The sequence below is a fragment of the Heptranchias perlo genome, chromosome 25 (genome assembly GCF_035084215.1).
Source record: "Heptranchias perlo isolate sHepPer1 chromosome 25, sHepPer1.hap1, whole genome shotgun sequence".
In the NCBI taxonomy this organism is placed as follows: domain Eukaryota; kingdom Metazoa; phylum Chordata; class Chondrichthyes; order Hexanchiformes; family Hexanchidae; genus Heptranchias; species Heptranchias perlo.
The window spans coordinates 2465004-2753361 of NC_090349.1; the positions used below are offsets into that span (position 1 = coordinate 2465004).

The window sequence follows — 288358 nt, forward strand, 5'->3', positions numbered from 1 at the left end:
GGGAGGATGTTTCCCCTGGCTGGGGGGTCCAGAACGAGGGGTCACAGTCTCAGGATACGGGGTAGGACGTTTAGGACTGAGATGAGGAGAAATTTCTTCACTCAGAGGGTGGTGAACCTGTGGAATTCTCTACCACAGAAGGCTGTGGAGACCAAGTCACTGAAAATATTTAAGAAGGAGATAGATTTCTAGTCACAGAAGGCATCAAAGAGTATCGGGACAGAGCGGGAATATGGTATTGAGATAGAGCCATGATCATATTGAATGGCACAGCAGGCTCGAAGGGCTGAATGGCCTACTCCTGCTCCTATTTTCTATGTTTCAACATTATACCAATTCTGACATAGTGTTAGAGCAGCAAGTTTCAAATTGCCTTTGGTTTGCTGTGACTCTCACACAGAATTAGGTTCTCTTGGTGTTGGGGGGAGAACACCAATATACAAAAATGTCTGGAGATAGCCATATTTCCAGAAGTGGGGTTATCTGGCCTAGCTAGTTCTCTTCAGCGACAAGGGGCAGTGGCAGCATGGATTCAAAATTAGCTAAGTGACAGGAAACAGAGAGTAGTGAACAGTTGGATGTGAAAGATCCCGCAGCACTATTCGAAGAGGAGCAGGGTCTCCTGGTATCCTGGCAAACATTTATCCCTCACCCAACATCACTAAAATAGATTATCTGATCATTATCTCATTGCTGTTTGTAGGACCTTGCTGTGCGTAAATTGGCTGCCGTACTTTCTACATTGCAACAGTGACTACACTTCAAAAAGTATTTAAATGGCTGTAACGCGCTGTGTGATGTCCTGAGGTCGTGAAAGGCGCTATATAAATGCAAGTCCTTTCTTTTTCCAGTGTTTACATTTCTAAATCTAGCTTCTGTTTCCCAGCGGAAGATTTGTAGATTTGGATGTTGGACTGTAGGCTTCTGAAGCAAGTGTTCCACCCAGAATTAACTTCCCACTCCCAAAAAAAAAGTCTGTTGGTGTTCATCACTTTGAAAACAAACACATGTGAAAGCTGAGCAGAGAGGGAGGAAAATGCGAAAGTCACACAGTGGGTGCAGCAAGTGACAGCGTCTGTCTCATCTGACCATCCTACGTACTGAGCAGGGTGTCAAGATGTGAGGTTCTTAGCAGAGAATCTGAAACACTCCTGAAAGTCAACTCACATGCAGTACGAGGGCCAACCTCACTCATCACTCTGTGCTTTACATCGAGTCTACAGCCAGAAACAGGCCATTCAGCCCAACTGGTCTGTGCCAGCATTTATGCTCCACACGAGCCTCCTCCCTCCCAATTCATCTAACCCTACCAGGATATCCTTCTATTCCTTTCTCCCTCATGTACTTATCTGGCTTCCCCTTAAATGCATCTATGCTGGTTGCCTCAACTACTCCATGTGGTAGCGAGTTCCACATTCTCACCACTCTCTGGGTGAAGAACTTTCACCTGAATTCCATATTGGATTTATTAGTGGACTATTTTATATTTATGACCTCCAGTTTTGGACTTCCCTACATGTGGAAACATTTTCTCTACGTCTATCCTATATACACATGGGGCCCGATGTTAGCAGGCCTGCGGGTTCTCGGCGGGTGGTCCATCGGGCGCGTGGATAACGCGGCCGGTGAATCGAGTGCGCCCCCCGCGTGATCACAGGATAATTGAAGTCATTAAGCCGTGGTTACGGGTTCTCCGCTCCCCAGCTGCGCGCCGGCGGCCTGCGCATGCGCAGTGACGTCTGAGTGATGGTGGAGCTCTATTTAAAGGGGCAGTCCACCAAAGCCCCTCCAGCTGCAAACAAGAAGTAGCACACCATGGAGCACCCCAGGGGTAAGGCTGCCCCACGATTCTCTGACCACTCACTCCAGCTGCTGCTGGACGGGGTAAGGAGGAGGAGGGAGACGTTGTTCCCCAGCGATGGAAGGAAGTGCCCTGGCTCCGCCACCAGGAAGGCATGGGCGGAGGTGGCCGCGGAGGTTAGCAGCAGGGGCAACACCACCAGAACATGGATCCAGTGTCGCAAGAGATTCAATGACCTCACCAGGTCCGGGAAAGTGAGTACACTAACGCATTCTCCCACACTCCGTCTTCCACATCACCTCAAAGACCTCACAACCCCTTCTGCACTGCCACCACAGCGCTCCCACACCAATCCTCACAGCCACTCAACTATCATCCTCACCGTGCCTGCACGTACCCACCGTCCCTGTCCCCATTCGAACACTACCACACACCCCAATCCCCATGCAATGGGATGGGCATGTGGCACACGCATTCTCCCATCCATCTGCCCCACGCTCAACCCACCCACACCAATGCTTGAAGCGTCTCACAATGCAATCATCACTCAATCACGCATCTGTGTTTTGCTTTGACAGGAGAAGAGATGCAAGAACGCCCGGGAAAGGGCACGCACCGGAGGGGGCCCGCCACACCAGGTGGTTCTAACGGACGCAGAGCTGGACGCCTTGGAGATCAGCCACACGCTGCATTGCCTGTGCGTGGCGGATGGCGAGGCTGGGGCTGCAGAAACGTCCGGTAACGGAAAGCTGACACTCAGCACTCATGATCGCGAATGATCTTAGCATCAACTGGCATCTGCCGCACCGCAACGTTTGTCCACATGCCTGATATTGCCCTTTGTTCTCTTGCAGGGCCGTCTGCAAGCGCCGTGTCTGTGGAGGGAGATTCCTCAGAGGACATGCCGGTCTCTGAGGGTGCATCGTCACATATGAGCCAAGCATCAACCAGCGCAGATACACACACCTCGGTGGGTCCCCCTCCTCAATTAGTTGGGATTGCACATGGTGAGTCACCGCGCACTTGTGAGCATGAGCAGACCTTGGTGGCAGGAGCAGCCGCGGAGGGTCTGCGTCGGTGGGAGCACTCATCTCCAGGCTCTGCTCAGCCGGACCCAGATGCTGAACCCAGGGGGCCACCAGTCAAAAGGAGAGTCGTCGAGGGGCACCAGCACATTGCCGAGGTACTGGGAGAGGTGCCACGCGCATTGTCCACAATCGCGCAGGTGATGGAGGAGTCCAACTCCTGCATGCGGGCAATGGTGGCGCAGGTACAGGAGGGTATCGACGACATAGTGTCGCGGGTAGGTGCGGGAACGTCTGCGGTGGAGGACAGGCTAGCCTCCCTCGAGCGTCACGCACAGCTCAACATCGAGTCCATGCAGGCCCTGACAACGGCTGTTCGGATTCAGATGGAGCAACATTCTGCCGCCATAAACATGCTGTCAGATACACTAGAGGTGGCCTTGCAAGGTCTCACACAGGTCATCCAAACTGCCGTCCAGCAGGGTGGAAGGGGCGATGTGGGCCGAGGCCATGAGAGGGAAGATGGTGAATGGGGACATGGAAGTGTGGACGCTACTCAAAGTGCCCCCACGTCTCACCCGTTGCCCCCCTCTCAACCAGTACCCGCAATGGTGCCTCCTCTCCAGGTGGCCGAGTCTGCCTCTGCACAGGTGCAGGAGGAGCAGTCTGTGGAGGGGCCCTCACGGGCACCGAAACCCAGGGGGCGTCGGCCCAAAGCATCCACCCGGTCAGGGCACGAACAAGGGCAACCTGCCACTACCTCTGCTGGAGCCACAGGGGTAGCACCACGTAGGGGTTCCCGCAAACATAAGGCCAAGGCACAGCAGACAACTATAATCCGTCCCACTCTGAGTGGCGTGTATTGGTGCGCTCCCCCAGAACGATCAAGGCACCTGAAGCGCATCTTGAGCAGCCCTACAGCCTGCTCAATTGCAGACCTGGTAGCAATGTGGCTGTCATTATATCGACGCTGCGGCTCGGTGATGGGGTTCCTCAGAGGTGTCATAAGCCACGTGTGCAGGGGATACCCCTTGTCGCCGAGGAGCCAGCCGTTGCCAGTGTTGGGTGCGTGGAAGAGGGGCGGGACGGTGGACTCCCTGAGGACGAAGGCATCGTGGCAGCTGCCAGGGTATCTGGCGCACACGTGTAGGAATCTCTGGCGGTGGTCACAGATGAGCTGGGCGTTCATGGAGTGATACCCCTTCCTGTTGATGAACAGTCCTGGCTCACGTGGAGGTGCCTGTACTGCTATGTGGGTGCAATCGATTACACCCTGCACCCGTGGGAAGCCAGCCACAGCATGGAATCCAACCGCCCTCTCCATCTGGCTGCGCTCGTCCACAGCGAAGTTGATGTAGTGCGAGGCCCTGTGGAACAACCCATCGGTAACCTGCCTTATGCACTTGTGTGCAGACGACTGACAGACCCCGGTGATGTCCCCGGTGGCACCCTGGAAGGATCCGGAGGCGAAGAAGTTGAGGGCAGTGGTGACTTTGACGGCGACGGGTAACGAGATGCTGCTTGGTCCATCCGGGAGCAGCTCGTCATTAAGGAGGCTGCAGATGTCGGCGACGACCTGGCGAGTGACTCTGAGCCTCCGTATGCACTGCTCCTCAGAGAGGTCCAGGAAGCTGAGCCTTGCTCTGTAGACCCTGTGCGGAGGGTAGTGCGGTTGCCCTCCCTCCTGCTGTGCAGGTGGATGTGCCACAGCACCGTGTTGGGGGGCTCCACGTGTCTTGAGGAGAACAGCGTGGCCTGCGAGGCTGCTGGGGCTGGTGATGCTGTTCGTCCTCCGAGGATGTCGAGGCGGCCCCCATCTGGCAGGTGTAGGTCTGAGGGGTTGTGCACGGTCGGTAGGTGTTTCCTCGCACTGAGGCTGCGGTTCCACGTCGGTGAATCTTCTGGCTTGGAGGGGGGTGGTGGAGGGCAGGCGTTGCCCTATGTGACGGAGTGGCCTCCTGCGTTGGTGAAGGGTCTCCCCCCCCATGTGGAGTGCACCTTGGCAGCTGCCACAGGCTGCTGGCTGCAACACGTCCGTTTGGAGTGAGAGTGTTTCCCCCAGTATGTGAAACAGTCTCAGTTCAAGGTAAAATCCCACCCCTCCTAATAAGACAGCTGAATCAGGTCAGTTAATGACCTGAAATAGCTAGATAAATACTCTCAATTGGCATCCCGCTGGCTTTAATTGCCTGCGGGATTCCCACCAGCGGGGGCTGCGCACGCCGGCGCGTCAGCACGGAACCCGGAAGTGGGCGGGATCGAGGCGGGATCCGGTCCCGCTCCGGGATTTTGGGATTTTCGGGCCCCCCCGCCAGGAACGCACCCGATAGTGGGTGCTAAAATCGAGCCCATCATGTCTATCCTATCAATTATTATGTTCTTAATTGTGCAGAGATTGGCGACCTGGTGATTGTAAAATGCCTTTCCACTCAGTAATGCAGAAAACAGTCTGAACAGGTGATTCCAGCTATCAGGAATTTAAATTATGAGGAAAGTTAAAGGAGGCTGGGATTGCTTTCTTTGGAAAAGAGGCATCAAACTGATGTAATTAAAGATTAGGAAATGAATAAAATTGATCCAGGTACATTGTTCACTGTGAGGAAGGACACACAAGTTGGAAAGTTAAGGCTAAAAGGAGGCCAGGTACAACTCACCCATAGTTATATAAAATTTACAGGCCATTCATCCCAACTGGTCCATGCCGGTGTGAATGCTCCACATGAGCCGCCTCCCTCCCTCTTTCTATTTAACTCCATCAGCATCTCCTTCATTTTAAAACAGGCCCGAAAACTGGTAAAGTAGAAACTGACCCAGGGATTGGAGAGAGCGCCACCTGGCGGCGGGAGGGGAGAGCGCCACCTGGCGGCGGGAGGGGAGAGCGCCACCTGGCGGCGGGAGGAGCGAGCGCCACCTGGCGGCGGGAGGAGCGAGCGCCACCTGGCGGCGGGAGGAGCGAGCGCCACCTGGCGGCGGGAGGAGCGAGCGCCACCTGGCGGCGGGAGGGGAGAGCGCCACCTGGCGGCGGGAGGGGAGAGCGCCATCTGGCGGCGGGAGGAGCGAGCGCCACCTGGCGGCGGGAGGAGCGAGCGCCACCTGGCGGCGGGAGGGGAGAGCGCCACCTGGCGGCGGGAGGAGCGAGCGCCACCTGGCGGCGGGAGGAGCGAGCGCCACCTGGCGGCGGGAGGAGCGAGCGCCACCTGTCCCTGCCCGTCAGGCTGTGCGTTGCTCGGTGAGTCAGTCCGGCCGCACCATGGATGTGAACGTGAACGACAGCGACTGGCGGAGCCTCGCCTTCCGGCAGAAAGTGGTGGCGCAGATGTGAGTAAGGGAGCGGGAGCGGCGCAAATCCGCAAGCGGACTCCCGGGCCTCGGAAACACGGCGGGACCGGGGAGCGATCGTGGGCCCGAACACGGGTGGCGGGGAGGCCTCGGGCTTTCCTGAGACTCACTGCCGGGTCACAGCCTCCTGCGTGGGCGGGGGTGTGAAGACGGAGCGGCGGGTGGCTTAGCCCGTCCCCTCTCTCCGCGCGTTCCCCCCGATCCCCGTTCTCTTCTCCCCCCCCCCCCCCCCCGATCCCCGTTCTCTTCTCCCCCCCCCCGATCCCCGATCCCTTCTCCCCCCCCCCCCCCGATCCCCGATCCCCGTTCTCTTCTCCCGTCCCCCCCCCGATCCCCGTTCTCTTCTCCCGTCCCCCCCCCGATCCCCGTTCTCTTCTCCCCCCCCCCCCCCAATCCCCGTTCTCTTCTCCCCCCCCCCCCCCAATCCCCGTTCTCTTCTCCCCCCCCCCCCCAATCCCCGTTCTCTTCTCCCCCCCCCCCCAATCCCCGTTCTCTTCTCCCCCCCCCCCCCCAATCCCCGTTCTCTTCTCCCCCCCCCCAATCCCCGTTCTCTTCTCCCCCCCCCCCCCAATCCCCGTTCTCTTCTCCCCCCCCCCCCCCAATCCCCGTTCTCTTCTCCCCCCCCCCCCCCCAATCCCCGTTCTCTTCTCCCCCCCCCCCCCAATCCCCGTTCTCTTCTCCCCCCTCCCCCCCAATCCCCGTTCTCTTCTCCCCCCTCCCCCCCAATCCCCGTTCTCTTCTCCCCCCCCCCCCCAATCCCCGTTCTCTTCTCCCCCCCCCCCCCAATCCCCGTTCTCTTCTCCCCCCCCCCCAATCCCCGTTCTCTTCTCCCCCCCCCCCCAATCCCCGTTCTCTTCTCCCCCCCCCCCCCCAATCCCCGTTCTCTTCTCCCCCCCCCCCCCAATCCCCGTTCTCTCCCCCCCCCCCCCCCCAATCCCCGTTCTCCTCTCCCCCCCCCCAATCCCCGTTCTCCTCTCCCCCCCCCCCCCCCCCCCCCAATCCCCGTTCTCTTCCCCCCCCCCCCCCCCCCCCCGTAGTGCAACTAACTCACCGCTGAGCAATGAATTGACCCTTTCACATTCTGGTCTCTGGCTCATGGGAAGGGTGAAGAGAAGAATTTATCCCCAAGGAGAGGCCCAGACTGGTGAAGATCAGCAAAAGTGAAGAAATGCTTCACCAATAATCACTTTTTTCTGTGCATTTGTGCCCAGTTTTCTTCACCCCCACCCCACACCTCTGACTCTATGGGATACAGTTCCACAGGGGCTGGAGCGCCCCCCCCCCGATACCGAGGCTGATTTTTCTCTCTACAGCATGGTGCTGAGGCCAATTACAGCCATTCAACTAAAGTTGTGGTGACTCTCGACATCTAGGCAAATGTGGGAGTGATTTTGTGCATAGCAAGATCCCCACAGTCAGCGATGAGATGACTGGCCCGTGGTGTTGGTTGAGGGAGGAGTGTTGGCCGGGATACAGGGAGAACTCCCAGCTCCTCTTCCAGTAGTGCCTTGGGACCTTTTACATCCACCTGAACAGGCAGACGGAGTCTTGCTCTGTCTGATCTGAAAGACGGAGCCTCTGAAGCTCTGCCTAGTCAGAGGGTGGTGAATTTTTGGAATTCTGTACCCCAGAGTCGTTGTGTATATTAAAGACTGAGATCGATGGATATTTGGACGGTATGGGGATCGGGCGGGAAAGTGGAGTTGATTTACAAGTTCAGCTACAATCTTATTGAATGGTAGAGCAGGCTCGAGGGGCCATATCGCCTACTCCTGCTCCTATTCCTAATTCTTTTGTCCTTAGGTATAGCAATCGATGCAGAAAGTTGGATCTGTATTTATACACAGACCGGGGCGGGGGCTCGCGCACAGACCGGGGCGGGGGGCTGGGCCTTTATAATAGAGCTGGGCCGGTGACAGATTTCTGTATGTTAAAAACTGCCTCCCGATTTCACTCCTGGACAACCTGGCTCTAATCTGAAGATTCTGCCTGTAGTTCTGGATTCCCCTACCTGAGCTGTTGGTTTCTATGTATCTACCCTATCAAATTCGTTTAGTATTTTAAACACCTCAACGAGATCACCCCTTAGCCGCTCTGCGTAGGTAGTATTTAGTGTCATTGTCTAGTAAAATGTAGGGCCCTCAAACCCAACCTTTGTGGAAGACTTTAATCTTATATAGACTGGGCAAACCACGCTGGCAAAAGTAGTTTGGATGACGAGTTCAAGGAATGCGTTTGAGACAGTTTCCTAGAACAACACGTTGTGGAACCAAGCAGGATACAGGCTATTTTAGATCTTGTCTTGTGTAATGAGACACTGTTAATTTGTAATCTCATAGTATGGGACTCTCTGGGGAAGAGTGATTATAATATGATAGAATTTCACATTGAGTTTGAGAGTGACGTACTTAAGTCCGAATCTAGAGTCTTAAACTTAAACAAAGCCAATTACACGGGTATGAGGGGGTGAGTTGGCTAAGGTTGATTGGGGCATTAGATTAAAAGATATGACGGTAGATAAGCAATGGCGAACATTGAAAGGAATATTTCATAATTCTCAATGAATATACATTCCATTGAGGAATGAAAACGCCATGGGAAAAGTGATCCATCCGTGGCTAACTAACGAAGTTAAGGATAGTATTAGATTAAAAGAAGAGGTTTATAATGTTTCCAAGAAGAGTAGTAATCCTGAGGATTGGGAGAGTTTTAGAAACCAGCAAAGGATGACCAAGAAACTGATACAGGGAGAAAATAGAATATAAGAATAAACTGGCAAGAAATATAAAAACAGATTGTAAGAGCTTCTACAAGTATTTAAAAAGGAAGAGAGTAGCGAAAGAAAATGTGATTCCTTTAGAGGCAGAGACAGGAGAAATTATAATGGGGAAAAGGAAATGGCAGAAATGTTAAACAAATATTTTGTATCTGTCTTCACAGTAGAAGACCAAAAAACATACCAGAAGTAGTAGGAAATCAAGGGTCTAATGAGAGAGATGAACTTAAAGTAATTAATATTAGTAAAGAAAAAGTACTGGAGAAATTAATGGAATTAAAAGCCAACAAATCCCCTGGACCTGATGGCCTATGTCCTAGTGTTCTAAAAGAGGTGGCTGCAGAGATAGTGGATGCACTGGTTATGATCTTCCAAAATTCTTTACATTCTAGAACGGTCCCTGTGGATTGGAAGGTAGCAAATGTAATCCCGCTATTCAAGAAAGGAGGGAGAGAGAGAAAACAGGGAACTACAGGCCAGTTAGCCTGACATAAGTTGTTGGGAAAATGCTGGAATCTATTATTAAGGACGTGGTAACGGCATTTAGGAAATCATAATATGATAAGCCAGTGTCAACTTGGTTTTATGAAAGGGAAATCATGTTTGACAAATTTATTAGTGACGATGTAACTAGCAGAGTAGTGTGGTCTAATCAAGGTCTAATTTTATCATATTTTTTCTGCTTTTCAATTCTGTCCCTCTAGGAATGAACCCCAGTGCTTGATTTGCCTTTTTATGGCCTTATTAACCTGCATCACTACTTTTAATGATTTGTGTATCTGCACCCCTAGATCTCTTTGCTCCTCTATCCCATTTAGACTCTTATTATCCAAGCAATATGTGGCCGCCTTATTCTTCCTACCAAAATGCACCACCTCACACTTATTTATATTGAAATTCATTTGTCATTCTGCAAGTTTATTAATGTATTCTTGCACTGGTCAAAAAAGTAACAGCCCATGGGATCCAAGGGAAAGTGGCAAGTTGGATCCAAAATTGACTCAGTGGCAGGAAGCAAAGGGTAATGATCGACGGGTGTTTTTGTGACTGGAAGGCTGTTTCCAGTGGGGCCCTACAGGGCTCAGTACTAGGTTCCCTGCTTTTTGTGGCATGTATTAATGATTTGGACTTGAATATGGGGGGCTTGATCAAGAAGTTTTCAGATGATACAAAAATTGGCCGTGCGGTTGATAGTGAGGAGCAAATCTGCAGACTACAGGAAAATATCAATGGACTGGTCAGGTGGACAGAAAAGTGGCAAATGGAATTCAATCCAGAGAAGTGTGAGGTAATGCATTTGGGGAGGGCAAACAAGGCAAGGGAATACACAATAAATGGGAGGATACTAAGAGGTGTAGAGGAAGTGAGGGACCTTGGAGTGCATGTCCACAGATCCCTGAAGGTAGCAGGACAGGTAGATAAGGTGGTTAAAAAGGTTTATGGGATACTTTCCTTTATTAGTTGAGGCATAGAATATAAGAGCAGGGATGTTATGGTGGAACTGTATAAAACACTGGTTAGGCCACAGCTTGAGTACTGTGTACAGTTCTGGTCACCACATTACAGGAAAGATGTGATTGCACTAGAGAGGGTACAGAGGAGATTTACGAGGATGTTGCCAGGACTGGAGAATTTTAGCTATGAGGAAAGATTGGATAGGCTGGGGTTGTTCTCTTTGGAACAAAGGAGACTGAGGGGAGATTTAATTGAGGTGAATAAAATTATGAGGGGCCTAGATAGAGTGGATAGGGAGGACCTATTTCCCTCAGCAGAGGGGTCAGTGACCAGGGGGCATAGATTTAAAGTAATTGGTAGAAGGATTAGAGGGGAGCTGAGGAGAAATTTTTTCACCCAGAGGGTGGTGGGGGTCTGGAACCCACTGCCTGAAAGGGTGGTAGAGGCAGAAACTCTCAACTCATTTAAAAAGTACTTGGATGTGCACTTGAAGTGCTGTGACCTACAGGGCTACGGACCAAGTGCTGGAAAGGGGGATTAAGCTAGATAGCTCTTTTTCGGCTGGCACGGACACGATGGGCCGAATGGCCGCCTCCTGTGCCATAACTTTCAATGATTCTATGATTTTGTCGCATTCTTCCTTTGTATTAACTACACCCCGCAATTTGATGTTGTCTGCAAATTTTAAAATTGTGCATTTGATTCCCAAATCCAAATAGTTAATGTAAATTGTGAACAGTGGTCCCAGCACTGATCCCTGTGGGACACCACTTCCCAACTTTTGCCAGTCTGAGTGCCTACCCTTAACCCCTACTCTCTGTTTTCTGTTTTGTAGCCAGCTTATTATCCATTCTGCTACCTGTCCCGACTTCACATGCTCTGACCCTAGTCATGAGTCTACGATGTGGTACCTTATCGAAGGCCTTTTGAAAATCCAAATATATTACATCTATTGCAGTACCCTTGTCTACCCTTTCTGTTACTTCTTCAAAGAATTCAATAAAGTTGCTCAAGCATGACTTTCCCTTCTGAAATCCGTGCTGACTATTCTTTATTATATTATCATTTTTTAGATGTTTTTCTGTTACATCTTTGAGTAAAGATTCCATTATCTTTCCGAACGCCGACATTAAGCTAACTGGTCTATAGTTCCCTGGGCTTGTTCTATCTCCCTTTTTAAATATAGGAATAACATTAGCTGTCCATCAGTCCTCTGGCACTATTCCCTTTTCTATATAGTGCCTTGAGATAATTCAATGCCATGATACTATATAAATGCAACAGATTTTTTAACGACGAAAAGACATTCATACCCGAACTGAGATGAGCAAACTCTGCAGGGACGGAATCGAACCTGGACTGCACAGCTCCTGCCCGTACACTCTCATCATTAAAGAAATAGCTGCCGGAGAGTGGACCTCTGCACGTATGCTGCACAGGCACTCGGTCCTGCAGCAATGCGCAATGGACAGTATAACTCCCGGTCTGCTGATTGCACATTGCCCTCCAAGGATAGCAGTCTGAGGCTGTTGTGGTACAGTTGGAGCATTGTTTAGCTTTAAACCGTTACTTTAGTGAATTAATTAACCGAAGAACTGTTCAGATAAACTGGAAGTTGAGAACCGATGAGGGGCCTGGAATTTTATTTGCAAAAGTTTAGTTTTTGTGATCGGCAGAAATAGGATTTTGGGAGTTTTTTCCCCTGATATTTTTGCAAACTACAGTTTTGAGAATTTTGATCATTGGATGATTCTCGGATCATATATTTTGAACTCTATCCAGAATAGCCTATGGGAGTCCGGGTAGCAGCTGACGACCCGAACCCTTTCCTGGATATAGTGCAACTGGCTTTGGGAAGAAAGCTCTGGGATTTCCCCACAGTGACCCTAACACCAGCCCACCCACTCCTCTCCCTCCCGCCCCCGTTCAGTGTGATGCTGGAAGCTCTGCTGCCTCTGACCGCTTTTTTTTTAAACCCATGTTGCAGAGATGAGGCCATGCGTTCTGCCGGGACTCCGATCACCAAATCCAGCAAAGATATGGAGAACCATGTTTTCATGAAAGCAAAGACCAGGGTAAGCGAGTCGGCCCCAGAACATCCTGGGCTCTGTTGGGACGTTTCTCCAAATTAAAGGTGCTATGTAAATGCAAGTTGTTGTTTTAAGTTATCCAGTGGACTCATTTGTATAATGTGTTTATCCGTGACTAATTCCATCATCCGCTGCACCACTTGGTGGGTTGGTTAATATTCCAAAGATGCAGCGACCACTGGTCTGATTTCTCTCTCATCGCTCAGCACTGCAACTATAAAAATATTATAAACATGGGAGTTCAGTAACTGAAGCAGTCCATTGACCAGCACTGGTAATGCTCTTGCTGATATTGTGCCTGTCAGGATTCAGGCGCTGCAAGTACAACTGAGCTCAGTAATAAGATATTAAATTGTACATTTATTGGGGCTCTACCTGTAACCTTTTTTTGTATGCGTTGTGCTCCTCAAGGTGAGGGAATGGAGCACTTTCCATTTCAGGCCTTATTTCTCAGCAACAAACACTCCCAGGGCAGGTAGAGCACAGGTTAGAATACAGAGTAAAGCTCCCTCTACACTGTCCCATCAAACACTCCCAGGGCAGGTACAGCACAGGTTAGATACTGAGTAAAGCTCCCTCTACACTGCCCCATCAAACACTCCCAGGGCAGGTACAGCACAGGTTAGATACTGAGTAAAGCTCCCTCTACACTGCCCCATCAAACACTCCCAGGGCAGGTACAGCACAGGTTAGATACTGAGTAAAGCTCTCTCTACACTGTCCCATCAAACACTCCCAGGGCAGGTACGGCATGGGTTAGATACAGAGTAAAGCTCCCTCTACACTGACCCATCAAACACTCCCAGGGCAGGTATGGCATGGGTTAGATACAGAGTAAAGCTCCCTCTACACTGCCCCATCAAACACTCCCAGGGCAGGTACAGCACAGGTTAGATACTGAGTAAAGCTCCCTCTACACTGCCCCATCAAACACTGCCAGGGCAGGTATGGCATGGGTTAGATACAGAGTAAAGCTCCCTCTACACTGACCCATCAAACACTCCCAGGGCAGGTACGGCATGGGTTAGATACAGAGTAAAGCTCCCTCTACAAGGAAGTTATGCTAAACTTTTATAAAACACTGGTTAGGCCTCAGCTGGATTATTGTGTTCAATTCTAGGCACCACACTTCAGGAAGGATGTCAAGGCCTTAGAGATGATGCAGAAGAGATTTACTAGAATGGTACCAGGGATGAAGGACTTCAGTTATGCAGAGAGACTGGAGAAGCTGGGATTGTTCTCCTTAGAGCAGAGAAGATTAAGGGGAGATTTGATAGAGGTCTTCAAAATCATGAACGGTTTTGAAAGAGTAAATAAGGAGAAACTGTTTCCAGTGGCAGAAGAGTCAGTAACCAGAGGACACAGATTTAAGGTGATTGGCAAAAGAACCAGAGGCGACATGAGGAAACATTATTTTATGTAGCGAAGTGTTATGATCTGGAATGCACGGCCTGAAAGGGTGGTGGAAGTAGATTCAATAATAACTTTCAAAAGGGAGTTGGATAAATACTTGAAAGGAAAAATGGGGAAGAGCAGGGAGTGGGACTAATTGGATAGCTCTACCAAAGAGCCGGAACAGGCACAATGGGCTGTAACATATTGTGATACTGTCCCATCAAACACTCCCACGGCAGGTACAGCACGGGTTAGATACAGAGTAATGTTCCCTCCAAACTGTCCCATCAAACACTGACAGAGCCGGTACAGCACGGATTTGATACCACAACAACACTTTTAATATCGTAAAGCATTCCAAAGTGCTTCACATGGGCATTATTTGACACCGAGCCACATGAGATATTAAGACAGGTTGGTCAAAGAGAGAGGTTTTAAGGAGTGCCTTAAAGGAAGTAGAGGGGCAGAGAGCTTTAGGGAGGGAATGCCAGAGCTTAGGGCCTAGGCAGCTGAAGACACGGCTGCCAATGGTGGAGCAATTAAAATCGGGGATGTGCAAGAGGCCAGAATTGGAGGAGCGCAGAGATCTTGGGTTATAGGGCTGGAAGAGGTTACAGAGATGGGGAGTAAAGCTCGCCCTGCACCGTCCCATCAAACACTTCCAGGGCAGGTACAGCACGGTTTAGATACAGAAGATGCTGAAAGAGACTAGGGAGGAGATTTGTTTTAAACAAATCGTTTTGCTTAGGTAAAGTTCTGCAAATTTGGAAGCATGCAACTTGCATTGATAAGAGGTAGAAAAAGGTCAAAAATTGCAATGCATTCTCTATTTAAAAAGGTAACAAATCTGACTAGGTAATTGCAGCCCCATTGCCTAATGTCAATAACAGGTGAAATGATGGAAACAGATTTAGGGGTATATGTGAGGAGTATCTGTACTTAATAAGAAACAGCCAGGATAGATTTAGCCAAGTTCTCAAACTGGCATTGGTAGAATTTTATTGCATTCTGCAACTAGCAACCTGCTGTTATTTTGAGGATGTTACAAATAAAATAGATAGTGGCATTCCATATGCTATTGCTTGTTTGGACTTTCGGAAAACTTTCAACAATGTTCCAAATGTAAGGACTACATCTTAGGGTTTTAAAAGAGGTGGCTGCAGAGATAGTGGATGCATTGGTTGTGATCTTCCAGAATTCTCTAGATTCTAGAACGTCCCCATAGATTGGAAGGTAGCAAATGTAACCCCGCTATTCAAGAAAGGAGGGAGAGAGAAAACAGGGAACTACAGGCCAGTTAGCCTGACATCAGTGGTAGGGAAAATGCTAGAAACCATTATTAAGGACATGGTAACGGGGCATTTAGAAAATCTTAAATGATTAGGCAGAGTCAACACAGTTTTATGAAAGGGAAATAGTGTATGACACATCTATTAGAATTTTTTGAGGGTTTAACTAGCAGGGTCAATAAGGGGGAACCAGTAGATGTCGTATATTTGGATTTTCAAAAGACATTCGATAAGGTGCCGCACAAAAGGTTGTTACACAAAATTAGGGCTGATGGGATTGGGGGTAATAGATTAGCATGGATAGAGGATTGGTTAAAGGACAGAAAACAGAAAGTAGGAATAAACGGGTCATTTTCGGGTTGGCAGGTTGTAACAAGTAGGATGCCGTAAGGATCAGTGCTTGGGCCTCAGCTATTTACAATCTATATTAATGATTTAGATGAAGGGACCGAGTGTAATGTATCCAAGTTTGCTGACAATACAAAGCTAGGTGGGAAAGTAAGCTGTAAGGAGGACACAGAGTCTGCAAAGGGATATAGACAGGTTAAGTGAGTGGGCAAGAAGGTGGCAGTTGGAGTATAATGTGGGGAAATGTGAAATTATCAACTTTGGTAGGAAGAATAGAAAAGCAGAATATTTTTGAAAAGGTGAGAGACTAAGAAATGTTGGTATTCAGAGGGATTTGGGTGTCCTTGTACGTAAATTACAGGAAGTTAACATGCAGATACAGCAAGCAATTAGGAAGGCAAATGGTATGTTAGCCTTTATTACAAGGGGTATAAGAGTAAGGAGGTCTTGCTACAATTATATAGGGCTCTGGTGAGACCACACCTGGAGTACTGCGTACAGTTTTGGTCTCCTCACCTAAGGAAGGATATACTTGCCTTAATGGGGGTGCAACAAAGGTTCACTAGATTGATTCCTGGGATGAGAGGGTTGTCCTATGAGGGGAGATTGAATAGAATGGGCCTATACACTCTGGAGTTTAGAAGAATGAGAGGTGATCTCATTGAAACTCTTATAATTCTTAGTGGATTTGACAGGGTCGATGCTGAGAGGCTGTTTCCCCAGGGTCTAGAACAAGGGGGCATAGTCTCAGGATAAGGGTTGGCCATTTAGGACTGAGATGAGGAAAAATGTCTTTATTCAGAGCTTTTGGAATTCTCAACCCCAGAGGGCTTGAGTATATTCAAGACTGAGATCAATAGATTTTTGGATGCTAAGGGAATCAAGGGATATGGGGATAGCAGAGTTGAGGTAGATGATCAGCCATGATCTTACTGAATGGCAGAGCAGGCTCGAGGGGCCTATTCCTGCTCCTATTTCTTATGTTCTTACAATATTGAGGTTTTAGAGAGGATACTATACTGATTCACTATGATGCTGCTTGGTGTGAGGAAATACAAATACAATGAAAGACTTGAAAAATTGGGGCTTTTTATGTTAGAACAACACATTACAGGCGATAAGATGGAAGTATTTCAAATTGTGAAAGGATTGGAGCAGGTAAATAGAAGCAGAGTGTTTGCAGTAATTGAGGGACCCACAAGAAGGCTTCATCGATCCAAGATTAACTATGGAAGATTTAGAACAGAGCGCAGGCGAAACTTCTTTATACAGAGTTGTGAGGCTGATGAATTCACTTCCACCGTTAGTGGTTGAGGCAGAAACTGTCAACATTCAAGATTAGATTGAATAAGTGCATGAAGGAAAGGGGATAAAGAGCTTATGGGAACTGGACGGGTGAGTGTGATTAGGACGACTTGCTCACATGGTGGGTAAATGGCCGACACAGACTGGTTGGGCCGAATGGCCTGTTTCCGTGTTGTAACTTCTGTGCATTTCTGACAGTGGGAATAAATCGGTTGTGCAACTGGACATAGAAATGGCAACATAAGTGTAGAATGAATGGAGTAGAATCAGCACAGGGAGACGTAGAAAGGGAGCTGTGAGTGCTCTCACTGCCACTGTTGAGAAATGGTTAAGAAACAAATAGAATGCCGGGATCTATATAATATCAGAACAGTGGAGTATGGGCCAAGTTTCACTCAATCGGTTCTGTATTCCAACAGGAAGAGTATCTCAGTCTGGTGGCAAGGCTCATTCTACACTTTCGAGACATCCGTAAGTACTCCAGATGTTTACTGTTGTCAGGTTTCATTAAAGTAGTGTGATTTTTGTTCAGAGAATGCTCAGACTGCTTTGCTGGTGCATCGTGCTGCACTTGATTCTAATTTTTGTAAAATTAAAGGCGCCGTAGCTGGTGTTGGCCAAGAGATTACATTATATCCTGCAAAGAACAAGCTGCCAGTTAAACTATCACTGCCTGAAATATGTGCACTCCTGCTACCCTGCTAGGGCGAGCATGTTGAGTGTAGCTTGGCTGAAGCTGGGTACTGCCAGCCACCTGCAGCCTGAAGCTGTTCCAAGGGGCACTCGCTCACCTCCACCGGCTGGTAGGACGACACCAGTCGAAGTTTAGGTGTGAGTCTGAGGTGCTGAAAGGATGATGGAAGCAGATTCAAGGGTAACTTTCAACAGGGAATTGGATAAATATTTGAAAAGGAAAAATTTGCAAGGCTGTGGGGAAAGAGCAGGGAAGTGGGATAAACTGGATAACTCTTTCAGAGATCTGGCACTGGCACAATGGGCCGAAAGGCCACCTCCTGTGCTGTAAGATTCCATTTCCCTTCTGCATCGTGGCTGTACCGTGGTTGCAGTGTGTACTATCTACAGCACGCACTGCAGCAGCTCGCCAAGGCTTTGATAGCACCTCTCAAACCCGCAACCTCCACCACCTAGAAGGACAAGGGCAGCAGGTGCATGGGAACACTATCACCTGCACATTCCCCTCCGAGTCACACACCATCCTGACTTGGACATATATCTTTCATGGTCGCTGGGTCAAAATCCTGGAACCCCTGCGTAACAACACTGTGGGCGCACCTTTGCAACATGGGCTGCACTGGTTCAAGGAGAAGGCCCACCACCATCACCTCAAGGGCAACTCGGGATGGGCTAACAGGCCAGTCTTGCCGGCGATGCCCATATCCCAGAATGAACAAAATGTGTGGAGGCTTTTTTTTTGTTAATTTTAGACCAGTGGAAACTATACTTATGCCCAGTTTCTTCTCTCCTCCTCTACTGGGGTTATTGACCCTGCTGCTTGATGTACACACCCATAGGACTGTAACATAACATGAGCTGACAACTTCACATGGGTAGAGCATTGGACATGCTGTAGCTGTGGGCGTGTCACTGGTGTGGGAGCGCCTGTACTCACCATTGTACGCTTGCTGTGCTCCTATTCCACATCCAGCAAGGTTCTTCTGGATTTTGCACAAACTGCTTCTCTCAAACTTTTGTAGTGTATAGAAAGGTGCAGTGAGTACACTTCAATGGCAGGGCTCTTGGGCTTTATTGCCCCAGTCTGGGCATCGCTGGCAGTATTTATTGCTAATCCCTAGTTGCCCTGTACAATGGAATGGCTTGCTTGGCCACTTCAGAGGGCAGTTAAGAGTTAACCACATTGGTGTGGGACTGGAGTCACATATAGGCCCAGACTGGGTAAGGACGACAGGTTTCCCTCCCTAAAGGACATTAAGCGACAATCCAACAGCTGCTTGGTCACTTTTACTGTACCAGCTGTTTTTTCAGATTTTAAAAACCGAATTTAAATTCTCAAACATTCAGGTTCTCTGGATTGTTAGTCCAGTAACGTAAATTGTATGTCTCCCATTACTAATATAATTTCACTGCAACAGGGGTTCTCGGAAGCCCTATTGTTGTTCCTGACATAGCAGACTTGCCTTCGTGGGACGCAACAATGCACGAAGTATGCAGTCAAAATAGGGCTTCTTTAAACTGAGTAGTTTGTTTGTGATTGATAACGGAAGTGTAGAATCTGAATCTTAATCTGTAATACAGGAATGACTTGTCATGTGTCAGCTGTGGCTCAGTTGGTAGCACTCTTGCCTCAGAGTCAAGGTTGTGGGTTCAAGTCCCATTCCAGAGACTTGAGCACAAAATCCAGGCTGACAGTCCAGTGCAGTGCTGAGGGAGTACTGCACTGTCAGAGGTGCCGTCTTTCGGATGAGATGTTAAACCGAGGCCCTGTCTGCCCTCTCGTAGACTTAAAAGATCTCATGGCGTTATTCGAAGAAGAGTTCTCCGCGATGTCCTGGACAGTACAATATTTATCCCTCAACCAACATCAATAAAACAGATTATCTGGTCATTATCACATTGCTGTTTGTGGGATCTTGCTGTGCTCAAATTGGCTGCCGTGTTTCCTACATTACAACAGTGACCACTCTTCAAAAAAAAAGTACTTAATTGGCTGTAAAGCACTTTGGGACGTCCTGAGGTCGTGAAAGGTGCTATGTAAATGCAAGTCTTTTGTGTTTAGATTGCATCATATCATATCTCTCGAGTAATGAGTTACTTTTGAATTGTAGTAACTTCTGTAGGCAAACATGGCAGTCACTGTCAGCGAAGTACCAACGACAGCTATGAGAAAATCAGCTCTCCTTTCTCCAATCAACTGTCTTGAAGAGGATCAGTGAGAGAGCGAGATTGCTGGGGTTTGTGAGAGAGAGAGAGCGAGAGAGAGAGAAATTGCCGGGGTTAGTGAGAGAGAGAGAGAGAGAGAGAGCGAGAGAGAGAGAGATTGCCGGGGTGAGTGAGAGCGCGAGATTGCCGGGGTTAGTGAGAGCGCGCGAGATTGCCGGGGTGAGTGAGAGAGAGCGAGATTGCCGGGGTTAGTGAGAGAGAGAGAGAGATTGCCGGGGTTAGTGAGAGAGCGAGCGAAATTGCTGGGGTTAGTGTGAGAGAGAGAGCGAGAGAGAGAGAAATTGCCGGGGTTAGTGAGAGAGAGAGAGAGAGCGCGCAAGATTGCCGGGGTTAGTGAGAGAGAGCGAGATTGCCGGGGTTAGTGAGAGAGAGCGAGATTGCCGGGGTGAGTGAGAGAGAGCGAGATTGCCGGGGTGAGTGAGAGAGAGCGAGATTGCCGGGGTGAGTGAGAGAGAGCGAGATTGCCGGGGTTAGTGAGAGAGAGAGCGAGATTGCCGGGGTTAGTGAGAGAGAGAGCGAGATTGCCGGGGTTAGTGAGCGCGCGAGATTGCCGGGGTCAGTGAGAGAGAGAGAGCGAGAGAGAGAGAAATTGCCGGGGTTAGTGAGAGAGCGAGTGAAATTGCTGGGGTTAGTTTGAGAGAGAGAGCGAGAGAGAGAGAAATTGCCGGGGTTAGTGAGAGAGAGAGAGAGAGAGAGCGCGCGAGATTGCTGGGGTTAGTGAGAGCGCGCGAGATTGCCGGGGTGAGTGAGAGAGAGCGAGATTGCCGGGGTCAGTGAGAGAGAGAGAGAGAGAGAGAGAGCGAGAGCGAGAGAGAGAGAAATTGCCGGGGTTAGTGAGAGAGAGAGAGAGAGAGAGAGAGCGCGCGAGATTGCCGGGGTTAGTGAGAGCGCGCGAGATTGCCGGGGTGAGTGAGAGCGCGCGAGATTGCCGGGGTTAGTGAGAGCGCGCGAGATTGCCGGGGTGAGTGAGAGAGAGCGAGATTGCCGGGGTGAGTGAGAGAGAGCGAGATTGCCGGGGTGAGTGAGAGAGAGCGAGATTGCCGGGGTGAGTGAGAGAGAGCGAGATTGCCGGGGTTAGTGAGAGAGCACGAGATTGCCGGGGTTAGTGAGAGAGCGCGAGATTGCCGGGGTGAGTGAGAGAGAGCGAGATTGCCGGGGTGAGTGAGAGCGCGCGAGATTGCCGGGGTTAGTGAGAGCGCGCGAGATTGCCGGGGTTAGTGAGAGCGCGCGAGATTGCCGGGGTGAGTGAGAGAGAGCGAGATTGCCGGGGTCAGTGAGAGAGAGCGAGATTGCCGGGGTGAATGAGAGAGAGCGAGATTGCCGGGGTGAGTGAGAGAGAGCGAGATTGCCGGGGTGAGTGAGAGAGAGCGAGATTGCCGGGGTGAGTGAGAGAGAGCGAGATTGCCGGGGTTAGTGAGAGAGCGCGAGATTGCCGGGGTTAGTGAGAGAGCGCGAGATTGCCGGGGTGAGTGAGAGAGAGCGAGATTGCCGGGGTTAGTGAGAGAGCGCGAGATTGCCGGTGTTAGTGAGAGAGAGCGAGATTGCCGGGGTGAGTGAGAGAGAGCGAGATTGCCGGGGTTAGTGAGAGAGCGCGAGATTGCCGGGGTTAGTGAGAGAGCGCGAGATTGCCGGGGTGAGTGAGAGAGAGCGAGATTGCCGGGGTTAGTGAGAGAGCGCGAGATTGCCGGGGTTAGTGAGAGAGCGCGAGATTGCTGGGGTGAGTGAGAGAGAGCGAGATTGCCGGGGTTAGTGAGAGAGAGCGAGATTGCCGGGGTTAGTGAGAGAGCGCGAGATTGCCGGGGTTAGTGAGAGAGCGCGAGATTGCCGGGGTTAGTGAGAGAGCGCGAGATTGCCGGGGTGAGTGAGAGAGAGCGAGATTGCCGGGGTTAGTGAGAGAGAGCGAGATTGCCGGGGTTAGTGAGAGAGAGCAAGACTGCCGGGGTGAGTGAGAGAGAGCGAGATTGCCGGGGTGAGTGACAGAGAGAGCGAGATTGCCGGGGTGAGTGAGAGAGAGCGAGATTGCCGGGGTTAGTGAGAGAGCGAGATTGCCGGGGTCAGTGAGAGAGAGTGAGATTGCCGGGGTTAGTGAGAGAGAGTGAGATTGCCGGGGTTAGTGAGAGAGAGCGAGATTGCCGGGGTTAGTGAGAGAGCGCGAGATTGCCGGGGTGAGTGAGAGAGAGCGAGATTGCCGGGGTGAGTGAGAGAGAGCGAGATTGCCGGTGTTAGTGAGAGAGAGCGAGATTGCCGGGGTTAGTGAGAGAGAGCGAGATTGCCGGGGTTAGTGAGAGAGAGTGAGATTGCCGGGGTTAGTGAGAGAGAGCGAGATTGCCGGGGTGAGTGAGAGAGAGTGAGATTGCCGGGGTTAGTGAGAGAGCGAGATTGCCGGGGTTAGTGAGAGAGAGTGAGATTGCCGGGGTTAGTGAGAGAGAGCGAGATTGCAGGGGTTAGTGAGAGAGCGAGATTGCCGGGGTTAGTGAGAGAGAGTGAGATTGCCGGGGTCAGTGAGGAGCGCGAGATTGCCGGGGTGAGTGAGAGAGAGCGAGATTGCCGGTGTTAGTGAGAGAGCGCGAGATTGCCGGTGTTAGTGAGAGAGCGCGAGATTGCCGGGGTTAGTGAGAGCGAGCGAGATTGCCGGGGTTAGTGAGAGCGAGCGAGATTGCCGGGGTTAGTGAGAGAGCGTGAGATTGCCGGGGTTAGTGAGAGAGAGTGAGATTGCCGGGGTCAGTGAGAGCGAGCGAGATTGCCGGGGTCAGTGAGAGCGAGCGAGATTGCCGGGGTTAGTGAGAGAGAGCGAGATTGCCGGGGTCAGTGAGAGCGAGCGAGATTGCCGGGGTTAGTGAGAGAGAGCGAGATTGCCGGGGTTAGTGAGAGCGCGAGATTGCCGGGGTTAGTGAGAGAGCGCGAGATTGCCGGGGTCAGTGAGAGCGAGCGAGATTGCCGGGGTCAGTGAGAGCGAGCGAGATTGCCGGGGTCAGTGAGAGAGAGCGAGAGCGAGATTGCCGGGGTCAGTGAGGGAGAGAGCGAGCGAGATTGCCGGGGTTAGTGAGAGAGCGTGAGATTGCCGGGGTCAGTGAGAGCGAGCGAGATTGCCGGGGTCAGTGAGAGCGAGCGAGATTGCCGGGGTCAGTGAGAGCGAGCGAGATTGCCGGGGTTAGTGAGAGAGAGCGAGATTGCCGGGGTTAGTGAGAGAGAGCGAGATTGCCGGGGTTAGTGAGAGAGAGCGAGATTGCCGGGGTTAGTGAGAGCGAGCGAGATTGCCGGGGTTAGTGAGAGAGCGTGAGATTGCCGGGGTTAGTGAGAGAGAGCGAGATTGCCGGGGTCAGTGAGAGCGAGCGAGATTGCCGGGGTCAGTGAGAGAGAGCGAGATTGCCGGGGTTAGTGAGAGAGAGCGAGATTGCCGGGGTTAGTGAGAGCGAGCGAGATTGCCGGGGTTAGTGAGAGATCGTGAGATTGCCGGGGTTAGTGAGAGAGAGCGAGATTGCCGGGGTCAGTGAGAGCGAGCGAGATTGCCGGGGTTAGTGAGAGAGAGAGACGTCACGGGGGCGAGAGAGAGAGAGAGCGAGGTGTCGCGGGGGGCGAGAGAGCGAGGTGTCGCGGGGGCGAGAGAGCGAGGTGTCGCGGGGGCGAGAGAGCGAGGTGTCGCGGGGGCGAGAGAGCGAGGTGTCGCGGGGGCGAGAGTGCGAGGTGTCGCGGGGGCGAGAGTGCGAGGTGTCGCGGGGGCGAGAGTGCGAGGTGTCGCGGGGGCGAGAGTGCGAGGTGTCGCGGGGGCGAGAGAGCGAGGTGTCGCGGGGGCGAGAGAGAGGTGTCGCGAGGGCGAGGTGTCGCGGGGGCGAGAGAGCGAGGTGTCGCGGGGGCGAGAGAGCGAGGTGTCGCGGGGGCGAGAGAGCGAGGTGTCGCGGGGGCGAGAGAGCGAGGTGTCGCGGGGGCGAGAGGGCGAGGTGTCGCGGGGGCGAGAGAGCGAGGTGTCGCGGGGGCGAGAGGGCGAGGTGTCGCGGGGGCGAGGGCGAGAGGTGTCGCGGGGGCGAGAGCGAGGTGTCGCGGGGGCGAGAGCGAGAGGTGTCGCGGGGGCGAGAGAGAGGTGTCGCGGGGGCGAGAGAGAGAGGTGTCGCGGGGGCGAGAGGGCGAGGTGTCGCGGGGGCGAGAGAGAGGTGTCGCGGGGGCGAGAGAGAGAGGTGTCGCGGGGGCGAGAGAGCGAGGTGTCGCGGGGGCGAGAGAGAGGTGTCGCGGGGGCGAGAGAGAGAGGTGTCGCGGGGGCGAGAGGGCGAGGTGTCGCGGGGGCGAGAGAGAGGTGTCGCGGGGGCGAGAGAGCGAGGTGTCGCGGGGGCGAGAGCGAGACGTGTCGCGGGGGAGAGAGAGCGAGGTGTCGCGGGGGCGGGGGCGAGAGAGCGAGGTGTCGCGGGGGAGAGAGAGCGAGGTGTCGCGGGGGCGAGAGAGAGCGAGGTGTCGCGGGGGCGAGAGAGCGAGGTGTCGCGGGGGCGAGAGGGCGAGGTGTCGCGGGGGCGAGAGAGAGGTGTCGCGGGGGCGAGAGAGAGAGGTGTCGCGGGGGCGAGAGCGAGTCGTGTCGCGGGGGAGAGAGAGCGAGGTGTCGCGGGGGCGAGAGAGCGAGGTGTCGCGGGGGCGAGAGAGCGAGGTGTCGCGGGGGAGAGAGAGAGCGAGGTGTCGCGGGGGCGAGAGAGCGAGGTGTCGCGGGGGCGAGAGTGCGAGGTGTCGCGGGGGCGAGAGAGCGAAGTGTCGCGGGGGCGAGGGCGAGAGGTGTCGCGGGGGCGAGAGAGCGAGGTGTCGCGGGGGCGAGAGAGCGAGGTGTCGCGGGGGCGAGGGCGAGGTGTCGCGGGGGCGAGAGGGCGAGGTGTCGCGGGGGCGAGAGAGAGAGGTGTCGCGGGGGCGAGAGAGAGCGAGGTGTCGCGGGGGCGAGAGAGCGAGAGGTGTCGCGGGGGCGAGAGAGCGAGAGGTGTCGCGGGGGCGAGAGAGCGAGGTGTCGCGGGGGCGAGAGAGCGAGGTGTCGCGGGGGCGAGAGAGCGAGGTGTCGCGGGGGCGAGGGCGAGAGGTGTCGCGGGGGCGAGAGAGCGAGGTGTCGCGGGGGCGAGAGAGCGAGGTGTCGCGGGGGCGAGAGAGCGAGGTGTCGCGGGAGCGAGAGAGAGAGGTGTCGCGGGGGCGAGAGAGAGGTGTCGCGGGGGCGAGAGAGCGAGGTGTCGCGGGGGCGAGAGAGCGAGGTGTCGCGGGGGCGAGAGAGCGAGGTGTCGCGGGGGCGAGAGAGCGAGGTGTCGCGGGAGCGAGAGAGAGAGGTGTCGCGGGGGCGAGAGAGAGGTGTCGCGGGGGCGAGAGAGAGAGAGGTGTCGCGGGGGCGAGAGAGCGAGAGGTGTCGCGGGGGCGAGAGAGCGAGGTGTCGCGGGGGCGAGAGAGCGAGGTGTCGCGGGGGCGAGAGAGAGAGGTGTCGCGGGGGCGAGAGAGCGAGGTGTCGCGGGGGCGAGAGAGAGAGAGGTGTCGCGGGGGCGAGAGAGAGAGGTGTCGCGGGGGCGAGAGAGAGCGAGGAAAGGTGTTGCGGGAGCGGGGGCGAGAGAGAGGAAAGGTGTTGCGGGAGCGAGAGAGAGGAAAGGTGTTGCGGGAGCGGGGGCGAGGGGGCAAGCGACAGAAGCTGGCTGCTGTTACCTGTAGTACTGAGGTCCCAGCGACTCTTGCCTAAGATGCATGAGCAGTTCGTCTGTTTTTGGTGGCATTGATTGAGGGAGAAGTGTTGAGGACAGCAGGAGAACTCCCTCCTCCTCAAACAGTGGGACGTGATCATTATTTCATCTGTCAGACAGTTTCTTTAGTGTGCCCAGTCTGATCAGCCTGCTGTTTAAAACTGGGTGTGCATCACAATGCTGTTACTGCCCTCAGGAGGTTTGGAACCAGTACACAATAGAAACAAAGTCACCCTCCAATTACTGCCACTACCCCCAGTGACAGACCTGTACCCACCAGTACTTCACCTCGGTGTTGTACAGATTTAAGTGCTGTCTCCAGACACGGCCTGCATTTGGGAGGACAGAATCTGGAATTGTACGGCTTGGGAGCCTTTTACAGTTCAAGTGGACAGAGTATGAAAATTTTACACACTCCCTGCTCCACTGCACTGAAATTCCAGTGAAAACACTGATAAAAGTAGTTCCACTGTATAATCGTCTATGTTTTGTGTTTTTACAGATAAGAAAACTCGAGCTGGTGGTAAGCAGTTTTTTAATTCCAAAATTCAAAGTGAGAAAAAATAAAATTGTGACAGCCAGTGAAACTCGCTCTAAAATCCATGGGTTTACAATGATCGGTTAACATCAGTCCTATTGATGAATTGCTGATTAATAAAGGAAAGCCAGCACGGATTTGTTAAAGGAAAATTGTGTTTAACTAACTTGATTGAGTTTTTTGATGAGTTAACAGAGAGAGGAGGATAGTAATAGACTTCAAGAGGACAAAGACAGGCTGGTGGAATGGGCGGACACATGGCAGATGAAATTTAATGCAGAGAAGTGTGAAGTGAGACATTTTGGCAGGAAGAATGAGGAGAGGCAATATAAACTAAATGGTACAATTCTAAAGGGGGTGCAGGACCAGAGAGACCTGGGGGTATATGTGCACAAATCTTTGAAGGTGGCAGAACAGGATGAGAAAGTGGTTTAAAAAAAGCGTACGGGATCCTGGGCTTTATAATTAGAGGCATAAAGTACAAAAGCAAGGAAGTTATTTTAATTTTTTTATTCATTCACGGGATGTGGGTGTTGCTGGCGAGTCCGACATTTATTGCCCATCCCTAATTGCCCTTGAGAAGGTGGTGGTGAGCCGCCTTCTTGAACCGCTGCAGTCCGTGTGGTGAAGATTCCCACAGTGCTGTTAGGAAGGGAGTTCCAGGATTTTGACCCAGCGACGATGAAGGAACGGCGATATATTTCCAAGTCGGGATGGTGTGTGACTTGAAGGGGAATGTGCAGGTGCCTGTGCTGTAACCTGAAGCCCAATTGGGCTGTTCTCGGCAGGTTTCACTGTGCACTGTGGTACTCTGTGACCCCCATGGCTGTGATACTTAGGATGGGATCTTAATACTTGCCAGTTCAGTCATGCGCCAAGCAAGTAACAGCTAAAGATGCAATAAAGTTTTCCGTGTACCTGTTCAGTCTCGATGAAAACAATTAGCAGCTGGTGAAAAGAGGCTCCCTATTTACACACCTGTTACAATTTGCCATGGTAACTGGTAATGGCAGTGCGTTGCTGAGCTGAGCAGACCAGAAGGTCCCACGTGACATTCCCGGTCTCTGCTGCGTTAGCTGATCTTAACCTGGTCAGCAGTGGGGCTGTTATACTTCACCCCACTGCTCCTGGGTTAGCAAGGGGAAAGTCAGCCTGTTGGAAAGTGCTCGTGGGTGAGGAGAGGATCGGGCTGCGTTGTGGTAGTTCCCAGGGTGAATGACCTGCCAACACTCGCTGCCTCGACCCTCACAGTACCTGTTGTTGTATCTGTACCCGACACGCCATCTCCCACATTTTCCTTGAGCAGTGCTGGTGGTGATCACTGGGGCTCAGTTCATGCCTTTCCCACACTGTTGTTACTACAAACTGCACTCCTAGTCATAGAGTCATAGAGTTATACAGCACGGATAGAGGCCCTTCGGCCCATCGTGTCCGCGCCGGCCATCAGCCCTGTCTACTCTAATCCCATATTCCAGCATTTGGTCCGTAGCCTTGTATGCTATGGCATTTCAAGTGCTCATCCAAATGCTTCTTGAATGTTGTGAGGGTTCCTGCCTCCACAACCCTTTCAGGCAGTGAGTTCCAGACTCCAACCACCCTCTGGGTGAAAAAGTTCTTTCTCAAATCCCCTCTAAACCTCCCGCCTTTTACCTTGAATCTATGTCCCCTTGTTATAGTACCCTCAACGAAGGGAAAAAGCTCCTTAGTATCCATCCTATCTGTGCCCCTCATAATTTTGTACACAAAATTTTGTATTCAGTGCCTCTCAAATAAGCAACATTCCATTAAAGGCCTCATTGACTGTTGTGAGCTGAGTCGCTGCTGTTCCCATGCTGTCAGAGTCCAGGTGATTGCCCACAGTGAGTGAAGATTTGGGAGCTCCGCACTCTCTGGGATAGTCAGGAGAAGGCAGAAGTGAACTATCCATAATAAGCTGATCTGGTAACTCAGTGGGTAGAGCAGGAGGTCCCTAGTTCAGCCCCTGGTTTGTGCTGAGTTACTCATTGTGGCTGGGCCTGCAGCAAGTGACTGCAATTGGTCACAGTGCTGGCGGGGGGCGGGAGGGCGGGGGTGGAAAATCTGTCCGGGTTCCTGATCGCTGTCCACGCACCCCTGCTAGATAATGTGCATATTGGGTGAGGCTAGGCTAACCTGCTGTCGCTTGCTATCTAGGCTCATGCATAAAGAGTAGTGACTTGCTGAGGTACCGGAGAGTTGCCAGCTATAGGCAGGGACTTCAGGAGAAGAGGGGAACAAAAATTAACAATACTTAATACATCAGTTGGTTAAAGCAGAAAACTGTGTCCACTAGGGCCGCCTGTTTGCCCGGTTTTTGCCACCTTTGGGCAATAGTAGAGTCTGGAACTCCGTTTATTCTAAATCACTCATAATCTGCACATGGAAACAGGACTTTCAAAACAATCACCTAGAATTCAGCCAGGTAGGTTCTTTCAGGGCCCTTCCCTGTAGTGTAATCTTTCACCTCCGGCTCCTGTACCTACTCAACGTGGCTACTGAGATAGAATGTCCCACTTAACTGGCCAGCCACTCTCTGATCTCATTGCCTGTACTCACACACACAAAATGCTCAGTTCAAAATCATTGCTGGTGAAAACGGACAGTCAGGGCAGCAACTTACCCTCCCCTGTGTTTGGCTGAGGAATGTGATTCATTCAGTTCTCCTTTACTGGGAACAAGGTGACAAGTGAGTGCAGAGTGGAAGCTGTATAGGAAAAAGTTAGTATATTGAGAGACACTTTATGAACAATTCATGTTGAATCAGTATTATTACAGTAATAGTTGGCAGTATTCTACGGGGCAGTGATAAATTATGGAGTGGAGATCAAACCGCAGATTTTGAGTGAATCAATATCTGACCTTTGCGGTTAGTGTGTCGTATAGATCATAAACTTTACAATGAAGGAGTTCAGTGTTAGCGCTACTGCACATCGGGTTTAGAGATGTCCCTTGAATGATGGACAGAGGATGAGTGTACCAGGGTAGAGGGAAAGGAGCTCTTACTGGGCTGATAATGTGCCTTGTACACCCTCTTACTGCCTTAAAGTTAGTCATTTTAAAAACAAACCTTTCCAGATTAGGATTGAAGAACAGTTGTGCTTGTGTGTCAAATCCCTTTGACACTTACTTCCAGCAGGTGTTGGTGCAGCTCTACTAGATCTCCAGCTCAACTTGTCGCAGTGGTATGGGTAGTCTGAAGACTCTGGATGTGGAAAAACCATGCTGACCTCCTCCTCACTGTTTGTGATGAGCACTCAGGGATTGTCTAATAGGGCCGTTTTACACCGTTAAGAAGTGTTGGACGTCAGCCTGCTTGAAACATGCCATGGTGCTGCTCTTATCGATAGGTCTGCCAACTTATGAACACGATTTCTCACGACTGCTGTATTCCATTTCCTTTAAACAAACTGCCAAAAAATCATCCTTCAGCAGTGCTGATTTTTCTCGGTTTGACGGAAATGGATACAAATTTTGAACGCTCCTGATTCCTGTGAACATTCAATGTGGAAATGGATGCCTCCCAGGAACAAACGGGCCTGTGGATTCCAGAGTACCTAGGCCACGTTTTCAGGCTGCTGACGCCAGAGTGACGGTCAGCACGCAGATCCTTCAGCGCAAATGATGAGCTTTTTCTTCCTCATTTACTGGTCATGAGAGCTCCCCATAGGCCTTTGGAACAAGACGGATCAGGCAGTGGAATCGGGGGTGGGGAGTAGTGGGTAGGGGGAGCTCCTTCTCAATCACTATGGCTGGTGTTGTGTGATTTGTGTAACAGTATGTGACTGGCATTTCATCAGCTCTCCTTCCCACCCTCTGACCCCCAAACAAAAATCACCTGACAGGCCTCACCTCCTTCAATGCAGTCTGCCCACCAGTCTGTACTGAGACCTGTCCAGTTGAGGGTGGAAGGGATGGGAGTGCGTGGAAGGCTGGGTCCGAGCTTGAGAGTTGTTTCCCATCCCGTAATACTGATCTAAATAATTTCTGTGTAAAGAGGTGACAGAATTTATCGAAGTAGATTTCCGTGAAGGTTAAGTCATGCATTAACTCTGTACATGAAATATGTTAGCGCAACTCAGTAGTGTTGTCGTACTGTGAATTGCTTGAGCTAGTGAAATAGGGAATTGATGAGAGTAAATAGGGAGAAACTGTTTCCACTGGCAGGGTGGTCCAGAGGACACAGATTTAAGGTATTTGGCAAAAGAACCAGAGGGAAAATGAGAGAAGCTTTTATGCAGCGAGTGGTTATGATTTGGAATGCATTGCTTTAAAGGATGGTGGAAGCAGATTCAGTAAAACTTTCAAAAGGGAATTGGATAAATACTCGAAATTGAAAAATTTACAGGGCTATGGGGGAAGAACGGAGGAATGGGACTAATTGGATAGCTCTTTCAATGAGCCGGCACAGGCACGATGGGCTGAATAACTGCCTCCTGTGCTGTAAGATTCTATGATTCTGACTGATCTTTATTTGGGTGTCTGCTTTCTTTTTGAGTTTATCAGAAGTTTTACTTTTTCTTTTGTTTCCCTCCCTCCTAGATCCAATGAACGCTTTGCAGAACTTGCAAGGTGGCCCTGCGGGGAACTCGAGTGGGATGATGGCCACTCGCCCCCCCGGAGTTTCTTTGCCCGGAATGGCAGGTCTGGCACAGGTGAATCAATCAATGTCACATCCTGGACAGCCTCAGCCGGGTACGTCTGGAATGGTGCCACACATGTCTGGCTTCCCGACAAGCACGCAGCAGTGTGAGTAGGATATGGAAGTTGCAAAGTCCTGAAGTAGGCCATACCTGTTTTGCGGCAGTCGCTGTCTCGATGTTTTTTGCGTGGTGCTTTCCTCACTAGACTGCACTTCTGGTTCGAGTCCTCTGTTACCTGATGTTCCAGTTTGCCGCCCATGTGCTCAGTAGGTTTATCCAGTTCTCAGGAGGAGAATGTGATTTTCTGTCACATCCCACTGACTTTAGCGGTGAGGGAACAGTGTCTGGTGTCAGACCGGAGCAGTGACTCGACTGTCTACCCTCTCCCTGGAAGAAAGGAAGGCTTGTGGATACAGACCATTTATTCTTGATATATGGCGAGGCCGGTATGGTTGCTAAGCTACCATAGCGGCTTCCTGTTTGAGCCTGTTACGGGTTTTACACTTGCTGAAGTTCATAGCGGATCAGTAAATGTCTGCGGGGGTCAAATTACGCTCCATGGTACTTGTAACAAATGTGTTAGCACATCCGTACAGAGTTCTTCTGCATAGCATTTCAACACATTTATTAATCTACTTAACGCAAAGTATATGTTTTGAATGGGTTATAAGAGCTTCAGAGGAATTTCACAAAAAATGCCACCAAAAGTAATTTAAACCTCTAGGTCTGAAAGTCAAATTCATACTATTCTCAGTCAGAATTCTCCATATTGTGACCATCCCATCTATTAATCTTCAAATATGTGTCATGTAATGTGGTTGTTATCTGTCTGTTAGAAAACAAGGTCACTGAATTGAGTTGATATTGATTGCACTATGCTCCAAAAATGGGAGGAACAAGAAAAGAGGAGCAGAAATTGTGCACATTCTCCTTCAGAACTGGGAGGAGGGCCTAGTCCACTGGTTCTGGAGAAGCCACGTGCCGAACATGCATGTGGAAGTGTCACCATGACATTGCAGATAGAGAGTGCCACACGTTGTCTCCTACTCCTCTGTCACACAAAGCCCGAGAACCAGTTCCTTCCCCACCCCCTGGTTAAAGGTTCTTTGCTCCTCACATCAGACCTCCTCCAGCTAAAGTCTAGGACAAGGCCTCCAGCCTTTCGACAGGTTCAGGCTGGAGTAGTCAGGCGTCAGAGTATCAAACATTCTGCTAATGTATCCGACCTGTTCAGCTTCTGTACTTTGTTAGGTTACTCAGATTAATGTCAGTGCTGGCAAACTTCCAGGAAATATCCTAGATTATCCTTTTTGTTCTGTGCTCCTAAGGTGAGTGGAGAGTACAGATTGGCAAAGAAAGGTCAGTGGCCCATACAGGGCCGGGTGGGTGGGATCATGCTGTGCACATTCTTGTTACCAATTCCAACCAGTGGAAACACTCTTTTGTCATTTACCCTCTTATAGCATAGAATGATACAGCACAGAAGGAGGTCGTACAGCCCATCGTGCCTGTGCGGGCCCTTTGAAAGAGCTACCCTGTTCTTTCCCCCTTAAGTCTTGTAAATTTTTTCTTTTGAAGTATTTACCCAATTCCCTTTTGAATGTTATTATTGAATCTGCTTCCACCATCCTTTCAGGCAGTGCATTCCTGATCATAACAAATCGCTGCATAAAAATATTTTCCCTCGTCGCCTCTGCTTCTTTTGCCAATTATCTTAAATCTGTGTCCTCTGGTCACTGACCCTTCTGCCACTGGAAACAGTTTCTCCTTATTTACTCTATCAAAACCCTTCATGATTTTGAACACCTCTATCAAATCTCTCCTTAACCTCTGCTGTAAGGAGAAAAATCCCCGCTTCTCCAGTCTCTCCACATAACTGAAGTCCCTCATCCCTGGTACCATTTCTGTAAATCTCCTCTGCACCCTCTCTAAGGCCTTGACATCCTTATTAGAGTATGGTGCCCAGAATTGGGGCCTAACCAGTGTTTTATAAAGGTTTAGCATAACTTGTTTGCTTTTCTACTCTATGCCTCTATTAATAAAGCCCAGGATCCCATATGCTTTTTTAACAGCCTTCTCAACTTGTCCTGCCACCTTCAAAGATTTGTGCAAATAAACCCCTAGGTCTCTTTGTTCCTGCACTCCGTTAAAATTGTACCCTTTAGTTTATATTGCCTCTCCTCATTCTTCCTACCAAAATGAATCACTTCACACTTCTCTGCGTTAAATTTCATTTGCCATATGTCTGCCCATTTCACCAGTCTGTCTGTGTCCTCCTGAAGTCTGTTACTATCCTCCTCACTGTTTGATTTCTGTCAGTTAGCCAACTTTGTATCCACACTGTCACTGTCCTTTTAATCCGATGAGCTTCAATTTTGCTAACAAGTTTATTATGTGGTACTTTATCAAACATCCTTTGAAAGTCCATATAAACAACATCAACCGCATTACCCTCTAACCTTCCCTAATTTTGAAAACCTCTAGGACCCTTAATCTTCCCTGTTCCCAATAAGAAAAATCCCAATTTTTTTTTGAGTCTTTATTATTGTAACCTCTAATTCCTGGTAATAGTCTGGTGAATATTCACTGTCCTCTTTTTCTAATATCCTTCCTATAATGGGGTGCCCAGAATTGCACGCAGTGTACACTCCCTTTCATTGTTCTATTTCCCAAAATGTTCTAGTTATTATTTCCCTGCATTTAGCTGTGTCTGTCAACAATCTGTCTATCCCACTAACTGTGTCTTCCTACAGTCTCCACTCTTCTCCATCGTTTGGCATGCACTTTCAAGCAAGCTTCGATAATTTGCATTTTACGCTTGTGTCCTAATCATTTACATAAATGGTAATATAATCTGTTCCACTATCCTGCTCCACCCCACTGCTCGCCCCTCTGTCCTTCCCTCCTCGATAGATATTGGGGGAGGAGGAGGAGGAGAGTGTAGGATGGAAATTGGAGCAGGAAGAGCGACCAAGAGATTGGAGGAGGCAGAGCGCGTGGGATGGCGATTGGAGGAGGCAGAGCGCGTGGGATGGCGATTGGAGGAGGCGGAGCGCGTGGGATGGAGATTGGAGGAGGCAGAGCGCGTGGGATGGCGATTGGAGGAGGCAGAGCGCGTGGGATGGAGATTGGAGGAGGCAGAGCGCGTGGGATGGCGATTGGAGGAGGCAGAGCGCGTGGGATGGCGATTGGAGGAGGCAGAGCGCGTGGGATGGAGATTGGAGGAGGCAGAGCGCGTGGGATGGCGATTGGAGGAGGCAGAGCGCGTGGGATGGAGATTGGAGGAGGCAGAGCGCGTGGGATGGAGATTGGAGGAGGCAGAGCGCGTGGGATGGAGATTGGAGGAGGCAGAGCGCGTCGGGTGGAGATTGGAGGAGGCAGAGCGCGTGGGATGGCGATTGGAGGAGGCAGAGCGCGTGGGATGGAGATTGGAGGAGGCAGAGCGCGTGGGATGGAGATTGGAGGAGGCAGAGCGCGTGGGATGGAGATTGGAGGAGGCAGAGCGCGTCGGGTGGAGATTGGAGGAGGCGGAGCGCGTGGGATGGAGATTGGAGGAGGCGGAGCGCGTGGGATGGCGATTGGAGGAGGCAGAGCGCGTGGGATGGAGATTGGAGGAGGCAGAGCGCGTGGGATGGCGATTGGAGGAGGCAGAGCGCGTCGGGTGGAGATTGGAGGAGGCAGAGCGCGTGGGATGGAGATTGGAGGAGGCAGAGCGCGTGGGATGGCGATTGGAGGAGGCGGAGCGCGTGGGATGGCGATTGGAGGAGGCGGAGCGCGTGGGATGGAGATTGGAGGAGGCGGAGCGCGTTGGGTGGAGATTGGAGGAGGCGGAGCGCGTCGGGTGGAGATTGGAGGAGGCAGAGCGCGTGGGATGGCGATTGGAGGAGGCAGAGCGCGTCGGGTGGAGATTGGAGGAGGCAGAGCGCGTGGGATGGCGATTGGAGGAGGCGGAGCGCGTGGGATGGCGATTGGAGGAGGCGGAGCGCGTGGGATGGCGATTGGAGGAGGCAGAGCGCGTGGGATGGCGATTGGAGGAGGCAGAGCGCGTGGGATGGCGATTGGAGGAGGCGGAGCGCGTCGGGTGGCGATTGGAGGAGGCAGAGCGCGTCGGGTGGCGATTGGAGGAGGCCGAGCGCGTAGGGTGAAGATTGGAGGAGGAGGAGCGTGTAGGGTGAAGATTGGAGGAGGAGGAGCGTGTAGGGTGAAGATTGGAGGAGGAGGAGCGCGTGGGACGGAGATTGGAGGAGGCCGAGCGCGTAGGGTGAAGATTGGAGGAGGAGGAGCGCGTGGGACGGAGATTGGAGGGGGAAGAGTGTAGGATGGTGTCAGAGATTGGAGGATGAATGGAGTAAAATTTGGAGGAGCATTTATGATAGAAATATAGTTAAAATAGTGAGGAATGAGAAGCTCGCAGGCTGGGGCTGAAGGGGAATGCTCTTTAGATGACCTTTTCCTTCTATCCAGATCACTTAAAAAAAAAAAAAAATTGTTCCCCCATGATACCTTTGGTGTTGATCCTTCTTGCAGTGTGCATTCTTTCACAAGTGGGCTTTTGCAGCTGAGTCAGTTGTCATGCCTATGGGCGCAATGCATTGGCTACGGGAGCCGATTAGCCTCAAACCCACCACCTCTGCGTTGTGCAGTGGTTTCCCTTCACGACCCTCTTGGTATATTGCAGTGGAGTTTAGATTAGTGCAGATGAGGGCTCAGAACCAGTGGGTGGTTTTTAAAAATTATTTGTTCATGTGATGTGGGTGGCAAGGCCACATTGATTGCCCATCAGAGTTACCTTGGCTTTGTAGCGACTGTTTTTACAACTGAGTGGCTTGGTAGGCACTTGGGTCAATCACAGTATAGGACTGGAGTCATGTATAGGCCGGGTAAGGGTAGCAGCTTCCCTTCCCTGGGTTTGGGTTTTTATAACTGTTCAGCTTTCATGCTGAGATTCAAGCTTATTTGTGAATTTTTAAAAAAAATCCTTTTGATGTAAACGGAAGTGAACAGTTAACACAAACTCATTCATTCTTGGTGCCTGTAGCATTTACTGCACCTAATACGGCTTCCAGTGCATAGCTCACTGTGGTTAGTGTCTGGTTGTAGTGAGCACAGGACTCTGTACATCATGAAGTCAATGCCTCGGTTTGCTCCAGTAAGGTTATGATGTGAAACCAATAAGTATACGATGTACATGGAACACTCCGAAACTCGGGGAGTGTTGTGCCTTGTGGGATTCCCGCCTCGTGACCGAACTGTACAAACTCGTCACAGTAATGAGCTGTCTGTGACACGCTTTGCCTCTGTGAAGCAGCCGGTCGGGTCCCAGACAAAGCTTGCACTTTCAATGAGAGGGTCGAAGTTAATGGTCTTTTATTAATCCAATCCTCCAGCCCAGTTACAGATGCAGCAAATTGCCCAGCAGCAGCAGCAGCAGCAGCAGCAGTTCCAGGCCCAACAGGCTGTGCAACAACAGCAGCAGCAGCAGCAACAACAACAACAACAACAGCAACAGTTCCAGGCCCAACAGCAGCAGATAATGAAATTACAGATCCAGCAGCAGCAGCAGGTAAAGGGATTGAGCAGCACGCGTGGAACCAAATACCTGCCAGAGATAGGACACTTCAACATAGTTATACTGTAACAATTTTTTTCCCTCCTATCCTGAACTTACTGTTTGTGGTCTACATTAATGACTTGGATATGAATGTAAAAGGTATGATCAGTAAGTTCGCTGATGATACAAAAATTGGTAGGGTGGTAAATAGCGAGGAGGATAGCCTCAGTCTGCAGGACGATATAGATGGGTTGGTCAGATGGGCGGAACAGTGGCAAATGGAATTTAACCCAGAAAAGTGCGAGGTGATGCACTTTGGAGGGACTAACAAGGCAAGGGAATACACAATGAATGGGAGGACCCTAGGCAAGACAGAGGGTCAGAGGGATCTTGGTGTGCAAGTTCACAGATCCCTGAAAGCGGCGGAACAGGTAGATAAGGTGGTAAAGAAGGCATATGGGATACTTGCCTTTATTAGCCGAGGCATAGAATATAAGAGCAAGGAGGTTATGATGGAGCTGTATAAAACACTGGTTAGGCCACAGCTGGAGTACTGTGTGCAGTTCTGGTCGCCACACTACAGGAAGGATGTGATCGCTTTGGAGAGGGTGCAGAGGAGATTCACCAGGATGTTACCAGGGCTGGAGCGCTTCAGCTATGAAGAGAGACTGGGAAGATTGGGTTTGTTTTCCTTGGAGCAGAGGAGGCTGAGGGGGGACATGATTGAGGTGTACAAAATTATGAGGGGCACAGATAGGATGGATACTGAGGAGCTTTTTCCCTTCGTTGAGGGTACTATAACAAGGGGACATAGATTCAAGGTAAAAGGCGGGAGGTTTAGAGGGGATTTGAGAAAGAACTTTTTCACCCAGAGGGTGGTTGGAGTCTGGAACTCACTGCCTGAGAGGGTTGTGGAGGCAGGAACCCTCACAACATTCAAGAAGCATTTGGATGAGCACTTGAAATGCCATAGCATACAAGGCTACGGACCAAATGCTGGAATATGGGATTAGAGTGGACAGGGCTGATGGCCGGCGCGGACACGATGGGCCGAAGGGCCTCTATCCGTGCTGTATAACTCTATGACTCTATGGTACCTAGCCCGAGTGGCCACACTACACGTGTGACTGTCGACAGGCTGTCCGACTACGAGGCATCGCAGTCAAACCTGGTCCGGTTCTCATCCAGTGCCCCCACACACGCACTTTCCAGCAGGCTGGACTGGGTAGTGATCAGAAGCAGATTGTTTTTCCCCCTTCCCTAGCCTTGTAAATTGTGGAGTCTTTACTGACGTCCCAGATCAACTAACTCAGCACAGACCAACGATTGGGGGTATTTTTTTTGTGTGTATTGCTTAGAGCTGCAATAGCACTGCCATTACTCACTAGCCCATCAGGGTAGCTGTCAGACTGCCCGGTTAAGCAGTGGGCCTTGCATCGTACAGTAATCCCCCGCTGATATGCTGGGGTCTCATTCTCCTGTCAGCATCCCTTTCTAGGATCATTACAACTTTTCATATTTGGGATGTAATTGAGAATGGAAAATATGGAAGGCTCCAATTAACAAAAGAATCCCATTAGTTCTTTTAAAACTGAAGTTGTGTTCTCATTACTTGGGACACTCAGAGAGCAGACTTGTAACATAGGGAACATTGTTATACATTGTTTGGCCTGATCTAAGGCCAAATTATTGTTACAAATGGGGAGGGGGATTGATTTTGGGACCAAAACCTCATAAATTGGTTTATGAAATATCTGATTCAGTTGGCAAGGGAAATAATGTTGGATGGCACCTCCGACAGTGCAGCACTCCCTCAATACTGCACTGAAGTATTAGCCTAGCTGATGTATTCAAGGCCTGGAGTGGGGCTTGATCCCACTAGCTTCTGACTCCGAGGCGAGAGTGCTACTGACTGAGCCACAGTTGACATCTTTGTCACTATATAACACTGGCAGAGACAGTACTGGTGGGTACAGGTCTATCACTGTATAACACTGGGGGACAGTACTGGTGGGTACAGGTCTGTCACTGTATAACACTGGGGGACAGTACTGGTGGGTACAGGTCTGTCACTGTATAACACTGGGGGACAGTACTGGTAGGTACAGGTCTGTCACTGTATAACACTGGGGGACAGTACTGGTAGGTACAGGTCTGTCACTGTATAACACTGGGGGACAGTAATGGTGGGTACAGGTCTGTCACTGTATAACACTGGGGGACAGTACTGGTGAGTACAGGTCTGTCACTGTATAACACTGGGGGACAGTACTGGTGGGTACAGGTCTATCATTGTATAACACTGGGGGACAGTACTGGTAGGTACAGGTCTGTCACTGTATATCACTGGAGGACAGTACTGGTGGGTACAGGTCTGTCACTGTATAACACTGGGGGACAGTACTGGTGGGTACAGGTCTGTCACTGTATATCACTGGGGGACAGTACTGGTGGGTACAGGTCTGCCACTGTATAACACTGGGGGACAGTACTGGTGGGTACAGGTCTGTCACTGTATATCACTGGGGGACAGTACTGGTGGGTACAGGTCTGTCACTGTATAACACTGGGGGACAGTACTGGTGGGTATAGGTCTGTCACTATAACACTGGGGGACAGTACTGGTGGGTACAGGTCTGTCACTGTATAACACTGGGGGACAGTACTGGTGGGTACAGGTCTGTCACTGTATAACACTGGGGGACAGTACTGGTGGGTACAGGTCTGTCACTGTATAACACTGGGGGACAGTACTGGTGGGTACAGGTCTGTCACTATAACACTGGGGGACAGTACTGGTAGGTACAGGTCTGCCACTGTATAACACTGGGGGACAGTACTGGTGGGTACAGGTCTGTCACTGTATAACACTGGGGGACAGTACTGGTGGGTACAGGTCTGTCACTATAACACTGGGGGACAGTACTGGTAGGTACAGGTCTGCCACTGTATAACACTGGGGGACAGTACTGGTGGGTACAGGTCTGTCACTGTATATCACTGGGGGACAGTACTGGTGGGTACAGGTCTGCAACTGTATAACACTGGTGGCAGTACTGGTGGGTACAGGTCTGCCACTTTATAACACTGGGGGACAGTACTGGTGGGTACAGGTCTGTCAGTGTATATCACTGGGGGACAGTACTGGTGGGTACAGGTCTGCCACTATAACACTGGTGGCAGTACTGGTGGGTACAGGTCTGCCACTTTATAACACTGGGGGACAGTACTGGTGGGTAAAGTTCTGTCACTGTATATCACTGGGGGACAGTACTGGTGGGTACAGGTCTGCCACTGTATAACACTGGTGGCAGTACTGGTGGGTACAGGTCTGCCACTGTATAACACTGGGGGACAGTACTGGTGGGTACAGGTCTGTCACTGTATATCACTGGGGGACAGTACTGGTGGGTACAGGTCTGCCACTGTATAACACTGGTGGCAGTACTGGTGGGTACAGGTCTGCCACTGTATAACCCTGGGGTACAGTACTGGTGGGTACAGGTCTGTCACTGTATAACACTGGGGGACAGTACTGGTGGGTACAGGTCTGTCACTGTATAACCCTGGGGTACAGTACTGGTGGGTACAGGTCTGTCACTATAACACTGGGGGACAGTACTGGTGGGTACAGGTCTGTCACTATAACCATGGGGTACAGTACTGGTGGGTACAGGTCTGTCACTGTATAACACTGGGGGACAGTACTGGTGGGTACAGGTCTGTCACTGTATAACCCTGGGGTACAGTACTGGTGGGTACAGGTCTGTCACTGTATAACCCTGGGGGACAGTACTGGTGGGTACAGGTCTGTCACTGTATAACCCTGGGGTACAGTACTGGTGGGTACAGGTCTGTCACTATAACACTGGGGGACAGTACTGGTGGGTACAGGTCTGTCACTGTATAACCCTGGGGTACAGTATTGGTGGGTACAGGTCTGTCACTGTATAACCCTGGGGTACAGTACTGTGGGTACAGGTCTGTCAGTGTATAACACTGGGGTACAGTACTGGTGGGTACAGGTCTGTCACTATAACCCTGGGGTACAGTACTGTGGGTACAGGTCTGTCACTGTATAACACTGGGGTACAGTACTGTGGGTACAGGTCTGTCAGTGTATAACACTGGGGGACAGTACTGGTGGGTACAGGTCTGTCAGTGTATAACACTGGGGGACAGTACTGGTGGGTACAGGTCTGTCACCGTATAACCCTGGGGTACAGTACTGTGGGTACAGGTCTGTCACTGTATAACCCTGGGTTACAGTACTGTGGGTACAGGTCTGTCACTGTATAACCCTGGGGTACAGTACTGTGGGTACAGGTCTGTCAGTGTATAACACTGGGGGACAGTACTGGTGGGTACAGGTCTGTCACTGTATAACACTGGGGTACAGTACTGGTGGGTACAGGTCTGTCACTGTATGGCACTGATGGATTAGGCTTATTGTGATGGATTTTTTGAGCTTGTGTAATCGTTTAACAATGCCTTCCTTCTATCTCTTGTCACAGAGATTGATCCAGCAACAGATCCAGCTCCAGCAGCTGCAGTCTCAGCCACAGTCACAGCTGGCGCCTCAGTCTCAGTCCCAGCCCCAATCCATGGTCGCCCAGGTGCCAGGCCAGATATCCGGGCAGGTTTCCATGTCTTCACCCTTAACGCAGCAGCAGCAAATCAACCTGCAGCAGGTACACTGCCTCTCATTACTAACCTGCTGTCATGTTGCGGACTCTAGCTTTGTAATTGGGTAGTGGAGAGGCATCGTGTAAGCTGCGCTCTCTTGCCCCACATGTGGTGTAGGAGAAAGAAAGCGAGTGATTAAAACGGTGCTGACATGCACAATTCAAATGGAACTTTCTCTACGTGTTTAAATTTCCCGAATCAGTTGCGAGTGTTGCTGACTGTGATGTGAGAAGTCATGGAATGATACAGCACAGAAGGAGGTCATTTGGCCCATCGTGCCTGTGCCGGCTGTTTTAAAGTTACCCAATTCGCCCTAATCTCTTGCCCTTTCCCCACGGCCTGCAAATTTTTCCCCTTGAAGTTCAAGTTATTGAAAGTTATTATTGAATCTGCTTCCACCACCCTTTCAGGCAGTGAATTGCAGATCATAGGATGGTTACAGCCCTGCAGGAGGCCATTCGGCCCATCGAGCCCGTGCCTGCTGTTTGTAAGAGCAATCCAGTTAGTCCCATTCCCCCACTCTTTCCCCGTAGCCCTGCAAATTTTTTCCCTTCACGTATTTATCCAGTTCCTTTTTGAAAGTTACTATTGAATCTGCTTCCACCACCCTTTCAGGCAGCGCATTCCAGATCATAACAACTCGCTGCGTAAAAAAGTCTTTCCTCATGTCGCCTTTGGTTCTTTTGCCAATCACCTTAAATCTGTGTCCCCTGGTTCTCGACCCTCCTGCCAATGGGAACAGTTTCTCTTTATTTACTTTATCTAAACCCTTCATGATTTTGAACACTTCTATCAAATCTCCCCTCAACCTTCTCCGCTCTAAGGAGAACAGCTCCAGCTTCTCCAGTCTATCCACGTAACTGAAGTACCTCATCCCTGGAACCTTTCTAGTAAATCTTTTCGTAGAATCATAGAAATTTACAACACAGAAGGAGGCCATTTGGCCCATCGTGTCTGTGCTGGCTGAAAAAGTGTTATCCAGCCTTGTCCCACTTTCCAGCACTTGGTCCGTAGCCCTGTAGGTTACGGCACTTCAAGTGCATATCCAAGTACTTTTTAAATGCGATGAGGGTTTCTGCCTCTACCACCCTTTCAGGCAGTGAGTTCCAGACCCCCACCTCAGCTCCCCTCTAATCCTTCTACCAATTACTTTAAATCTATGCTCCCTGGTTATTGACCTTTGCTAAGGTAAATAGGTCCTCCCTATCCACTCTATCTAGGCCCCTCATAATTTTATATACCTCAGTTATCCACTCTGATCTCCCCTCAGCCTCTTCTGTTCCAAAGAAAACAACCCCAGACTATCCAATCTTTCCCTATAGCTAAAATTCTCCAGTCCTGGCAACATCCTCGTAAATCTCCTTTGTACCCTCTCTAGTGCAATCACATCTTTCCTATAATGTGGTGACCAGAACTATACGCAGTACTCAAGCTGTGGCCTAACTAGTGTTTTATAGTAGCATAAACTAGAGTTCTATCTCCCTGCTCTTATATTTAATGCCTTGGCTAATAAAGGAAGGTATACCGTATGCCTTCTTAACCACCTTATCTATCTGTCCTGCTACCTCCTGAGATCTGTGGACATGCACTCCAAGGTCCCTCTGTTCCTCTACACTTCAGTATCCTACCATTTATTGTGTATTTTCTGCACCCTCTCTAAGGCCATCACATCCTTCCTAAAGTGTGGTACCCAGAATTGGACACACTATTCAAGTTGTGGCCGAACCAGTGTTTTGTAAAGTTCAACATGACTTCCTTGCTTTTATACTCTGACTCTATTTATATAAAAAAACATTCTCATCTCGCTCTGGTTCTTTTGCCAGTTACCTTAAATCTGTGTCCCCTGGTTACTGACCCTGTGTGTTAAATTTCCTCCTGAAGAAAGGCTTTCTGAATGTTGATACAGCACTGAGTGGCTGTCCAATTCTGAACACTGGTTAAATCACTGAAGTACATTAATAGAAAGTGTATATAATTCAGGTACAAATGTAATTGACTGGCACACTTCTTATGCTTCTTTTGTTTCAGGTCCGTACGCAGTTTCCCCAGGGGCAGACAGCCCAGGCCCAGGCACAGGCCCAGATTCCGGCACAGGCCCAGGCTCAAGCTCAAGCTCAAGCTCAGGCTCAGGCCCAGGCTCAAGCTCAGGCCCAGGCCCAGGCTCAAGCACAGGCCCAGGCCCAGGCCCAGGCTCAAGCTCAAGCTCAGGCCCAGGCTCAAGCTCAAGCTCAGGCTCAGGCCCAGGCTCAGGCCCAGGCCCAAGCTCAAGCTCAAGCCCAGGCCCAGGCCCAGGCTCAAGCACAGGCCCAGGCCCAGGCTCAAGCACAAGCACAGGCCCAGGCCCAGGCCCAAGCACAAATGGGAGCAGGAGGGCAGGTAAGGAAAACGGTGTGAGTGGGTGTCGGCCTGCCGTCACTGCATGAGTTGATCAGCATGTTATAGAATTTCTGGTGGATTCCTTGTGTCTCTGCGGGTTCCTTGTCCAGGTTGTTAGTTGCAAACGATTATGATATAATAAATTAACCCTAAACCCAGTTCTTTTCTCCTCCAATAATAAATATCCTTTGCAGCTACATAAGAATTATACTTTTCAATTATAATTGTATTTGGAATGGCAGAGACATAAGGAAGTGTATAACATCACTCGTTTCACAGTCTGGATAAATCAGTTTTGGTACAGATGCATTACTGTTCACTTCGAACCATTAAGTTAGTTTTCTGAATCATTAACTTAGTAATCAGAGTTTGCAAACTCTCGCCAAATCCAGAAATGGCAAGGGAGTGGGATTGGGGGGGCCTGGGGGGGGCGGGCTGGGGAGTGGGGCTGGGGGGGAGGGGGGTGTGTGGAGCTTGGGGGGGTGCGCGTGGGGGCCGGGCGGGGGAGTGGGGGGGGTGGTGGGGCCGGGCAGTGGGGCTGAGGGGGTGGGGTGAGGATATCAGGGAGTGGGGTGAGATCAGGGCCAGAGTTCTGAGGTGTGCTTTGCTGACTTGGAAAATTCATTTGAACCATAGCGATCTCGGTAATAACCAACTCTGACGTTGCTTACACGGGAGTGGGAAAAATCAGACTTTTGCTATTCGGTTTGCAACTTTCGCAGTTAATGGATAGACTGCTGAAAACCCAATTGGTGCCTGCAGCCTGACACAGCCACCCTGGGCTGCATATATAGAATTACATCGAGATTACAACATGGAAACAGGCCGTTAACCCCAACCAGTCCGTGTTGGTGTGTATCCTCCACATGACCTGTAGCCCTAATCCAATGTGCCCGCCCTGTTCCCATATTCCTTTATCCCCCTTTCCTCTAACCACCTATCTAACCTGTTCTTAAATGTTAACATGGTCTCTGCTTCAGTCACTAACTCTGGGAGTGATTCCCAATACCTCTCAACCTTGTGTAAAAAAAAGGTTTCCCCTCTCTGCCATTAAATCTATTAATTCCTCTTATGTCCCTTTGTTCTTGACCCTGGGAAACAGTCCTTTTCTATCTATCCTGGTGCCTTTATAATTTTAATACCTCTATCAAATCATCCTGTAATCTCCTCTGTTATAATGAAAACAGCCCCAATATTTCAAGCTTTCTTATTTGTATTTCCTCATATCAGGCAGAATCCTAGTGAATTTGCACTGTACCCTCTCTGTGGCCTCAGTATTCTCCCTATAGCGTGGAGCCCAGAACTGTGCACAGTACTCCAACTGTGGTATTGCTACAGTTTTATATAATTTATTATTGCATCTAGGGCCGTGTCATCAGAGCTCTAAACTGTGAACTTTATCCACTTGCTGGTTTTAATATTTTGTCAATCCGACGACACGGGCCCCAGACTGGGCGCGGTCTCCGGCGACGCGGGCCCCAGACTGGGCGCGGTCTCCGGCGACGCGGGCCCCAGACTGGGCGCGGTCTCCGGCGACGCGGGCCCCAGACTGGGCGCGGTCTCCGGCGACGCGGGCCCCAGACTGGGCGCGGTCTCCGGCGACGCGGGCCCCAGACTGGGCGCGGTCTCCGGCGACGCGGGCCCCAGACTGGGCGCGGTCTCCGACAGGACAGCATTGGTGACAAGTCAGCCTAGCCTTCAGGTTTTGTCTGCCTGGCAGTCATCTGTCAACATCATGTGACCAGTGCGACCTTCACTAACACAGATTTCAGCAGAATTACTGGCTCTAGAAAATGTTCCGATCCGTATTGTTTCCGCTGTAGACCTGCAACCAGAAGGGGCTGTTGCTCAGGCACAGCAATTGGATGAGAAGTCTTCATTTATAGGGCTGATGTATCTCATGCCTTCAGCTGTCAAGGCTCTAACAGTAAATAATAGGCCCAGGCATGTCCATCTCATAATGCTTCGACCAACGCAGCTTCAGCGACTCCTGAAACTGGGAGGAGCCTCGGTGTCCCTACAGAGCGGCCCAAGGCTGGTGGATATTTTGGCGAGGTACTGGTTGGTCCCACGCATTGTCTCCACTCAGAAGTCAACGTAAATCAAAGAACAATTGAAACCATGCAGTGGGTGCAGAACACCTCTATACTGAGTGGGTGTGATCTCCTCCTCTGCTGCTGCCTAGTGGCTGGCCTGCGACACAGGATTGGAGTCCTGGGCAAAGAGATTGTGGAGTCCTTCCATGGCACTTTGGCTGACATATTTTGGCAGCATAGTCAAGGTATGGGCCAGCAGCACCACAGTGGCCTGGTATGTGTAAATAAACAGAGCACGACATAATACCTAGCCTTCTGCCAGGAAGCACGGCAGATGTGGTGCTGGTGCTGATTAAAGCCAGTATTTAACTGGTAGATATTCTCAGTAGGGGCAGCATTCAGCTATATAGAACATATGACAGGAAAGACCAGCTGGTCCGTCAAGCATGTCCCGGACAGTCGCGGTGCAACTGAGCATCCTGATCCCCATCACCCCTCCCTCACACCTGCCACATCATCTCCTGGAAGAAGCAAAAAACAGATTAGAAAAAAAATCCTAGGCCAATTCAAGGGGAAAAAATCTGGGAAATCCCTCTTCGATTTCCAGAGGTGACCAAAACGAGCTCCAGGAGACCACAGTGACTATGAGTCATATCCACAACTCCCTACCTACCTTTTATATGCTGCAATGCCAGCCATAGCCAGGAACACGTCCAGCTCCCTTATGAACGTTTGCAGAGAATCCTCACTTACTACACAAGCCGGTGACTTGTTCCAAAGGTTGATGACCATCTGCAGGAATCAGCTGTCCAGTCAGTCAAAGTCATCCTCAATGGATGGAGATACTGAGTGGTAGATAATACTCATGGCCACATTCCAGGACAAGAGGCTACTGGACCTCTGCTCCAATTTGAAGATGTAAGGGCAGTAGTTCTGGATGGGCTGCAGATCCCCATGACAGGGTGGATTCCTGCGCACATTTCCTGTGTTTTCCCTCAACATTTCATTTATGAAGTCTGGAAGCAGGGAACAATGGCCATCTCATTGGCTCTACGGTGGTGTAGATAGACCTGGTTCTCGGACCTCTGGCTCTGCGCACCTATGTACCCATCAGGATCGTAAACAGGCACTACCCACCCCCCCCCCCCCCCCCCCCCCCCGACTTGGATGAATGGTCAGCGATCCCCAGTGCTTGGGCGCTGACTTAGAGTGGACTGGTGCCAAGCAATCAATGGTGGCAACATTGCTGGGGTCCGGGGAATGTCTACTCTGCAGGCTGACAATGTCAGATGGAAGTATTTGCCCACTTATGCCTTGACTAAATCCGCTCAGGTGTGATTATTCTTTCACATCTACAAATGTTGCTGGATGAGGGACTCCTTCTGATTATTTGGAGAGTCCATGTTCTTGTTATTTCTGCTTATTGCCTACCTGAAATTTAGTTTGGAGTACTTTGGATTCTTCACATTGTTCAATTCTGATTAATGTCAATGACCCAGGTTGTGGCAACAGCTGTGTGTGAAATTCTGATCTAATCTGGTGACCAACAGCCAAAGATGGAAAGGTCTGGCTCCTGCCAAAGTGCATATACCTCCTGGAGGACCCTGTGGAATAAATTGTAATGTGGTATTACCCATTTTCTGCCACTAAAGGCATTTCTAGTAACTCACAGGAAGCCTCCACTGGCTGAAACTGCAGTACTGTACTGAGTAGGAACTTTGGGCAGTTTCTCCCCCCTCTAATCCAGGAGCTGAGGAGGTAATTGTATGCTGGGCCTGAACTGCTGTTCTCACTGAACAAATTATGGTCTGTTTGGGTCAGCTACTCACTGCCGTAACCAGCTGAGCTGTTTGGGGAGCCTGCATTCTCTTAATGCTCCTCCATTACATTGGGAGCAAATGTTCGACCCTGTGAAGTGCAAGGCCCTCTATCAGTCTTTGGTCCTTGAAATTATGTCAGAATGTGCTTCGTCCTGAGCCCTTACAGGCTTTGGATTATTGGGCTCAACTTCAAAAGCTGGCATGTTGTCAGAAGAGTACAGCACTGTGGCAGGACTTGTATATAATGTGAGTTTAACTGGCTGTTTAAATATCCCACTGGTATCTGGATTCTTTAACCATGTTGCTGATCCAAGAGGTGGGATATGCTAGTGATCTTACGCCCACTCTTCCTCTCATTAAATGTGTTAGTGATCTGTTTTCCCTCTAAGTGTTGCTGCTCTGTGTGTGTGGTGTGGAGAAAGGCTGTAGCCAAGGCTCTGGTGCTTTGTAGCTTCGTGTGTTTCATATAGGAGAAACTTCTTCACCCGGAGAGTGGTTAGAATGTGGAACTCGCTACCAAATGGAGTAGTTGAGGCGAATAACATAGATGCATTTAAGGGGAAGCTAGATAAACACATGAGGGTGAAAGGAATAGAAGGATATGCTGATGGGGTTAGATGAAGTCAGGTCAGAGGAGGCTCATGTGGAGTATAAACACCGGCCTAGACTAGTTGGGCCGAATGGCCTGTATCTGTGCTGTACATTCAATGTAATATAGCTTCGATGCTTCTAGCCCAGTGCTCGATCTCCAGGCCCAGTTCTGGTTCCCTTTGCTTTCATTAATTGATCTCCTCTCCCACCTACTTAGTTCCTGATTACCTTCCCAGTACTTAGGTATACAAAGCTTAGCTGTGGGAAGCTGAGAAATGCTGGAGCAAAAGTTTGTTCCAGCATCCTTATGAAGGCAGATCTACTGTGGCATTGCACACTGGCAAAAGTAAAATTCTGTCTGCCTGTAATGGGCTCTCCGCTTGTCTTCCCGCTCTCTGATTCCTTCTGTCTCCCCCTCTCTGTCATTGTTTTGCACTCTTTCCCTCTGCCTCGATCTCTCTTTCTATATGCCCCTTGAACACTTTCTCTCATTGTTATCTCAGTATCTCTCAGCTTTTTTCCCCCCTTTAAGTTTTTCCCATGTCCTCTGTCTCCTTTCTTCTGTATGTCTCCCACTCTCTCTATATGCCTCTCACTCTTTCTTACTATTATGTAGGTCTCTCGCTCACTCCTCTTAAACCCCCCCCACCCCGGGCCAATGGAGTGTTAGAGCCAGACTTGGAGCTTGGACCCACCTATGGCCATAAAAACGTCTTGGGCCCCTGAGCATGAATCTGGGGGACCTGGGCCTGGCGCTGGGAGCGAAAGGGTCTTGAATCTGGGCAAAGATAGAATCATAGAAAGGTTACAGCACGAAAGGAGGCCATTCGGCCCGTCGAATCCGCGCCGGCTCTATGCAAGAGCAATCCAGCTAGTCCCACTCCCCCGTAGCCCTGCAAATTTTTTCCTTTCAAGTACTTATCCAGTTCCCTTTTGAAGTTATAAGATATTAAGGGGAACAGATAGGGTGGATAGAGAGAAACTATTTCCGATGGTTGGGGATTTTAGGAGTAGGGGGCACAGTCTAAAAATTAGAGCCAGACCTTTCAGGAGTGAGATTAGGAAACATTTCTACACACAAAGGGTGGTGGAAGTTTGGAACTCTCTTCCGCAAACGGTAATTGATACTAGCTCAATTGCTAAATTTAAATCTGAGATAGATAGGTTTTTGGCAACCAAAGGTATTAAGGGATATGGGCCAAAGGCAGGTATATGGAGTTAGATCACAGATCAGCCATGATCTTATCAAATGGCGGAGCAGGCACGAGGGGCTGAATGGCCTACTCCTGTTCCTATGTTCCTAAGGCCGTGATTGAATCTGCCTCTACCACTCCCTCAGGCAGTGCATTCCAGATCCTAACCACTCGCTGTGTAAAAAAGCTTGTCCTCATGTCACCTTAAACCATGTTCTCTGGTTCTTGACCCTTCTGCCAATGGGAACAGTTTCGCTGTATCTACTCTGTCTAAACCCTTCATGATTTTGAATACCTCTATCAAATATCCTCGCAACCTTTCCAATATTGTATGCAATGTAATATTGGAAAATGCACTTTGGCAGGAAAAATCAGAGAGCAAGTTATTATCTTAATGGCGAGAAACTGGAAAGTACTGCAGTACAAAGGGATCTGGGGGTCCTAGTGCAAGAAAATCAAAAAGTTAGTATGCAGGTGCAGCAGGTGATCAAGAAGGCCAACGGAATGTTGGCTTTTATTGCTAGGGGGATAGAATATAAAAACAAGGAGGTATTGCTGCAGTTATATAAGGTATTGGTGAGACCGCACCTGGAATACTGCATACAGTTTTGGTGTCCATACTTAAGAAAAGACATACTTGCTCTCGAGGCAGTACAAAGAAGGTTCACTCGGTTAATCCCGGGGATGAGGGGGCGGACATATGAGGAGAGGTTGAGTAGATTGGGACTCTACTCATTGGAGTTCAGAAGAATGAGAGGCGATCTTATTGAAACATATAAGATTGTGAAGGGGCTTGATCGGGTGGATGCGGTAAGGATGTTCCCAAGGATGGGTGAAACTAGAACTAGGGGGCATAATCTTAGAATAAGGGGCTGCTCTTTCAAAACTGAGCTGAGGAGAAACTTCTTCACTCAGAGGGTAGTAGGTCTGTGGAATTTGCTGCCCCAGGAAGCTGTGGAAGCTACATCATTAAATAAATTTAAAACAGAAATCGACAGTTTCCTAGAAGTAAAGGGAATTAGGGGTTACGGGGAGCGGGCAGGAAATTGGACATGAATTTAGATTTGAGGTTAGGATCAGATCAGCCATGATCTTATTGAATGGCGGAGCAGGCTCGAGGGGCCGATTGGCCTACTCCTGCTCCTATTTCTTATGTTCTTATGTTTCAAGGAAAACAACCCCAGCTTCTCTAGTCTATCCAGGTAACTAAAGTCCCTCAGCCCTGAAATCATTCTAGTAAATCTCTTCTGCACCCCCTCTAAGGCCTTCACATCTTTTCTAAAGTGCGGTGCCCAGAACTGGACACAATACTCCAATCGTGGCCGAACCAGTGTTTTATAAAGGTTCATTATGACTTCCATACTTTTGTACTCTCTGCCTCTATTTATAAAGCCCAGGATCCCGTAAGCTTTTTTAACCGTTTTCTCAACCTGCCCTGCCACCTTCAACGATTTGTGCACATATACCCCCAGACCTCTCTGTTCCTGCACCCCTTTTAGAGTTGTGCCCTCTAGTTTATATTGCCTCTCCTTGTTCTTCCTACCGAAATGCATCACTTTGTATTTTTCTGCATTAATTTTCATTTGCCACATGTCTCTGCCCATGCCACCAGCCTGTCTATATCCTCTTGAAGTCTATCACTATCCTTCTCACTGTTTACTACCCTTCCAAGTTTTGTGTAATCTGCAAATTTTGAAATTGTGCCCTGTACACCCAAGTCCAAGTCATTAACATATATCAAGAAAAGCAGTGGTCCTAATAACGACCCCTGGGGAACACCACTGTACACCTCCCTCCAGTCCGAAAAACAACTGTTCACCACTACTCTCTGTTTCCTGTCACTTAGCCAATTCTGTATCCATGTTGCTACTGCCCCCTTTATTCCATGGGCCGCAATCTTGATGATAAGCCGACCATGCGGCACTTTATCAAACACCTTTTGAAGTCCATATGCACCACATCAAATGCATTGCCCTGATCTCCCCTCTCTGTTACCTCATCAAAAAACTCTATTCGGTTAGTTAAAGATGATTTGCCTTTAACAAATCCGTGCTGGCTTTCCCTAATCAATCCACACTCGTCCAAGTGACTGTTAATTCTGTCCTGGATCAATGTTTCTGTAAGTTTCCCCACCACTGAGGTTAAACGGACTGGCCTATAGTTGCTGGGTTTATCCTTACACCCTTTTTTGCACAAGGGTGTAACATTTGCAATTCTCCAGTCCTCTGGCATCGCCCTCGTATCTACGGATGTTTGGAAGATTATGGCCAGTACCTCCACAATTTCCACCCTTACTTCCCTCAGCAACCTAGGATGCATCCCATCTGGACCAGGTGACTTATCTACTTTAAGTATAGCTAGCCTTTCATGTACCTCTTCTTTATCAATTTTTAGCCCATCCAGTATCTCAACTATATCTTCCTTTACTGAGACTCTGGCAGCATCTTTTTCCTTGGTAAAGACAGATGCAAAGTATTCATTTAGTACCTCTGCCTCCATGAGTAGATCTCCTTTATGGTCTCTAATCGGCCTGACCCCTCCTCTTACTACCCATTTACTGTTTATACGCCTGTAGAAGACTTTTGGATTCCCTTTTATGTTGGCCGCCAGTCTATTCTCATACTCTCTCTTTGCCCCTCTTATTTCCTTGTTCACTTCCCCTCTGAACTTTCTATATTCTGCCTGGTTCTCACTTGTGTTGCCAACCTGACATCTGTCACACGCCCCTTTTTTCCGTTTCATCTTACTCACTATCTCTTTTGTCATCCAGGGAGCTTTAGTTGCCCTACCTTTCTGCCTCGTGTGAATGTGCCTAGACTGTACCCAAACCATCTCCTCTTTAAAGGCCACCCACTGTTACACTAGGCCAGGCCAGGTGGCCTTTCTCTCACTTTCAGCTGGATCAGGGCTGTTGCTGACTGGCACAAATGTCCAGGAGCTGAGAAATTTTGTCTTTCATTTCATGTGTTTCCCACTAACGCCCAAACTGGGCAGTAAGAGGGTTGGGGGGGGCTGCGGCAGCTCACAGTCATTGTGATGGACAGTGAAGGACGCTCCTGGGCCTGACTACCAGAGGCTCATTTCCCCCCTTTCATCATACCCGCTGTCAGTCCATGAATGACCATTCTGGGGGGAAGTGCAGTGAGTGAGGGGCAACGGGTTGGGACCTGCTACTGGATGACTGAAATAATGTGATGGAAAGGAGTGGCACTGAATGCTATCAACAGCCCGGGCCCTGCATAATAAATATGTAGATAGTTTCCTTTGTCAGTAAGATCAGGAACCGAACAACAACCTGATCCCAAGTCCAATCACAGTGTTGGCTCCTGGAAATTGTATTATCGTTGGCGAGTTACCTTATATTTTGCTTTCTGGGGTGTTAACTCAGGTGGGTGAGGAGCTGCCATGGCAACTGTACACAGAATCTTTTTAGTTCTGGTTTTGCATAGTACAATTGGATAATGAAAGAAAGAAACCAATTGTAAATGAGAAAAACAGTGCGACTTAAACGCTTAACCAATGAGGAAGACAAACGAGACCAACTTGATGGTCACAGTAGACGATGTGCTTGACATGCATGAGAGGCTCAAGGGAAGTGACAAAGACACTGTTAGATACACGAGCAGGTAGTGCACAGCAACGCTGATCAGAGGTGTTGGTCATGTCACTAGTGGGGCTCGTCGTATGTGTTATGATGTTGGCGTGTAAACCGGCCAGCGATTGTATTTGCTGCGTAGCTTTACCAGTAAGGTTTCTGTCCAGGTATTGCCCGTAGGTCAGTGCATGTTGTGGTGCTTCATGTTTTAATCGCCTCTCATTGCCCTTCGCTGGCTGCCTCTGTGTTTCTGTGAACTAATGGAGTCACTGGATCTGCTGTCCTTCAGTCTCTGCTCCAGCTGCCTCTTCTGTTTAAGTATTGCTGGATTTAAACTTTATTTTTGAAAGCACACACGTCCTATAAAAAAATCTAAGGGGTGGGTGGGGGAGGGGAAGACAGTTTGGTTTCCATGCTTCCGTGATTGTCTCGACAGTTTCCACCTTCAAAGTGCTACTTGTTGTGACATAAATGCACTTTATGAAGTGTCAAGGACTGAAAACCGATCAGTAAAACAAGCAGACACAATTGAAACTGCAAGATTTGGCAAAAGTCCTTTGGGTATTTTAAACTCGTCGCAGTTTGCTCTGTGATTTTGTTCCCCATTTTTCTGATTTCTGTTCTGTGGTAGAACGGCCGACTGTAAGGCCTACAAAGTCAGGTGGTTTGGCTCCCTATAGGAGCAAAATTTCTCCCAAGACGTGAGTGGCCTGAAGAGGGGTGCAGCACTTTTCAGTTAGTAAACGTCAGGTCGATAACCTGTATGTGACATCATGGTACCCAGTCAGCTCCAGCATCCGCAAGCCAACAAGAAGTAGATGTGATTGATTTAATTTAAATGTAATTTAAAAAGTTGTGACCCTGGCTGAAAAGTTTGTAAAGGAATGTCAGGTGAAAGTAAGATCGAGCTGAGCTGGGATACCCACCAACATTCACAGCCCAGTTCTCACACCCAGAATGGCCCAATGGGGTGGGGTATTGATGGAAGCCAGTGCCATTGGGACTGTACTCCAGTGAACATCAGTATGACTGGGAAAGGGGCGGAGGAAATAGGCAGTACAAAGGTTAGCATCCACTCGCTCAGTGTTGTCTAGTATGTTAGCCACTCGCCACATGTGGCTAATTGGGAATCCAGATGTGACTAATTACATTTCTGATCAGTAAATAACGAGTAACAGACACTGTCATTCACCATGTGATCTCAACACTCATTCCACACATATCCGTGTGAACTTTAACCTGTTTGTGCGTTTGTTGGTAAGATGGTAAGGCGAAAAGCAGAGTGTGAGAGTTTTTTTTTTATATTTGTGAGTGCTTTACTTCCTTGGTTAATGAATGGTGGTAGATGTTTGTTAAGTAAGTATGCACGTGAAGAACATTTACCCGTATTGTGTGGGCGTGTTTATCTTCTACTAAAATTAATGTGTGGCTAAAACAATATCACCGTAACCTGTGGCTAGTCAGCAACTTCTATTGGACAACACTGCCATAGAATAGATGAGATTCCGATAAACTCTGTAATCAGGATTCGGTAATTTAAGGTGAATCCTCTACACCTTCCAGTAAAAAATAGAACTAAGTTGAATTAGATTTTTTGGTTTTAAACAAAAATGAATTAATTCCAGTGAGAAGTAAACCTATTTACTTTTCCACATTAGATTCTGGGTCTGTTCACACTGGCTGTGTTTTTCACCATTAGATTCTGGGTCTGTTCACACTGGCTGTGTTTTTCACCATTAGATTCTGGGTCTGTCCACACTGGCTGTGTTTTTCACCATTAGATCCTGGGTCTGTTCACACTGGCTGTGTTTTTCACCATTAGATTCTGGGTCTGTTCACACTGGCTGTGTTTTTCACCATTAGATTCTGGGTCTGTTCACACTGGCTGTGTTTTTCACCATTAGATTCTGGGTCTGTTCACACTGGCTGTGTTTTTCACCATTAGATTCTGGGTCTGTTCACACTGGCTGTATTCCCTTTCTTCCCCGCCCCACCCCGGTCAGTAAATCCACACAACAGAAATGCTTAAGATAACAGGAACCAGTGGCGGCCTTGAGCTGCCCGGTTCTGGAGGTTGGGGACCCACCACAGGGGGACGTGTGTGCTTCCTTTCATTCCTTGCAGCACTGCATTCTTGTTTTGCGATTACTTGTCTGTTGTCCCTCTGTCCTCAAAGATGATGTCTTCTATGACCCGTGCTGTGCGACCACGGTTCCCACCTGCCTCTGTTGCATCGTCCACGCCTCAAAGCTCCGTTCCTCTGGGAGGACAGCAAATGGCACAGGTATTTAATTGTACTGCAGGCTGCTCCGTAGGTTGACTTGTGGGTAGCGCATTGCTTGCTGTGCTCCAGGTTGGAATTTTATAAAACCAAACAGTTGACTGAATTGCACTGAAATCCAGTTGGTTGTCCTAACTGTTGTAAGTTCAATATGACTCCAGTGTCCCAGAGTCTGTGCTGCTTCTCTCGATAAGATCAGGGTCTGAAGCTAAATTCAGTTCATCTCCATCCAGTTTGCAGTCATTGCTCTCCTGACACCTCAGTGGGTGAGACCATGTAGGTCCCTGTTTGATCTTATGTCTGTGCTGGGTAGACTCATCTCGCCTGGGGTCGCAGTTGGGCCTTTAGAATTGGCCTCAGTGCCCCTGGGGTATGGAGGGGGAAATGTCAGCCAGTGATCCTGTTCTTGATCACTATCCAGTGACCCCTGCTTTGGAGTGTGGGTGGAGAGGTTGAGGGTTTGAAGGGACATTGTGTGAAGTCAGGGTTGGTCTTGGTAAACCTTTCATAGTTTAATAGTCTTCTGTCACTCACCGTCACAGCTCAGACACGAGGAATGGCCACTAGTAAGAGGTTGAAAATAACGAACGTTAAGCGGATTCCTAGTCCAGTGACCACAGATGGGAAAGGGAACAAAATAAGATTTAATTGGGACAAATCTTCATGAAACCCTCCTACACTTTATGAATAAAGTTTGAGAATGGTTAAAGACGGTTTACATGACCTAGATCCCTGTGCTGGTATCTCACTTGTATGGAATATTCCCATATTTCATATACGTGGTACAGTCACCTGACCAGTGCTTTCCCATGAGCCGTTGTCCAAGTTAAACCCAAACTGCCGGCTTCCCCAGATGGTCTTGTGGGCAGAGGCAAAGGCTGGTGTAATACTGAGATCTACAGACCAGAAGATCGCAGGTTCCATTCTTGGTAAGACTGTGCTGACATAGTTGGAGTGGGAATAAGGGCCACTGCAGTTAGCTTTAGTGTGCCTGGGTCACAAGGGGAAATCAGCCAGGGTTCCTACTCCTTTTCACTATACACTGACCCTCCCTCCCCCCGTTGTGCATGTTTGCAGACATCACAATCGTCTGGGACGCCATTCTATGGTCAATCAGCTTCAGGCCCTCCGTGAAAAGTCACTCAAATATCCCAGCAAGAGAAGGTATAATTGGGAGTGGAGGGCAGAAAACTGGATAGTAAAAGGGCATTGGTGTCACCATATGAGGGGATGTTGGGCCAGGCGTACTTCCAGGAACACTGTGTGTCCAGAAAGTGTGCACCACAGCGTGCCCATTTACAACACGAGTTGTAGTATTGCTCCCACTTTACTAACCTGGTCAAAATGTCCTGCGGGGCTGAACTTCAATTTCTTTTGAAATGGTCTGAATTTCACCGAGGTGAAGACAAATAATTTACTAAATTGAAATAAATAAATGGAGGCTTAAACAAACTGGGGTTACAACACAACCAGCTTCCCAGCAGGGTCACTTCACAGTGTGGTATCCCCCTGGTCTTGGCCCATTAGATTTCTCTGTGGGATTGACTTTTGGTTTTTGAAATCCAGCCTATCTTGATGTGAAAATGTAGCCTCTGATTATCTATCACTTATTTTAGAAAAGTGTTTCGGCTATAGAAAATAAATTAATTCAAAACAACAGCACGTAAACAATGGCCTCAATCTGATGACTGGTCATAGTCGTCGCAGTCTGCCTCAGAGAGTCAACCTATAGAACTGTCTTTACAAACTGTTGTTTTTGTTTTGCACATTGTTTTAATCATGTTTGTGCTTTCAGCTTGCGAATGAATTTTATATAGCCTTTTTTTTTTCAGTGTTCTAAGTAAAGTCGCATCACCTTCGCATGGATCGCATGATGTCCCTGTAGATGTGTAGCTCGTCAGTCATCTGAAGCAATTGAATTTTGCACTGTTCACATCCCTGCTGCTTACTTGGGGCTTTGTCGAGCCACTTTATTGGCGCTGCCTGTTTGGTTCAATAGAATTCAGAAGAATTCTTTTGTGCCTGACTGCTGAAATTGAGCTGGTGGTCCCAGAACTGTGCGGCTGGGTTCATTCGTGTTATCTCTTAAAAGGTCACGCACAGCACATACTGTATATTAGCAATCTCTAAACCAGACACTAGTACTGTACTAAATCAGAGCCTTTGTTATGTGATATCTGATATCAGCTTACAATAGAACAGTAGTATTTTTCACGTTATATACGTTATTGGACTGGTAAGCTGTCAGCAGGTCAACCTTTGCTTGTATAGATTTGAATAGGCGTCAGGAGCCCTGTGAATGCAGGCTGACATTGAAATGTCAGCAAAAGAGGCATGCAGTTTTTACGCAATCAGCTTGAAAGGTAGGTGCTTTACAGCATGCGTTCTGCATTTAAGACATCCAGTTGCGAGTGCAGCTTCGAGTAACACTGCCCAGGGCATTTTCTAAATGACTTCTGTTCTACCTCTCATCTCCTCACCATAGTAGAGAATAATTATATGAGCCTCTCATTCTGTAGCTTATCCTGACAGACCGAGGTAAAGTTTGAACAGGATATAGAATGCACTTAGACCGCTCTAGTATGTTAACCTCATGGTGGAATATCTGGGTTTTAGGTTCTCGTTGTGGGATACTTCCAATATGTGCTCTAAAAGAGGGGCCCTCATTCCACCGGGGTAAATCTAGCATCTTTGAGGTGTTCTTAATGTATGGCTCTGACATGGGAAAGCAGATAAGTACAATATAAGTAACAAACTGAATTTGATCTTCCTTGGGCTATGAGGTTGTCTCATGTGAGATAGGAGATTGATGTTGGCAGGCCATGCAACGAGACAGTATCGAGTGAGAATAATCAGATCATTGTTAGCGTGCATGCTGAAGGTACCGTTGTGTTTAGATTTAAGCTGTCTGATGGATTTTCATCCCTGGCCAGGCTCTGGTTGTATGGATGTACAGTAACATCACTTTTTACTTATTGTGAGAGCCCGTATCTGATATCCTGTCGATCCTGATTCCAGCCCAGATTGAAGGGATGGAAGCTCCTGCCACCATTGACTGCCAAAGTCCTACATTAATTGAGTCTGAAGCCAGCTCGCTCTGAGTTAATCGGCTGGGAATCTGGATGAGTAGGGCATCACCAGCAATGAGCCTGGTCCCAATTGCCTTTCCTTGAGGATTTCTTTGATAGAAGACAAAAGTTAGTCAGCAGAGCGAATCACATTTAGAACCAGAGTTACACACAAGAGTGACAAAGGGGAGCAATTTGGAATCTTGGTTTGCTCTATTTAATCAAATGGCAAACAGTTTACCTATTAACTGTGCTCACGACAAGCCATATTACCCAGACCAGTGATTTCTGTGCAGTCACTCTCAGTCCTGCTCCGCCAGTGTTCCAGATAGATGTAGACGGCGGGGGAAATGTTCAAAGCGTTGAAACACTCCCTAAAATTTCTCCAATTTTTAAATATATTGGACCACTCCTTTTGAAAGGACGTGCCTTAGATCACTTGATAGAAACAAGTGGTGTTTCTCTGGAGCTTAATCCATTCTGCAATTCGGCTTGTGCTTCTAAATGTTCACCGGGATATTGCAGTGAATAACAGCACAGTTACTGATAGACTAGTGACATATAACCAACGCTTGGACTTGGTGTATTGGACCTATTGTCCAACAAGACTATTCGTTTCTAGTCATTTACTTTATTTGAATTGTTAGATTAATGGAAATGATAATATTTGAATGTTATTGTGAAATTCCTATTTGTAAAATAGACCTTTTGAAGTAGTTTTTTGGTCTGGCAAACTCTTTCCAAACATTTCTTTATCACGAGAACATAAGAAATAGGAGCAGGAGTAGGCCATATGGCCCCTCGAGCCTGCTCCGCCATTCAATAAGATCATGGCTGATCTTCGACCTCAACTCCACTTTCCCGCCTGATCCCCATATCCTTAGAGTCCAAAAATCTATCAATCTCAGTCTTGAATATACTCAACGGCTGAGCATCCACAGCCCTCTGGGGTAGAGAATTACGAAGATTTACAACCCTCTGAGTGAAGAAATTCCTCCTCATCTCAGTCCTAAATGTCCAAGCCCTTATCCTGAGACTATGCTCCATGGGAGGCTGGAATGCAGTGGGGAGGAAGTTATGTTACAGCTGTACAGAGCTCTGGTTAGACCCCATCTGAAGTACTGCGTTCAGTTCTGGGCACCGCACCTCACCTCAGGAAGGATATATTGGCCTTGGAGGTGGTGCAGTGCAGATTCACCAGAATGATACTTAGAGCTTAGAGGGCTAAATTATGAGGACAGATTGCATAAACATGGCTTGTATTCCTTTCAGTATGAAAGATTGAGAGGTGATCAAAATGTTAAAAGGATTCAATGAGGTAGATACAGAGAAACCATTTCTTCTGGTATGGGAATCTTAGAAGGGAAATCAGGAAGCACTTTTTCACACAAAGGGTGGTAGAAATCTGGAATTCTCTTCCCCCAAAAGGGGAGTCAATTGGAGCCTTCAAGACTAAGAGAGATTTTTATTAGGTCAGGATATCAAGGGATGGGTAAATGGAGTTGAGGTACTGGTCATCCATCAACTAATTGAATGGCAGAACAGGCTTGAGGGGCTAAATGGCCTCCTTCTGTTCCTATATAAGACCCCCCCCCCCATCTTTCTTGGAAAAAAATCCTGCCTTACGCCACTGTTATTCCGTGCAAGTCAGCACCCATGACCCAGTTCCTAATTAGTGCAGCTCACAGCATAAAACTGCCAATAACATGGCATAAATTACCCAATCCTTGCAGCAGAATTATTGGACTTGATCCCCTGACAATTAGGGCTGCCCATTTTGCAGTCAATGAAAGTTGAAGCTAAAGAACAAGAAAGAATGTGCTTTTATGAAGCTCCTCGTTGTGTGTGTCAGGGCGTCATCATAAACTCAGTGAACTGCAGTCATGGAGGTGGTGGTAGCCATTTTGCATACAGCAAAATCCCGCAAGCAGCAGTGAGATGAATGGTCAGCTAACCTGATTTTGGTGATGGTTAGTTGAGGAATGTTGGCCGAGAAGCTTTCCATGTCAGCCCAGATTATGAGCTCAAGTCCTGTAGGTGGGACTCGAAAGTGGCTCTGACTGAGCCATACTGACAATTGGAAGGGAACAAAATGATGAGAAATGAGTGAGACAGATGAAGAGAAATGGTGATGGAGAAATAGAGCAGAAACTAGCATGGAGGAATTAAATACAAGACTGACAGACATCAACATTGATGAGGAAAGGGTTGCTTTTGAAGCTATTAGATTACAAAGAGCACAAAGGTAATTCAGAACTTATTGCAGTGAGCGAAGCTGCTGATTGTGAGCAGGGAGCCAAATTCATCCACTAATAGCGACATAACGGTATCTTACCGAGGTAATGAGGTTATTTGGTGCTACAAATTTAATAGGCCACATTATTTCTTTAAAAGGGTTATTTTTAAATGTCATTTTTTTTCCATTTCTTCTCTGCTCCCCGAGCCTCTTAACCAACATACCTTTCTCATTTATGGTCTCTTTCTTAGGGTTTTATCCCCAAATAAACTTCATCCCACGCACTTTCCCCTACCTGCATTCTCACTTGGTTGAACCGAAGACTAATCCCATTTTAACTCGTTCTTTCCCAAAACCGTGGAACTCCTTACCTCCCTCAGCCTTTCCTTCTGCTTGCAGTCTGCTGCCTTTTAAAGCCCAGACATTGTGTACGGCTACTTGTTTTACCTCTCTTTTTTGCAACTTTTTCCTTGGTGGTGCCCTGCTTTAGCCCATCTTGGTTTCTGTAGCAAACATTTCAACACAGCTTGCGAAATGGCGCACTTCACAGAAAGGGACAGCTCCCGTGCCAGATCCCACCTTCTCTTGTCTATTAACAAACTCGGTTTCCCATACCTGCTAAACTTGACCCCTGAGAAAACCAAAGTGTGGTGTCGATCGAGACTGGAGTTCCAGCTCTGTTTTCCAAGTTGCGAATCTCACTCGCCTGCCACTCCTACCAGAGGGCTCAGCACCTTATCCCTGTCATTTAGGAGCGTTTGCTGGGGATATGTGTGAGAGATTTATTTTATATTTGTTCTTGTGACATTGGCAAGTCCATATTTATTGCCCGTCCCTAGTTGCCCTGAGAAGGTGAAGGTTGGGCCTTCTAGCGATTATACAATTGATTGGCTTGTGTTAGAGGGCATTAAGCCAACCACTTAGTGTGGGTATGGAGTCACATGTAGACCAGACCAGGTTGGGGTGACTGGGCTCCCTTCCCTGAAGGACAGTCTGGCTGGCAGCTTTTGTGGTCATTTTTTCTGGTAAATTATTAAATTCAATTTCACAACTTGCCATGGTGGGATTTGAACTCAAGACCCTGTAGTGCTAGTTCAGTACAAGGCAAACGTTAACCTTCAGGTTTGTTCACAGTAGATTCCTGACAGTGGTCAGCACATTGTAGGCACAGCATATTCATAAAATAGGACGAGAAAAGGACGCCTGACTCATGGAAGCCCATGCTAGTATTTTAGTTCTCCCCAGACGTGTCTGTCTGATTTCCCCCCCCCCCCCTAGATCTGGCAAGCGTACAGAAATAGAAAGACAGGATAGGACCACCTGGACCCTCGAGCCTGTCCCATACGGTAATGGTGTAACGTTTGCACACCCACGACTCCCGTCAACCACCCCCCCCCCACCAAACCAACCAGCCACGCAGTCACCTGGGAATGGCAAAAAAATGTCGGCCAATTTAGGAGAAATAAATCTGGGAAATTCCTCTCTGACCCCCCCCCACCAAAGGCGACCAAAGAAGTTCAAAGAGACCACCATGACTAGGAGGCACGTTCCCCGAAACAACCACTATGTGTAGCGATGTCGGCCGCACTCAGGAACATGTCCCACTCCCTTTTGAATGTCCGCACTCACTACACGAGTCGGCTACTTGTTCCATCAGTCAACGACTCTCAAACAAAATACCTTCTGCCCTACTTATTGCTTAGGTAACTTATACTCGTCCCTGGTCCTCTCTAACCGAGCTACCTCAAATAGCCTGTCCACACTGACTAAATCTAATCCTTTCATTATTTTCAAGACCTCAATCAAACCTCGAAATCTACTACGCTTTTCTAGGGTAAAAAGTTCAAGCCCTCTGTCTGTCGTGGTACCTAAGGGCCTTTAAACCACATATCAATTTGGTGGCCCTCCTTTGATCCTTCTCCAGGGCCATTATATCATCTACCAACTGAGGGGGCCAAAATTGGACACCATATTCTAAATGAGGCCTAACCAAGGCCTTATACAAAGATATTTAATCATCCATGTAATTCATCCTAACGCTCTTTGTTTTTGTGATAGCCTCATGTCACTGGTCATGAACCTTCAGAGATTCATGTACTGTAATTCCTAGGTCTTTCTCTCACTCAAACAGCCCTGCCTGGTGTACACATGCTTCACGTTGGCCCTAACCACATGCATGACACTCCATTTATCTATATTAAATGACACCTGCCATTCCCAGGTGACTGCGTGGCTGGTTGGTTTGGTGGGGGGGGGGGGGGGTTGACGGGAGTCGTGGGTGTGCAAACGTTACACCATTACCGTATGGGACAGGCTCGAGGGTCCAGGTGGTCCTATCCTGTCTTTCTATTTCTGTACGCTTGCCAGATCTAGGGGGGGGGGGGTGGGGGGAAATCAGACAGACACGTCTGGGGAGAACTAAAATACTAGCATGGGCTTCCATGAGTCAGGCGTCCTTTTCTCCAAATATGTCTAGATCTGCGCGTAATCCACTTTTCTCATTAAATCTTTGTATCATTCGCAAACCTGCGGACAGTTTCCCCGACCCCTTTATCCAGATCATTCAGAAAACTGGTGAAGGGTAATGGCCCTAACACTGATCCCTGTTGGACTCCATGCAGAACCACTACAACCATCTGCCTATGAAAGTGCAACTAATTCCTCATTCAATCCAAAATCTGCCCCCAATCCCATATTGAGACACTTCTGGAGCAGCCCCGTTCTGTCTAATGCACTTGGATGAGAATGTCCTCATTTTGACGTGCACAGGTATATTGCATAAATGATTACATTTGTGCTGAATTATATGAAGACAAATCTGCAGTCAACGCAGGGCCATGTTTGCAGTTCTCTAATATATCACGATTTGGACTAGACTTGGCCCAGTTACAGCTGATCTCTAATGTATCACGTTTTGGACTAGGCTTGGCCTGGCAATACATCCTAACACTCTTTGCTTTTGCAAAAGCTTCATGGCACTGGTCATGGACCTTCAGTGACTTGTGCACTGTAACTCCCAGGCACTTCTCCCACTCAGCATCCTTGAGCACAGAACCCTGCACGGTATACACGTAGTTAGAATTGCCCCTACCCAAGTGTACCATGGTGCATTTATCTATATTAACATACATTGCAAGATATGGGCCCATCGCATCAAGATCTGCCGGCAATCTATTTTTATCATCAAAAGACCTTTCGTGTGCATATATCTTTGTATCGTTCTTGCGAACAGTTCCCCTGATGCTTTCATCCAGATCGTTGAGATAGACGAAGAGTAATGGGCCTAACACTGATCCTGCGTGGAACTCCATTAGTGACCAGTTCCCATACAGAATCTCTACCATTTATAACAACCTTCCATCTATGTGAATGCAACCAGTTCTTTATCCACCCCAACATCTGCCCGCAATCGCACAAAATTCAACCTTGATTGGTAGCCTTTTGTGTGGCACTTTCTCAGAGGCTTTTTGAAAGTCTGGGAACACGATGTCAACCATGATTTTAGCATCCACCAACTTGTAACTTCCTCAAAAAATTCAACCATTGGTCGAAGCCATGCTGAGATTCTTTAATGACCCCTTCTCTTTCCAGTGAATCTATAATGATCCCTTTTAGCCACTTACCTCTAATCAAAGACCGTTGAAACAATCCTAGACCCCAGCAAACTCTTAAATTTATGAGCACAGCCTCCATTTCTTTGAGCAGCTTTGGGCGAATGTCATCAGCTCGATCAGTTTAGAGATGACCAATTCTAGCCAGGACTACTTTGATGTTCAATTATGGCACCGGCCCTATGATAACTGAGCATCATCTTCAGCTGTGAAGACTGATGCAAAGTAGCCGTTTAAAATCTTTGCCATATCTGAGCCTCGACCTGAATCTGGCCTGAGGAATCCTTCAGTGGCCCTTTGTAACAGTAACCCTCAATGGCCCTCTGACTCCTAACATAGTTGAAAAAGACCTTTCTGTTACCAGTACACCTATCCACTATCCTCTTCTCCAGTGCCCTTTGGTTGCTCTGATAGCAGCTTTCATTGCCTTCAGCTGAGTTTGATACCTAACCCTGTTCCCTGAGAGTTATTTTCCTTAAACATGTAATTTTTAAAAATTCTGCCCAAGTCTATATTGTCTTTCGACATAACCAGTTACCCAACCTGGTTTTGTTTTACCATCTGCCCTTTTAACCCTCTGCACATACATGACTTCCTTCTGCATAAGGGCGGCTTTGAAAGCATTCCATTTTTCTTCAATGTTGCTGCCCAATGGGAGTGCCCAATCAATCTTGCTCAACAAAATAAGGCAGAAAGGCATGTCCCCCAACCCAGGCCCTGGAGAGTGCCCTCGGTATATAAAATATATTGAATGAAGAACAATGGCAAGTGTTTCACTTTTTGGGGTATAGTTCTCAATTTTTGTAATTCCTCACTCCCCCTGCTCCAACTGTTTGGTCTGTGATTTTCCCATGGGTGTGTTTTTAGTTATCCTTTATACAGGTTTAGTACATCCCATGGTTTTAGGTATCTTCTATACGAACAAAGTATATCCTGTGGTTTTAAGTATCCTTTATATGGGCTTAGTATACCCCATGGTTTTAGGTATCCTGTCTATGGATTTAACGTATCCCATGATTTTAGGTAGCCTTTCTATGGGATTAGTATATCCCATGGTTTTAGGTATCCCTTAAATAAGTTTATTCACTGTTTGATTATCGTAACCCAGGATACTGAGGTGAGTTGTAGAATCCTAACTGCTACGAGCAACTAACTCAGCCCCAACCAAGAACCGAAGATGGGACCTCCTAGTCTGCATAGCTCAGTATCAGACACCCGGTCGGTGCTGTTATGCACTAGGCTAGTGAGGGAGCTAAACCTCAGTATTTCATGTGAGAAAGTCTTCAAACTTTTTTTTTAATATAAACATTACATAGAATATTTCCAGAACACCGCTTTCTATATTGTTCTGGGGGAATACATCATAGTGTGTTGTTAGGTGTACCGTGCAGTCAGTTCTCAGTCGGGTTAAATAAGGAAGTATTACTCTTCGAGGGAAGTTGTCAGTGATATCACACACACACATATATATTGACAGTCACAGCTATAACGACAGCTATTGTACAGCCTCATGTTCCAAACAGATTGCACTTGACGTGACGGTGGTGGTTTTTCTAAATGAGGCTTTCACTATTGTAACTAATTGAACATTTGAGGGATTTCCATTTTTAGAAATCCAGTTCATTCATCTTCTCAACAAAAGGTGCTTTGTTACCTCCATGCACCGTGTTTAGTCCAAATATAAATTACAGGGGTTTCATGCCCCCTCACGGCCTTTGGTCCAGAATTATGTGGAACTCCAAGGTCCATCCACCATTGCTTCTCCCTGTTGCTGGTATTGCTTGCAGTTGTGCTCCTCCCAAAAGCAATACTCCAACTGTGGCCTGAAGCAATGCATTGTGCTGATTGAGTATCCTTTCTTTTATATCTAATGCCCCTCTGTGTAAAACCCAGAATCCCATTTGCCTTTTTTTGGCCTTTTCTACCTGCATTCCCACCTTTGAAAGATCTGTGTATCTATACCCTCTTGATCTCTCTGATCCTCCACTCTATACCATTCAGGACACATTTCCTCTCACTGCTCTTATTCTCAACGTGTACAACTCATTTCTATACACTGAACTGCATCTGCCACCTATCTGCCCATTCCGCATAACCTGACTGTCCTCCCTGCGCACTCTCGCAATCTTCCTCACAGTTTTTCTAGTACTATCAGCTAACTTCAGTATCATTCCTCTTATGCCTATGTCCAAATCCTGTATATAAATGGAAAATACCAGAGGAGTCTCAGTACAGATCCCTGGGTCACACCACTATCCTTCCTGGGTACCCCACAGTCCCCCTTTCAGCTTTCTCTATAGGAGACACCATGTCTGTGCAACAGTGCCATCTCTCTTCAGATTGAATGGTTTAAGTAAGGGTGAGCCAACTGTCTGTTACAGCAGCACAGGCTCACTACAGCTCAAGGTCCACCTGTAAGGAGACTTGCTGTGCCAGACTGTAGTCTCTTTGACCATGGGGCATCGTGTCCAAGCTCGATCCACCCTCCCCTGAAACTTACATGTGCGTGTTCCCAACAAGAGCTGCTGGCTAGCAACCCTGGCTGATTTTTTTTTTATTTAAACCCTCCCTAGCCCAGAGACACTAAGGTCGATTGTAGCGTCCCTTTGGGGCCAGCTAACTCAGCACATACCAGGGATTAAACCCAGGAGCTTCTGGTCTGCACTCTGATTCTACCCCACGGTCTGACCGCAGCTATTCATAGCCGCAAATGTAAACCATTTTCTTGTTGCATCGTAAAATCTCCTGGGATAATTTGTTTGTTCATGGCAGGTTGTTCAGCTGGGAAAAATCTAGTTGTCTAACGACCTGCTAGAGCTGTCCCAGGCTAAGCAATGCAGCTCTAGTTTACTACTGCTTTGAAGTGCTTTGTAGCAACTCTTCTGATTTGGATTTGGCTTTCCTCCATTTTGACTGGAGCAAAGAAACAACTTGCATTTATATAGTGTCTTTCACGTCCTCAGGACATCCCAAAGCGCTTTATAACCAATCAAGTACTTTTGAAGCGTAGTCAAACAAAAACAGCATATCTTATTGCAGGGGGAGGGGAGCTGAGAACGTTTCCAATAATTTACAATCTTTTTTAATCAACTTGATCCAAACAGAATCCCAATTCTGACTTAGTTGGTGGATATCAGGAGTGAATCACTGAATTTGAACCCATTATTACTGGGTTAGCAGGAGACGGTAGTTTTATCCTAGCAACCCACACACACAGCGGTGACTAAGTTTTGTGATGATATAGGCTAGGTCTTTACAGATTGCAGTCCCTAATGGGAAGTAATCCTCCAGGCTGTGCTTGTAGAGTATCGGGAGGCGTGTTCTGTGCTATTGTAGGTATTCATTGCCTGCATTGCTTATGTCTGCCTATCTACAGGTTAACAATGCGATTGCCATGATACCATCTCCAGTCCAGCAAGTACAAGTGATGCTTCCTCCACCCCAGCCACAGCCATCCCCCCAGCCTCCTTCATCCCAGCAGAGCTCTGTGAGGTAAGTGCAGCAAAATGTCTTCTCTCTTTCAACACCAACATCTCTTTCCTGGGGATAGAATTCCCGGGCTGCACTTTAAAGGAGGCTGGGTGGGGGAGGAGGGTGAACGCGACCTGAGATTTAGATCATAAAGTATATTAATTTAAGTGTGGCTTCATTTGCTGTCCAGCAATACCTCTTGACAGTCATTTTTTCAACAAAAGTTTTGTCATTCGTTAACTTTATGGCATCCATGTAAAAACCTTCATGTGGGAGGTTACGGCTCAGTTAAATATGTCTGCGGAGCCGTGCTCTATTTTGTTGAATTCTCTGCCCCCTTCTCTCCCCCCACCCCCCACCAATCCTGGGCTCAAGGTGCGGGGGTTGCACGTGTAGCCACTAGTATGGTTTGTGGTAACACTTTAAAGAAAAATAAATCAGTACTGGATGTTATTTGGGGATCAGTGCCGACTGCAAGATGGTAGAGGAAGTACACGAGCTTGTTCCTGGGTCCTGTCCTTTAAAAAAAATTATAGCACATTTCTGTTTAGTTTTTTTTCTTTGAATGTTTTTTATAATTGCTGGTTTCTAACCTGGAATGTAAGTAAAGCTTTAACTTGTTTAAATGGATATGTCACCCAGTTTAACTTCATTAATACTTGCCTCATTGATCAGAGTACGAGTATCACAGTCTGCAAATGTAACGGTTTAGTGTAAATTATTACTTAATCTATTGAGCTCTTAATATTCTGCATTGTTTTTACTGACCGCTTAATAGTACGTTCCACTGATTTTAGCCCATAGTCTAACGATACGTTCCACTGATTTTGACCCGTAGCCTAACAGTGACCCCAGGTAGTAGATGTAGTGCTGGAAGGAGGAGTTCTTAGGGAGCCCTCAGTTGAATGTACTTCTTGACTGAAATTTTGCACTTAGGCCTCCTTTAACCCTAGTACAACTGGCATTTATACAGCACCTTTAATGTGGAAGAATGGACCAAGGTGCTTCATATAGGTGTAAGAAGGGAATATTAGAAGAGCGTGACCTAAAGCTTGGTCAAAAAGATGGGTTTTAAAGAAGGCCTTAAAGGAGGAGATGGAGGTGGAAAGACGTAGGGGTGTAGGGAGTGGATTCCAGAGCGTGGGACCGAGGGGACTGAAGGCACGGCACCTGGTGGTGAGATGATGGGAGGGATGCACAAAAAGCCAGAGTCAGAGGAATGGAAAGTTCGGGGTGCGGGGGGGGGAAGGTTGTAGGGCTGGTGGAGGTGACAGAGACGGGGAAGGGCAATGCCATGAGGAGACTTAAACACGGGAATGAAAACTTTAAATCTGAGGCGTTGGAAGACAGGGGGCCAATGTTGATCAGCAAGGACTGGAGGATTGGTGAGCAGTGCTTGGTGCAGGATAGGATACGGGCAGCAGAGTTTTGGATGAACTGAAATTTACAGAGGGTGGAAGATGGAAGGGCCACCAGGAGAGCATTGGAATAGTCGAGTCTGGAGATGACAAAAGGCATGAATGAGGGTTTCAACAGCAGATTGCCTGAGGCAGGGGTGGAGACAGGCAATATTATGGAGGCGGAAATAGATGGTGTTTGTGATGGAGAGGATATGGGATCGGAAGATCAGCTTGGGATTGAATAAGACGCCAAGGTTGTGAACAGTCTCGTTCAGCCTGAGACAGTGGCCAGGGAGGGGGTGGAATCTTTGGCATGGGTATGGAGTTTCTGGTGGTGGTTAATGTCAGAGTGGATTTGCCATCTCTTGACAAGTCATTTCGGGGAGAATGGGGAAGATAACATTATCTTGTTACAGTACATGTACTGCAGGGTCGACCTTGGAATGGCGCTCATGTGCTGGACAGTTGTGCACTCTAAACCAAGGGGGGTTAGTGTAGAAGTCAGTGGGGGAGGAGAAAGAGGGTAAGATTAGTTCACCAAGTACATCTACGTAATTATTTTACTCATTCTGAAGGTTAGTGGCAAGTGAGTTGGGTCCTGTACACTAATGAAAGAACAGTGGGAATGCACCAACACTTGGGTGACAGATATACTTGAATCATAGAATCATAGAAGTTACAACATGGAAACAGGCCCTTCGGCCCAACATGTCCATGTCGCCCAGTTTATACCACTAAGCTAGTCCCAATTGCCTGCACTTGGCCCATATCCCTCGATACCCATCTTACCCATGTAACTGTCCAAATGCTTTTTAAAAGACAAAATTGTACCCGCCTCTACTACTGCCTCTGGCAGCTCGTTCCAGACACTCACCACCCTTTGAGTGAAAAAAATTGCCCCTCTGGACCCTTTTGTATCTCTCCCCTCTCACCTTAAATCTGTGCCCCCTCGTTATAGACTCCCCTACCTTTGGGAAAAGATTTTGACTATCTACCTTATCTGTGCCCCTCATTATTTTATAGACTTCTATAAGATCACCCCTTAACCTCCTACTCTCCAGGGAAAAAAGTCCCAGTCTGTCTAACCTCTCCCTGTAAGTCAAACCATCAAGTCCCGGTAGCATCCTAGTAAATCTTTTCTGCACTCTTTCTAGTTTAATAATATCCTTTCTATAATAGGGTGACCAGAACTGTACACAGTACTCCAAGTGTGGCCTCACCAATGCCCTGTACAACTTCAACAAGACATCCCAACTCCTGCATTCAATGTTCTGACCAATGAAACCAAGCATGCTGAATGCCTTCTTCACTACCCTATCCACCTGTGACTCCACTTTCAAGGAGCTATGAATCTGTACTCCCAGATCTCTTTGTTCTATAACTCTCCCCAACGCCCTACCATTAACGGAGTAGGTCCTGTCCCGATTCGATCTACCAAAATGCATCATCTCACATTTATCTAAATTAAACTCCATCTGCCATTCATCGGCCCACTGGCCCAATTTATCAAGATCCCGTTGCAATCCTAGATAACCTTCTTCACTGTCCACAATGCCACCAATCTTGGTGTCATCTGCAAACTTACTAACCATGCCTCCTAAATTCTCATCCAAATCATTAATATAAATAACAAATAACAGCGGACCCAGCACCGATCCCTGAGGCACACCGCTGGACACAGGCATCCAGTTTGAAAAACAACCCTCTACAACCACCCTCTGTCTTCTGTCGTCAAGCCAATTTTGTATCCAATTGGCTACCTCACCTTGGATCCCATGAGATTTAACCTTATGTAACAACCTACCATGCGGTACCTTGTCAAATGCTTTGCTGAAGTCCATGTAGACCACGTCTACTGCACAGCCCTCATCTATCTTCTTGGTTACCCCTTCAAAAAACTCAATCAAATTCGTGAGACATGATTTTCCTCTCACAAAACCATGCTGACTGTTCCTAATCAGTCCCTGCCTCTCCAAATGCCTGTAGATCCTGTCCCTCAGAATACCCTCTAACAACTTACCCACTACAGATGTCAGGCTCACTGGTCTGTAGTTCCCAGGCTTTTCCCTGCCGCCCTTCTTAAACAAAGGCACAACATTTGCTACCCTCCAATCTTCAGGCACCTCACCTGTAGCGGTGGATGATTCAAATATCTCTGCTAGGGGACCCGCAATTTCCTCCCTAACCTCCCATAACGTCCTGGGATACATTTCATCAGGTCCTGGAGATTTATCTACCTTGATGCGCGTTAAGACTTCCAGCACCTCCCTCTCTGTAATATGTACACTCCTCAAGACATCACTATTTATTTCCCCAAGTTCCCTAACATCCATGCCTTTCTCAACCGTAAATACCGATGTGAAATATTCATTCAGGATCTCACCCATCTCTTGTGGTTCCGCACATAGATGACCTTGTTGATCCTTAAGAGGCCCTACTCTCTCCCTAGTTACCCTTTTGCCCTTTATGTATTTGTAGAAGCTCTTTGGATTCACCTTTGCCTGATCTGCCAAAGCAATCTCATATCCCCTTTTTGCCCTCCTGATTTCTCTCTTAACTCTACTCCGGCAATCTCTATACTCTTCAAGGGATCCACTTGATCCCAGCTGCCTATGCATGTCATATGCCTCCTTCTTCTTTTTGACTAGTGCCTCAATCTCCCGAGTCATCCAAGGTTCCCTACTTCTACCAGCCTTGCCCTTCACTTTATAAGGAATGTGCTTACCCTGAACCCTGGTTAACACACTTTTGAAAGCCTCCCACTTACCAGACGTCCCTTTGCCTGCCAACAGACTCTCCCAATCAACTTCTGAAAGTTCCTGTCTAATACCATCAAAATTGGCCTTTCCCCAATTTAGAATTTTAACTTTTGGGCCAGACCTATCCTTCTCCATAGCTATCTTAAAACTAATGGAATTATGATCACTGGTCCCAAAGTGATCCCTCACTAACACTTCTGTCACCTGCCCTTCCTTATTTCCCAAGAGGAGGTCAAGTTTTGCCCCCTCTCTAGTCGGGCCATCCACATACTGAATGAGAAATTCCTCCTGAATACACTCAACAAATTTCTCTCCATCCAAGCCCCTAATGCTATGGCTGTCCCAGTCAATGTTGGGAAAGTTAAAGTCCCCTACTATTACCACCCTATTTTTCTTGCAGCTGTCTGTGATCTCCTTACATATTTGCTCCTCAATTTCCCGTTGACTATTTGGGGGTCTGTAGTACAATCCTATCAAAGTGATCTCTCCCTTCTTATTTTTCAGTTCTACCCATATAGACTCAGTGGGCGAACCCTCGGATATATCCCCTCTCACTACTGCCGTGATGTTCTCCCTAATCAAGAACGCAACTCCGCCTCCTCTCTTACCTCCTGCTCTATCTTTCCTATAGCATCTGTACCCTGGAACATTGAGCTGCCAGTCCTGCCCCTCCCTTAGCCATGTTTCAGTAATAGCTATAACATCCCAGTCCCATGTACCCATCCATGCCCTGAGTTCATCTGCCTTGCCCATCAGACTTCTTGCATTGCAATAAATGCAGTTTAATCTAGACTTCCCTTGGTCTTTGCCCTGCTTTCTCAGACCATCTGTCCGGTCATGTTCTGTACACTCTCCCTTACTGCCTTTTGTTTCTGTCACCACTTTATTTCCCACTGACTTCCTGCATCGGTTCCCATCCCCCTGACACATTAGTTTAAACCCTCCCCAACAGCACCAGGAATATAACTGTTTATGGTGTCTAAACTTTCTATCTACAAATTTACCCAATCCAAATTAAGATCTGCACGATTAGGCTTGAATTCTAATGTGTGTGTAACTGATCTTTTAAGGGAGGCCATGTGTGGATCAGGAATTCTGAGTGATGTGAAAATAACTTTGGAATTGCGTGCTTAGACCAGGTGTGCATTTATCCAGGTCCTTTTGTCCTGTTCTTCATAGAGCAACAGCGAACATATATGGTGTAAATAATACTGTCATTAAAGTAATAATGCACAATCCATTCATGCAGCAGTGAGTGTCAGTGGTGTATTTTCCAAGGGACCGCAGCACTCACTGACCTGCTTTAATCGTCCCACACCAGCTATTATTAGTGTATTAAACTGTAACTGACCTCACTCTTATTAGCTAAGTATTCATACTGATTTGCCAGCATTACTCAGTCACTTATAAGGGTAGAGTGTGAACAGCAGGTTCGGATCCAGCTATACGTTTAACTGGCCAATGGATAGGGAACATCCCAATTAAACACTACTGCAGCATCCATATTAGGCAAACCCTGTCAATACGTCCTAAAGCTAACAATGCAGCAAATATTATTTAGTATTCTAAAGACCAACATTTCCTCCTTGAATCCATAGGAAAATTAGGAACAGGAGTAGGCCATTCAGCCACTTGGGCCTCTCCGCCATTCAGTTAAATCATGGCTGATCTGAACCTCATTTCCATTTACCTGCCTTTGTTCCATATCCCTGATACCCTGACCCAACAACATTTTATCAATCTCAGTCTTAAAAGCTCCAATTGTCCCCCAGCATCCACATCCTTTTGGGGGAAAGAATGTTCCAGATTTCTACCTTTGTGTGAAAAAGTGCCCCCTGATGTCGCACCTGAATGGCCAAGCTCTAATTTTAAGATTGTTCCCTCGTTCTTGATTCCCCCACCAGAGGAAATAGTTACTGTCTATCTAGCCTATCACATCCTTTTAACATTTTAAACGCCTTGATCAGATCACTCCTCAATCTTCTATACTGAAGGGACTATAAGCCAAGTTTATGCAACCTGTCCTCATAATTTAACCCCCTCAGCCCCGCTATCATTCTGAATCCAGTATTGGACTCCTGAAATCCTGGAGATGGAACAGATTAACCTTTTTTAAAAATTCTAGATGTACCAGTAAGTGAAAGTGTAAATATGATGTGTTGTGGGCTGTGGTTGAGGCACATGCTCCAGGTGATGTGGATGGAATTGTCCACATTATGTTTATTGAGCAACCAAGGCGAAGAGCCAGAACTTAGTGATTAGGTGACACCAAAGTGGTGTTTTAATAGTCTGAAGAGAAAGGGAGGCTTTAGTGAGGTAAGGAGTTCCATAGTTTTGGTATCTTGGGAAAGAATGAGATGGAACAAGTTAATGTGATGAATCTTGATTTCAACAAGGTGGCGTTGCAGGAATAAGGAATAGCGTGTAGAATGGCATAGTTGAAGCTTAGGAGCAGAAGAAAGTTCAAAGGTGAATTAATCATGGTATTAATAAAACAAAGAGACAGCAATTGCCATGGACATGGATAGGTTAGAGGTGAGAAAGGGATTGCCTATTAGGAAACGAGCAAGAGTGATGAAACAAGCTCCCCAGATAAAGGGAGCAGTATTCAAGTTTTGGACAGATTGGGGCTTTATAGAGAGTTAAGAGTTGTTGAGGGAAAGCTAAGGCGTTTGGCCCAAAAGAGCTTGTTGGAGGCAGCTTCAGCAGTGGAGATATGGGAGTTCCATTTAAGGTCAGAGGAGATGGTAAGGGCCAGAATGTTGATAGATTAAAAAGAATAAGGGTGAAGCCATCAAAGGTAAGAGGAGCTGGTCGCTGTTTAGAATTGAGAGAGGGTAATGTAGACTTCAAGCGATGGTATAAAACAGACGAGATTGGATCAGCTCCCGTTGTACATCTCTCCCCATTTTCATTTCCATTGATGTCAATGGGAGCTGATCCAATATCGTCCGTTTTACACTATTGTCCAAAGTTACCCCCAGAGAGACATGAAGAAACGGTGTTTGCAATACAGATTCTTGTTGCACGTTGAAGGGTATGGAGGAGAGGAAGGTGTAACGACTTAGGAATTACACTGTGAGGGGAATGAAGAGTGAGCACAGAGGACGGAGTGATCTAAAATTAAAATTAGAGCTAAGCCGTTCAGGGGTGATGTCAGAAAGCACTTCTTCGCTCAAAGGGTAGTGGAAATCTGGAACTCTTTTTCCCCCCCACCCCCCCCAAAAAAAGCTGGGGTCAGTTGAAAATTTCAAAACTGAGATTGTTAGGTTTTTATTAGGTGAGGGTATTAAGGGTTACGGAACCACGGCTGAATGGCTACTCTTGTTCTTTTGTAAGAAAGATGGATGTAGAGTGGATTGGATAGGGAGTGGAGTGGAGAGGTCATTGGTATGAGGACAGAGGGGAAATGGAAATGCACAATACCAGACCCTGTGGGAGGTGTCCAAGACAAGGATGGATTGGCCACCATAGTGCTGTAGAGGAGAGCTCCAGAAGGGAGTAACAAAGGCAGCAAATTCAGCATTGGGACGACCATGGGGCAGGCCTTACTAGTGATCATGGAAATTTACAAGGCAAGGGATAATTTGGGAGCTAACAGCAGCTCCTATAACCTGAGAATACCAATATCAGGGAGAGTGGCTAGGAAAGAGAGAGTGTGTATTTTAGGGGTGATATGAGCATGAACAAAGTTTGAAGGAGAAGGGAAAGTGGGAGTGAGTGAGATGACATAGGACACAGCTAAGTTTGGAAACACACATATTAGGTCTAAGAGCATAGGATCCAACACACCGGGCGGGATTCCAACTTGCCTGCACTTTAACTGATCCAGGAGTGCTTGATGCCACTAAACAAAATCATTTTCAATTTCCCATGTGTAGCATTTGTCACCGAATTGGATTGGATGATGCTCTTAGAAATGTGTCACATAATTTAAGGATAAAAGCTCTACTTGAGATCTGCTTCAATCACAAAGAAACCTGCTTATAATGCACATCTCAAACAAGATGATAATAGTTTGTTACTGTGGAAACCATTTTGCCACATTATATATAATTATGGGAAGATTATTTGTAATTACAGTGATGGGTAATGTACAGATATCAGGTGCTTTGAGTTTCCTTTAGCCACCAGGTTGGGGTTCAAAACTTCCATTCATTAGCCAACTGCTTTCCGGCTGTAGCTGTGTGTTTCTCTCGCTCTCTTTTGCCGCCTCTGATCCATTTTACCCTGTTTTGCCTGACCCCTTATCTCAGTGAGCAGGTTCCTTGTCCGTAACAAAGGTATGTACAGACGCTCTAAAGTTAGTTTCTTCCCGGTACGTTTTTTGAGTAAAAAAATAGTTTTAGCAAGTAACACTTTAAAAAACTTTTTCTAGTCCTGCACCAGTTGTGCCATCTTTACCACGATTAATTCTGTTTGACATTAACCATTCCCGTATTCTTGGACCCCTTTGCCGCCAATCTGCAAGTCTTTGCTTAGCTTCGAATCAGTAATTCGTCTATAGAGAGGAGTCTCAATGCTGCAGCCCCACCTCAATCCCTTCCTTAGAACATTCAACAGCTTCAGTCCCAATCCTGAATGTGTCCTGCTCTCCTCAGATGCCGCTCCAGGCCATATAAGCAGCATAGGGGATGGAAAATGGCAAATGGAATTCAATGTAGACAAATGTGAGGTCATCCACTTTGGATCAAAAAAGGATAGAACAGGGTACTTTCTAAATGGTAAAAAGTTAAAGACAGTGGATGTCCAAAGGGACTTAGGGGTTCAGGTACATAGATCATTGAAGTGTGATGAACAGGTGCAGAAAATAATCAATAAGGCTAATGGAATGCTGGCTTTTATATCTAGAGGACTAGAGTACAAGGGGGCAGAAGTTATGCTGTAGCTATGCAAAACCCTGGTTAGACCGCACCTGGAGTACTGTGAGCAGTTCTGGGCACCGCACCTTCATAAGGACATATTGGCCTTGGAGGGAGTGCAGCGTAGGTTTACTAGAATGATACCCGGACTTCAAGGGTTAAGATACAAGGAGAGATGATACAAATTGGGGTTGTATTCTCTGGAATTTCGAAGGTTAAGGGGTGATCTGATTGAAGTTTATAAGATATTAAGGGGAACAGATAGGGTGGATAGAGAGAAACTATTTCCGCTGGTTGCACAGTCTAAAAATTAGAGCCAGACCTTTCAGGAGCAAGATTAGAAAACATTTCTACACACAAAGGGTGGTAGAAGTTTGGAACTCTCTTCCACAAACGGTAATTGATACCAGCTCAATTGCTAAATTTAAATCTAAGATCGATAGCTTTTTGGCAACCAAAGGTATTAAGGGATATGGGCCAAAGGCAGGTATATGGAGTTAGATCACAGATCAGCCATGATCTTATCAAATGGCGGAGCAGGTACGAGGGGCTGAATGGCCTACTCCTGTTCCTATGTTCCATTGGGAAAGAGTGAGAGAAGACCCATCAGTACTCACCCTATGTATTGTGTGGTGTAACCCCAAGCACTGTCCTCCATGGCTGCTTCCTGCCAGCCCTTCATATACTCTCTCGGCTTCTATTTGCTCCCCAACGGAAGCTATTTTCTTTTCCCTACCACATTCTTTGCCTGTTCTTCTCAGTGACCTTGATCAAGATGCCTATTTTTCTTTCTTTGTCTCTTTGTTTCCTTTCCTTCTTTCCTTCCCACCTTCCCTCGCTCCACCTCTCCCTCAAAGGAAACCTGTGAGAGAACGTGCAAGGCTGAAAAATGTAGAGAGACACACAGATAAAATAAACGTACTGAAAGACAATGCAGAAAAGTGAAAGGGAAAAGCCTGGGACATCCTGCAATTACATTGTCTCATAAATTGAAATTTTATTGCGGCAGTTGCCACTGTCCACAGGCTGTTTTCTCTCCATGGAGCCTGCCTCTAAGCCAGGCTCACTGCGAAGCTACTTATGGTACTAGTGAAGTGAAGATCTGGCTAGGACTCTGACCTGCTCAAAACCTAGAAAATGCATTGTGACTCTTCAACCCAAAGTTCTCTTGCCTCCTGTGGTTCTTCTCGGGTGTACACAGCAGCAGTGAGAGAGGAAGAAGGAATGATTGGAGAATGAACAAACTCCATTTCTCCCGGGTTTTAAAAGCCCACTAATGATCGTCCCCCACACAATGACTAAAATTATGTACTTTTTCATTTATTCTTGGGGCGTGGATGACATTGGCTCCAGTATTTATTGCCCATCCTTGGTTGCCCCAAAGGCATGTAGTGTGGGGCTGGAGTCATGTCTAGGCCTGATCAGGAAGGGTGGCAGGCACCCTTCCCTGAAGGACACGAATGAACCAGTTGGGTTTTTACAGCGGCTTTTATGGCCAGCTCACAAATGACCAGATTTATTGAATTTAATTTCACAAATGGCCATGATGGGATTTGAACTCACAATCTTAGAGTTACTAGTCCAGTACCAGAACCAGTAGGCTGCCGTGCCCTTCTTTGATGGAGGGACCCAGGAAAAGCAAGTTTCAGTGCTTTCAAAGTAAAACCTCATTGATACAGGGGCCGTGCGATAATTGTGTCAGCTGAACGCCTAGTGACACTGAGGTCACCCTCTCAAACTGTTGACCCACCTGGAGATCATAACCCATCAATGGACGGCTTTGCATCATTGGACTCCCTGATCCTGTTCAGCGACGGTGGATAAGTCGATCAAGAGGCTGCAGGGGGCCTGTCCCATAATTGGCTGTTTTTGTATATTTCGCCACTCGTTTCATTCCCGGGGTCCTTCAGAAGATTTGAATAGCTGTTAATCCTGTAACCCCACCCTGCCCTTGAGAGTTGTGGTTCTCCAGCATCCTGGAGTTGAGCAGCGCCTCCCTGACAAACGTCCACTTGAAGGCCTAACTTCTGAGAGAGGGCATTTCCTGGAATAAAAATATAAGGAAAGGACCATTTGGCTCATCTCTCTTGTATCCCACTTTACTTCAGAGGGTGAGTGGGCCTCGGGCTCTGTTTTTGAATCTCTATTTAATCGCAGAGTTGGAGCTGGCAGTCCATTTCCTTATCAGTCCAATTGCATGGGCACTTGCAAGGCCCGAGACCTTCATGTGGATTGAGGTTGAGGCCCTGCGAGCTCCATGTAACGGTTAGGCCCTATTTCAACAGACTCTGGCAAGTGGGCAGTACTGTTCCTTCCTAGCCATTTGGCAGGTAGGAGACCTTCAGGCTCACTCAAGGGATACTCCATGTGGTATTGCTTCTACCTCACAGGCAAACTTGAAGCAGGTTTTGATTGCAATTATCTGCAAAACTGTCGCATGGATCGATCTTCATGTCTTTATGAACCCTTACTGCCTGCGTTGAGAGTGTGTGGGTGTTTCGTGTTCTGGCAGCTGCTGTCTAAGGTTGCTCTCTGCTCCTCTGTTGCTGTCTGAGGTCGCTCACTGGCTCTGCTCCTCTGTGTTGTTGTCTGAGGTCGCTCACTGGCTCTCTGCTCTGTGTTGCTGTCTGAGGTCGCTCACTGGCTCTGCTCCTCTCTGTTGCTGTCTGAGGTCGCTCACTGGCTCTCTGCTCCTCTGTTGCTGTCTGAGGTCGCTCACTGGCTCTGCTCCTCTGTGTTGTTGTCTGAGGTCGCTCACTGGCTCTCTGCTCTGTGTTGCTGTCTGAGGTCGCTCACTGGCTCTGCTCCTCTCTGTTGCTGTCTGAGGTCGCTCACTGGCTCTCTGCTCCTCTGTTGCTGTCTGAGGTCGCTCACTGGCTCTCTGCTCCTCTGTTGCTGTTTAAGGTCCCTCACTGGCTCTGCTCCTCTGTTGCTGTTTAAGGTCCCTCACTGGCTCTGCTCCTCTGTTGCTGTTTAAGGTCCCTCACTGGCTCTGCTCCTCTGTTGCTGTTTAAGGTCCCTCACTGGCTCTGCTCCTCTCCTCTGTTGCTGTCTGAGGTCACTCACTGGCTCTGCTCCTCTCCTCTGTTGCTGTCTGAGGTCGCTCACTGGCTCTCTGCTCCTCTGTGTTGCTGTCTGAGGTCGCTCACTGGCTCTGCTCCTCTCCTCTGTTGCTGCCTGAGGTCGCTCACTGGCTCTGCTCCTCTGATGCTGTTTAAGGTCCCTCACTGGCTCTGCTCCTCTGATGCTGTTTAAGGTTCCTCACTGGCTCTGCTCCTCTCCTCTGTTGCTGTTTAAGGTTCCTCACTGGCTCTGCTCCTCTCCTCTGTTGCTGCCTGAGGTCGCTCACTGGCTCTGCTCCTCTGATGCTGTTTAAGGTCCCTCACTGGCTCTGCTCCTCTGATGCTGTTTAAGGTCCCTCACTGGCTCTCTGCTCCTCTGTTGCTGTTTAAGGTCCCTCACTGGCTCTGCTCCTCTTTTGCTACCTGAGGTCGCTCACTGGCTCTCTGCTCCTCTGTGCTGGTGTCTCAACGCCCTCCTGTGTAGTGGAGTAAGAAGCTACACGAGTTACCTGTCGGCTCACCTTTATTCCAGTTGACATTCTTAACACCCTGAGTTTGTACCCCGCCCTTCCTTTAAGCCTTTGCTTTGGAGAAGACTTAGTGCTTTGTAGCTAGAATGTGTCGGATATTTTGTGGGAACGGTAGCGAGTCACATCATTGACCTCAAAACGACTTAAAGACACCTGACTTAAAGGGAGGTTGTCCTGATTCCACCCTCCTGGGTCCACCCCTTGGCGTGTGGAAGGTCCCTTAGTTTGAAGAATAGAGGTGACCCTAACATGTTTTCTCAGGTATGATGGGAATAACTGTCAAGCAATACAACAGGCAGGATCATTAACTTCTGTCTTTTTATTTTTAACTTCAGACTTCAGTTTAATGTTTCCCACATCAGCCCTCTCCAAGTGCGGCTGCCTATTATTGGGCAGTTTTATACTGTAGGCTTGGATTTAGAGTGCCCCAGCTCATCTCTTCAAACTCATGCCTTTGAGGGGTTTGCAAACATAAAATGATTAATTGTGAGCTTGTTTTCCCCCAGTAACACATTATTGGGTGAATGGTAATAAGGTAACAGAGAAACAGCGTGAGAGGCCACATGGGGGAATGGAGGTTATTTAGGAACAGGAAACCATCCCAGAGCACCGTGACCCACCCCGCCCAACACAGCAGAAATACATGGAGATCTCAGTCCCTCTGGTCGCCTCAGTCCCTCTGGTCGCCTCAGTCCCTCTGGTCGCCTCAGTCCCTCTGGTCGCCTCAGTCCCTCTGGTCGCCTCAGTCCCTCTGGTCGCCTCAGTCACTCTGGTCGCCTCAGTCCCTCTGGTCGCCCTCCCCTTTCCCCCCCACCCCGCTTCGGGTCTCCCTCTTTCCCCCCCCCCTACTTCTGGTCTCCCTCTTTCCCCCCTCCCCCTTCTGGTCTCCCTCTTTCCCTCCCCCCACTTCTGGTCTCCCTCTTTCCCTCTTCCCCCCCCCCCCCCCCTTACTGGTCTCCCTCTCCACCCCCCCCCTATTCTGGTCTCCCTCTTCCCCTCCCCCCCCCCCCATTCTGGTCTCCGTCTTTCCCTCCCCCCCCCTTACTGGTCTCCCTCTCCACCCCCCCTCTCTGTTCTCCCTCTCTCCCCCCCCCTCCTCCTCTGTTCTCCCTCTCTTCCCCCCACCCCTCTGTTCTCCCTCTCTTCTCCCCCCCCTCTGTTCTCCCTCTCTTCTCCCCCCCTCTGTTCTCCCTCTCTTCCCCCCCCCTCTGTTCTCCCTCTCTTCCCCCCCCCCTCTGTTCTCCCTCTCTTCCCCCCCGCCTCTGTTCTCCCTCTCTTCCCCCCCCCCTGTTCTCCCTCTCTTCCCCCCCCCCTGTTCTCCCTCTCTTCCCCCCCCCCTGTTCTCCCTCTCTTTCCCCCCCCCTGTTCTCCCTCTCTTTCCCCCCCCCTGTTCTCCCTCTCTTCCCCCCCCCCCCCCTGTTCTCCCTCTCTTTCCCCCCCCCCCTGTTCTCCCTCTCTTCCCCCCCCCCCCCCACTGTTCTCCCTCTCTTCCCCCCCCCCCCACTGTTCTCCCTCTCTTCCCCCCCCCCCCCCGTTCTCCCTCTCTTCCCCCCCCCCTGTTCTCCCTCTCTTCCCCCCCCCCCTGTTCTCCCTCTCTTCCCCCCCCCCCCTGTTCTCCCTCTCTTCCCCCCCCCCCTGTTCTCCCTCTCTTCCCCCCCCCCCCCTGTTCTCCCTCTCTTTCCCCCCCCCCCCCTGTTCTCCCTCTCTTCCCCCCCCCCTGTTCTCCCTCTCTTCCCCCCCCCCCTGTTCTCCCTCTCTTCCCCCCCCCCTGTTCTCCCTCTCTTCCCCCCCCCCTGTTCTCCCTCTCTTCCCCCCCCCCCCTGTTCTCCCTCTCTTCCCCCCCCCCCCCCTGTTCTCCCTCTCTTCCCCCCCCCCTGTTCTCCCTCTCTTCCCCCCCCCCCCCCCCTGTTCTCCCTCTCTTCCCCCCCCCCCTGTTCTCCCTCTCTTCCCCCCCCCCTGTTCTCCCTCTCTTCCCCCCCCCCTGTTCTCCCTCTCCCCCCGCCCCCCTCTGTTCTCTCTCTTTCATAGAATCATAGAATGATACAGCACAGGAGGAGGCAATTCAGCCCAGCCTTTGCCAGCTCTTTGAAAGAGCTATCCACTCCCCTGCTCTTTCCTCATAGCCCTGCAAATTTTTCCCCTTCAATTATTTGTCCAATTCCCTTTTGATAGTTATTATTGAGTTTGCTTCCACTGCCCTTTCAGGCAGCACATTCCAGATCATAAAAACTCGCTGCGTAAACATTTTTTCCTCATGTCGCCTCTGGTTCTTTTGCCAATTGCCGTAAATCTGTGTCCTCTGGTTACCGACCCTTCTGCCACTAGAAAGAGTTTCTTCTTATTTACTCTATCAAAACCGTTCATGATTTTGAACACCTCTATCAAATCTCCCCTTAGCCTTCACTGCTCTAAGGAGAACAACCCCAGCTTCTCCAGTCTCTCCACATAACTGAAGTCCCTCATCCCTGGTACCATTCTAGTAAATCTCTGCACCCTCTCTACGGCCTTGACATCCTTCCTAAAGTGTGGTGCTCAGAATAGGCCACAGTACTCCAGCTGAAGCCTAACCAGTGTTTTATAAAGGTTTAGCATAACTTCCTTGCTTTTGTACTCTATGCCTCTATTTATAAAGCCAAGGATCCCATATGCTTTTTTTTAAAACAGCCTTCTCACCTTGTCTTGCCACCTTCAAAGATTTGTGCACATACACCCCCAGATCTCTCTCTTCCTGTACTCCCTTTAAAATTGTACCATTTAGTTTATATTGCCTCTCCTCATTTTTCCTACCAAAATGTATCACTTCACACTTCTCTGCATTAAATTTTGTCAGCCACGTGTCTGCCCATTTCACCAGTCTGTCTATGTCCTCCTGAAGTCTGTTACTTCCTCCATATTGTTTACTACATTTCCAAGTTTCGTGTCATCTGCAAACTTTGAAATTATGCCCTGTACACCCAAGTCCAGGTCATTAATATATATCAAAAAGAGCAGTGGTCCCAACACCAACCCTTGGGGAACACCACTGTATACTTCCCTCCAGTCTAAAAAAACAACCATTCACCACTACTCTCTGCTTTCTGTCCTTCAGCCAATTTTGTATCCATACTGCCACTGCCCCTTTAATCCGATGAGCTTCAATTTTGCTAACAAGTTTATTATGTGGCATTTCATCAAAAGCCTTTTGAAAATCCATTAACACATCATCAACCACATTACCCTCATCAGCTCTCTCCATTACTTCATCAAAGAACTCAATCATAGAATCATAGAAGGCACAGAAGGAGGCCCAAGGAGCCCGTACCAGCTCTTTGCAAGAGCAATCCAGCTAGTACCACTCCCCCGCTCTTTCCCCATAGCCCTGCAAATTTTTCTCCTTCAGGTACCTATCTAATTCCTTTTTGAAAGCCGCAATTGACCCTGCCTCCACCACCCTTTCAGGCAGTGCATTCCAGATCATAACCACTCGCTGCGTAAAAAAGTTTTACCTCATGTCGCCTTTGGTTCTTTTGCCAATCACCTTAAACCTGTGTCCTCTGGTTTGCGACCCTCCCGCCAGTAGGTGACAGTATTACTTTATTTACTTTGTCTAGACACTTCATGATTTTGAACACCTCTATCAAATCTCCTCTCAACCTTCTCTGCTCTAAGGAGAACAATCCCAGCTTTTCTAGCCTATCCACGTAACTGAGGTCCCTCATCCCTGGAACCATTCTAGTAAATCCTTTCTGCACCCTCGCTAAGGTTTTTGCTAACAAGTCTATTATGTGGCACTTTATAAAGCCCAAGATCCCGTATTCTTTTTTAACCGCTTTCTCAACCTGTCCTGCCACCCCAGGTCTCTCTGTTCCTGCATCCCCTTTAGAGTTGTACCATTTAGTTTATATTGCCTCTCCTCATTCTTCCTACCAAAATGTATTATTTCACACTTCTCAGCGTTAAATTTCATGTGCCACGTGTCCGCTCATTCCACCAGCCTGTCTATGTCCTCTTGAAGTCGACCACTATCCTCCTCACTGTTTACTACACTTCCAAGTTTTGTGTCATCTGCAAATTTTGAAATTGTGCCCGGTACACCCAAGTCCAAGTCACTGTTATATAGATATACAGTTCGGAGGGAATAGCCCTGGGAGTCCTCAACGTTGACTCCGGACCCCATGAAATCTCATGGCATCAGGTCAAACATGGGCAAGGAAACCTCCTGCTGATTTCCACCTACCGCCCTCCCTCAGCTGATTAATCAGTCTTCCTCCATGTTGAACATCACTTGGAGGAAGCACTAAGGGTAGCAAGGGCACAGAATGTACACTGGGTGGGGGACTTCAATGTCCATCACCAAGAGTGGCTCGGTAGCACCACTACTGACCGAGCTGGCTAAGTCCTGAAGGACATAGCTGCCAGACTGGGCCTGCGGCAGGTGGTGAGCAAACCAACACAGGGAAAAAGCTACTTGACTTCGTCCTCACCAATCTACCTGTCGCAAATGCATCTGTCCATGACAGTATTGGTAAGAGTGACCACCGCACAGTCCTTGTGGAGACGAAGTCCCGTCGTCACACTGAGGACACCATCCAACATGTTGTGTGGCACTGTCATCATGCTAAATGGGATAGATTCAGAACAGATCGAGCAGCTCAAAACTGGGCATCCATGAGGCGCTGTGGGCCATCAGCAGCAGTAGAATTGTATTCCAGCACAATCTGTAACCTCATGGCCCAGCATATTCCTCACTCTACCATTACCAACAAGCCAGGGGATCAACCCTGGTTCAATGCGGAGTGTAGAAGAGCATGCCAGGAGCAGCACCAGGTATACATAAAAATGAGGTGCCAACCTGGTGAAGCTACAACTCAGGACTACATGCATGCTAAACAGCGGAAGCAACATGCTATAGACAGAGCTAAGCAATTCCACAACCAACGGATCAGATCAAAGCTCTGCAGTCCTGCCACATCCAGTCGTGAATGGTGGTGGACAATTAAACAACTAATGGGAGGAGAAGGATCCGTGAACGTCCCCATCCTCAATGATGGCGGAGTCCAGCAAGTGAGTGCAAAAGACAAGGCTGAAGCATTTGCAACCATCTTCAGCCAGAAGTGTAGAGTGGATGATCCATCTCAGCCTCCTTCCGATATCCCCACCATCACAGAAGCCAGTCTTCAGCCAATTAGATTCATTTCATGTGATATCAAGAAACGGCTGAGTGCACTGGATACAGCAAAGGCTATGGGCCCTGACAACATCCCAGCTGTAGTGCGAAGACGTGCTCCAGAACTAGCCGCGCCTCTAGCCAAACTATTCCAGTACAGCTACAACACTGGCATCTACCCGACAATGTGGAAAATTGCCCAAGTATGTCCTGTCCACAAAAAGCAGGACAAATCCAATCCGGCCAATTACTGCCCCATCAGTCTACTCTCAATCATCAGCAAAGTGATGGAAGGTGTCGTTGACAGTGCTATCAAGCAGCACTTACTCACCAATAACCTGCTCGCCGATGCATAGTTTGGGTTCCGCCAGGACCACTTGGCTCCAGACCTCATTACAGCCTTGGTCCAAACATGGACAAAAGAGCTGAATTCCAGAGGTGAGGTGAGAGTGACTGCCCTTGACATCAAGGCAGCATTTGACCGAGTGTGGCACCAAGGAGCCCTCGTAAAATTGAAGTCAATGGGACTCGGGGGAAAGCTCTCCAGTGGCTGGAACTATACCTAGTACAAAGGAAGATGGTAGTGGTTGTTGGAGGCCAATCATCACAGCCCCAGGACATTGCTGCGGGAGTTCCTCAGGGCAGTGTCCTAGGCCCAACCATCTTCAGCTGCTCATCAATGACCTTCCCTCCATCATAAGGTCAGAAATGGGGATGTTCGCTGATGATTGCACAGTGTTCAGTTGCATTCGCAACCCCTCAGATAATGAAGCAGTCCGTGCTCGCATGCAGCAAGACCTGGACAATATCCAGGCTTGGGCCGATAATTGGCAAGTAACATTTGTGCCAGGCAATGACCATCTCCAACAAGAGAGAGTCTAACCACCTCCCCTTGACATTCAACGGCATTACCATCGCCGAATCCCCCACCATCAACATCCTGGGGGTCACCATTGACCAGAAACTTAACTGGACCAGCCACATAAACACAGTGGCTACAGGAGCAGGTCAGAGGCTGGGTATTCTGCAGCGAGTGACTCCCCAAAGCCTTTCCACCATCTACAAGGAACGAGTCAGGAGTGTGATGGAATACTCTCCACTTGCCTGGATGAGTGCAGCTCCAACAACACTCGAAGCTCGACACCATCCAGGACAAAGCAGCCCACTTGATTGGCACCCCATCCACCACCCTAAACATTCACTCCCTTCACCATCGGAGCACCGTGGCGGCAGTGTGTACCATCCACAGGATGCACTGCAGCAACTCGCCAAGGCTTCTTCGACAGCACCTCCCAAACCCGCGACCTCTACCACCTAGATGGACAAGGGCAGCAGGCACATGGGAACAACACCACCTGCACGTTCCCCTCCAAGTCACACACCATCCCGACTTAGAAATATATCACCGTTCCTTCATCGTCGCTGGGTCAAAATCCTGGAACTCCCTTCCTAACAGCACTGTGGGAGAACCTTCACCCCACGGATTGCAGCGGTTCAAGAAGACGGCTCACCACCACCTTCTCCAGGGCAATTAGGGGTGGGCAATAAATGCTGGCCTGCCAGCGTCGCCCACATCCCATGAACGAATAAAATAAAACACCCAAGTCCAAGTCACTAATATATATCAATCAAAGCAGTGGTCCCAGCACCGACCCCTGGGGAACACTGTACACCTCTCTCCAGTCTGAAAACCAGCCATTCACCATTACCGTCTGTTTCCTGTTATTTAGCCAATTTTCTATCCATGCTGCCACTGTCCCATTTATTCCGTGGGCTTCAGTTTTATTGACAAGCCCATTATGTGGCACTTTATCAAACACCTTTTGAAAGTCCTTATACACATCGACCACATTGTCCTCATCAAACCTCTCTGTTACCTCATCAAAAAATTAAATCAAGTTAGCCAAACACTATTTGCCTTTAAGAAATCTGTGCTGGCTTTCCCTTATTAATCCACATTTGTTCAAGTGACTATTAATTTTGTCCCAAATTATTGTTTCCGAAAGCTACCGCACCACTGAGGTTAAACTGACTGGCCTGTAGTTGCTGGGTTTATCTTTACATCCTTTTTTGAAAAAGGGTGTAATATTTGCAATTCTCCAGTCCTCCGGCACCACCGTGTCTAAGGATGATTGGAAGATTTTGTCAGTACTTCCGCAATTTCCACCCTTACTTCCCTCAGCAAGCTAGGATGCATCCCATCCAGACCTCGTGACTTATCTATTTTAAGTAGAGCCAGCCTTTCGAGTACCTCCTCTTTCTCAATTTTTATCCCATACAGTATCTCAACTTCCTCCTCTGTTACTGTGGCTTTGGCCGTATCTTCTTCCTTGGTAAAGACAGATGCAAAGTACTCATTTAGTGCCCTGTCTCCATGCGTATATCTCCTTTTTGGCCCCTAATTGGCCCCACCCCTCCTCTTACTACCCGTTTACTGCTTATAGGCCTATAGAAGACTTTTGGATTCCATTTTATGTTAGCTACCAGTCTATTCTTATACTCTCTCTTTGCTCCTCTTATTTCCTTTTTTTACTTCCCCATATTCAGCCTGGTTCTCACTTGCATTATCAACCTGACATTTGACATATGCCTTCTTTTTCTTTTTTTTCATTCGTTCATGGGATGTGGGCGCGCTGGCAAGGCTAGGATTTATTGCCTATCCCTAATTGCCCTTGAGAAGGTGGTGATGAGCCGCCTTCTTGAACCGCTGCAGTCCGTGTGGTGAAGGTTCTCCCTTCTGCTTCATCTTACTCTCTATCTTTTCGTCATCCAGGGAGGTCTGGCTTTGGTTGCCCTACCTTTCTGTCTCGTGGGATTGCATCTAGACTGTACCTGAACCATCTCCTCTTTAAAAGCTGCCCATTGTTCGATTACAGTTTTGCCTGCCAATCTTTGGTTCCAGTTTACTTGGGCCAGATCCGTTCTGAACCCACTGAAATTGGCTCTCCTCCAATTAAGTATTTTTACTCTAGATTGCTCTGTCCTTTTCCCTAGCTAATCTAAACCTTATATTCCCTAAATGTTTCCCCACTGACATTTGCTCCACTTGACCCACCTCATTTCCCAGAATCAGATCCAGCAATGCCTCCTCCCTCATTGGACCGGAAACATACTGATCAAGAAAGTTCTCCTGAATACACTTCAGAAATTCTTCCCCTTTGCCGTTTACACTATTACTATCGCAGTCTATATTAGGATAGTTGAAATCCGCTATTATCACTACTCTATGGTTCTTGAACCTCGCTGTAATTTCCTTGCAAATTAGCTCCTCTATATCCTTCCCACTAGTTGCTGGCCTATAGATTACACCCAATAGTGTAATGGCACCTCGATTTGCCTTTAACAAACCCGTACTGGCTTTCATTTATTAACCCATATTTTTCCAAGTGCCAATTAATTTTGTCCTGTATTATTGTCTCTAAGAGTTCCCCCACCACCGTTGTTAGGCTGACTGGCCTGTAGTTGCCGGGTTTATCCCCCCTCCCCCTTTTTGAACAGGGGTGTAACATTTGCAATCCTCCAGTCCTCTGGCACCATCCCCATATCGAAAGAGGATTGGAAGGTTGTGGCCAGAGTCTCTGCAATTTCCACCCTTACTTCCCTCCTCCAGACTGGGTGACTTTTCTACTTTGAGCGCTGCCAACCTTTTAAGTACCTCCTCTTTATCTGTTTTTATCCTAAATAATTTCTCTACTACCATCTCCTTTACTGTGACATTGGCAGCATCCTCCAGTGAAGACCGATGTGAAGTATTCATTTAGTACCTGAGCCTGCCCTCTGCCTCCACAAGATGATCTTTTTGGTCCCCAACGGCCCCACCCTACCTTTAACTACCCTTTTACTTTTCATATGTTTATGAAAGACTTTTTAGTTCCCTTTTGTGTTACCCGCTAAGCTATTCTCATACACTCTCTTTACCCCTCATTTCCTTTTTCAGTTCTCCCCTGTACTTTCTGTATTCAGCCTGGTTCCCCACTGAATTATGAACCTGACATTTATCATAACCCTCCTTTTTCTGTTTCATTTTAATCTCTATATCTTATGTCATCCATGGAGCTCTAGCTTTGGATGCACTTCCTTTCCTCTCGTGGGACTTTGTCTCTGTACCCGAACTATCTCTTTGAAAGCCTCCCATTGCTCATTTACTGTTTTACCTGCCAATCTTTGATTCCAATCCGATTTCTCGCTCTTTATCCCTCTCTGTTTTTATTGGTGCATCTCTGTATATGTGTGTGTTATCTTGTCTCTATCACCCTCTTTTTCTCTCCTTTCTCCCATTTTCATTTTTTCATTTTATTTTTTCCAGACTGACAAGTTAACTTTGTTATTTTATTTAGATTCTATCCCCAAATAAACTGGCAAGAAGAGGTAGCTAAAGAGGTACAGGGAATGGAGTTTTTACAATGTGTGCAGGGCTCCTTTCTTACCCAGTGTGTAAAAAGCCCAACAAGAGAGAAATCACTGCTGGATCTGGTAATGGGAAATGAACCGGAACAGATAAGAGAAGCAAGTTTGGGCACATCATGATAAGGTTTAAGATAATTGTCTTACTTATTTCCTTCTCAAAGACCAAAGTAAGAAATTGGAAAGAAGCTGATTTTAAGGTGATGAGAATGGAGCTAGGGAAAATAAACTGGAAACATTTACTGATAAAGAAATAGAACAGCAGTGAGAAACATTTAAAACGGTGATCATTGGAGTCCAGGAGAAATATAAAAAGCAAGAACAAATTAGCCAGTAATGATACACTATGGATGAATAAAGAAATAAGGGCAAAATTGAAACTAAAGAAAAAGGCATACACTAAATACATAGACAATAAAGGAGAGGATGACAAAAGGGAATATGAAGAAGTTAGGAAAGAAGTTTAAAAAAACAATTAGGAAGGCAAAGAGAAACTATGACATTAAATCATCAAGGAATATTAAAAGAAATAGTAAAGTATTCTATAGATGCATAAATAACAAAAGAAAAATCAGAAAAGGGATAGGGCCACTAAGGGGGATAAACTCACAGGTAATGACAGTGAAATGGTAGAAATATTAAATAATTACTATGCCTCAGTATTTACCAGGGAGACTAACAAGGTGGATATGACATTAGAAGAAGAGATCAAAAAAGATATAAAGACATTTAAGATAGAAAGGGGGGAGATAATTGATAAACTAATCAAACTTCGAGAGGATAAAACCCCTGGTCAGGATGGATGCATCAGCTCATATTAAAAGAATATAGGGAAGAGATAGCAGAGGCACTATTGCATCTATGTATAAAAATTCATTAGAAAAGGGACTAGTGCCAGAGGACTGGCGGACAGCTAATGTGATTCCTATATTTAAAAAAAAAAGATAGAACAAGTCCAGGGAACTATAGACCAGTTAGCTTAATGTCAATGATAGGAAAGATAATGGAATCTTTAATCAAAGATGTAATAGAAAAACATCTGGAAATCGAAAATATAATAAAGAATTGTCAGCACGGATTTCAAAAGCCAAGGTCATGCTTGACCAACTTTACTGAATTCTTTGAAAAAGTAACAAAGAGTAGACAAGGGTAATGCAGTAGATGTAATATATTTGGATTTTCAAAAGGCCTTTGATAAGATGCCGCATAGAAGACTCATGAGTAAGGTGGAGTCAGGGAACAGGTAGCAGAATGGATAGCAAGCTGGCTACAAAACAAAAAATGAGAGTAGGGGTTAAAGGTAGTTACTCAGACTGGCAAAAGGTGGGAAGTGGTGTTCCACAGGGATCGGTGCTGGGACCACTGTTGTTCACCATTTATATAAATGATTTGGACTCCGGAATCGGAAGTACAATTTCAAAATTTGCGCATGATACCAAATTGTGGGGTGGCGGGGGGGGGTGCAGTTAATACTGAGGAGGGCTGTACCAAAATACAGGAAGACATTAATAAACTTGCAGATTGGGCGTGTAATTGGCAAATGAATTTCAATATAGATAAGTGAGATATACTACCTTTTGGCATTACTGCTTGGATAGTAAGAGAAGTAACAAAGTGGTTAGGATCTGGAATGCACTGCCTGAGGGGGTGGTGGAGGCAGATTCAATTATGGCCTTCAAAAGGGAACTAGATAAGCACTTGAAAGGAAAAAATTTGCAGGGCAATGGGGATAGGGCGGGGAGTGGGACTAGCTGGATTGCTCGTGCATAGGGCCAGCGCGGACTTGATGAGCTGAATGGCCTCCTTCCGTGCTGTAACTTTTCCACGATTCTATGAGTAGACAAGGGTAATGTTGTAGATGTAATATATTTGGATTTTCAAAAAGCCTTCGATAAGGTACCGCGTTATAGACTCGAGACTAAAGTCAGAGCATGTGGAGTCAGAACAGGTAGCAGAATGGATAGTAAGCTAGCTACAAAACAGAAAACAGAGAGGGGTTAAAGGGGTTTGAGGAGCAGAGGGAACTGGGAATACAGATACACAAATCACTAAAAGTAGCGACGCAGGTTAATAAGGCCATTTTTTAAAAAAGCAAACCGAGCACTGTGGTTCATTTCTAGAGGGATAGATTTGAAAAACGGGGAAGTTACGTTAAACTTGTATGGAAGCTTGGTTAGACCACACTTGTCCATATTATAAAAGGGATATAGAGGCACTGAAAAAGGTGCAAAAAAGATTTACAAAGATGATACCAGAACTGAGAGGTTATAACTATCAGGAAAGATTGAGCAGGCTGGGGCTCTATTCTCTAGAAAAGAGAGGGGTGACCTGATAGAGGTCTTTTAAGATAATGAAAGGGTTTGATAGGGTAGACAAGAGAAGATGTTTCCACTTGCAGGGGAGACCAGAACCAGGGGCCATAAATATAAGATAATCACTAATAAATCCAATAGGGAATTCAGGAGAAACTTCTTTACCCAGAGAGTAGTTAGAATGTGGATCTCGCTACCACAAGGAGTAGTTGATGCTCGATAAACACGAGGGAGAAAGGAATAGAAGGATATGCTGATAGGGTTAGATGAAGTTGGGAGGGAGGAGGCTTGTGTGAAGCATGAACACCAGCATGGACTAGTTGGGCCGAATGGCCTGATTCTGTGCTGTACATTCTATGTAATTCTTGCTTCTCAACAATTACTGTAGAAATGTCCTTTTTCTTCCCCTTTCCACCAACCATTTGTTTCCCCCACTTGTGTAGTTCCATCTGCCAGTATCTGTGTACTTTAAGGCATATTCCCACTGCGAATGTGCACTTGTTGCTGAGATTATTTGTTTCCCATAGTGCAAAGCTGCATGTATTGCAGATGAGACATTGTCTGTGCCGCTCTGCATTGTGGGAAACATCAGCCTCCATTACCATCTCCGGTCTGCATATCAGATTATTAATTGAGGCAGCAGAATGGGGGCAAGAGGTACAAGAAAGCAACAGAGCAGGAAAAGAGTAGAAGCAGCTGTGAGAGAGAGAGAGTCACCAGAATGCTACTGCAGACGGTTCCAGCTCAATTTAACCACTGGTAGGAAAGCTTAAAAAAATGTGTAACCTGCCAGGCTCGTTCATTGTTTTGGTTAATTGTTATGAAATACAGTTTTTACTTATTCACTTAAAATTCTGAACCAAGTATAAAATCTACTGGGACGCAAGATAGTCAAGGATACATCTGTCGATAACCAAACCAAAATCTGATGATCTATTGCAGTTCTGGTCCAGCTCCGTCCCCAAGTGCCTTCCTGCCAAGTCCGTCAGCACAGACAACACAGAGCCCAGCTGCAGCACGGACGCCCCAGAACTTCAGTGTCCCTTCCCCAGGCCCCCTCAACACTCCAGGTATGGTGTTTGCTAGTACCTAGTTAAATGGCAGGGGGATTTGTAATCGTACCTGTTAACACAGTATTTCTAATTGTCTTAAGCACCCTCACCCTCCATCTCATTAACTAAAGGGAGAATGCTATCTGTTGCATAACGATGTTTTGGAATGGATTTGATTTGGAATGGCAAGGAGAATCTTTGCTCACTCTGGTGTAGCATCACACTCCCCCAAGCTGTGCTGACAGCCGGCCTTCTGTTAAACTTTTACAGCTGCTTTGAAATGCTGGAGGAGCTGACCGTCAGCCATGTGTGGCTCTTGGCTTCTCTGCACCATTGAGACACTGAGCAGCAGGAGGCGGGCACGACCCACCCGTGTGCTGAGTTCCCACCGTTGGCCACATCGACGCCAGGCGGCTCACCCGAGTGAGCGAGAGGCCTCGCTGAGCCGCTGTCAACGGCCAGTGCGCAGGCAGCATCGGAAGAGACCTGCGGCTAGGTTGACTGCAGGAAGCACGGAGACTGGAAAGAGGGTTGGGAGTGGCAGACGAACCCTCCGAGCTGCCCCTCTGACTGAGGACGAACAGTCGGTTTATGTGGCCTTTTTTTTGTCAGTTTGGTTTCTGTCTGGTAACTGGGGCACAGTGTGGCTGTTACCGTGTTTGTGATGGTTTTTTCCAGCAATTGACCCTCCTATCGTGACGGTGCTGACTGATTGTGGAGTCTGGTTCCACGTGTGCCGGCAGCCTTTCAGCATCGGCAGGCTAATCAACTGTGTGTGCATCGCAGCCGAGCCCGTTATTTGTCCTGACCCAGCGCCCACACATGTACTTTCAATCACAGGATAGTGATTAGCGGCAAGACCCAGGCCAAGGATTTCTCCTGTTCCCACCCCTTCCCAGCTCAGGGACACTGAGGCCAACTATACCCTCTCTACTGATGCCCTAGCTGACATCAACTAATTCAGCACAGACCTGGGATCGACCCTGGCACTTTATATTCAGTGCTACACAGTGTGATGCTTCTACCCACAGGGCAAGTGGAGGAGTCTGTTTCCTCGATTGTGAACAAATCTTTTCTTCTGAAGGTTAACAGGAGCTATAACCCCCTCACCCCCCTCTCCTGAGTTAACAGAGGTTAAAACCCCCTCACCCCCCCTCTCCTGAGTTAACAGGGGCTATACCCCACTCTCCTGAGTTAACAGGGGCTATACCCCCCTCTCCTGAGTCAACAGGGGCTATACCCCCCTCTCCTGAGTCAACAGGGGCTATACCCCCCTCTCCTGAGTCAACAGGGGCTATACCCCCCTCTCCTGAGTCAACAGGGGCTATACCCCCCTCTCCTGAGTCAACAGGGGCTATACCCCCCTCTCCTGAGTCAACAGGGGCTATACCCCCCTCTCCTGAGTCAACAGGGGCTATACCCCCCTCTCCTGAGTCAACAGGGGCTATACCCCCCTCTCCTGAGTTAACAGGGGCTATACCCCACTCTCCTGAGTTAACAGGGGCTATACCCCCCTCTCCTGAGTTAACAGGGGCTATACCCCCCTCTCCTGAGTCAACAGGGGCTATACCCCCCTCTCCTGAGTCAACAGGGGCTATACCCCCCTCTCCTGAGTCAACAGGGGCTATACCCCCCTCTCCTGAGTCAACAGGGGCTATACCCCCCTCTCCTGAGTTAACAGGGGCTATACCCCCCTCTCCTGAGTCAACAGGGGCTATACCCCCCTCTCCTGAGTCAACAGGGGCTATACCCCCCTCTCCTGAGTCAACAGGGGCTATACCCCCCTCTCCTGAGTCAACAGGGGCTATACCCCCCTCTCCTGAGTCAACAGGGGCTATACCCCCCTCTCCTGAGTCAACAGGGGCTATACCCCCCTCTCCTGAGTCAACAGGGGCTATACCCCCCTCTCCTGAGTCAACAGGGGCTATACCCCCCTCTCCTGAGTCAACAGGGGCTATACCCCCCTCTCCTGAGTCAACAGGGGCTATACCCCCCTCTCCTGAGTCAACAGGGGCTATACCCCCCTCTCCTGAGTCAACAGGGGCTATACCCCCCTCTCCTGAGTCAACAGGGGCTATACCCCCCTCTCCTGAGTCAACAGGGGCTATACCCCCCTCTCCTGAGTCAACAGGGGCTATACCCCCCTCTCCTGAGTCAACAGGGGCTATACCCCCCTCTCCTGAGTCAACAGGGGCTATACCCCCCTCTCCTGAGTCAACAGGGGCTATACCCCCCTCTCCTGAGTCAACAGGGGCTATACCCCCCTCTCCTGAGTCAACAGGGGCTATACCCCCCTCTCCTGAGTCAACAGGGGCTATACCCCCCTCTCCTGAGTCAACAGGGGCTATACCCCCCTCTCCTGAGTCAACAGGGGCTATACCCCCCTCTCCTGAGTCAACAGGGGCTATACCCCCCTCTCCTGAGTCAACAGGGGCTATACCCCCCTCTCCTGAGTCAACAGGGGCTATACCCCCCTCTCCTGAGTCAACAGGGGCTATACCCCCCTCTCCTGAGTCAACAGGGGCTATACCCCCCTCTCCTGAGTCAACAGGGGCTATACCCCCCTCTCCTGAGTCAACAGGGGCTATACCCCCCTCTCCTGAGTCAACAGGGGCTATACCCCCCTCTCCTGAGTCAACAGGGGCTATACCCCCCTCTCCTGAGTCAACAGGGGCTATACCCCCCTCTCCTGAGTCAACAGGGGCTATACCCCCCTCTCCTGAGTCAACAGGGGCTATACCCCCCTCTCCTGAGTCAACAGGGGCTATACCCCCCTCTCCTGAGTCAACAGGGGCTATACCCCCCTCTCCTGAGTCAACAGGGGCTATACCCCCCTCTCCTGAGTCAACAGGGGCTATACCCCCCTCTCCTGAGTCAACAGGGGCTATACCCCCCTCTCCTGAGTCAACAGGGGCTATACCCCCCTCTCCTGAGTCAACAGGGGCTATACCCCCCTCTCCTGAGTCAACAGGGGCTATACCCCCCTCTCCTGAGTCAACAGGGGCTATACCCCCCTCTCCTGAGTCAACAGGGGCTATACCCCCCTCTCCTGAGTCAACAGGGGCTATACCCCCCTCTCCTGAGTCAACAGGGGCTATACCCCCCTCTCCTGAGTCAACAGGGGCTATACCCCCCTCTCCTGAGTCAACAGGGGCTATACCCCCCTCTCCTGAGTCAACAGGGGCTATACCCCCCTCTCCTGAGTCAACAGGGGCTATACCCCCCTCTCCTGAGTCAACAGGGGCTATACCCCCCTCTCCTGAGTCAACAGGGGCTATACCCCCCTCTCCTGAGTCAACAGGGGCTATACCCCCCTCTCCTGAGTCAACAGGGGCTAGAACCCCCTCTCCTGAGTCAACAGGGGCTAGAACCCCCTCTCCTGAGTCAACAGGGGCTAGAACCCCCTCTCCTGAGTCAACAGGGGCTATACCCCCCTCTCCTGAGTCAACAGGGGCTAGAACCCCCTCACCTCCCTCTCCTTGGTTAACAGGAGCTATCGTAGGGAGCGTGGACAGGAGTTAGGGCTGCAGTGTTGTCGCTCCGATTCTCTGACCTGCGCTTCACTTGAACGGGGTTCCCTGCTGGGATTGCGAATTACCCGTCTCATTTCCAGTTTTTACACGGGATGTGTGCTACATGTCTGCCCAAGTGAGGGGCACTGACGTAATCTCAGTTGAGACTCTGTTTGCTGTAGTGTTGGAGGAGGGAACACGAGGATAAGCTGAAAATGTTAAGGTCTTCACAAAATGGGAGCTTCAGAATGATACCTGGTCTAAAAGGCTGTTATGAGCATAGTTCATAGGCTAGTCTTGTATTCTCTGGAATGTGGAAGATTAAGGTGTTTAAGATGATTAAAGGATTTGATAGAGTAGATAGAGAGAAACCATTTCTTCTGGTGGGGAGTCCAGAACAAGGGGACATAACCTTAAAATTAGATCTAGGCCATTCAGGGGTACAGTTCAGCGCTTCTTCACACAAAGGGTAGTGGAAATCTGGAACACTCTTCCCCTGAAAAAGCTGGTGAGGCTGAGGGTCAATTGAAACTTTCAGAACTGAGATTGATAGATTTTTGTTAGTCAAGGGCATTAAGGGTTACGGAACCAAGGCAGATGGATGGAGTTAAGATAAAGATCAGCCATGATCTCATTGAATGGTGGAGCAGGCTTGAGGGGCTGAATGGTGTCCTGTTCCTATCTTCCTGAAACAGGAAAGGACAAAGAAAAAGAACTTGCATTTGTCCAGCCTCAGGATGTCCCAAAGTGTTTCACAGCCAGCAAATGAAGTGTTGGTAGACACAGAACCAGTTCATGCACAGCAAGCTCCCACAAACAGCAAATGAGATGACTGACCAGTTGAGCTATTTCTGGTGGTATTGATTGAGGGAGGAATGTTGGTTGGAATGGAGAAGCCACTCTGGGAAAGGGAATTCGCTTTTGTGAGGTCTAACACGGCTTGGCCCCTCACCTATTCTGATCAGGACTCAGCTTGCCTAAGGGCTGCAGTGATGAATCCATACCTTATTTCTGGTATTGTAGACTCTGTTCTATTAATTTTACAGGAGGCTTTATCCTAAGTGGCAGCTAACAGCGCATTCCATGTCCTTAATGATCTGCCCATGAGAATCAACAACCCTGATACACCTTTCTCACTGATACACTAGATGTTTATCATGGGTTTATCTAATGAAGTGCATCTTCAGATTAGATAGACAGTAGGGGCTTTGGATTGTGCTGTGAGATATTAGAGCACCAATATATAAGGCAATTCCATGAAGTTCCTTTGTCCACTGTTGCATTGCACAACATCATTTCAAGCCCCTAGTTCTGAATATACCACAGCACAGCATTCTTGGGTACAAATTAAAAACCCTTGAACTGTAGTGCTTCACTGTAAATGTGACCAAGTGTCAGGCAGAATTTTATGAGTGATGGAATGAGCTAACACAAGTCACTTGGTTGTTGGAGACTGGATAGTAAGGGAGTCCGTACAGTCCAAGCCCCCAGTCTCACCAGGGCTGTCACAGTCGGCTGTCGAGTGGCTGCTCTCAAAGTGAGAGGACATAAACAAGGAGCTCATTGCACTGTATCTTCACCACAGGCCTGACGGCTCATCTGCCAGACCCTTCAGTCAGGGAATAGAATATATTGCGCGGGGGGAAAAACAGGTACCTGGGAGTGATTGATTACACAGAGGGTGGGTATCTGGGAGTGATTTATTATATTGAGAAGGGGTACGGTTTGTACTGGAGCAGTCACCAGCTCTCGGTGACTCTGGACCGGAGCAGTCACCAGCTCTCGGTGACTCTGGACCGGAGCAGTCACCAGCTCTCGGTGACTCTGGACCGGAGCAGTCACCAGCTCTCGGTGACTCTGGACCGGAGCAGTCACCAGCTCTCGGTGACTCTGGACCGGAGCAGTCACCAGCTCTCGGTGACTCTGGACCGGAGCAGTCACCAGCTCTCGGTGACTCTGGACCGGAGCAGTCACCAGCTCTCGGTGACTCTGGACCGGAGCAGTCACCAGCTCTCGGTGACTCTGGACCGGAGCAGTCACCAGCTCTCGGTGACTCTGGACCGGAGCAGTCACCAGCTCTCGGTGACTCTGGACCGGAGCAGTCACCAGCTCTCAGGCACTTGCTGTCCTTGCTGACGAGCTAACATTTCTGCAGATTTCAGAGTCTACCTGTATATTTAACGTTCTGTAGCAGTAACGTTGCTGTGTGTGGGGGAAAAATATTGTTGTGTTTTGATGTAAATTCTTACACTGGTTTATAAAGGCCCTGGATTCTAAGCTGAATGTCCTCCTTTGGCGTTACAGTGAATCCCGGCTCGGTTCCAAGCCCAGCTGGTCGGACACAGACTGAGGAACAGCAGTATCTGGACAAACTGAAGCAGCTGTCCAAATACATCGACCCCTTGAGGCGGATGATCAATAAAATAGACAAAAATGAAGGTGAGTTTTACTGGCTGAAAGCTGACCTCGTTCTTCCCCAGCGATCGGGATCTGATCCCAGTCATCTGTGGATCTGGAGCGGCCTGAATATCGGAGACTTCCTCACATCAGTTATCTCATAACACTACGGAGGGGCCCTTGCCTGGATTTGTAACCAAATTACTCCACCCAATTTACACTCACTAAGATGTAATAAAAGTTTAGATTTGATTGGTAGGTTTGACTTATTAACCGTAAAATCTTCCGGGATAGCTTAATGCGTAATGGAGCCAGAAAGGCCCAGCGTCCATTTGCAGTCTGTGCAGAGTTTGCTGATCTCAGCCAGGGCAGATCTGAAGCTAAAATTGGCCTCAGCGTCCTTGGGCCAGGGAGAGGAGAATGCAGCCAGGGTTCTCTTCTGGTGGCTATCCGTAGATTCCTGCTCGTGTTGCTCCTGCATGTGGACCTTAAGTGAACTGTTTTTTTAATTCATTCTTGGAAGGTGGGCATCATTGGCAAGGCTGGCATTTATTGCCCAGGTGGAAATACTGGTGGTGGGTCTTTTTAAACCATTGATAGTGGTTTGATACAACTGAGTGGATTGCTAGGCCACTTCAGAGGGCAGTTAAAAGTCAACTACATTGGTGTGGGTTTGGAGTCACATATAGGCCAGACCGGGTAAGGACGGCAGGTTTCCTTTTAGTGAACCAGTTGAATTTTTATGACAGTCTGACATTACTGGTCACTTCTACTGATAACAGCTTTTTATTTCCAGATTATTTTACACTGAATTCCAATTCTCAAACTGTCATGGTGAGATTTGAACTCGTGTTCTCTGGACTACTAGTCCAGTAACATAACCACCACACTACTGTACCTGGAGGGCAATGCAACTTGGCTGGGATGCCTTCCACAGTTGTACAGCCTGCTGGCTCTCACTGTCCAGGCTCTGACGTGAAGGGTGACCACTCGGGGAAGGTACGGGAGAGCTGCCGGTGCCTGTGGAAACGTACCTGGCGAGAGTCAGCAGCTCCAGGAGAGGAGGGGGAGAAGATAGGCAGGAAAAAGCAGCCAGTTTGCCACGTGCCTCTGGCTGTGTATGAGAGATCAGGAGCTGATATTACCCAGCTCCTAATAGTTATACTTACCTCACATACTCCAGACATGCATCCCATGCACTATTTTCGGTCATCTCAACCAGCAAACACCCAGGGGTCCATCTTCAATATCCCCGCTCCCTTACAACAGAGAAGGGGTCACCTTACCCCGCTGTCTTGGGCCTGACTCAGATTCATCCTGTGCAGGAGTGGACTTTCTCTGCTTCATGTAGCCAGTGGGTGGAGATAGAGCAGAGTGGCGCTGTTCATTCCCATCTCCACTCTGCTCAAAGAGCAGTATAAGAATAGAAGAAATAGGAGCAGGAGTAGGCCATTCGGTCTCTCGAGCCTGCTCCACCATTCAATCACATCATGTCTGATCTTTGACCTCAACTCCACTTACCTGCCCAATCCCCTAGAACCCAAAAATCTATCGATCTCAGCCTTCAATATACTCAACGACTGAGCATCCACAGCCCTCTGGGGTAGAGAATTCCAAAAATTCACAACCCTCTGAGTTAAGAAATTCCTCCTCATCTCAGTCCTAAATGGCCGACCCCTTATCCTGAGACTATGCCCCCTAGTTCGAGACTCTCCAGCCAGGAGAAACAGCCTCTCAGCATCTACCCTACTTGTCGAGTAGATGATCCATCTCGGCCTCCTCCCGATATCCCCACCGTCACAGAAGCCAGTCTTCAGCCAATTTGATTCACTCCACGTGATATCAAGAAACGGCTGAGTGCACTGGATACAGCAAAGGCGATGGGCCCCGACAACATCCTGGCTGTAGCGCTGAAGACTTGTGCTCCAGAACTAGCTGCGCCTCTAGCCAAACTATTCCAGTACAGCTACAACACTGGCATCTACCCGACAATGTGGAAAATTGCCCAGGTATGTCCTGTCCACAAAAAGCAGAACAAATCCAATCCGGCCAATTACCGCCCCATCAGTCTACTCTCAATCATCAGCAAAGTGATGGAAGGTGTCGTCGGCAGTGCTATCAAGCGGCACTTACTCACCAATAACCTGCTCACCGATGCTCAGTTTGGGTTCCGTCAGGACCACTCTGTTCCAGGCCTCATTACAGCCTTGGTCCAAACATGGACAAAAGAGCTGAATTCCAGAGGTGAGGTGAGAGTAACTGCCCTTGACATCAAGGCAGCATTTGACTGAGTGTGGCACCAAGGAGCCCTCGTAAAATTGAAGTCAGTGGGAATCAGGGGGAAAACTTTCCCGTGGCTGGAGTCATACCTAGCACAAAGGAAGATGGTCGTGGTTGTTGGAGGCCAATCATCTCAGCCCCAGGACATTGCTGCAAGAGTTCCTCATGACAGTGTCCTAGGCCCCACCGTCTTCAGTTGCTTCATCAATGACCTTCCCTCCATCATAAGGTCAGAAATGGGAATGTTCGCTGATGATTGCACAGTGTTCAGTTCCATTCGCATCCCCATAGATAATGAAGCAGTCCGTGCCCGCATGCAGCAAAACCTGGACAATATGCAGGCTTGGGCTGATAAGTGGCAAGTAACATTTGCGCCAGACAAGTGCCAGGCAATGACCATCTCCAACAAGAGAGAGTCTAACCACCTCCCCATGACATTCAACAGCATTCCCATTGCCAAAATCCCCCACCATCAACATCCTGGGGGTCACCATTGACCAGATATTTAACTGGACCAGCCACATAAATACTGTGGCTTCAAGAGCAGGTCAGAGGCTGGGTATTCTGTGGCGAGTTATTCACCTTCTGACTCCCCAAAGCCTTTCCACCATCTACAAGGCACAAGTCAGGAGTGTGATGGAATACTCTCCTCTTGCCTGGATGAGTGCAGCTCCAACAACACTCAAGAAGCTCGACACCATCCAGGACAAAGCAGCCCGCTTGATTGGCACCCCATCCACCACCCTAAACATTCACTCCCTTCACCACCGGCACACTGCAGCAACTCGCCAAGGCTTCTTTGACAGCACCTCCCAAACCCGCAACCTCTACCACCTAGAAGGACAATGGCAGCAGGCACATGGGAACACCACCTGCGTGTTCCCCTCCAAGTCACACACCATCCCGACTTGGAAATATATCGCCGTTCCTTCATCGTCGCTGGGTCAAAATCCTGGAACTCCCTACCTAACAGCACTGTGGGAGAACCTTCACCTCACGGACTGCAGCGGTTCAAGAAGGCGGCTCACCACCACCTTCTCAAGGGCAATTAGGGATGGGCAATAAATGCTGGCTTTGCCAGCGACACCCACATCCCATGAACAAATTTTTTTAAAAACCCTGTCACCCCTCTCAGAATCTTGTATGGTTCAATGAGATCACATCTCAGTCTTCTAAACGCCAGAGAGTATAGGCCCGCTCTACTCAATCTCTCCTCATAGGACAACTCTCTCATCCCAGGAATCAATCTAGTGAACCTTCATTACACCCCCTCTATGGCAAGTATATCCTTCCTTAGATAAGGAGACCAAAACTGTACACAGTGCTCCAGGTGAGGTCTCACCAAAGCCCTGTGCAATTATCGCAAGACTTCCTTACTCTTATACTCCAATCCCTTTGCAATAAAGGCCAACATGCCATTTGCCTTCCTAATTGCTTGCTGTACCTGCGTGCTAACTTTTTATGTTTCTTGTACGTGGACACCCAAATCTCTCTGAACGCCAACATTTAATAGTTTCTCACCATGTAAAAAATATTCTGTTTTTCTATTCTTCCTACCAAATTGAATAACCTCAGATTTCCCCACATTATACTCCATCTGCCACCTTCTTGCCCACTCACTTAACCTGTCTATAATTCCTTTACAGACTGTGTCCTCTTCACAGCTTACTTTCCCACCTAGCTTTGTATAGTCAGCAAATACATTATTGGATACATCACACTCGGTCCCTTCAGCCACGTTATTAATATAGATTGTAAATAGCTGAGGCCCAAGTACCGATCCTTGCGGCACCCCACCAGTTACAGCCTGCCAACCTGAGAATAATCCATTTATCCCTATTCTCTGTTTTCTGTCCGTTAACGAATCCTCTGTCCATGCTAATATGTTACCCCCAACCCCATGAGCCCTTATCTTGCTTAGCAACCTTTTATGTGGCACCTTATTGCAAGTCATCTGTGACCTGAGCTTCTCTGAGGTTTCGGAGAGATGCCTTCCCACCACCTCCTTCACGTTCCTCCGTCACTATCTGCTCACTCAGTGCCATGGAGCACTCACAATTGCATAGCGCCTTTTTAACGTAACAAAGCATCCTGGGGCGCTTCACAGGAGAGTGTGGACACTGAGTGACGGTAAAGGAGACCAACAAAAGAGGAACGGTTTTGTGGAGGCTTTTAAAGGTGGGAGGGAAGTTGCAATGCCAAGGGGTTTAAGGAGGAGGATTGCAGAGATGGGGAGAGTGAAGCTGGAGTTCGGACCCTGCAGCACTCCCAACTGTTGCCCTGGCTGAGACCATGAACCGGTCATTGAGTCCAGGGCCTTCCTGGTCTGTAAGACTGAGCACCCACCGGGTCATCGGAAGAATTGAGTCATTTTTATGTTTCCGTGTGAACACAGGCCCCTTGGGTAAGCCCAGTGCTTGTGGTAAAGGTGCCTCCTTCAACCCCTCATTGTACTCCATGGTCGTTTTGAGATTCCACCTTCATGTTTCACAGTTATTACTGTGAATGCTAATGCCATTGTCATGTGGTTCTGAAGTTAAAAGTTCTAACAGACTAACCGCTCTGTATTACAGACAGAAAGAAAGATCTAAGTAAGATGAAGAGCCTCCTGGACATCCTCACTGACCCTAACAAACGGTATGACATACACTGCATTGATGTGTAGAGATGATATGTGTTTTGGATTGACGCTGCCTCTCTTCACTGTATTCTCCGATCCTTGGCTCAAGTCTCCCTTTGGACATACATAAGAACGTAAGAAATAGGAGCAGGAGTAGGCCATTCGGCCCCTCGTACCTGCTCTGACATTCAATAAGACCATGGCTGATCTTCGATCTCAACTCCACTTTCCCGCCCGATCCCCATATCCCTCAATTCCTCGAGTCCAAAAATCTATCGATCTCAGCCTTGAATATACTCTACGGCTCAGCATCCACAGACCTCTGGGGTAGAGAATTCCAAAGATTCGCAACCCTCAGTGAAGAAATTCCTCCTCACTTCAGTCCTAAATGGCCGACTCCTTATCCTGAGACTTTTTTCCCTCTAGTTCTGGACTCTGCAGCCAGGGGAAACAGCCTCTCTCCATCTACCCTGTCAAGCCTGCTCAGAATCTTACATGTTTCAATGAGATCACCTCTCATTCTTCTAAACTCCAGAGAATATAGGTCCATTCTATTCAATCTCTTCTCATAGGACAACCCTCTCAACTCAGGAATCAATCTCGTGAACCTTCATTGCACCGCCTCTAAGGCAAGTATGTCCTTCCTTAGATAAGGAGACCAAAACTGTACACAGTACTCCAGGTGTGGTCTCACCAAAGCCCTGCACAATTGCAGTAAGACCTCCTTACTCTTGTACTCAAACTCCCTTGCAACAATGGCCGACATACCATTTGCCTTCCTAATAGCTTGCTGGACCTGCATGTTAACTTTTTGTGTTTCTTGTACCAGGACACCCAAATCCTTCTGAACACCAACATTTAATAGTTTCTCACCATTTAAAAAAATTCTGTTTTTCTGTTCTTCCTACCAAAGTGAATAACCTCACATTTCTCCATGTTATACTCCATCTGCCACCTTCTTGCCCATTCACGCAACCTGTCTATATCCCTTTATAGACTCTTCATGTCCTCCTCACAGCTTACTTTCTCACCTAGCTTTGTATTGTGATCAAACTTGGATACATTACACTTGGTCCCTTCATCTAAGTCATTAATATAGATTGTAAATAGCTGAGGGCCTCAGGCCCCTGAGGATGTGTTTGAGTAAAGGAATTAGCTTTTTTTTTATTCGTTCATGGGATGCGGACGTCACTGGTGAGGCTGGCATTTATTGCCATCCCTGATTGCCCTTGAGAAGGTGGTGGTGAGCCGCATTCTTGAACCGCTGCAGTCCGTGTGGTGACGGTTCTCCCACAGTGCTGTTAGGAAGGGAGTTCCAGGATTTTGACCCAGCGACGATGAAGGAACGGCGATATATTTCCAAGTCGGGATGGTGTGTGACTTGGAGGGGAACGTGCAGGTGGTGTTGTTCCCATGTACCTGCTGCTCTTGTCCTTCTAGGTGGTAGAGGTCGCAGGTTTGGGAGGTGCTGTCGAAGAAGCCTTGGCAAGTTGCTGCAGTGCATCCTGTGGATGGTACACACTGCAGCCACAATATGCCGGTGGTGAAGGGAGTGAATGTTTAGGGTGACGGATGGGGTGCCAATCAAGCGGGCTGCTTTGTCCTGGATGGTGTCGAGCTTCTTGAGTGTTGGAGCTGCACTCATTCAGGCAAGTGGACAGTATTCCATCACACTCCTGACTTGTGCCTTGTAGATGGTGGAAAGGCTTTGGGGAGCCAGAAGGTGAGTCACTCACCGCAGAATACCCAGCCTCTGACCTGCTCTTGTAGCCACAGTATTTATATGGATGGTCCAGTTAAGTTTCTGGTCAATGGTGACCCCCAGAATGTTGAAAGTGGGGGATTTGGCGATGGTAATGCCATCGAATGTCAAGGGGAGGTGGTTAGACTCTCTCTTGTCGGAGATGATCATTGCCTGGCACTTGTCTGGCGCAAATGTTACTTGCCACTTATCAGCCCAAGCTTGGATGTTGTCCAGGTCTTGCTGCATGCGGGCTCGGACTGCTTCATTATTTGAGGGGTTGCGAATGGAGATGAACACTGTGCAATTATCAGCGAACATCCCCATTTCTGACCTTATGATGGAGGGAAGGTCATTGATGAAGCAGCTGAAGATGGTTGGGCCTAGGACACTGCCCTGAGGAACTCCTGGAGCAATGCCCTGGGGCTGAGATGATTGGCCTCCAGCTGGAAGGTAGAATAGGAAGGGTACTTGTTCGGGGAGCCATGTTGTGGTTGGGGGGAAGTGGGGTGTTCCAGGACTTGGTGTTGGGACCACAACTGTTTCTAATTTACATCACTATCTCTATTCAGAAACTCAATAAAGATGATCCCAAACTCGGAGGAGCAATGGAATGAGAGGAGGGAACTTAGAAATTACAGAATGAGTTGGATAAAATATATAAATGGTCAGAACAATGTCAAAGGGAATTTAACATGGACAAGTGTAAAGTACTGCACCTGGGAAGAAAAAATAAACGTACTTCCTGAATGGGTTGAAACAATTTAGGATGAAGTTGAAAGAAATCTAGGAATCTTAGTAGACCTGATGCTGAACAGTCCAACCAATGCAGAGCAGCAATCAACAAAGCCAGTCAAGTGTTGAACTACGCAGAATAGAGGTCTACAGGGCTCTGGTCAGACTGCACCTTGAGTACTGGGTCCAGTTCATGTCACCCAGACACAAGGGAGACATTCAATCACTGGCGGAAGTGCAGGGAAGAGCCACGAGGCTGATCCCGCAGCATCAGGGGTCTGAGTTATGAGAAAAGACTAGAGAGACTTGGGCTTTAACAACACGGAAAGGAGATGTTTGAGAGGGATATAAGATACTAAAGGGAATGGAAATGGTAAACCGGAAAATTAAGTTAAATTGTGAGTCGGAAAGTAGACGCGGGCTCAAACTGGTGACAAACAAATTTAGGACAGATATCAGGAAATTTTTCACACAGAGAAGGTGGAATGAGTAGAATGGACTCCCGGATAGGGGTAGTGGGGACAAAAACTCTGGAATCATTTAGGATCCAATTGGATGCTGCAATAAGGGAGGTGGGGGGGGTGGTTCTGTGGGGTCTCTCTGGGTGGATGAATTAAGATGAGCCAAATAGACTTCCTGATCTGTAATTATCTTGTGAGATAAAAATCATCTCAGTGAGGCATTGGAAAAACATTAAAAGAGCAAAATAATGTACAAGTAGGTAGGATAATGCAAAGACATGGGAGAAAGGCCCACACTCTGTATTCTGGGTGGGGAACTTCAATGTCCATCACCAAGAGTGGCTCGGTTGCACCACTACTGAGCTGGCCGAGTCCTGAAGGACATAGCTGCCAGACTGGGCCTGCGGCAGGTGGTGAACGAACCAACACGAGGGAAAAAAAACTACTTGACCTCGTCCTCACCAATCTACCTGTCGCAAATGCATCTGTCCATGACAGTATTGGTAGGAGTGACCACCGCACTGTCCTCGTGGAGACGAAATCCCATCTTCGCACTGAGGACACCATCCAACGTGTTGTGTGGCACTATCACCGTGCTAAATGGGATAGATTCAGAACAGATCTAGCAGCTCAAAACTGGGCATCCATGAGGTGCTGTGGGCCATCAGAAGCAGCAGAATTGTATTCCAGCACAATCTGTAACTTCATGGCCCGGCATACTCCTCACTCTACCATTACCAACAAGCCAGGGGAACCAACGTATCAGATCAAAGCTCTGCAGTCCTGCCACATCCAGTCGTGAATGGTGGTGGACAATTAAACAACTAACGGGAGGAGGAGGCTCTGTAACATCCCCATCCTCAATGATGGTGGAGTCCAGCACGTGAGTGCAAAAGACAAGGCTGAAGTGTTTGCAACCATCTTCAGCCAGAAGTGCCGAGTGGATGATCCATCTCGGCCTCCTCCCGATATCCCCACCATCATAGCAGCCAGTCTTCAGCCAATTCGATTCATTCCACGTGATATCAAAAATGGCTGAGTGCACTGGATACAGCAAAGGCTATGGGCCCCGACAGCATCCCGGCTCTAGTGTTGAAGACTTCTGCTCCAGAACTAGCTGCGCCTCTAGCCAAACTGTTCCAGTACGGCTACAATACTGGCATCTACCCGACAATGTGGAAAATTGCCCAGGTATGTCTTGTCCACAAAAAGCAGGACAAATCCAATCCGGACAGTTACCGCCCCATCAGTCTACTCTCAATCATCAGCAAAGTGATGGAAGGTGTTGTCGACAGTGCTATCAAGCGGCACTTATTCACCAATAACCTGCTCACCGATGCTCAGTTTGGGTTCCGCCAGGACCACTTGGCTCCAGACCTCATTACAGCCTTGGTCCAAATATGGACAAAAGAGCTGAATTGCAGAGGTGAGGTGAGAGTGACTGCCCTTGACATCGAGGCAGCAAGGAGCCCTCGTAAAATTGAAGTCAATGGGAATCAGGGGGAAAACTCTCCAGTGGCTGGAGTCATACCTAGCACAAAGGAAGATGGTAGTGGTTGTTGGAGGCCAATCATCTCAGCACCAGGACATTCTTGCAGGAGTTCCTCAGGGCAGTGTCCTAGGCCCAACCATCTTCAGCTGCTTCATCAATGACCTTCCCTCCATAAGGTCAGAAATGGGGATGATCGCTGATGATTGCACAGTGTTCTGTTCCATTCGCAACCCCTCAGATTATGAAGCAGTCCATGCCCGCATGCAGCAAGACCTGGACAACATCCAGGCTTGGGCTGATAAATGGCAAGTAACATTCACGCCAGACAAGTGCCAGGCAATGACCATCTCCAACAAGAGAGAATCTAACCACCTCCCCCTGACATTCAACGGCATTACCATCGCCGAATCCCCCACCATCAACATCCTGGGGGTCACCATTGACTAGAAACTTAACTGGACCAGCCATATAAATACTGTGGCTACAAGAGCAGGTCAGAGGCTGGGTATTCTGCGGTGAGTGACTCACCTCCTGGCTCCCCAAAGCCTTTCCACCATCTACAAGGAACAAGTCAGGAGTGTGATGGAATACTCTCCACTTGCCTGGATGAGTGCAGCTCCAACAACACTCAAGAAGCTCGACACCATCCAGGACAAAGCAGCCCGCTTGATTGGCACTCTATCCACCACCCTTAACATTCACTCCCTCCACCACCGGCGCACTGTGGCTGCAGTGTGTACCATCCACAGGATGCACTGCAGCAACTCGCGAAGGCTTCTTCGACAGCACCTCCCAAACCCGCGACCTCCACCACCTAGAAGGACAAGGGCAGCAGGCGCATGGGAACAACACCACCTGCACGTTCCCCTCCAAGTCACACACCATCCCGACTTAGAAATATATCGCCATTCCTTCATCGTCGCTGGGTCAAAATCCTGGAGCTCCCCTCCTAACAGCACTGTGGGAGAACCTTCACCACACGGACTGCAGCGGTTCAAGAAGGCGGCTCACCACCACCTTCTCGAGGGCAGTTAGGGATGGGCAATAAATGCCGGCCTCGCCAGCGACGCCCACATCCCATGAACGAATTTTAAAAAACACAAGGGAAAAGGCAAGACAATGGGGGGAAGAACCTACAGCATCAGGAGGTATGAAGTGAAAACAGTAAATGCCGGAAACAAAAGATATAGGTTATTTTACACAGCTTTGATTGAAAGGGCTGATTCCTTCTGATCTGCTTTATTTTCACAGATGTTCTTTGGCAACTCTCCAGAAGTGTGAAATTGCTTTGGAAAAGCTGAAGAACGACATGGCTGTGGTGAGTTTCACTGTTCAGCGCAATAACGATAGAGCTTCAGTATATTTTTTTTTGCCAGTTTCTCCCCTTCTCCTGCGGACTCTGATTCTTGTTGGGGTGCAGATCCCACTGGCACTGGCCATGCCCATTCTTCATGTCTAGACACTGGGTGCTGGCAACTATTCAACTGTGGTTGACATCCCAGCCCACCCCAATCAAGTCTTGGCCCAGAGAGTACAAACTGGGACAGAGTAGGCCATTCAGTCCCTCGCGCCTGTTGCCCCATTCATGCATATTGTACCAGGAGTGATAGTGATCACGAGTAGGAGCACCAGCTGGATTTTTTTTTCTCCTTGTTCCTAACCTGGGCCCTAAGACCGAATGAAGCACCTTTAACCCCTGGCTCAGATCAGCGAACTCAGCACGGGCTGGGAATTGACCCTGTATAGTTCAGTGCTACATCAGGTCATTGGGCGAGTGGAGATGAAATTTGATTGAAGAAGGATTGTAGGTAGTGTATAAATACATCACGAGGCACCTCCTCACCAGTAATCTTTTAGTAAACTTTTAGTTAAATTGAGTTTGAGGTCATGACTGCTGCCGGACAGCATCTTGTCAGGACTTGGTCCCCCCTCCACCCCACCGTGATCGAATGGCCCGCTAACCCTGTCTGGGCTCATGCGTACACAATGGCCGCTATGCTGGCACTTTTTAGTCTTCACAGCATGAGTCTCTGCCTTCAGGAGAGGAAGGCAGAAAATGCAATGGTCAGTGAGGGAAGAGGGGTGTCGAAATCTGGATTGTGGCCATTTTCAGTCCGTTTCACCTCTGTGAGTTGGGATATTGATCCTGCTCTGTCCCTTATGGTAAGCTATCACTGCTCAATATCATCACACATCAATCAATTAATGCTCTGATTGTACCTGAGGCCAGGGTTTTATTGGCTGTACCTGCTATTTGCACCAATAGTGGAGGATGGGCTCTGCAGTTCAGTTAGCCATAGGCAGATTTAGTCACCCTAAAAATAGCAGCTCCTGGGAGGTGCAATGTGCTAGACACTAACCTTTCACCTCTGGGTCCTGGGTTTGAACCCTGCCCAGATTAATAGACTGAACGTCTCCTCTGTCTGTTGGCTCTAAGGGTCCCATTTGAAATGAGTGGGGCAGTTTCAGCCCAGTGCCTGGTGGGCACAGAACTGCCTGTAATTCATCATGAAGTTCACAGTCTCGGAGGAGCCACAGGACGGCTGGTGTGGGAAATAGAAAAGCACTACATTGGGGCAAGTAAGGACCACCTTCTAAGACTGGGATTCAGGCACGTTGTTGGGACAATGTAGAGGGAGCTTTACTCTGTATCTAACCCTTGCTGTACCTGACCCTGGGAGTGTTTGATGGGACAGTTTAGAGGGAATCTCAGTGATGTGGATAGACTGGAGAAGCCGGGATTTTTCTCCTTAGAGCAGAGAAGGTTAGGGAAGATTTGGTAGAGGTATTCAAAATTATGAGGGGTCTTGATAGAGTAAATAAGGAGAAATTGCTTCCACTGGCAGGAGGGTAACCAGAGGACACAGATTTAAAATAATTGGTGAAAGAACCAGAGGGGAGATGAGAATTTTTTTACACAGCGAGTTGTGATGGTCTGGAATGCACTGCCTGAAAGGGTGGTGGAAGCAGATTCAATCGTAACTTTCAGAAGAGAATTGGATGTGTACTTAAGGAAAAATTTGCAGGTCTATGGGGAAAGAGCAGGGGAGTGGGACTAATTGAATAGCTCTTTCAAAGAGCCGGCTTGAGGGGCTGAGTGGCTTCCTTTTGTGCTGTAAGATTCTATCATTCTATAAGCACTAATGAATATGGCAGAGTTGGACATCTATCTCCCCCCCCCCCCCCCAAATGAGTTGAGCCACTTACCCCATCGTTCATCCCAGGGTTAAAGGCACTGGAATATTTCAGGCTGCTGTCCGCACCATTCACAGTGTGGCTGGGCACCTGCCAGTAATGGCGTGGCTTCCCCAAGTTCCTGGAAACTAGTCATTTGAAATGTATTCTCTTCCCCCCCCCCCCCCCCCCCCTCGCTGCATCCCCCAACGACATCCTTAGCAATGCTGGTTACCAGGGAGACCGAGGCATCCCATGCACCCAGCATTACTGGAGTGCGAAAGACTGCAGATATGTTTGGTACAGTCCCTCATTGGCACAGTATGTCCAACCCCACAGTTTTGACCAGTGAGGGGGAAAAAAGACATGATCAGGTCCTCCTGCAAACGCCAATCCTGCCCCCCCCAAACTCTGCCAGTTCCCAGCGTAACCTGCCAGTGCCGTCACAAGAGATGGGGAGAAAAGTGAAGATCACTCTTCAGCAATGGTGTCTCAGCCCCTGTTAATGAGCCTCTGACCTCCCAGGGGACGTTCAGTCCTGTATTGTAATATCACTTCAAAATATTGGGGTAAATATTTTTAGAACCCACTCAATTACCGGCAGACCCTAACATTAACTGTGTCTACAGTTGCTCGAAGAAGGAATCCTTGCCATTCGTACCTCTTGAAAACATTCCCATAAGATGATTGAAGGGTCCCCTAGCTCTATGGCGTCTCCTGGGCTGGTTCGGGGTCAGGGCCAGTGCTCTCTCTCGGAGACGTTTCAGGAGGTGCAGAGACGCTTCTCATCAGTAATACTAATGGAGCAGCCCAGCGTAAGGGCCACTTTATCCACTAGGGTCTCCATGGCGTCTTTACTGATGTTTCAGATCAAGTTCTGGTGAGTCTGTTAAAATGCAGGATGCGTCTCCTTCTAGACGTGGCGACCCCTTTAGTGGTGACTTACTTGTTTCTTTGTGTTTGTATCGACGATCCTGTGAGAGAAAAGCGGGATGGTTGTTAATAAAGTTTCTCTTCCGCCCCCAGCCCACTCCTCCACCTCCGCCAATGTCCATCACGAAGCAGCAGTACCTGTGCCAGCCTCTCCTTGATGCCGTCCTGGCCAATATCCGCTCCCCGGTCTTCAATCATTCCTTACAGCGAACCTTCGGGCCTGCCATGACCGCCATCCACGGACCACCAATCACGTATGTAGTAACCCCCATCCCCTCACCCCTGGAGTCGCGTTTACAGTTTGGTTACTGAACGGCCCCTCCTAAGTCTCTGCTGCGGCACCACTTGAACATGTGTTTCAGCAATGGGCTTAACTTGGATAAATGCATCAGGTATAATTTAGGAAGCACAACATCCCAAACCGCTTCACAGACCATGACGTACTTTCTGAAGTGCCGTCACTGTTATTATGTCGGCAAACACAGCAGCCAGTTAGCGCACAGAAAGATCCCAAAAACGTGCAAGTGAGGCAAGTAATCAATTAATCTGTTTTTAACAGTGTTAAATGTAAGGAATCTTACAACACCAGGTTATAGTTCAACAGTTTTATTTGAAAATCACAAGCTTTCGGAGATTATGTCCTTCGTCAGGTGAGTGAGTGTAAGATTCTTTACATTTAACAGTGTTAGTTGAGGGATAAATGTTGGCCAAATTAGACAGATATACAATCTTTGGGATGGTGGGATACGCTTTCCAATGTAGTTTATCTTTCTTACCATTGAGTTCCCCCTTCCACCCTCTGCTCTTCCAGTGTTGGTCCACTGTGTGGCGTCCCTCCCTCCACTCCAGCCCTCCCAGAGATAAAGCCTTCAAGCATCTTACTTGCACACGCTGGATCGCTCTGCCTCCCTTTCTCCATTTCTCTCTTTTCTCCCTCTCTCTCCCCCTCTACCTCAACCCCTTCATCTTACTACATCTCTCCCAAACTTCCAAACCTTTCTTAATACCTATCATATCAACAGCGTCTTTGACTAACCCTCCACTAACCCATTCCATTCCCCTGCTTGGATCCGACCACCAACTGTGAGGTTTCTTGGGATATTTTGCCATGTTTTGGACACTATATTTAAATGTAAGTTGTGTACATTTTGTGCTAGTCAGAGTGAGAGATGTTAATTTTAAAAACAAAAAAGGCAGGGGAAAATCAGCCAAGATTCCTGCTCCCTCACTGTCTGCTGCCCCATCCCCCAATGGATGGTTTATGCGTGAGGTTGAGGACAAAAATCGGGCTTGGCTATGATGCTCTTCATGGTTGAATTGCCCACTGAGCCTCGCACATGAACAAGGGCACTTGGGTGAGGTATAAGGGAATAAAATTCTCCAGAAAAGAGAGGTTGAGGAGTGACCTAATAGAGGTCTTTAAGATTATGGAAGGGTTTGATAGGTTAGACGTAGAAAAGATGTTTCCACTCGTGGGGAGTCCAAAACTAGGGGTCATCAATATAAGATAGTCACTAATAAATGTTGGTAATCACTAGTAAACTTCTTTACCCAGAGAGTGGTTAGAATGTGGAACTCGCTACCACAAGGAATAGTTGAGGCGACTAGCATAGATGCATTTAAGGGGAAGCTAGATAAATACATGAGGGAGAAAGGAATAGAAGGATATGCAGATAGGGTTAGATGAAGTAAGGTGGGAGGAGGCTTGTGTGGAGCATAAATACCAGCATGGACCAGTTGGGCCGAATGGCCTGTTTCTGTGCTGTAAATTCTATGTAAAATCAAACAGAGGGGGAGAGAAAAGGGGGTATAATATTCTGAAATGTACAGGCACAGGAAAATCAGGCAGATAAGGGGCAAGGAGAGGGGCGTGAGAGGAATACAGCAGAAAATATAAAGAACAACAAAGTATTCTTCATAGCAGGAACAAGAGGCAGGAGCAGGCGGGTGTTGGGCTGTTTACCAGTGGCTGTGGGAGATGGTGTGTGAGGGCAGGATGGTAACAGAATTACTAAATCATGACTTAGTGACTTTTATCATTGAAGGACAGGGGGGAAGAGATGCCCAAGTGAGAGAGGAGTATAAGGGACAGCAGAAACCTTCAGTATCACAAGAGAAGGCACATTAGTACAGTGAAGGTGAAGGAAGGTTCCGACTCAACCGAGACTCTAGGATGGTATGTTGCCTCCCTGGTGCAAGGGTCAAGGATGTCTCGGAGCGGCTGCAGGACATTCTGGAGGGGGAGGGTGAACAGCCAGTTGTCGTGGTGCATATAGGCACCAACGATATAGGTAAAAAACAGGATGAGGTCCTACAAGCTGAATTTAGGGAGTTAGGAGTTAAACTAAAGAGTAGGACCTCAAAGGTAGTAATCTCAGGATTGCTACCAGTGCCACGGGTTAGTCAGAGTAGGAATGACAGGATAGCTAAGATGAATACGTGGCTTGAGAGATGGTGCAAGAGGGAGGGATTCAAATTCCTGGGCCATTGGAACCGGTTCTGGGGGAGGTGGGACCAGTACAAATTGGACGGTCTGCATCTGGGCAGGACTGGAACCAATGTCCTAGGGGGAGTGTTTGCCAGTGCTGTTGGGGAGGGTTTAAACTAATGTGGCAGGGGGATGGGAACCGATGCAGGAAGTCAGTGGGAAATAAAGTGGTGACAGAAACAAAAGGCAGTAAGGGAGAGTGTACAGAACATGACCGGACAGATGGTCTGAGAAAGCAGGGCAAAGACCAAGGGAAGTCTAGATTAAACTGCATTTATTTCAATGCAAGAAGTCTGATGGGCAAGGCAGATGAACTCAGGGCATGGATGGGTACATGGGACTGGGATGTTATAGCTATTACTGAAACATGGATAAGGGAGGGGCAGGACTGGCAGCTCAATGTTGCAGGGTACAGATGCTATAGGAAAGATAGAGCAGGAGGTAAGAAAGGAGGGGGAGTTGCGTTCTTGATTAGGGAGAACATCACGGCAGTAGTGAGAGGGGATATATCCGAGGGTTCGCCCACTGAGTCTATATGGGTAGAACTGAAAAATAAGAAGGGAGAGATCACTTTGATAGGATTGTACTACAGACCCCCAAATAGTCAACGGGAAATTGAGGAGCAAATATGTAAGGAGATTACAGACAGCTGCAAGAAAAATAGGGTGGTAATAGTAGGGGACTTTAACTTTCCCAACATTGACTGGGACAGCCATAGCATTAGGGGCTTGGATGGAGAGAAATTTGTTGAGTGTATTCAGGAGGAATTTCTCATTCAGTATGTGGATGGCCCGACTAGAGAGGGGGCAAAACTTGACCTCCTCTTGGGAAATAAGGAAGGGCAGGTGACAGAAGTGTTAGTGAGGGATCATTTTGGGACCAGTGATCATAATTCCATTAGTTTTAAGATAGCTATGGAGAAGGATAGGTCTGGCCCAAAAGTTAAAATTCTAAATTGGGGAAAGGCCAATTATGATGGTATTAGACAGGAACTTTCAGAAGTTGATTGGGAGAGTCTGTTGGCAGGCAAAGGGACGTCTGGTAAGTGGGAGGCTTTCAAAAGTGTGTTAACCAGGGTTCAGGGTAAGCACATTCCTTATAAAGTGAAGGGCAAGGCTGGTAGAAGTAGGGAACCTTGGATGACTCGGGAGATTGTGGCACTAGTCAAAAAGAAGAAGGAGGCATATGACATGCATAGGCAGCTGGGATCAAGTGGATCCCTTGAAGAGTATAGAGATTGCCGGAGTAGAGTTAAGAGAGAAATCAGGAGGGCAAAAAGGGGATATGAGATTGCTTTGGCAGATCAGGCAAAGGTGAATCCAAAGAGCTTCTACAAATACATAAAGGGCAAAAGGGTAACTAGGGAGAGAGTAGGGCCTCTTAAGGATCAACAAGGTCATCTATGTGCGGAACCACAAGAGATGGGTGAGATCCTGAATGAATATTTCACATCGGTATTTACGGTTGAGAAAGGCATGGATGTTAGGGAACTTGGGGAAATAAATAGTGATGTCTTGAGGAGTGTACATATTACAGAGAGGGAGGTGCTGGAAGTCTTAACGCGCATCAAGGTAGATAAATCTCCGGGACCTGATGAAATGTATCCCAGGACGTTATGGGAGGTTAGGGAGGAAATTGCGGGTCCCCTAGCAGAGATATTTGAATCATCCACCGCTACAGGTGAGGTGCCGGAAGATTGGAGGGTAGCAAATGTTGTGCCTTTGTTTAAGAAGGGTGGCAGGGAAAAGCCTGGGAACTACAGACCAGTGAGCCTGACATCTGTAGTGGGTAAGTTGTTGGAGGGTATTCTGAGGGACAGGATCTGCAGGCATTTGGAGAGGCAGGGACTAATTAGGAACAGTCAGCATGGTTTTGTGAGAGGAAAATCATGTCTCACGAATTTGATTGAGTTTTTTGAAGGGGTAACCAAGAAGATAGATGAGGGCTGTGCAGTAGACGTGGTCTACATGGACTTCAGCAAAGCATTTGACAAGGTACCGCATGGTAGGTTGTTACATAAGGTTAAATCTCATGGGATCCAAGGTGAGGTAGCCAATTGGATACAAAATTGGCTTGACGACAGAAGACAGAGGGTGGTTGTAGAGGGTTGTTTTTCAAACTGGATGCCTGTGTCCAGCGGTGTGCCTCAGGGATCGGTGCTGGGTCCGCTGTTATTTGTTATTTATATTAATGATTTGGATGAGAATTTAGGAGGCATGGTTAGTAAGTTTGCAGATGACACCAAGATTGGTGGCATTGTGGACAGTGAAGAAGGTTATCTAGGATTGCAACGGGATCTTGATAAATTGGGCCAGTGGGCTGATGAATGGCAGATGGAGTTTAATTTAGATAAATGTGAGGTGATGCATTTTGGTAGATCGAATCGGGCCAGGACCTACTCCGTTAATGGTAGGGCGTTGGGGAGAGTTATAGAACAAAGAGATCTGGGAGTACAGATTCATAGCTCCTTGAAAGTGGAGTCACAGGTGGATAGGGTAGTGAAGAAGGCATTCAGCATGCTTGGTTTCATTGGTCAGAACATTGAATGCAGGAGTTGGGATGTCTTGTTGAAGTTGTACAGGGCATTGGTGAGGCCACACTTGGAGTACTGTGTACAGTTCTGGTCACCCTATTATAGAAAGGATATTATTAAATTAGAAAGAGTGCAGAAAAGATTAACTAGGATGCTACCGGGACTTGATGGTTTGACTTACAGGGAGAGGTTAGACAGACTGGGACTTTTTTCCCTGGAGAGTAGGAAGTTAAGGGGTGATCTTATAGAAGTCTATAAAATAATGAGGGGCATAGATAAGGTCGATAGTCAAAATCTTTTCCCAAAGGTAGGGGAGTCTATAACGAGGGGGCACAGATTTAAGGTGAGAGGGGAGAGATACAAAAGGGTCCAGAGGGGCAATTTTTTCACTCAAAGGGTGGTGAGTGTCTGGAACGAGCTGCCAGAGGCAGTAGTAGAGGCAGGTACAATTTTGTCTTTTAAAAAGCATTTGGACAGTTACATGGGTAAGATGGGTATAGAGGGATATGGGCCAAGTGCAGGCAATTGGGACTAGCATAGTGGTATAAACTGGGCGACATGGACATGTTGGGCTGAAGGGCCTGTTTCCATGTTGTAACTTCTATGATTCTATGATTCTATGACTGATCCTGTCGACCAATGCTGGCAGGAGTCAGCTGAGAAGATCGCAGGGCCCCTCACTGAGACCTTTCAGAGCTCACTACAATCGGCGAACATCACACTGAATTAGAAAGTTACAAATGTGACCCCTCTGTTTAAAAACAGAGACAAGGAATGACCCCTCACATGCATCTATGAGCCTCATTTCAACTGCGGGGAAAGAGTTCAAGACTTTGATAAGGGAGAGTATTCGGGATGATTTGGAAGGACGGACGGGATGATTAGAGGGAGCCAGAATGGGGTTCCGATGGAGCAGGTCCTTTCTGACCAGTTCACTGGAATTCTTTTGAGGAGTTACAGATCTGGTGGATAGGGGTGAGGATAGTGTATAATATAGTAGAAAAATAACAACAATACAGAAGTCAGTATCTTTATATTATGAGAATATATTCTGTGATTGAGGCTAACACGGCTTAGATTAGGTCGTTAGGATTCCGCAGGGGAATACTTAGAAAGCGGGAGGTGTCGGGTTAAAGCAATTTAAGAAGCATCAAAGTGTTTGTGTAAGAACTACAGCTAGTTTGGAGAGAACGTGTCTAGGTTTCAGCTGCTATCATTGTGTTACAGTGTGATATTTCTTACCATGCAAAATTTTGTTATTATCCACATAAACAAAGCCCACATTCCAGTGAGAATGAAGCGTATGTGGTGCCACGTTACTGGTGTAGCAGTATATGACGCAAAGATCACATGACAATAATCTCAGAATTGATGGGTTCAGAGCAAATCATCTGACATAGTCCATCTAAGTATAAATAGGCTCACTTTCAGTAATTCTTGGGCATTCTGTGCTGAGAATTCGCCTCGATTGGTTAGTAGTTCGCAGACCCCAATGGATATCCTACTAGTACGTATATAGACGTAAAACCTGATTATACTTTCTGTCGCTATTAATTGAATGAACAAGCTGATTAATCTCTGGTATCCGAACCCACGTAATTTGGATTAATCTCGGTTTATCTAACAAGGGAGTGATTGCCTGTCCTCCGTCATCCAGCTGGGTGGGACTCTGTTCGCCTGGTTCTATTCTTATCTATCCAGTCGTAGCTAGAGAATCACCTACAATGACTTCTCTTCCCACTCCCGCAACGTTACCTCTGGAGTTCCCCCAAGGATCTTTCCTTAGCCCCCTCCTATTTCTCATCTACGTGCTGCCCCTCGGCGACATCATCCGAAAGCACGACGTTATGCTGCCGACACCCAGCTCTACCTCACCACCACCTCTCTCGACCCCTCCGTTGTCTCTCATTTGACTCGTTGCTTGTCCGACATCAGCAAAAATTTCCTCCCAACTAAATATTGGGAAGACCGAAGCCATTGTCTTTGGTCACCTCCGCAAACTCCATCCCTCTCCTTGACCGCTGTCTAAGGCTGAACCAGACCGTTCACATCCTTGGCGTCCTATTTGACCCTGATGAGCTTCCAACCAAATATCCTCTCCATCACCAAGACCGCCTACTTCCACCTCCGTAACATCGCCCACCTCCGTAACATCGCCCACCTCCGTAACATCGCCCATCTCCACCCCTGCCTCAGCTCATCTGCTGCTGAAACCTCATCCATGCCTTTGTTATCTCGAGACTCGACTATTCCAATGCTCCCCTGGCTGGCCCTCCTGTCTTCCACCCTCCATACACTTGAGCTCATCCAAAACCCTGCTGCCCTGATCCTAACTTGCACCAAGTCCCATTCACTCATCAACCTGGTGCTCGCTGACCTACATTGGGTCCGGGAACGCCTCGATTTTTAAAAATTCTCATCCTTGTTTTCAAATCCCTCCGTGGCCTTGCCCCTCCCTATCTCTGTCACCTCCTCCCACCTACAACCCTCCGAGATCTCTGCGCTCCTCCAATTCTTGCCACTTGCGCATCCCCGATTTTTATCACTCTACTGTTGGTGGTCGTGCCTTCAGCTGCCCAGGCCCTAAGCTCTGGAATTCCCTCCCTAAACCTCTCCTCTTTTAAGACACTCCTTAAAACCTACCTCTTTGACCAATTTTTTGGACACCTGTCCTAATATCTCTATGTGGCTCGGTGTCAAATTTTGTTCGATAATCGCTCCTGCGAAGTGCCTTGGGACTTTTTATTACATTAAAGGCGCTAAATAAATGCAAGTTGTTGTTTGAATGTTATCCGTCTGGATTTTAGAAAGGCCTTTGACACTTTCTACAAAGCAGACTGATTCACATGGTGTGTGCCCATAGGATACATGGCAAAATATCAGTCTGGATTGGTGTGTGGCTGAATGGTGGACAGTGAAGAGTGATGGTGCATAGGGAGGTATCATATTTGAAATGTTCGTCAGAGGGGTTCCACAGGGGCCAGTGTTGTTTATAATTCTTTATAAATGAATTGGGTGACGGAATATTGTCCAAGACGTCTGAGTTGCAGGTAACAGCAGTGTCCAATGATGTTAATCAATGCGCGATAATCCAGTGGGATCTGACCAGGCTCGATCGCTGGGCAGAGATGTGGTGAATGGACTTCAACATAGATAAATCAAGAGATTAGGTTTAAAAAAGCAAAAATGTGGATTACATAATAAAGGTAAACAAACTGAAGGTAACAGAGCAGGAAAGAGATCAGAGATTGTGGACAAGTCATTAAAACCATTGGATCATTGTTTGCATGTAGTCCAGAAAGCAAGTGAAATGTTGGGATTAGGGGTGTGGGGTGTGACTTATGTCGAAGAGGTGATGTTGAAGTTGTTCCTTGCATTGGTGAGATTCTGTCTGAAGCACTGTATTGAGTTTTGGTCTCTACCTTGCAGAAAGGATAGAGTTATTGGAGGGAGACCTGAGTTGGCTGCAAGGCTGGGTTATGGGGAAAGATTATCCAACCTGGGACCTTACTATCTGGAGAAGAGGAGGATCTTGATAGAGGTGTTTTAAAAATTTCCAGGGAAACTCGAGCCAGGAACGTTCTACTCCCAGGGACAGGGTACGAGGACTGGAAGGTCCTGCCTAAAGTTAAGGGTCTCAAAAGAAAGTTAGGCAACATTTTTTCCACAAAGAGGGTGATAGAAATGTGGAATAAACTACCAGATGGAGCAGAAACTATGTCTGGGTTTAAAGAAGGACTGGATGGATTCCAGTTAGTAAATAGTTCTGGGCAGCTAGTCCTCGAATCACAGTATGGAATCTGATGGGAGGTTTGGAAGGAGAGGCCGATGGACCAGTGCCCTTCTACCCAAAACAGTACTGTTACCGTGTAAAGGTGAGAGGGGATTGGGAGGGTTTGTGTTGTGCGTGTCTGTAACTGAGATTTGTGTGCTGCAGTCTGCTGATTCTCTCTATAACCACGGCTCAACACATGAAAGCACAGAACAGCAAGGTAAAGCATTTTAAAATCCAAGCCCTTGTCAGTCGTAATGTTCTTGTGCATCTGTTTGTGTTTCCTGCTCCTGAATTATTTGTTAAAATCTTGTTTTTTTTATTTAGTCCAGTGTTTCTGGGTCATTCGATTCCCTCGGGAAGCCCCCAACGGGATGGTGACCTTCTGATTCCTAATGACTGCGCACCTCGCTATTAAACACCACAGCCTTTTGATCGTGTTAAGTTGTCCCGTCCAGTGTTACTGACCGACCTTTGTGTCCACCACAATGGCGAGCAGGTACGCCATTGTACACTTAGCCATGGGGCACAGGTCTGGCCCTGTGATTACTCCACTCGGTCAACTGCTTGAATTTGGGTGAAGCTGCAATGGGCAGTGGCAAAGCGGAAGCCAGGAAGAGAGAGGGGAAAAAACTATAGGCCCACGAGTTCTGTTGTAACTCGCCGTTTGGAAGCTGGGATAACCCTTCCTTCTCTCAGCAATCCTTTGCCCTCTGGTGCTGGAGAGGGAGCAGCACTGATTTGCAGTCAGTATCCCACAGCTAGACAGGCAATGAATGGAGGCTCAGGGAGATGGGTGGAACAGTGAGTCTGCCCGGGGAGGATGGGCCATAAATGGCCCTCTGGCAGGTTATGGGTACCACTGATACAGTACAGCAGGAGATACTATGTGATTGGGAAATGTGGCTGGGAATATGTAGCAATCCCATCACTAAACAGGGCAGTAAGGCCAATGCTGAGTGTCCCGGATTTCTATCTGCAAAAATAAGGGTGTTCTGGAAGAAGCTTCTAAACACAGAAGCATTCATTGCTCCGTCCTACTCGAATAAACCCTGGTAATCTCTTCTACGCAGGGCCCCTCTGATTACCCCGCGGAAACGCAGGCACGACGAGGACGAGAGGCAAACCATTCCCAACGTTTTACAGGGGGAGGTCGCTCGGCTAAATCCTAAATTCCTGGTGAATTTGGACCCTTCCCACTGCAGTAATAATGGAACAGTGCACCTCATATGCAAATTAGGTGAGTGGAGATGGATGCTGGCTTCGTTCCTATCAGTATGCGGTGATTATTTGAATGTTAGCTGTTGTTTCCGTGTTGTCTAAAATAATGAAACTATATTACCTTCCCTCTCCCCTCTACCCGCCACCATTGAATTGCTGAAGCCCCTCCCCCATTTCCTTACATTTGGCCTTTTTAAACTTCTACCCTCAGTGTTGCTGGATACCGGAAGAACGCTGCCGAACCTTGCCACCCTCTGTCCACGGCACATCACTTGTGTCACTTACTATTACCATCGCGATGAGCCATGATACGGTTGTATATTATGTTCACCAACTTTGACCTCCAATCCCTTGGGCATTCCCAATTTATATTTGGTACGCTGCAATCCTCCGTTAATATAACAGTTCTATTTTCATAGACCCCTCTTTGCAGAGTAAACCTCTCTTTATTCTGAGCTGGCAGGCTGTAGCGGACCCCGCCCGGCGCTGTAGCGGACCCCGCCCGGCGCTGTAGCGGACCCCGCCCGGCGCTGTAGCGGACCCCGCCCGGCGCTGTAGCGGACCCCGCCCGGCACTGTAGCGTCACTCTTAGTGTTACAAGCGTCCAGTCAGTGCAGCTCACTGTCACATTCCATATCCCACGGCATCACCTTCTGTGATCCCCCAGGTCCCTCTTGTATGTGGAAATCGAAGCACTTTTGCAGGTCGAGGGGGTGATTACTCTCCACGACCTGGATTTGGCACAAGGGGTTAGTGAGCTCCACACGTTTGAGCTACACCCACTCTTCACCAGCTTAGTGCCACCCAGTCACAAATTAGAATATTCCAGTCTCCTTGTTCAGCAAATCCTTTCACACTGCTCTGGCTGCAAGTTCTGGGTTGTTTCTGGTGAGAACTGAGTCACTAATGCTAGGCTGTCCCCATCCTGTACCTGACACTGACAATTCCCTAATCCCTAACCTGCACTGCAGCCTTCCTATTGTGTGACCGATGTCCTGGTTCACTGTGCAGATCACTGCTTTATTATCCACCCACTCTTAGTTACATCACTCAAACTCAGGGACGCAGAAATTGGTTGTGTAAAGCAAATAATTGTTCACTGTCCCAGCGGGCACGGCTTCTATGTGATCTGTCACTGAACCACGCAAACCCGAAGGCCCCAGGTTTAATTCCTGGTCTCTGCTCCAGTGAGAAGAAATCAGCCAGGGTTCTGCTTCTGGTCACTGTCCAATAACTCCTCCTGGAAAACGGGGCCAGGACCAGGGCTCCCCTCCCTGCCTTGGTAAAACCGCCCGCCGACACTTGTTGGTCAGCTACCCATGGAAACAATGCCTCCTGTTGAACCTTCGAGAGATTAGCCGGTCACCTGGTGCATATTCTTGTCATGTGTCATGACATTGTTGCAACATGACTCCTGCAGGACTGATTGGATGGGAAAGTGTGAGAGCCGCTGACGACCTGCACTAATGCTGATTTGGTCTCTTGTGTTAGATGATAAGACTCTCCCCAGTGTACCCCCGCTGCAGCTGAGTGTTCCAGCCGACTACCCAGACCAGAGCCCTCAGTGGACAGATGACTCCCAGCAGTATGGTAAGAGGGAATAGGGGATGGTTGGAATCTTTCTATGTATGTCATATTACAAGAGTGTAGTTGACTGGAGAGGCAGATGACTCCACGATGTGTACACCCCACACTAACACAATTATGGGTCTACGACAGTGTTGTCCAATAGAAGTTGCTGACTAGCCACAGGTGTGGTTACGGTGACATTGTTTTAGCCACACAATTTTAGTAGAAAATAAACACGCTCACACAATACGGGTAAATGTTCTTCACATGTATATTTACTTAACAAAAATCTACCACCAAGGAAGTAAAGCACTCAACATTCAAAAAACACTCACTCTGCTTTTCGTCTTACCATTTTACCAACAGGTTAAAGTTCACATGGATATGTTGTGTGAATGAGTGTTGAGATCACATGGCGAATAACAGTGTCTATTAGTCATTATTTACTGATCAGAAATGCAATTATCCACATCTGGATTCCCAGTTAGCCGCTTGTGGCTAGTGGCTAACGGACTGGGGATAATACCAGTCTACGAATATGCCATCAGTAAACGAGAGTTTCCACTGAAACAGCAGCTAGGTCCCTGCATTCCACAGTGCAGCCTAATGCCACCAGCACCTAACTGTGAAAACAATTTGCATTTAATACAGCACCTTTAACATAGGAAAATGTCCCAATGTGCTTCATGGGAGCATAATCAGACAAAATTGAAACCGAGCCAAAGGAGGAGAAATGTACAGTTCATAATGCAGTAGAGAATCAAGCTAAATACAGAAAGTACAGAGGAGAAAAAGGAAATAAGAGGGGCAAAGAGAGTTTATGAGAATAGATTAGCGGGTAACAAAAAAGGGAACATTAAAGTCTTTTGTAAACATTAAATAGTAAAAGGGTAGTCCAAGGAAGGGTGGAGCCAGTTAGGAACCAAAAAGGAGATGATCTTGTGGAGGCAGAGGGCATGGCTAAGGTACTGAATGAATATTTTGCATCTGTCTTCATTAAAGAAGAGGATGCTGCCAATGTCACAGTAAAGGAGGAGATAGTAGAGAAATTGGATAGGATAAAAATAGAGGAGGTACTAAAAGGGTTGGCAACACTCAAAGTCAGACATTGTGGGTGGGTGGGGGGCAGTCAGCCAATGAAAGGGTGTTTGAGGTAAGCTTGGTGGATCTTGGGGAAGCACCCCTGCTCCACCTGGCCCACAGACAGTGCAATAAAGGCACTCACTTCATGGATCCGGCCCTTCCCGCCTCCGTTTCACAGGCAAAATTCACCAGCCCCGGGAAACCTGTGTTGGAGGCATTAAATTCGAAGGTTTCTTAAATCAATTTAAAAACACCTACTTAACGTCTCATAATGAGGTAAATTCCTACCATAACTACTTGAGTCCGGTGAGTGGGTTACTCGCAAGCATCCAAACGCTCCTCCGTTAAACCCGGAAATGGGCGTGTTGGACCCGGGTTGCAGTTGTGCTGGAAAAATCAATTATTTTAACTTCTCAGGCGCTCTTAACCCACCTGCTTTTGAGGGTTAAAATTCCCCCCCATAAATATGATAGTCATTAATAAATCCAGTAAGGAATTCAGGAGAAATTCTTCACCCAGAGAGTGGTGAGAATGTGGAACTCGCGACCACAATGGGTAGTTGAGCGAATAACATAGATGCATTTAAGGGGAAGCTAGATAAACACGAGGGAGAAAGGAATATCAGGATATGCTGATAGGGTGGGAGGAAGAAGGCTCGTGTGGAGGATAAACATCAGCTGAATGGCCTGTTTCTGTGCCGTACATCCTATGTAATATGTAAATAGGTTGTTCTTCAGACTGCAGGGAAGTACACAGTGGTGTTCCCCGAGGTATTAGGACCACTGCTACTTTTGATCTATATTAATGACCTGGTCTTGGGAATAAAGGGTATAATTTCAAATTTGCAGATGACACTAAGTTTGGAAATGTAGTAAACAGTGTGGAGGTTAGTAATAGACTTCAGGAGGATATGGGCAGACACATGACAGATGAAATTTAATGTGGATAAGTGTGAAGTGATGCATTTTGGTAGGAAGAATAGAGTCATAGAGTTATACAGCACGGATAGAGGCCCTTCGGCCCATCGTGTCCGCGCCGGCCATCAGCCCTGTCTACTCTAATCCCATATTCCAGCATTTGGTCCGTAGCCTTGTATGCTATGGCATTTCAAGTGCTCATCCAAATGCTTCTTGAATGTTGTGAGGGTTCCTGCCTCCACAACCCTTTCAGGCAGTGAGTTCCAGACTCCAACCACCCTCTGGGTGAAAAAGTTCTTTCTCAAATCCCCTCTAAACCTCCCACCTTTTACCTTGAATCTATGTCCCCTTGTTATAGAACCCTCAACGAAGGGAAAAAGCTCCTTAGTATCCATCCTATCTGTGCCCCTCATAATTTTGTACACCTCAATCATGTCCCCCCTCAGCCTCCTCTGCTCCAAGGAAAACAAACCCAATCTTCCCAGTCTCTCTTCATAGCTGAAGCGCTCCAGCCCTGGTAACATCCTGGTGAATCTCCTCTGCACCCTCTCCAAAGCGATCACATCCTTCCTGTAGTGTGGCGACCAGAACTGCACACAGTACTCCAGCTGTGGCCTAACCAGTGTTTTATACAGCTCCATCATAACCTCCTTGCTCTTATATTCTATGCCTCGGCTAATAAAGGCAAGTATCCCATATGCCTTCTTTACCACCTTATCTACCTGTTCCGCTGCCTTCAGGGATCTGTGAACTTGCACACCAAGATCCCTTTGACCCTCTGTCTTGCCTAGGGTCCTCCCATTCATTGTGTATTCCCTTGCCTTGTTAGTCCCTCCAAAGTGCATCACCTCGCACTTTTCCGGGTTAAATTCCATTTGCCACTGTTCCGCCCATCTGACCAACCTATCTATATCGTCCTGCGGACTGAGGCTATCCTCCTCGCTATTTACCACCCTACCAATTTTTGTATCATCAGCGAACTTACTGATCATACCTTTTACATTCATATCCAAGTCATTAATGTAGACCACAAACAGCAAGGGACCCAGCACCGATCCCTGTGGTACCCCACTGGCCACAGGCTTCCAGTCACAAAAACAACCTTCGACCATCACCCTCTGCCTTCTGCCACTAAGCCAGTTTTGTATCCAAAGTGCCAAGGCACCCTGGATTCCATGGGTTCGTACCTTCTTGACCAGTCTCCTGTGGGGGACTTTATCGAAGGCCTTACTGAAATCCATGTATACCACATCCACTGTGTTACCCTCATCCACACGCATAGTCACCCCCTCAAAAAATTCAATCAAATTAGTCAGACATGATCTTCCCTTGACAAAGCCATGTTGACTATCCCTGATTAATCCTTGCTTCTCCAAGTGGAGACTAATTTTGTCCTTCAGAATTTTTTCCAATAATTTTCCTACCACTGATGTTAGGCTCACTGGCCTGTAGTTCCCTGGTTTTTCCCTACTCCCCTTCTTGAATAATGGTATTACATTAGCGGTTCTCCAGTCCTCTGGCACATCCCCTGTGGCCAGAGAGGTTCTGAATATATGTGTCAGAGCCCCCGCAATCTCCTCCTTTGCCTCACACAGTAGCCTGGGATACATTTCGTCCGGGCCTGGGGATTTATCCATTTTTAGGCCTGCTAAAACCGCCAATACCTCCTCCCGCTCGATGTTAATATGTTCGAGTATATCACAGTCCCCCTGCCGTATTTCTGTCTACATCGTCCTTCTCCATCGTGAAAACAGATGCAAAAAATTCATTTAGAACCCCTCCTACATCTGCCGGCTCCACACACAGATTGCCATTTTTGTCCCTAATGGGCCCTATTTTTTCCCTAGTCATCCTCTTACCCTTAATATACTTATAAAACATCTTAGGATTTTCCTTTATTTTGCTCGCCTGTGTTATTTCATGGCCCCTCCTTGATCTCCTAATTTCTTTTTTAAGTATCCCCCTGCACTTTTTGTACTCCTCTAGGGCTTCCTCCGTCTTTAGCCTTTTGTATCTGCCAAAAGCCCTCCTGTTTTTCCTAATCCATTCTCGTATATCCCCTGACATCCAAGGTTCCCTGGAGTTCTTGGAACCACCCTTGACCTTTACGGGAACATGTTGCCATTGTATGGTCTCAATCTCCCTTCTGAAAGACTCCCATTGCTCCGATGCGGATTTTCCTACAAGCAGCTGATCCCAGTCCATTTTGGCCAGATCCTGCCTTATCCTATTAAAATCGGCCTTCCCCCAATTTAGAACCTTTATTTCCGGCCCCTCCCTGTCCTTTTCCATGACCACCTTAAATCTCACCGAATTATGGTCACTGTCACCAAAGTGCTCACCTACTAGCATTTCTTCCACTTGGCCGGCCACATTCCCTAGAATTAGGTCCAGTACCGCCCCCTCTCTTGTCGGACTTTCTGCATGCTGGCTCAAAAAGCTCTCCTGGATGCACGTTAAGAATTTTGTACCCTCTAAGCCTTTTACACTCCGAGTATCCCAGTTAATATTGGGGAAGTTGAAATCCCCCACTATTATTACCCTATTATTTGCACAATTTTCTGAGATTTGCCTACATATCTGTTCCTCTATCTCCCCCTGACTGTTTGGGGGCCTATAGTACACTCCCATCAAAGTGCTTGCCCCCTTTTTGTTTTTAAGCTCCACCCATATGGCCTCATTTGAGGAACCTGCTAATATATCATCCCTCCTTATGGCAGTAATTGATTCTTTAATTAATATTGCGACCCCCCCTCCTCTTATACCTCCCCCTCTGTCTCGCCTGAAGATTCTGTACCCCGGAATATTGAGCTGCCAGTCTTGCCCCTCCCTCAACCATGTCTCTGTGACAGCAACAATATCATACTCCCATATGTTTATCAACACCTTCAGTTCATCCACCTTATTCGCAAGACTCCTTGCATTAAAATAGATGCCATCCAGCCTTGCCCTCACATATTTGCCCTGTCTTCCAAGCTGACTTGTTTTTTTCTCTATATTTGGCTGCACATCACCCCCTATTGTAGCTCCACTCTGTATCCCATCCCCCTGCCAAGTTAGTTTAAACCCCCCCCAACAGTGCTAGAATGAGGAGGCAATATTAACTAAACTGTAACATTTTAAAGGGGGTGCAGGAACAGAGAGATCTGGGGGTATATATGCACAAATCTTTGAATGTGGTAGGCCACTTTGATAAAGCTGTTTTTAAAAAAAAGCATATGGGATCCTGGGCTTTAAAAATAGAGGCATAGAATACAAAAGCAAGGAAGTTATGATGAACCTTTATAAAACACTCAGCTGGAGTATTGTGTTCAATTCTGGGCACCACACTTTAGGAAGGATGTGAAGGTGTTAGAGAGGGTGCAGCAGAGATTTACTCGAATGGTCCCAGGGATGAGGGACTTCAGTTACGTGGATAGACTGGAGAAGCTGGGGTTCTCCTTGGAGCAGAGAAGGTTAAGAGGAGATTTGATAGAGGTGTTCAAAATCATGAACAGTTTTGATAAGAGTAAATAAGGAGAAACTGTTTCCAATGGCAGAAGGGCCGGTAACCAGAGAACACAGATTTAAAGTAATTGGCAAAAGAGCCAGAGATGAGATGAGAAATTTTTTTTACGCAGCAAGTTGTGATGATCTGGAATGCGCTGCCTGAAAGGGTAGTGGAAGCAGATTCAATCGTGGCTTTCAAAAGGGAATTGGACAAATACTTGAAGGGGAGAAAATTGCAGGGCTATGGGGAAAGAACAGGGGAGTGGGAATAGTTGGATAGCTCTTTCAAAGAGCTGGTACAGGCTGGGCCAAATGGCCTCCTGCTGTGCTGTAAGATTTTATGATTATCAAAAGCTTGGTCATAGAGGTAGGTTTTAAGGAGGAAAGAGAGCTCGAGGGGTTCAGGGAGAAATTCTAGAGCTTAGGACCTAGACAGCACGAGGAATAGACTGACACACTCGACAAGAATAGTAACAGGCAGTATAAACGCACCTTTTAACAGAGTGCTGCACTCTGAGACGTTAAACCGAGGCCCCGTCTGCCTGCTCAGATCGATGTAAAAGATCCCATGGCACTATTCGAAGACGAGTAGGGGAGTTCTTCCAGTGCCCTGGTCAACATTTATGCCTCAACCAAAACCACTAAAAACAGATTAACCAGTCCTTCATCTCTTATACATAAGATGAATGCTGTGTATGACTACACTTTATTACAATTAATTGAATGTGATGTGCTTTGGGACGTCCCTGAGAGATGAGATAAGCCGCAGGTTATTCTCGGGCTGCTGGCGCGATTCAAATTGTAGCGGACTGGAGTGATCCGAATCGAGCCCTTCATTCCATGGCCCTGCACAATGATGTCCAGGGAATCCATGCAACTGTCCCTTCCCATCCATCCAGGTCTCTGGCTGTCCATCGCCCTAAGGTATCAGCAGCCACAAGATTGCATGCTTCGAGAACCGTTGCCCTTGGCTCGACTGCATTGGAATTTGCCAATAATGGATCAAATAGAACCAACAAGTACAGTGGTGATGTCAGCAAAGGGTTAATGTCCGAGTGGATGCAGCATTCCCAGCCTTTTACAGTGCGTGTCGTGACACCAAACTAATGCTGGGCCCGGTTTCTTTTTGTTCACTTGCAGAGGCCAACCCCTTCCTGCAGATGGTGCACCGTGCGATGACTTCCAGACTTCTGCAGCTACCGGACAAGCACTCAGTCACTGCGCTCCTCAACACGTGGGCACAGAGTGTGAAGCAGGCCTGCCTGTCTGCAGCATAACCCCTTTCGGGAAGGAGTGTACACCCTCCGACCCGGAGCCTGTATGTTACCAAGGAGCCTTCTAATGGATTCACTGAGAAGCTAAACGCGTGGGAAAATCGAGACGGACTTGCACTGTTTAGCTCTCTTCCTGATCACTTTAAACAACATGCGTTTTTTGGATATAAAGATATGTATCAAGAATTCAGTACATTATTTACAGTCATTGTTTCTATTTCAGCTAGTGTTTTTGCTCATAGCCCAGTCAGGGTGACTCTCAATATCCTGTATGTTACCTGGGTGTGTGTTTTTAATAATGTATCAGTGAAGTTGACACTGGAGTAAATTTTTTTCCAAAGATCCGTTAATTGCTCTTTTATTTACACAAAGATTCAGTGCTTGATGCTCGGGTGTATAGCAAGTACCAGCTTGGCTCAGTTGGTCACACTGTCCTCTCCGAGTCAAGGTTCATAGGTTCAAGTTCCACTCCAGGACTTGAGCTCATAATCCAGGCTCACATTCCAGTGCAGTATTGAGGCAGTGCTGCACTGTCGGAGGTGCCATCTTTCGGATGAGACGTTAAACTGCCTGCTGATGTGGATTTTACAGATCCCATGACATTATTTGAAGAAGAGCAGGAAGTTCTCCCGCTGTCCTGGCCATACTCCTCCCTCGACCAACACCACTAAAAACAGATTACCTGGTCATTCGTCTCATTGGTGTTTGTGGGATCTTGGTGTGTGCAAAACGCCTGCTGCGTTATAGTCACTGCATTTCCTAGCAATTCACGTGACGTGTTTGAGATGTGATGAGGTGTTATTTATAAATGCAAGAACTTCCTTATGAAACAGTCTTCTGGAGAGGAAAAAAAACACCCTTTGTGCCAAGTTCGTTCCCCGATCTCTGCTCACCTTAGTGAACCTCAGCTGGGACAGCACTGGGCGGTACAATCACCTTCGGTATCCTGGCATTGAGGGGGGTGGGGCTTGGAAATCAGCCAGTGTTCCCATTCCTGGCCACAGGATGAAAACTGGATTCAGCTTGACTGTGTGATGCCTTCCAGGGTAGAATAGGCACAGAAGTCACTGTCTAGGGTCACGTGAAGAATGACCACGTGGGAGAGCTACGAGGGCACCCTTAGAACTCCAGCATCTTCCGGAGCGGGCAGAGAAAATACCCCTTGTCATGGAGACAACAACTTGCACTTACAAAGCACTTCACGTGTAAGAGTGCCTCAATGTATTTTGTGGGGGGGGGGGGGGGGTACGATTATTGTTAATTTCCATTACTAATTCTAACTTTGAGTGGAGACAACGACCACAGAAACTTGTGCAAAGATTACTAAACAACAATAAGCAACAGATCTAAATAATACAACTGTGGAATACGTTTCAGAACGTGGATTGACCAGACCCTTGTTCTGGAGAAGAGCCCGGGAGTGAACCTAAGCGATTCTTCCTTGTCAAAAGCAAAACACTGCGAATGTTGGAAATCTGAAATAAAAACAGAAAATGCTGGAAATACTCAGCAAGTCAGGCAGCATCTGTGGAGAGAGGAAAATAAAAGTAAATGTTTCAGGTCAATGACCCTTCGTCAGATTCTTCCTTGTTGTGTTTTGCGTCTCCTGATGATAGCACAGTTCGCTATCCTTTTATACAGTTTTGAGGTTTAGTCTTCTGGCTTCCGACACCATAAAGAGACCTCCTATGTCATTTTTGTTGCAGTGTCCCAAGTTGTGACCATTTTCTGTGTTCTGTTGTTTTTCTTAGCAGTAGACAAAAGTCTGTGGTTTGCGGTTAACCTACAGACAGGGTTTTCCATTAGCCAAAGACTCAAAAGCTCATGACGTTTAAATGACACAAAACAATCCTGTAGCTGTAAGGTCGAAAGGGCTTTGGAGAGGGAGAAGACTGAATGCTCGGTCAAAGAGAATTCTTCGGGGGTTTTAGAAGGGAGAGAAAGAGGCTTTGGAGAACCGATCTAGATTGTCCTCATGATCGATGTGGAGGGGAGGGGTGGGGGGGAAACAAGCATTGGTTCCGAGTCAGAGGAACGGCGAGTGTGGGCTGGGACATACGGTCATAGAATAGAATGATACAGCACAGAAGGAGGCCATTTGGCCCATCGTGCCTGTGCTGGCTCTTTTGAAAGAGCAATCCAATTAGTCCCACTCCCCCGCTTTTTCCCAATAGCCCTGCAGGTCTTTTCCTTGTTGGAGAGAATTTCTGAAGTAGTGCAGCACAAGGAGATGGAGGGATTCAGAAGTGATCATGAGGACCTTGGGATCTGTTTGGAGCATTAAGCCAGTGGAGCAGGGCAAGGACTGGGGTAAATTGGAGTGTGGGACTTCATGCCAGAGTTGTGCAGCAGCTGATGTTTGTGAGGGTGGGGAGACTGATGACAGAATGTTTGAGAAATCAGTGTTTGATGAGGTGGAGGTTTCAACAGTAAGATAGGGGCGTGTGTGGGCAGGGTGCTGCAGGTGGAAGAAGGCAAGTGCTTGCAAAGGGCAGGATGTGCGGTCGAAAGCTCAACTCAGGATCACTGATCATGTTGAGATTGCACGTCATCTGGGTCAGCTTGGGTGAGCAGCCAGGGGAGGCTGATGCAGTCAGCACCAGTGGCACTTAAGAGCCTAACTGGATGGCCTCAGATTTGCTGGTGGTGTGCTGTAGGAAGTTGTGATGTTACGTCCGACAGGTTATGGGATTGTATGGCAGGAGCCCTTGAGGCGATGTTGATGGCGGAGGTAGAGTTGGATGGCACTGACACACATTGGGAAACTGAGCCTGTGCTTGGGGATTATGTTGCACTCAGGTCAGGCACCATCTGTGGAGAGAGAAACGTAGGGTTAACGTTGGGCGACCAATGGCAGGAGCGTGGGGGCGGGCCGCTTTAAAGTGGAAAGTCATGTGATGAAACCTTCTGGAATACGTCCAACCACAGTTGCCAACCCAAAAACAGGCATGTAGGAATCGAGAAGGTTACAATGGTAGAGGGGGTTGAGGCCGTGAAGTGATTTAAAGAGGACAAAAGATTTTGAAGTCAATGCCCTGGATGATGGGGAGCCAGATGAGGTTGGCAAGGATCAGTGTTATAGATGAGCAACACTTTGTGTGGGGTTGGGTGCATTCTGAATGAGTTGGAGCTTAAGTAGTGTGTAAACCCATAACTGCAGTACTGCACTGAGTAGGCACTGTGGGCAGTTTTTCCTCCCTCTTATCCAGGAACCATTGTATGCTGGGCCTGAACTGCTGTTCTCACTGAACAAATTATGGTCTGTTTGGGTCAGCTACTCACTGCCGCAACCAGCTGAGCTGTTTGGGGAGCCTGCATTCTCTCTCTTAATGCTCCTCCATTACATTGGGAGCAAATGTTCGACCCTGTGAAGTGCAAGGCCCTCTATATCAGTCTTTGGTCCTTGAAATTATGTCACAACGTGCTTCGTCCTGAGCCCTTACAGGCTTTGGATTATTGGGCTCAACTTCAAAAGCTGGCATGTTGTCAGAAGAGTACAGCACTGTGGCAGGACTTGTATATAATGTGAGTTTAACTGGCCGTTTAAATATCCCACTGGTATCTGGATTCTTTAACCATGTTGCTGATCCAAGAGGTGGGATATGCTAGTGATCTTACACCCACTCTTCCTCTCATTAAATGTGTTAGTGATCTGTTTTCCCTCTAAGTGTTGCTGCTCTGTGTGTGTGGTGTGGAGAAAGGCTGTAGCCAAGGCTCTGGTGCTTTGTAGCTTCGTGTGTTTCATATAGGAGAAACTTCTTCACCCGGAGAGTGGTTAGAATGTGGAACTCGCTACCAAATGGAGTAGTTGAGGCGAATAACATAGATGCATTTAAGGGGAAGCTAGATAAACACGAGGGAGAAAGAAATAGAATATGCTGATGGGGTTAGATGAATTAGGGAGGGAAGAGGCTCGTGTGGAGCATAAATATCAGCATGGACCAGTTGGGCCAAATAGCCTGTTTCTGTGCTGTACATTCTATGTAATATAGCTTCGATGCTGGCAAACATAGCATTAGGACAAATTGAGTCTGGAGATGACAAGAGTGTGGATAAGGGTTTTGGCAGCAGAGGGTGAGGTAGGGTTGGAAACGGGTGGAAGTGAATATACTTGGTGAGGGACTGGTCCTGTGTTTGAAGCTTAGTTCAGGGTCAAACAGGACACCAAAGATGCACATCACAAGGCATCCAGAAAGTGGGATGGGAGCAGGACAGGGCACAACTTTTCTGGTTGGAGACTATACAGCATAGCTTTAGCCTTGCTGATAGTGAGTTGCTTGATGTCAGACGGTCAATCCAACAGGGACAGTTCTGGAATCAAAGGTATTAGTGGAGAGGTAAAGCTGGGTATTGGTGTTCATGTGAAAACAGGCTCTATGCTTATGGATAACATCACGCAGGAGCATGGTCCAGGTGCGCAATAAAACGGGGCTAAGGATGGGACCTTGGTGCGCACCAGAGGTGGTCGTGTGTGCGGGAGGAGGTCATTGCAGGAGATGCGTTCGCATCATTGGACCAGGGCGATGGTGGCGTGGGCCTGGAATGTTGCTTGTCCTGTGACACTGGTGACCAACTGGATCCCACCAATGGCCCATGCCAACCAGGTGATACCATTCCGGTGCATGGAGCGCAGTAATCAATCAATGGCACAGCGGTTGAGCTCCCTCACTCCTCACCCCCTTGGCGGTGCTCCCTCCCCCCCCCCCCGCTCCCCTGCGCCCCCGCTCCCTTCCCCTGCCCCCTTCCCACCCCCCTTCACCTGTAAACCTGTAGGAGGCGCCACAGCTCCTTTCACCTGACGTTGCCACGCCCCGCCTCCGCTTTGGACTGTACCAAATCAATAGGAGGGGAGGGGGGGTATTCGGGACCCACAATGTGAGTTCATTGAGTAGCTGCCGCTTGTGACCCATTCCCCCCTCCCCCCGCTTTGTTGCGGCTCCGCGGAAGTGGTAGCTTCCCGTTGTCTATGGCAACGCGATGAGTTACTAGGGAACAGCTGTCAGCCCTAGCAACGGCCGGGCATCACCCAACCACTGCAGCCCGCTCAGGTAGCGGCCCCCCGCCGCCCGCCGAGGAAGAGTCCCCGCTCGGTAAGTACCCGCGGCCCCGGCTCCCCCTCCCCCGGGCCCCGGCTCCCCCTCCCCCGGGCCCCGGCTCCCCCTCCCCCGGGCCCCGGCTCCCCCTCCCCCGGGCCCCGGCTTCTCTCCCCTCCCCCCCCGGACCTGAGCATAGAAGCAGCCAGATCGGATCTCGACTACCCGCAGCTCCATGAGCGAACTCGGGCCGGACATTGGTGTGTTTTTGGGGGTCAGATTTAAAATATAATCCGGTGACTGGAGGGAGCAGTGCGGCCCCTTCAAAATACCGCCGGAGGTCGGGGAGCGGAGCCGCAAACCGCTGTCGAACTGAGAAGGTGGAGTGGGGGCGACGAAGGGAATGGGTCAGAGTGGAGGAGGAGTGGCGTGGGGATGACCGGGGGAGATTAGACTCGGGGGAGGGGAGGGGGGGGGGAGGGGGGGGGAGATTAGACTCGGGGGAGGGGGGGGAGATTAGACTCGGGGGAGGGGAGGGGGGGGGAGATTAGACTCGGGGGAGGGGAGGGGGAGGGGGATCAGACTCGGAGGGGGAAGGGGAGGGGGATCAGACTCGGAGGGGGAAGGGGAGGGGGATCAGACTCGGGGGAGGGGCGGGGGGATCAGACTCGGGGGAGGGGCGAGGGGAGAGGGATTAGACTGGGGGGGGAGGGGAGAGGGATTAGACTCTGGGGAGGGGGATTAGGGCAGCAGGAGGGGGGATTAGACTCGGTGGAGGGGGGCGGAGGGGAGGGGGATTAGACTGGGGGGGGAGGGGAGAGGGATTAGACTCTGGGGAGGGGGATTAGGGCAGCAGGAGGGGGGATTAGACTCGGTGGAGGGGGGCGGAGGGGAGGGGGATTAGACTCCGTGGGGTGGGAGGGGGATTAGACTCGGGGGGTGGGGAGGGGGATTAGACTCGGGGGGGGGGGGGGGCGGGGAGGGGGCATTACATTCGGGGGAGTGGAGGGGGGATTAGACTCGGGGCGGGGGGGGGGCGGGGAGGGGAGGGGAGGGGGCATTACATTCGGGGGAGTGGAGGGGGGATTAGACTCGGAGGGGAAATCAGACTCGGAGGGGGTAGGGGAGGGGGATTAGACTCGGAGGGGGAAGGGGAGGGGGATCAGACTCGGAGGGGGATGGGGAGGGGCATCAGACTCGGAGGGGGAAGGGGAGGGGGATTAGACTCGGAGGGGGAAGTGGAGGGGGATTCGACTCGGAAGGGGAGGGGGATCAGACTCGGAGGGGGATGGGGAGGGGCATCAGACTCGGAGGGGGATGGGGAGGGGCATCAGACTCGGAGGGGGAAGGGGAGGGGGATTAGACTCGGAGGGGGAAGTGGAGGGGGATTCGACTCGGAAGGGGAGGGGGATCAGACTCGGAGGGGGATGGGGAGGGGCATCAGACTCGGAGGTGGGGGGGGAGGGGAGAGGGATTAGACTCGGGAGGAGGGGAGGGGAGATTAGACTCTGGGGAGGGGGGATTAGGGCAGCAGGAGGGGGAATTAGACTCGGTGGAGGGGGGCGGAGGGGAGGGGGATTAGACTCCGGGGGGTGGGGAGGGGGATTAGACTCCGTGGGGTGGGGAGGGGGATTAGATTCGGGGGGGGGGCGGGGAGGGGAGGGGGCATTACATTCGGGGGAGTGGAGGGGGAATTAGACTCGGAGGGGTAGGGCAGGAGAAATCAGACTCGGAGGGGGTAGGGGAGGGGGATTAGACTCGGAGGGGGAAGGGGAGGGGGATTCGACTCGGAAGGGGAGGGGGATCAGACTCGGAGGGGGATGGGGAGGGGCATCAGACTCGGAGGGGGTAGGGGAGGGGGATTAGACTCGGAGGGGGAAGTGGAGGGGGATTCGACTCGGAAGGGGAGGGGGATCAGACTCGGAGGGGGATGGGGAGGGGCATCAGACTCGGAGGTGGGGGGGGAGGGGAGAGGGATTAGACTCGGGGGGAGGGGCGGGGGGATTAGACTCGGGGGAGGGGCGGGGGGATTAGACTCGGGGGAGGGGCGGGGGGATTAGACTCGGGGGGGGGGGGGGAGGGGAGAGGGATTAGACTCGGGGGGAGGGGAGGGGAGATTAGACTCTGGGGAGGGGCATTAGGGCAGCAGGAGGGGGGATTAGACTCGGTGGAGGGGGGCGGAGGGGAGGGGGATTAGACTCCGGGGGATGGGGAGGGGGATTAGACTCCGGGGGGTGGGGAGGGGGATTAGACTCCGTGGGGTGGGGAGGGGGATTAGATTCGGGGGGGGGGGGTGGGGAGGGGAGGGGGCATTACATTCGGGGGAGTGGAGGGGGAATTAGACTCGGAGGGGTAGGGCAGGAGAAATCAGACTCGGAGGGGGTAGGGGAGGGGGATTAGACTCGGAGGGGGAAGGGGAGGGGGATTCGACTTGGAAGGGGAGGGGGATCAGACTCGGAGGGGGATGGGGAGGGGCATCAGACTCGGAGGGGGAAGGGGAGGGGGATTAGACTCGGAGGGGGAAGGGGAGGGAGATTCGACTCGGAAGGGGAGGGGGATCAGACTCGGAGGGGGATGGGGAGGGGCATCAGACTCGGAGGGGGAAGGGGAGGGGGATCAGACTCGGAGGGGGATTAGACTCGGAGGGGGTAGGGGGATTAGACTCGGAGGGGGTCGGGGAGGGTGGATTAGACTCGGGGGAGGGGCGGGGGGATTAGACTCGGGGGAGGGGCGGGGGGATTAGACTCGGGGGAGGGGCGGGGGGATTAGACTCGGGGGAGGGGCGGGGGGATTAGACTCGGGGGAGGGGCGGGGGGATTAGACTCGGGGGAGGGGAGGGGGATTAGACTCGGGGGAGGGGAGGGGGGATTAGACTCGGGGGAGGGGGGATCAGACTCGGGGGAGGGGGGATCAGACTTGGGCGGAGGGTGGATTAGACTCAGTGGGGGGGTGAGGAAGGGCGATTAGACTCGGGGGGGGGGGGGGAGGGGAGATTTGACTCGGGGGGAGGGAAGGGGGTATTTGACTCGGGAGAGGGGGGATTAGACGGGGGGGGGGATTAGACTCGGGAGGGGGGATTAGACTGGGGGGAGGGGGAGGAGGGGATTAGACCGGGGGAGGAGGGGATTAGACTCGGTGGAGGGGGGGAGGAGGGGATTAGACTCGGTGGAGGGGGGGAGGAGGGGATTGGACTCGATGGAGGGGGGGAGGAGGGGATTAGACTGGGGGAGGGGGGAGGAGGGGATTGGACTCGGTGGAGGGAGGGAGGAGGGGATTGGACTCGGGGTGGAGGGGATTAGACTGGGGGTGGAGGGGGGGTGGAATGGAGTGAGGTAAGTGGGAGAATGAAATTTAATTAGACGATTAGTGGAGAAAAGTACAGGCAAAGATATAATGGACTGAATGACGTGTTTGTGTGGTTTAACATTCTGTGATTCATGGGTAAGGGATAAGTACAGTGATGATGCCCAACTCTACCTCTCCAACACTTCTCTTGACTCCCCTGCCCCTCGCTTTACTCCATGTGGTCAGACTGACTCCACCCTCCGCGACCCTCCCCAACCACTTCCTTTGGCTTTGCAGTCTAGGCATCTTGATCGACCCTGAGCTGAGCTGTATCCCCCACATCCTATCGATCACTAAGGCTTCCTACTTCCACCTCTGAAAACTTGCCCGGCTCTGCCCTATCTCGGTCCATCCGCTACTGAACCACTTTTGTACATATTACATAGAAATTACAAAACAGTCTGTTTCTATCTACTCTGTCCCTGTGTGTGTGTTTGTCTACATATATAATATTTCAACTACTCTATTGCTCTCCTTGCCGGTCGCCCATTCTTCACCCTCCATAAGATCCAATGGATGAAAAAGGCCATTTGATTTATCCCAATTTATCCATTCAGGGAAAAAGAAATCTTCAGACCCCCAACGCAGTGTCCAACGGGCTCTTCAATGGTTCTTCCTCTATTACCCGACTCGAGTGCCTTCCATCTGTTCATCACTTTTTATGTGAAGAACTTCCTTACATGAATCCTAAATTTGCATTTCAACCAGTTTGAATCAGTGCCCTGCCCCCTTTGTTTTGAAAAGACCGTTACCTCTGGAGTCCCCCAAGGATGAATCCTCAGCCCCCACTGTTTCTCATCTACATGCTGCCCCATGTCAACATCATCCAAAGACATGACATCAGATTCTACATGTACGCTGACGACACCCAGCTCGACCTCTCCACTGCCTCTCTCGACCCCTCCACCTCTGAGTTGCCCGACGTCCAATCCTGAATGTGCCACAAATTCCTCCAATTAAATGTTGGGAATATTAAAGCCGAAAACTACTTCCCAGCCACTGTCAGGCTGAACCGGACTGTTTGCAACCTAACTGACCCAAAGATGAGCTTCCGACCCCATATCTTCTCCATCACCAAGACCGCCTACTTCCATCTCCGTAACATCACTCATCCGCTGCAGAAACCCTCATCTATGCTTTTATTACTTCCAGACTCGACTATTCCAATGCTCTCCTGGCCGGCCTCCCACCCTCCACCTTTCATAAACTTGAGCTCATCCAAAACTCTGCTACCCATATCCTAACTCGCACCAAGTCCCGTTCACCCATCACTCCTGTACTTGCTGACCTACATTGGCTCCCGGTCCCCAAATGCCTCGATTTGAAAATTCTCATCTTCGTGTTGCAGGCCCCTCATTACTTTGCCCTCCCTATCTCTCTAACTTTTTCCAGCCCTAACCCTTCGAGAACTCTGCATTCCTCCAACTCTGGCCTCTTGTGAATCCCCTCTCCCATTACCCTATCATTGGCAGCCATGTTTTCAACCGTCTAAGCCCTGAGCTCTGGAATTACCTGCCTAAACCTCTCCCCATCTGCATCTCTCTCTCCTCCTTTAAGATCCTCCTTAAAACCCATCTCTTGGACCAAGCTTTTTGTCACCCCTCCTAATATCTCCTCCTTGGGTGTGGCATCCATTTTTGTCTGTGAAGCGCCTTGGGACGTTTTACTAGGTGCAATATAAATGCAAGTTGTTGCTCCCCGATTGCACTGTCTGCTTCCTTCCCCGGCATTTACTCCCCCGTTGTTGAGTAACTATGTGTGCAAGTTTCAACCTCTGTATTAGAACCTCATCAGAATATTGCTATCCCTGAGATTACAATGTCTGTGTCGGTGAGCTACGTTCTCGGATGGGATTTATAAAGACCGAGCGATTATCAGCGGGAGATTCCACATTCATTCATTGACGTTTACCTCTCCTGCAGTGATCTGATTGGATACTTCTGAAGAGTGAGTCGTCAAATCAAACCAGAAATGGGCCGCTAAACAGATTGCACCTGGAGCAAAAATGTTGACCATAGCCAAGAGCGTTTCTGCAAAGATAACGGAACCAGGATCCAATTTTGGAATTAATAGCCTCAGTCACGAGTGGAGGGCCTTCCAGTCAAGTGAGGTTTGACCGATCTACGTTAGGGATTAACTGAACTTTGCAAAGCTGCACGTCCTCTGAGGACCCAGTGGACGTTTTATTTATTGGGAAGGATAAGAAATTGACTTTATTGCAGACGGACATCTTCGATAGTTTGCTGCCATATCAGCAACAAAAACCCAGCAGATTTCAATCTAACAGTGCAGTCTGGATAAAATCAAATCTGAAGCCAGAATTTTTCTATCTGCCTCAAGTACAGATTTTTGTGTGTGTGTGTTTTATATTGTTTAATGACTTGAGAGAAAAAAAGTCTTTATTTTGCAACTTGTTGATCTGCTCCACTGCCATATAGCGTGAATCTATGGAAGCACTTTCTCCTGGAGACATGTCGAGCGCCAGCCTGCCCCCCTTGCGCAACCTGCCCCAGTGGTCCCGCGTCGGGACCCTCGATAGAGCCCGCTACCCTCGCTCCTTCTTCCAGGATAACGTCCCGTGCCTCCCTCTGTCTCCTGCCATAAAGACGGCCAAAACGGAAGCCCCTCACCAGCTCAGCCCTCTGTACGAGCACCGGGACGTGGATCCAAGCCTGAGGGTGACCACCCTGGAAAAGAATCTCAAGTTCCTCCAGGAGCAGCACTCGGAAACTCTGGGAAAACTGCACGAGGAAATTGAACTGCTTAAACAGGCGAATCAAGGTGTGTGTGAGGGCTGTAAACACCATAATTTGGTGTTGGGGGTGGTGGGGGGAGATATAAACTGAGGTTGAAGTTTGAGAAAGAAAGCCTTTCATGATCTAAGGACGTCCCAATGTGCTTTACAGCGAATGAAGTACTTTTGAAGTGTAGTCACAGTTGTAATGTAGGCAATACGGCAGCCAATCTGTACACATCAAGGTCCCACAAGCAACAATGTGATAATGACATTTTTGAGGGATAAATAATGGCCAGGAACCCTACTCTGCTTCGAATAGTGTCGTGGGAACTTTTTCATCCACCTAAGAGGGTGGGCAGACAGGCCCTCGGTTTAACGCCTCATCCGCAAGACGGCACCTCCGACAGTGCAGCACTCCCTCAGTACTGCGCTGGAGTGTCAGCTTAGATCTTGTGCTTAAGTCTCTAGAGTGGGACTTGAAGCCATGACCTTCTGACTCAGAGGTGAGATTGCTACCCACTGAGCCACGGCTGACACCACTTACGAATAGTTCAAATTATTAACTGTGAATTGTGGTTCGAATCCCATTTTGTTGGCAGTTTCTCACCTCCCAGTACTCTAGTACTTCATGCACCTGCTGCCCTTGTCCTTCTGGGTGGTGGAGGTCACGGGTTTGGGAGGTGCTGTCGAAGAAGCCTCGGCGAGTTGCTGCAGTGCATCCTGTAGATAGAACACACTGCAACCACGGTACACTGGTGGTGGAGGGAGTGGATATTTAAGCTTTTTAATGGGGTGCCGATCAATCGGACTGCTTTGTCCTGGATAGCGTTGAGCTTCTTGACTGTTGTTGGAGCTGCACCAATCCAGGCAAGTGGAGAGTACTGTAAACTTCCTAGAGTAGGTCTGTATTTCTTGAGTGGGTGAATGCTACGCTGGATGTCAGCCATGGCTCAGTGGTAGTGCATTTGCCTCTGAGTCAGAAGGTTGTGGGTTCAAGTCCCACTCCAGAGACTTGAGTACGTAATCTCGGCCGACACTCCCAGAGCAGTACTGGGGAGTGCTGCAATGTCGTAGTGACCGTCTTTCAGGTATTACCCCGAGACTCCATCAGTCCTCTCAGGTGGATGTAAAAGATCCCATGGCACTATTTTGAAGAGTAGGGGAGTTCTTCCCGGTATCCTGGCCAATAATTATCCCTCAACCAACATCTCTAAAACAGATTATCTGGTCATTACGTATTCGTAGGAGCTTGCTTTGCACAAATTGTCCTCACGGGGGTGTTTGCTAGTGCTGTTGGGGAAGGTTTAAACTAGAGTGGCAGGGGGATGGGAACCTGAGAGGGGAGTCAGAAGGGAGTACAGTTGAGAGCAGCAAGAGAGGGGAAGACCCAGGGGAAATTTGCAATACAAATAGTACAAACAGTTGTTCAAAATCAAGTGAAAGCAGCAGAAAGAAAGTGTACTTTAGACACTACAGATAAAGTGAAAACTAGAAGGTGTAAGGTGATTAACTCAACATCAAAGCTGAAGGTCAGGCTAGGGTGTGTGGCCCAACTAAGAGTTCTATATACAAATGCAAGGAGTATAAGGAATAAATTAAATGAACTACAGGTTCAAATTCAAATTGGAGTGTATGACATGATAGCTATCACTGAGACTTGGCTGCAGGATGGTCAGGATTGGGAACTAAATATACCAGGTTATAAGGTCTACAGGAGAGACAGGGAAAATGGAAGAGGGGGAGGTGATTAGAGATGAAATCAATTCAATGATAAAGGAGGATATAACGAGAGGTAAGCAGCCAACAGAGACCTTATGGGTTGAATTGAGAAATAGGAAAGGATCTAAGACTATAGTGGGAATTGTGTATAGGACCCCTGGCAGCAGCTCTGAAGTGCTAGCTTGTATAAATGCGGAGTAGGGATAATGGGTAGGTACTCATATTGGCAGGATGTGACTAGTGGAGTCCCGCAGGGATCGGTCTTGGGGCCTCAATTATTCACAATATTTATTAACGACTTAGATGAAGGCATAGAAAGTCTCATATCTAAGTTTGCCGATGACACAAAGATTGGTGGCATTGTAAGCAGTGTAGATGGAAACATAAAATTACAAAGTGATATTGATAGATTAGGTGAATGGACAAAACTGTGGCAAATGGAATTCAATGTAGACAAATGTGAGGTCATCCACTTTGGATCAAAAAAGATAGAACAGGGTACTTTCTAAATGGTAAAAAGTTAAAAACTGTGGATGTCCAAAGGGACTTAGGGGTTCAGGTACATAGATCATTGAAGTGTCATGAACTGGTGCAGAAAATAATCAAGAAGGCAAATGGAATGCTGGCCTTTATATCTGGAGGACTAGAGTACAAGGGGGCAGAAGTTATGCTGCAGCGATACAAAACCCTGGTTAGACCGCACCTGGAGTACTGTGAGCAGTTCTGGGCACCATACCTTCGGAAGGACATATTGGCCTTGGAGGGAGTGCAGCGTAGGTTTACTAGAATGATACCCGGACTTCAAGGGTTAAGTTACGAGGAGAGATTACACAAATTGGGGTTGTATTCTCTGGAGTTTAGAAGGTTAAGGGGTGATCTGATCGAAGTTTATAAGATATTAAGGGGAACGGATAGGGTGGATAGAGAGAAACTATTTCCGCTGGTTGGGGATACTAGGAATAGGGGGCAGAGCCTAAAAATTAGAGCCAGACCTTTCAGGAGCGAGATTAGAAAACATTTCTACACACAAAGGGTGGTAGAAGTTTGGAACTCTCTTCCGCAAACGGCAATTGATACTAGCTCAATTGCTAAATTTAAATGTGAGATTGATAGCTTTTTGGCAACCAAAGGTATTAAGGGATATGGGCCAAAGGCAGGTATATGGAGCTAGATCACAGATCAGCCATGATCTTATCAAATGGTGGAGCAGGCACGAGGGGCTGAATGGCCTACTCCTGTTCCTATGTAAATTGGCTTTTGCGTTTCCCTACGTTATAACAGTGACTACACTTCAGAAGTACTTCATTGGTTTTAAAGCACTTTGGGGCGTCCTGAGTTCACTGAAAAGGCTCTATAAATGCAAGTCTTTCTTCCTTCTATGCATTTGGAAGTACCAAAAGGAGAAAGAAAACTTTTTTTAAAAAAAAATTCTCCTTATTTATTTCCTCTGCACAATTTGCTTTTAGTCAGCCTGACATACACACACATCCATTACCATGCTTCATAGTCTCCAAACCAAGCTACTGAGAAATGCAGAGTCTCTGTGAGCAAGTTGGCAAGAGCCAAGAATTGGAGCCCAAGTGTATGTATGGATACTGCTGGAGTTAAACCAGCTAAAACCTTATAGATTACTAGCACAGAGCACTGGTACGCATCCCATTGCTTGTCCATCCAGGAGCACCTACTCGTTAGGACATGGACTTGTGGGGTTACCTGGATGCAAGTATGAAGAATCCCAGTGACTGGTCTACCCCTGTCATTAACAAGCAAGGCTGAATGCTCAATAGTTGTAAGCGCTAGAGTGCTCCAGACCAGCCTGGTTCAGCTGCCTGATCGTCAAGTCTGCCATGGAGAAGTGGATAGGTTCCAGTCTTCTAATGTTAAGTGTGTTATCTCGCAGCCAACTCAATGGCCCCACTCCCAAGAGGATATTCACTAGTTGGTCATTGATCTGAACCCTCCCTAGGCAGATATCAGATACCAGCTCCTGAGCAGCACAACTCACCATAAGATGTGCGTGGGCATTGGCACCATCCTCCTGACCACAGTATGTACACACACCATACCCCATTGAATGGTGGTTCCACCCAGAGGCGGTGTTAAGGACTGTTCAACCCGTGCAATTGCACAGTGCTCTAAGCAGGTCCAATGATAAGTATTCAGTATCATTGTCTGGTAAAGCTTCTATAGGTATGTAAAAAGGAAAAGACGCAAAGGCAAATGTGGGTCCCTTACAGACAGAGACGGGAGAATTTATAATGGGGAATAAGGACATGGCAGAGAAATTAAACAAATACACTTTGTGTCTGTCTTCACGGAAGAAGACAAATAACCTCCCAGAAATACTGGAGAACCAAGGGGCTGGCAAGAATGAGGAACTGAAAGAAATCAGTATTAGTAAAAAAAAAGTAGTACTAGAGAAATTAATGGGACTGAAAATCGATAAATCCCAGGGACCTGATGATCTACATCCCAGGGTTTTGAAAGAGGTGGCTGGAGAGATAATGGATGCATTGGTTGTCATCTTCCAAAATTCTATAGATTCTGGAACGGTACCTGCAGATTGGAGGGTAGCAAATGTAACCCCACTATTTAGGAAAGAAGGGAAGAGAGAAAACAGGGAACTACAGACCAGTTAGCCTGACATCAGTAGTAGGGAAAATGCTAGAATCTATTATAAAGGATGCGATAACAGGACACTTAGAAAATAATAATAGGATTTGGCAGAGTCAACATGGATTTATGAAAGGGAAATCATGTTTGATAAACCTATTGAAGTTCTTTGAGGATGTAACTAGTAGAATAGATAAGGGGGAACCAGTGGATGTGGTGTATTTGGATTTTCAGAAGGCTTTCGATAAGGTCCCACACAGGAGATTGGTGAACAAAGTTAGAACGGATGGAATTGGGGGTAACATACTGGCATGGATTGAGAATTGTTTTCTGTCTGTTAACCAGAGTAGGAATAAACGGGTCTTTTTCAGGTTGGCAGACTGTGACTAGTGGGGTACCGCAGGGATCAGTGCTTGGGCCTCAGCTATTCACAATCTATATCAATGATTTGGATGAGGGGACCAAATGTAATATTTCCAAGTTTGCTGATGACACAAAACTAGATGGGAATGTGAGTTGTGTGGAGGCTTCAAGGGGATATAGACAGGCGAAGTGAGTGGGCAAGAACATGGCAGATGGAATATAATGTGGAAAATGTGAAGTTATCCACTTTGGTAGGAAAAACAGAAATGCAGAGTATTTTTTAAATGGTGAGAGATTGGGAAATGTTGATGTTCAAAGGGACCTGGGTGTCCTTGTACGTGAGTCACTGAAAGCAAGCAATTAGGAAGTCAAATGGTACGTTGGCCTTTATTACAAGAGGATTTGAGTACAGGAGTAAAGGTGTCTTACTGCAATTTATAGGGACTTGGTGAGATCGCACCTGGAGTATTGTGTACAATTTTGGTCTCCTTACCTAAGAAAGGATATACTTGCCATAGAGGGAGTGCAACAAAGGTTCACCAGACTGATTCCTGGGATGGAGGGGATTGTCGTATGAGGAGAGATTGAGTAGAATGGACCTTTTATTCTCTGGAGCTTAGAAGAATGGGGTGATCTAGTTGAAACATACAAAATTCTTACAGGGCTCGACAGGGTAGGTGCAGGGAGGATGTTTACCCTGGCTGGGAAGTCTAGCACCAGGGGTCACAGTCTCAGAATAAGGGATAGACCATTTAGGACTGAGATGAGAAATTTCTTCACTCAGAGGGTGGTGAATCTTTGGAATTCTCTACCCCAGAGGGCTGCGGAGGTTCAGTCATTGAGTACATTCAAAGCAGAGATCGATAGATTTCTAGATATTAAAGGCATCAAGGGATATGGGGATAGTGCAGGAAAATGGTGTTGAGGTAGAAGATCAGCCATGATCTTGTTGCATGATGGAGCAGGCTCGAGGGGCCGGATGGCCTACTCCTGATCCTGTTTCTTATGTTCTTAAATGTAGGGGTCACAAACTGAACCTTTACACAGGGTCCCTACCAGGCAAACGCTGCTTCTTGTTCCACAAGCCGGAGATTCAGAGTTTGAGATTGAGTTTAAGCATCAACTGGGTTGCCTCTCTGCAACTCAATAATGATAGGCACTGCATCCTGAATATATGAGCATGCACTCTCATACATAGCCTCCAACTGATGGTTTGCAACAGTTGTCAGACTAAACCTCAGGGGTTTTCTCCTCAGTAAAACAATGGATATCTATCTTCAGTGTAGTGGAAGGACTTTGAAGCCAATGTCCTAATGGGTAGAGTGGCCTAGCTGGACAAGTAATGAGAGAACCTTTCCAGTGCTGTGTGCTGGTAAATTGCATGGGTTTAGCTGAGTAAGCCTGATACATGGTATTAGGCTTGGACATCCTTTGGTGTTCTGGATGTCCAAGCCTAATACCATGTATCAGGCTTACTCATCAGAACCTGTTTTTAATCCAGGTACTTATATGAGGAGCTTTGGCAAAAAGACATGCCCACTGTGAGACTGTCTCTCCCTGCGTACTGCTAAGCGGCAGGTCAGTGTGGTTCTTCCCCTAAAACTGTTTCCCCTTTTGGCTACAAATTGACATCTCAGATTAATCTATACATAGTGATTAAGGCAGGAAAAACTCTTGGGACCCAGCCCCTTTAAGAGTTTGGTGACATATTGAGAGCCATATTTGTCACATGGTCATCTACCACCCCTGTTGTGAATAATAGGGCTTTCTTCAGGGAGCTTGCCTTGGTTTTCTCCGGCAGGAGTTCATTCTGGACCCTTGCTGATATTCGGTAGAGCCTGCAGTTAGCGTACACAATGACATCAATACAAAGTCAAAACCAGCCAAGCTGTTCTTAGGTTAAATTGTTCTGCTACCTTGTGCCAATTGAATAGCCCTGACTCATCCTCTACATCCCTAATCTGTACTATTTTGAATTTACTCTGATTAAAGTTCCAATAATAGATTTTGTTGAGTATGAAGGCGAGAGTTTAGAAAGTCCCGCAGGGTTGTGATATATTAGAGTATTATCATAGGGACCAGGTGTCTTAGTCCTGCTTTATTTCTATAACTGGTAAGACATGATGATGGTTTCTGTGCAATTACAGCATTGTCACTATGGTTATTTAGCTTATTGGTGCCAATATGCCATCTTAAAGTAGATAAGTCACCCGGTCCAGAAGGGATGTGTCCCAAGTTGCTGACGGAAGTAAGAGTGGAAATTGTGGAGGTACTGGCCATAATCTTCCAAACATCCTTAGATACAAGGGTGGTGTCAGTGGACTGGAGAATTGCAAATGTTACACCCTTGTTCAAAAAAGGGTGTAAGGATAAACCCAGCAACTATAGGCCAGTCAGTTTCACCTCAGTGGTGGGGGAACTTTTAGAAATGATAATCCGGGTCAAAATTAACAGTCACTTGGACGAGTGTGGATTGATTAGGGAAAGCCAGCACGGATTTGTTAAAGACAAATTGTGTTTAACTAACCTGGTAGAGTCTTTTGATGAGGTAACGGAGAGGGTAGATGAGGGCAATGCAGTTGATGTGTGTATATGGACTTTCAAAAGGCGCTTGATAAAATACTGCATGGTAGGCTTGTCATCAAGATACCCGACAATGTGGAAAATTGCCCAGGTATGTCCTGTCCACAAAGAGCAGGACAAATCCAATCCGGGCAACTACTGCCCCATCAGTCTACTCTCAATCATCAGCAAAGTGATGGACGGTGTCGTCGACAGTGCTATCAAGCGGCACTTACTCACCAATAACCTGCTCACCGATGCTCAGTTTGGGTTCCGCCAGGACAACTTGGCTCCAGACCCTATTACAGCCTTGGTCCAAACGTGGACAAAAGAGCTGAATTCCAGAGGTGAGGTGAGGGTGACTGCCCTTGACGTCAAGGCAGCATTTGACCGAGTGCAGCACCAAGGATTCCTAGTAAAATTGAAGTCGGTGGGAATCAGGGAAAACTCTCCAGTGGCTGGAGTCATACCTAGCGCAAAGGAAGATGGTAGTGGTTGTTGGAGGCCAATCATCTCCACCCTAGGACATTGCTGCAGGAGTTCCTCAAGGCAGTGCCTGAGGCCCAACCATCTTCAGCTGCTTCATCAATGACCTTCCCTCCATCATAAGGTTAGAAATGGGGATGTTCGCTGATGATTGCACAGTGTTCAGTTCCATTCGCAACCCCTCAGATAATGAAGCAGTCCATGCCCGCATGCACCAAAACCTGGACAACATCCAGGCTAGGGCTGATAAGTGGCAAGTAACATTTGCGCCAGACAAGTGCCAGGCAATGACCATCTCCAACAAGAGAGAGTCTAACCACCTCCCCTTGACATTCAACGGCATTACCATCGCCGAATCCCCCACCAAGATCCTGGGGGTCACCACTGACCAGAAACTTATCTGGACCAGCTACATAAGTACTGTGGCTACAAGAGCAGGTCAGAGGCTGGGTATTCTGTGGTGAGTGACTCACCTCCTGACTCCCCAAAGCCTTTCCACTATCTACAAGGTGCAAGTCAGGAGTGTGATGGAATACTCTCCACTTGCCTGGATGAGTGCAGCTCCAACAACACTCAAGAAGCTCAATACCATCCAGGACAAAGCAGCCTGCTGGATTGACACCTCATCCACCACCCTAAACATTCATTCCCTTCACCACCGGTGCACCGTGGCTGCAGTGTGTACCATCCACAGGATGCACTGCAGCAACTCGCCAAGGCTTCTTCGACAGCACATTCCAAGCCCGCGATCTCTACCACCTAGAAGGACAAGGGCAGCAGGCACATGGGAACAACACCACCTGCACATTCCCCTCCAAGTCACACACCATCCCAACTTGGAAATATATCGCTGTTCCTTCATCGTCGCTGGGTCAAATCCTGGAACTTCCTACCTAACAGCACTGTGGGAGAGCCTTCACCACACGGACTGCAGCGGTTCAAGAAGGCGGCTCACCACCACCTTCTCAAGGGCAATTAGGGATGAGCAATAAAAAAAAAGAATGCGGCCCATGGAATAAAGGGGGCAGTAGCAACATGGATACAGAATTGGCTAAGTGACAGGAAGCAGAGAGTAGTGGTGAACGGTTGTTTTTTGGACTGGAGAGAGGTGTATAGTGGAGTTCCTCAGGGGTCTGTGCTGGGACCACTGCTTTTCTTGATCTATATTAATGACTTTGAAGATGGCAGGGCAGGTTGAGAAAGCGGTTAAAAAAGGATACGGGATCCTGGTCTTTACAAATAGAGGCATAGAGTACAAAAGTAAGGAAATCACGATGAACCTTTATAAAACACTGGTTCGGCCACAACTGGAGTATTGTGTCCAGTTCTGGGCGCCGCACTTTAGGAAAGATGTGAAGGCCTTAGAGACAGTGCAGAAGAGATTTACTGGAATGATTCCAGGGATGAGGGACTTTAGTTACCTGGATAGACCTGGAGAAGCTAGGGTTGTTTTCCTTGGAACAGAGAAGGTTGTGAGGAGATTTGATAGAGGTATTCAAAATCATGAAGTGTCTAGACAGAGTAGATAGAGAGAAACTGTTCCCGTTGGCAGAAGGGTCAAGAACCAGAGGGCATAGATTTAAGGTGATTGGCAAAAGAACCAAAGGTGACATGAGGAAGAACTTTTTTACACAGCGAGTGGTTAGGATCTGGAATGCACTGCCCGAGGGGGTGGTGGAGGCAGATTCAATCACGGCCTTCAACGGGGAACTGGATAAGTACTTGAAAGTAAAAAATTTGCAGGGCTACAGGGATAAGTCGGGGGAGTGGGACTAGCTGGATTGCTGTTGCACAGAGCCGGCGCAGACTCGATGGGCTGAATGGCCTCCTTCCGTGATGTAACCTTTCTATGATTCTATGCTTAATCCAATTAGTTTGTGTCAGCTGCGGCTCAGTGGTAGCACTCAGACCTCTGAGTCAGAAAGTTGTGGGTTCAAGTCGACTTGAGCACATCATCTAGGCTAACATTTCAGTGCAGTACTAATGGAGTGCTGCACTGTTAGAGGTGCTGCCTTTCAGATGAGGTGTTAAACCCAGGCCTTGTCTGCCCCCTCGGGTGGATGTAAAAGATCGCACTACATGGAAGACGAGCAGGGGAGTTCTCTCCGTGTCCTGACCATTATTTATCCCTCAACCAACATCACTAAAACAGATTATCTGGTCATTATCTCATCACTGTTTGTAGGATCTTGCTGTCGCATTTCTGACATTACAACAGTGACTACAATTCAAAAGTACTTCATTAGTTATAAAGCACTTTGGGACGTCCTGAGGTCGTGAAAGGCGTTGTATAAATGCAAGTTCTTTCCTTACTGAAATCCTTGTGACAACACTATAACGCAGGATTCATGGGGTATCATGCAAATAGCTGAGCAACTTCCTAGAAAGGATTCAACCCCCTGGTAACTCACTGCATCCTATGTTCCTCTTCTCATACTGTTTATTTCAATACCTAACATGAGTAGTTTCTTATTTTGCAACAGATCTCCATTTTAAGATGATAATGAACCAGAGGCTGACCCAACAAGGTAAAGTGTTTCATCAGTTTTTATCTCCTGTTTAGTTAATTTTGCCTTTTCCTTGCCACTCAAGGTCTTTTCAAAATGTTGTCAAATCACAGAGCAGCCAGTTTATTTAAAAGTTCCCCGATGGCCTAGTGGTTAAAGGCACTGTGCAGCAATAGCACAGTCACACAGACTAGAAGGCCCCTAGTTTGATTCCTACTCCGTGCCCCGTGCCCAGTGAGCTGATCCAGCCCAGAAAGCAGTTGCGTTGTGACGATTGGTCTCGGTGCCCCTGGGAGGTATGGTGGTGGGGGTGGGAGGTGGAAACCTCAACCAGAGTTCCTGCTGGTTGTCCAGTCATCCCTTCTGGGTAATGTGTGGTCATTGGATGGGGACAGGATTGGGCTTAGTGTGGTGCCCACCAGCTCTCTGCCAATGCCCACCGTCTGGGCTCACCCATGGCGGGGGGGAGAAAACAGCGAATGCTGGGGGGCTCTCTGCACCCACGGAACCATATTCCTGTGCGAGTCAGAGGAGGGGAGAACAATGGAACAGGAGGAGGCCATTCAGCCCCTCGATCCTGTTCCGCCATTCAATTAGATCATGGCTGATCTGCACCTCAACTCTATTTACCTGCCTTTGATCCATATTCCTTAATACCCTAACAAAAGTCTCGATTTTTAAAATTATTAAGAGTTTTGATTGAGTGATTAGGGAAAGACAATCTCCTGTGGGTGGGGAGTCAGTGAAAGGGGTCATCATTTTAAAATTGCTACTAAGAAAGTGAGGAGAGGGGTTGGACAAAATTTCACAATGCAGAGGCTTGTTGGAGCATGGAATACTTTGCCATAAGGAGTGGTTGAGACAGAGACCATTGCATCTTTTAAACGAAAATTGGATAAACATTTGAAGCAGAGGAAGATACAGGGCTATGGGACGAGAGCAGAACAGTGGGATTATTTTTGGATTGCTCCAGCAAAGAGCTGGCACAGACCCGATAGGCTGAATGACCACCTGTTTTGTTTTACATTTCAGCAGGGAGTTCATCCTGTGTTAGTCCAGTCGGTCCGTTCACGGATATTGCCCAATTGAGTTGTAGAGATCATTCTACAGGTAAATATGCAATGAGACCAACACCTTCATCTCCTTTGTAGGTTATTGATCCTCATCCTTTGAGTTGTTGGGCCAGTATTGATGTGCAGTAAAAGCTGCATCTCTACAGAATACACAACAGCCACAGCACAGGTGCTGCATCAACATTCATTTCATCTGCTGGTTAAAGTGCTCCAATGTGCTGGGATAGGGATCCTTGAGCCACCAAATCTGTCCCGTGTTGCAATATAATATACACGGTAGTGTTCATTGTAACTAGCTGTCCCCTATTCCCCCCCCCCCCCCCCCCCCCGCTCTCGGTCTGCCCGCCCCCCCCCCCCCCCCCCCCAGCTCTCGGTCTGCCCCCCCCCCCCCCCCCCCCCAGCTCTCGGTCTGCCCCCCCCCCCCCCCAGCTCTCGGTCTGCCCCCCCCCCCCCCCCCCCCCAAGCTCTCGGTCTGCCCCCCCCCCCCCCCCCCCCCCCAGCTCTCGGTCTGCCCCCCCCCCCCCCCCCCCCAAGCTCTCGGTCTGCCCCCCCCCCCAAGCTCTCGGTCTGCATCCCCCCCCCCCCCCCCCCGCTCTCGGTCTGCCCCCCCCCCCCCCCCCCCCCACCGCTCTCGGTCTGCCCCCCCCCCCCCCCCCACCGCTCTCGGTCTGCCCCCCCCCCCCCCCCCACCGCTCTCGGTCTGCCCCCCCCCCCCCCCCCCCCCCCCACCGCTCTCGGTCTGCCCCCCCCCCCGCTCTCGGCTGCCCCCCCCCCCCCCCCCTCCACCGCTCTCGGCCACTTGAGTCAACCATGTTTGACGAAGGAGCAAAGCTCCGAAAGCTTGTGATTTCAAATAAAGCTGTTGGACTATAACCTGGTGTTGTATGACTCCTTACATTTTTCAAAGGTGGACAGAGAAAAAACGTGATAAGGTGAGGCCAAATACTAATTAAGTTGCTTTATTTCACAACAAGTGAACATACAAAGCAACAACTATGATCAGACTCCGATTGGCCTCACTGCTGTCTGTTTTAAGAAGTTTAACTGACTGCCTGTGTCTTTTTATCTCGCTGTGTTCACAACCCGAAAATATGGCCTATGCCAGACACCCCCTGCTGAGTACACAGGACCTCCCGACACAATGGATATGAGGTGTTTATCGATTGCTGAGACAGACGAATAAATTGTATATCGTTTGCAGTCTTTGGGGAAACGGCATGAAAACTTAGCGTTTTAACCACTTTTCAGTGCCTTTTTAAAAAGCTTTTGTGAATATACTTTACTTTAATACATAACCTTTAAATACAACTTTTTTTTTAAAATCCCAAAATGTGGCAGGACAGTTAGCTCATTCTCTGAAGACACTGGCTGCAGTATAAAAGCAGCCTTACTGCAGTAAAAGTCAAGCACTTTGAATGGGAGCCCAACGCACTCTAGCTTCAGCCACTGTTACAGTAGTCTGTTCCATTGTTGTATGGTATTTCACTTAGTGCTGCCCTATGTTCATATATTAAATCTATATTAAATAGAATGTATCATCTAATTGCTCCCTAAAGATTATTTCTCCCTTCTCATTCACTTGGAAGTACAGTTCTCCAGTTCAAAGAGTTGGGCATTTGACTTCCTGAGGCCTCTGACAATCTTGTAATTCATTTCATTGTATCCTTGTTGCAGGCAGAAAGCATTCTCAGCGAGGTAATCAGCGCCGTGCTGTACTGCCAGATGATGGGGTCAAGGAGCAAAAGGGAGCACTGAAAGAGCCACAGAAGCACAGCTCCACGCGGCGGAAGCTCTCCACAGAGGCAGCTAACAGGAGGTACAGCGTCGCACGTGAAGTGCAAAAGGTTCCCCACATCCTGCAAACTAGCCAGCTTTCCAAGCTCATATGAACACCTGCAGTTAGTTAGGCTAGGTCCAGGGAGGGTTGCACTGAAATTGAAACATTCCCAATCTTTATAAATTAAACCGCACGTGCACTGAGAATTGGAGATTTGCAAAACCTCATGGATCCTTATCATGGGATAAGTATTAATTTTGTACAGCAGTATGTGAAATGATAACCGTGTTAAGCACAGAGTGCAGGCTGTGGGGAAAACCAGATGGCATAATGGGTTAGACATTGGCTTTTCACCACTGGGGTCTGGGTTCAAATCCATCTCTGACTGAAGGGATGAAAATCTCCTCTACCTGCAGGATGTAAGGGTCCTATATGAAATGAGTTTGGCCAGTCTCACTCCTGTTCTTAGTAGACTGGGGCTGCAGCACAAAACGCTGCTTGAATTGATAGCTTGGCAATCTCATTCAGAGAAGCTGGTGTGGGAAATGGTATTAAAAAAATGTCCTACTGTGCTGTAGGATGGAGTGTTCTGAGGTTTGGGCAGAGTAGAGGGAGCTTTACTGTGCATCAGGTGAGTACCCTCTACTGCACCAGAGTGGCATTTTTTCCCCATTTCTCATACCAGGCATCCTTAGGCCTATCTGAGTGAGATTGCCAATCAGTGCCAAATTAGGGCCAGTTTTGTGCTGTGTGCCCTCTAAACAAGATTGAGACTGGCCTAAAATCACTTCATAAAACAACAACTTGCATCTATATAGCGTCTTTAATGTAGTAAACATCCCAAGGTGCTTTACAGTAGCGACTGTCAGACAAAATTTGACACTGAGCCAGATAAGTAGATATTAGGACAGATGACCAAAAGCTTTGTCAAAGAGGTAGGTTTTAAGGAGAGTCTTAAAGGAGGAGAGAGAGGCGGAGAGGTTTAGGGAGGGAATTCCATGGGTATCTGCTTCATTCGAACCAGCCGACCAGAAAATACAATAATTAATAAAAATAGTGAAATATTTGAGGGCCTAGGCAGCTGAAGGCACAGCCACCAATGGTGGAGCGATTAAAATCGGGGATGCACAAGAGGCCAGAATTGAAGGAGCACAGAGATCTCTGAGGGTTGTCGGGCTGCAGGAGGTTACAGAGATAGGGAGGTGCGAGGCCATGGAGGGATTTGAAAACAAGGATGAAAATTTTAAATATGAGAATATAGGACTCTTGCAGCTAACAGACAGAAGAGACTTTCATCCCACCAGTCTGGACTGGACTGGAATCCAGGTCCCAGCGGTGAATGGCCAGCGTCAAACCCAGTGTACTCCCCAGTTCCTAGAAATTCAAGTTCGCTGATGCCTGTAGGTAAAATATGAAAATGTAAAATTTCTCAAGGGGATAAATTATGCTTCACACTAACAATGATTCATCTGTTGCAGGAGCAGTGGGGCTGAAGCCTCCCAGCAGACCTGTCCAGTATTACCTGTGTTGACTCTTCATCCAGAGTTAGATGAGCCACAGATGCTCATCACATCGCTCACTCCCCTTTTGATCCAGATAGATCCTTCTCGGTCACCCCGGGCTCCGACACTGCAGGAATGTGCGATCATCGTACGGCACTTGCACAACACTACCAGCCTACAGTCTCAGGAGGTAAGAATGTTATGATTAGGGAGTCTTTACACCTGATATTCTCCTTGGGCTTGCCGTGACTGCCCACTCCCATTAGAGGACCGTATGTCCCTACGACCCAGAGTGCACCTTTACCCTATCCGGTACTTCACTAAATGTCACTAGACCCAGCTGTATTCCAGCTAACTGGAATATATCACAATATGTTCATCTTCAGTAGGCACATGGAATACACACACTTCACTGAGACTCGGGTGATAAACCAGCAGACAATTTAATAGGTAAATGAAGAGAAATTATAAATTTTTCTGCAAACTATCAAAACAACAATGATACTTCTGCACTAACTCTCCACATAAAATGGAACCTTCAACCATGGTCACTCACTTATTATTTGGCCAGACTCCTCCCATGGCGCCGGATGATTGAACAAAGGTCTCCCTGGCTTCAGACTGACTTAGTCAGCCACAGGAGTACTATCAAAATCCTTTGAAGATATACTGACACAAAGGAGGCTAAAGAACTGAACCTCTCATAACTGCAGTAGATTGACAGCAGTTCACAAATTGTTCACTACATGGAATGTTTGTCCCCACAAGCACATCTGCCACTTGTAGTAAAGTTCAGAGGCATTGCTTGACCTGTCTGTCTCCATACAAATTGCCAAGTTGATCAAATTAAATTAAAAAAATCTGAGCAGACAGCTTATTTTTGTTAATACTCATCGCGGGTTGAGGGATGTTGGTGCTAAGTACAGGTGAGTGTTATAACTGTACTGACAATCCCAGCTGGCCAGTCAGGTCTCCTGTAAGCACAGTGTGCCATTGACTCATAACTGATGATACTATGAGGTACTTAGACACCTGGGCAATTAGTTGATACTTTTTAAAAAAAAATTTTTTTTTTGCCCATTTCCTGCTGCCCTACTCTCCTGATGGCACCCACCCTTAGCTGGGCTACAGTTCCTTGGGTGCTGGCAAGTAAAATTAAGGAAAACCCAAAAATGTTTTATAAATACATAAAGAGCAAGAGGATAACCAAGGAAAGAGTAGGACCTATTAGACATCAAAAAGGTAACCTGTGTGTGGAGGCGGAAGACGTGGGTATGGTTCTGAATGAATACTTTGCGTCTGTCTTCACAAAAGAGGGGGATGATGCAGACACTGTAGTTGAGGAGGAGTGTGAAATATTGAATGGGATAAACTGAGTGAAGTATTAAGGGGTTTAGCATCTTTGAAAGTAGATAAATCACCAGGCCTGGATGAAATGTATCCCATGCTGTTAAGAGAAGGGGGAAATAGCAGAGGCTCTGACCATCATTTTCCAATCCTCCCTGGCTACAGGTGTGGTGCTGGATGATTGGGGGACTGCTAACGTTGTACTGTTGTTTAAAAAGGGAGATAGAGATAGACCGAGTAATTACAGGCCAGTCAGTCTAACCTCGGTGGTGGGCAAATTATTGGAATCAATTCTGAGGGACAGGATAAACTGTCACTTAGAAAGGCACGGATTAATCAAGGACAGTTAGCGTGGATTTGTTAAGGGAAGGTCATGTCTGACTAACTTGATTACATTTTTTGAGGAGGTAACAAGGAGGGTCGATGAGGGTAACGCATTTGATGTACGTGGATTTTAGCAAGGCTTTTGACAAGGTCCCACATGGCAGACTGGTCAAAAAAGTAAAAGCCCATGGGATCCAAGGGAAAGTGGATCCAAAATTGACTCAGTGGCAGGAAGCAAAGGGTAATGGTTGACGGGTGTTTCTGTGACTGGAAGGATGTTTCCAGTGGGGTTCCACAAGCTCAGTACTAGGTTCCCTGCTTTTTATGGTATATATTGATGATTTGGACTTGAATGTGGGGGGCTTGATGAAGAAGTTTGCAGATGATACAAAAATTGGTTGTGTGGTTGATAGTGAGGAGGAAAGCTGTAGACTGCAGGAAGATATCAATGGACTGGTCAGGTGGGCAGAAAAGTGGCAAATGGAATTCAATCCGGAGAAGTGTGAGGTAATGCATTTGGGGAGAGCAAACAAGGCAAGGGAATACACAATAAATGGGAGGATACTGAGTGGTGTAGAGGAACAAAGGGACCTTGGAGTGCATGTCCACAGATCCCTGAAGGTAGCAGGACAGGTAGATAAGATGGTTAAAAAGGCATATGCGATACTTTCCTTTATTAGCCGAGGCATAGAATATAAGAGCAGAGAGGTTATGCTAGAACTGTATAAAACATTGGTTAGGCCACAGCTTGAGTACTGCATACAGTTCTGGTCACCACATTACAGGAACAATGTGTTTGCACTAGAGAGAGTACAGAGGAGATTTTATGAGGATTTTGCCAGGGCTGGAGAATTTTAGCTATCAGGAAAAATTGGATAGGCTGGGGTTGTTTTCTTTGGAACAAAGGAGGCTGAGAGGAGATTTAATTGAGGTATATAAAATTATTAGTACTTGGGTGTGCACCTGAAGTGCCGTAACCTACAGGGCTACGGACCAAGAGCTGGAAAGTGGGATTAAGCTAGAAAGCTCTTTTTCAGCTGGCACGGACACGATGGGCCGAATGGCCTCCTTCTGTGCCGTAACTTTCTATGATTCTATGGTCACTCCCTGGTACCTCAACCAAGTGACTGTTCTTTCTGGTGAACATAGCCAGTGAGTGTTAGCAGACGATTCACCCAAGGGGGAAGCAACACAGCCAAGCCCAATCCTCCGCTCTCCTGACATACACACCATCCCCTTCCTGCGGGATAACTGGATAGCGATCGGGAGTGGGACACTAGCTGATTTCCCCACTCTAACCCAGGAGTGCTGAGGCCAGTTTATAGTGCATCTGCAGCTGCTGGCTGAGAACATCTAACTTATCCCAGAATGGGATTGAGTCTGGGACCTTCTGGTCAGACTTGGTTTACCAACTGGGCCATCGGACACTCATCATATCTATAATGTCGCATAATACTGTATTACAATGTTAGTTGATGCAGTCTTGCTGACCTTGTTACACTAGCATCATCTGAATCTAAGCCCTACTTTGGATGGGTTACAAATGATGTCTGCTGGAAGAGAGGGTACAACATGCTCCCAGAGGCACGGAATGAATAAACATGAGGTGGCCTCTGACAGTCTCCCTGTGATCGTCCCACTGTTTATATATAATCATGCAGATTCAATGGTCTCTCTTAGCTCCTACGCTTGAAGACTAGTTTGAGAGATCTGCTGTATTCCAACAAATGGACTCCGGACGCCTACCTCCTCGCCAAGGCTTACCTAGCTGATCTGAGTCGGTGAGTACTGGGGCATGTTTACCACAGTCTCGTGGGAAGTATAATACTGGATTATTTTGTAAGTGAATAGTAGGAGACTCCCTTGGGATCAAATTGAGTAACTGAGAATCCATTCACGGACCACAGCTGTTGTGTCTGTACAACAGGTAAACATGGCACTAGTATTTGTGATCATTAACTGACCCCTTCTCATTAGGACGCCTTGTAATGTTCAATTCTCATTCTCTGTTTGTTTCCCTGGGAAGAGAGGAGAGTTCAAGAAAACCAGTGCTTGCTGTGAAAGGGTATTATTTTAAAGAGAGACTTGCGTTTATACAGCACCTCGTCATGTCTCTCAGAAAAGTCTCAGAGCTTCACTTACAGTGAAGCACTTTGACGTGCAGTCACTGGGGTTAGGTAGGCAAGTGCACAGCAAGATCACACGAACAGCGATGAGGTGAATGATCAGTTATTCCGAGGCACTGGGCTAACACCCTGCTCTTAAGATGGACAGTAATGAGAGTGTCTTTTAGACTTATTGCTCTGTTTGAGGGGCATGGGGTCAGGGATAAAGCGTTTGTTTTCTGATTGGTGGGATGTGACTAGTGGTGGTCCCCAGGGATCTGTACTGGGGCCTCAGCTTTTCACCGTTTATATTAATGACTTGGAAGAAGGAATAGAGAATTGTATATCCAAGTTTTCAGATGACACAGTTAGGAGGGACCATAAGTTGTGTGGATAGGAGCAGGAAGTTACAAAGGGACATACAGACTAAGTGAGTGGGCAAAACTGTGAGGTCCTCCATTGTGGATCTGAGACAAATCGGAATAGTTTCTTAATGGTGAGGGACCAGGAGCTGTGGAGGAGAAAAGAGATTTAGGTATCTATGTACACAAATCACTAAAAGCTAGTGGACAGGTACAAAAAGTAATCAAAAAAGTTAATGGAATGTTGGCCTTTATCCAGAGGGGGCTGGAATACAAAGTGGAGGAAGTTATGCTTTAGCTGTACAGAACCTTGGTCAGACCCCATCTGAAGTACTGCCTTCAGTTCTGGGCACTGCACCTCAGGAAGGATATATTGACCTTGGAGGGGTTCGAGTGCAGATTCACCAGAACGATACCAGGGCTTACAGGGTTAAATTATGAGGACAGGTTCCTTAGACTGAGCTTGTATTCCCTCGAGTTTAGAAGCTTGAGGGGTGATCTGATCAAGGTGTTTAAAATGATTAAGGAATTCAATAGTGACAGGAGGAGGCCATTCATCTACAGAGAAACTAGTTCATCTGGTGGGGGAGTCCAGAACAAGGGGGCATAACTTAAAATGAGAACTAGGCTGTTCAGGAGTGAAATGAGGAAGCACTTTTTCACACAAAGTGTAGTGGAAATCTGGCATTCACTCCCCCAAAGGGCTGTGGATGCTGCGGGTTAATTGTATTCCATTAAGTATAGAAAATTAAGGGACGATCTGGTTGAGGTGTTTAAGATGACTAAAGGATTTGATGGGGTAGATAGAGAGAAACTATTTCCTCTGGTGGGTAATCTAGAACAAGGGAACATAATAAAATTAGAGCTCGGTCATTCAGGAGTGAAATCAGGAGGCACTTTTTTCACAAACGGTAATAGAAATCTGGAATTCTCTCCCCCAAAAGGCTGTGGATGCTGGGGGTCAATTGGAGCTTACAAGACAGAGATCGATAGATTTTTATTAGGTAAGGGTCTCAAGGGATATGGATCATAGGCTGGAAGATGGGGTTGAGGTAAAGATCAACCATGATCAAATTGAACGGCAGAACAGGCTCGAGGGCTGAATGGCCTCCTCCTGTCACTATCTTCCTAATCTCATGAGATTGTGGCCTTTACTTTGATATATACGAATGGAAAAAATGTTTCCCTTCTCTATTCCGTTTCTCATTTTGAACTTTTCTATCAAATACCTTCTCCTTACTCTCGGATCAGGAGAATTCAGCACCTATGGCTCTAGCCTTTCCTTGTAATTCAGGCTTATCTTCCCTATTTTTTGAAGTCAATGGGAATCAGGGGGAAAACTCTCCAGTGGCTGGTGTCATACCTAGCACAAAGGAAGATGGTAGTGGTTGTTGGAGGCCAATCATCTCAGCCCCAGGACATTGCTGTGGGAGTTCCTCAGGGCAGTGTCCTAGACTCAACCATCTTCAGCTGCTTCATCAATGACCTTCCCTCCATCATAAGGTCAGAAATGGGGATGTTCGCTGATGATTGCAAAGTGTTCAGTTCCATTCGCAACCCCTCAAATAATGAAGCAGTCCGAGCCCGCATGCAGCAAGACCTGGACAACATCCAGGCTTGGGCTGACAAGTGGTAAGTAACATTTGCGCCAGACAAGTGCCAGGCAATGACCATCTCCAACAAGAGAGAGTCTAACCACCTCCCCTTGACATTCAACGGCATTACCATCACCGAATCCCCCACCATCAACGTCCTGGGGGTCACCATTGACCAGAAACTTAACTGGACCAGCCATATAAATACTGTGGCTACGAGAGCAGGTCAGAGGCTGAGTATTCTGCGGCGAGTGACTCACCTCCTGACTCCCAAAGCCTTTCCACCATCTACAAGGCACAAGTCAGGAGTGTGATGGAATACTCTCCACTTGCTTGGATGAGTGCAGCTCCAACAACACTCAAGAAGCTCGACACCATCCAGGACAAAGCAGCCCGCTTGATTGGCAACCCATCCACCACCCTAAACATTCACTCCCTTCACCACCAGCGCACAGTGGCTGCAGTGTGTACCATCCACAGGATGCACTGCAGCAACTCGCCAAGGCATCTACGACCGCACCTCCCAAACCCACGACCTCTACCACCTCGAAGGACAAGAGCAGCAGGCACATGGGAACACCACACCTGTACGTTCCCCTCCAAGTCACACACCATCCCGACTTGGAAATATATCGCCGTTCCTTCATTGTCGCTGGGTCAAAATCCTGGAACTCCCTTCCTAACAGCACTGTGGGAGAACCTTCACCACACGGACTGCAGCGGTTCAAGGCGGCGGCTCACCACCACCTTCTCAAGGGCAATTAGGGATGGGCAATAAATGCCGGCCTCACCAGCGACGGCAACAGCCCACGAACGAATTAATAAAAAAAAATCTTCGCTATTTTCCTCTGGGCTTTGTGAATTGGCGGGTGGTGTTCTGTTTATTGCCAGTAGATGGTGCATTTGTAACACCAAAATATAATTACAGACCCAAATTGCTGTCATTGAATCTCACTCAGTTTTAAATAACATTTGTGGTTTGGTTTCCTTGCTGAGGTGATGTACTGGAGGCACTGTGGGAGCACCTCACCTCACCCAATGAACGTCTACGAAAAGAAAAAATTTGCAGGCAAATGCAGCAACCAATTTGCACACAGCAAGATCCCAGTGAGATAAATGACCAGATAGTTAATCTGTTTTGGGGGTGTTGCTTGAGGGAGGAGTGTTGGCCCAGGACATTGGGAGAACTTTCTCTCTTCCTCAAACAGTGGGATCTTGTACACCCACCAGAGAGGACAGACGGGCCTCAGTTTAACGCCTCATCTGAAAGACAGCAGCTCTGACAGTGCAGCACTCTCTCAGTAATTGCACTGGGTACTTAGGGTTCAGAAGCCTAGATTATGCACTCAAGTCTTGGAGTGGGGTTTAAACTCGTGACCTTCTAACTCTGGGTCAAAAGTGCTGCCACTAAGCCAAAGCTGAAATGTAGACTATTCAACTGCAGGAGGCATCAACAGCTGGCCCGATCCTGATCTTCGCCAATGTTCTCACATGTGCATTTCCAGTAAGGGTCACAGGATGATCAGCATTGGGAACCCTGGCTGATTTTGCCCTCCCTCACCCACTGAGGCTAATTGTATCGCTTCTATTGCTGCTCTGACTGGACTGGGATCAGCTAACACACACAGGGGATTGAACCTGCTATCTTCCTGGTCTGTACAGTTCAGCTACCTGCTAATAAGGGGAGTGAGGAGTTACTATGGAACTCATTATCTCCCTCAGTCTTTCTTTCCTTCAGGCTTTTGAAACCCAAGCTTTTCGCTGCTTCCTCATTCACCTCACCCTTCTGATGTTCTGCTATGTGGGCTTTGCCCATTCACAAGTTAACAAAAAAGGCACACTGACCAGTACATCAGTGTCCATGCTAGTAGATTTGAGCAGACACGGCAATGATTTTTAAAGGGGCATTAAAGGTATTATAACCAAATTGATTCTTTGATTCAGAATTTTTAAAATCACCCCCCCCATGGTATTTCCAAACTCTGAAGCTTCCCGTTCTATAAGCCTATTTCACATCCTGATGTAAATCACGAATCAGAAAGTTACCTTAGCATGTCAAATCACCGGGAAACTCTTACCTTTGGTTAAAATCTGTTTTGCATCCAATCTCAAAATAGCTTTTAATATTTGGTTAACTCTTAGTTTCAGTGAGGGTGCTACAAAATCTTCAGAATCCATTCTTGCTCCCCCCAGCCCATAGCCCTTCTCCTCCAAGGAATCGACACAAATGCATGTTTAGAGGGAAGCCACAGATGGTAACTCTTTCAGAGGTGACGGAGAGTTTGAGGTGTGTGAGATGGCCACGGTCACGAAGGGAACGGCCAGGCTTCAAACCCTTCTGGGGATATTGGACCCTGCCAGGACTCTGACCGATGGTTAATGGGGAGTTACCAGCAGCTTCCATTACTTTACAGAGCACAGTCCTGTAAACGGGAGCCCTAAGAGTCATGAATGTTAACTGATCCCAGGGTGCTGGCCAAACAGCCAGGTCCTTGTGATATGTTGTGCAAAAACCAAAAGGACTAAGATCATTTGCCCTCAATAAACAGCTGATGATGTGGAATACTATTCAAGTAATGGGGTGTGTGAAACAGTCCAAGTGATGGTCTCGAGGTCTGACGTTGTTTGTTTTCCTCCCAGGGAACGGGATGTTGTGCAACTGCCAAAAGTGCCTTTGAAAGAGCCGCCTAAAAAACTGTAAGTTCACTGAGCATTGCTGTGTCAGCCTGCAGCCTTCACCACGTGTACTGGCAGGCAGTGAAAACATTGGAGACACAGACTTTAGAATTAAAATATCACCTGAGATACAGAAGGGTTGGGCAGTTTTGCCTTTTGTGTGTAACTCTGCCCTAAATCATAGCTAGTTTTAATACAAACAAGGGAATGAAGAGTGACTTTAAGTGGGAGGCTGAAATGTGTTCAGTGATGGTGAGGAATCTGGGATAGAGGAGCTCCATGCCCACTGCTCCCGCCCCCTCGCGGAGCTCCCGTGTGCGGTGCCCATCAAGCTCTTTCCTCTAGTATTCCAGCTCACCCAGCCTAGGCACCCGGTTTCCTTTTGAACACCACTGAAGTCTTGACTCTGCTGCCTTGGTGTTCCAGTGTCGTCCGCACTTCCCCACAGTTCCTTCAATCTGGGCCATGCCCTGAATGACGAGACACAGATTGGAGACCAGGCGCTGTCTTACAGGGAGGGAAAGTCACCCAGCGAGTTCCAGGCTGGTCTCATGTTCCAGCCACAGTGGCAGAGAGCGGGCCGGAGCCGGGGGATGGGGCTGAGGTGATGTGTGAGGATTGCTAAAAGGGAATTCATCAAATCAAAAAACTTACCGTCTGTGGTTCGGGTAAAATCCCTTCACAGGGAACGGTTTCTGGGCTATTAGATGGCCTTGATTGCAGAGCCTGGCGGTGCCCTCCCAGACCTGGGCCCCTATTACAAAAAATGTTAACTCCAATAGCTATATTTGCCCCATATAAAGGGGCTGATAGTGCTGCACTGTAACAATTTGTACGCTGATGGTACTGGCTTCTTAGCAAGTGGCTGGGAAGCTCAGTTTCTTCTACGACCCTTCAATGACCCCCCCCCCCCACCCCACCTCAGCTGTTTTTGGAGGGGAATCAGGAGTGGAGGTCACTGGCGTGGAAGGTCCGGACATTTTCGGGGTCATTTCCTTTTGCTGTTGAACTTCTGTTCCTCACCCAGGTTTCATGAATGAGTCTAGACAGTGGGCTGTTCAACCACAGAGGGCAGCACAGAAAGCCCACTCTTGTTTACAACCACTATCCACATGTGGACTGTCTGGGGGGGTGGTGGTCACTGGGTACTGACCAGTAGCAGGAACACTGGCTGGTCTTTTTACTGACCCTAGCCCTAGAGGCAGCACTGAGGCTGTCGCTTCCCGGCTGCAATCAGCTAGCGCAGCACAGATCACGAATCAGATCTTCTGGTCTGTGTGCTTAATACTATCCCAGGCAGTGTTCACTGGTGTTGGGTTTATATAAGATATTGTGATACCTCCACATAAGGACAATAGGGATGTGATAATATGATATTGTCACGTATCCTTTCACTGTAATACAAGTTCGAGGAGTAGGAAACATTGAAACATCTGATTAATACTCTTAAATCAAGTCAATGAGATAATAAAATACAACTCCTTCCATGCAGTGTAGATGAGATATAGGTACCAATTATAACATTATAACTCACATACCAAGGACTCCTCAGACGGTCGCAAGCATGTCATCTTGATTGCTTACGTTAGTCTTGGCAAGACTAGGTTGAAAGTCCCCAAGGAGCTCCAGTGTCTCGCTTTTATATGTTTCATTACGTCCTCCTAACATAATGCCGTTCTGTCAACGCATTCTAATTACGTCTAGTTAATCTCCCTTCAGTGAGTCTGCGCAATAACGTCCGTCTCTTGTTCACTGTACTCACTAATGAGAAACCATGGGTATCAGTTATATGAGCCTTCCTCTCATCTCTTCCCAGTACATCCTTAACACAAGCCTATTCGTACCAGATCACCTCACCACTGCCTCCTTGCCTGATTTACTATATTTCTTATCTCTTTTTGTGGACGATTAATGAAGTAATGTCTCTAATGCTCCAGGCCTAACCCTGTATAGCCATTGCAGAATGAGTACTAGTATGTGGATATATATTTCAAAAGCTTACTATAGCTATTTCATCTGGTCCACCTATACTGACAATGGGGGCACGGGGAGCGGGCTGGAAGATGGCAGATCTGACGACCAGTCCTGAGCTACACCTTGCAGCGCACCCTGTCTTTACCCTTGCTCTCAGACTTGTGCTCTCACTCCACAGGCCTGAAGCCGTGCTGCCCACAGCAGACAGAGTTATTCTCCCTGCACTGAAGCAAACAGTGGGGAACCGGGCCACTGAGCGACAGAGGCGACTACAGGCCGTGCAGAAGAACCGCTACCGCAAGGTTCTACTGTAGCACTTCGATTCACCCAGAGACTCCAGTGCACTGAAAGCTCTACGGTCACCAGATTTATATCTGCACTTAATAATCCGCAGCAAATGCACCCTTATGGACTTTCGTGTGAATGAACTGGTTGTGTGAATTTGTTCGACAGGGAAACCTGCATTACTATGCATTAAAAAAATTCCTTAAACTATTTCCACATCCCATCTTCTAAATTAATGCTGACAGATGGGGTGGTGGGCAGGGGGACTGTGCAAGGTACAACCAGGTACAAGGTAGTGGTAGTAACTGAGGAGCCCTGACTTGGCCTGTCTGCCAGCTCGGCGAAGAGATGGGAGCCAAGCCTTGAGCACTGACTGGATTCCAGCTGAAAGAAGCCAGGAATTGGTTGCAGTTGGGCCCTAAAACTCACTCTCAGCCACCGTAATGGGAGAGCCTGTGAGTTCCCCCACTGGGAGTGGGCTATGTATATTCTGGACTTTTGAACACGGCTGCATGCTGAAGAGGCGGCCATTTAAAACTAGATTCATTTGTGGAGGGTGACTGGCTGACTTCCTCCAAGCCCGACCAGCCCTGCTGTCAGTCCGCAATGACGAGGGGCAGCAGAGGGGCCTGTGGGGTCTCATGACATTGGGGGAGGGGATTATAGTTCCTCCCCTCCCCCCCCCCCCCCCCCAACCACCACCCATTACACCAGGGGGTGATTACAGGTACACGTCCCCCATTACATCAGGGGGTGATTTTGGGTACACATTATGTCGGGAGTGGTTATAGGTACATGTGCCCATTTTGGGTGATTACAGGTACGCACCCCCCATTATGTTGGGGTATGATTACAGGTACATGTCACCCATTATGTCGGGGGGTGATTACAGATATATGTCCCCCATTATGTCAGAGTGTGATAACAGGTACGCGTTCCCCCATTTTGTTGGGGGGTGATTTAGGGTACACGTCCACCATTATGTCGGGAGTGGTTACAAGTACACGCCCCCATTACGTTTTGGGTGATTACACGTACACGTCCCCCATTATGTCCAGATGTGATTACAGGTACACATCCCCCATTTTGTTTGGGGGGAGATAACAGGTAAACGAGCCCCATTATGTTGGCGTGTGATTACAGGTATACATCCCCCATTATGTCGGGTTGTGATTCCAGGTACACATCCCCCATTATTACAGATTATTGGAAAAAATTCTGAGGGACAGTATTAATTGTCATTTAGAAAGGTATGGGTTATTCAAGGACAGTGAACATGGGTGTTTTAAGGGGTGGTTGTGTCTGACTAACTTGATTGAATTTTTTGAGGCGGTAACAAGGAGGGTCGATAAGGGTAGCGCGTTTGATGTAGTCTACATGGATTTTAGCAAGGCTTTTAATAACGTTCCAAATGGCAGCTTGGTCAGAAAAGTAAAAGCCCATGGGATCCAAGGGAAAGTGGCAAGTTGGATCCAAAATTGCCTCAGTGGCCAGAAGCAAAGGGTAATGATCGATGGGTGTTTTTGTGACTGGAAGGCTGTTTCCAGTGGGGTTCCGCAGGTCGCAGTACTAGGCCCCTTGCTTTTTGTGGTATCTATCAATGATTTAGATATAAATGTAGGGGGCATGATTAAGAAGTTTGCAGATGATGCAAAAGTTAGCCATGTGGTTGATAGTGAGGGGGAAAGCTGCAGACTGCAGGAAGATATCAATGGACTGGTCAGGTGGGCAGAAAAGTGGCAAATGGAATTCGATCCGGAGAAGTGTGAGGTAATGCATTTGGGGAGAGCAAACAAGGCAAGGGAATACACAATAAATGGGAGGATACGGAGAGGTGTCGAGGAACAAAGGGACCTTTGAGTGCATGTCCACAGATCCCTGAAGGTTGTTAAGAAGGCATACAGGACACATCCCACATTATTTCAGCATGTGATTACAGGTACACGTCCCCTATTATGTCAGGTACACGTCTCCCATTATGTTGGCTGTGATTACATATATACACCCCCCATTATGTCAGGGTGAGTTTACAGGTACACGTTCCTCACTATGTCGGGGGTGATTACAGGTATACACCCCCCATTATGTCAGGGTGAATTTACAGGTACACGTTCCTCACTATGTCAGGGGTGATTACAGGTGCACATCTATTATGTCAGGATGTGATTACAGGGACATATCCCCCATTATTTCACGAGTGATCACAGGTACACTGCCCGAGGGGGTGGTGGAGGCAGATTCAGTCTTCAAAAGGGAACTTGAAAGGAAAAATCTTGCCGGCATGGTCGCGGTGGGCTGAATGGCCTCCTTCCGTGCTGTAACATTTCCATGATCAGGCCACTAGAGTCCGCTAGCTGTCCTTTTGCCTGTTTAGTATTGGCTAAGAGTAGACCCTATCCTTGCCTGTATTTCTGGCTGATTCTCACACTGGTAGCGAGCATTCACTGGAACAATGCAGAAAGATAAACCTCCACCACCGATGGACCGTGGCCGCAGTGTGTTCCATCTACAGAACGCACGGCAGCAACTTGCCAAGACTTCTCCACCACAAGGGCAGCATGTGCATGGGAACACCACCACCTCCATGACACAAACCATCCCGAGTTGGATATATCGCAGTTCCTTCATCGAACTTGTAGTTAGGGAGCATTAGAGAGTAGGGGATATACTGTACTTGTAGCGAGGGAGCATTAGAGAGTAGGGGATATACTGTACTTGTAGCGAGTCAGCATTAGAGAGTAGGGGATATACTGTACTTGTAGCGAGTCAGCATTAGAGAGTAGGGGATATACTGTACTTGTAGCGAGGCAGCATTAGAGAGTAGGGGATATACTGTACTTGTAGCGAGGCAGCATTAGAGAGTAGGGGATATACTGTACTTGTAGCGAGTCAGCATTAGAGAGTAGGGGATATACTGTACTTGTAGCGAGTCAGCATTAGAGAGTAGGGGATATACTGTACTTGTAGCGAGTCAGCATTAGAGAGTAGGGGATATACTGTACTTGTAGCGAGTCAGCATTAGAGAGTAGGGGATATACTGTACTTGTAGCGAGTCAGCATTAGAGAGTAGGGGATATACTGTACTTGTAGCGAGTCAGCATTAGAGAGTAGGGGATATACTGTACTTGTAGCGAGTCAGCATTAGAGAGTAGGGGATATACTGTACTTGTAGCGAGTCAGCATTAGAGAGTAGGGGATATACTGTACTTGTAGCGAGTCAGCATTAGAGAGTAGGGGATATACTGTACTTGTAGCGAGTCAGCATTAGAGAGTAGGGGATATACTGTACTTGTAGCGAGTCAGCATTAGAGAGTAGGGGATATACTGTACTTGTAGCGAGTCAGCATTAGAGAGTAGGGGATATACTGTACTTGTAGCGAGTCAGCATTAGAGAGTAGGGGATATACTGTACTTGTAGCGAGTCAGCATTAGAGAGTAGGGGATATACTGTACTTGTAGCGAGTCAGCATTAGAGAGTAGGGGATATACTGTACTTGTAGCGAGTCAGCATTAGAGAGTAGGGGATATACTGTACTTGTAGCGAGTCAGCATTAGAGAGTAGGGGATATACTGTACTTGTAGCGAGTCAGTATTAGAGAGTAGGGGATATACTGTACTTGTAGCGAGTCAGTATTAGAGAGTAGGGGATATACTGTACTTGTAGTCCATGAATATGAGTGGCTGGGATATACTGTACTTAGTGAGTATTGAAGAGTGCAGGATATACTGTAGTTGTAGCTAGTGAGTATTAGTCTGTACTGGGATGTATCATATCATAGTACCGCCCAGGAGGCGGCCATTCGGCCCATTGTGCCAGTGCCATCTCTTTGAAAGAGCCATCCAATTAGTCCCATTTCCCTGCTCTTTCCCCATAGCCCTGTAAATTTTTTCCCTTTTGAAAGTTATTATTGAATCTACTTCCACCACCCTTTCAGGCAGTGCATTCCAGATGATAACAACTCGCTGCGTAAAAAAAAAGTTTCCTCATGTTACCTCTGGTTCTTTTGCCAATCACCTTAAATCTGTGTCCTCTGGTTACCAACCCTTCTGCCACTGGAAACAGTTTCTCCTTATTTACTCTTTCAAAACAGTTCATGATTTTGAACACCTCTATCAAATCTCCCCTTAACCTTCTCTGTTCTAAGGAGAACAACCCCAGCTTCTCCAGTCTCTGTACATAACTGAAGTCCCTCATCCCTGGTACCATTCTAGTAAATCTCTTCTGCATCCTCTCTAAGGCCTCGACATTCTTCCTCTAGTGTGGTGCCCAGAATTGAACACAATAATCCAGCTGAGGTCTACCCGGTGTTTTATTAAGATTTAGCATAATTTCCTTGCTTTTGTACTCTAGGCCTCTATTAATAAAGCCCAGGATCTCATGTGCTTTTTTAACAGCCTTCTCAACTTGTCCTGCCACCTTCAAAGATTCATGTACATCCACCCCCAGGTCTCTGTTCCTGCGCCCACTTTAAAATTGTACCATTTAATTTATATTGTCTCCCCTCATTCTTCCTACCAAAATGCATCACTTCACAGGGTTAAATTTCACCTGCCATGTGTCTGCCCATTTCACTAGTCTGTCTTGTCCTCCTGAAGCCTGTTATTATCCTCCACATTGTTCACTACATTTCCGAGTTTCCTGTCATCTGCAAACTTTGAAACTATACCCTGTATACCCAAGTCCAGGCCATTAATATATAATCAAAAAGAGCAGTGGTTCTAATACTGACCCCTGGGGGACACCACTGTATACTTCCCTCCAGTCTGAAAAACAATCGGTCACCACTACTCTCTGCTTTCTGTTCCTTACCCAATTTTATATCCACGCTGCCACTGTCCCTTTAATCCCATGGGCTTTAATTTTGCTAACAAGTCGATTATGTGGCACTTTATCAAATTCCTTTTGAAAGTCGATATACACATCAACCACACTACCCTCATCAACCCTCTCCGTTACTTCATTAAAGAACTCAATCAAGTTAGTCAAATCCGTGCTGGCTTTCATTTACCAGCCCATACTTTTCTAAGTGCCAATCAATTTTGTCCTGGTTTATTGTCTCTAAAAATTTCCTCACCACTGACTTTCGGCTGACTGGCCTGTAATTGCTGAGTTTATCCCTCTCCCCTTTTTTGAACAGGGGACTAACATTTGCATTCCTCCAGTCATAGGAACATAGGAACAGGAGTAGGTCATTCAGCCCCTCGTGCCTGCTTCGCCATTTGATAAGATCATGGCTGATCTGTGATCTAACTCCATATACCTGCCTTTGGCCCATATCCCTTAATACCTTTGGTTGCCAAAAAGCTATCTATCTCACATTTAAATTTAACAATTGAGCTAGTATCCATTGCCGTTTGCGGAAGAGAGTTCCAAACTTCTACCACCCTTTGTGTGTAGAAATGTTTTCTAATCTCGCTCCTGAAAGGTCTGGCTCTAATTTTTAGACTGTGCCCCCTACTCCTAAAATCCCCAACCAGCAGAAATAGTTTCTCTCTATCCACCGTATTTGTTCCCCTTAATATCTTATAAACTTCGATCCGATCACCCCTTAACCTTCTAAACTCCAGAGATTACAACCCCAATTTGTGTAATCTGGCACCACCCTCATATCGAAGGAGGATTGGAAAATTGTGGCCAGATCCTCTGCAATTTCTACCCTTGCTTCCCTCAGTGCCCTAGGATGCATCCCATCTGGACTGGGTGACTTTTCTACTTTAAGTACTGCCAATCTTTTAAATACCTCTATCTATTTTTATCCTATCCAATATCGCTACTATCTCCTCCTTTACTGCTAAAATGACAGCATCCTCTTCTCTAGTGAAGACTGTTGCAAAGTATTCATTTAGTACCTCAGCCATGCTCTCTGCCTTCACAAGAAGATCTCTTTTGTTCCTAATCAGCCCCACCCTTCCTTCGACTACCCTTTTAGAAACAAATAGTAAAAGACTTTTGGGTTCCCTTTTATACTAGCCACTAATCCAGTGTGAGAGCAAGGATCTTGGGTCTGAAACTACTGTATTAAACTTAAATAAGGGCAATTATAAAGGAATGAGGGTGGAATTGGCTAAAGTGGACTGGGTAAACAGATTAGATGGTAGGATGGTGGCAAACATTTAAAAGATATTTTATGACTCGCAACAAAAATATATCCCTGTGAGGAGGAAAGACTCCACAAAAAGGGTGAACCAACCATGGCTAACTAAGGAAGTCAAGGATGGTATCAGCTTAAAAGAAAAAGCATACAACATGGCAAAGATTACTGGTAAGCCCAAAGATTGGGAAAACTTTAAAAACCAGCAAAGGATGACTAAAAGAATAATAGAGGGAGAAAATAAATTATGAGAGTAAACTAGCAAGAAATATAAAAACTGACAGTAAAAGCTTCGACAAGTATATAAAAAGGAAGAGGGTAGCTGAAGTAAACATTGGTCCCTTAGAGGATGAGACTGGGGAAATAATAATGGAAAACAAGGAAATGGCAGAGGAATTGAACAGATATTTTGTATCTGTCTTCACAGTAGAAGACACTAATAATATACCAATAATAGTAGAAAATCAAGGGGCAAAGGGGAGGGAGGAACTAAAAACAATCACTATCTCTAGAGAAAAAAGTACTAGGTAAACTAATGGGTCTAAAGGCTGACAAGTCCCCTGGACCTGATGGCTTGCATCCGAGGGTTTTAAAGGAAGTGGCTACAGAGATAGTGGATGCATTGGTTGTAATCGTCCAGAATTCACTAGATTCTGGAAAGGTCCCAGAGGATTGGAAAACCGCAAACGTAACACCCCTATTCAAGAAGGGAGTGAGACAGAAAGCAGGTAACTATAGACCAGTTAGCCTAACATCTGTCATTGGGAAAATGCTAGAATCCATTATTAAGGAAGTAGTAGCAGGACATTTGGAGACTCATTATACAATCAAGGAGAGTCAACATGGTTTTATGAAGGGGAAATCGTGTCTGACACATTTATTAGAGTTCTTTGAGGAAGTAACGGGCAGGGTGGATAAAGGGGAACCAATGGATGCAGGTATATTTGGATTTCCAAAAGGCATTCGATAAGGTGCCGCATAGAAGATTACTGCACAAGATAAGAGCTCATGGTGTTGGGGATAATATACTGGCATGGATAGAGGATTGGTTAACTACAGAAAACAAAGAGTCGGGATAAAAGGGTAATTTTCAAAATGGCAATCTGTAACTAGTGGGGTGCCGCAGGGATCAGTGCTGGGGCCTCAACTATTTACAATATATATCAATGACTTGGATGAAGGAACAGAGTGTCTTGTGGCCAAATTTGCTGATGATACAAAGATAGGTGGAAAAGCAAGTTGCGATGAGGACACAAAGTGTCTTCAAAGGGATATTGACAGGTTAAGCGAATGGGCAAAAATTTGGCAAATGGAATATAATGTGGGAAAATGTGAAGTCATCCACTTTGGGAGGAAAAATAAAAAAGCAAAATATTATTTGAATGGAGAAATACTACAAAATGTTGCAGTACAGAGGGATGAGTGTCCTCATACATGAAACACAAAAAGTCAACATACAGGTGCAGCAGGTAATCCAGAAGGCAAACGGAATATTGGCCTTTATTTCTAGGGGGATGGAGTATAAAAGCAGGGAAGTCATGCTACAGGATACTGGTGAGACCACACCTGGAGTACTGCGTACAGTTCTGGTGCCCTTATTTAAGGAAGGACATACTTGCATTAGAGGCAGTTCAGAGAAGGTTCACTCGGTTGATTCCGGGTATGAAAGGGTTGTCTTATGAGGAAAGATTGAACAGGTTGGGCCTACACTCACTGGAGTTTAGAAGAATGAGAGGAGATCTTATTGAAGCATACAAGATTCTGAGGGGACTCAATAGGGTAGATGTTGAGGATGTTACCCCTCATGGGGGAATCTAAAACTAGGGGGCATAGTCTTAGAATAAGGGGTTGCCCGTTTAAGACAGAAATGAGGAGGAATTTCTTCTCCCAGAGGGTCGTGAATCTTTGGAATTCTTTACCCTAAAAAGCCGTGGAGGCTGAGTCATTGAATACATTCAAGGCAAATTTTTGATCAGCCAGGGAGTCAAAGGATATGGGGAAAGGGCAGGAAAGTGGAGTTGAGGTAAAAATCAGATCAGCCATGGTCTCATTAAATGGCATAGCAGGCTCGAGGGGCCGAATGGCCTACTCCTGCTCCTGCTCCTGCTCCTATCTCTTATGGTCTTATTCTCATACTCTCTCCTTGCCCCTCTTATTCCCTTTTTCAGATCTCCTCTGTACTTTCTGTATTCAGCTTGGTTCTTTACTGTATTATGAACCTTACATTTGTCATAAGCCTCCTTCTTCTGTTTCATTTTAATCTCTATACCTTTAGTCATCCAGGGAGCTCTAGCTTTGGATGCCCTTCCTTTCCCCCTCGTGGGACTGTGCCTACTCTGTACCCAAACCAACTCCTCCTTGAAGGCCTCCCATTGTTCACTTACTGTTTTGCCACCAATTTCTGATTTCAATCCACCTGGGCAAGATCCCCTTTTTTAACTTATTGAAATTAGCCCTCCTCCAGTTTAGTATTTTTTTGCTTGATTGTTCCTTGTCCTTTTCCACAACTATTCTAAACCCAATGATATTATGATCACTGTTCCCCAAATGCTCCCCCACTGAAACATGCTCCACCTGCCCCACTTCATTCCCCCAGAACTAGATCCAGCACTGCTTCCTTTCTCGCTGGGCTGGAAACACACTGATCAAGAAAGTTCTCTTGTATATATTTCAGGAATTCCTCCCCCTCTTTGCCCTTTACACTGTTACTATCCCAGTCTATATTGGGTTAAATGAAGTCCGCAATTATCACTATTCTATAGTTCTTGCATCTTTCTGTAATTTGCCTGCAAACATGATCCTCTATCTCCTTCCCACCATTTGGTGGCCTATAGTATACACCCAGTAGTGTAATAGCTCCTCTATTGTTCCTTAATTCTAACTAAATAGATTCTGTCTTTGACCCCTCAACTACATCATCCCTTTCCAGTGCTATAATAGTTTCTTTGATCAATACTGCCATCCCCCCTCCTTTCTTTCCTTCCCTATCTTTCCTGAATACCTTGTAGCCAGGAATGTTAAGTACCCAATCCTCCCACTCTTTGAGCCAGATCTCTGTTATTACCACTATATTATAGTCTCATGTGGCGACTTGTGCCTGCAGCTCACCAACCTTATTTACCACACTACGTGCATTTATGCAAGTCCACTTCAAACTCATCTTAGACTGCCTCACATTTGCCCCCTGTTTGATCCCTCCCAGTCCTCCATGCTCCTTGTTTCTCTCCTCTAATATTTCATCCTGGTGCTCACCCCCTGCCAAACTAGTTTAAACCCTCCCCCACAGCATTAGTCCCAGCTCTGTTGAGGTGCAACCCGTTCATCCCTCCAGCCCCAGAACTGGTCCCAATGCTCCAGGAATCTGAAGCCCTACCTCCTGCACCATTTCTCCAGACACGGATTAACCTGTCTTATGCTAATATTCCTATACGCACTGGCACGTGGCTGGACACTACTTTTGAGGTCCTGCTTTTTAACTTCCTCCCTAGCCCTGAAATTCTGACTGCAGGATCTCGACCCTTTTCCTTCTTATGTCATTGCTTTCCACATGGACCACGACTTCTGGCTGTCCCCCTTCTCCCCTCAAAATGTTCTGCCCCCTCTCAGTGATGTCCTTTACCCTGACGCCAGGGAGGCAACACACCACGTGGGACTCGCGTCGGCGGTTGCAGAAACGCCTGTCTGTCCCCTGACTATCGAATCCCCTATAACCACTGCATTCCTGCTTTGCTGTGCCCCCTACGCAGTCCTTTGCCCCATGGTGCCGTGCTCCGGACTGCACTCCTTCGAGGTGTCGTCTCCCTCACCGGTATTCAGTACTGAGAAACGGTTAGTGAGTGATGCACTCCCGAAGGATTCCTGCACTGCCTGCCTCTTCCTACCCCGCTGGATGGCCACCCGCTTATTGTCCTGAGCTCTCTGTGGCTGTGGGGTGAGCACCTCCTGGAACGCACGATCCAGAAAATTCTCAGCCTCCCGTGTGTCCTGCAGTGATTCCAACCACTCCCCAAACTCAGAAACTCTGAGCTCGAGCAGCTGGAGACACTTCTGAAGTGTCCTGGATTTCCCACGTGGCGCAGGAATTGCAGGCAACGGGTTTCAGCTGTCCCTCCATTCTATTTAGGTTCTACTTATAAATAACATAAGAGGCATATGTACATATGTTTTATCTTCATACCCCTTTAACTCCTATTTATTATTTCTTTATTTTTTGATAGTTATTTCTCAATGAAAACTAACTAATTAATATTATAGAGTGTAAACTACATTGTCTTACCTTCGCTTTCATGGGCTCCTCCGTTACATTGACCGTGACGTCACTTTTGCAAATTTTCTGTTTGTTTCCCCCACCCACGCCCCGCTACCGCTCCCCCGCCACTCCCGGGGCGCCCCGCTGCCGCTCCCCCGCCACTCCCGGGGCGCCCCGCTGCCGCTCCCCCGCCACTCCCGGGGCGCCCCGCTGCCGCTCCCCCGCCACTCCCGGGGCGCCCCGCTGCCGCTCCCCCGCCACTCCCGGGGCGCCCCGCTGCCGCTCCCCCGCCACTCCCGGGGCGCCCCGCTGCCGCTCCCCCGCCACTCCCGGGGCGCCCCGCTGCCGCTCCCCCGCCACTCCCGGGGCGCCCCGCTGCCGCTCCCCCGCCACTCCCGGGGTGCCCCGCTCCCCCGCCACTCCCGGGGCGCCCCGCTACCGCTCCCCCGCCACTCCCGGGGCGCCCCGCTACCGCTCCCCCGCCGCCCCACGCTCCGCTACTGCTCCATCACTCCCGGGCGCCCCACACTCCTCTACTGCTCCCCCGCCCCCGGGGCGCCCCACGCTCCGCTACTGCTCCCCCGCCCCCGGGGCGCCCCACGCTCCGCTACTGCTCCCCCGCCCCCGGGGCGCCCCACACTCCGCTACTGCTCCCCCGCCCCCGGGGCGCTCCACGCTCCGCTACTGCTCTCCCACTCCTGGGGTGTTCTGCACTCTCCCGCTCCTGTACTTGTAATTACAGTGAGTATTAGTCTGTACTGGGATGTACTGTACTTGTAGTTTCATCGAGTCTACAGCAGAGGAACAGGCCCTTCGGCCTAACAGGTCCATGCCGGTGTTTGTGCTCCACACGAGCCTCCTTCCTCCCTATTTCATCTAACCCCATCAGCATCTCCTTCTATTCCTTTTTCCCCTCATGTGTTTATCTAGCTTCCCCTTAAATGCATCTATGCTATTTGCCTCAACTACTCCTTGTGGTAACGAGTTCCACATTCTAACCACTCTTTGGGTAAAGAAGTTTCTCCTGAATTCACTATTGGATTTATTAGTGACTATTTTATATTTATGACCTCTAGTTTTGGTCTCCCCCACAAGTGGAAACATCTTCTCCACATCAACCCTATTAAACCCTTTCATTATCTTAAAGACCTCTATCAGGTCACCCTTCAGTCTTCTCTTTTCTAGAGAAAAAAAAGAGTCCCAGCCTGTTCAGCCTTTCCTGATAAGTATATCCTCTCAGTTCTGGTATCATCCTTGTGAATTTTTTTTTTTGCACCTTCTCCAGTGCCTCTGTATGCTTTTTATAATATGGAGACCAGAACTGTTCACAGTACTCCGACAGTGGTCTAACCAAGATTCTATACAAGTTTAGCATAAATTCTCTGCTTTTCAATTCTATCCCTCTAGAAATGAACCCCGGTGCTTGGTTTGCTTTTTTATGGCCTTATTAACCTGCTTCGCTACTTTTAGTGATTTGTGTATCCACACCCCTAGATCCCTTTGCTCCTCTTCTCCATTTTAACTCTTATTATCCAAGCAATACGTGGCCTCTTTATTCTTCCTACCAAAATACACCATCTCACACTTATCTATATTGGAAATCATTTGCCAATCACACACCCATTCTGCAAGTTTATTATTCGGCTGGAAATTGCTTTTAAAATAAGGCTCACTGTTAGTGGCGAAATCGAAGAGCAAGTTCTGGCGACCGCACAGGCGCAGTCAAGCGTGGAAATCTGGAACTTGCTCTTCCTGGTTCACCGGTGATCTGAATTCTTCGTGTTAAAGGGACCTCGTGGCTGCAATCAATGGACCAGCGCCAACTTGCTGTACTTCCCAGCAGGAAACAAATTAATCTCACCACAAAACAGCTACGCTGAGTTATATCAGGTCTAAACTAACTTTTAACAATTGTTTGGCAGTCTTAATTACTGCTGAACAACTAAAAATTAACTTTTAAAAATGTGGAGTCTCATTTCTCCTGATTTTAATAGTTTTTGACTATTTACATTTTTTACTTTTTACTTCTGAATCTTTTGTCTTTTGTTCTTATCCTCTCTATTTCGCTTTCTCTGTCATTTTATAATACATTTACTAACCTTATCAGGTACTTCCTGGTATTTAGTCTGCGCAGTTTGAACTGCACTTCCTGGTTCTCACAGCATGGCTTGCTTCAAGCTGATTGGTTGAGGGACCTTAGAGATCCTTTCACCACTCACACAGCCCGGCAAAGAAAGCTGAAGTTCAAGGAAGTTGCCGCCAAAAAGAATGCAGTAACTAAGTGGGTAACTTTAAATCTAATGAGCAGCAAGCACTGCTGGTTCGCCTCTAGGAGCAATTTCTGGCCCAATTTCTTGCATTTTACTCACTCATTCTTCCTCGGTATTAACTACACCCCCCCAATTTGGTGTCGTCTGCAAATTTTGAAATTGTACTTCCGATTCCAGAGTCCAAATCGTTGATGTAAATGGTGAACAACAGTCGTCCCAGCACAATCCTGTGGAACACCATTTCTCACCTTTTGCCCGTCTGAGTAGCTACCCTTAACTTCATCTGTTTTGTTTTGTAGCCAGCTTATTATCCATTCTGCTATCTGTTCCCTGACTCCACATGATCGGACCTTAGCCATGAGTCTACAATGCGGTACCTTATCAAAGAGAACCAGGCTGAACATAGAAAGTTCAGAGGAGAAGTGAAAAAGGAAATAAGCTGGGCAAAGAGAGAGTATGAGAATAAACTGGCAGCCAACATAAAAGGGAATCCAAAAGTCTTCTATAGGCATGTAAATGGGTAGCAAGAGGAGGGGTGGGGCCGATTAGGGACCAAAAAGGAGACCTACTCATGGAGGTAGAGGGCATGGCTGAGGTACTAAATGAGTATTTTGCATTCGTCTTTACCAAGGAAGAAGATGCAACAGTCTCAGTAAAAGAGGAGGTACTCTTTACAATCTATATTAACGATTTGGAGGAGGGGACAGAGTGTAACATATCAAAGTTTGCAGATGATACAAAGATGGGAGGGAAAGTGGAGAGTGAGGAGGACATAAAAAACCTACAAGGGGATATAGACAGGCTGGGTGAGTGGGCAGAGATTTGGCAGATGCAATACAATATTGGAAAATGTGAGGTTATGCACTTTGGCAGGAAAAATCAGAGAGCAAGTTATTATCTTAATGGCGAGAAACTGGAAAGTATTGCAGTACAAAGGGATCTGGGGGTCCTCGTGCAAGAAAATCAAAAAGTTAGTATGCAGGTGCAGCAGGTGATCAAGAAGGCCAACGGAATGTTGGCTTTTATTGCTAGGGGGATAGAATATAAAAACAGGGAGGTATTGCTGCAGTTATATAAGGTATTGGTGAGACCGCACCTGGAATACTGCATACAGTTTTGGTGTCCATACTTAAGAAAAGACATACTTGCTCTCGAGGCAGTACAAAGAAGGTTCACTCGGTTAATCCCGGGGATGAGGGGGCGGACATATGAGGAGAGGTTGAGTAGATTGGGACTCTACTCATTGGAGTTCAGAAGAATGAGAGGCGATCTTATTGAAACATATAAGATTGTGAAGGGGCTTGATCGGGTGGATGCGGTGAGGATGTTCCCAAGGATGGGTGAAACTAGAACTAGGGGGCATAATCTTAGAATAAGGGGCTGCTCTTTCAAAACTGGGATGAGGAGAAACTTCTTCACTCAGAGGGTAGTAGGTCTGTGGAATTTGCTGCCCCAGGAAGCTACATCATTAAATAAATTTAAAACAGAAATAGACAGTTTCCTAGAAGTAAAGGGAATTAGGGGTTACGGGGAGCGGGCAGGAAATTGGACATGAATTTAGATTTGAGGTTAGGATCAGATCAGCCATGATCTTATTGAGTGGCGGAGCAGGCTCGAGGGGCCGATTGGCCTACTCCTGCTCCTATTTCTTATGTAGTTGAGATACTGGATGGGCTAAAAATTGATAGAGGTACTTGAAAGGCTAGCTGTATTTGAAGTAGATAAGTCACCTGGTCCAGATGGGATGCATCCTAGGTTGCTGAGGGAAGGGTGGAAATTGCAGAGGAACTGGCCATAATCGTCCAAACATCCGTAGATACAGGGTGGTGCCAGAGGACTGGAGAATCGCAAATGTTACACCTTGTTCAAAAAAGGGTGAAAGGATAAACCCGGCAACTACAAGCCAGTCAGTTTAACCTCGGTGGTGGGGAAACTTTTAGAAATGATAATCCGGGACAGAATTAACAGTCACTTGGACAAGTGTGGATTGATTAGGGAAAGCCAGCTCAGATTTGTTAAAGGCAAATCATGTTTAACTAACTTGATAAGAGTTTTTTGATGAGGTAACAGAGGGTCGATGAGGGCAATGCAGTTGATGTGGTGTATATAGACATTCAAAAAGGCATTTGATAAAGTGCTATAAGCTTGTCAGCAAAATTGACACCCATGGAATAAAAGGGGCAGTGGCAGTGTGGATACAGAATTGTTGCCAGGAAACAGTAGTGGTGAATGGTTGTTTTTCGGACTGGAGGAAGGTGTACAGTGGTGCTCCCCAGGGGCCGGTACTAGGACCACTGCTTTTTTTGATATATATTAATGACTTGGACTTGGGCATACAGGGCACAATTTTAAAATGTGCAGATGACACAAAACTTGAAAGTGCAGACTTCAAGAGGATATAGACTGAATAATGGAATGGGTGGACACGTGGCAGATGAAATTTAACGCAGAGAAGTGCGAAGTGATACATTTTGGCAGGAAGGAGGAGGAGAGGCAATATAAACTAAGTGGTACAATTCTAAAGGGGGTGCAGGAACAGAGAGACCTGGAGGTAGATGTTCACAAATCGTTGAAGGTGGCAGAACAGGTTAAGAAAGCGGTTAAAATAAATGGAGGCATAGAGTACAAAAGCAAGGAAGTTATGTTGAACCTTTATAAAACACTTGTTCGGCCACAACTGGAGTATTGTATCCAATTCTGGGCACCGCACTTTAGGAAGGATGTGAAGACCTTAGAGAGGGTGCAGAAAAGATTTACTAGAATGGTTCCAGGGATGAGGGACTTGAGTTACATGGATAGACTGGAGAAGGTGGAGTTGTTCTCCTTGGAGCAGAGAAGGTTAAGAGATTTGATAAGAGTGTTCAAAATCATGAAGGGGTTTAGATAAAGTAAATAGAGAGAAACTGTTGCCATTGGCAGGAGGGTCGAGAACCAGAGGACAGAGATTGGCAAAAGAACCAAAGGTGACATGAGGAAAAAATTTTTTATGCAGCGAGTAGTTATGATCTGGAATGCGCTGCCTTAAAGGGTGGTGGAAGTAGATTCAATCGTGGCTTTCAAAAAGGAATTGGATAAATACTTGAAGGGAAAAAATTTGCAGGGCTACAGGAAAAGAGTGGGGGAATGTGACTAACTGGATTGCTCTTACAAAGAACCAGCACGGGCTCGATGAAATGTACGGCCTCCTTCTATGCTATAACCATTCTATGATTCTATATTACATGTACTGCAGTACCCTTGTCTACTCTTTGTTACTTCAAAGAATTCAATAAAGCTGGTCAAGCATGACTTTCCCCTCTGAAATCCATGCTGACTATTCTTTTTTATATTTTTGGTTTCTAGATGTTTTTCTATTACATCTTTGAGCAAAGATTCCATTATCTTTCCTACCACCGACGTTAAGCTAACTGGTCTATATTTCCCTGGAATTGTTCTATCTCCCTTTTAAAATATAGGAATCACATTAGCTGTCCACCAGTCCTCTGGCATTATTCCCTTTTCTAGTGAATTTTTATATATATGTAATAGTGCCTCTGCTATCTCTTCCCTAATTTCTTTTAATCTGCGAGGATGCAATCCATCCGGACCAGGGGTTTTATCCTCTCAGTTTGATTAGTTTATCAATTATCTCCCCTCTTTCTATCTTAAATGTCTTTATATCTTTTTTGATCTCCTCTTCTAATGTCCTGCCCACCATGTTAGTCTCCCTGGTAAATAGAGGCAAAATAACAATTCAATATTTCTGCCATTTCGTTGTCAGTACCTGTGAGTTTATTGTGAGTATCCCTTAGTGGCCCTATCCCTATCCTGATTTTTCTTCTGTTATTTGTCTGTAGAATGTTTTACTATTTCTTTTTATATTTCTCGATAATTCAATCTCGTAATTCCTCTTTGCTTCCCTAATTGTTTTTTTGACTTCTTTCTTAACCTCTTCATATTCCCTTTTGTTATCCTCTCCTTTATTGTCTATGTATTTAGAGTATGCCTTTTTCTTCAGTTTCAATTTTACCCTTATCTCTTTATTCATCCATGGTGTTTCATCATTAAAAAAAAGAACAAACTAGTCAAAGAGGAATATATTTCTCCTGGACTCTATTTATCACCGTTTTAAATATTTCCCACTGCTGTTCTATCTCTGTCAATTTTTTTTCCCAGTTTACCTTCCCTAGTTCCATTCTCATCTCCTCAAAATTAGCTTTTTTACTTTGGTCTTTGTCTTACTTACATCTTTCTCAATCATTATTTTAAACCTTATGTTATGATCACTATTGCCTAGATGTTCCCCTACGCTTACTTCTCTTATCTATTCTGGTTCATTTCCCATTGCTAGATCCAGCAGTGATTCCTCTCTTGTTGGGCTTCTCCCATACTGGGTAAGAAAGGAGTCCTGCACACACTGTGAAAACTATATTCCCTTTGTCCCATTCCCTACCTCTCGCCAGTTTATTTGGGGATTGTTGAAATCTCCCATGATTATCACTCGATGCTTTTTACTCATTACATAGACTCATTACATTTACTCATTGCTTCCTCCACTTCCACTATTAGGTGGTCTGTAGAATATACCTATTAACGTAATCGATCCCTTCTTATGCTTTGTCTTAATCCATATGGATTCTGGGTTTTTTTAATCCCCAGAGGGTTGTGGATGCTCACTCGTTGACTGTATTCAAGACAGAGATCGATAGTCTTTTGGACACTAAGGGAAACAAGGGATATGGGATAGGGAGGGAAAGTGGAGTGGAGGTAGATGATCAGCCATGATCTGATTGAATGGTGGAGCAGGCTCGAGGGGCCATATGGCCTACCCCTGCTCCTATATTACTTATGTCCCTTTACGTTGCCTCTAATTAGTACAGCTACTTCACTCCCCTTCCTTCCTTTCTAAATACATTATATCCTGCAATATGTAGCTGCCAGTCCTGTTCTTAATGTAGCCATGTTTCAGTTATTCCTACTATATCTGGCTCCTCGCTACGAATTATTGCCTCCAGTTCCTACGTTTGGTTTCTGATGCTGTGTACATTGCTGGAAAGGCAATTTCATTTGATTTTAATAATTGTTTCCCTCACTATATTTAAGAGTCATTTTGTACTTGTGTTCTATAACTGTATTTGTTCCCTGACCATTTGTTACCCTTGTTCCTTACCTTGGTCTGACCTTTACTCTCATCTCCTATTTCTTTTATCTTCAGACTTGTTACTTATTATTTTCACTCGATCCCTCCCCCCATCTTACTAGTTTAAAGTACTATCCACAGCCCTATTTATCCTCTCCACTGGTCCCATTCCAGTTCAGGTGGAGTCCATCCCAGTGGTACAACTCCTTCCTGTCCCAGTGTCCCATGAAATGGAACCTCTTCTTCCCACACCTCTTTCAGCCACACATTCACCTTCCTGATCGGTCTAGCCCTATGCCAATTAGCACATGGCTCAGGTAGTAATCCTGAGATTACCACCTGTGAGGTCCTGCTTTTTAAATTTAGTTCCTAGTTTCTGGTATTCTTAGCAGGATCTCCTCCCTTTTCTTCACTATGTCATCGGTCCCAACATGGAACACGACAACAAGATCTTCCCCCCTCCGTTTCCAAGTTCCTCTCCAGTTGCTCAGAGATATCCTTTACCCTTGCACCAGGTAAGCACGCTCCTGGACTCTTGGTCGCGACTGCAGAGTTACATTTAGGACGCTATCTATTCCCCTAATGATTGAACCCCCATGACTACAACCTTTCTGTTCTGCTCCTCCCACCTTGAATAGCCTCCTGCTCCAAAGTGCCATAGTCAGCATTCTGGCCATCCTCCCTGCAGCCTACATCCTTATCCTCACAGGTAGCAAGTACATTGTGGGACCTCCTTCTCCACCTCCCCTAGGTTCTCCTTACCCTGCTGACTAACAGTCACACTCTCCCCTTCCTGTGCGGTGTGACTGTACTCTGGAGAAAACTATCCAGATATTCCTCCCCCTCCCTTATGTGTCAGAGTGTTTCTAACATGCACTCCAGCTCAAGGACTCTGAGCCGGAGTGTCTCAAGGCAGAGACATTTACTGCAGATGTGGCAATCTGGGGTAATCTCACTGTCCACAAACTCCCACATATCAGTTCTGACACAGCCTGTAATGCCATTTCTAGCTCTTATGTATTTATTTGTAGTAATTTAATTCTAAATATAACAATTACTTGCGATCTAGATTATATTTAATGGATGGATTTAGCGTGATTTCAGATTAATTTGTCATTAATGTCTTGTTTTTTGTTTATTAACTTCTTTATTTTAGTATCCCCATAACTCCTATTATTTATGTATACCAGATTTTTTATTTAATGCAATTCAGATCCCTTTAATGTTGGTATCCTCTATTTAGTTCATTTTAATTTTATCCTCTTGGATCTAATTATTCTGACCATCTATTTATACATTTACTGTTGCCCCATGGTTTAAATTATTTAGCACCCCCTTCCCCCTCTGCACCTAATTTCCACTCTCACCAAATTCCCGTCGTCACTCTGTTTAGCAAGTCACTTCGTTTAACAGATTTACTCTCATCAAGCTACAGTATTAGTGTGTGCTGGGATGTCCTGCACTTGTAGTTACAGTGAGTATCAGGGTGCATGCTGGGATGTCCTGTACTTGTCGTGAATGAGTATTAACATATACATGGAAATACTGTGTACTCTTGAGTGTATTGGAGTGGACAGGATATACTGTGCACTTGTAGTGAGTGAGTATTATTGTACTGGTATATGAACCATGTGGCTGTTTAGCAGTGTATAGTTGGTCTTTACTGAGTGAGTGGCTCCTGTGGATCAGTGGTTTGTGTTGGCCATTTACACTCCAGTGCTATAGTGAGGGAGCTCCATTGCTTGGCTGGGATGTTAAGCATCCCATGTCACTGTCCAATGGAAAGCAGGGTGCTCTCCCGGTGGCTTGGCCAACATTCATCCCTCAACCAATAGCACCAGAGAACTTCTCAGCTGACTATTTAGCTCATTGCTGCTGTAAGCTCCTACTGTGGGCAAACTGCACTTCGTACAAGTAACCTCGTATATAAAACACTTTGGGATAACATGTTGCAATTTCTAATTGATTTGCAAGTTTACAATATTACATTCTTGTGTTAATATGTAATGGGCCCTGGACTTGGGTGGCTACTGATGACTGAAATCACAGTCTGAAGATTAGAGTCGTACAGTGCAGATTCACCAGAATGATACCAGGGCGATGTGGTGATGTACCGGTGGTGGCAGTGGGATCAGTTGGAGGTGGTGAATCACACCAGAGATGTACTGGCACTCCCCGAGTGTCAGAGTACAGGGCAGAGTATAAACTACGACATACATTGTAAATTAAAGCTTTATCAGGTTCATTTTAAAAATACAGTATGGGTTTTCCATTAATTACCCGAGGCTGTACTATTTTACATAGAAAGTTACCAGGAGTTTTATACACCTCAGTCCCAAGCCAGGTCTGCTGAATTTAGACAATGCAAAAAAGATACAGAAAAGCATCAAACGGAGAACAAGAGGACGCAAAAGGCAACAGTGAGGACATAGAATTGTTTGGGGGGTTGTGCCAAATAGTACATTTCTTTTACTGGAACAGTTTAATTTCTGATCTCAGCTCAGACAGGGTCCCTCAACTGTCATTTTCACAAAACACGCCAGAATTCATACTGAGGAGCAAATTAAATTTTACTGCAACCCTTGGAAACCCAACGTCCCCTTAGTTTGAAGTGATCATCACTGCCTGGACCGGAGCCCTTCATGGTATCTGGTCCCTGATTTGGCCGGGCTCACACCGCCACACTTCAGCCCAGCTCCTTGCTCACACTGGTGGGTGCCAGACATTCCATTTCATTAGAGAACAGTTGCAGCAAGCAGCACGGTGAGAACAAACCGCAATCAGTTCCTCAGTGGAGCTAGGACACGAACCAGACTCTCTGCTAGAAGCACATTCCTGGGGGCTTTGAATGAAATCCCAGAGTAGGCTCCTGAATCAAACATACCAAACCCACATGTTCTCAACTGAATTTTCTTCTGACAAAACTTCACCACTACTGTGTTACAATGAATATTAAAAGTAGGATGACGTAACACTTCTACCATTAACAGAAAGGAACAGTACCTTCCGGAAAAATAAATCCTTCTGTCCACCTGTGCAGCTCCAGCAGTACGAACATTCAGTAGCTTCAAAAATCATTTTTAAAAACTCAGCCATTGGTATCTGATCCAAAATTAACCTGTTTCCTAACTTTAAAAAAAATAATTTTCTGAAGAAAATAGAAAAATAGAAAGAGCTGGATTTTCCGGTTCTTTTCAAGCCTGGTGGGGCTTTGTTCGGTCCATACAGAGAGCCCGTACAATCCCGAATAGAAACCACAAGACCAGGATCAGGAGGAAAGAAGTCAAAGGGTTCAGGTTGAGTGTGGCGCCAATAACCATACAGAGGAAGAGAGAGAAGAGCGTGCGGTAACTGGCCAGGAAGCGCAGGCTGAGCCGAGGCTGGTGGTGCTGGAAGCTGCGGCACATCACAGGACTGGTCTTTATCTTCTGACTCCGCTCCGGGCAGGTCAGGTAATAGCGAGCCAGTTTGCCCATCACACTCTCCCGCTGACACATGGCCTCCATTTCACCAGCAAACTGCAGAACACAGAAAGAAAGACTTGCATTTGTATAGCACCTTTCACAACCTCAGGACATCCCAAACCGCTTTAGAGCCAATTAATTACTTTTTGAAGTGTAATCGCTGTTGTAATGTAGGAAACTCAGCAGCCAACTTGTGCACAGCAAGATCCCACGAAAAGCAATGTGATAATGACTAGATAATCTGTTATAGTGATGTTGGTTGAGGGATAAATATTGGCCAGGACACCAGGGAGAAGTCCCTCGCTCTTCTTTGAAATGGTGCCACGGGATCTTTTATATCCACCTGAGGGGGCAGACGGGTCTCTCTCCAACGTTGCAGTCAAAAGATGGCACCTCCGACAGTGCAGCACTCTCTCAGTGTCAGCCTAGATTTGGTGCTCAAGTCTCTGGAGTGGGACTGGAACCCACGATCTTCCGATTCAGAGGTGAGAGTGCTACTCACTGAACCACGGCTGACACAGAAGGAAAGGATCAGCACAAACAGCAGGGTACAAGTGAAATGAGACAGGATTTACACTGCTAAAGAATTAAACATCGAGGCAAATCCATCAATGGTGGAAATTCACAGCAGGTCTGTCAGCATCTGAAAGACAGCTGAATGTTTCAAGTGGGACCCCATCAGACCTGATTAAGAATCCCAAGTGTTCACCTGTCTTTTCTCCTTTAAGGTAGCGATGAACCGGTTGTGTATTTCTAGCATTTTCTATTCGATGCTCCCAGGAAAGTTTCTGTCAGACCATAGAGCATCAACCAAAAATATCCTCCCGATAAATTCTAGGCCCAAGAGTTACAGGAAATATTCTTCATTTGCGCAGTCAGCTTTGGATTGAAGGGAAAGGACTAGTGCTAATGGACGATGGCAGAGATTGGTTAGAATTAGTGACTCACCCGCAGGTTGATGGCAGATGACATCTGGAAAAGCAGGCGCACTAACAGGCTGCTCTCATAGCTGCGAATCGGCTGCAGTTCAGGGTCACCCTGATATTCAATGTCAAATCTTCGGAGTCCATTTATAACCTGCAAATAATCACATTTTAATACACCCACATACAGTGGTACACATGGCAAACAATCCTGGTACATCCACATGCAGTGGTACACATGGCAAACAATCCTGGTACATCCACATGCAGTGGTACACATGGCAGACTATCCTGGTACATCCACATGCAATGGTACACATGGCAGACTATCCTGGTACATCCACATGCAATGGTACACATGGCAGACTATCCTGGTACATCCACATGCAATGGTACACATGGCAGACTATCCTGGGTCATCCGCATGCAATGGTACACATGGCAGACTATCCTGGTACATCCACATGCAATGGTACACATGGCAGACTATCCTGGTACATCCACATGCAATGGTACACATGGCAGACTATCCTGGTACATCCACATGCAATGGTACACATGGCAGACTATCCTGGTACATCCACATGCAATGGTACACATGGCAGACTATCCTGGTACATCCACATGCAATGGTACACATGGCAGACTATCCTGGTACGTCCACATGCAATGGTACACATGGCAGACTATGCCAGTATAAAAAAGGGACAATTTCTTTAACCAGTATTGCCACCCCCTCCTTTATCCAGCCTGAAACAGCTACGGACCAAGTGTTGGGAAATGGGATTAGACATGATAGCTCTTTTTCAGCCAGCACAGACACGATGAGCCGAATGGCCTCCTTCTGTGCCGCAAATTTCTGATTCTATTATACATCCAAATACAATGGTACACAAGGCAGACTATCCTAGTACATCCAAATACAATGGTACACAAGGCAGACCATCCGTGGAACTCGCACCCCATTGAGTCAGCGCCCATGGAGCCCGCACCCTAGCGACAGTCGATGCCTGTGGAACCCGTACCTCAGCGAGAGTCAGTGCCCGTGGAAGCTCTACTTTAGCTAGAGTCAATGATTAGATTCCACCTGTATCCCAGGCTGGTATTCTATATATAAACCATCCAGCCCCCTTGATTAAATCCCACCTGTATTTATTCCTGTTTTCTCCCTCCCCTTGATGCTGGGGTGTAGTTTCTTAGGTTCTGCTCACCACCCATGTGGCGATTAATCACGTGAGCCCAGACAGTAAACTTCAGCCAGCTATTCACAACCGAGCCGGATCCTGTCCTCACCCTCCCAGCCTGCAGGAACAGAGACCAAATATCGCACCCTCTCTGCTGCCCTGCCCAAGATCAGACTGCACAGCATAGGCCATGAACAAGCATGCTTGTTCTGGGCCCATGCTACACACCCAGACAGATGGAAACCCCCTCCTCACAGAAGGCCATTTGGCCCATCAAGCCTGTGCCAGTTCTTTGAAAGAACTATCCAATTAGTCCCACTCCCCTGCTCTTTCCCATAGCCCTGTAAATATTTCCCCTTCAATTAATTATCCAACTCCCTTTTGAAAGTTATATTGAATCTGCTTCCACCACCCTTTCAGGCAGTGCATTCCATATCATAGAAATATAGAACACAGGAGCAGGAGTAGGCCGTTCAGCCCTTCGAGCCTGCTCCACCATTATTTTTTTTTATATTCGTTCATGGGACGTGGGCGTCGCTGACGAGGCCAGCATTTATTGCCCATCCCTAATTGCCCTCGAGAAGGTGGTGGCGAGCCGTCTTCTTGAACCGCTGCAGTCCGTGTGGTGACGGTTCTCCCACAGTGCTGTTAGGAAGGGAGTTCCAGGATTTTGACCCAGCGACAATGAAGGAACGGCGATATATTTCCAAGTCGGGATGGTGTGTGACTTGGAGGGGAATGTGCAGGTGGTGTTGTTCCCATGCGCCTGCTGCTCTTGTCCTTCTAGGTGGTAGAGGTCGCGGGTTTGGGAGGTGCTGTCGAAGAAGCCTTGGCGAGTTGCTGCAGTGCATCCTGTGGATGGTGCACACTGCAGCCACAGTGCGCCGGTGGTGAAGGGAGTGAATGTTTAGGGTGGTGGATGGGGTGCCAATCAAGCGGGCTGCTTTATCTTGGATGGTGTCGAGCTTCTTGAGTGTTGTTGGAGCTGCACTCATCCAGGCAAGTGGAGAGTATTCCATCACACTCCTGACTTGTGCCTTGTAGATGGTGGAAAGGCTTTGGGGAGTCAGGAGGTGAGTCACTCGCCGCAGAATACCCAGCCTCTGACCTGCTCTCGTAGCCACAGTATTTATATGGCTGGTCCAGTTCAGTTTCTGGTCAATGGTGACCCCCAGGATGTTGATGGTGGGGGATTCGGCGATGGTAATGCCATTGAATGTCAAGGGGAGGTGGTTAGACTCTCTCTTGTTGGAGATGGTCATTGCCTGGCACTTATCTGGCGCGAATGTTACTTGCCACTTATCAGCCCAAGCCTGGATGTTGTCCAGGTCTTGCTGCATGCAGGCTCGGACTGCTTCATTATCTGAGGGGTTGCGAATGGAACTGAACACTGTGCAGTCATCAGCGAACATCCCCATTTCTGACCTTATGATGGAGGGAAGGTCATTGATGAAGCAGCTGAAGATGGTTGGGCCAAGGACACTGCCGAGCTTTGATCTGATCCGTTGGTTGTGGAATCGCTTAGCTCTGTCTATAGCATGTTGCTTCCGCTGTTTAGCATGCATGTAGTCCTGAGTTGTAGCTTCACCAGGTTGGTACCTCATTTTTAGGTACGCCTGGTGCTGCTCCTGGCATGCTCTTCTACACTCCTCATTGAACCAGGGTTGATCCCCTGGCTTGTTGGTAATGGTAGAGTAAGGAATATGCCAGGCCATGAGGTTACAGATTGTGGTGGAATACAATTCTGCTGCTGCTGATGGCCCACAGCGCCTCATGGATGCCCAGTTTTGTGCTGCTAGATCTGTTCTGAATCTGTCCCATTTAGCACGGTGGTAGTGCCACACAACACGTTGGATGGTGTCCTCAGTGCGAAGACGGGACTTCATTTCCACAAGGACTGTGCGGTGGTCACTCCTACCAATACTGTCATGGACAGATGCATCTGCGACAGGTAGATTGGTGAGGACGAGGTCAAGTAAGTTTTTCCCTCGTGTTGGTTCGCTCACCACCTGCCGCAGGCCCAGTCTGGCAGCTATGTCCTTCAGGACTCGGCCAGCTCGGTCAGTAGTGGTGCTACCGAGCCACTCTTGGTGATGAACATTGAAGTCCCCCACCCAGAGTACATTTTGTGCCCTTGCTACCCTCAGTGCTTCCTCCAAATGGTGTTCAACATGGAGGAGGACTGATTCATCAGCTGAGGGAGGACGGTAGGTGGTAATCAGCAGGAGGTTTCCTTGCCCATGTTTGACCTGATGCCATGAGATTTCAAGGGGTCCAGAGTCAATGTTGAGGACTCCCAGGGCCACTCCCTCCTGACTGTATATCACTGTACCGCCACCTCTGGTGGGTCTGTCCTGCCGGTGGGACAGGACATACCCAGGGATGGTGATGGAAGAGTCTGGGACGTTGGCTGAAAGGTATGATTCTGTGAGTATGGCGATGTCAGGCTGTTGCTTGACTAGTCTGTGGGACAGCTCTCCCAATTTTGGCACAAGTCCCCAGATGTTAGTAAGGAGGACCTTGCAGGGTCGACAGGGCTTGGTGTTTTTTTGCCGTTGTCGTGTCCGGTGCCTAGTGGTCCGATGCCGGGTGGTCCGTCCGGTTTTATTCTTATTCTGACTTTTCGTAGCGAGATTTTACAACTGAGTGGCTTGCTAGGCCATTTCAGAGGGCAATTAAGAATCAACCACATTGCTGTGGGTCTGGAGTCACATATAGGCCAAACCGGGTAAGGACGGCAGGTTTCCTTCCCTAAAGGACATTAGTGAACCAGATGGGTTTTTACAACAATCCGGTAGTTTCATGGCCACCATTACTGATACTAGTATTTTAATTCCAGATTTTTATTTAATTAATTTAATTTAATTAATTAATTGAATTGAATTTAAATTCGCCAGCTGCCGTGGCGGGATTTGAACTCATGACTCTGGATTTTAGTCCAGGCCTCTGGATTACTAGTCCAGTAACATAACCACTATGCTACCGTACCAATATGATCATGGCTGATCCTCTATCTCAATACCATATTCCCACTCTCTCCCCACACCCCTTGATGTCTTTTGTGTCTAGAAATCTATCTAGCTCCTTCTTAAATATATTGAGTGACTTGGCCTCCACAGCCTTCTGTGGTAGAGAATTCCACAGGTTCACCACCCTCTGAGTGAAGAATTTCTCCTCATCTCAGTCTAAATGTCCTACCCCGTATCCTGAGACTGTGATCCCTGGTTCTGGACCCCCCAGCCAGGGGAAACATCCTCCCTGCATCCAGTCCTTCTAGCCCTGTCAGAATTTTATATGTTTCAATGAGATCCCCTCTCATTCTTCTCAACGCGAGTGAACACAGGCCGAGTCGACCCAATCTCTCCTCATACGACAGTCCTGCCATCCCAGGAATCAGTCTGGTGAACCTTCGCTGCACTCCCTCTATGGCAAGTATATCCTTTCTTGGGTAAGGAGACCAAAACGGCACACAATACTCCAGGTGTGGTCTCACCAAGGCCCTGTATAACTGCAGTAAGACATCCTTGCTCCTGTACTCAAATCCTCTTGCAATGAAGGCCAACATACCATTTGCCTTCCCATCTGCTTGCTGCACCTGCTTTCAGTGACTGGTGTACAAGGACACCCAGGTCCCTTTGTACATCAACATTTCCCAATCTATCACCATTTAAATAATACTCCGCCTTTCTGTTTTTCCTTCCAAAGTGGTTCCCTCATCCAAATCATTGATATATATTGTGAATAGCTGGGGCCTAAGCACTGATCCCTGCGGTACCCCACTAGTCACTGCCTGCCAACCCGAAAAAGACCCATTTATTCCTACTCTCTGTTTCCTGTCTGTTAACCAATTTTCAATTCATGCCAATTTATTATTCCCAACCCCATGTGCTTTAATTCTGCACACTAACCGCTTATGTGGGACTTTATCAAAGGCCTTCTGAAAATCCAAATACACCACATCCACTGATTCTCCCTTATCTATTCTACCAGTTACATCCTCAAAACACTCCAGTATGTTTATCAAACATGATTTCCCTTTCATAAATCCATGTTGACTTTGTCTAATCTGGAACTGTTCCAGAATCTATAGAATTGGAATAATGCATCCACTATTTCCATGGCTACCTCTTTTAGTACTCTGGGATGCAGATTATCAGGCCCTGGGGATCTATCGGCTTTCAGTCCCATTAATTTCTCCAGCATTATTTTGTTTACTAATACTAATTTCCTTCAATTCCTCCTTCTCACTAGTCTCTTGGTTCCCTAGCATTTCTGGGAAGTTATTTGTGTCCTCTTCCGTGAAGACAGAACCAAAGTATTTGTTTAATTGTTCTGCAATTTCCTTGTTCCCCATTATAAATTCTCCTATTTCTGACTAAGGGACCTACATTTGTCTTCACTAATCTTTTTCTTTTTACATACTTGTAGAAGCTTTTACAGTCCACTTTTATGTTCCTTGCAAGTTTACTCTCATACTCTATTTTTCGCCTCTTAATTAATCTCTTGGTTCTTTTTTGCTGTATTCTAAACTGCTCCCAATCCTCAGGCTTGCTACTTTTTCTGGCAACTTTACATGATTCCTCTTTGGATCTAATACTGTCCTTAATTTCTTTTGTTAGCCCTGGTTGGGCCGCTTTTCCTTGTGTTTTTGTGCCAGAAAGGAATGTATAATTCATGCATTCATTCCTTAAATGTTAGCCATTGTCTATCCACCTTTTAATGAAGCTTCCCAATCTATCAAAGCCAACTCACTCCTCATACCTTCGCAGTTTCCTTTGTTTAGATTTAGGACTTTAGTTTCAGATTGGACTAGTTCACTTTCCATCTTAATGAAGAATTCTGTCAAGTTATGGTCCCTCTTCCCTAAAGGACCCCACACAAGATTATTAATTAACCCCTTCTCATTGCACAATACCCAACCTAGGATAGCCTGTTCCCTGGTTGGCTCCTCAATGCACCGGTCTAAACTTCTCATACTCCAGCAATTCATCCTCCACAGTATTATTGCTAATTTGGTTTGGCCAGTCTATATGTAGATTAAAGTCACCCATGATTACTGTAGTACCCTTGTTACATGCATCTCTAATTTCCTGTTTGATGCCGTCCCCTACATTACAACTACTGTTTGGAGGCCTATAGACAACTCCCACCGGTGTTTTCTGCCCCTTGGTGCTTCTTAACTCCACCCAGACTGATTCTACATCTTGATTTTCTGAGCCAATATCCTTTCTCACTGTTGCTCTGATTTCATCCTTTACTAACAATGCCACCCCACCTCCTTTTCCTTTTTGCCTGTTCTGCCTAAATATCAAATACCCTTGGATATTCAGCTCCCAGCCTTGGTCACCCTGCAGCCATGTCTCCGTAATCGCAACTATATCGTATCTGTTTACATCTATTTGTGTTGTTATTTCGTCTACCTTATTATGAATGTTTTGTGCATTCAGATATGGTGCCTTTAGATTTGATCATAAGTCGCTACATAAAAAAAATGTTTTTCCTCCTGTTGCCTCTGGTTCTTTTGCCAATTACCTTAAATCTGTGTCCTCTGGTTACTGACCCTTCTGCCACTGGAAACAGTTTCTCCTTATTTACTCTATCAAAGCCGTTCATTATTTTGAACACCTCTATCAAATCTCCCCTTAAATCTTCTCTGCTTTAAAGGAGAACAACCCCAGCTTCTCCAGTCTCTCCACTTAACTGAAGTCCCCCATCCCTGGTACCATTCTAGTTGATCTCCTCTGCATCCTCTCTAAGGCCTTGACATCCTTCCTGAAGTGTGGTGCCCAGAATTGGCCACAATACTCCAACTGAGGCCTTAGCAGTGATTTATAAAGGTTTAGCATTTATTATTTATCTATTTTATAAAGCTCAGGATCCCATATGCCTTTTTTAAAAAAAAAAAAAAACAGCCTTCCCAACTTGTTCTGCCACCTTGACCATTTTGAAGGTGTCAGGTCAAGTTGGGAAGGCTGTTAAAAAAGCATATGGGATCCTGAGCTTTATTAATAGAGGCATAGAGTACAAAAGCAAGGAAGTTATGCTAAACCTTTATAAAACACTGGTTAGACCTCAGTTGGAGTATTGTGTTCAATTCTGGGCACCACACTTTAGGAAGGATGTCAATCCTTAGAGAGGGTGCAGAAAAGATTTACTAGAATGCTACCAGGGATGAGAGACTTCAGTTATGTGGAAAGATTGGAGAAGCTTGGGTTGTTAGAGCAGAGAAGGATAAGGGGAGATTTGATAGAGGTGTTCAAAATCAAGAGCGGTTTTGATAGAGTAAATAAGAAACTGTTTCCGGTGGCAGAAGAGTCGGTAACCAGAGGCCTCTGGATTATTACCTGAGCCACGAGCAAATTGGCATTGGGTAAATAAGATTAGAGGGTTAAATTCGTGGCTGAAAGATTGGAGTGGGACAAATGGGTTTCGATTCATGGGGAGCTGGTACCAGTACTGGGGAAAGTGGGAGCTGTACTGTTGGGATGGGCTTCACCTGAACTGTGCTGGGGCCAATGTTCTGGCGAATCGTATAACTAGGGCGGTAGAGAGGGCTTTAAACTAAATAGTGGGGGTGAGGGATCAAGTACAGGAAGATGTGATAAATTAAAGAAAGACAAGGCAAGACAGCAAGGTAGCAATAAGGGAAATGATGAGTGGCAGGAAGGGACAGAGCATGCAAACTTAAGAGTGCGCCAACAGATAAGGCTGGAGGTTGCACTAAAGGCTTTGTATCTAAATGAGAGTAGCATTCATAACAAAATGGATGAACTGACAGCCCAAATAGAAATAAATATGTACGATCTGATAGCCATTACAGAGACATGGCTGCAAGATGACAAAGGCTGGAACCTGAATATTCGAGGGTACTTGACATTTCGGAAGGACAGGAAGCTTGCAAAAAGGTGGAGGGGTAGCTCTGTTAATTAAGGATGACATGAGTATAATAGAGAAATGACCTTAGTTCTAAAGACCAAGATGTAGAATCAGTTTGGGTAAAGATAAGAAATAGTAACGGTAAGAAGTCACTTGTGGGAGTAGTTTATAGGCCCCCGAACAGTAATCACACTGTAGGACAGGGTATACAGGAAGAAATAATGGGGGCTTGTGAGAAAGGAACAGCGATAATCATGGGTGATTTTAATCTATATATCTGATTGTCAAAGGTAGCCTGGAAGATGAGTTCATAGAGTGCTTTCGGGACAGTTTTAGAGCAGCACGTTCTACAGCCAGAGAGAGCAGGCTATTCTAGATATGGTAATGTGTAATGAGACAGGATTAATTAATGACCTCATTATAAAAGAACCCTCTAGGTAGCAGTGATCACAATATGATTGAATTTCACATTCAGTTTGAGGGAAAGAAGAGTAAGTTTAAGACTAGTGTTCTAAATTTAAATAAGGGCAATTATGAGGGTCTGAAGACAGAGCTGGCTAAAGTGAAGTGGGAAATTAGGTTAAGGGATAGGTCAGTAGAGAGGCAGTGGCAGACATTTAATGAGATATTTCATAACACTCAGCAAAGATACATTCCAGAGAGAAGGAAAACTCTAGGGGAAGGACGTACCATCCGGAGCTAACTAAGGAAGTTAAAGATAGTATCAAATTGAAAGAAAAAGCATACAATTCTGCCAAGATTAGTGGCAGGTCAGAAGATTGGACAGAATATAAAAAACAGCAAAGAATAACTAAAAGAATAATGAGGGAGAAATTAGAGTACGAGAGAAAGCTAGCTAGAAATATGAAAACAGATAGTAAGAGTTTCTACAGGTATTTAAAAAGGAAAAGAGTAAGTAAAGTGAGCGTTGGTCCTCCAGAGTGTGTGTCTGGGGACTTAATAATGGAGAACAAGGAAACGGCAGATGAATTGAACAGATATTTTGCATCCGTCTTCATTGTACAAATAACATGCCAGAAATAACTGAAGCAAGAGGTGAAAAGGAGGAACTTAAAACATTTACAATCATCAGGGAAAGGGTTCTGAAAAAATTATTAGAACTAAAAGCTGACAAGTCCCCAGGTCCTGACAAACTTCATCCCAGGGTCTTAAAAGAAGTGGCTGCAGAGATAGTAGATGCACTGGTATTAATTTTCCAAAATTCCCTAGATTCTGGAAAGGTCCCATGAGATTGGAAAATAGCAAATGTAAATCCTCTATTCAAGAAAGGAGGGAGACAGAAAGCAGGAAACTACAGGCCAGTTAGCTTAACATCTATTATAGGGAAAATGCTAGAATCTATTATTAAGGAGGTTATAGCAGGGCACTTAGAAAATCTCAATGCAATCAGGCAGAGTCAACACGGCTTTGTGAAAGGGAAATCGTGTTTGACTAATTTATTAGAGTTCTTTGAGGAAGTAAGAAGCAATGTGAATAAAGGGGATCCTGTGGATGTGGTGCACTTGGATTTCCAGAAGGCTTTTGACAAGATGCCACATCAAAGGCTACTACACAAAATAAGAGCTCATGGTATAGGCGGTAACATATTAGCATGGATAAAGGATTGGTTAGCTAACAGGATACAGAGAGTAGGCATAAATGGGTCATTTTCAGGTTGGCAAGATGTAACAAGTAGAGTGCCACAGGAATCAGTGCTTAGGCCTCAACTATTTACAATCGATATCAATGACTCGGATGAAGGGACCGAATGTATGATTGCTAAATTTGCTGATGTCATAAAAGGTAGGTAGGAAAGTAAATTGTGACGAGGACATAAGGAGTCTGCAAAGGGATATAGATAAGTAAGTGAGTGGGCAAAAATTTGGCAGATGGAGTATAATGTGGGAAAATGTGAACTTGTCCACTTTGGCAGGAGGAATAGAAAAGCAGTATATTATTTAAATGGAAAGAGATTGCAGAACTCTGAGGTAGAGGGATCTGGGTGTCCTAGTACATGAATCACAAAAAGTTAGTATGCAGGTACAGCAGGTGATTAGGAAGGCAAATTGAATGTTGTTATTTATTGCAAGGGGAATGGAATATAAAAGTAGAGATGTTTTGCTACAGTTGTACAGGGCATTGGTGAGACCACATCTCAAATACTGTGTGCAGTTTTGGTCTCCTTATTAAAGAAAGGACATAACTGCTCTAGAGGCGGTTTAGAGAAGGTTCACTCGACTGATTCCTGGGATGAGGGGGTTATCTTATGAGGAAAGGTTGGAAGTTGGGCCTGTATACATTGGAGCTTAAAAGAATGAGAGGTGATCTTATTGAAATATATAAGATCCTGAGGGGACTTAAAGGAGTAGATGCTGAGGTGATGTTTCCCCATGTGGGAGAGACTAGAACTAGGGGCCACAGTTTAAAAATAAGGGGTCTCCCATTTAAGACGGAGATGAGGAGAAATGTTTTCTCTCAGAGGGTCGTGAGTCTGTGGAACTCCCTTCCCCAGAGAGCGGTAGAGACAGGATCATTGAATATTTTTAAGGCTGAGTTAGATAAATTCCTGATTAACAAGAGAGTCAAAGGTTAAAGTAGGTAGACGGGAAAGTAGGGTTGAGGTCACAATCAGATCAGCCATGATCTTATCAAATGGCAGAGCAGGTTCGAGGGGCCGAATGACCTGCTCCTGCTTTTAATTTGTATGTTCTTACGACACAGATTTAAGGCGATCGGGAAAAGAGCTGGAGGCGAAATGAGGAAACTTTTTTTATGTAGCGAGTTGTAATGATCTGGAATGCACTGCCTGAAAAAGTGGTGGAAGCAGATTCAACAGTAACTTTCAAAGGGGAATTGGATAAATACTAGAAGGGAAAAAATTTACAGGGCTATGGAGAAAGAGCAGGGTAATAGGACTAACTGGATTGTTCTTTCGAAGAGCCGGCACAGGCACGATGGGTCGAATGACCTCCTCCTGTGCTGTACTTATTATGATAAAGTACTGTGTCAAATGCCTGAAATTCAGAAATGCTGAATTCCCCAATTCCGACCTACTGCTGAAATCAGTGAGAGTCACAGGTCTGCTACAGTGAGGGACAGAGTCATGCACGTACCTGGTACCTGCCCAGTTGGGTCAGGGTCAGCCCGTTCTCTCCCTGAATGCAGTCGGGCAGTTGGTACCTCCCATTCTCATCGCTGGCTGCTCCCACGTTCGTTGCCAGGGCTGACAGGTGTGGGGTGCTAAGCTGTGGAGGGACAGGTATCAGTTTCATCACCTGTGGCTTTACTAAGTGCTTTCTGAAGTGGCTCAGTTATTGCGAGTTCAGTGATCAGCTTTGAAAAAGTACAACTGAGACCAGCTGGTGAAGGACCCATCAGTTCTGTATCAGGTCATAAGAATCTCCTACGTTATGTTTTTTGTTGGGAATACCAACATTGTTCCAAATTTGAAGCGTCTTCTGTGACCGCTTTTGGGAGGGCTGTGTGTGTGTACTGGGGAAGGTAACTGGAGTTACCAGCTTCCCCGAACTATGACTATTCAAATTATGTAACTTGGGGTTTCTTTTCTGACAACTCCAATTAGTTTTGAGGGGATCTGTGTGAACAAGATGGTTTGTTGACCTGTTGTTTACAAGTTAACGGTGGAGACTGAGAATAGAGAATAATCACGCTCTCCGTTCAGACAATGTTACTGTTTAAAAGCTTAATCATTTGTTGCCAATAGTCTACTTCCTGCAGGGTTTGAAGGTTTTGAAAGCTACTTGAACAGTTTTGATTAATTGTGAAGGTGCCTTTTTAAAATTTGTCTTTTGTACCAGCCTGACTTTAAAGGGAAGAGGTGAAATCAGACTGGCTGTCTATGTACTCTCTACTTCTCTATTCCGCTACATGCACCAAGAGTTGGGAGGCTGAGCCACGAGAGTTCAATCCCACAAATGCATTTCTTCATTTGTCTATGGTCCAAATTTACTGAAGACAGTGGTTTAAGAGCTTTTATTGTTTTAAAACATACTGTAAGTTAAGGAAAGTATTGTTATCGATCTAATCAATTTTGCTTCTATATAATGCACTAAATTCAATTCAAGATGACACCTGATTCATGTGGTTTGTCAGCGTAGTGTTTAGAAACAAAGATCAGGAGGGTACACTCAAGAAGTGTCCCGTAGCAATGCGTGGATGTTCAGCAGTGTGTGTATAGTGGAGGAACCAAACTCAGGCCCCTCACCAACATGGAACAGCTGGTCAGTGTTCTGAAGCACAGCCTAGCTCGATTCAATTTATACACGGTGAAAACACTCAGACTTACCTTGAACACCTGACACAAGTATTCCAGTGACCTTTCCAAATACTCATCTGTTTTCCGTATCTCATCAGGTCCCAAGTCGTCTAAGTCGTTGCCTCCATAAGCAGAGGTGTTGAAATCGTAGGTAGACAGGCCCAATAAGGACATTAGTGAGTGGCCTGTCGACTGCTCGGCTGTGTGATCAGAGATGGATTTGGCAGTCTGCTTGGCTTGTGCTATTAACTGGGCCAGTTTCAATACCTGCAGAAAAAAGGAACCAGCGTCTTACACACGTTACTTCTCCACTCGCTCTCGCACCATTTAACTGGGCCAACCAACACTACAGAAAGTCTAGAGGATTATAGAAAGTACAGGGATGACGTAAAAAAGGAAATAATGAAAGCAAAGAGAGGGCATGAAATAATATTAGCTAGTATGATTAAAGAAAACCCAAAGATGTTTTATCAGTACATTAAGAACAAAAGGATAGCTAAGGAAAAGGTGGGACCTATCAGGGATGATAAGGGTAACTTGTGTGTCGAAGCAGAGGATGTGGGTAGGGCTTTAAATGAATATTTTATCTCCGTATTCACAAAGGAAAGGGATGATCCGGACGTAGTAGTTAAAGAGGAGAGGTGTGAAATTTTGGATAAGGTAAACATTGAGAGGGGAAGTAGTAGAGGGACTGGAATCCTTGAAAGTTGATAAGTCACCAGGGCCGGATGGATTGTTTCCTAGGCTATTGAAGGAAGCCAGGGAGGAAATAGCGGATGCTCCGAGGATCATTTTCCAATCCTCACTAGATACAGGGGAGGTACTGGAGGACTGGAAGACTGCAAACGTAGTACCATTGTTTAAAAAGGGTACGAGGGAAAGGCCAAACAATTATAGACCAGTCAGTCTTACCTCGGTGGTGGGCAAACTATTAGAATCAATACTGAGAGATAGGATAAACTGTCACTTGGAAAGGCATGGTTTAATCAGGGATAGTTAGCATGGATTTGTTCAGGGAAGGTTATGCCTTACAAATCTGATTGAATTCTTTGAGGAAGTGACAAGGAGGATTGATGAGGGTAGTGCAGTGGATGTTGTCTACATGGATTTTAGTAAGGCATTTGACAAGGTCCCACATGGCAGACTGGTCAGAAAGGTAAAAGCCCATGGGATACAGGGAAATGTGGCGAATTGGATCCAAAATTGGCTCAGTAACAGGAAACAAAAAGGGTAAAAGTCGATGGATATCTTGGAGCCCTGTGGCACACCATCGGAAACGGATTTCCATTCGCAGTGTTGGGTCCCTTGCTATTTGTGGTATATATTAATGATTTGGACTTGAATGTAGGGGGCAAGATTGGCAAATTTGCAGACGACACAAAAATTGGCCGTGTAGTTGATAATGAAGAGGACAGCTGTAGACTCCAAGAAGATGTCAATGGGTTGGTGGAGTGGGCGGAAAAGTGGCAAATGGAGTTCAACCCGGAGAAGTGTGAGGTAATGCACTTAGGGAAGGCAAACAGTAAAAGGGAATACGCAGTAAACGGGAATATATTGAGAGGGGTAAAGGAAGTGAGAGACCTTGGAGTGCATGTGCACAGGTCCCTGAAGGTGGCAGTACAGGTAGATAAGGTTGTGAAGGCGGCATACGGAATGCTCTCCGTTATTAGCCGAGGTATAGAATACAAAAGCAGGGATGTAATGATGGAACTGTATAAAACGCTGGTAAGGCCACAGCTGGAGTATTGTGCGCAATTCTGGTCACATTACAGGAAGGACGTAATTGCTGTGGAGAGAGTGCAGAGAAGATTTACAAGAATGTTGCCAGAGCTTGAAAATTGCAGCTACGAGGAGAGATTGGATAGGCTGGGGTTGTTTTCCTTGGAGCAGAGGAGGTTGAGGGGAGACTTGATTGAGGTGTGCATAATTATGAGGGGCCAAGATAGAGTAGACTGGAAGTACCTGTTTCCCCTAGCGGAGAGTTCAAGAACTAGAGGACATAGATTTGAGCTGATTGGCGGAAGAATTAGAGGGGACATGAGGAAAAACTTTTTTACCCAGAGAGTGGTGGGTGTATGGAACTTGCTGCCCAAATTGGTGGTAGAGGCAGGGACCCTCAACTCTTAAAAAGTACTTGGACCTGCACCTAAAGTGGTGTAAGCTGCAGGGCCATAGACCGGGTGCTGGAAGGTGGGATTAGAATGGGCACCTTTGAGCCGGCGCGGACACGATGGGCCGAACGGCCCCCTTCTGTGCTGCATCTTTACTATGGTTCTAACCAGAAAGTCATGGTTCTAAGGAGCAGCCCAGTACAGTCCTGCAGTGTTAGTGAACTCTCTATTACAGGTAGAAAGCAGTCAATACTGCAGACAAGGGAAAGTAAATGAAGGGTGTGGATCAGAATGGGGGCAGGAGTCACCATAACAGTGCCCGTTTTTTTAAAGTTCTGGTACCTCAGCAGGAGTTGACGCCCGCGCAACCCATGCCCCAGCGGGAGTCGGCGCCCACGGAAGATAAGAATGTAAGAAATAGGAGCAGGAGTAGGCTATACAGCCCCTCGAGCCTGGTCCACCATTCAATAAGATCACGGCTGATCTTCGACCTCAACTAAACTTTCCCGTCCGATCCCCACATCCCTTGATTTCCTTAGATTCCAAAAATCTATCTATCTCAGCCTTGAATATATTCAACGACTCAGCATCTACAGCCCTCTGGGGTAGAGAGTTCCAAAGATTCACAACCCTCTGCGTGAAGAAATTTCTCATCTCAATCTTAAATGGCCAACCCCTTATCCTGAGACTATGCCCCATAGTTCTAGACTCTCCAGCCAGGGGAAACAGCCTCTCAGCATCTACCCTGTCAAGCTCTCTCAGAATCTTATATGTTTCAATGAGACCACCTCTCATTCTTCTAAACTCGAGAGTATAGCCCCATTCTACTCAATCTCTCTTCATAGGACAACCCTCTCATCCCAGGAGTCAATCTAGTGAACCTTTGTTGCACCGCCTCTAAGGCAAGTATATCCTTCCTTAGGTAAGACGACCAAAACTGTACACAGTACAGAACCCCTACCCCAGCAAGAGTTGTCACCCATGGAACCCGTACCCCAGCGAGAGACGGCGTCCTTGGAACCCGTACCCCAGTGAGAGTTGGTGCCTGTGGAACCTCCCACCTCCCCAAGCTGTACTGTTGCAACATTTTACCCTGAACACAAGTGCACATTGAAGAGAGGTGAACTCTCAGCATAATTCTATGTACAGCACAGAAACAGGCCATTCAGCCCAACTGGTCTATGCTGGTGTTTATGCTCCACATGAGCCTCCTCCTTTCCTACTTCATTTCACCCTATCAGCATACCCTTCTATTCCTTTCTCCTCATGTGATTAGCTGGCTTCCCCATAAATGCATCTATGCTAGTTGCCTCAACTACTTCTTGTGGTAGCAAGTTCTACAGTCTTACTCTCTGGGTAAGGAAGTTTCTCCTGAATTCCCTACTGGTTTTATTAGTGACCATCTTATATTTATGGCCCCTAGTTCTGGTCTCTGCAAGTGGAAACATCTTCTCCCCGTCGATCCATCAAACCCTTTCATAATCTTAAAGATCTCTATTAGGTCACCCTTCAGTCTTCTCTTTTCTAGAGAAAAGGGCCCTAGCCTGATAGGTGTAACCGCTCAGTTCTGGTATCATCCTAGTAAATCTTTATTGCATCTTCTCCAGTGCCTCTATAACCTTTTTATAAAATGGAGACTAGAACTGTATACTCCAAGTGTGGTATAACCAAGATTCTAGACAAGTTTAACATAACTTCTTTGCTTTTCAATTCTATCCCTCTAGAAATGAACTGCAGTGCTTGGTTTGTTTTTTGCTACTTTGTGATTTGTGTGTCTGTACCCCCAGATTCTTCTGCTCCTCTACCCCAGTCACTCTTATTATCCAAGCAGTATGTGGCCCCCTTATTGTTCCTACCAAAATGTCACCCTCACACTTATCTATATTGAAATTCATTTACCAATTACTCGCCCATTCTGCAAGTTTATTAATGTCTTCCTATATTTTGACGCAGTCCTCCTCGGTATTAACTATACCCTCCAATTTGGTGTCGTCTACAAATTTTGAAATTGTATTTCCGATTCCAGAGTCCAAATCGTTTATGTAAATGGTGAACAGCAGTGGTCCCAGCACCGATCTTTGTGGAACACCACTTCCCACCTTTTGCCAGTCTGAGTAACCACCTTTAACCCCTATTTTCTCTCTTCTGTTTTGCAGCCAGCTTGATATCTATTCAACTACTTGTCCCCCGACTCCACATGCTCTGACCTTAGCCATGAATCTACAATATGGTACCTCATTGAAGGCTTTTGAAAATCCAAATATATTACATCTACTGCATTACTCTTGTCTACTCTTTGTTACTTCTTCAAAATAATTCAATAAAGTTGGTCAAGCATGACCTTCCCTTTTGCAATCCATGCTGACTATTCTATGTTATATTTTTGGTTTCTAGATGTACTCACCAAGTTCCTGACGTCAGGCCCAAACATCTGCTTGTACGCACAATCCTGCCCCTCCAGGTTGTACACATGACTCTTCACTCTGAAGGTGGTATCAGTCATTGGGGAATGCCACGATGACAAGAAACTGCTCCCGAAGCCTGGAGACGTATACACACGATGCTGTCTCGGATGGTGCATGGGATCGGGTTCCAAAAACTGGCGCTCAGCTATTTTATAACAAGACACAATCAGGAGTTAACACAGAAGCAGATAGTCAAACCTGTTAACTGGGAATCCCAGGCAGAAAATAGTCAGCCTTGGCTCAGCGGTAGCACTCTCGTCTCTGATTCAGATGGTCGTGGGTTCAAGTCCCACTCCAGAGACTTGAACACAATCTAGGCTACATGATCGGAGATGCCATCTTTGGTTGAGACGTTAAACCGAGGCCTTGTCTGCCCTCTCAGGTGGATGTAAATGATCTCATGGTGCTATTTAGAAGAGCAGGGGAGTTCTCCCTGGTGTCCAGGCCAATATTTATCCCTCAACCAACATCACAAACAGATTATCTGGTCATGTATTTCATTGCTGTGTATGGATCTTGCTGTGTGCAAACTGGCTGCCACATTACCTTACTTTACAACAGTGACTACACTTCAAAAGTACTTAATTGGCTGTAAAGATCAACGTGCTGAGGTTGTGAAAGGCACTATTTAAATGCAAGCTCCTTGTTTTCTTTCTTTTTGCATGGGTGGAGTTTATACCCCATATCAGATGGACTTTCCCCCAAATGGCATGGCTTTCAAAAAAAGATTGTCGATGAACTACCTGAGCTAGTTTCTCACCCGATCAATCCCACATTTCCTCCTCTCCTGAAGGTGCTGGTCAGACCTGGGGTACGGGCACTGGCTGCTCCTTGGTACCTCACAGTGGCATTCTTCATGCGGAAGCTTCCTGAGTACTGGCGGGAAATTTGACTTTTGGGTTGGGGTGGGGGTGAGGAGAGACATCAGAGCAAGAATCAGTTGCACCCTCACTGGATGTCCACACACATACAATGTCCAGAAAGGGTCAGTGATCAGGAGCCTAGCTAACTCAGGACAGGCTCTAAGACCCTCCTGGTCGGTATTCCACATTGGGCTGTGCATTTATCCACTGAGGTTCCAGGGAGCCATGATGCAGGCCACTCTAGTTATGGATGTAGGGCAGCAGATCCACCCAGGTGAAGGGTTAGGGATGCAGGCAGATCTGAAGGGGGTAGTAAATGTGTTGGGGATGGCGAGGCCTTCACACTGCTACAGCACCACAATTACCCTTACCTTCCTTGATCATGTCTGCGAGGTTGGGCTGACTGTACACCTTGGCCACTCGGTACACCATCAGTGCATTCTTGGGGCTGACGAGATCGGTGCGCAAAGCTCGATTCAAAAAGCCTTGGAAGAGTTTTGTGAACATCAGTAGATTTTCCTGCACAAAGGGTGCCCTGTGACAAGGAGGAAGGGTTAGGAGCGGGATATACAGGAGTAAGCATCAAGTAGCTTATTTCAGATCGGAATTTCAAAAGAATGGACTGCTGAAAAAAGGAGACATTCTCCAACAGTTCAACCTCAATGTGTCCACAAACAAAGATAGCCGTGAACTTCAACATCACACTAGATTCAGAATTACCATTTGGCCCAGCGTGTCTGTGCTGGCTCTTCAACTGGAGCGATCTATGTTAATTCTATTTCCCTGTCCTTTCCCTATTTCCTTTTATATTGTTCCTTTTCCAACACCTTTTTAAATGACATTAGTTTCTTCCTCAGTGGCCCCATGTTCTAATAAGACTTTGAAAACATTTCTAACTTCCTCCTTCACTCTTCCAGCGATAATCCTCAGTCTGTGCCCCCTTGTTAATGATTCACCAACCATTAAACCTTTCATTTTGAAAACCTCCATTAGATCCCACCTTAATAATAACAGTCTTGCAATGTTACAAGGATTGTTTTCCTCTCTGTCAAAAAAAATACAAAGGGAGGAAAGGGAGCGTTTGAGGAATTACTGAGCCTGATGATGGTGTGAGGAATTAGACAAGATAACTGCACATAGTCAACAGCCTTGGGTGCTTAAGAATAAGTCATGTTCATTCAGCTCCCTCTCGGTCAGCCTAAACCAGTCAAACAAGTACTCACTCAAAGACAATCAAAATACAAAAATAAGATAGATCTGAAATCTTTGCAATCATAGAAACTCTCTCCAGATAAAATGTAACTCATCCAAGCACAAAATTTCAAAAGAACCAACCCCCACCCCCCATGACTTTCATTAAAGATAGTTCCAATGGATCAACCCACTCTCATTTGTAGAATTCCAATGGACTAAGCCACTTCCCATTCACTCCCTTGAACTACATAGATGTTATAACAGGAAAACAGGCCATTCAGCCCAACCAGTTCATGTTAGCATTTACCATCCAAGCAAGCAAATAGTTCTAATCACATTTACCTCCCCTGTTCCCATATCTCTTGTATAGGATCCAATTCACCAAATCCCTTCCCATTCATTCCTGCTGTACAGAATTCCAATGGACCAAACCACTTCATTCACTCCCATTGTACCTTCATCCTCGCTCCTGATAAGTCAAAGGCTAATTGGTAAGAGCACATTTGGAATACTATGTGCAGTGCTGGGTACAATACCTTAAAAAAAGGACAGATTATTGCTCCAAGCAATGAAGGGAGACTAGCTAAGGTGAACTGCTTTTTACTGGAGAAAGGAAAAAGAGGGGAACATGGTTCAGGTCTTTCAAATGGTGAGAAGCACGGCTGTGAACATAAAACCGGAAGGCATAGGTTAAAGTGAAGATGCCTGATGCTAAGTTAGAAGGGTATCCTCGTTCACAGTATAACCGTATTCACACACTCCCACATATCTAAATTGTCCATGCGATTTACCATCTGTCTGGTACACTGCGATCCACAGGTTCCACCATACCAAGCGGTTTCTCTACTGCATACCTCCATGGCTGCAGATAGCTGAGCCAAGTTTCTAAAACCTGTAGAAAGAAAACTTAACAATTGGCAAGGAGACACACAACAGATTAAAAACTGAACCTCCTGCCCAAGTAGCCGTTTGAGTAAAAACACCCGGCAGTACAATTATAAATTATATCCTTTCAAATTTGGATTGTGTCTGAAGATGAGAGTTGTACAGTGCAGATTCACCAGAATGTTACCAGGGCAATGTGGTGATGTACTGGTGGTGGCAGTGGGATCAGTTGGAGGTGGTGAATCACACCAGTGATGTACTGGCACAACAGTAAGAAAAGATTAGCACTTTTCCCTACAGTATGTTGGTAGCAGTACACTAGAAGTGTCTAGGGATAGCACTGTGGTTGTTACAATAGTGTCAATGCACAAGTGTTTTAAGGGTGTTCTGAAACACTCAACTCTCAAATCGCAGATTCTGGGGTAGATCTTGATTTAGTACGCGTGTAAAACAGGTGATAGGGAAATAAAAATCAAGAGACGTAAAGTGGGCTACCGGCTCGCTATCGCCCGTTTTACACCATCGCACAAAGTAAAGATCTACCCCATGTGCCTTACAAAAGGGAATGCTCATACTGGTCCTGTAATCGGGCCATCACCACCACTTTGGCACTGCTCACTCTGCCTTCCCAACAGGCACCGTACAGGAGCGTTGACTTGCAGACTACAACCTTTGGCGGTCAGACCAAATGCACGGTAGGACTTTTACATGGTTAGGTGGGAGGTTAAAGCTGGTCTTGAGAACCTATCTGGCAGTGATTGATACTGGGCCGGGGGGGGTGGGGGGTGGGAGGTGAGAGCGCAACTACTGCCAGGACTGATGCTGCCGGCCCGACTACCACTGACTCATGTTTTCCCATTCAACAGCTCAACAGCCCTCAACTGCACCAGAGAAGCATTAATCAGAATATTATGGGATACTCAATTACTCTCCTCATGCCACAGACCATCCCTTGACCAAGGGGCCGACGGAATGGCAGCTCACACGCACCCGTCAGCCAAAGCTGCCGTGCACACAACCACACGGCGTGGTGCTCTGGAGGACCGGCTGCACGATCCGCTATCTACCAATGTGACAGCACAGCAGAGTCCATGAGCTTGCTGTATGGGTAACTATGGGATGAATTTAAGTCTTCCGGCCTTACAATGGAACGTACAGGCGAGCTTAAGGACATGCAACAACTTGCATTTATACAGTGCCTTTAACACAGGGAAAAAAAGCACTTCACAGAGGCGTAATCAGACAAAAATGGACGTCAAGCCAAAGGATGAGTGACCAAAAATTTGGTCAAAGAGGTGGGTTTTAAGGAGGGTCTTGGAGATGATGGGCCAGAGGGGTTTAGGGAGGGAATCCCAGAGCATGGGGGCTTAAGTGGCTGAAGACATGGCCGCCAATGATGGGGCGAAGGTGTAAAAGAGATCAGAGGTGTGGAGAGTTCAGGGGTGGTTGAAAGGCTGGAGGAGGCTACAGAGATAGAGGGGCAAGGCCATGAAGGGATTTAAACACGAGGATGAGAATTTTAAAAATCGAGCTGTGCTGAATATATTGCAAAATTCTGTCAATCTCCTGTTGTACATTCATTTCAGTAGATGCCTGCAAATTGTACCAGTGTGCCAGACACTTCCCAGCAACAGAACACGGCAAAGGTAAAACTTTGGGAAACAACGTATTAAATTCGGTGCCAGTTACAGTGCTTTTAGCAGGAGCACAATATAAACTAGACTCCCTTTGTATAAATGCTGTTCTATTAGATACACAGGTGATCATAATTAAAACAAGCAGTAACGTACGGCTCTAAAGGAGGCATCCAGGGGCCAGTGTCCGAAGCATTGCTGCAGGAACACGTAGAGCTTTTGCTGAAAAAAGCATGAAATCACGGCCCTGCAAGAAAATCAGAGAACAGATTACTTACAGCTCCGCAGAACAGACATCACCGTGAAATGGAGAAAGGTGGTAACTCAGGATCTCAACCTCCATTTACAGCATCACTTGACGCACTTCAACATGTGATGCTGCAATGTAATCACCTCCAATCCAGAGGGTGAAAGACATCACATGTCACACCCAAGCAGGAAAATAACTTCTCTGTTAAATTTATTACAATTATTGATAAAACTATATTCAGGGATGGTAAAAAAACATTTTCTTCTTTACAAAACCAGCCTATTTTTAAACTGTAATACTTAATAGTATAGAAGCAAATGTGACTGCGAAGCTGTTGGATTGTTGTAAACAGGCAACTGGTTCATTAATACACTTTAGGGAAGGAAACCGGCCGTCCTTACCTGGTCTGGGCCAATGTGATTCCAGTTTCACACCAATGTGGTTAAATCTTAACAGCCCTCTGAAATGGCCCAGAAAGCCATTCAGTTGTATTAAACTGCACCCATACCCCTCCCCCGCGCGCCCACACCCCTCCCCCCCACGCACGCACCCCCCACCCGGAGAATGAATAAAACAAACAAACAATCAAAATGCAAGGATGAGAAAGCCTTTCACTCCATGAAACTCATCCCTTCAATAAACCCAACTCTCTCAAAGGCCATCCCTCCAGAATCCTAACTTGTCTATCAAAGCTCCTTCCTCTAGCACCACATCTCTATCAGCCCTAACTCTCCCATTGAAACTTAGCCCTCTAGTACCCTAACTCTCCCATCATAACTCAAAGCTAAATTTTATCTCTACTACCCAGCCTGGCAGATTACTCCATATGTTTCTCACTCTTTGGGCAAGTCAGTCTCCTGAATATCAGTTTTAAATTTACTTTTCACTTATTTAAATTTGTGTCCTCTGGTTTGACATTCCTGACTTAATTTCAGATAATATTCTAGATTTACTGTTCTGTCCCATTTATTATTTTATAAACCTCAAATGAAATATCTCCTCTCTCGACCGTTGAACCGCCCCAGTTTTTCCTCAGTTTCTCCTTTACAGTTGGATCAGTCTTGTTGCTCTCCTCTGCTCCTCTAGTATTTTATGTATGTTTTTGTGGTGAACATACCTCTCCACATGTGGTTGCACCAAGTGCCCCAGCATTAACTGATGATTGCCCCGCTGATATATTCCAGCATTCTACTTGCTTTTTAATTGCTTTTCCACCCAAAGTGACGCCACTATTTTCCTGTTCTAACCCGTTCATCGTGTACGTGAGATGCGCAAGTGATTTGTTGATGCTCAGAAACTCAGGAGTTTTTATGCAAAATGTTGGTATTCAGGCAGCAATCCACACTACGTGATAAATGTAGGAACTCACGGCACGTGTTGTGGAATGTCACTCGCGCATCACTTGCTCCAATTAAAACCTCAGCACAGCTTCTCCTTGTTCTCCTGACACTTCCTCAATATCCTCCTTCTCGTTAAATGTCTTAAACTCGTGTTTCATATGTTCAATCTTCCGGCCTTTCTTATTCCTCTCCTCACTGTAATCCAGTCCCTGCCTCCTCGGACAGTATAATTTCCCTAACCTGTTTTCACACTCCTCCTCGAGCTGACCCTTATCCCCAGTTGTCTGATCCAAGACAGGGTGATGTTAGGGGTGTTACAAGTTGCAACAGTGACCTTGATGGGAGGGAAAAGAGAAGATCAGCTAATGATTGCTAATCAGTGACCCTCAACAGAAAGTGAGCATGTACGGATGCCAGCTGTGGTTGAACAGCCCATGGAAACATACCCAAGGGCCCACTCAGCACTTTCAGGAAAGGGGGCCGGTAGGAAATGGACTAGGAGTTGGCAACTAGATGAGCTGAGGATGCATCAGTCTCCCAGCAGGTACACTGACAGATCGGCACCTTGTGAAGAATGCCAAGCTAGATGTACATGGTACCATGCAGCTAGATCCCTTAATGTGGCCACAGTGAAGTTTTGGCCTTGGAAAACAACAAGGTGAAGCTCTGCTTGTATTATCACGTTTAAAATATTCTATCCAATGCATGGCACCCTTCCAATGCAAGACAGACTTGTATTTATACAGCACCTTCACACATCCCCAGAGCATCTCAAAGCCCTTCACAACATAGGGAAATGTGGCAGCCACAAACAGCAGTGAGACAAATGACCAGGTAATCTGTTTGTTGATGATGTTGTTTGAGGGAGGAATGTTGGGCCAGAACATCGGGAGAACTCCCTGCTCTTCAAACAGCGTCGGGGGAATCTTATGTCCACCTGAATTGGGCCTTGGTTTACTGTCAGCCTAAAGACTGCGCAGCACTCCCTCAGCATGGCACTGAGGTCTCAGCTCAGATTATGTGCTGATGTCCTGGAGTGGGCTTGACTTGGAGATGAGAGTGCTATCACCTGAGTCAAGGGGTGCTAGATGTGTAACCTGGGTGCTGATATCCACACCTCAAACAGGAGAATGTAGAGATGACAGCTGGGAAATTAAACTTTGGCAGAGCTGTGGGAGTGGGGAAAGAGAAGATAACATTATAAAAAGCAACGCTCTGAGGACAGTAGGGGGAGGCAAGGGACTGACACAACCCTTTCAAATCCAGTCCTGGCTGATGAGATGAAGTCTCTAATCTGCTGGGTACAAGGGAAGTGAGTTGGGATGGTCTCAATCACAGCATAAAACAGCTCCAAATTCAGCACTAATTTGGAAATCTCATTCAGAGGCAGTGTAAAGGGAACTTTACTCTATTTAATCTCTGCTGTACCTGACTCAAGTGAAATGAAGCACCCTGGGATGGTCTTGATGTTAAAAGTGCAATATTAATACAAGTTTTTGTTGTTTGACACAGCAGTTTAGAGGGAGTTTTACTCTGTATCTAACCTGTGCTGTACTTGCCCTGGCAGTGTTTGATAGGACAGTGTAGAGGGAGCTTTGCTCTGTATCTAACCCGTATTGTACCTGATCTGGAAGTGATGACGCTGACACTGGCTGCCTGAAATGGCAAGTGCTCCAATGAATCCACCTTAACGAACACAAAATTCACAAAAAAAGGCTAACCTCTTGAATTCCTCCAGTGGGCTGGCGGTGTGAGAATGAGTTGAAGGCGAGGGTAAGGCTTGCTCCTGTTTTATGCTATTGGAGAACCAGTGGAGGTGCTTGACCAGCAGCCTCACCATTAGCACGTGCTCCTCCGTGGGAGTGAAGGGTTCCTATTAAATACAGAACGGCAGGAGGTCAGAAAATACAGAGAGCGCTCGCAGAAACCTGATGCAATGCTACGGACACCCACTGGACTGAGTGAACTACCTGCACACGACACAATTATTGACTGGTCTCACATCTACTCTGCACAGTGGCAATGGTAGTGGTTACAGAATTAAACTAAAATGTACTGAAAGTATAATTACTTTATATCCCCCTTGCACCACTCCACAAGAGCATCTCTAGGGCCACTGACTTTCCTTTCTCCTTGTAGCCTGAGAATTTTCTGTATGGGAAATGGGTTAAACTTGGGTCCTACCAGTCTACCGCATGGCCTGTTCAAGCACCATCCCACCCAAAGCCCAGGGGTCTCCGTTTGAAATAACGTTGTACCACTTGTGTGTAACTGGACCATACAGCCCAGAATCCTTTCCTGGCCTGTGCAGAGTTGATGGATCTCAATGATGGCAATGGGGACACTAGGAATATCAGCACCTCTGGCCTACGGAGGGAAAAAAAATAAAGATTAGCCCAGGTTCCTGCTTCTGATTGTGATGTTGTGACTCCCGTTGGGATAATGTGCATGTGTGGACTTCAAACGAGAACACAACTGGGTCAGTTGAGATTTCCCCAACAAGTTGAATGGCCAACACTCGCTTTCTAGACTTGCATATTACACTTAACCACTCAAAAGCGTCCAGCGAACAATCGGTCAAGTCTGAGCAACATACCAGATGTGCACAACATCTCGACGTAGAGCAATACTGGAGAAACACCCGATAAACGAGGAGAGATTGAGTAGAATGGGCCTATACTCTCTGGAGTTTAGAAGAATGAGAGTTGATCTCATTGAAACATATAAAATTCTGAGGGAGCTTGACAGGGTAGATGCTTAGAGGCTGTTTCCCCTGGCTGGAGAGTCTAGAACTAGGAGGCAGTCTCAGACCTAAATGGCCACCCCTTATCCTGAGATGTGGAGGAATTTCTTCACTCAGAGGGTTGTAAATATTTGGAATTCTGTCTTAAACATATCCACAGCCTTCTGGGATAGAGATCGATAGATTTTTGCACCATAAGGGAATCAAGGGACATGGGGATCAGGCGGGAAAGTGCAGTTGAGGTCAAAGATCAGCCATGATTTGATTGAATAGCGGAGCAGGCTCAAGGATGCTCACATGAGTTACAATCATCTGGGGCAGGGGAAGTCTGATTCCTAACTGCAAAAAAAAAGCAGTCGGTGGCAGAGTGTTGCATTGCTGACTAGGATATACATCTGAGACGTCACAGGGCTGCACTGGCTGATTACTGACAAGGAGCTGCCTGTACCATCAGCTAGGGGAGAAACAGTGAGAATAGTACAAGAGACAACAACAAATAGAATGATAAAGAACTGGCCACACTCCCAAAACATCAAAAGAGAATGCCAAGTGACTCAGGATCACACCATGGGTATTTCGTACTGTCACCTGACCATAACTCATCTTACATTGGACACCAGTTATTTCAGGGCAAGGTGTCTCCCTCCCCTCCCCACCATGATCTGCCCAGGCCTCAATGCTTGCAGTCAACTTCTTAATGGCCTTCTCTGGCCAACCACTAAGAGACAAGGCTGGAGCTTGCTCTGCCATGTTGCATGGCTCTGCTTAGTAACTACCCTCAGCATCAGCACGGACTGGGAATTCAGCCCCCTACACACCACTCCGATTCAGCACTTGAGAGAGATGGTTCGGGTACAGTCTAGGCACATTCCCACGAGGGGGAAAGGTAGGGCAACCAAAGCCAAAGCTCCCTGGATGACAAAAGAGATAGACAGTAAGATGAAGCAGAAAAAGGGGGCCCATGACAGATAATACAAGTGAGAACCAGGTTGAATATAGAAAGTACAGAGGAGAAGTGAAAAATGAAATGAGGGGCAAAGAGTATGAGATTAGACTGGCAGCTAATATAAAAGGGAATCCAAAAGTCTTCGATAGGCAAATAGTGAACAGGTAGTAAGAGGAGGGGTGGGGCCAAAAAGGAGATCTATTCATGGAGGCAGAGGGCATGGCTGAGGTATAAAATGAGTACTGTGAATTTGGCAGCATCTTCTTCCTCAGTAAAGACAGATGCACAGTAAAAGAGGAGGTAGTTGAGATTCTGGATGGGGTGAAAATTGATGAAGATGTGGTACTAAAAAGGCTCGATGTGCTAAAAGTAGATAAGTCATCCGGTCTGGATGGGATGCATCCTAGGTTGCTGAGGGAAGTAAGGGTGGAAAGTGCAGAGGTGCTGGCCATAATCTTCCAATCCTCCTTAGATGCCAGGGTGGTGCCAGAGAACTGGAGAATTGCAAATGTTACACCCTTGTTCAAAAAAGGGTGTAAAGATAAACCCGGCAACTACAGGCCAGTCAGTTTATCTTCTGTGGTGGGGAAGCTTTTAGAAACAATAATCCGGGACAAAATTAACAGTCACTTGGACAAGTGTGGATTAATAAAGGAAAGCCAGCACAGATTTGTTAATGGCAAATCATGTTTAACTAACTTCATTGAGTTTTTTTTGATGAGGTAGCAGAGGGTTGATGAGGGCAATGTGGTTGATGTGTATATGGACTTTCAAAAGGAGTTTGATAAAGTGCCACATAATAGGCTTGTTAGCAAAATTGAAGCCCATGGAATAAAAGGAGCAGTGGCAGCATGGATACAAAATTGGCTAAGTGACAGGAAACAGAGAGCAGTGGTGAACTGTTGTTTAGCGGACTGGAGGGAGGTGTACAGTGGTGTTCCCCAGGGGTCGGTACTAGGACCGCTGCAGATTAATAACTTGGACTTGGGTGTACAGGGCACAACTTCAAAATTTGCAGATAACAAACCTTGGAAGTGTAGTAAACAGTAGTAAACAGTGAAGTAATAGACTTCAAGAGGACATAGACAGCCTGGTGGAACAGCCGGATACATGGCAGATTAAATTTAATGCAGAGAAGTGTGAAGTGATACATTTTGGCAGGAAGAACGAGGAGAGGCAATATAAACTAAATGGTACAATTCTAAAGGGGGCACAGGAACAGAGACACCTGGGGGTATATGTACACAAATCTTTGAAGGTGGCAGGACAGGTTGAGAAAGTGGTTAAAAAGGCATACAGGATCCTAGGCTTTATAAATAGGGGCATAGAGTACAAACGCAAGGAAGTTATGTTGAACCTTTATAAAATACTGGTTCAGCCACAACTGGAGTATCGTGTCTAGTTCTGGGCACTGCACTTTAGAAAGGATGCAGAAAAGATTTACTAGAATGGTTCTGGGGATGAGGGACTTCAGTTACGTGTATAGACTGGAGAAGATGGGGCTGTTCTCCTTAGAGCGGAGAAGGTCGAGAGGAGATTTGATAGAAGTGTTCAAAATCATGAAGGGTTTAGATAATAAATAAAGAGAAACTGTTCCCATTGGCAGAAGGGTCGAGAACCAGAGGACACAGTTTTAAGGTGATTAGCAAAAGAACCAAAGGCGACAAGAGGAAAAACTTATTTTTTTTAAAACACAGTGAGTAGTTATGATCTGGAATGCGCTGCCTGAAAGGGTGGTGGAAGCAGATTCAATAGTGGCTTTCAAAAAGGAATTAGATAAATACTTGAAGGGAAAAAATTTGCAGGGCTACTGGGAACGAGCAAGGGAATGGACTAACTGGATTGCTCTTACAAAGATCCAGCACTGGCTCGATGGGCCCAATGGCTTCCTCTGTGCTGCAACGATACTATGATTCTATTCTATGATTACCCCCACCCCGGCTCCAGCATCCAATACTCACAGCTCAAACCTCAGGTTACGCCTTCAAAAACAAAAATACCAGCGGTTATAATGGAGGTTATGCTAGAACTGTATAAAACACTAGTTAGGCCACAGCTTGATTAATGCGTAGAGGTCTGGTCACCACATTACAGGAAATATGTAATTGAATTAGAGAGGGTACAGAGGAGATTTACGAGGATATTGCCAGGACTGAAGAATTTTAGTTATGAGGAAAGATTGGATAGGCTGGGGTTGTTTACTTTGGAACAGAGGAGGCTGAGGGGTGATTTAATTGAGGTACATAAAATTATGAGGGGCCTAGATAGAGTGGATAGGGAGGACCTATTTCCCTTAGCAGAGAGGTCAAAAACCAGAGGACATAGATTTAAAGTAATTGGTAGAAGGATTAGAGGGGAGCTGAGGAGAAATTCTTTCACCCAGAGGGTGGTGGGGGTCTGGAATTCACTGCCTGTAAGGGTGGTAGAGGCAGAAACCCTCAACTCATTTAAAAAGTACTTGGTTATGCACTTGAAGCGCCGTAACCTACAAGGCTATGGACCAAGAGCTGGAAAGTGGGATTAGGCTGGATGGCTCTTTTTCGGCTGGCACAGACACGATGGGCTGAATGGCCTCCTTCTGTGCTGTAAATTTTTATGATTCTATGTCAAGCTGTGTTGTGGCAGAAACCTGACCTCATCTAGACCAGCTGTTAAGCCCCAGATAAGACTACCCTCGGCAACTACTGCTGTTCCGAGTGTTACCCGGTGTGAGGAGCAGAGACAAACCCTTTCCACAAGGTCACCATTTCGATCTTACCTCAAGCAAGAAATTCTCGTGTGAAACCACCACAAATCCACCCCCCACCTCAAAAATTAAAAAAAAAATCAGAAGAGACATGGAACTGACATGAAAACATGTAGAGCCCAGGATTTCTCTTGGATGGATGAGGGACATCCGCACAGCATTCAAATAGAATGTTAGACTCCCACTAAATACCGTTCCCATTGAACGGGACTTATGATCTTTAATGTACAAAAGCAGTGATACATTTAGGCAAAAGCTTCCTTCTGGCACTAACAAGTCACTGCCTACAAAAGGCAGCCTTTGACATCCTTCCCATCTCGAGCTAAGATGATGCATCATGCAGGTGTACACGATGCAGGCTGTACACTGACATCTCCCAACAGGAGCAGGGAGGGAACGGACGGGAGCAGCAAAATTAAAACAAATGATTCTCCCCCTAAATTTTCAAGATATTCCTTTTCTTATAAACAACCCATGACCAACATCATCCAAGAAAAATGCTGGGTTAAAACATCCATATCTGTAAAAGCAGACTGCCAACACACTACAAACAGAGCCACATGGTAAATGGAAAATTAACCCAAGGCAATGTGCAAATAAAACCTGAACAAAATAACATTACATAAACCTTGCAACAGAATTCTGGTCAGAAGCAGTCATTAATCCTCGATTGCTTAACGCCAAATAGATAGAAACAAAGGAAGTCTCAAGGTTGGGTGAGGCCTGCCTGCAGTCCCAGTTGCAGCCAATGAAGTTTCTCTTCAAGGTACTTGTCCAATTTTACCTTGAAGAAACCCAAGCTATGATCCCTTACAAGCTCCTACCGTCAACTATTCCAAAACCAGACACCCCCTCCGGAATGTTTCTTGATTGCAGCTTGAATCTAACTCTTCTCAGGTTAAATTTGAGCCCCCCCCCCCCAACCACTATTCTGCTGTTTTGTGTCAATACAAACAGCCCAGCCTGATCATCAATTTGAAAGCCTCAATCATATTCCCCTCAGCCTTCTCTCCATGAGTCTATCCTCAGGGTTTTTTTCTGCAGACTCATCATTTAGTAGCCCTGATCAGCTACACCCTTTCTGTAGTGTTAGTTCCAGAACTGCAAACACTCTAGGTGTGACCCAAGAAAGAATTAGCATTGATTTAGCACCTTTCACAACTTCAGGACATCCCAACAGCCAATTAAGTACTTTTGAAGTAATGTTGTAATGCTGTTGTAATGTAGAAAACGCAGCAGTTAATTTGCGCACAGCAAGATATTGACCAGATTACCTGCTCTGGTCAGGACACAGAGGAGAACTCCCCTGCTCTTTTTCGAATGGTGCCATGGGATCTTTTACGTCCACCCGAGGGGGCAGACTGGGCCTCAGTTTAATGTCTTATCTGAAAGACGGCACCTCTGACAATGCAGTGCTCCCTCAGTACTGCACTGGAGTGTCAGCCTAGATTGTGTCCAAGTCTCTGGAGTGGGACTGGAACCCACAACCTTCTGACTCAGAGGCAAGTGTGTTATCCACTGAGACAAGGCTGACTATGCTCTACATAACTGCAGGAATACTGCCGTTGATCTACATTTTATTCCTTTTTAAGGCAAACCAACATTGGCTTAATTTGAGGGATCAATCTATTATGATACTCAGATCCCATTCTTGATCTGTCTTGGTCAGTATTTTCCTTCATAATAATTACCCCCTCCAATCATCCAACCCTATCCAATTTTTTAACAATGATTCCACTCTATATTCAACATTTCTTCAGGTCACAGCCCATAGTGCTCAGTCTCTAGTCCTCTCTGTGCAACAGCTGAATCATTACATCTCGATCTCTTCTGTGCCCCTCATCGGGGCAACAAAATGTATTTCAATTCTGCAGGTGAGCATTTTCTAATGTCCCTCATGTGTGACCAACACCTATCGCCTTAGTCTTGGTAGCACTGCCTTTAATACTTCACTGATTGAATCTTGGGGACCTGTGAGTTCTCATTCTCCTTCACCCCCACGAGAGAAAAGAGAGAGAGAGAAAAAAAAAAGAGAAACACTAGGACAGCATCCCAGATATTGGAGCCATGATCGAGTTTTCGACTGTAGAGAGCCAGTGGTTGTTAAGGGGAAAAATGTTGGGCACCAATGAAGAAACCACGCTATTTGGAAGCAGCTTTATCAATGGGGGAAAATCTACTTGAGACCAGAGGGGACAGTGAGGTCAAGAAAGTGAATTAATTATTAAAAGAGTGATATTCAGCAGTGGCTTTTCCAATATATAGATTTTTCTTGCACTAGTCTTCAGTCTCCAGTGCTGCAGTGGGACCATTTTGCGCTGTGTCACAGATTGAACCAAAGTGGCAGCCTGTTTAACTGGCACCACACTGTTGCCTTGTTTCCCATATATACACACAAGGCCCAAACATTGGCAACCCCTCTGACCTGTATATACAGTTATCCGCTTCACAAGTGTGTCCGCCCTCTCAGTTAAGAGTCCTATCACAGGGCAACTAGTTTTCCTAAATCATGCAGAAAATTTAAATCTCTGGCCCCAGAACCATCGCCGATTGACATTATCCAGTTACCACACATTCTGAGTTTTACCATGTGGCTCACAAGAGTAAAACGAGACACCAAAAATGAAAATATAAAGGTACTTGGTAGGTGTGGAAGGTGCCGTGGCCAGGCATTGGCGATGCAGTGCTGTACTGAGTACTGCAGATACCGAGGCGGTACTGGAGCACCTCCAACTGAGGGTTAGCATCCGAGAACAAGACACAACACATAGGGGGAAAGCATTAATCCAGAAAGAGAGAGAGAGAAGAAATATTACAAACACAGCAAATCCACTTTTAAACATTCATCAGTAGCCATGTTCAATATACACAGAAGTGTACAGATTTAACCCCTGCACTGCCAAACAACAGCTTCTAAAAGAAAGTTTAGTGAAGCTGTGTCACAAAAGCACCGTTAAAATAGAGCTCACCAAATTAAAAATCTAAATAATTTATACATCTTTACAGCCACTGAATCACACAGTGGAATGGTTTGGAGAAATCGCTGATGGTATCAGGAGCCAGCTGATTCAAGGCCACTGGTACCATACACAGCTCTATTGCAAATCACTGCATTGACACAGGCTTCAAAGTGACTTGAAGATCCTCAGCTTACTTCATTTTGACTCAAAACAGAGGTAAAAATAATTACTGCTCTGAGGCTGACGATTCCATTCTATGTGGAAGAAGCAAAGACAAGGGGTTTCAGTGCTGGGGAACACACCACTACTAGCTCAGGCACCGATCAGCATCAAGCACTCCCAACAAAGGTTCATCTGCATATCAAACACTCCCAGGGCAGGAACAGCACAGGTTAGATTCAGAGTAAACCACCTTCTACACTACCCCAGCAAATGCTTAGATTCAGACTGTGCACAGATACAAACGTTAAACATTTAATGACTGCAGGCATCTGTTTCAATTTGATCAGAGGCTCGACAGTGGGGTCCACAGGAGGCCCACCAACCAGAACCAGGACCTCAGTGCACAGCAAGACAGGGCCATTTGTAAATGAATCATGTGGCTCAAGCCTATACAAAACTGTGTTTATTGAGTACACTTCAGATTTTTAGCGAGGAACATCTTTTAGTGATAAACTTAAAAATAAAGTACAACCTTGAGGCACTCCAGGATTTTTAAAAAATAATACACATGCTGGGACTAGATGCTGCTTTGGGCTTGACATTGGCTTTTCACCTCGGAGACCTGGGTTCAAAACCAGCCCAGATATTTTCCTATCTGTTGGCTGCAAGGGGTCCTATGTGAAATGAGTTTGGTCAGGGAACTTTACTCTGTTGTACTGGACCTGAGAGTGTTTGATGGGACAGTGTAGAGGGAGCTTTACTCTGTACTTAACCCATGTTGTATCTGCCCTGGGAGATACTGATGAGACAGTACAGAGAGTGCTTTACTCTGTATCTAACCTGTGCTGTACCTGTCTTGGGAGTGTTTGATACTGTCAAAGGATGCCTTAAAATAGAAAGTGTTCCATTCCCCAGCACAAACATCCCTCACCTTGAGGAGCCCAAAGGGAAACATTCTAAAGAATTACTCTGAATAGTCTCTAGCTTTCAATATTCAGAAGCTGGAACAGATGCTTTTGGGAATTGTGTGTCAGCACTGAGTATTTGATGGCAGTTAAGGGGATAAACCATTTCTGGCTACAAATATTTAACAATGAGACAGTACACTGCAAGAATGTGATCAATTTACCATCAATTCTTAAATATACATGCTTAGTCAATGTACCATTACCAAAATCACAGAGGCTGTGCAGGAGTAATCAGAAGAGCAAGCAGCTCGGTGCAGTGTTGTCACTGGGATGTCAGTGTATAGCACTAGGTATGTGAAATTTTCAGTGGCCAGTTGAACTGAAAACACTCAGCAGTACAGTTATACATTGTCTTTCCAAACTTGCATTGTGTTTGAGGAGAACATTGAGTGGTTTGTCAATGAGTGAGACTCTGGTGCAATTCCAAACCCCCACAGCGCATTGGTATATGGGTTAGATATGAGAAGCTCCCCTCACACTATGTACATTTTTTTAACAAAGTTAAATATACCTAGTCACAACACTGCAGTAGGTTATATTACGTTAACCCTTTGGAGTACTGAAGGACGCTCAGCTTTTGAAATGCAGACCTCATTTTCTCCCCATATGTGCAAAACTAAATATTTGAACATTTTATTGCTCAGTAATTAGTGCACCAATGTGCTCTGAAGCAGAACAGCAGGATTCCGCTTAACGCAGAGCCCCCAAGGTGCCATTTTAACCTTTTGGTCAGGAGAGGTTGAGAGTTGGAAACAACAAATACAATTTGGATGAGCCGCAGTGACCAACCCTCGCCATCTTCATAAAACGATGGCAACATTTAACTTAAACAATAATCTGCTTCTGCTCAACGCTGAGGTGGGATCCTCATCCTCAAAAGGGTTAACACAGGTTAGTTGGTCTAATAAAGTGAATACCTGTGGCCCTGGCTTGCAATGCCACGATTGCACAAGACAGTCAGAATCAGAGCAGAGACGATGAAGGTGATGAGGAGGAAGAAAAAATAAAAATAATGTAGAGGCATAACGCACATGCACCCAAAGCATCAACATGACATGCAGGGCTGAAGCAGAGCTCTAAAGTGTGGCCGAACCACCCGCTCACCTCAGATTCAGAAACTCCACCCGATACTATGGCTACACTGGGAGTCACAGGACAGCACAAGAGTGTTATTGGGAGCTCTGCTCCACAAACTGAAGCAGCAAAGATTTTAAAAAAGGAACCAATCTAGCCCAGTGTTACTGACTTTTTGTTAAAGAGCTATAATCCCAACCAATGTCTCTGCTTAAGGGCAGCTGCGAGAATGGTTCATAGGCCTGCACCAAGGAGCAACAGGGTGAGGGATTGTACCTGCGATTCCCACACAGCGTGCTCCTAAAATCACGATGCCGTCAGCAATCGGCAAGTGGAGGCCAGGTGTGTACAGGGCCGACAGTTCTACTTTAAGGGGGCTCTTTCATGCACTCTGCAGAAGCTGCAATAACTGCCTGCTGCTAGAGAGCAGAAAATGGAGAAAATCCGAAATCAGTCAACAAATCCAACTAGGGTGGCTGTTGATGGCTCCCAGAGACACACAAAGCAGGATGGCTGCCAAGGTGAAGGGAGTGAGGCCACAGACTGTAGTAAAAGCAACACTGATTTATGTCATCAGTACAAGGGACTAGCAGTCTGGTACAGTCACCTAACCTGATACAAAAAACTGTTACTAATTGCTAAATTCATCAGGTTGTGGAAGCAGATTTCAAAGTGTGCACTTGAGACTACTGCCAGTGAAACAGTGACTTTAGAAGCACAACAGGATCCACACCTCACTTCCCACATTGTACTTGATCTGCCCGCACAATGTACTTGCCCCACCTGCAACACTGTCCAAATTTCTATGTTGTATAAATGAGTTTTTCATATTCACACGCTTACAGGAATCAAACACTTTCTCCACTCTGGGAGTTACTCATTGCCAGCATGGAGCACTTCCACATTAGATACAGCAGGGGGTTAGATGCAAGGCAAGGCTCCCTCTAGACTGTGCTGTAACCCTAACTTCAGGGGAGTGAGCCCTAATGCACCAGGGTGACATTTTTCCCATCGCTTTCAGCCTCTCTGAGGTTGCCAAATTATAGGCAGTTTTTTGCTGTTAGCCCATGCATACTGATATCTGAACTGAGGCAAATAAAACCCCTAGTAAGTCTGAGCTGGATGCAAATTCAGGGCCCAGGGTGAAAGGACAGTGTTTAACTTGTATCATCCCCTCCCTAGTCTTCCCAGAGAGATGCTTAATATAGGAATCAGTGATGGACACTGCTGACATAATGCAGGTTAGCAAACTGGTTATAGAACTCAACAAACTTGGCTCCTGCTCACTTCTGTCGAGTGGATCATTTTGAATAGCTTTCCGATTTCTGGCATTTGTTCTCCCGAAATGGGTTCTGAAGGGACACAAACTCTATGAAATTGCTGCTCAAGTTATGAGCCAGACTGGGTTTACATTTGAGGAAGAATTGTGATCCTAAGATGAACAGTTTCCTGCAGCTGAACCAGAATGAACACTTTAAAAAAAGACACACAGGCAAAGAGGTTAAACAGGCAGCCTGGAATAAGGCTCTGTTAATACAGCTAGTAGCTGACTGCTGTCCCCCTAACCCTTCCCCCATCTCTGTAGAAGCCACTCTCAACAGTTTGACCTAGACTAAAGCCACAGCCTACTTTCCCAAGGGGAATGTCACTAAACCAATGAACCTATTCCAGGTCTGATTGAACCTACTTAGTACAAGGCCTTCCTTTGCACTGCTTCAAGCAGAGAGCTGGCTAAAGACCGCAGGCAGCCAAGGGTTACAAATATCACTGCCTTTCTTTTATGGCTACTGGGCCACCTCATCAGCTTCTTCCAATTTAACGTTAGCTCTCGAGATGTTATATCTGCAACATTACTCATTTTGGGGGGGGAGGCGGGGCAGGGTAATCAGCTAGGCACCCATTTCATTGCGAAGAATGGAGTACTTCCCATTTTGCCACCAGTGTCAGCATTAAACACTTTCAGGTCAGCTGTATCAAGGCTAGATGCTAAGCAAAGCACTCTTTATACTGTCAGAAGAACATTCCGCTCTGCTGTGAATGATTTTTTCCTTATCAGCCACGCCGTGGTCACCAATGAGATTGCCAATTCTATTACCAGTTAGGGATGTCTTTGTGCAATAGGCCCACAGGGGCTTCCCAAACTCCAGTGCAATTTCATCCTTCTTTCTTATCTGGATTTGAACCCAGGTGCCAGAGGTGAAAGGCCAGCGTCTAATCTACTCCGCCTCCACAGTCCTCTGCCTGCTTTTCTTCTCCCCACTCCTAGTCTGCTTGATTCAACAGCTAAGACCAAAGCAGGTGGCCTGCTCCCAGTGCTCATCTTGAACCAGTTACTGTAAAGTGTGCAAGAACCTGATTCTCTCAGGTCTTCCTGTGGGAAGCACCAGGTCTCTGTACCCCAGCGATTCTACTGAGGTTAACGAGCTCTTCCCATTAGCTGGGGGTGGGGTACATAGATTAAATATGACCACGGGTGTTACCATTCTATAACACTCTGTTGGCATGTAGCCAGACCATTCACTATTTCTGTCACTTCCTAGTTTAGAACTTGTTGAACCTCATAGGGGGAACTAAGCTGATACATGGGATTAGGCAGTTTAGCTGTCAGGAGAGAAGATCGTGAGAAGGGAAGGCTTATGGGGGATCTAATCTAAGTGTTCAAGTGGCTGAAAGTGCAAACAAACTGAATTCTAGTAATGTTTTAGATGGTGACAGTCTACAAATTCTCAAGTCCAGAAGAGGGCTTTACACAGAAGTGGTGGATGTGTGGAATCGACTGCCTAGTAAGGTGATCACATTGGTAAATTTAAGAGGGAGCTGGATGATACTCAGCCAGAGAGTACAAGGGATAGAGCAATATCTGTTATCTCACTGACGTTGGGACCAACCTGATGGACCTAACCAGAAACGAGTGTTATGGTTCATTCCTACGCTCCTATGCCAAGTTGTGGAATGTAGCTAACCGGCAGAGTGTGAGGACACACAGTAAGTATCGTGCAGTTCTGCCATTCCAAAATGCTTCTTGCATTCTTATAGAAGCATAAAAGCACCAACAGAAAAACCTGTTTTGCCATAAATGCCAGGTCCCCTCAGGAGCTACTTACTGGCGTGCTGAGGGGAGAATCAGGCCCCAGTCAGATCAAACCAGTTACACAGCACAGATTGAGGGAATCACAGCCAGGACTCCAACATCCTGCCATTCTGACATTACACCCTGGAGCACAAGACCTGCAGAGTTATTGTACCATCTCTACGGTTAAAACTATCTCTTTGGATTGGGTGAAATCGACATCAGGTTTGCCCTGTACATAAGGGTGCCCGTGACATTTAGTGACACAAAATGGTGCTGCAACTGCTTGGCTGAATCTTTCCACATGTGGCCTCATACTGGTAAATTGAAATTCTACATTAAACCAAACATGAAACCTCTTCTCCTCTCCCATTCTCCCAATGTTCAGTCATTATAAAATAAATGGGACACCCCTTTAGAGCCCGAAACACAAATTTGTTTCAAAAGATCAGCAGAGAAGCAGAATAAAAATCAGGTGCTTGCAGGTTAAATCCAGATCAGTAAACTGGTTTTAACTCCACAACTGTAGCCCACTGGAGCCTGCAGAGTGCGTCAGAGACAAGTGGCAAAGCAGTTAGCCAAATCAATACCCATCAAAAAGCAAAGAGCGAGAACTAAATAATTAAGCACACATACCTTGACATGGGGAGACTGCATTTTTTGATACAATTCCAGTGAATAATGGTGAAGCCACATTTCAACAAAAATCTGCCAATGATCATACAGAAAGTCAAAGACAAGAAAAGGTCATTCAGACCACCCCTCCTGTACCAATTTTCCCATTGAAGCCCATCCCTCCAGTATCCTAACTCTCCCATCCAAGCCCATCCCTCCAGTATCCTAACTCTCCCATCCAAGCCCATCCCTCCAGTATCCTAACTCTCCCATCCAAGCCCATCCCTCCAGTATCCTAACTCTCCCATCCAAGCCCATCCCTCCAGTATCCTAACTCTCCCATCCAAGTGCATTTTAAAAGACCTCCATATTTTTGCCTCGACTAACCCATCTGGCAGGTTATTCTAAACATTTCTCACTCTTCCTAATATATCGGTTTTAAATTGACTTTTCACCAATTTGAATAAAAGCCTCTGGCCCTACTTTTCTAGCATATTTGAGAATGTTCTACTAAACAAGGCTCTGTAATGGTGCATGGCACAGGATGTGACCAACTCCATCTCATACAAATGGCCAATAACTTCTGCCCATTACTCTCCTGAAGGTGGTGACTCTCGTTGGGGTACAGTTCCACCCATATCTTGCTGAGTCTGAACCTGTTCACACCCATTTAAATGCACATATACCTTTCCTAGAGCTGTGGGATAGGAACAAGGATTTCCCTGCTCTATATGGCTCAGCATCACATCATGTATTTATCCACTAAGAATCAGGGGAGCTCAGGCCAAAAGTAATTCTTTTGACCACTCACTTTCACATTGCTGAAATTCATCACAATACACAGTAATGATACAGTATAGGGTAAGAATCCCACGTGAAATACAGCCCAGCCAAAAAACTACTCCAGTCAGCACCACGACTACAAGCTCACCTGTCCAGGTCAGAGATGACCAAGGACATGTGGTCTGGACAATCAGACAAAGAAGGCTTTTTCCACCAACACTGGGACCTGGGTTCAAATCCAGCCCAGGCCGCCAGGATGAAAGGCTCCTCTACGGGCTGGCTGGAAGAGGTCGCTGTGTAATGGCTTTGGCCGGTCTCAATCCAGCTGCCAGTGGGCACCTAATGATTGCACAGCACAGGACAGCTCCTAATGCTGCACTAATTTGTTAATCTCAGGAGCGGCTTCAGAATAGGTGATGGGAAAGCAAACAATGTCACTCTGGCACAGAAGGGGCGGTCTTCAACGATTGGGGCAGAAGACAGAGAAGTTTACTCTTAACTAATCAACACCATACATTTATATAGCACCTTTAACTTAGAAAAACGTCCCATGGCACTTCACAGAGGGATGATCAGACTAAAATGAATACCGAGACAAAGGAGATATTAGGAGGAGGTGACCAAAAGCTTGGCCAAAGAGGTGGGTTTTAAGGATGGTCTTAAAAGGAGGAGAGGGAATTGGAGAGGTTCAGGGAGTGCCAGTGTGGAGCTTAGACAGTTGTAGGCACAGCCGCTAATGGTGGAGCATGGGGAGGGTGGTGTACAAGAGGCCAAAGTCAGAGGAACAGAGAGTTTGGGGAGTGGGGTGGGGGGAGGGGGAAAGAAGAGAGGTTTTAGGGCTGGAGAAGATTACAGAGATAGGAAGGGGCAAGGCCATGAAGGGATTTAAACACAAAGATGAGAATTTTAAATTTGAGGCATTGCTGAACTGGGAGCCAATGTAGAGGGGGTGATGAGTGAATGGGACATGGTGAGATAGGATATGGGCAACAGAATTTTTGATGAGCTTAAGTGTATGGAGGGTGGAGGAAAGGAGGCTGGCCAGGAGAGCACTGGAATAGTTGAGCCATGAAGTGACAACAGCATGGATGAGTGCTTCATAGGCAGAGAGGTGCTATGATGGTGGAAGTAGACAGACTTTGTGATAGAGGGAATCTGGGGTCAGAAGCTCAGCTCAGGGTCCAATAATACCAAACCCTATAGTTGATTTGCAAATGCTTGATGCAGACTCTGGTTGTAAATAAAATGAAAACTCTTCCCTGTCCTGGCAGTCTGATCGGGACAGAAATACAAATAGAGAAACAAACTATTCCAGCAACAGCCACAAACTCTAAATTCACATTTACCTGAAGCAATGTTTCTGATCTCCAGATTTCCTGTGCAGCGGGGTCTGTATTCACTGAGGGCTGATGGGATATATGGCGCTTCAGTAGGCTAGTGTGGGGCCCACCATAGGAAGTGAATGGCACACTCTGAGCTCTGTTGGGAGTCAAAATACAAGTAGAATTGGAAAGTGAGTTATATACAGACATTTTCTGTATTAAAGGAATAAAAACAAAAAATTCTACAAACACACAGCATATGGAAAATAAAGACAGGTTAATATTTCAGTTGGGACCCTGGTGCAGGCGGGTCACAGGATGGCTGGTGCGGGAAATGGAAAATCACTGCGCTGCAATACAAGACTAACCCCTCCACCCCACCGACGTTAATGACCATCTCTACTGATGTTAATCCAGCTCCCTCACACTGTCACTCAGTAACTCCTTCTCCCAGCACCCTGGCTGAAAGACTGCATTTCTACTGATGTTAATCCAGCTAACTTCTCAGCAACTGCTCCAACCAAAGCCTCCTCAATAACATCAGCACTCAGTGGTACTATGTAAGTATCACCCTCCCAATATACCGAGGGGAACCGACACACCAAGTGACAGACGGAAACTGAATAAAGAAAAAAGTGGTTAGTATTATTTTTGTAACTATCAGTTTGATAACAGGGATGCCGGCATCAATATAAACACTTTGCGCAGTGCACAAGTGACCCTGTGACAAAGCATGGCCTTGAGTTACTGAGGCAACAAATCAATAGACCAGCAATCTCAGCACACCTGCCCCAGAAATACCCAGTACAATTACAGGAAGTCAGAGGGGCTCGAGCAGACATACCTCGGTGTTGGTGGCGAGACAGCACCACACGCATTCAAGAACGGTGAGGGTGGCACGTTCCCCTCTGTTGGAAGGAAGTATTTCAGGTACCTATCCACGACGACAAAATAGGCACTGTCCGAGGCGCTGAAGAGCTGCCCTAGCGAGCAATTCTGTAACAGGAGTTGAGAGCACTATAGAGAGCTGCAGGGAAGTAACACAGGAGCCCAGCCTTTTGCAGACTGTGTGAAGCATTCTCATGGGCTCCACCCAGCCCATTTAATCTCCTGAACAACAGTTCAATAAAGCATGTGTTCCCCACCCCTCCCAAAAAGGTAAATGCAGCAAAACCGATGAAGCTTCATTCTTGTGGTCTATGATTGCATTAGCACCCCTCACTCCCAAATATCCATTACTATCAATGAAATGAGTGCAACTAAAGACAAACAGTGCCATCAGCTGATTTACATAGGACAGCTGGTGTGGGAAACAGAAAAAATGTCACTGATGCAGTAGGATAATGAAGAGGGGCTGAGCATTATTCAGAGTGGAGGAGGGAAAATATACAATAAGATGGAACAAAATACTGCGTTATGTGGCATAATATGATAGCTTTAGAGTCTGCTGAATATATTCAGCTTAGTCATTCATGCTGAAGTAAAAAAGGGGCAGAGGGAGAGAAGAGTAAATAGTGCACAACTAATGTCAAACCACAAAGTAACATAGGACAGGAGCATTTGGGCCGTGTTTTTGTGGAGCACCGAGGTGTGCAACAGGAAGCTTTTGGGGGTGGGGACGCAGAGATAAAGTTTGCATGTTCCCATTAATTTGCACATATCTCCAGCTGTAGACACTAACAGACCTTGCTGTTCTAATTTGGGATTTACCCACCAATGAGGCATCAGCGGGAGTGAGGTTTGGCTCAGCAGTAGCATTCCTGCCTGAGTTGGAAGGTTATGGGTTCGAGCCCCACTCCAGACAGCCCTGGCGAGCAGGAGAGTGGAGCGCCAGCCTCTGAATACTGGGTTGACATCCAGCGGGGTACTCATGTCCGATGGGAGGGGTGACCCCCACCCCCAAATCGCATTGAGTCGATTCTCCATGTAGGGAGTTTTGGGTCAGGCTAATGACCTGTTCGCGTAAAAACGCCTTTGTTATAGAAACAACCCATAACACGATCTGCTTTACACCCAGCGGTGGAAGAGAAAAGGAGGCAACAGCACTAAATAATAACGAATAGGGATTAAAGGTAGTTACTCAGACTGGCAAAAGGTGGGAAATGGTGTTCCACAGGGATCGTGCTGGGATCACTGCTGTTCACAATTTACATAAATGATTTGGACTCGGGAATCGGAAGTATAATATTAAAATTTGCAGATGACACCAAATTGGGGGTATAGTTAATACTGACGAAGACGGCGACAAAATACAAGACGACATTAATAAACTTCCAGAATGGGTGTGTAAATGGCAATTGAGTTTCAATGTAGATAAGTACGAGATGGTGTATTTTGGTTGGAGGAATAAGGAGGCCACCTACTTGAAAAATAATAATGGGGTACAGGTGCAAAAGGATCTAGGGGTACAGATTCACAACATTAAAAGCAACAATGCAGGTTAAAAAGGCCATAAAATGTGCAAACAAATCACTAGGGCTAATTTCTAGTGGAAAAGAATTCAAAAGCAGAGAGTTTTATTAAACTTATATAGAACCTTGGTTAGACCACACTTCTGTGCACCGTTCTGGTCTCCATATTACAAAAAGGATATAGAAGCACTGGAGAAAGTACAAAAAAAATTTTACCAGGACTGAGAGGGTACAACTATCAGGAAAGAATGAACAAATTGGGGCTCTTTTCTCTGGAAAAAAGACAGAGATGACCTGATAGAGGTTTTTAAAATTATGAAGGGATTTGATAGGCTAGACATAGAGAAGATGCTTCTACTTGTGAGGAATCTAAAACTAGGGGCCATAAATACAAGATAGTCACTAATGAATCCAATGAGGAGTTCAGGAGAAACTTCTTTACTCAGTGGTGAGAAAGTGGAATTCGCTACCATAATGGAGTGATTGAGGCGATTAGCATAGGTGCATTTAAGGGGAAGCTAGATAAGTACATGAGTCCGGCAGTGCATACAGGGAAGCGGAGAGATTCGTGGACAGCACGTTTCAGGAGGTGATTACCCCACAGCTACAGGGAGTGGGTGATGACACCTTGGGAGAGAACAGTCAGGAGCAAATCCATGACACCGTGGGAGACTTGGCTGTACAGGGGGGCACAAGTGTTGGTGAAAGTTGTTATCGGGGATTTGATAGTCAGGGGGACAGACAGGCATTTCTGCAGCTGCAGATGAGAGTCCCAAATGGTGTGTTGCCTCCCTGGTGCCAGGGTTAAGGATATCACTGAATGGGTGATGGACATTCTGCAAGGGGAAGGGGAACAGCCAGAAGTCGTGGCCCATGTTGGAACCAATGACATAGGTAGGAAAAGGGTTGAGGTCTTTCAGACAGAATTTTTAGGAGCTAGGAAAAAGATTAAAGAATAGGACCTCAAAAGGTGGTAATCTCTGGATTACTCCCAGTGCCATGTGCTAGTGAGTACAGAAACAGAAAGGTAGTGCAGGTTAATGGGTGGCTGGAGAAGTGGTGCAGGAGGGAGGGTTTCAGATTCCTGGGGTATTGGGACCATTTCTGGGGCAGGAGGGACTTGTACAAGCCAGAGGGGTTGCACCTGAACAGAGCAGGGACAAATGTCCTTGCGGGGAGGTTAACTCGTGCTGTGGGGGAGGGTTTAAACTAATTTGACAGGGAGAGGGGAACCAAGACGTAGCAGCAGAGAGGAAAGATAAGGTGCACAGAAAACCATCAGAGACAAATAGCAACAGAAAAAGACTAGTGTAGAAAGAGCAGGAGGAAAAAAGCATAGCAGACTTGCGTGGTGTTGGAATGAATGTGTTTTAATGTGAGGAATGTTATAAATAAGGTTGACGAGCTGCAGGCGCAAGTTGCCACATGGGGTTATGATTCAGTGGCTATAACGGAGACCTGGCTTAAACATGGGCAGGAATGGGAACTAAACATTCCTGGCTACAATGTATTCAGGAGGGAGAGAGAAGGAAAGAAAGGAGGGGGTGGCAGTATTGATCAAGAATAATATTACAGTTCTACAGTGGGACAATATACTAGAGGGTTCAAAGACTGAATCTATTTGGTTAGAATTAAGTAACAGAAATGGAGCTATTACACCGATGAGTGTTTACTATAGACCCCCAAATAGGGAGATGCAGATAGAGGAGCAAATCTGGAGGCAAATTTCAGCGAAATGTGAAAATAATTAGAGCAGTAATAGTAGGGCACTTTATTTATCCTAATATAGATGGGAAAAAATAGTGTAAAAGGAGAGAGGGTGAAGAATTATTAATAGATTAAGTGAATGGGCAAAACTGTGGCAAATGGATTTCAATGTAGGTAAATGTGAGATCATCCACTTTGGACCTAAAAAGGCTAAATCAGAGTACTTTATAAATGGTGAAAAGCTCGAAACAGTGGAGGTCCAAAGAGACTTAGGGGTTCATGTACATAGATCATTAAAATGTCAGACAGGTACAGAAAATAGTCAAAAAGGCTAATGGAATGCTGGCCTTTATGTCTAGAGGACTAGAATACAAGGGGGTAGAAGTTATGCTACAGCTATACAAAGCCCTGGTTAGACCACATCTGGAGTACTGTATTCCGTTCTGGGCACCACACGTTAGAAATGATATAGTGGCCTTGCAGAGAGTGCAGCCTAGATTTACTAGAATGATGCTCCAAGGGTTAAATTACGAGGAGAGATTACACAAACTAGGGTTGTATTCCATGGAATTTAGACAATTAAGGGGCGATTTGATCGAAGTTTTCAAAATACTAAGGGGAATTGATGGGGTAGATAGAGGGGAACTATTTCCGCTGGTTGGGGAGTCTAGGACTAGGGGACATAACCTAAAAATTAGAACCCGGACTTCCAGGAGTGAAGTTAGGAAACACTTTTATACACAAAGAGTGGTAGAAGTTTGGAATTCTCTTCTGCAAATAGCAGTTGATGCTAGCTCAATTATTAATTTCAAATCTGAGACTGTTAGATTTTTGTTAACCAAAGGTTTAAGGGATATGGGGCTAAGGCAGGTATATGGAGTTAGGTCACAGATCAGCCATGATCTCATTGAATGGTAGAACAGGCTCAAGGGGCTAAATGGCCTACTCCAGTACCTATTTTCCTATGAATTCCTAAAATGTGTACAAGAGAACTTTCTTAATCAGTATGTTTCTAGTCCAACGAGGAAGGAAGCAGTGCTGGATCTAGTTCTGGGGAATGAAGTTGGGCAAATGGAGTTTGTTTCAGTGGGAGAACATCTGTGTAATAGCGATCATAACATAATTAGGTTTAACGTAGTTATGGAAAGGGACAAACAAAAATCAACGGCGAAAATATTCAAATGGAAGAGCCAATTTCAGTGATCTGAAAAAGGATCTCTTACAGGTGGTCTGAAAACAAAAATTGGCAAAGAAAACAGTAAATGAATAATGGCAGGCCTTCAAGATGGAGAAAGTTGGGGCACAAACCAAGCATATTCCCATACGGAGGAAAAATAAGGCATCCAAAGCTAGAACTCCCCGGATGATAAAGGAAATAGAGGTTAAAATAAAACAGAAAAAAGAGGTTTATGACAAATGTCAGGTTCGGAATACAGTAGAAAACCAGGCAGAATACAGAGTGCAGGGGGAAATTGAAAAAGGATATAAGACGGACAAAGAGAGAATTTGAGAAAAGGTTAGCAGGTAACAAAGGGAACCCAAAATATTTTTATAAACATAAAAAGTTAAAGGAATGGTGGGGCCCATTAGGGACAAAAAAGGAAATCTTTTGGAGGCAGAGGGCATGACCGAGGTACTAAATGAATACTTTGCATCTGTCTTCACAAAAGAAGAGGATGGTTAATCTCGCAGTAGAGGAGGAGGGAGTAGAGATATTGGATAGGATTAAAAAAAAGATGCTAAATAGGTTGGCTTCACTCAAAGTTAACAAGTCACCCGGTCTGGATGGGATGCATCCTCGATTGTTATGGGAAGCTAGGGTGAAGATAGAAGTTCTGACCACAATCTTTCAATGCTACTTGAGTGGTGCCAGAGGGCTGGAAGATTGCAAATGTTATACTCCTATTCAAAAAAGGAGGGGGATAAACCTGGTAACTACAGGCCAATCAGTCTAATGTCGGTGGTGGGAAAACTTCAAGGTACCATTGTCAAGGACAAAATTAATTCTCACTAGGAGAAGCATGTGTTAATAAGGGACAGCCAGCACGGATTCGTTAATCGTGTCTGACTAACCCAATTGAGTTCTTTGATGAAGCAACAGAGGGTTGATGAAGGTAGTGCAGTAGATGTTGTTTATATGGACTTTCAAAAGACATTTGATAAAGTACAACGTAACAGACTTATTTGGAAAACAGAAGCACGTGGGACTAAAGGGATGATGGTAACCTGGGTACATAACTGGCTACGGGATAGGAGTGGTGAACGGATGTTTTTCTGACCAGAGAGAAGTATGCAGTGGGGTTCTCCAAGGATCAGTATTAGGACCATTGCTTTTCTTGTTTTATGTGAATGACCTGAACTTGGGTATAGGGAGTACAATTTTGAAGTTTGTGGACGATACAAAACTTGGCAATGTAGTAAATAGTGAGGAGGATAGTAGCAGGCATCAGGAGGACAGACAGACTGGTAAATCGGGCAGACACATAGAATCATAGAAAAGCTACAGCACGGAAGGAGGCCATTGAGCACATCGAGTCCGCGCCAACTCAATAAAAGAGCAATCCAGCTAGTCCCACTCACCCGCCCTATCCCCTTAGCCCTGCAAATTTTTTCCTTTCAAGTATTTATCCAGTTCCCTTTTCAAGGCCATGATTGAATCTGCCTCCACCACCTCCTTGGGCTGTGCATTCCAGATCATAACCACTCACTGTGTAAAAAGGTTTTTCCTCATGTCACCTTTGGTTCTTTTGCCAATCACCTCAAATCTCCGTTCTCTGGTTCTTGACCCTTCCGCCAATGGGAACAGTTTCTCTCTATCTACTGTCTAGACCTTTCATGATTTTGAATACTTCTATCAAATCTCCTCGCAACTTTCTCTGTTCCAAGGAGAACAATCCCAGCTTCTCCAGTCTATCCACGTAACTGAAGTCCCTCATCCCTGGAACCATTCCAGTAAATCTTTTCTGCACCCTCTCTAAGGCTTTCACACCTTTCCTAAAGTACGGTGCCCAGAATTGGACACAATACTCCAGTTGTGGCCGAACCAGTATTTTATAAAGGTTCATCATGACTTCCATACTTTTGTACTCTATGCCTCTTCATAAAGCCCAGGATCCCGTATGCTTTTTTAAAAATCGCTTTCTCAATCTACTCTGCAACCTTCAATGATTTGTGCACATATTCCCCCAGATCTCTCTGTTCCTGTACCCCTTTTAGAGTTGTACCCTCTAGTTTATATTGCCTCTCCTTGTTCTTCCTACCAAAATGTATGACTTCACATTTTTCTGCGTTCAATGTCATCAGCCATGTGTCCACCCGTGCCACCAGCCTGTCTATATCCTCTTGGCAGTCTATCATTATCCTCCTCACTGTTTACTACCCTTCCAAGCTTTGTGTCATCTGCAAATTTAGAAATTGTGCCCTGTACACCCAAGTCCAAATCATTAACATATATCGAGAAAAGCAGTGATCCCAGCACTGGCCCCTGGGGAACACCATTGTACACATCCCTCCAGTCCGAAAAACACTCATTCACCACTACTCTGTTTCCTGTCCCATAGCCAATTCTGTATCCATGTTGCGATTGCCCCCTTTATTCCATGGGCCGCAAATTTGATGATCAGCCTACTGTGCGGCACTTTATCAAACGCCTTTTGAAAATCCACATACACCACATCACCTGCATCGCCCTCATCTACCCTCTGTTACCTCATCAAAAAACTATCAGGTTAGTTAAAGACGATTTGCCTTTAACAAATCCGTACTGGCTTTCCCTAATCAATCCACCCTCGTCTAAGTGACTGCTAATTCTGTCCCGGATTATCATTTCTAAAAGTTTCTCCACCACTGAGGTTAAACTGACTGGCCTATAGTTGCTGGGTTTATCCTTACACCCTTTTTTGAACAAGGGTGCAACATTTGCAATTCTCCAGTCCTCTGGCACCACCCCCGTATCTACGGATGTTTGGAAGATTATGGCCAGCACCTCCGCAATTTCCACCCTTACTTCCCTCAGCAACCTAGGATACATCCGATCCAGACCGGGTGACTTATCTACTTTAAGTACAGCTAGACTTTCAAGTACCTCCTCTATCAATTTTTAGTCCATCCAGTATCTCAACTATATCTTCCTTTACTGAGACTCTGGCAGCATCTTCTTCCTTGTTAAAGACAGATGCAAAATACTCATTTAGTACCTCGGCCATCCCCTCTGCCTCCATGAGTAGGTCTTCTTTATGGCCCCACCCCTTCTCTTACTACCAGTTTATTGTTTACATGCCCGTAGAAGGCTTTTGGATTCCCTTTTATATTGGCCGCCAGTCCATTCTCATACTCTCTCTCTGTCCCTCTTATTTCCTTGCAGGAGGAGTGTGAAATATTGGATGGGATAAACATAGTGAGAGAGGAAGTATTAAGGGGTTTGGCATCTTTGAAAATAGATAAATCGCCAGGCCCGGATGAAATGTATCCTAGGCTGTTAAGAGAAGCAAGGGAGAAAGTAACGGAGGGTCTGACCATCATTCTCCAATGCTCCCTGGCTACCAGCGTGGTGCCAGAGGACTGGAGGACTGCTAATGTTGTACTGTTGTTTAAAAAGGGAGAAAGGGATAGACACAGTAATTATAGGCTAGTCAGTCTAACCTCAGTGGTGGGGCAAATTATTGGAATCAATTCTGAGGTACAGGATAAATCGTAATTTGAAAGGCACGGAGTAATCAAGGACAGTCAGCATGGATTTGTTAATGGGAGGTCGTGTCTAACTAACTTGATTGAATTTTTTGAGGAGGTAACAAGGATGGTCGTTGAGGGTAATGCGTTTGATGTGGTCTACATGGATTTTAGGAAGGCTTTTGACAAGGTCCCACATGGCAGACTGGTCAAAAAAGTAAAAACCCATGGGATCCAAGGGAAAGTGGCAAGCTAGATCCAAAAGTGGCTCAGTAGGAGAAAGCAAAGGATAATGGTCGACGGGTGTTTTTGTGACTGGAAGGCAGTTTCCAGTGGGGTTCAGTACTAGGTGCCTTGCATTTTGTGGTATATATTAATGATTTCAACCTGAACGTAAGGGGCATGATCAAGAGGTTTACAGATGAAACAAAAAATAGGCCGTGTGGTTGATAGTGAGGAGGAAAGCTGTAGACTGCAGGAAGCTATCAATGGACTGGTCAGGTGGGCAGGAAAGTGGCAAATGGAATTCAATCCGGAGAAGTGCGAGGTAATCATTTGGGGAGGGCAAACAAGGCAAGGGAATACACAATAAATGGGAGGATACTGAGAGTTATAGAGAAAGTGAGGGACCTTGGAGTGCATGTCCACAGATCCCTGAAGGTAGCAGGACAGGTGGATAAGGTGGTTATGGTGGCATACAGGATACTTTCCTTTATTAGCCGAGGCATAGAATATAAGAGCAGGGAGGTTATGCTAGAACTGTATAAAACACTAGTTGGGCCACAACTTGAGTACTGTGTACATTTCTGGTCACCACTTTACAGCAAAGATGTGATTGCACGAGAGAGAGGGTACAGAGGGGATTTACGAGGATGCTGCCAGGGCTGGAGAATTTTAGCTATAAGAAAAGATTGGGTCAGCTGGGGTTGTTTCCTTTGGAACAAGGGGAAATTTAATCGAGGTGTATAAAATTATGAGGGGCCTAGACAGAGTGAATAAGGTGGACCTATTTCCCTTAGCAGAGGGGTCAGTGACCAGGGGGCATAGATTTGAAGTAATTGGTAGGATTAGAGGGGAGCTGAGGAGAATTTTTTTCACCCAGAGGGTGGTGGGGGTCTGGAACTCACTGCCTGAAAGGGTGGTAGAGGCGGAAACCCTCAACTCATTTAAAAAGTACTTGGATGTGCACTTGAAGTGCCGGAACCTATAGGGCTACAGACCAAGTGCTGGAGAGTGGGATTAAGCTGGATAGCTCTTTTTTTGGTCGGCACGGACACAATGGGCCGAATGGCCTCCTTCTGTGCCGCAACTTTCTATGATTCTATGAAGTGATGCAATTTGGGAGGAACAACATGTAGAGGCAATATAATCTAAAAGTACTATTTTGAGGGGGGTGCAAGAACAGAGGGACCTGGGGTTGCATATTCACAAATCTTTGAAGGTGGCAGGGAAGTTGATAGGTGGTTAAGTAAGCGTATGGGATACTTGGCTTTGTAAAGAGGGGCACTGAATACAAAAACAAGGAAGTCATGCTAAACCTTTACAAATCAGCAGTTAGGCCTCAGCTGGAGAATTGTGTACAATTCTGGAAACTACAATTTAGGAAGAATGTCATGGCCTTGGAGAGGGTACACAGGAGGTTTACCAGGATGATACCAGGGATGAGGGACTTCAGTTATGTGGAGAGATTGGAGAAGCTGGGATTGTTCTCCTTAGAGCAGAGACGATTAACGAGAGACCTAATAGAGATATTCAAAATAATGAGGGGTTTTGATAGTTTCTCCCTGCTTGCTCTGTTTCCACTGCCAAGTGAGTCGGTAACCAGAGGTCATAGATTTAAAATAATTGGCAAAAGAACTAGAGGGAAAATAAGGAGAAATTTATTTTTTTTTTAAACAGAGGATTGATAAGATCTGGAATGCACTTCCTGAAAGGGTGGTGGAAGCAGATTCCATAGGAACTTTGAAAAGGCAATTGGACCTGTTCTTGAAGAGGACTAATTTACAGGGTTATGGGGTTAAAAAGCTGGGATGCAAGAAATAATTGGACAGCTCTTTCAAAGAGCCGGCACAGACATGACAGGCCAAATGGTGGCCTCCTGCGCTGTAAGATTCCATGAGGGAGGAAGGAATAGAAGGATATGTTGATAGGGTGGGATGAAGTAAGATGGGAGGAGACTCGAGTGGAGCACCAACAGCATAGACCTGTTGGACCGAATGGCCTGTTTGAGTGCTATATAATTTTATGTAATAAACCACAATTAGAATGGAGTTGCCTTTTCTTCATGGGCCGGATTACAGGCAACATGTGGCCCACAGGTCATAGCTTAGACTCACCCACTCACCCGACAGAGGACATGCCAAACCTGCTGGGGGGGGGGGGGGGGGGGGGGGTGAAAGGTCCAGGCAGCAGGATTATTTAGGTCCTTTAACGATTGCTGCCTCACATCCAGCAGTACCAACTTACCCTTGGTGCGGTGAGGTGCATCGCAAAATTGAAGAGATAGTATTCAAATGGATCTGGTCACTCAAGTTAAGGATTGCAAACAAGTTTACTTGAAAAAAATAAAAGGCCTCTGTCACAGCCTCCCCTCTGCTAGTTTATGCTGTGACTATTAAAGAGCTATACCCAACATTTACATTATACAGCACTTTATCAGATTGAAACAGCTCAAAGTGCTTCACACAATGAAGAGCACTGTCTGTACGTGGGCACAATGCTTTAGTTACATAACTGGAATGCAGACTCCTAGTTCTCCAAAAGCAGGATTTCCATTTTCAAGAAACTTAATTTTTCTGTTCAGTATGTAGGAAACTATTGTTCACTAGAGTAACTGCATGCTTCAGTTGCGTTAGGAGGGGTCAGGCCAGGCCGATGGACAGTTAAATGTAAAAACAATGTTAGCAGATCCATCAAACAGGGTCGGGGAATCAAATAACTTTTTTGGGAGCCAATTTCATCTGTTTTCACACCTCCTGTCCCGGGAGCTCAGCCTCCTTATTGGAGTTTGGTTCCAGAGACCAGTCACACTCCCAAGTGACCACTTAATGTGAGAACCTGAGGTGATCCTGGATAAATTTTAAAGGGGGTGCAGGAACAGACCTGGGGGTACAGGAACAGACCTGGGGGTACACATACACAAATCAAAGGTGGCAGGACAAGTTGATAAAGCTGTTAAAAAGCATACGGGATCCTCGGCTTTATAAATAGAGGCATAGAGCACAAAAGCAAGGAAGTTATACTAAATCTTTACAAAACACCGGTTAGGCCTCAGCTGGAGTGTTGTGTCCAATTCTGGGCACCACACTTTAGGAAGGATGTCAAGGCCTTAGAGAGGGTGCAGAGGAGATTTATTAGAATGGTCCCAGGGATGAGAGACTTCAGTTATGTGGAGAGAATAGAGAAACTGGTTGAGGACTAGGGATTGTTCTCCATAGAAGGTTATGGAGAAGCCAATTCAGAGGGCCCCAAGAATCAACTACCAGAGTGTGGGATTAGAGTCATGTGTAGCCTAGACCCAGTAGGAGTGTCTGGTTACTTTTTCTGGTACCAGATTTCATAAATTGCCATCTTGGGATTTGAACTCAAGACTTCTGGGTTTCTAGCCCAGTACCGAAACCACTACACCACCGTACCTCCTTAGGGCTTTCAAGCAGGGGGTCACAATACAGCAATGAGCAGGAATCCTGGCAGGTTTCTTCCACTCAATAATTTGACACTGTTGATACCAATTAGCATCTTTACAGTTACCGCAGCTCAAATCATTGAACTGAGTATAGACTACGGATCAAAGTTAGGTCTCTGTGATCTGTGTAGCTTGGTTACACACTGGGTAATGGTAATCAGCCATACTGGGATCTGAAATTAATTAAGATCACTGAAAACTTGAGTATGTTTTAATTATTACAGTCCAGGATGGGTCCACTGACATTACAGTATTGAGTTATCACCCGAGGATCAGCGCGGGGCGATACACCAGTGAGTTGTCACCCGACGCTCAGCGCGGGGAGATACACCAGTGAGTTGTCACCCGACGCTCAGCGCGGGGCGATACACCAGTGAGTCGTCACCCGACGCTCAGCGCGGGGCGATACACCAGTGAGTCGTCACCCGACGCTCAGCGCGGGGCGATACACCAGTGAGTCGTCACCCGACGCTCAGCGCGGGGCGATACACCAGTGAGTCGTCACCCGACGCTCAGCGCGGGGCGATACACCAGTGAGTCGTCACCCGACGCTCAGCGCGGGGCGATACACCAGTGAGCTGTCACCCGAGGCTCAGCGCGGGGCGATACACCAGTGAGCTGTCACCCGAGGCTCAGCGCTGGGCGATACACCAGTGAGCTGTCACCCGAGGCTCAGCGCTGGGCGATACACCAGTGAGCTGTCACCCGAGGCTCAGCGCGGGGCGATACACCAGTGAGCTGTCACCCGACGCTCAGCGCGGGGCGATACACCAGTGAGCTGTCACCCGACGCTCAGCGCGGGGCGATACACCAGTGAGTTATCACCCGACGCTCAGCGCGGGGCGATACACCAGTGAGTTATCACCCGAGGCTCAGCGCGGGGCGATACACCAGTGAGTTATCACCCGAGGCTCAGCGCGGGGCGATACACCAGTGAGTCATCACCCGAGGCTCAGCGCGGGGCGATACACCAGTGAGTCATCACCCGAGGCTCAGCGCGGGGCGATACACCAGTGAGTCATCACCCGAGGCTCAGCGCGGGGCGATACACCAGTGAGTCATCACCCGACACTAAAATACACACATTTCCAGTCACTCTGACTAGGGTTTAAATATATTTTTTTAAAGCATTAAAAAAACCACATACGTGAAAAATTTCCTCTGCTAATAACATACACCAGTAATTATTATTCGCAGTAACTCAAAATACCCTTTCTGGAAAGTATAGAGGGAAACACCAACTTTCAACACAAACTGTAATAAGGAGAATAAATGGCATCAACCCAGTGCTGTTAAAGCAGAGGCTACTGCCCCATATACAATCTAGTGAGAGGATACTGAGTGAGAGGCTGCGACTGGCCACTCCGGAGAGAGGAAACTGCAGCTTGTTATGATACAGCGGGAAATCTGGCAGGACGCCTTCTTGGATTGAAGCCTTCACAGGACCCTGAAGAATAAAAACACCAAACAGACCATGATTAGTAAACGGGGAGATTCTCAGTGAATCGGGGTGGCAGGCAGTGACCAGTGGGGCACCGCAGGGATCGGTGCTTGGGCCCCAGCTATTCACAATATATATTAATGATTTGGATGAGGGAACCAAATGTAATATTTCCAAGTTTGCTGACGACACAAAACTAGGTGGGATTGTGAGTTGTGAGGAGGATGCAAAGAGGCTTCAAGGCGATTAGACAAGTTGAGTGAGTGGGCAAATACATGGCTGATGCAGAATAATGTGGATAAATGTGAAGCTATCCATTTCAGAAAGAAAAACAAAAAGGCAGAGTATTATTTAAATGGTGATAAATTGGGAAATGTTGATGTACAAAGGGACCTGGGTGTCCTTGTACACTAGTCACTGAAAGCAAACATGCAGATGCAGCAAGCAGTTAGGAAGGCAAATGGTATGTTGGCCTTCATTGCAAAAGGGTTTGAGTATAGGAGCAAGGATGTCTTACTGCAGTTATACAGGACATTGGTGAGACCACACCTGGTGTATTGTGAGCAGTTTTGGTCTCCTTACTGAGAAAGGATGTACTTGCCACAGAAGGAGGGCTGCGAAGTTTCACCAGACTGATTCCTGGGATGGCAGGACTGTCGTATGAGGAGAGATTGGGTTAACTGGATGCAGGGAGGATGTTTCCCCTGGCTGGGGGGGGAGGGGGGGGGTCCAGAACCAGGGGTCACAGTCTCAGGATACAGGGTAGGACATTTAGGACGGAGATGAGGAGAAATTTCTTCACTCAGAGGGTGGTGAACCTGTGGAATTCTCAACCACAGAAGGCTTGGAGGCCAAGTCACTGAATATATTTAAGGAGCTAGATAGATTTCTAGACACAAAAGGCATCAAGGGTTATGGGGAGAGAGTGGGAATATGGTATTGAGATAGAGGACCAGCCATGATCATATTGAATGGCGGAGCAGGCTCAAAGGGCCTACTCATGCTCCTATTTTCTATGAAACGAGTGTCAGACTCTACATAGTTTACATGTTTACCCTTTACACAAGCTTCTGCAACAGGAACCTTAAATTTACACAAATGTTTTATATATATATATATATATATATACACGGTTACACACAGATATAATTTTCACCCTCCTCCTCCTGAAAGTGCCCCACTTCACTGAGGTAAAGTTCCACACATGCTGGAGCTTGCTTGTATATCCTCCAAATGGACATTCTTCACGAGACTAGACAAGGATTGTTAAAGGCTATTCAACCGTGGAGGGCAGCATTGTCGAGCCAAACCTTTTTTAAAAAATTCATTCTCGGGATCACTGGCAAGTATATCCCATCCCTAGTTGCCCTTGAGAAGGTGGTGGTGGGTCTTCTTCTTGAACGTGTGATGAAGGTGCTCCCACAGTGCTGTTGGGTAGGAAGTTCCAGGATTTTGATCCAATGTTGATGAATTATGCTTTCATGTGGCATCCATACAAGCATGCTTTCCAATAGAAGTCGGTGGTCAGGAGCCCAGCTGCCTTTCCCTTGCCTAGCACAGGGCACCCTTGCTGCTGACATAGCCAAGATCAGTTATTGCAGCACAGACTAGGGATAGAACCTGGAACCTTCATAGCTCAGTATGACACTAACAGCATATTCTTATACTGTAAAATACATCTTATTCCCCCAAATTTAAAATGTCATAATTCAGCATACCCCTTAACCAGGGTTAGCAAACTGCCACTGAACACAGTTCAAATCAGCACAATAATTCAGTTTAGTTCTCCATACTTACAGGAAGATACGAGATGGGGAATTCATACTTATAATCTTCAGCCTGGAGTTTATAAACCAACTTCATTATTGGGCCACTGTCAAACACAAGAAAAAGGGAATTTTCATTAACATGACAAAAAGGCACCGAGATAGTGGAGAGTAAAGAGAAAGGAATAACTTGCATTTATTTAACGCCTTTCACAACCTCAGGACGTCCCGAAGCTCTTTATAGGCAACTAAGTGCTTTTGAAGTGTAGTCACTGTAATAATATAGGAAACGCAACAGCCATATTGCGCACAGCAAGGTCCTACAAATAGCAATGTGATAAATGACCAGATAATCTGTTTTAGTGATGTTGGTTGAAGAATAAATATTGACCAGGACACAAGAGTAGCACAGCAGCAGCAGCTAAATGTATAATAGGGCTCAGGTCACAGAACCAAAAAATTCATATCCATAATACAGAGTTCTCCCAACAACAATGTGTAAGGTCCCAGGTTCTGTTCCTGCTCTGTGCTGAGTTAGTTGATTTCAACCAAGGCAACAGTTGGCTCCAGCACCCTGAGAACCAGGAAAGGCAAAAAAAGTCAGGATCCCTACTGGTGATCACTATTGACTGGGGTGGGATCACACCTGACAGTGCCCTTTCCCCACATTGCCCCCTTGGGTGAGATATTGGGGGGAGGGGGGGGGGGGGGGGGGAAGAGCGCCAAGCTGCCAGTTCCAATGAACTGGATCCAGTAAGAACCAACATCTTATGGACAGGAGGGGAGGAAATTGGAACAAAACTAATTTTATAACAATGTGCCAGTCTTTACTCAATTGAATATTCCAGTCAAACAAATCTGCATGAAATTTATTAGAGTTCTTTGAGGAAGTAAGAAGCAATGTGAATAAAGGGGATCCTGTGGATGTGGTGTACTTGGATTTCCAGAAGGCTTTTGACAAGGTGCCACATCAAAGGCTACTACACAAAATAAGAGCTCATGGTGTCGGGGGTAACATATTAGCATGGATAAAGGATTGGTTAGCTAACAGGAAACAGAGAGTAGGCATAAATGGGTCATTTTCAGGTTGGCAAGATGTAACGGGTGGAATGCCACAGGAATCAGTGCTTGGGCCTCAACTATTTACAATCTATATCAATGACTTGGATGAAGGGACCAAATGTATAGTTGCTAAATTTGCTGATGACACAAAGGTAGGTAGGAAAGTAAATTGTGAAGAGGACATAAGGAGTCTGCAAAGGGATATAGATAGGTTAAGTGACTGGGCAAAAATTTGGCAGATGGAGTATAATGTGGGAAAATGTGAACTTGTCCACTTTGGCAGGAGGAATAGAAAAGCAGTATGTTATTTAAATGGAGAGATTGCAGAACTCTGAGGTAGAGGGATCTGGGTGTCCTTGTGCATGAATCACAAAAAGTTAGTATGCAGGTACAGCAAGTGATTAGGAAAGAAAATGGAATGTTGTCATTTATTCCAAGGGGAATGGAATATAAAAGTAGAGATGTTTTGCTACAGTTGTACAGGGCATTGGTGAGACCACATCTAGAATACTGTGTGCAGTTTTGGTCTCCTTATTTAAGAAAGGACGTAATTGCTTTAGAGGCGGTTCAGAGAAGGTTCACTCGACTGATTCCTGGAATGAGGGGGTTATCTTATGAGGAAAGGTTGGAAGCTGGGCCTGTATACACTGGAGTTTAGAAGAATGAGAGGTGATTTTTATTGAAACATATAAGATCCTGAGGGGACTAGAAGGGGTAGATGCTGAGAGGATGTTTCCCCTTGTGGGAGAAACTAGAACTAGGAGCCACAGTTTAAAAATAAGGCGTCTCCCATTTAAGACAGAGATGAGGAGAAATTTTTTCTCTCAGAGGGTTGTGGGTCTGTGGAACTCCCTTCCCCAGAGAGCGGTGGAGGCAGGGTCATTGAATATTTTTAAGGCTGAGTTAGATAGATTCCTGATTAACGAGGGAGTCAAAGGTTATAGCAGGTAGACGGGAAAGTAGGGTTGAGGTCACAATCAGATCAGCCATGATCTTATCAAATGGCAGAGCAGGCTCAAGGGGCGAATGGTCTACTCCTGCTCCTAATTCGTATGTTCATAAAATCTCCCACCATTTTATCCCTGAACATTTTGCATTCAATTCTTAAGGTGAGTGTGTAGTCACAGTATGATAAGCTTACATAGGCATAAGAATTTATAACGGAAATATATAAACAAGGGCAAGTGTGGGGCTTTAAAACGGGGACTGAATTACATCTGTGTGCCCGGGTTCATTTATACCGCGGCCCTCTATCCCCATTTCACCTCAACACTAAACTTGGTCTTCAATCCCTGTGGGTGATTGACTACAGTTATATAAATATGCATAGATCACACCTGACAGCGACTGGCAACAGATCACCAAGTTACCACCTCACTAACACCAGGGATATGGGGAGGTTAACTAGGTCAATGGTTACTAATGGTTTTAGTACTCCAGTACCAACACATTGCATTTAAAAGCTGGGGAAGCCCCAATGATCATTTTTCTGGGAACTAATGATTCAGTGACTTGCTGTGACTGAGAAAACAAGGATCAATAAAGGAGACAGAAAAGGGAATGCTGGGAGGTTAGTCAGTATCGGAAAAGGAAAGACAAGAGGTTAACATCCCGGTTGTAACCTTGTGTCAGAACTGAACCTTCTCCTTCTGCTTAGATGTTGAATGCCCTGCTGTGTGTTTCCAGCATCGAGTTATTTTTTTTTTTACAATTTGGTTCTGTTTGCCAATTGCTATCTTGTGTTTTGATGTATCTCATTCTACCCCTTGTGGACAATTTGCAGGCTGCTTCTCCCTCATTGCCTGAAAAGTCCCTGAACCCCTTCTCAGCTGCTTATGTATCCTGAGACTAAATATTGCTCCTCGACTGCAGATGGAGCTGTCCCAAAATCCCTCACAATTTGAAATTAGGTAATTCCCACTGTTGAGTGCTCTGGTTCTACATCACAAGGAAGACTGGGAAAGGCCTGTTTCGCAGCAGCATCCCTTGACACTGCCATGAACGGGAAGAGAGCAGCAGCAATATTTGACAAGGAGATGCACAGGCTGCTGGAGGATTCAGCCCAAGCCACGTCGAGCACCACGTGGAACTCAACAGCGCAAGAAGATACCTTAAAGCCACCAAAAGGAAGATGGGTTGCATGAAGGTGGGAAAGGAGAGTTTGCAAGTGGAGAGGTTTAGAGGGCTGGAGTGGGCAGAAGGGGAAAATAATGGGCAATCTCATTTTTCCCCAATGAATAAAAGCAGGGTAAAGCATTGCCTCCTGGCTTAACATGCACAGGCTCTTTATAAAAAAGAGGAATTTTTGAACGTGAAGTTGATTAAGACAATGATCTTCAGCTATTAATGTTTCCTACATTTCAACAGTGACTACACTTCAGAAGCACTTTGGGACGTCCTGAGGTTGTGAAAGGTGTTATATAAATACAAGCCATTCTTTTATTAGTGAGTTTTGTGTGTGTACTGTCATCAGCAAAGCATGAGATGTTAACAATGGGCATATAAAAGACTCTTTCCACTTAGCGTCACCAGCAAGCACTCCCAGGTCAGGTGAAGCTGTGTTAGAGAGAGTGAAGATCTCCCCACTCTGCCTCAGGCCCAGCCTCAGAAGAACAACCCTTCTGGGCCATCTTTCCATTTGCCACATTAGCCATCCTATGGTGCTTCTGAGCAAGATTGACAACGTGCAGGCACTACAACACTATAGACAGCCACCAGGAGCTGAGGCCAACCAAAGTTATTTTTACATAGAATCCTTACAGCCATTAGATAGAGAAGACTTTCATCTCACTGGTCTGGGCTAAAGTGACATTGAGGAAGCGGAGTTGGTGAGTCAGAGGTGGGAGTCGAGCTCAAACTGTGCAGAGTTCCCTAGCCTGTGTGGTGTATTGCTGCTTTAATCTCCTGGTGGAGGAGAAATCAGAGCATGCTAATCATGAAGATACAGAAATATGCAGTGGTCTTGAGGCTCCCAGGAGTCAGTCTCCAGCTCTCTCCTACACTATCCTTCCTAGTTGAGAAGAAAACCAGAATCGCCATACCTGGGATCCAAGAACTCGACCACAGAGGTGTAATCAGTCGGATTCATTCGGCCCTGCAAATACCGTATGTTCCAACCGGCAATAGTCCCGTCGTGGGTGCCAAACACGCTCTCCATCAGCCAGGGGAAAATTAAATGCAGCTCCTGGAAACACATGATACATAAAGTAGGCTCATAAAGCAGCTCAATAACAAAATGCTGCTAAAAACATAAAGGCTCTCCTCATGGGGAAATGTATCCACCCAGGATGTGATACCAAATCACTCCCCATCTGCACCATTAGCTCTCAGCCAGGGCAGCAATGAGGATACTATAACAGCACTGAGCACTCCTAGACAAGGGAAATCAGGCACACTGAAGTGTGCACTTATGGCCTGGGAGCAGCGGCAGCAGGGTGGGGGGAGGGAGAAGAAGTGAGGATCAGACCCAACTGTGCCCCCCACCCCCCTCATGATTGAATAGGCCTGCTATCAAAGTCACAAGAAGAACAGTTACTTGGACACTCATGGAAGAGAAGCCCATTGGGCACTTCCAGGTAAGGGAAAAAATTGGGGGATTTCCACAGGCTAAAGAGAGATGAAGGAAACACAACCATATCATACCTTGGGAGAGTAGTCTTCTATCACCTTGGACAAGTCATGGCATCTCTGAAATAGAGGCTTGTTCACACCATCTGCTTTAAGAAGAGCCTGTAAAAAGAGAATACTTTTATTCCTTCACTTTCTGAAAACTCTGCAAGGAAAGAGCTTCTGTTTTTGAAATAGCAAAGGGGATCTGAACCCTGAATGCCACCACAAACTGGAGGAAAAAAAGCTTAGTAAGTGACCAATTCAGTAGTGAGATGTTTCTAAGGAACTAGAGAGCAGAAGAGAGATTGATTACGGAAAGTTATACGCCCAAAGGAAGGAAAAGGCTTCGGGCACGAATTGGAAGAAATCGGAGATTCAAGTAGTTTAAAATCAAAGTCAAAGGACAAAGCAGGAAACTGAAAGAGGGGCTTAGGACTCAAAACTGTCAAAAAGCAAATGGTGGGTGTTGTGTCAACTTAACACTAAATTAACATAGAATCATACAGCACAGGAGGCTATTCAACCCATCGTGTCTGTGTCGGCTCTTTGAAAGAGCTATCCAATTAGTCCCACTCCCCTGTCTTTCCCCAAAGCACGGCAAATTTTTCCTTTTCAAGTATATATCCAATTCCCTTTTGAAAGTTACTACTGAATCTGCTTCCACCACCCTTTCAGGCAGTGAATTCCAGATCTTCATAACTCACTGCATAAAAAAAATTCTCATCTCCCCTCTGATTCTTTTGCCAATTATCATAAATCTGTCCTCTGGTTACTGACCCACCCGCCACTGGAAACAGTGTCTCCTTATTTACTTTATCAAAACCCCTCACAATTTTGGACACCTCTATTAAATCTCCCCATAACCTTCTCTGCTTGAAAGAGAACAATCCCAGTTTATCCAGTGTCTCCACATAACTGAAGTCTTGCATCCCTGGTACCATTCTAGTAAATTTCCTCTTCACCCTCTTCAAGACCTTGAAATCCTTCCTAAAGTGTGGTGCCCAGAGTTGGACACAATACTCCAGCTGAGGCATAACCAATGATTTATAAAGGTTTAGCATAACTTCCTTGCTTTTGTACTTTAGGTGTCAGCATGGCTAAGTGGCAGCACTGTTGCCTCAGAGTCAGTAAGATGTGGGTTCAAGTCCCACTCCAGGGACTTGAGCACAAATTCTAGGCTGTACTGTTGGAGGTGCCGTCCTACAGATGAGACGTTAAAATGGATGTAAAAGTTTCCTTGGCACTATTCAAAGAAGAGCTGAGGAGTTCTCCCTCAGTGCCCTGGCCAATATTTATTCCTGAACCAACATCACTAAAACAGATTATCTAGTTATTTAACACATTGCCACATTCCCTATATTGTAACAACATTTCTAAAATACTTTATTGTCTGTAAAGCACTTTGGGATGCTCTTCAGTCATGAAAGGCTCTATATGAATAAAAGTTTTTCATTTTCTTTCTCAAGAGGCAAATTATACAGGGATTCATTCAATCAATATAAAACAAATTTAAACTTTGAGTTATTAGCTGTAGGAGAGTAACGCTGCAGAGGGTAAGCATCAGGGAAGGAGGGAGTGAGTGGGTATGGGAGCACACACGTAGGATTCCCGCAGTGCAAATGATCATGTTTCACAGTCGGACTGAGCCCTCAGTAACACAAATCCATAGAAACAGGTATAGGTCATTCACCCCTTCGAGCCTGGTCCGCAATCCTGCCCAGCCCATGAACGAAGCACTCGGACCGGTGCTAACCTGCAGTTAAGAACATAAGAAATAGGAACAGGAGTAGGCCATACAGAGCCTCGAGCCTGCTCTGCCATTCAGTAAGATCATGGCTGATCTTCAACCTCAACTCCACTTTCCCACCCGATCTCCATATCCCTCGATTCCCCTAGAGTCCAAAAATCTATCCATCTCAGCCTTGAATTTACTCAACGACTCAGCAACCACAGCCCTCTGGGGTAGAGAATTCCTAAGATTCACAACCAAGTGAAGAAATTCCTCCTCATCTCGGTCCTAATTATCCGACCCCTTATCCTGAGACCACACCCCCTAGTTCTAGACTCTCCAGCCAGGGGAAACAGTCTCTCAGCATCGACCCTGTCACACCCCCTCAGAATGTTTCAATGAGATCACCTCCCATACTCCAGAGAGGATAGGCCCATTCTACCCAACCTCTCCTCATGGGACAACCCTCTCATCCCGGGAATCCATCCAGTGAACCTTCCGTGCACGGTTACTGGAGGAAACGGCGGAGGCGGTAAGAGGGAGGGAGGATCCCCCGAGCACCGGGCCGGCTAACTCTACCGGGTCCCCGCACACTTACCAACAGATAGCTGGGCTGTTGTAGGGGCAGGGCCGCCATAGTCCCCCCACAGGCCCTGCCCCTCTGCAACAGCCGGTCGCACAACTTCTCCAGCGCCGCCTCACACGGTACCAGACCCACGCCTGACCGAGACCGAACCGGCCAACAACCGCCACCCGCGCTCCCGCTTCAAACGTCGTCAGCCTGCGACACCAACAACACCACGTGGAGGAGAATAAGAGTCCGGATTGGAGGAGAGAGAGAATGAAAACGAGCCGGTGGTTGGAGGGGGGGTGGGGGGTCTGAGAAAAAATTGCTGATTGGAGAAGGGAGTAGCGGGAATGAGAAACAATTGCTGATTGGAGAAGGGGGAATGAGAGAAATTTGCTGATTGGAGGAGAGAGACAGGGCTAATGATTGGGAGAGAGAGAGAGGGCTAATGATTGGAGGAGAGCCCGGGCGCGGGGAAGTGAGTGAGGGCGCGAGGCGGAGGCCGAGTTGAGCTTCGTGTGGTCCCGGCCCCCGGCCCACGGCCCACAGTCCCACGGCCCACGGTCCCCCGGCCCCCGGTCCACAGTCCCCCCCCCCCCCCTCCACACACAGTGTTAGTTGTATTCAGTGGAATGAGTTTGAGACAATCCAGACCCAGTGGCCTAAAGTATCACTGGAATCCTAGGCAGTTTGGCCAATGGCCATACCCCAGCACTCGGTCCCTTGTTAAGCGCTTCTCAGGCCGGGGAGTGAGGTAAATATAGGAATGGACCAGAGCAGAGTCTGGCGGGCAGCAACCAGCGAGGCCTGGGATTGGGAATCGATCGTGTGAGAAAAGGGGGCGCGGGGCGGGGGAGATGAGCTGCCATGTTGCTGCTATGGTACGTCGTGTGCTGCCCTAGGGGCCCATGGCTGTGGGTCTCATTGATGAAGAGGAGTGAGGTGACTTTATCCATTAAAGTAGGGATAAGCTGATTGGCACCGGACTCTTGTCTCCTGTCAACCTAACAAAAGCTGCTGGACCCCCCAGCCCCAAAAAGCTGACAACTCAAGAACTGTGAAAGCACGCAGTTACACGGGCCGTGTACCCGTGTCGTAGATATAAACAACATTGAAAGGGGAAAAAAGCTTAACTATATGAAAGCCTGAAGAGGAAATACCAATGTTGAAGGTACAAAATTGGTGGTGCATTCTAGGGGTGTCCCATGGAAAGAAAATTGAATTTTTATGTTAAATTATGTGTTGTGGTTAATTTTAAAGCATTTTATACTTTACAATTAATAGATTTTTTTAACTTGGAAAAAGGAAGAACAAAGTCATATTTGGATTTTCAACTGACCAACCACACCATCACCCAAGAGTTAGCTCAGTAGTTAGTCTCCCACATCTAACCCCTCATCACCCCAGTTCACAAAGGTACTCTACTCTTCCAGACCCAGTTCATAGACATTGCAATCCATCCTTTTAAAGTGATTCTCTTCTTCAACCCTCCTAGTTCAAGCTGGCAATCTTCTCCCTCTTCCCCAATTTAATCTGGCACTCTTCCCTGCCCTCCAACCTAGTTCAAGTTGGTTGGAACATCCGAGCTGGCATTTTTCTTCCCGCAGTTAAATCTGGCAGTCTTTCCTCACCCCAGTTCACGCTGGCAATCATTCCCAGCCCAGAGTGCCACTCCCAAATTCATCCCCCCGCCCCAAAAAACAATTGCAGCTTCTCCCATCTTTGCTTCCTATATAGAAAATAGGAGCAGGAGTAGGCCATTGGGCCCTTCGGGTCTGCTCCGACATTCAAAATGATCATGGCTGATCGTCTAACTCAGTACCCTGTTCCTGCTTTTTCCCCATATGCCTTGATCCCTTTAGCATTAAGAAATATATCTATCTCCTTCTTGAATACATCTAATGACTTGGCCTCCACAGCCTTCTGTGGTAGAGAATTCCACAGGTTCACCACCCTCTGAGTGCAGATATTTCTCCTCATCTCGGTTCTAAATGGCATACCCCATATCCTGAGACTGTGACCCCTGGTTCTGGACTCCCCAGCCATCGGGAACATCCCTGCATCTAGTCTGTCTAGCCCTGTTAGAATTTTATATGTTTCGATGAGATCACCTCTCATTCTTCTAAACTCCAGTGAATATAGGCCTAGTTGACCCAATCTCTCCTCATACATCAGTCCTGCCATTCCAGGAATCAGTCTGATAAACCTTTGTTGTGCTCCCTCCATGGCAAGGACATCCTTCCTCAGATAAGGAGACCAAAACTGCACACAATACTCCAGATGTGGTCTCACCAAGGCCCTGTATAACTGCAGTAAGACATCCCTGCTCCTGTACTCAAATCCTCTTGCAATGAAGGCCAACATACCATTCGCCTTCCTAACTGCTTGCTTTCAGCGACAGGTGTACAAGGACACCCAGGTCTCGTTGCACCTCCCCTTTTCCCAATCTATCACCATTCAGATAATCTGCTTTTCTGTTTTTACAACCAAAGTGGATAACCTCACATTTATCCACGTTATACTGCATCTGCCATGTTCTTGCCCACTCACCCAACTTGTCCAAATCACATTGGAGCCTCTTTGCATCCTCCTCACAGCTCACATTCCACCCCAGCTTTGTGTCGTCTGCAAACTTGGAAATGTTACATTTAGTTCCCTCATCCAAATCATTGATATATATTGTGAATAGCTGGGGCCCAAGCACTGATCCCTGCAGTACCCCACTAGTCACTGCCTGCCAACCGGAAAAAGACCTGTTTATTCCTACTCTCTGTTTCCTGTCTGTCAACCAATTCTCAATCCATGCCAGTATATCCCCCCAATCCCATGTGCTTTAATTTTGCACACTAACCTCTTGTGTGGGACCTTATCAAAGACCTTCTGACAATCCAAATACACCACATCCACTGGTTCTCCCCTATCCTACTAGTTACCTCCTCAAAAAACTCCAGTAGATTTGTTAAGCATGATTTCCCTTTCATAAACCCATGCTGACTTTGTCCAATCCCGTTAATACCCTCCAAGTGTTCTGTCATCACATCTTTTATAATAGACTCTAGCATTTTCCCCACTACTGATGTTAGGCTAACTGGTCTGTAATTCCCTGTTTTTTCTCCCTCCTTTTTTAAATAGTGGGGTTACATTTGCCACCCTCCAATCTGTAGGAACTGTTCCAGAGTCTATATAATTTTGGAAGATGATCACCAATGCATCCACTATTTCCTGGGCCACTTGCTTTAGTACTGGAGAGGTGAGAGAGGAGAGATACAAAAGGGTCCAGAGGGGCAATTTTTTCACTCAAAGGGTGGTGAGTGTCTGGAACGAGCTGCCAGAGGCAGTAGTAGAGGCGGGTACAATTTTGTCTTTTAAAAAGCATTTGGACAGTTACATGGGTAAGATGGGTATAGAGGGATATGGGCCAAGTGCAGGCAATTGGGACTAGCTTAGTGGTATAAACTGGGCGACATGGACATGTTGGGCCGGAGGGCCTGTTTCCATGTTGTAACTTCTATGATTCTATGATTCTATACTCTGGGATGTAGATTATCAGGCCCTGGGGATTTGTCAGCCTTTAGCCCCATTAATTTCCCTAGCACTATTTTTTTTACTAATACTGGTTTCCTTCAGTTCCTCCCTCTCACTAGACCCTTGGTTCCCTAACATTTCTGGCAGGTTATTTGTGTCCTCCTTTGTGAAGACAGAGCCAAAGTATGTGTTTAATTGTTCTGCCATTTCTTTGTTCCCCATTATAATTTCCCCCATTTCTGACTGTATGGGACCTACATTTGTCTTCACTAATCTTTTTCTCTTAACATATTTATAGAAGCTTTTACGGTCAGTTTTTATGTTCCCTGCTAGTTTACTCTCATACTCTTTTTTTTTTCCCCCGTCTTAATCAATCCCTTTGTCCTCCTTTGCTGAATTCTGAACTGCTCCCAATCCTCAGGCTTGCCGCTTTTTCTGGCAATTTTATATGCCTCCTCTTTGGATCTAATACTATCCCTAATTTCTTTTCTAAGCCACGGTTGAGCCACCTTTCCTGTTTTATTTTTACGCCAGACAGGAATGAATAATTGTTGTAATTCCTGCACACATTCTTTAAATATTAGCCATTGCCTATCCACCATCATCCCTTTTAGTAAAGTTCCCCAAGCTATCATAGCTAACTCGCACCTCATACTTTCGTAATTTCCTTTATTTAGATTCAGGACCCTAGTTCCTTCTCCCCTTCTTAATGATCCCATTCCCTTTCCCATCCTGGCACTGTTCTCCCCTTCCCCAGTTGAACTTGGCCTTCTTCCCAGTCCCCGCCCCCAGCCTTGCCCACTCTTACACTAATGGTTTTGTTCAGGGAGGAGGTGGAGGCTTCACCACCAGCGAGCCTAGAAATTCCCGTGCAAGGCCAGGACATGGCGAAGGTGCCGGCTGTAGATTTTTGGCTCTGAGTTTTTTGCTCTTTCCTTGGTATGTGCAGTTCATTAATTCCAAGGTACTTTTGTGTTGGACAACATGTTTCGTAAATAAAAAAAAGCATAATTATCCATTGAGGGATTCCATAGACTGAGGGGCAGGATCTGCCTCTAATGTCAGTATTTTGTGTGTGCGCATTGTAAGATTTTACTCCCAATCACACAGCAGTGGGTCCTGCACTATTTGAAGATTTGCCAATAATCACTGGCTCACGACAGATTTTCTGTTTATTTCATAAATAAAGATCACAAAGGAGCATTTTGAAACAACTAGCAATTTGATCCCATGAACAAGAGGATTAGGACCTGTGTTGAATTTAGTTTGATGGTTGACAATAGCAGTAGTTTCTGGGAGGTTGAAAATCATTTTTTTTATTCATTCATGTTATGTGGGCGTCACTGGCAAGGGCATCATTTATTGCCCATTCCTAATTGCCCTTGAGAAGGTGGTGGTGAGCCGCCGCCTTGAACCGCTGCAGTCCATGTGGTGAAGGTTCTCCCACAGTGCTGTTAGGAAGGGAGTTCCAGCATTTTGACCCAGTGACGATGAAGGACCGACGATATATTTCCAAGTCAGGATGGTGTGTGACTTGGAGGGGAACGTGCAGGTGGTGTTGTTCCCATGCGCCTGCTGCCCTTGTCCTTCTAGGTGGTAGAGGTCAGGGGTTTGGGAGGTGCTGTCGAAGCGGCCTTGGCGAGTTGCTGCAGTGTATCCTGTGGATGGTACACACTGCAGCCACAGTGCGCCGGTGGTGGAGGGAGTGAATGTTTAGGGTGGTGGATGGGCTGCTTTGTCCTGGATGGTGTCGAGCTTCTTGAGTGTTGTTGGAGCTGCACTCATCCAAGCAAGTGGAGAGTATTCCATCACACTCCTGACTTGTGCCTTGTAGATGATGGAGAGGCTTTGGGGAGTCAGGAGGTGAGTCACTTGCTGCAGAATACCCAGCCTCTGACCTGCTCTTGTAGCCACAGAGCATTTGAACATTCTGAAAGGATCACTGCATTTGATCTGAACTTCCCCCATGGTGCTTTGAAGAAGGACATGCAGTATGTGATATACCAGTCAATCCTGTCAGGGAAGTCTTAAACAGTTGTTTTGAAATGTCTCAGGAACTGTATAGTTCAGGTTTTGCTCCGGTAAATACTCCTGAATCATTGAGAATACCTCTTCTGACCCAGTAAGTGGGACGACCAACAGCAAGACCTAGCGACCTTCTTGCTGTTTTCATTCAGGTGCACTAACAGGTGAACCAGGATCAAATGGGTCTTTTGGATGAAGTTGGATTTGGAACCTTCATTTCCAAATTTGACTAAGATCCCAAACACCAGAAATGTTTCAGCTTGTACTTTTTTTCACAAGTGCGTCTGAAAGATTGAATCCACAGAAAGGGTTTTATTGATTTAAGTGCTTAGAGAGGCACGACAGCACCTCAAACATTAGCAGCTCACTGCACTTCTTCTCATTCCCATCAGAGCAATCATTGCACACTCCAATTGTAAAATTCCTAGGTCCCTTACAGAGTGCAACTGGAGAAGCATAAAGCACAGTTTGAAGAGAGCTGCAGGTGTGAGGTGACTGGAGATTTTAACCATGGTGACTTTCTAACTCTCGGGATGAGAGGTGCAAGCTGCAGTAAAATACCAGTAAGACAGGCCAGCTTATCTGACTTATTTACCACTTCTTCATTCTTTGTCTGACTGGGTGGTCGTTAATGTCTCCACATAGCAAACACAAACATCTCTGCTTTCAGATGTCTGAGGCTGGGCTGAGATTTCTCTCTGTTTTAACTCAGAATTTAACTCAGAATCCTTAGGGAGATGGACATTGATGGAGAAACTGAGGTAAACAAGCAGGGTGCTGAATAACAATGGGTATAGTTTGTTTACAGCCTCTGCACCTCAGATTTAGGTAATACGTCCTGCAGAGTACACAGAGTCAGAGACAGGAGAGTTGCATCTCTTGTCCCATTTGCACTGATGGGAGTTTCTGCTTTCCTTAAATGGTAACTGTTTCATTGCACTCATAGCCGATTCTGTCTCATCTGGGCTCCTGAGGATGTCATCAAACTGAGTCTGGGCACAGAAATGACATCAGCTCCTCTCTCCGAGCTCTCATTGTGCTATACACTCAGTACCTTTTCCTGAAGGTCCTTCGTTATGTTTTTGTTGCAGCTCTGAGATTTAAACAGAAATGCCCTCTCGTGGGGTTACTAGTCATTGTAAATTTGTTTACTCATTTCATCACTGAGCTGACATGTTCATTGTCTGCAGCGTTGTGGACAGAAGCAGCAGTAGTTTCTTCTCCTATTCTCATTGGTGTGGAGATGCCGGTGATGGACTGGGGTTGACAATTGTAAACAATTTTACAACACCAAGTTATAGTCCAGCAATTTTATTTTAAATTCACAAGCTTTCGGAGGCTACCTCCTTCCTCAGGTGAACGATGTGGAAATGAAATCCTCGAAATGCGACTTCATTTCGAGGATTTCATTTCCACATCGTTCACCTGAGGAAGGAGGTAGCCTCCGAAAGCTTGTGAATTTAAAATAAAATTGCTGGACTATAACTTGGTGTTGTAAAATTGTTTACTATTCTCATTGGAGCAAAGAGTCATCTGAATTATCTAATAAATAGTTATCGGTGGGAGCTCCTCTTCCCACAGCCACACCGTTAATGGGTGGGTATTCAGGCTTAAGACTAGCAACCGACTCAGTGCAGCACCTTCTCGGTTTCCTCCCTGATAGCGACAACAAGACACAATTTGAAGTGCTTGAGGTTTGGAGTAAATTACATTTTCTTTGAAATTTGGAAAAAAACTTTCATTTCCAGCTCTGTATCTTCCCAAGGTAACTGCTTGGCCATGGCACATATTGCACGAGCAGTCAGCTTCTTTCTTTAAATACTGTTCTTGTCTCAAAGTGTTGGCTTCATGCCAGCCACAATCTGAGCCTTCTGACTCTAAATGTGAGGAGACCCAAGCTGATTAGAAGTCTCTAGAAACATAGAAAATAAGAGCAAGAGTAGGCCATTCGGCCCTTCGGGCCTGCTCTGCCATTCAAAATGATCATGGCTGATCGTCTAACTCAGTACCCTGTTCCCGCTTTTTCCCCATATCCCTTGATCCCTTTAGCATTAAGAAATATATCAATCTCCTTCTTGAATACATCCAGTGACTTGGCCTCCACTGCCTTCTGTGGTAGAGAATTCCACAGGTTCACCACCTTGTGAGTGAAGAAATTTCTCTTCATTTCTGTTCTAAATGGCATACCCCGTATCCTGAGACTGTGACCCCTGGTTCTGGACTCCCCAGCCATTGGGAACTTCCTCCTTGCATCTAGTCTGTCTAGTTCTGTTAGAATTTTATATGTTTCGATGAGATCAGCTCTCATTCTTCTAAACTCTCGTGAATATAGGCCTAGTTGACCCAATATCTCCTCATACATCAGTCCTGCCATCCCAGGAATCAGTCTGGTAAACCTTCGTTGCACTCCCTCCATGGCAAGGACATCCTTCCTCAGATAAGGAGACCAAAACTGCACACAATACTCCAGATGTGGTCTCACCAAGGCCCTGTATAACTGCAGTAAGACATCCCTGCTCCTGTACTCAAATCCTCTTGCAATGAAGGCCAACATACCATTCGCCTTCCTAACTGCTTGCACTTTGTCCTTACTCATTTGTTGATTGTTGTTCTCTAACTTGAGTGGGAGGATTTCAACCAATGAGTGCATAAGCTGGGACTAGATCCCTGAAATATATGAGGTCATCCACTTTGGATCAAAAAAAGGATAGAACAGGGTACTTTCTAAAAGTTAAAAACAGTGGATGTCCAAAGGGATAATCAATAAGGCTAATGGAATGCTGGCCTTTATATCTAGAGGACTAGAGTACAAGGGGGCAGAAGTTATGCTGCAGCTATACAAAACCCTGGTTAGACCGCACCTGGAGTACTGTGAGCAGTTCTGTGCACCGCACCTTCGGAAGGACATATTGGCCTTGGAGGGAGTGCAGCGTAGGTTTACTAGAATGATACCCGGACTTCAATGGTTAAGTTACGAGGAGAGATTACACAAATTGAGGTTATATTTTCTAGAGTTTTGAAGGTTAAGGGGTGATCTGATCGAAGTTTATAAGATATTAAGGGGAATGGATAGGGTGGATAGAGAGAAACTATTTCTGCTGGTTGGGGATTCTAGGAGTAGGGGTCACAGTCTAAAAATTAGAGCCAGACCTTTCAGGAGCAAGATTAGAAAACATTTCTACACGCAAAGGGTGGTAGAAGTTTGGAACTCTCTTCCGCAAATGGCAATTGATGCTAGCTCAATTGCTAAATTTAAATCTGAGATAAATAGCTTTTTGGCAATCAAAGGTATTAAGGGATATGGGCCAAAGGCAGGTATATGGAGTTAGATCACAGATCAGCCATGATCTTATCAAATGGCAGAGCAGGCTCGAGGGGCCGAGTAGCCTACTCCTGCTCCTATCTCTTATGGTCTTATGGATGACTCTTGTTACATATTCAACAGCAAATGATGGGCACTGTTGATCTTGGTGGAGAAATATTCCTTGGTTACTGTCAGGTCTGAGGCCTTCTCCACATGTTCCAGATAGGCAAGGATACTCTTGCTAAAACCAGTGTTGAAACAAGGACAAACTTCATGTCCTGCTTTATTCCATTCAGAACGGGAATTCCAGTCTCTCTGAATCTATGAATAAAGCTGAAGTTTGTGGCAAACCAGGAGGCTAGATAGACACAGCTTCCTGGCTTTCAGGATGTGTTCCTATTAACTTAGTCATCGACTGCCACCACAAAGAGATGACATTCTGAGCTAGCTTTGGCTAATTTGGTCAGCAGTTTCCTTGAGAATCTTCTGCATGCTTTGCAATACTACAACATCCTGTGCATCTGGCAGCATAACATGGTGGAGCAGATGGTTGTGGCAGGTGGTTAGCACTAATTTTGGGTGGGTGATATCTCAGTTCATGTAGGGTATTTGATATTTTCTGTTGAGGCCTTTCATCTTCATCAGCAGTCATGTTCACGAGCAATTGAGAATGATTTCACTTTATCTGACATTTTAGGAATATTTCCACAAACTGATTCAAAGGCTCGAGTTCCTCACTTCAGGAATACAGGGGTTATTACTCCAGTCTCACTAACGCTGCACCCTGAGTACTGAAACTTGGCTGATGGTTTGGGACAACTTGCCTCTTACCAAAGCCTCGCTGTCTGGCTCTAGGTTCCACTACCATGGTGGTAGCTTAGCCCTTATCACCAAGTCAGTCCTTGGTCTCTCTCACTGCTCCTACTCTTCTGACACTCACCTTTAAGCACCTGACTCAGTTCCTTTCCTTTTCATCAAAATCCTTGTTGTCTATCACCCCCCTGCACTGAGCAACGGCTCATCCTTAGTGATTTCAATTTCCATCTTTCCCTCTCTTCTGAATTTCCCACAGTACAATCCTCTGTAACGTTTCCCTCCATGATGCCATGATAAACCCTCCTACCTATATTCATGGCCATCCTTTTAACCTTCCAAATCCTCTGGCCTCTACTCCCATGAACTCCATATCTTTCAAGGCGTTCTCTGGCCACCTCCTTGTACCCCTTAGAACCCACTCCTCCTACCCCCTTCCAATCCCACTTCCTTCTGCTTCTGCACAGGGAAAAAAGCTGTGCCTTACCTCAACTGTATTTTCAAACTCCCAACTCCCTTGCCTTTGGTCCTCATTCACCGTGATATCTCTGCAGCTGTGGATTTGCTCAATCACTTCCCCACTTCCACCTTTGACGCCCTTATCATCAGAAAACTGTCTCCCATCCCTGTTGTTCCTGCATCATCGCTCCCTCAAGTGCAGGCGGCACAGACCTGAATGTATCGGGGCACTACTGGTTTAGACAACAAATTGTGAGATCTGGCTCAACCACATCAAGATTTACTGAACCTCTCTAATCTGTCGAAACTGCCCACTATTCTGGGATTTTTGTGGCATCTTTCCTTCACTATGAACTGTCTGCTTCAACTCCTCCCCTCCACTCTCACCTCTAAAAAGTGTGGGGAACTCATGGATTTCTTTGTCGCCAAGATAGAGTCCATCCATTCTGTTGCTTCCCTCCCCTTTCCGCTTAGCAATCAAGTTAAAACCTCGCCCTGTACACTGGCCCTGAGCCCCCTTCTCTTTCTAATTTCTCTCCCCAAGATTTCAAGAGTTGATAATGTCCAATGACCCTCTTCCTGCACTTTTGCCCCCCCCATTCACATTAAAATTTGACCACTAAACTTCCTTTCTGAGCCCCCATGCTAGTTGATATTGTTAATGGTTGCCTCTCCTCAGGAACTCTCCCTCTCTTCTTCAAAACCGCCGACATCACCCTTCTCAAAAAACTCACCATGGACCCTTCTGTCCTCACTACTTACTGCCTCATCACCACCAGTGCTTGTGGAGGGATTATTACTCCATGTAATGGGTGCTGTGGGAGTTAAGGATCGGGGAGGCCGTGTCGAAAACTTAAACTTAATATTACCTATTATATACAATGCATTAACTCCCAAACACTTAATTCAGACAAGCAAGAATTTATTAAGAAACTTGTACAAGTGGAAGAGTACCCCAAACAATGGTTGGGGCTACAGCTCACGTTTATACAGTTCATTAACAACGCCCATCTGTCATAGAATATGGGCGTACACATACATTCTTTATTGGTTCAGGTAGTTCGTCAATCAAAATAGGGAACCCACCCTCTGGTTCCCATGGCCATCTCGATATTTTGGACACAGGCCTGGGAAAGTGCTTTTCCCTAAGAAACTGTCTTTATTATCAGTAAGTCTGTACCTAGTCTCAAGGCCATATGGTCATTTATTTCTGTTAGTCAGACAGTTATCAGCACGTGAAAGCTCAAAGTAATTACACAATTGTGCTTCTGTGTGTTTTTCGTGAGAAACTATTATGTGAGCTTTAAATTGAATTAGCTGGTCAGTTAATATGGTCAAATATCCATCATGCATTTCTACATTCGTGGGTTAGGTGTATTAGAGAGAGTTAATATGGTCAGGTATCTCTTTATGCATTTCCACAGCCGAGTAGATAGGCGAGGAATGTCAAGACTTGCAAGGTCACTGAAAATCTGGGAAAGATACTGAGCTGTAGGAGTTGGATGGTATGGTTTCGGTCAGGGAGGCCAAAAGGTTAGATCACAGAGTTTTTATTTGTTCTCAGGATGTTGGTAGCCCTGTCAAGGCCCCATTTGTTGCCCATCCTTAGTTGTCCTGAGAAGATCATGAGTATACCAACACTGCCAAGTGCTACTCCAAGTAATACACCATTCAGATCTGATCATATATCATCATTTCTTCACTGCCACAGCGTCAATATTCTGGAATTCCCTACCTAAAACTGGGAGTACCATCATAAGGACGGCAGCATCTCAAGGAGAAGGATCACCATCATCTTCTCGATCTATAACTTGGAGTAGCACTTGGCAGTGTTGGTATACTCATGATGTTCCTGATCTTGTCCTTCCTGATGGTAGGAGTCGGGAGGTGTAATGGAAGTAATCTTGGTGAGCTGCTGCAGTACATCCTGTGGATTGTAAATACTGCAGCTACAGTGTGTCGGTGGTGGAGGGGTAGATATTAAGTTCAATCTCGGATGGCAATCAAGAAAACTGCTTTGTCCTGAATGGTTTTGTGCTTTGTGTGTTATTGCACGTTCATCCAGGTGAGTGGTGAGTATTCCATCACACTCAGACTTAAACTTTGTAGATTGTTAAGGGGCCTTGAGAGTCAGGCGGTGAGCCACTCGTTGTGGAATACTCAGCCTCTGCTCTGGTCTTGTAGCCATCATGTTGATATAGCTGGTCGAGTTAAACTTCTGGTCAATGGTGACTCTTTAGATATTGGTAGTAGGGGATTCGGTTATGGTGCTGCCATTGAAGGTCAGAGGCAGATGGCTCGACTTTCTTTTGGTTAAATGCTGCCTTGTTGAGGGCAGCTACTCTCACCTCTCCTCTGGCAATAGCTTTCGGACCCATGTCTGGATTGAGGTCATGATGAAGTCTGGAGCTGCAGGTGGAACCCGAACTGGGTGTCAGTGAGCCGGTTATTGGTGAGTATGTGTCTCTCGATGGCAGTATTGATGACTCCTTCCATCATTTTACTGATGATTGGGAGGTGGCTGATAGGGTGGGAATTGGGCAGGTTAGATTACCAATGCTTTCATTGACAGACATCTTTGACAGGTAGGTTGGTGAGTATGATGTTAAGTATGTTACTGCTTCGAGTTGGTTCCCTCACCACCAGATCCAGTGGTAATACAACTGAGCCACTCTTGGTAGTGGACATTGAAGTTCCCTATTCAGAGTACATTCTGCACCCTCATGTCCCTTGGACCTTCCTCCATGTTGTGTTCAACATGGAGAGCTACTGATTCATCATGGCTGTTGATCAGCAAGAGATTTCCTTGGCCTTGTTTGACCAGAAGCCATGAAACCTGATGGGCTACTGAGTCGATATTGAGGACTCCCAGGGCCTCTTCCAACTGATTATAGATCATTGTGCAGCCACGGCTGACGGGTCTATCCGGCCAGTGGTAATTGAGTCTGAAATGCTGGCTGATAGATATGATTCTCTGACTACAACTATATCAGGCTGTTGCATAACTTCCCAATTTATGAACTTTTAGCAATTGTTTACAATCAAGTGGTTTGCTAGGCAACTTCACAGGTCATTAAGAGTCAACCATATAGTGTGGGACTAAAATGTCAGCCAGACCTGGTAGGGGTGGCAGGCTCTCTTCCCTGAAGGATGCTACCAAACTAGTTGGGTTTTTACAACAATCCAGAAATTTTCATGGTCATTTTTTTCTTGGTCCAATTTCACAACTTGCAATGATGGAATTTGAACTCAGAACATTAGGGTTGCTAGTTCAGTATTAGAATCACTAGGCTACCATACCCTTAGCTCAGAGATCTCGAGAGACTAATATTATCAGAAGTTGTCCCTTTCTGGAAGTTCCTGTCGTTGTGTTGCTCTGTTGCAGCTGGTATGGGCTTCTCCATGCACCCCTAGTCTTTATTGTTTGATGAAGCTCCAGGCTACTAGCTTTGGTCTTCTTGCTAGAAGGTGTCAACTTGGCTCAATGTTGCACTCTTGCCTCGCAGTCAGAAGGTTGTGAGTTCAAGCCCCACTCAAGAGACTTGAGCACATAATCCAGGCTGACACTCCAGTGCAGTACTGAGGGAGTGCCGCACTGTTGGATGAGACATTAAACTGAGGTCCCATCTGTCCTCTCAGGTTTCTATAAAAGATCCCATTGCACTATTTTAAAGAAGAACAAGGGAGTTCTCCTGGTGTCCTGGCCAACATTTATCATTCAGTGAACATCAATAAAATAGTTTAATTGGTCACTTATCTCATTGCTGTTTATGGGATCTTGTGTGCAACTTGGTTGCCGCATTTCCCTTCATTACTATAGTGACTACACTTCAAAAGTACTTCATTGGCTGTGAAGCTCTTTGGGATGTCCTGAGGCCGTGAAAGGCACTATATAGGACAAGAGCAGCAGGCACATGGGAACAACACCACCTGCACGTTCCCCTCCAAGTCACACACCATCCCGACTTGGAAATATATCGCCGTTCCTTAATTGTCGCTGGGTCAAAATCCTGGAACTCCCTTCCTAACAGCACTGTGGGAGAACCGTCACCACACGGACTGCAGCGGTTCAAGAAGGCGGCTCACCACCACCTTCTCGAGGGCAATTAGGGATGGGCAATAAATGCTGGCCTCGCCAGCGACGCCCACATCCCGTGAACGAATTAAAAAAATATATAAATGCAAATTCTTTCTTTCAGATCATCCAGGGCTTCCTTACTGAAGCGCAGTCTGCTGGGGCACAACTCCTCATTTCTGCCTTCGTAGGAGCCTCCATGTTAGGAAACTCATTTGAGAAGCTAATGGTGGGAGCGTCTCAGTCTCGTGCGATGCTGCCAGATGCGTCATTGCTTCTGTGTGTCTTTTTATTTTCTACGTGGATGGTAAATAGGGGGATGGTGTTGGCTTTGCAGCTGTTGGGGGAGGGGGCACCAATTGTGAGCCACGACCTTTACTTGGGGCGGGAATCGGGCAGGCGGGGCAAACCGCACTTACTTTGGCAGAGTGAGGCTTCCTGGGCATCATTTGCGTGCCCCCGGTCAGTTTCTGAAAGTGGCGAGATAGCCGGCCGGCGTGCAGGAGCACAATATCTGACGCCACGCGGCCACAACCGGGGACCAAAAGAACCACCTCCCCCACCCCATCTTATTAACCCTCACCCCTCCCATCTTATTACCCCTCCTCTCCCCCCACATCTTATCACCCCCTCCTCTCCCCCCACATCTTATCACCCCCTCCTCTCCCCCCACATCTTATCACCCCCTCCTCTCCCCCCACATCTTATCACCCCCTCCTCTCCCCCCACATCTTATCACCCCCTCCTCTCCCCCCACATCTTATCACCCCTCCCTTCACATTTTATCTCCACCCTCCACTAGCCTGTCTCTAAAGCTGCAGCTCTTCGGCATGGACTCAATGGGCCGAATGGCCTCCTACCATGCTGTAACCTTTCTATGATTCTATGACTCCTACTTGGTGGCTGCCCAATGGAAGGGCTTCCTTTGTTTCACCGCTGTTGCATCCTTTGCCACCAAGTCACTCCAACTCCTCAAACTACCTGCATGTTCTGGGCTTATGCTTTCACACTGTGTGGAATGTAGGCTGGTCATTGGGGGCACCTCATCTTACCTACAAACTCTGAGGCCCCGATATTAGAATGGAGGCGGGATGGCAGCAGGGTGGTGGGGGGTTGAATGGGCACATGGGTAACCCGTTGTCCGTTTCCCAAGCGACCACAATTCAATTGGTGCCACTTAATGCAGCTTCCGGGTTTGCCATCCGAAAGTTGCGCAGTGAGCAGACTGCACACCCGCATCACAGGCTGTCAGCTGGAGGAGCTCTGTTTAAAGGGCCATTGCTCCAAAGGCTTTTGCTGGAGCAAACACCCACAGACCACAGTGGAGCAGCACTGGGGCAAGACTGCTCCAAGGTTTAATGATGCCTCACTCCAGGTGCTACTGGATGGGCTGAGGAGGAGGAGGGAAGTGTTTTGCCCGGTGGATGGGAGGAAGTGGCCTGACCCAGCCACCAAGAAGGCCTGGCTCGAGGTGGCAGAGGAGGTCACCAGCAGCAGCAACATATCCCGCACCTGGATCCAGTGCAGGAAGTGCTTCAATGACTTAGCTAGGTCAGTCAAAGTGAATACACTTACTGATTCTCCTGCATTCCGTGTTGCAACCCCCAACTCATTCTGCACTGCCAAGACTACTCTATCACATCACTTCTTAAACCCACTTAAGGCTCATCCTCAACTTACCTGCACTTCCTCAGCACTTCCTCACCTCCCCATTAGTCACCCCACAACTACCACTCTCCCCAATCCTCATCCAATGTCATGGCTTTGTCTCATACTCACCCTCTGATGCATCTCTTTCACGGTCAGCCTCACTGAAACCAATGCATTCATAAGTTGGCCACTTTGCCATCATTCACTCACACGTCTGTTCTTTGTCCCCTTCTAGGAGAAGAGATCGCGAAATGCACGCTAGAGGGCGAGGACCGGAGGGGGGCCACAACAAATAGTGGTCCTCACAGATGCGGAGCAGGAGGCGCTGGACCTCAGCCACACCCTCGAGTGCCTGTCCATCGGGGACGCCCGATGATACAACTTTAACATTCATCACATACAATATGAATTGATGTTAACATGCTTTGCCATCTTCAACACCTCAGTATGCTCATCGCAACATGACACATCTGTGATGATGCTTAATATTGCCTTCTGTTCTCTTACAGGGCTTTCAACAACCACAGTGACAGCAGAAGGCGAATCCTCAGAGGGGGCACAATCACATCATAGTGAGCCATTCACCAGCGCAGATACTCACACCTCGGTGGGTCCTAGTACTCAGTTAGTTGGGTTGGCACCTGGCGAGTCACCACACACAAGTGAGCACGAGCAGACACAGGTGCAAGGACGGCTGTGGAGAGTCCGCATCGTGGGAGTACTCCTCTCCAGGCTCTGCTCAGCTGGACGCAGATGCTGAACCCCGGGGACCATTCTTTAAAAGGAGAATGATCGAGGGGCAGCAGCACATTTGCGAGGTACTGGAACAGGTGCCACGTGCACTCTCCACAATAGCGCAGAGGATGGAGAAGTCCAACTCCTGCATGAGTGGAATGGTGGCACAGGTACGGGAGGGAATCTCTGAGATAGTGTCACGGGGACGTGAGCAACTCTCTGAGATAGTGTCACAGGTAAATGTGGGAATGTCTGCGATAGAGGGAAGGCTAGCCTCTGTTGAGCTTTAAGCACGGCTCACAAATGAGTCCATTCAGGCCCTAACAACGGTCGTTCGGACTCAGGGTGAACAACATTCTGCTGCCTTAGACAGGGAGACAGATACACTAGCACTGGTCTTACAAGGCATCACACTTGTCCTCCAAACTGTTGTCCAGCAGAGTGGTAGGAGCGATGTGGCCCTGGCCCAGGGGAGGGATGATGGCGAAAGGGGACGTGGAAGTGGCCACACCACTCAAAGCGCTCCCACATCTCACCCGTCGCCCCTCTCTCAGCCATTACCCGCAATGCTGCCTCCTCTCCAGGTGGCTGAGTCTGCCCCTGCACAGGTGCAGCTGGAGCAGTCTTTGGAGGGACCCCCACGAGCTCCAAAACACAGAGGGAGTAGGCCCAAAGTATCTAACCAGTCATGGCATGAACATGAGCAACCATCCACTATCTCTGCTGCAGCCACAGGGGATGCACCAGGTAGAAGTAGTCATAGAATCATAGAAGTTTACAACATGGAAACAGGCCCTTCGGCCCAACATGTCCATGATGCCTGCACTTGGCCCATATCCCTCTATACCCATCTTACCCATGTAACTGTCCAAATGCTTTTTAAAAGACAAAATTGTACCCGCCTCTACTACTGCCTCTGGCAGCTCGTTCCAGACACTCACCACCCTTTGAGTGAAAAAATTGCCCCTCTGGACCCTTTTGTATCTCTCCCCTCTCACCTTAAATCTATGCCCCCTCGTTATAGACTCCCCTACCTTTGGGAAAAGATTTTGACTATCTACCTTATCTATGCCCCTCATTATTTTATAGACTTCTATAAGATCACCCCTAAACCTCCTACTCTCCAGGGAAAAAAGTCTCAGTCGATCCAACCTCTCCCTATAAGTCAAACCATCAAGTCCCGGTAGCATCCTAGTAAATCTTTTCTGCACTCTTTCTAGTTTAATAATATCCTTTCTATAATAGGGTGACCAGAGCTGTACACAGTATTCCAAGTGTGGCCTAACTAATGTCTTGGCGAGCAAAATAAAGGAAAATCCTAAGATGTTTTATAAGTATATTAAGGGTAAGAGGATGACTAGGGAAAAAATAGGGCCCATTAGGGACAAAAATGGCAATCTGTGTGTGGAGCCGGCAGATGTAGGAGGGGTTCTAAATGAATTTTTTGCATCTGTTTTCACTATGGAGAAGGACGATGTAGACATAGAAATACGGCAGGGGGACTGTGATATACTCGAACATATTAATATCGAGCGGGAGGAGGTATTGGCGGTTTTAGCAGGCCTAAAAATGGATAAATCCCCAGGCCCGGACGAAATGTATCCCAGGCTACTGTGTGAGGCAAAGGAGGAGATTGCGGGGGCTCTGACACATATATTCAGAACCTCTCTGGCCACAGGGGATGTGCCAGAGGACTGGAGAACCGCTAATGTAATACCATTATTCAAGAAGGGGAGTAGGGAAAAACCAGGGAACTACAGGCCAGTGAGCCTAACATCAGTGGTAGGAAAATTATTGGAAAAAATTCTGAAGGACAAAATTAGTCTCCACTTGGAGAAGCAAGGATTAATCAGGGATAGTCAACATGGCTTTGTCAAGGGAAGATCATGTCTGACTAATTTGATTGAATTTTTTGAGGGGGTGACTAGGCGTGTGGATGAGGGTAACGCAGTGGATGTGGTATACATGGATTTCAGTAAGGCCTTCGATAAAGTCCCCCACAGGAGACTGGTCAAGAAGGTACGAGCCCATGGAATCCAGGGTGCCTTGGCACTTTGGATACAAAACTGGCTTCGTGGCAGAAGGCAGAGGGTGATGGTCGAAGGTTGTTTTTGTGACTGGAAGCCTGTGGCCAGTGGGGTACCACAGGAATCGGTGCTGGGTCCCTTGCTGTTTGTGGTCTACATTAATGACTTGGATATGAATGTAAAAGGTATGATCAGTAAGTTCGCTGATGATACAAAGATTGGTAGGGTGGTAAATAGTGAAGAGGATAGCCTCAGTCTGCAGGACGATATAGATGGGTTGGTCAGATGGGCGGAACAGTGGCAAATGGAATTTAACCCGGAAAAGTGCGAGGTGATGCACTTTGGAGGGACTAACAAGGCAAGGGAATACACAATGAATGGGAGGACCCTAGGCAAGACAGAGGGTCAGAGGGATCTTGGTGTGCAAGTTCACAGATCCCTGAAGGCGGCGGAACAGGTAGATAAGGTGGTAAAGAAGGCATATGGGATACTTGCCTTTATTAGCCGAGGCATAGAATATAAGAGCAAGGAGGTTATGATGGAGCTGTATAAAACACTGGTCAGGCCACAGCTGGAGTACTGTGTGCAGTTCTGGTCGCCACACTACAGGAAGGATGTGATCGCTTTGGAGAGGGTGCAGAGGAGATTCACCAGGATGTTACCAGGGCTGGAGCGCTTCAGCTATGAAGAGAGACTGGGAAGATTGGGTTTGTTTTCCTTGGAGCAGAGGAGGCTGAGGGGGGACATGATTGAGGTGTACAAAATTATGAGGGGCACAGATAGGATGGATACTAAGGAGCTTTTTCCCTTCGTTGAGGGTTCTATAACAAGGGGACATAGATTCAAGGTAAAAGGCGGGAGGTTTAGAGGGGATTTGAGAAAGAACTTTTTCACCCAGAGGGTGGTTGGAGTCTGGAACTCACTGCCTGAAAGGGTTGTCGAGGCAGGAACCCTCACAACATTCAAGAAGCATTTGGATGAGCACTTGAAATGCCATAGCATACAAGGCTACGGACCAAATGCTGGAATATGGGATTAGAGTAGACAGGGCTGATGGCCGGCGCGGACACGATGGGCCGAAGGGCCTCTATCCGTGCTGTATGACTCTATGACTCTATGACTCTAACTTCAACAAGACATCCCAACTCCTGTATTCAATGTTCTGACCAATGAAACCAAGCATGCTGAATGCCTTCTTCACCACCCTATCCACCTGTGACTCCACTTTCAAGGAGCTATGAACCTGTACTCCTAGATCTCTTTGTTCTATAACTCTCCCCAACGGCCTACCATTAACGGAGTAGGTCCTGGCCCGATTCGATCTACCAAAATGCATCACCTCACATTTATCTAAATTAAACTCCATCTGCCATTCATCGGCCCACTGGCCCAATTTATCAAGATCCCGTTGCAATCCTAGATAACCTTCTTCACTGTCAACAATGCCACCAATCTTGGTGTCATCTGCAAACTTACTAACCATGCCTCCTAAATTCTCATCCAAATCATTAATATAAATAACAAATAACAGCGGACCCAGCACCGATCCCTGAGGCACACCGCTGGTCACAGGACTCCAATTTGAAAAACAACCCTTTACAACCACCCTCTGTCTTCTGTCGTCAATCCAATTTTGTATCCAATTGGCTACCTCACCTTGGATCCCGTGAGATCTAACCTTATGTAGTCGTAGGAGGAAGGCGATGATTTTGTGAGCATGAAGGGGATGCACAAGGGTTTTTGACAGACTGTCATGTTTTTCATTTATATTTGCATTTTGTTAAAGTGACATTAAATGTTATGATTGTCACCACTACTGCCACCTCTTGCCCATTCTTGACTGACTTTTGTGATAGGGCCCTTTCATGATGTTCACCATGAACAGCGACACTTTGATGCCACCTTTACAGTGGGTGTTTGTGTAGTTGCAGGACTGTTTTGTGCAGGGAGGGGTGGGCGGCCTGGTGTGGGCGCAGCTCTTTCCAGGTGGTGTGATGAAGGGTTCTCAAAATTCCCACATTTTTCATGTCATCAACGAGGATATGACTTTTGGACTTTTATGGCAGAGGACCCAACTGCTGGGTTAAATGTGGAACCCTGCAGACAGGAGGTTAGGCCCATGAGGGCCTGGGACTTGACATGCCCGGGCTTGTTGGGTGCCTTGTGGATTGTTGCCTGAAACCAGACAACGAGAGGAGACAGAATACACATTCTTCCCTTTAAAACAATCAACCCAGAGAAAGACTTCATCTTACACGAAACTAAAGCCCATCAAAACCTTGCATAAATAATCACTACTAGCTACTAAGGCAGGAAGGCAACAATAGAGCAATTATGCAAGCCCATCAAGACTTCATATATACAATGGCTTTCAGTTCAAGACTAGTTATGGGAGCAGGAAGTCAATGATAAACATTATGCAAGTCCATTAAAAATGACAAGACAACCGCCCCAAAACTAGTTAAGGCGAAAAACTATAATCACCTGACGAAGCCCACCTAAATCAGACAAAGAACTAACCTTGATTTGGCGCTCAGATAAGAAATTTGAAAAACAGTATAACTGGGCCACCAGTTACGAAGGGGGCAGGTTTTAAGCAGAGTTTAAGCAGGGAGAGATAGCTGAGCTAAGCGGAGGAAGGAGATCCGGAGGTTCGCAGGCAACATCACGGCGAGGGTCTGAGTATGGCAGGCTCAACCGAAGACAACAAGGCCGCAACCGCAGCCCTCCATGAAGATCGACCACCCACAACCGTGCCTTACCGCATCAGCGGACTCCACCCAACTGAAGAATCTTCGCAGATTCCACAGACCAGGACCACATGGGGACGGCAGGCCCCAGAGGACACAAAGAGCGTACCCCAAAACTGCAACTGGCTTACCTGACCGGATTTCAAACTGTCAAGAAACCCTTGTTGGTGAGCATGATCCCTGACCTCCTAGTTCAATTTAGTTAGATTTTGGGGGTGGGACAAGGGTAAGGGATTTTCCCTCGTTATGCCGTGTGTTCCCCATTCTTAACTAAGTGTACTTTTGTATGTCTGTATAATCTCAGTGTAATCCTAATGTTATAAGTTCATTTGTGACTTCAATAAACCCAGTTTTTCTTGCACCAAAGCTAGTTGCCTGCTGCAGTTTTGCCACAACCCCCAAATAAGCCCAAGGTCTAGAACCAAGGGAGTGGGAGCGATTCGAACCACTCAGAAGTCAGAGGTGAAGCTGACACACACCACCACCCCATACAGTGATGACTGGACTCTTCATACTTTCTGATATTGGGAGAACCGTTCACATATCAGTGACTCCCTGGCCTCACGAGCAGCCAGGTGAGCCGCTGCTCTATCCACGGGTGAAGGGTTCTCAAAATTCCCACATTTTTCATATCATCAACGAGGATATGACTTTTGGAATTTTGTTTGAAGACGTATCAACTGCTAGTTTTAAAACATGGATCCCTGCAAGACATGCCTGGACTTGTTGCGACAGAGTGGATTGTTCCTGAAAACCAGACAATGAGAGTAGACAGAATACGCATTCTTCCCTTTAAAACAATCAACCCAGAGAAAGACTTCAGCTTACACAAAACTAAAGCCCATCAAAACCTTGCATAAATTATCGCTACTAACTACTAAAAGCAGGAAGCCAACAATCACCTGAAGAACACAAAGAACTAACCTTGTTTTGGGAATCAGATAAGAAATTCGAAAGTCAGTATAACTGGGGACCAGTTATGAAGCAGAGAGGTTTTTGGTTTTGGAGCAGGTTCTAAGCAGTTCAGCTTTAAAACAGCAGTTTTGAAGCAGCAAGAAGGCAGCCACAGCCCTGCACGAAGATCGTCCACCCACAACTGCGCCTCACCGCACCAACAGACTCTATCCAACTGAAGAACCTTCGCAGATTCCACAGACTAGGGCCACGTGGGGACGGCAGGGCCCAGAGGACACAAAGAGCGTACCCCAAAACTGCAACCGGCTTACCTGGCTGGATTTCGAACTGTCAAGGAACCCTGGTTTGGTGAGCATGATTCCTGACCTCTCCTAGTTCAATTTAGTTAGGTTTTGGGGGTGGGACAAGGGTAAGGGGATTAGTAGGGTGATTTTCCCTCGTTATGCCGTGCGTTCCCCATTCTTAACTAAGTGTACTTTGTATCTCAGTGTTATCCTAATGTTATAAGTTCATTTGTGATTTCAATAAACCCAGTTTCTTTTCTTGTCTGCTGCATTTTTTGTCACAACCCCCAAATAAGTCCAAGGTCTAGAACCCAGGGAGTGGGAGCGATTCGGACCGCTCAGTAGTCAGAGGTGAAGCTGACACAGACCACCACCCCCTACACGGGTTCCTCCTGCTCCCCCTCAATGTGGGTGGCAGATGTGGATGCGGCCTCCTCAAGAGGCACCTCTCCATGTTGTGCAGGGCACAGCACACTACTATAATGCGTCCCACTCTGTCTGGTGCGTATGGAAGTGCTCCCCCAGAATGATTGAGGCACCGAAATCGCATCTTGAGCAGCCCTATAGCATGCTCAATTATCGATCTGGTGGTGATGTGGCTGTGTATCGATGCTGTTGATCGGTGATGGGGTTCCTCAGAGATGTCATGAGCCACGTGTGCAGGGGGTGTCCTTGTCCCCAAGGAGCCAGCCCTTAAGGGTGTTCGGTGCATGGAACAGGGGCGGGATGTTGGATTCCCTCAGGATGAAGGAATCGTGGCAGCTGCCAGGGAATCTGGCGCACGTGAAGGAATCTTTTGCAGTGGTCACAAACGAGCTGAGCGTTGATGGAGAGATACCCCTTTCTGTTGATAAACAGTCCTGGCTTGTGTGGAGGCTCGTGGGAAGCCAGTCACAGAGTGGAATCTCTCTGCCCTCTCCGTCTGCCTGAGGTCGTCCATGGGGAGGTTGACATAGTTCAAGGCCCTGCGAAACAAGCCGTCGGTGACCCGCCTTACGTGCAGACGACTGAGAGACCCCGGCGATGTCCCCGGTAGCACCCTGGAATGATCCGGAGCGAAGAAGTTGAGGGCAGTGGTGACTTTGACAGCGACGGGTAATGAGATGCCGCTCGGCATGAAGGAAGCTGCAGATGTCTGCGACTCACTCTGAGGCTCCGTATACACTGCTCCTCAGAGAAATACAGGAAGCTGAGCCTCGGTCTGTAGACCCTATGGCGAGGGTAGTACCTCCTGCTACATCGCCCTCCCTGTTGCCCTCTGCGCTCTTGTGCAGGTGCCCGTGGCGCAGCACCGTGTTGTGGAGCTCCAAGTGGCGAAAGTGCACACCGTGCCTGGCAGGGCTGGTGATGTTGCTCGTCCTCAGATGTAGTGATGAATGCAGCCATGGCGCCCCCCCCCATCCTGATGGTGTCAGTTTGAGGGGGTCTGAAAAGTTAAATATGTGTGAACAGAAGAATTGTGAGTGGAAAGTAAGAATTTTCAGTGAAAACACAAAGATCTCGCAGCCAAAAGTTTGTGTGAAAGAACGGAGTGCCCTGCAGCAAGAACTCACCTTTTCTCCCCATCTGTCAAACAAGCATTTGAATGTCCCACTGGCTGGTGGCTGAAACACTTCTGGTAGAACATGGAGTATTTCCCACAGCGCGGGAATAAAATGAGGATGTTCAAAAATCAGACCCCTGCCTAATGTGGACAAAATTAAGTACTTCAAGTATGTACATAAGTCTCTTAACTATCATCCCGCCGGCTTTAATTGCCAGTGGGACTTACGCATTCGGGAGGCGCGCGCGCACCCGGACGCGTCAGTGGGGAACCCGGAACTCTGTGGGTTGGAGCCGGGTTCCGAACCCGCTCAGGATTTCTGCGACTTTCGGAGCCCCTCCGCCCCCCCCCAACGCATCCGCTACTTCACTCGAAAATCGACCCCTGAGCGTCTGTTTGATCTGTTTTAGGAGAGAAGGTGCCCACAACCACTGAGAGAGAACCCACATTGGTGACAGCCCAGCCAAGCTGCCCCAGCTCACTCACCATGAGGAGCAGGCTCTCCAAATTATTTAGGTAAAGGCCATAGAGGGTGTGGGCAAGGGAAGCTTGGTTACTTTTGGAAACCCTACAAGGTATGTGTTCTCTTCAGTTTCTTCTTGCTGGCTTTTCAAACTCATTCAGGTAGGAGTCATTGAGTGGCATTAAATGGGGACAGAGGGGGGAAACTAGCAATGGCGCTAAGTGGGGTACAAGAATGGGGAGCAGAGTGTTGTCTCTATCTGGGGGAAAGATGGGGAAGGGAGTTTATCAGATCCCATCAGGCAACTTTAAAAAGCCCCTTTTCTCCCATGAATAGATTATCTGCTGGAACTGGGAAAAGAAGGTTTAAAATATGAAGAAAAAGATTTAATTTCCAATGTGAAATTTACTGAAAAGAGTATTTTCAGTAAAATTGAATAAATGTTTAGATTAAAACAATGGAATGTCCATTTAAACTGTAGGCTGAAAAATATTGCAAAATGCACCAAATAAAGAGGCAAAAATCAACATTTGCTGGGGATCCATGGAAAATATATCCAACACTTGTGTCTCCTTATGCCTTTAATGTACTCCTAATAGTTAAATTTACAAACAGAACCTTGTCCACTGACAGCAAAATTTGGAAAATCGGATCTGGATGTCAGGGTGCTGCACAGAATTACCCTCAAATACAAGTGAAGGAATGTTGGGAATGGATATAGCTTATTACAAGCCTGAGTCCCTCTGCTATGTCTCCTTTTTTGGGTCTGCTTCTCATTTTTGGTCTATGTCTTTTTGCCGTTGTGTCCCCGTTTTGGGACGATGTCTCCTTTCTCCTTTTTGGTGCCGTGCCTTATTTTGGGTCTGGCTCCTTTTTAGAAGCTGTTGCCCAGCGTTTGCTGGTATTCTCGGGTGCCGTGTATGTTGGTGGTTAGATGAATTGTAAGGGAGGGCAGTCTACATTTCCACTGGTTTTCATTGTTAAGCCATTTGAAATAACCCCTCAATTGTGATGTGGGCACTGGGTATTGTGCCCATATAAGGTCTGCATGCTGCTTGTGGCAGTTTAAGATGGGTGAGGGTTAAGCCCCAGAACCAAGATACAGATGTACTGATAAGGGAAAATCCTCAAAATTGATGTCATGTGACTCAAAATCAATTTAAAATAAATTATAGATCCGTGATCCAGGTGCTGATAGGTTTAGATGAACTAGGGAGGGAGAAGGCTCGTGTGGAGCATTAACACCAGCATAGACCCGTTGGGCCGAATGGCCTGTTTTTGTGCTGTACATTCTATGTAATTCTATGATCTGATGTCATGTGACTTTTGATAGGTTAGGATGTAAAAGCATCACTTCCAGCCGCTGGCAATATGAGGAATCAATAAGGTCTCAAATGATATGGAAGGGGGCAGGTGCCATTTGTATTTTACTAGAAAGGAGCATTTAATAACTCCCAAGGAACATAATTGTGGTTTCTCCCTAAATTACAATCTCTACAAATGATTCCCACTGTTTTTATTTGTGTGCTGACACGCAAGGGATTTCAGCTGCTTAATGATGTCACGAGGAAGTTGCTGTGACATTAGAGCAGTTTGTTGTGCAACAGTTGGTTATTCACCATGGTCTAGGTCTGATTGACAGAGTGGCTCTATCTAAAGGAATCCATAGGAATTTGCTGATCCAGATAGCCGGGCACATACTCTCTCTTTCTCTGCTTCAAATTCAGCTTTATGTCCTATTTCCTGGTTGATTGAATTCGGGCCTCATATCCCAATCCATTCCTGCTTCAACTCGGGCCTCATATCTCACTCCATCTCTCTCTGCCGTAACACATGTCCAGCTCCATTCTCAACAGACATTGTGCCCCACTTCATTCCTGCATCACCACACCATTACTGCGCTATTTCCTGCCTCCATGATCAATTAGGGCACCAAGAAACTGCAGAGAGAAGTCTGCAACCATTCATTTGAAAACCTGTGGAAAAAACATTCAAAGGGAGCTCATCTGAGAGGTTTCAAAAACTGATTCCAAATGCCTGTTATTTGAACTGCCTTCAGTAATTAGTTGTATTTTATAAAAGGATCCATCTGTGAATCAGCCTGTTTGTTAATTCCATCTGGGATGGATGTGACTGGTGTTAATGATCTCCTGGAGTACTGTGGGTATGTAGTGAGAATCCAGAGACAGTACATGGGTTTATGATCCGCTCAGGGCATGCTGTCCCAGGTTACCTTTCGCACCAGGTCACATTATGAATCACAAAGAGTGAGAATGCTGGCCTATGGGAGCTGACTTGTGTTACGAACAAACGAAAATGACGGGCAGAAAAACCAGCTGGTCCATCAAGCCTGCCCCACACCATGATGGCAGGAGCATCGTGACTAGACACTTACTCCTCCTTGCCTCCCCTCCCGCCCCCGGTAACCATGTGATCTGGAAAAGGCAGAAAAACCCAGGGCTAATAAGGGAAAAAATAATCTGGAAAATTCCTTTCCGTCCTCCTCAAGCGATCGAAACCAGTCCAGGAGATCACGTGGACCAGATGTTATCCATAAAGACATTTACCTTCCATATGATGCGATCTCTGCCCCAGTCAAGAACCCATCCAGCTCCCTCTTGAAGGCATACAGAATGTCAGCATTCACCGCACCCAGCCAGCAACACATTCCATAGGCTCACTACTCTTCGGGGGGAAGAAAAGAATCATCCAATATCTAGCCTATTCCTACTCTTGTGTAGTTTAAACTCATGTCTCCTGGTCCTCCCCAAACTTTCAAACTAGAATAATCTATCAATAGGCACACTATCTAGCAATTTCGTTATTTTATAAACCTCTATCAGGTTGCCTAGGTCTCCTCTGCTCTAAAGTAAATAGACCAGCTCCTTAAGCCTATCTGAGCAACCAAGGTTTTTTAAGCTAGGAATCATTCTTGTGGCTCTCTTCTGAAGCTTTTCTAGGACCAGATGTGGTCTAACCAGTGACCTGTATAATGACAGAATGGTGTCCTTTGATTTGTACTGTGGTTCTATTAATTCAACCCAATAACCTGATCGCTTTACCTACAGCTTCTCTACATTGGTCATGAATCTTCAATGATCTGTACAAAATGACACATAGATGGTTTTCTCAACCGCTTTCAGTATTGTTCACTGTAAATGGTAAGTACCCTGTGTTAGTCCTATCACCATGCATGACACTACATTTATCTAAGATAAATGCCATTGTGTGACTAACTCCCCAAGTGCGTCTTAATCTCTCTCCATTTGATTGCACTCTTCTACTCTCTTAACTCTTGCACAGATTTTGGTATCATCTGCTAAATTATCATTAAACAACTCAATCATCGAATCATAGAAGTTTACAACATGGAAACAAGCCCTTCAGCCCAACATGTCCATGTCGCCCAGTTTATACCACTAAGCTAGTCTCAATTGCCTGCACTTGGCCCATATCCCTCGATACCCATCTTACCCATGTAACTGTCCAAATGCTTTTTAAAAGACAAAATTGTACCGGCCTCTACTACTGCCTCTGGCAGCTCGTTCCAGACACTCACCACCCTTTGAGTGAAAAAATTGCCCCTCTGGACCCTTTTGTATCTCTCCCCTCTCACCTTAAATCTATGTCCCCTCGTTATAGACTCCCCTACCTTTGGGAAAAGATTTTGACTATCTACCTTATCTATGCCCCTCATTATTTTATAGACTTCTATAAGATCACCCCTTAACCTCCTACTCTCCAGGGAAAAAAGTCCCAGTCTATCTAACCTCTCCCTATAAGTCAAACCATCAAGTCCCGGTAGCATCCTAGTAAATCTTTTCTGCACTCTTTCTAGTTTAATAATATCCTTTCTATAATAGGGTGACCAGAACTGTACACAGTATTCCAAGTGTGGCCTTACTAATGTCTTGTACAACTTCAACGAGACATCCCAACTCCTGTATTCAATGTTCTGACCAATGAAACCAAGCATGCCGAATGCCTTCTTCACCACCCTATCCACCTGTGACTCCACTTTCAAGGAGCTATGAACCTGTACTCCTAGATCTCTTTGTTCTATAATCAATTGTAAACAATTTTACAACACCAAGTTATAGTCCAGCAATTTTATTTTAAATTCACAAGCTTTCGGAGATTTTCTCCTTCCTCAGGCAAATGTTTTTAACATTTGCCTGAGGAAGGAGAAAATCTCCGAAAGCTTGTGAATTTAAAATAAAATTGCTGGACTATAACTTGGTGTTGTAAAATTGTTTACAATTCTATAATCAAGTTAGTCAAACACGATTTTCCCTTAACAAATTGCACCATACCAGGTTATGCCTGTCCTTCAAACTTTCCTTATCTTTCTTAATCTTTCTCCTGTTGGTGCCATTAATTTTTGTTGTTTTCAACCTGCTCTGTTCCCTACCCACATCCCACTAGTTTAAATCCTCCCCCACTGTCCTATTTACTCCTTCTGCAAGGATGTTGGTACCAATCAAGTTTAGGTGAAGCTTGTCCAATCTAATCAGCTTCCCCCACCCCAGAACTTATTCCAATATCCTAGGAATACATTCATTGTGAAGGAACGTTGCTGTGCAGTTGTTTGTAGAGATGCCAATTCTTCTCCCTTTGCTCTCTGTCAGTGTTGCTGCCCAATGTGTCTTTCTCTTCTGACTCTCCTGTGAGCTGTTGTATATAAAGTGTTTGTTGGACTGAGGCTGACCTCCCCCCTCTTGGACGCAGGTCATTATGAACAAGTTATGGTTTGGACTCAGCATGAAAGAGGCAATTGAGAAGAAAAGGATTCACATAATTTCAGACAATTCCTTGCAGTTTGAAGAAGAATTTGATGAGGTAAGTTCCAGGGTTTTAAGGGTGCAATGTATTTCTATGAGTTTAATGGCACATTCTACTATAAACATTTCCTTATTAAGAACTTTTTAAGTGAAGAAATCGCTGAATTGCTTACCCTTGGCATTATGAAGGAACGTGATCCAGAAAGAGTGCTTCCTTTCCAGACCAACTCCCTGGGTGAGAGGCACCGTCCCTTCCAGGCAGCTCCCACTCCTGACTGAGAGGTGACCCCTCTCCAAGCTACCCCTGCTCCCTGGATTCACCCCTTACTGCCCTCAGACAGCTCCTCATTTCTCCCTGAGAGGCGTTCTCAGTGGGTACAATTTGGTCATTATTGATGTGATGTCTTGTAGAGTGTTGGCAGCCGTTTTATTACAATTCCTCTGCCGGCCCCTCCAGCAGTGCTGCCATTGAAATGAGATGGAAATAATGAGATGAGATCGTATGTCGGAATTCCCATCATTTTTACCCCCATTACACTTATGTAACTTATGACCGGATTAAAGAGACATGGAGGCTTGTCAATTCAAACTACAACATCTCATTTATTATATACATATAAACACAATTCAAATTCTGCCTAAGGCACTACTTCTTATCACTGCATTTCTCCTAGGTGCTTTGACATGCTTTCCTAGTGCTTTTTCTAGGTGCTGCCTGAGTGTCACAAGAGGTAGTTGGCTGCTGGTTTGGAACAAGAGGCTCCTGGGACTGAGGGTGCCCTCGTGTCATGACAGCTGACTCCTGGGAAGGACCCACTATGGGTTGCAACTTTTGTGCCACTGGTCCTACCTCCCACGTGCTCTTTGAGTAGGCCCGGCATGTGCTTCTCTCATGTTTGTCGACACTTTGAGCCCAGGTTCAGGTTCTTCGCTGATCAATTGGATGTCAGATCTAACGGTCCCCACCAGATCCTGAAAGCCCCGAGAGAGCACCTCCTGTATCCTGGCCCCAAATATCTGAGGACCAGAATAGAGGGCTATCTCAAGTGTGTCCCCAGGGCCTCAAGGGCTGCAGCATGTGCCATTCCCCTTCTCCCCCCGTAGTACATAAACCCACTCGCCCTCCCCCCCCCCCCTTTCCCCGGGGAGGACACAGAGATATTTTAAAATGTGGGATGGGTGAGCGAGAGCAGCTTCACTGAAGAGGGAGTGGGTGTAGGGATGGACAAGCACATCCAGCAGTGTTGGAACCCATGCAGGTTTGAAATACAGATTGGGACCAGCGACTGTGAGTAAGGCCAGAGGCCCAATGGGGCTACGGAGATCGTCCAAACAGGGCAGCAGCATTTTTTTAAATGTAAAATTTCTGTGAGCCGAGCCTGAGGCCTAAGAAGACTGGAAAGATTAAGGCCCCAAATGCCCTCACGGCCTGAGGCGTAAATCAGTTGGGAATGCGACGTAGGGAATGCAACATTCTCCATCCGGGCTGCTAGTTTCCCATGGAGCCTAGGACTGGCGGAACATCTGCCCCAAGAATAGCTGCTGACATCAGAGGAGATGGGCTGGTGGGAGAGATTTCCCACATCCGAATTCTCACGGCTCTTACTTCCTATCCGCCAGCGATGTCAGCGTCGGGAGGCAGGAGAAAAACCTAGTAATTGGAAAGACAAATTCAATAGTCTTCCCTTTAAATGAAGACTCTGGCTTTCCGAGTGCAGCTTTTCCCTTAACTCCCGTTCCATTTGGGTGAGATTAATGCATCACACCAGTGATGTGTTACTGTAACAGTGGGGTGAGTCCTCCTGAAAAATCCAGTCTGCACCTTTGATAAGTGTTCCACAGATTTGAGTGCTTGAGTGTTCATTGTCCATTTTTGTCCCCATGTAATTTGGTTAGTCTTGGGAAACATATGGTAAGTGAGATCTCTGCTGCACTCCTGACATTGCTGCCCCCGATCGCTCAGTTGCCACCAGGATCAGTTTTTATGTCGACAGCGGTTTCTAGGCTTTAAGCGCAGTAATTCATTGTCCAGAAATACAAGACAGGAACCGTGCAGTTATTGGATCAAGTTTTAACCTCTCCTTGGAGAACATCCTAACTCATTCAATCAGGCAACCCCAAGTTTGATCACAGTTCAACACTTTCACTCAGATGAATAGGCCATTCACCTTATCACCTATATTACTATGGGGCCATTGGTGTGGGATGTAGGCTGGCATCAATGGTGGTTGATGTAAAGAAGTCAAAAGCAGAGAAGAATAGCAACTCGGCCAGAAAAGGGAGAGGAGTAGAGGTAATGGGCCAGGTAATAGTAAAGGGTCATTTTGATGTCCAGATACCATGTACTGCAAAACATGGTTGTCTACCCATTGTAGAAGTAGGAGAATTCTGTTAGGGCACCTTCAGGGTTAGAACCATAGAACCATAGAAAAGATACAGCACAGAAGGAGGCCATTCGGCCCATCATGTCCGCGCCGGCTCGAAGAACAACCAGGTGCCCATTCTAACCCCACCTTCCAGCACCCGATCCGTAGCCCTGCAGCTTACAGCACTTTAGGTGCAGGTCCAGCTACTTTTTAAAAGAGTTGAGGGTCCCTGCCTCTACCATCAATTCAGGCAGCGAATTCCATACACTCACCACCCTCTGGGTGAAAAAGATATTCCTCATGTCCCCTCTATTCCTTCTGCCAATCAGCTTAAATCTATGTCCTCTAGTTCTTGAACTCTCCGCTAGGGGAAACAGATACTTCCTGTCTACTCTATCTGGGCCCCTCATAATTTTGTACACCTCAATCAAGTCACCCCTCGGCCTTCTCTGCTCCAAGGAAAACACCTATCCAATCTCTCCTCATAGCTGCAATTTTCAAGCCCTGGCAACATTCTTGTAAATCTTCTCTACACTCTCTCCACGTCCTTCCTGTAATGTTGTGACCTGAACTGCGCACAATACTCCAGCTGTGGCCTTACCAGCGTTTTATACAGTTCCATCATTACATCCCTGCTTTTGTAATCTATACCTCGGCTAATAACGGAGAGCATTCCGTATGCCTTCTTCACAACCTTATCTACCTGTACTGCCACCTTCAGGGATCTGTGCACATGCACTCCAAGGTCTCTCACTTCCTCTACCCCTCTCAATATATTCCCATTTACTGCGTATTCCCTTTTACTGTTTGCCCTCCCAAAGTGCATTACCTCACACTTCTCCGGGTTGAACTCCATTTGCCACTTTTCCGCCCACTCCACCAACCTATTCATATCTTCTTGGAGTCTACAACTATCCTCTTCACTATGAACTACACGGCCAATTTTTGTGTCGTCTGTAAATTTGCCAATCATGCCCCCTACATTCAAGTCCAAATCATTAATGTATACCGCAAACAGCAAAGGACCCAACACTCAGCCCTGTGGCACACCATTGGAAACGGATTTACATTCGCAAAGACATCCATCGACTTTTACCCTTTGTTTCCTGTTACTGAGCCAATTTTGGATCCAATTCGCCACATTTCTCTGTATCCCATGGGCTTCCACAAACAATTCTGCAGATACGAGGCCTGCAAGGACCATTATCTGGCTGCTGCTGAGCAGAGGCTCAAGTGTGTAATTCATCCAACATCTGATGTAGTGCCACGCTGTACTTGAGACCAAGTCCTGGTGTCCAACAAATGCAAGCTAGTAGAACATAAAGGTCATTGTGTAAATTCACATCAGGAAGCTTTTGTACAGGAAACCATTAATCGATTTTGGGCCATCTCAGATCCGGTACGTTATGTTCACTGGTACAATAAAAACAGCACCAAAGAACAGGCTATTTTTCCTGGTTGGTTGAGACTTGTACCTGCCATTCTGTGACATGAAAGCCATTTTCTATTAGATCATTAAATTTGCACTTTCAAAAATGGATGATTTATTTTGGAGCCTTTCTGACATTGAGTTGGATTAATAACTAAATAATTCCTCAAACTGGAATTAAGCTCTGATTAAATAATTGTTAACCATTTATTCTTTTTTTCAACTGTGATTGGTAAAATAAAAATGGATTTACATCCTGAGGAATAAGTAATATTAGCGATAAGGCTCAGGATCTGTTCAACTATGGGTATTATTATTCATGTGACATCAGTACAGAGAAATATACACTCCCTCTCTGGGTTTTCTCCCCCCCAAATTCAAAGTTTCTGAGACATGTTGAGCTTCACTTCTACAGGCACTGGCAGGCATCAGTTCCCCTGCCTGAGTGCCCATTCCTAATGTGTGAGCCCTGAGAGGGCAGGCTAGTCAACCATTAAGGGCACCCTGTCCTCAGCCAACGTCCGCACTTGCGCGCTTCCCAGCACGGGGTCATTGAATAGAAATGGGAACCAGGGCTGATTCCATTCCCTTACCCCTGGGCTCTGATATCCAGTGCAGTTCCCCACTGCTGCCTTGGCAACGATTAGTTGGCTCTACCCAAACTAGAAATTGTACCTGCCACCTTCCCTTGCCCTGGGCTCCCTCCCCCGATCGCCTTTGCTCCCTCTCTTACCACTTATCTGAATGCCAGGGATTGATCCCGCCGTTCCCCGGTTGGTCTCCTGCCTGTGATTTTCCGCTCCCACCTGCCAGCCAAGTTATGCACCTGATCGGGTTCGGGTGGAATTCCAATGAAAGTTATGATAATGAGGCCCGGCTGTTAAGATTGGCAGGGCCTCCATGTCCCCGGACTCCTCGGGTGAACCGCCCGTTTTGGGGCTCATGCACCATATCTGCACCCCCATTAAAATCGGGGCCTATGACTCAGCACCACACCAAGTGGCGCATTGTCGCCCTGAGCCATTTGAGCAGCTAGACTTAGCTTTTTAAAGTGAGTTTGAGATGATTGTCAGATAAAGAGAGACACACACACAGGGAGGCAAATTCCCTTATGGGCTTAAAGCAATGAAATGAGGGAGTTTATTAATATTCTGGGAGCTTTGGGAGAGTAGAATGTAAAAGAGATTGCAGAGAAATTTGGAACATGTTGATAGAATCTTGGTATCTTTAATAGTCAGAGTCCAGATGGTGATTTTGAGGGGGAGGGGATTTTTTTCACTGGTTTTAAAATGATACAAACTGAGACTAAAAGATAACTGTAATAAACACAATAAATACACTGACATACAAATTAAATTATTCTTTGTTCAATTCTTGCTTGAGAAAGAGGTTGTTACAAAAACGTTTTAAAATAGTGTCACTGTCCCTTGTATTAAAACATAGCACACTATGAATCTACTTTCTCTTTTAATTTTTTTCTTATTCATTCATGGGATATGGGCCTCGCTGGCAAGGCCAGCAATTATTGCCCATCCCTAATTGCCCTTGAGAAAGTGATGGTGAGCCGCCTTCTTGAACCCCAAATAGTCAACGGGAAATTGAGGAGCAAATATGTAAGGAGATTACAGACAGCTGCAAGAAAAATAGGGTGGTAATAGTAGGGGACTTTAACTTTCCCAACATTGACTGGGACAGCCATAGCATTAGGGGCTTGGATGGAGAGAAATTTGTTGAGTGTATTCGGGAGGAATTTCTCATTCAGTATGTGGATGGCCCGACTAGAGAGGGGGCAAAACTTGACCTCCTCTTGGGAAATAAGGAAGGGCAGGTGACAGAAGTGTTAGTGAGGGATCACTTTGGGACCAGTGATCATAATTCCATTAGTTTTAAGATAGCTATGGAGAATGATAGGTCTGGCCCAAAAGTTAAAATTCTAAATTGGGGAAAGGCCAATTTTGATGGTATTAGACAGGAACTTTCAGAAGTTGATTGGGAGAGTCTGTTGGCAGGCAAAGGGACGTCTGGTAAGTGGGAGGTTTTCAAAAGTGTGTTAACCAGGGTTCAGGGTAAGCACATTCCTTATAAAGTGAAGGGCAAGGCTGGTAGAAGTAGGGAACCTTGGATGACTCGGGAGATTGAGGCCCTAGTCAGAAAGAAGAAGGAGGCATATGACATGCATGGGCAGCTGGGATCAAGTGGATCCCTTGAAGAGTATAGAGATTGCCGGAGTAGAGTTAAGAGAGAAATCAGGAGGGCAAAAAGGGGACATGAGATTGCTTTGGCAGATAAGGCAAAGGTGAATCCAAAGAGCTTCTACAAATACATAAAGGGCAAAAGAGTAACTCAGGAGAGAGTAGGGCCTCTTAAGGGTCAACAAGGTCACCAATGTGCGGAACCACAAGAGATGGGTGAGATCCTAAATGAATATTTCGCATTGGTATTTACGGTTGAGAAAGGCATGGATGTTAGGGAACTTGGGGAAATAAATAGTGATGTCTTGAGGAGTGTACATATTACAGAGAGGGAGGTGCTGGAAGTCTTAACGCGCATCAAGGTAGATAAATCTCCGGGACCTGATGAAGTGTATCCCAGGACGTTATGGGAGGTTAGGGAGGAAATTGCGGGTCCCCTAGCAGAGATATTTGAATCATCGACAGCTACAGGTGAGGTGCCTGAAGATTGGAGGGTAGCAAATGTTGTGCCTTTGTTTAAGAAGGGCGGCAGGGAAAAGCCTGGGAATTACAGACCGGTGAGCCTGACATCTGTAGTGGGTAAGTTGTTAGAGGGTATTCTGAGAGACAGGATCTACGGGCATTTGGAGAGGCAGGGACTGATTAGGAACAGTCAGCATGGTTTTGTGAGAGGAAAATCATGTCTCACAAATTTGATTGAGTTTTTTGAAGGGGTAACCAAGAAGACAGATGAGGGCTGTGCAGTAGACGTGGTCTACATGGACTTTAGCAAAGCCTTTGACAAGGTACCGCATGGTAGGTTGTTACATAAGGTTAAATCTCACGGGATCCAAGGTGAGGTAGCCAATGGATACAAAATTGGATTGACGACAGAAGACAGAGGGTGGTTGTAGAGGGTTGTTTTTCAAACTGGAGGCCTGTGACCAGCGGTGTGCCTCAGGGATCGGTGCTGGGTCCGCTGTTATTTGTTATTTATATCAATGATTTGGATGAGAATTTAGGAGGCATGGTTAGTAAGTTTTCAGATGACACCAAGATTGGTGGCATTGTGGACA

The 288358-nt window shown here is 46.9% G+C and overlaps 3 protein-coding genes and 1 long non-coding RNA gene across 10 annotated transcripts; 2 read left to right on the forward strand and 2 right to left on the reverse strand.

Annotated features, from left to right (window-relative positions):
• Positions 1-6009: 6009 nt before the first annotated feature.
• Positions 6010-130696, forward strand: med15 (mediator complex subunit 15). 4 transcript variants are annotated; one of them, XM_068005436.1, is made up of 18 exons: positions 6010-6144; positions 12384-12471; positions 17243-17294; positions 25926-25946; positions 30519-30725; positions 36007-36182; positions 40685-40861; positions 42885-43232; positions 54644-54751; positions 67040-67155; positions 92552-92679; positions 98478-98612; positions 103424-103487; positions 109151-109217; positions 112100-112260; positions 121873-122039; positions 123512-123610; positions 130219-130696. In XM_068005436.1, exons 1-18 carry the CDS (start codon positions 6077-6079, stop codon positions 130353-130355), a joined length of 2319 nt encoding a protein of 772 aa, XP_067861537.1. In that variant the 5' UTR covers positions 6010-6076; the 3' UTR covers positions 130356-130696. The 4 variants fall into 4 exon arrangements, with proteins under 4 accessions (XP_067861537.1, XP_067861538.1, XP_067861539.1 ...); XM_068005437.1 differs by lacking the exon at positions 54644-54751; XM_068005438.1 differs by lacking the exon at positions 30519-30725.
• Positions 130697-135212: 4516 nt separating this feature from the next.
• si:ch211-222n4.2 (uncharacterized protein LOC101885505 homolog) lies at positions 135213-167361 on the forward strand. 3 transcript variants are annotated; one of them, XM_068005443.1, is made up of 9 exons: positions 135213-135442; positions 140653-141511; positions 151694-151738; positions 152753-152827; positions 154465-154606; positions 156046-156259; positions 159421-159521; positions 164443-164499; positions 166631-167361. In XM_068005443.1, the coding sequence occupies exons 2-9, from the start codon at positions 141178-141180 to the stop codon at positions 166764-166766; spliced, it is 1104 nt and encodes a 367-aa protein (XP_067861544.1). In that variant the 5' UTR covers positions 135213-135442; positions 140653-141177; the 3' UTR covers positions 166767-167361. The 3 variants fall into 3 exon arrangements, with proteins under 3 accessions (XP_067861544.1, XP_067861542.1, XP_067861543.1); XM_068005441.1 differs by having other exon boundaries at positions 152750-152827; positions 166631-167360; XM_068005442.1 differs by lacking the exon at positions 135213-135442 and adding an exon at positions 135589-135645 and having other exon boundaries at positions 152750-152827; positions 166631-167360.
• Positions 153734-158049, reverse strand: LOC137341932 (uncharacterized). Its single transcript, XR_010967166.1, has 2 exons — positions 156090-158049; positions 153734-155965 (listed from the first exon to the last, which is right to left on the reverse strand). It is a non-coding gene; the product is annotated as an uncharacterized lncRNA (long non-coding RNA).
• A 19324-nt stretch (positions 167362-186685) lies between the features above and the next one.
• smpd4 (sphingomyelin phosphodiesterase 4) lies at positions 186686-252188 on the reverse strand. 2 transcript variants are annotated; one of them, XM_068005444.1, is made up of 19 exons: positions 251998-252188; positions 249704-249790; positions 249103-249245; positions 245031-245106; positions 243131-243239; positions 240574-240626; positions 230166-230317; positions 229346-229478; positions 227238-227309; positions 221008-221100; positions 213654-213805; positions 210499-210589; positions 208615-208715; positions 207001-207164; positions 205706-205911; positions 201221-201457; positions 200028-200159; positions 188880-189008; positions 186686-187985 (listed from the first exon to the last, which is right to left on the reverse strand). In XM_068005444.1, the coding sequence occupies exons 1-19, from the start codon at positions 252034-252036 to the stop codon at positions 187662-187664; spliced, it is 2493 nt and encodes an 830-aa protein (XP_067861545.1). In that variant the 5' UTR covers positions 252037-252188; the 3' UTR covers positions 186686-187661. The 2 variants fall into 2 exon arrangements, with proteins under 2 accessions (XP_067861545.1, XP_067861546.1); XM_068005445.1 differs by lacking the exon at positions 221008-221100.
• Between the last annotated feature and the right edge of the window lie 36170 nt (positions 252189-288358).

Excerpts from the sequence above, each read along its gene's own strand:
- med15 (XM_068005436.1), top strand. The coding sequence starts at position 6,077 with ATGGATGTGAACGTGAACGACAGCGACTGGCGGAGCCTCGCCTTCCGG. Across the intron at positions 54,752-67,039 it reads GAGGACAGCAAATGGCACAG|GTTAACAATGCGATTGCCAT; the intron begins GTATTTAATTGT and ends GCCTATCTACAG. Across the intron at positions 67,156-92,551 it reads TCCCAGCAGAGCTCTGTGAG|TTCTGGTCCAGCTCCGTCCC; the intron begins GTAAGTGCAGCA and ends GATCTATTGCAG.
- si:ch211-222n4.2 (XM_068005441.1), top strand. The coding sequence starts at position 141,178 with ATGGAAGCACTTTCTCCTGGAGACATGTCGAGCGCCAGCCTGCCCCCC. Across the intron at positions 141,512-151,693 it reads GCTTAAACAGGCGAATCAAG|ATCTCCATTTTAAGATGATA; the intron begins GTGTGTGTGAGG and ends ATTTTGCAACAG. Across the intron at positions 151,739-152,749 it reads CCAGAGGCTGACCCAACAAG|CAGGGAGTTCATCCTGTGTT; the intron begins GTAAAGTGTTTC and ends TTTACATTTCAG.
- smpd4 (XM_068005444.1), bottom strand. The coding sequence starts at position 252,036 with ATGGCGGCCCTGCCCCTACAACAGCCCAGCTATCTGTTG. Across the intron at positions 249,246-249,703 it reads TAGAAGACTACTCTCCCAAG|GAGCTGCATTTAATTTTCCC; the intron begins GTATGATATGGT and ends ATGTGTTTCCAG. Across the intron at positions 243,240-245,030 it reads TCCCCATCTCGTATCTTCCT|GGTCCTGTGAAGGCTTCAAT; the intron begins GTAAGTATGGAG and ends TTTATTCTTCAG.